The sequence below is a fragment of the Styela clava genome, chromosome 3 (assembly GCF_964204865.1).
Source record: "Styela clava chromosome 3, kaStyClav1.hap1.2, whole genome shotgun sequence".
Classification (NCBI taxonomy): domain Eukaryota; kingdom Metazoa; phylum Chordata; class Ascidiacea; order Stolidobranchia; family Styelidae; genus Styela; species Styela clava.
In genome coordinates, this window is record NC_135252.1 from 24,738,667 (window position 1) to 24,982,291 (window position 243,625).

The 243,625-nt window shown below is 37.9% G+C and overlaps 10 protein-coding genes and 235 non-coding genes across 247 annotated transcripts; 6 read left to right on the forward strand and 239 right to left on the reverse strand.

Annotated features, from left to right (window-relative positions):
- The first annotated feature begins 203 nt into the window (after positions 1-203).
- Positions 204-14,008, forward strand: LOC120342637 (speckle-type POZ protein-like). Of its 3 annotated transcripts, none has more exons than XR_013474723.1 (9): positions 204-591; positions 2,545-2,666; positions 5,134-5,285; positions 6,496-6,623; positions 7,418-7,595; positions 9,064-9,242; positions 10,376-10,518; positions 11,054-11,804; positions 11,899-14,008. XR_013474723.1 is itself a non-coding variant. In XM_039411551.2 (8 exons), exons 1-8 carry the CDS (start codon positions 478-480, stop codon positions 11,199-11,201), a joined length of 1,164 nt encoding a protein of 387 aa, XP_039267485.1. In that variant the 5' UTR covers positions 204-477; the 3' UTR covers positions 11,202-14,008. The 3 variants fall into 3 exon arrangements, 1 of the variants encoding a protein (XP_039267485.1); XR_013474724.1 differs by having other exon boundaries at positions 11,054-11,759; XM_039411551.2 differs by having other exon boundaries at positions 11,054-14,008.
- A 1,239-nt stretch (positions 14,009-15,247) lies between these two features.
- On the reverse strand, positions 15,248-17,052 carry LOC120342134 (putative peptidyl-tRNA hydrolase PTRHD1). The gene is made up of 2 exons (XM_039410829.2): positions 16,855-17,052; positions 15,248-16,279 (listed from the first exon to the last, which is right to left on the reverse strand). The coding sequence occupies exons 1-2, from the start codon at positions 17,038-17,040 to the stop codon at positions 16,109-16,111; spliced, it is 357 nt and encodes a 118-aa protein (XP_039266763.2). The 5' UTR covers positions 17,041-17,052; the 3' UTR covers positions 15,248-16,108.
- Positions 17,053-17,125: 73 nt separating this feature from the next.
- On the reverse strand, positions 17,126-19,800 carry LOC120342133 (E3 ubiquitin-protein ligase TM129-like). The gene is made up of 2 exons (XM_039410828.2): positions 19,581-19,800; positions 17,126-18,817 (listed from the first exon to the last, which is right to left on the reverse strand). Exons 1-2 carry the CDS (start codon positions 19,789-19,791, stop codon positions 17,910-17,912), a joined length of 1,119 nt encoding a protein of 372 aa, XP_039266762.2. The 5' UTR covers positions 19,792-19,800; the 3' UTR covers positions 17,126-17,909.
- A 408-nt stretch (positions 19,801-20,208) lies between these two features.
- Positions 20,209-21,778, reverse strand: LOC120342135 (STING ER exit protein-like). Its single transcript, XM_039410830.2, has one exon. It carries the CDS (start codon positions 21,611-21,613, stop codon positions 20,951-20,953), a length of 663 nt encoding a protein of 220 aa, XP_039266764.2. The 5' UTR covers positions 21,614-21,778; the 3' UTR covers positions 20,209-20,950.
- Positions 21,779-27,837: 6,059 nt separating this feature from the next.
- Positions 27,838-52,802, forward strand: LOC120342648 (electrogenic aspartate/glutamate antiporter SLC25A12, mitochondrial-like). Its single transcript, XM_039411568.2, has 16 exons — positions 27,838-27,936; positions 29,219-29,361; positions 29,940-30,055; positions 31,551-31,690; positions 35,221-35,367; positions 38,077-38,215; positions 39,004-39,182; positions 43,970-44,048; positions 44,395-44,516; positions 45,039-45,128; positions 45,615-45,692; positions 46,264-46,404; positions 47,960-48,098; positions 48,791-48,903; positions 49,644-49,791; positions 51,354-52,802. The coding sequence occupies exons 1-16, from the start codon at positions 27,895-27,897 to the stop codon at positions 51,521-51,523; spliced, it is 1,986 nt and encodes a 661-aa protein (XP_039267502.1). The 5' UTR covers positions 27,838-27,894; the 3' UTR covers positions 51,524-52,802.
- Positions 52,803-53,649: 847 nt separating this feature from the next.
- Positions 53,650-54,749, reverse strand: LOC120342111 (WW domain-binding protein 4-like). The gene has a single exon (XM_039410801.2). The coding sequence runs from the start codon at positions 54,740-54,742 to the stop codon at positions 53,780-53,782; it is 963 nt and encodes a 320-aa protein (XP_039266735.2). The 5' UTR covers positions 54,743-54,749; the 3' UTR covers positions 53,650-53,779.
- Positions 54,750-54,805: 56 nt separating this feature from the next.
- On the reverse strand, positions 54,806-56,680 carry LOC120342112 (ran-specific GTPase-activating protein-like). The gene has a single exon (XM_039410802.2). It carries the CDS (start codon positions 56,558-56,560, stop codon positions 55,826-55,828), a length of 735 nt encoding a protein of 244 aa, XP_039266736.2. The 5' UTR covers positions 56,561-56,680; the 3' UTR covers positions 54,806-55,825.
- Positions 56,681-57,078: 398 nt separating this feature from the next.
- Positions 57,079-74,461, forward strand: LOC120342110 (uncharacterized). The gene is made up of 10 exons (XM_039410800.2): positions 57,079-57,336; positions 59,073-59,201; positions 60,432-60,533; positions 61,466-61,562; positions 62,310-62,414; positions 63,241-63,310; positions 69,742-69,891; positions 70,549-70,719; positions 71,928-72,029; positions 73,825-74,461. The coding sequence occupies exons 1-10, from the start codon at positions 57,252-57,254 to the stop codon at positions 74,026-74,028; spliced, it is 1,215 nt and encodes a 404-aa protein (XP_039266734.2). The 5' UTR covers positions 57,079-57,251; the 3' UTR covers positions 74,029-74,461.
- A 6,928-nt stretch (positions 74,462-81,389) lies between these two features.
- LOC120342311 (pyruvate dehydrogenase (acetyl-transferring) kinase isozyme 2, mitochondrial-like) lies at positions 81,390-104,332 on the reverse strand. Its single transcript, XM_039411087.2, has 12 exons — positions 104,118-104,332; positions 102,893-103,052; positions 91,546-91,625; positions 90,671-90,801; positions 90,167-90,261; positions 89,709-89,813; positions 88,690-88,854; positions 87,962-88,041; positions 87,170-87,385; positions 85,989-86,102; positions 84,794-84,910; positions 81,390-84,220 (listed from the first exon to the last, which is right to left on the reverse strand). Exons 2-12 carry the CDS (start codon positions 103,050-103,052, stop codon positions 84,158-84,160), a joined length of 1,326 nt encoding a protein of 441 aa, XP_039267021.1. The 5' UTR covers positions 104,118-104,332; the 3' UTR covers positions 81,390-84,157.
- A 4,729-nt stretch (positions 104,333-109,061) lies between these two features.
- On the reverse strand, positions 109,062-109,134 carry Trnaa-agc (transfer RNA alanine (anticodon AGC)). The gene has a single exon. It is a non-coding gene; the product is annotated as a tRNA-Ala (tRNA).
- Positions 109,135-117,504: 8,370 nt separating this feature from the next.
- Positions 117,505-117,586, reverse strand: Trnal-uag (transfer RNA leucine (anticodon UAG)). Its single transcript has one exon. It is a non-coding gene; the product is annotated as a tRNA-Leu (tRNA).
- A 255-nt stretch (positions 117,587-117,841) lies between these two features.
- Trnal-aag (transfer RNA leucine (anticodon AAG)) lies at positions 117,842-117,923 on the reverse strand. Its single transcript has one exon. It is a non-coding gene; the product is annotated as a tRNA-Leu (tRNA).
- A 308-nt stretch (positions 117,924-118,231) lies between these two features.
- Positions 118,232-118,304, reverse strand: Trnaa-ugc (transfer RNA alanine (anticodon UGC)). Its single transcript has one exon. It is a non-coding gene; the product is annotated as a tRNA-Ala (tRNA).
- Positions 118,305-118,473: 169 nt separating this feature from the next.
- Positions 118,474-118,556, reverse strand: Trnal-uag (transfer RNA leucine (anticodon UAG)). The gene has a single exon. It is a non-coding gene; the product is annotated as a tRNA-Leu (tRNA).
- A 331-nt stretch (positions 118,557-118,887) lies between these two features.
- Trnaa-agc (transfer RNA alanine (anticodon AGC)) lies at positions 118,888-118,960 on the reverse strand. The gene has a single exon. It is a non-coding gene; the product is annotated as a tRNA-Ala (tRNA).
- A 101-nt stretch (positions 118,961-119,061) lies between these two features.
- On the reverse strand, positions 119,062-119,143 carry Trnal-aag (transfer RNA leucine (anticodon AAG)). Its single transcript has one exon. It is a non-coding gene; the product is annotated as a tRNA-Leu (tRNA).
- Positions 119,144-119,669: 526 nt separating this feature from the next.
- Positions 119,670-119,751, forward strand: Trnal-aag (transfer RNA leucine (anticodon AAG)). The gene has a single exon. It is a non-coding gene; the product is annotated as a tRNA-Leu (tRNA).
- A 44-nt stretch (positions 119,752-119,795) lies between these two features.
- Trnaa-ugc (transfer RNA alanine (anticodon UGC)) lies at positions 119,796-119,868 on the reverse strand. The gene has a single exon. It is a non-coding gene; the product is annotated as a tRNA-Ala (tRNA).
- A 169-nt stretch (positions 119,869-120,037) lies between these two features.
- Positions 120,038-120,119, reverse strand: Trnal-uag (transfer RNA leucine (anticodon UAG)). Its single transcript has one exon. It is a non-coding gene; the product is annotated as a tRNA-Leu (tRNA).
- Positions 120,120-120,427: 308 nt separating this feature from the next.
- Trnaa-agc (transfer RNA alanine (anticodon AGC)) lies at positions 120,428-120,500 on the reverse strand. Its single transcript has one exon. It is a non-coding gene; the product is annotated as a tRNA-Ala (tRNA).
- Positions 120,501-120,512: 12 nt separating this feature from the next.
- On the reverse strand, positions 120,513-120,585 carry Trnaa-agc (transfer RNA alanine (anticodon AGC)). Its single transcript has one exon. It is a non-coding gene; the product is annotated as a tRNA-Ala (tRNA).
- Positions 120,586-120,686: 101 nt separating this feature from the next.
- Trnal-aag (transfer RNA leucine (anticodon AAG)) lies at positions 120,687-120,768 on the reverse strand. Its single transcript has one exon. It is a non-coding gene; the product is annotated as a tRNA-Leu (tRNA).
- Positions 120,769-121,318: 550 nt separating this feature from the next.
- Positions 121,319-121,400, reverse strand: Trnal-uag (transfer RNA leucine (anticodon UAG)). Its single transcript has one exon. It is a non-coding gene; the product is annotated as a tRNA-Leu (tRNA).
- Positions 121,401-122,583: 1,183 nt separating this feature from the next.
- Trnal-aag (transfer RNA leucine (anticodon AAG)) lies at positions 122,584-122,665 on the reverse strand. The gene has a single exon. It is a non-coding gene; the product is annotated as a tRNA-Leu (tRNA).
- Positions 122,666-122,973: 308 nt separating this feature from the next.
- Trnaa-ugc (transfer RNA alanine (anticodon UGC)) lies at positions 122,974-123,046 on the reverse strand. Its single transcript has one exon. It is a non-coding gene; the product is annotated as a tRNA-Ala (tRNA).
- Positions 123,047-123,215: 169 nt separating this feature from the next.
- Trnal-uag (transfer RNA leucine (anticodon UAG)) lies at positions 123,216-123,297 on the reverse strand. Its single transcript has one exon. It is a non-coding gene; the product is annotated as a tRNA-Leu (tRNA).
- Positions 123,298-123,605: 308 nt separating this feature from the next.
- Positions 123,606-123,678, reverse strand: Trnaa-ugc (transfer RNA alanine (anticodon UGC)). Its single transcript has one exon. It is a non-coding gene; the product is annotated as a tRNA-Ala (tRNA).
- Positions 123,679-123,847: 169 nt separating this feature from the next.
- Positions 123,848-123,929, reverse strand: Trnal-uag (transfer RNA leucine (anticodon UAG)). The gene has a single exon. It is a non-coding gene; the product is annotated as a tRNA-Leu (tRNA).
- A 309-nt stretch (positions 123,930-124,238) lies between these two features.
- Trnaa-agc (transfer RNA alanine (anticodon AGC)) lies at positions 124,239-124,311 on the reverse strand. The gene has a single exon. It is a non-coding gene; the product is annotated as a tRNA-Ala (tRNA).
- A 101-nt stretch (positions 124,312-124,412) lies between these two features.
- Trnal-aag (transfer RNA leucine (anticodon AAG)) lies at positions 124,413-124,494 on the reverse strand. Its single transcript has one exon. It is a non-coding gene; the product is annotated as a tRNA-Leu (tRNA).
- A 537-nt stretch (positions 124,495-125,031) lies between these two features.
- Trnal-uag (transfer RNA leucine (anticodon UAG)) lies at positions 125,032-125,113 on the reverse strand. The gene has a single exon. It is a non-coding gene; the product is annotated as a tRNA-Leu (tRNA).
- Positions 125,114-125,663: 550 nt separating this feature from the next.
- On the reverse strand, positions 125,664-125,745 carry Trnal-uag (transfer RNA leucine (anticodon UAG)). The gene has a single exon. It is a non-coding gene; the product is annotated as a tRNA-Leu (tRNA).
- Positions 125,746-126,228: 483 nt separating this feature from the next.
- Positions 126,229-126,310, reverse strand: Trnal-aag (transfer RNA leucine (anticodon AAG)). Its single transcript has one exon. It is a non-coding gene; the product is annotated as a tRNA-Leu (tRNA).
- A 308-nt stretch (positions 126,311-126,618) lies between these two features.
- Trnaa-ugc (transfer RNA alanine (anticodon UGC)) lies at positions 126,619-126,691 on the reverse strand. Its single transcript has one exon. It is a non-coding gene; the product is annotated as a tRNA-Ala (tRNA).
- Positions 126,692-126,860: 169 nt separating this feature from the next.
- Positions 126,861-126,942, reverse strand: Trnal-uag (transfer RNA leucine (anticodon UAG)). The gene has a single exon. It is a non-coding gene; the product is annotated as a tRNA-Leu (tRNA).
- A 308-nt stretch (positions 126,943-127,250) lies between these two features.
- Trnaa-ugc (transfer RNA alanine (anticodon UGC)) lies at positions 127,251-127,323 on the reverse strand. Its single transcript has one exon. It is a non-coding gene; the product is annotated as a tRNA-Ala (tRNA).
- A 406-nt stretch (positions 127,324-127,729) lies between these two features.
- Trnaa-ugc (transfer RNA alanine (anticodon UGC)) lies at positions 127,730-127,802 on the reverse strand. The gene has a single exon. It is a non-coding gene; the product is annotated as a tRNA-Ala (tRNA).
- Positions 127,803-127,971: 169 nt separating this feature from the next.
- Trnal-uag (transfer RNA leucine (anticodon UAG)) lies at positions 127,972-128,053 on the reverse strand. The gene has a single exon. It is a non-coding gene; the product is annotated as a tRNA-Leu (tRNA).
- A 308-nt stretch (positions 128,054-128,361) lies between these two features.
- Trnaa-ugc (transfer RNA alanine (anticodon UGC)) lies at positions 128,362-128,434 on the reverse strand. Its single transcript has one exon. It is a non-coding gene; the product is annotated as a tRNA-Ala (tRNA).
- Positions 128,435-128,603: 169 nt separating this feature from the next.
- Trnal-uag (transfer RNA leucine (anticodon UAG)) lies at positions 128,604-128,685 on the reverse strand. Its single transcript has one exon. It is a non-coding gene; the product is annotated as a tRNA-Leu (tRNA).
- Positions 128,686-128,994: 309 nt separating this feature from the next.
- Positions 128,995-129,067, reverse strand: Trnaa-agc (transfer RNA alanine (anticodon AGC)). Its single transcript has one exon. It is a non-coding gene; the product is annotated as a tRNA-Ala (tRNA).
- A 101-nt stretch (positions 129,068-129,168) lies between these two features.
- Trnal-aag (transfer RNA leucine (anticodon AAG)) lies at positions 129,169-129,250 on the reverse strand. The gene has a single exon. It is a non-coding gene; the product is annotated as a tRNA-Leu (tRNA).
- Positions 129,251-129,787: 537 nt separating this feature from the next.
- Trnal-uag (transfer RNA leucine (anticodon UAG)) lies at positions 129,788-129,869 on the reverse strand. The gene has a single exon. It is a non-coding gene; the product is annotated as a tRNA-Leu (tRNA).
- A 550-nt stretch (positions 129,870-130,419) lies between these two features.
- Trnal-uag (transfer RNA leucine (anticodon UAG)) lies at positions 130,420-130,501 on the reverse strand. Its single transcript has one exon. It is a non-coding gene; the product is annotated as a tRNA-Leu (tRNA).
- Positions 130,502-130,984: 483 nt separating this feature from the next.
- Positions 130,985-131,066, reverse strand: Trnal-aag (transfer RNA leucine (anticodon AAG)). The gene has a single exon. It is a non-coding gene; the product is annotated as a tRNA-Leu (tRNA).
- Positions 131,067-131,374: 308 nt separating this feature from the next.
- Trnaa-ugc (transfer RNA alanine (anticodon UGC)) lies at positions 131,375-131,447 on the reverse strand. The gene has a single exon. It is a non-coding gene; the product is annotated as a tRNA-Ala (tRNA).
- Positions 131,448-131,616: 169 nt separating this feature from the next.
- On the reverse strand, positions 131,617-131,698 carry Trnal-uag (transfer RNA leucine (anticodon UAG)). Its single transcript has one exon. It is a non-coding gene; the product is annotated as a tRNA-Leu (tRNA).
- Positions 131,699-132,006: 308 nt separating this feature from the next.
- Trnaa-ugc (transfer RNA alanine (anticodon UGC)) lies at positions 132,007-132,079 on the reverse strand. Its single transcript has one exon. It is a non-coding gene; the product is annotated as a tRNA-Ala (tRNA).
- A 169-nt stretch (positions 132,080-132,248) lies between these two features.
- Trnal-uag (transfer RNA leucine (anticodon UAG)) lies at positions 132,249-132,330 on the reverse strand. The gene has a single exon. It is a non-coding gene; the product is annotated as a tRNA-Leu (tRNA).
- A 309-nt stretch (positions 132,331-132,639) lies between these two features.
- Positions 132,640-132,712, reverse strand: Trnaa-agc (transfer RNA alanine (anticodon AGC)). Its single transcript has one exon. It is a non-coding gene; the product is annotated as a tRNA-Ala (tRNA).
- Positions 132,713-132,813: 101 nt separating this feature from the next.
- Trnal-aag (transfer RNA leucine (anticodon AAG)) lies at positions 132,814-132,895 on the reverse strand. Its single transcript has one exon. It is a non-coding gene; the product is annotated as a tRNA-Leu (tRNA).
- A 537-nt stretch (positions 132,896-133,432) lies between these two features.
- On the reverse strand, positions 133,433-133,514 carry Trnal-uag (transfer RNA leucine (anticodon UAG)). Its single transcript has one exon. It is a non-coding gene; the product is annotated as a tRNA-Leu (tRNA).
- Positions 133,515-133,822: 308 nt separating this feature from the next.
- Positions 133,823-133,895, reverse strand: Trnaa-ugc (transfer RNA alanine (anticodon UGC)). The gene has a single exon. It is a non-coding gene; the product is annotated as a tRNA-Ala (tRNA).
- Positions 133,896-134,064: 169 nt separating this feature from the next.
- Positions 134,065-134,146, reverse strand: Trnal-uag (transfer RNA leucine (anticodon UAG)). The gene has a single exon. It is a non-coding gene; the product is annotated as a tRNA-Leu (tRNA).
- Positions 134,147-134,629: 483 nt separating this feature from the next.
- Trnal-aag (transfer RNA leucine (anticodon AAG)) lies at positions 134,630-134,711 on the reverse strand. The gene has a single exon. It is a non-coding gene; the product is annotated as a tRNA-Leu (tRNA).
- A 550-nt stretch (positions 134,712-135,261) lies between these two features.
- Trnal-uag (transfer RNA leucine (anticodon UAG)) lies at positions 135,262-135,343 on the reverse strand. The gene has a single exon. It is a non-coding gene; the product is annotated as a tRNA-Leu (tRNA).
- A 308-nt stretch (positions 135,344-135,651) lies between these two features.
- Positions 135,652-135,724, reverse strand: Trnaa-ugc (transfer RNA alanine (anticodon UGC)). Its single transcript has one exon. It is a non-coding gene; the product is annotated as a tRNA-Ala (tRNA).
- Positions 135,725-135,893: 169 nt separating this feature from the next.
- Positions 135,894-135,975, reverse strand: Trnal-uag (transfer RNA leucine (anticodon UAG)). Its single transcript has one exon. It is a non-coding gene; the product is annotated as a tRNA-Leu (tRNA).
- A 483-nt stretch (positions 135,976-136,458) lies between these two features.
- On the reverse strand, positions 136,459-136,540 carry Trnal-aag (transfer RNA leucine (anticodon AAG)). Its single transcript has one exon. It is a non-coding gene; the product is annotated as a tRNA-Leu (tRNA).
- A 550-nt stretch (positions 136,541-137,090) lies between these two features.
- Positions 137,091-137,172, reverse strand: Trnal-uag (transfer RNA leucine (anticodon UAG)). The gene has a single exon. It is a non-coding gene; the product is annotated as a tRNA-Leu (tRNA).
- A 308-nt stretch (positions 137,173-137,480) lies between these two features.
- Positions 137,481-137,553, reverse strand: Trnaa-ugc (transfer RNA alanine (anticodon UGC)). Its single transcript has one exon. It is a non-coding gene; the product is annotated as a tRNA-Ala (tRNA).
- Positions 137,554-137,722: 169 nt separating this feature from the next.
- On the reverse strand, positions 137,723-137,804 carry Trnal-uag (transfer RNA leucine (anticodon UAG)). The gene has a single exon. It is a non-coding gene; the product is annotated as a tRNA-Leu (tRNA).
- A 483-nt stretch (positions 137,805-138,287) lies between these two features.
- Trnal-aag (transfer RNA leucine (anticodon AAG)) lies at positions 138,288-138,369 on the reverse strand. The gene has a single exon. It is a non-coding gene; the product is annotated as a tRNA-Leu (tRNA).
- Positions 138,370-138,677: 308 nt separating this feature from the next.
- Trnaa-ugc (transfer RNA alanine (anticodon UGC)) lies at positions 138,678-138,750 on the reverse strand. The gene has a single exon. It is a non-coding gene; the product is annotated as a tRNA-Ala (tRNA).
- Positions 138,751-138,919: 169 nt separating this feature from the next.
- Positions 138,920-139,001, reverse strand: Trnal-uag (transfer RNA leucine (anticodon UAG)). Its single transcript has one exon. It is a non-coding gene; the product is annotated as a tRNA-Leu (tRNA).
- Positions 139,002-139,484: 483 nt separating this feature from the next.
- On the reverse strand, positions 139,485-139,566 carry Trnal-aag (transfer RNA leucine (anticodon AAG)). Its single transcript has one exon. It is a non-coding gene; the product is annotated as a tRNA-Leu (tRNA).
- Positions 139,567-139,874: 308 nt separating this feature from the next.
- Positions 139,875-139,947, reverse strand: Trnaa-ugc (transfer RNA alanine (anticodon UGC)). Its single transcript has one exon. It is a non-coding gene; the product is annotated as a tRNA-Ala (tRNA).
- Positions 139,948-140,116: 169 nt separating this feature from the next.
- Trnal-uag (transfer RNA leucine (anticodon UAG)) lies at positions 140,117-140,198 on the reverse strand. Its single transcript has one exon. It is a non-coding gene; the product is annotated as a tRNA-Leu (tRNA).
- Positions 140,199-141,024: 826 nt separating this feature from the next.
- On the reverse strand, positions 141,025-141,106 carry Trnal-aag (transfer RNA leucine (anticodon AAG)). The gene has a single exon. It is a non-coding gene; the product is annotated as a tRNA-Leu (tRNA).
- Positions 141,107-141,414: 308 nt separating this feature from the next.
- Positions 141,415-141,487, reverse strand: Trnaa-ugc (transfer RNA alanine (anticodon UGC)). The gene has a single exon. It is a non-coding gene; the product is annotated as a tRNA-Ala (tRNA).
- A 342-nt stretch (positions 141,488-141,829) lies between these two features.
- Positions 141,830-141,911, reverse strand: Trnal-uag (transfer RNA leucine (anticodon UAG)). Its single transcript has one exon. It is a non-coding gene; the product is annotated as a tRNA-Leu (tRNA).
- Positions 141,912-142,737: 826 nt separating this feature from the next.
- Positions 142,738-142,819, reverse strand: Trnal-aag (transfer RNA leucine (anticodon AAG)). The gene has a single exon. It is a non-coding gene; the product is annotated as a tRNA-Leu (tRNA).
- A 312-nt stretch (positions 142,820-143,131) lies between these two features.
- On the reverse strand, positions 143,132-143,204 carry Trnaa-ugc (transfer RNA alanine (anticodon UGC)). Its single transcript has one exon. It is a non-coding gene; the product is annotated as a tRNA-Ala (tRNA).
- Positions 143,205-143,373: 169 nt separating this feature from the next.
- On the reverse strand, positions 143,374-143,456 carry Trnal-uag (transfer RNA leucine (anticodon UAG)). The gene has a single exon. It is a non-coding gene; the product is annotated as a tRNA-Leu (tRNA).
- Positions 143,457-143,764: 308 nt separating this feature from the next.
- On the reverse strand, positions 143,765-143,836 carry Trnaa-ugc (transfer RNA alanine (anticodon UGC)). The gene has a single exon. It is a non-coding gene; the product is annotated as a tRNA-Ala (tRNA).
- Positions 143,837-144,005: 169 nt separating this feature from the next.
- On the reverse strand, positions 144,006-144,087 carry Trnal-uag (transfer RNA leucine (anticodon UAG)). The gene has a single exon. It is a non-coding gene; the product is annotated as a tRNA-Leu (tRNA).
- Positions 144,088-144,396: 309 nt separating this feature from the next.
- On the reverse strand, positions 144,397-144,469 carry Trnaa-agc (transfer RNA alanine (anticodon AGC)). The gene has a single exon. It is a non-coding gene; the product is annotated as a tRNA-Ala (tRNA).
- Positions 144,470-144,570: 101 nt separating this feature from the next.
- Positions 144,571-144,652, reverse strand: Trnal-aag (transfer RNA leucine (anticodon AAG)). The gene has a single exon. It is a non-coding gene; the product is annotated as a tRNA-Leu (tRNA).
- Positions 144,653-144,960: 308 nt separating this feature from the next.
- On the reverse strand, positions 144,961-145,033 carry Trnaa-ugc (transfer RNA alanine (anticodon UGC)). Its single transcript has one exon. It is a non-coding gene; the product is annotated as a tRNA-Ala (tRNA).
- Positions 145,034-145,202: 169 nt separating this feature from the next.
- Trnal-uag (transfer RNA leucine (anticodon UAG)) lies at positions 145,203-145,284 on the reverse strand. The gene has a single exon. It is a non-coding gene; the product is annotated as a tRNA-Leu (tRNA).
- A 962-nt stretch (positions 145,285-146,246) lies between these two features.
- Trnal-aag (transfer RNA leucine (anticodon AAG)) lies at positions 146,247-146,328 on the reverse strand. The gene has a single exon. It is a non-coding gene; the product is annotated as a tRNA-Leu (tRNA).
- A 551-nt stretch (positions 146,329-146,879) lies between these two features.
- On the reverse strand, positions 146,880-146,961 carry Trnal-uag (transfer RNA leucine (anticodon UAG)). Its single transcript has one exon. It is a non-coding gene; the product is annotated as a tRNA-Leu (tRNA).
- A 309-nt stretch (positions 146,962-147,270) lies between these two features.
- Trnaa-agc (transfer RNA alanine (anticodon AGC)) lies at positions 147,271-147,343 on the reverse strand. The gene has a single exon. It is a non-coding gene; the product is annotated as a tRNA-Ala (tRNA).
- Positions 147,344-147,444: 101 nt separating this feature from the next.
- Trnal-aag (transfer RNA leucine (anticodon AAG)) lies at positions 147,445-147,526 on the reverse strand. Its single transcript has one exon. It is a non-coding gene; the product is annotated as a tRNA-Leu (tRNA).
- Positions 147,527-148,077: 551 nt separating this feature from the next.
- Trnal-uag (transfer RNA leucine (anticodon UAG)) lies at positions 148,078-148,160 on the reverse strand. Its single transcript has one exon. It is a non-coding gene; the product is annotated as a tRNA-Leu (tRNA).
- Positions 148,161-148,491: 331 nt separating this feature from the next.
- Positions 148,492-148,564, reverse strand: Trnaa-agc (transfer RNA alanine (anticodon AGC)). The gene has a single exon. It is a non-coding gene; the product is annotated as a tRNA-Ala (tRNA).
- A 101-nt stretch (positions 148,565-148,665) lies between these two features.
- On the reverse strand, positions 148,666-148,747 carry Trnal-aag (transfer RNA leucine (anticodon AAG)). Its single transcript has one exon. It is a non-coding gene; the product is annotated as a tRNA-Leu (tRNA).
- Positions 148,748-149,186: 439 nt separating this feature from the next.
- On the reverse strand, positions 149,187-149,269 carry Trnal-uag (transfer RNA leucine (anticodon UAG)). Its single transcript has one exon. It is a non-coding gene; the product is annotated as a tRNA-Leu (tRNA).
- A 331-nt stretch (positions 149,270-149,600) lies between these two features.
- On the reverse strand, positions 149,601-149,673 carry Trnaa-agc (transfer RNA alanine (anticodon AGC)). Its single transcript has one exon. It is a non-coding gene; the product is annotated as a tRNA-Ala (tRNA).
- A 101-nt stretch (positions 149,674-149,774) lies between these two features.
- On the reverse strand, positions 149,775-149,856 carry Trnal-aag (transfer RNA leucine (anticodon AAG)). The gene has a single exon. It is a non-coding gene; the product is annotated as a tRNA-Leu (tRNA).
- A 551-nt stretch (positions 149,857-150,407) lies between these two features.
- Trnal-uag (transfer RNA leucine (anticodon UAG)) lies at positions 150,408-150,490 on the reverse strand. The gene has a single exon. It is a non-coding gene; the product is annotated as a tRNA-Leu (tRNA).
- Positions 150,491-150,821: 331 nt separating this feature from the next.
- On the reverse strand, positions 150,822-150,894 carry Trnaa-agc (transfer RNA alanine (anticodon AGC)). Its single transcript has one exon. It is a non-coding gene; the product is annotated as a tRNA-Ala (tRNA).
- Positions 150,895-150,995: 101 nt separating this feature from the next.
- Trnal-aag (transfer RNA leucine (anticodon AAG)) lies at positions 150,996-151,077 on the reverse strand. Its single transcript has one exon. It is a non-coding gene; the product is annotated as a tRNA-Leu (tRNA).
- A 527-nt stretch (positions 151,078-151,604) lies between these two features.
- On the forward strand, positions 151,605-151,686 carry Trnal-aag (transfer RNA leucine (anticodon AAG)). The gene has a single exon. It is a non-coding gene; the product is annotated as a tRNA-Leu (tRNA).
- Positions 151,687-151,972: 286 nt separating this feature from the next.
- Trnal-uag (transfer RNA leucine (anticodon UAG)) lies at positions 151,973-152,054 on the reverse strand. Its single transcript has one exon. It is a non-coding gene; the product is annotated as a tRNA-Leu (tRNA).
- A 308-nt stretch (positions 152,055-152,362) lies between these two features.
- Positions 152,363-152,435, reverse strand: Trnaa-agc (transfer RNA alanine (anticodon AGC)). Its single transcript has one exon. It is a non-coding gene; the product is annotated as a tRNA-Ala (tRNA).
- Positions 152,436-152,621: 186 nt separating this feature from the next.
- Positions 152,622-152,703, reverse strand: Trnal-aag (transfer RNA leucine (anticodon AAG)). Its single transcript has one exon. It is a non-coding gene; the product is annotated as a tRNA-Leu (tRNA).
- A 550-nt stretch (positions 152,704-153,253) lies between these two features.
- Positions 153,254-153,335, reverse strand: Trnal-uag (transfer RNA leucine (anticodon UAG)). Its single transcript has one exon. It is a non-coding gene; the product is annotated as a tRNA-Leu (tRNA).
- Positions 153,336-154,518: 1,183 nt separating this feature from the next.
- Positions 154,519-154,600, reverse strand: Trnal-aag (transfer RNA leucine (anticodon AAG)). Its single transcript has one exon. It is a non-coding gene; the product is annotated as a tRNA-Leu (tRNA).
- A 307-nt stretch (positions 154,601-154,907) lies between these two features.
- Positions 154,908-154,980, reverse strand: Trnaa-ugc (transfer RNA alanine (anticodon UGC)). Its single transcript has one exon. It is a non-coding gene; the product is annotated as a tRNA-Ala (tRNA).
- Positions 154,981-155,149: 169 nt separating this feature from the next.
- Positions 155,150-155,231, reverse strand: Trnal-uag (transfer RNA leucine (anticodon UAG)). Its single transcript has one exon. It is a non-coding gene; the product is annotated as a tRNA-Leu (tRNA).
- Positions 155,232-155,540: 309 nt separating this feature from the next.
- On the reverse strand, positions 155,541-155,613 carry Trnaa-ugc (transfer RNA alanine (anticodon UGC)). The gene has a single exon. It is a non-coding gene; the product is annotated as a tRNA-Ala (tRNA).
- Positions 155,614-155,782: 169 nt separating this feature from the next.
- Trnal-uag (transfer RNA leucine (anticodon UAG)) lies at positions 155,783-155,864 on the reverse strand. Its single transcript has one exon. It is a non-coding gene; the product is annotated as a tRNA-Leu (tRNA).
- A 309-nt stretch (positions 155,865-156,173) lies between these two features.
- Trnaa-agc (transfer RNA alanine (anticodon AGC)) lies at positions 156,174-156,246 on the reverse strand. Its single transcript has one exon. It is a non-coding gene; the product is annotated as a tRNA-Ala (tRNA).
- A 101-nt stretch (positions 156,247-156,347) lies between these two features.
- Positions 156,348-156,429, reverse strand: Trnal-aag (transfer RNA leucine (anticodon AAG)). Its single transcript has one exon. It is a non-coding gene; the product is annotated as a tRNA-Leu (tRNA).
- A 537-nt stretch (positions 156,430-156,966) lies between these two features.
- On the reverse strand, positions 156,967-157,049 carry Trnal-uag (transfer RNA leucine (anticodon UAG)). The gene has a single exon. It is a non-coding gene; the product is annotated as a tRNA-Leu (tRNA).
- Positions 157,050-157,356: 307 nt separating this feature from the next.
- On the reverse strand, positions 157,357-157,429 carry Trnaa-ugc (transfer RNA alanine (anticodon UGC)). The gene has a single exon. It is a non-coding gene; the product is annotated as a tRNA-Ala (tRNA).
- Positions 157,430-157,598: 169 nt separating this feature from the next.
- On the reverse strand, positions 157,599-157,680 carry Trnal-uag (transfer RNA leucine (anticodon UAG)). Its single transcript has one exon. It is a non-coding gene; the product is annotated as a tRNA-Leu (tRNA).
- Positions 157,681-158,163: 483 nt separating this feature from the next.
- Trnal-aag (transfer RNA leucine (anticodon AAG)) lies at positions 158,164-158,245 on the reverse strand. Its single transcript has one exon. It is a non-coding gene; the product is annotated as a tRNA-Leu (tRNA).
- Positions 158,246-158,795: 550 nt separating this feature from the next.
- Positions 158,796-158,877, reverse strand: Trnal-uag (transfer RNA leucine (anticodon UAG)). The gene has a single exon. It is a non-coding gene; the product is annotated as a tRNA-Leu (tRNA).
- Positions 158,878-159,185: 308 nt separating this feature from the next.
- On the reverse strand, positions 159,186-159,258 carry Trnaa-ugc (transfer RNA alanine (anticodon UGC)). The gene has a single exon. It is a non-coding gene; the product is annotated as a tRNA-Ala (tRNA).
- A 169-nt stretch (positions 159,259-159,427) lies between these two features.
- Trnal-uag (transfer RNA leucine (anticodon UAG)) lies at positions 159,428-159,509 on the reverse strand. Its single transcript has one exon. It is a non-coding gene; the product is annotated as a tRNA-Leu (tRNA).
- Positions 159,510-159,992: 483 nt separating this feature from the next.
- Trnal-aag (transfer RNA leucine (anticodon AAG)) lies at positions 159,993-160,074 on the reverse strand. Its single transcript has one exon. It is a non-coding gene; the product is annotated as a tRNA-Leu (tRNA).
- A 308-nt stretch (positions 160,075-160,382) lies between these two features.
- Trnaa-ugc (transfer RNA alanine (anticodon UGC)) lies at positions 160,383-160,455 on the reverse strand. The gene has a single exon. It is a non-coding gene; the product is annotated as a tRNA-Ala (tRNA).
- Positions 160,456-160,624: 169 nt separating this feature from the next.
- Positions 160,625-160,706, reverse strand: Trnal-uag (transfer RNA leucine (anticodon UAG)). Its single transcript has one exon. It is a non-coding gene; the product is annotated as a tRNA-Leu (tRNA).
- A 309-nt stretch (positions 160,707-161,015) lies between these two features.
- Trnaa-agc (transfer RNA alanine (anticodon AGC)) lies at positions 161,016-161,088 on the reverse strand. The gene has a single exon. It is a non-coding gene; the product is annotated as a tRNA-Ala (tRNA).
- A 101-nt stretch (positions 161,089-161,189) lies between these two features.
- Trnal-aag (transfer RNA leucine (anticodon AAG)) lies at positions 161,190-161,271 on the reverse strand. Its single transcript has one exon. It is a non-coding gene; the product is annotated as a tRNA-Leu (tRNA).
- A 308-nt stretch (positions 161,272-161,579) lies between these two features.
- Trnaa-ugc (transfer RNA alanine (anticodon UGC)) lies at positions 161,580-161,652 on the reverse strand. Its single transcript has one exon. It is a non-coding gene; the product is annotated as a tRNA-Ala (tRNA).
- A 169-nt stretch (positions 161,653-161,821) lies between these two features.
- Trnal-uag (transfer RNA leucine (anticodon UAG)) lies at positions 161,822-161,903 on the reverse strand. The gene has a single exon. It is a non-coding gene; the product is annotated as a tRNA-Leu (tRNA).
- An 826-nt stretch (positions 161,904-162,729) lies between these two features.
- Positions 162,730-162,811, reverse strand: Trnal-aag (transfer RNA leucine (anticodon AAG)). Its single transcript has one exon. It is a non-coding gene; the product is annotated as a tRNA-Leu (tRNA).
- A 308-nt stretch (positions 162,812-163,119) lies between these two features.
- Positions 163,120-163,192, reverse strand: Trnaa-ugc (transfer RNA alanine (anticodon UGC)). Its single transcript has one exon. It is a non-coding gene; the product is annotated as a tRNA-Ala (tRNA).
- A 169-nt stretch (positions 163,193-163,361) lies between these two features.
- On the reverse strand, positions 163,362-163,444 carry Trnal-uag (transfer RNA leucine (anticodon UAG)). The gene has a single exon. It is a non-coding gene; the product is annotated as a tRNA-Leu (tRNA).
- A 308-nt stretch (positions 163,445-163,752) lies between these two features.
- On the reverse strand, positions 163,753-163,824 carry Trnaa-ugc (transfer RNA alanine (anticodon UGC)). The gene has a single exon. It is a non-coding gene; the product is annotated as a tRNA-Ala (tRNA).
- A 169-nt stretch (positions 163,825-163,993) lies between these two features.
- Positions 163,994-164,075, reverse strand: Trnal-uag (transfer RNA leucine (anticodon UAG)). Its single transcript has one exon. It is a non-coding gene; the product is annotated as a tRNA-Leu (tRNA).
- A 483-nt stretch (positions 164,076-164,558) lies between these two features.
- Trnal-aag (transfer RNA leucine (anticodon AAG)) lies at positions 164,559-164,640 on the reverse strand. The gene has a single exon. It is a non-coding gene; the product is annotated as a tRNA-Leu (tRNA).
- Positions 164,641-164,948: 308 nt separating this feature from the next.
- Trnaa-ugc (transfer RNA alanine (anticodon UGC)) lies at positions 164,949-165,021 on the reverse strand. Its single transcript has one exon. It is a non-coding gene; the product is annotated as a tRNA-Ala (tRNA).
- A 169-nt stretch (positions 165,022-165,190) lies between these two features.
- On the reverse strand, positions 165,191-165,272 carry Trnal-uag (transfer RNA leucine (anticodon UAG)). Its single transcript has one exon. It is a non-coding gene; the product is annotated as a tRNA-Leu (tRNA).
- Positions 165,273-166,234: 962 nt separating this feature from the next.
- Positions 166,235-166,316, reverse strand: Trnal-aag (transfer RNA leucine (anticodon AAG)). The gene has a single exon. It is a non-coding gene; the product is annotated as a tRNA-Leu (tRNA).
- Positions 166,317-166,866: 550 nt separating this feature from the next.
- Trnal-uag (transfer RNA leucine (anticodon UAG)) lies at positions 166,867-166,948 on the reverse strand. Its single transcript has one exon. It is a non-coding gene; the product is annotated as a tRNA-Leu (tRNA).
- A 309-nt stretch (positions 166,949-167,257) lies between these two features.
- Positions 167,258-167,330, reverse strand: Trnaa-agc (transfer RNA alanine (anticodon AGC)). The gene has a single exon. It is a non-coding gene; the product is annotated as a tRNA-Ala (tRNA).
- A 101-nt stretch (positions 167,331-167,431) lies between these two features.
- On the reverse strand, positions 167,432-167,513 carry Trnal-aag (transfer RNA leucine (anticodon AAG)). The gene has a single exon. It is a non-coding gene; the product is annotated as a tRNA-Leu (tRNA).
- Positions 167,514-167,821: 308 nt separating this feature from the next.
- Positions 167,822-167,894, reverse strand: Trnaa-ugc (transfer RNA alanine (anticodon UGC)). The gene has a single exon. It is a non-coding gene; the product is annotated as a tRNA-Ala (tRNA).
- A 1,055-nt stretch (positions 167,895-168,949) lies between these two features.
- On the reverse strand, positions 168,950-169,022 carry Trnaa-ugc (transfer RNA alanine (anticodon UGC)). Its single transcript has one exon. It is a non-coding gene; the product is annotated as a tRNA-Ala (tRNA).
- A 169-nt stretch (positions 169,023-169,191) lies between these two features.
- Positions 169,192-169,273, reverse strand: Trnal-uag (transfer RNA leucine (anticodon UAG)). Its single transcript has one exon. It is a non-coding gene; the product is annotated as a tRNA-Leu (tRNA).
- A 309-nt stretch (positions 169,274-169,582) lies between these two features.
- On the reverse strand, positions 169,583-169,655 carry Trnaa-agc (transfer RNA alanine (anticodon AGC)). Its single transcript has one exon. It is a non-coding gene; the product is annotated as a tRNA-Ala (tRNA).
- Positions 169,656-169,824: 169 nt separating this feature from the next.
- Trnal-uag (transfer RNA leucine (anticodon UAG)) lies at positions 169,825-169,906 on the reverse strand. The gene has a single exon. It is a non-coding gene; the product is annotated as a tRNA-Leu (tRNA).
- Positions 169,907-170,868: 962 nt separating this feature from the next.
- On the reverse strand, positions 170,869-170,950 carry Trnal-aag (transfer RNA leucine (anticodon AAG)). The gene has a single exon. It is a non-coding gene; the product is annotated as a tRNA-Leu (tRNA).
- A 308-nt stretch (positions 170,951-171,258) lies between these two features.
- On the reverse strand, positions 171,259-171,331 carry Trnaa-ugc (transfer RNA alanine (anticodon UGC)). Its single transcript has one exon. It is a non-coding gene; the product is annotated as a tRNA-Ala (tRNA).
- An 830-nt stretch (positions 171,332-172,161) lies between these two features.
- Positions 172,162-172,243, reverse strand: Trnal-aag (transfer RNA leucine (anticodon AAG)). Its single transcript has one exon. It is a non-coding gene; the product is annotated as a tRNA-Leu (tRNA).
- A 1,436-nt stretch (positions 172,244-173,679) lies between these two features.
- Positions 173,680-173,752, reverse strand: Trnaa-ugc (transfer RNA alanine (anticodon UGC)). The gene has a single exon. It is a non-coding gene; the product is annotated as a tRNA-Ala (tRNA).
- Positions 173,753-173,921: 169 nt separating this feature from the next.
- Trnal-uag (transfer RNA leucine (anticodon UAG)) lies at positions 173,922-174,003 on the reverse strand. Its single transcript has one exon. It is a non-coding gene; the product is annotated as a tRNA-Leu (tRNA).
- Positions 174,004-174,808: 805 nt separating this feature from the next.
- Positions 174,809-174,881, reverse strand: Trnaa-ugc (transfer RNA alanine (anticodon UGC)). Its single transcript has one exon. It is a non-coding gene; the product is annotated as a tRNA-Ala (tRNA).
- A 169-nt stretch (positions 174,882-175,050) lies between these two features.
- Positions 175,051-175,132, reverse strand: Trnal-uag (transfer RNA leucine (anticodon UAG)). Its single transcript has one exon. It is a non-coding gene; the product is annotated as a tRNA-Leu (tRNA).
- Positions 175,133-175,683: 551 nt separating this feature from the next.
- On the reverse strand, positions 175,684-175,765 carry Trnal-uag (transfer RNA leucine (anticodon UAG)). The gene has a single exon. It is a non-coding gene; the product is annotated as a tRNA-Leu (tRNA).
- Positions 175,766-176,074: 309 nt separating this feature from the next.
- Trnaa-agc (transfer RNA alanine (anticodon AGC)) lies at positions 176,075-176,147 on the reverse strand. Its single transcript has one exon. It is a non-coding gene; the product is annotated as a tRNA-Ala (tRNA).
- A 101-nt stretch (positions 176,148-176,248) lies between these two features.
- Positions 176,249-176,330, reverse strand: Trnal-aag (transfer RNA leucine (anticodon AAG)). Its single transcript has one exon. It is a non-coding gene; the product is annotated as a tRNA-Leu (tRNA).
- A 308-nt stretch (positions 176,331-176,638) lies between these two features.
- On the reverse strand, positions 176,639-176,711 carry Trnaa-ugc (transfer RNA alanine (anticodon UGC)). Its single transcript has one exon. It is a non-coding gene; the product is annotated as a tRNA-Ala (tRNA).
- A 169-nt stretch (positions 176,712-176,880) lies between these two features.
- Trnal-uag (transfer RNA leucine (anticodon UAG)) lies at positions 176,881-176,962 on the reverse strand. The gene has a single exon. It is a non-coding gene; the product is annotated as a tRNA-Leu (tRNA).
- Positions 176,963-177,271: 309 nt separating this feature from the next.
- On the reverse strand, positions 177,272-177,344 carry Trnaa-agc (transfer RNA alanine (anticodon AGC)). The gene has a single exon. It is a non-coding gene; the product is annotated as a tRNA-Ala (tRNA).
- Positions 177,345-178,641: 1,297 nt separating this feature from the next.
- Trnal-uag (transfer RNA leucine (anticodon UAG)) lies at positions 178,642-178,723 on the reverse strand. Its single transcript has one exon. It is a non-coding gene; the product is annotated as a tRNA-Leu (tRNA).
- A 309-nt stretch (positions 178,724-179,032) lies between these two features.
- Positions 179,033-179,105, reverse strand: Trnaa-agc (transfer RNA alanine (anticodon AGC)). The gene has a single exon. It is a non-coding gene; the product is annotated as a tRNA-Ala (tRNA).
- A 169-nt stretch (positions 179,106-179,274) lies between these two features.
- On the reverse strand, positions 179,275-179,356 carry Trnal-uag (transfer RNA leucine (anticodon UAG)). The gene has a single exon. It is a non-coding gene; the product is annotated as a tRNA-Leu (tRNA).
- A 962-nt stretch (positions 179,357-180,318) lies between these two features.
- Trnal-aag (transfer RNA leucine (anticodon AAG)) lies at positions 180,319-180,400 on the reverse strand. Its single transcript has one exon. It is a non-coding gene; the product is annotated as a tRNA-Leu (tRNA).
- Positions 180,401-180,708: 308 nt separating this feature from the next.
- Positions 180,709-180,781, reverse strand: Trnaa-ugc (transfer RNA alanine (anticodon UGC)). Its single transcript has one exon. It is a non-coding gene; the product is annotated as a tRNA-Ala (tRNA).
- Positions 180,782-181,611: 830 nt separating this feature from the next.
- Positions 181,612-181,693, reverse strand: Trnal-aag (transfer RNA leucine (anticodon AAG)). The gene has a single exon. It is a non-coding gene; the product is annotated as a tRNA-Leu (tRNA).
- Positions 181,694-182,243: 550 nt separating this feature from the next.
- Trnal-uag (transfer RNA leucine (anticodon UAG)) lies at positions 182,244-182,325 on the reverse strand. Its single transcript has one exon. It is a non-coding gene; the product is annotated as a tRNA-Leu (tRNA).
- Positions 182,326-183,044: 719 nt separating this feature from the next.
- Trnal-uag (transfer RNA leucine (anticodon UAG)) lies at positions 183,045-183,126 on the reverse strand. Its single transcript has one exon. It is a non-coding gene; the product is annotated as a tRNA-Leu (tRNA).
- A 309-nt stretch (positions 183,127-183,435) lies between these two features.
- On the reverse strand, positions 183,436-183,508 carry Trnaa-agc (transfer RNA alanine (anticodon AGC)). The gene has a single exon. It is a non-coding gene; the product is annotated as a tRNA-Ala (tRNA).
- Positions 183,509-183,609: 101 nt separating this feature from the next.
- On the reverse strand, positions 183,610-183,691 carry Trnal-aag (transfer RNA leucine (anticodon AAG)). The gene has a single exon. It is a non-coding gene; the product is annotated as a tRNA-Leu (tRNA).
- Positions 183,692-183,999: 308 nt separating this feature from the next.
- Trnaa-ugc (transfer RNA alanine (anticodon UGC)) lies at positions 184,000-184,072 on the reverse strand. Its single transcript has one exon. It is a non-coding gene; the product is annotated as a tRNA-Ala (tRNA).
- Positions 184,073-184,242: 170 nt separating this feature from the next.
- Positions 184,243-184,324, reverse strand: Trnal-uag (transfer RNA leucine (anticodon UAG)). The gene has a single exon. It is a non-coding gene; the product is annotated as a tRNA-Leu (tRNA).
- Positions 184,325-184,807: 483 nt separating this feature from the next.
- On the reverse strand, positions 184,808-184,889 carry Trnal-aag (transfer RNA leucine (anticodon AAG)). The gene has a single exon. It is a non-coding gene; the product is annotated as a tRNA-Leu (tRNA).
- A 308-nt stretch (positions 184,890-185,197) lies between these two features.
- Positions 185,198-185,270, reverse strand: Trnaa-ugc (transfer RNA alanine (anticodon UGC)). Its single transcript has one exon. It is a non-coding gene; the product is annotated as a tRNA-Ala (tRNA).
- A 169-nt stretch (positions 185,271-185,439) lies between these two features.
- Positions 185,440-185,521, reverse strand: Trnal-uag (transfer RNA leucine (anticodon UAG)). The gene has a single exon. It is a non-coding gene; the product is annotated as a tRNA-Leu (tRNA).
- Positions 185,522-185,830: 309 nt separating this feature from the next.
- On the reverse strand, positions 185,831-185,903 carry Trnaa-agc (transfer RNA alanine (anticodon AGC)). Its single transcript has one exon. It is a non-coding gene; the product is annotated as a tRNA-Ala (tRNA).
- A 101-nt stretch (positions 185,904-186,004) lies between these two features.
- On the reverse strand, positions 186,005-186,086 carry Trnal-aag (transfer RNA leucine (anticodon AAG)). Its single transcript has one exon. It is a non-coding gene; the product is annotated as a tRNA-Leu (tRNA).
- A 550-nt stretch (positions 186,087-186,636) lies between these two features.
- On the reverse strand, positions 186,637-186,718 carry Trnal-uag (transfer RNA leucine (anticodon UAG)). The gene has a single exon. It is a non-coding gene; the product is annotated as a tRNA-Leu (tRNA).
- Positions 186,719-187,201: 483 nt separating this feature from the next.
- Positions 187,202-187,283, reverse strand: Trnal-aag (transfer RNA leucine (anticodon AAG)). The gene has a single exon. It is a non-coding gene; the product is annotated as a tRNA-Leu (tRNA).
- A 308-nt stretch (positions 187,284-187,591) lies between these two features.
- Trnaa-ugc (transfer RNA alanine (anticodon UGC)) lies at positions 187,592-187,664 on the reverse strand. The gene has a single exon. It is a non-coding gene; the product is annotated as a tRNA-Ala (tRNA).
- Positions 187,665-187,833: 169 nt separating this feature from the next.
- On the reverse strand, positions 187,834-187,915 carry Trnal-uag (transfer RNA leucine (anticodon UAG)). The gene has a single exon. It is a non-coding gene; the product is annotated as a tRNA-Leu (tRNA).
- A 962-nt stretch (positions 187,916-188,877) lies between these two features.
- Trnal-aag (transfer RNA leucine (anticodon AAG)) lies at positions 188,878-188,959 on the reverse strand. Its single transcript has one exon. It is a non-coding gene; the product is annotated as a tRNA-Leu (tRNA).
- Positions 188,960-189,267: 308 nt separating this feature from the next.
- On the reverse strand, positions 189,268-189,340 carry Trnaa-agc (transfer RNA alanine (anticodon AGC)). Its single transcript has one exon. It is a non-coding gene; the product is annotated as a tRNA-Ala (tRNA).
- Positions 189,341-189,441: 101 nt separating this feature from the next.
- On the reverse strand, positions 189,442-189,523 carry Trnal-aag (transfer RNA leucine (anticodon AAG)). Its single transcript has one exon. It is a non-coding gene; the product is annotated as a tRNA-Leu (tRNA).
- A 308-nt stretch (positions 189,524-189,831) lies between these two features.
- Trnaa-ugc (transfer RNA alanine (anticodon UGC)) lies at positions 189,832-189,904 on the reverse strand. The gene has a single exon. It is a non-coding gene; the product is annotated as a tRNA-Ala (tRNA).
- A 169-nt stretch (positions 189,905-190,073) lies between these two features.
- On the reverse strand, positions 190,074-190,155 carry Trnal-uag (transfer RNA leucine (anticodon UAG)). Its single transcript has one exon. It is a non-coding gene; the product is annotated as a tRNA-Leu (tRNA).
- Positions 190,156-191,118: 963 nt separating this feature from the next.
- On the reverse strand, positions 191,119-191,201 carry Trnal-aag (transfer RNA leucine (anticodon AAG)). Its single transcript has one exon. It is a non-coding gene; the product is annotated as a tRNA-Leu (tRNA).
- A 307-nt stretch (positions 191,202-191,508) lies between these two features.
- Positions 191,509-191,581, reverse strand: Trnaa-ugc (transfer RNA alanine (anticodon UGC)). Its single transcript has one exon. It is a non-coding gene; the product is annotated as a tRNA-Ala (tRNA).
- A 169-nt stretch (positions 191,582-191,750) lies between these two features.
- On the reverse strand, positions 191,751-191,832 carry Trnal-uag (transfer RNA leucine (anticodon UAG)). The gene has a single exon. It is a non-coding gene; the product is annotated as a tRNA-Leu (tRNA).
- A 961-nt stretch (positions 191,833-192,793) lies between these two features.
- Positions 192,794-192,875, reverse strand: Trnal-aag (transfer RNA leucine (anticodon AAG)). Its single transcript has one exon. It is a non-coding gene; the product is annotated as a tRNA-Leu (tRNA).
- Positions 192,876-193,183: 308 nt separating this feature from the next.
- On the reverse strand, positions 193,184-193,256 carry Trnaa-ugc (transfer RNA alanine (anticodon UGC)). Its single transcript has one exon. It is a non-coding gene; the product is annotated as a tRNA-Ala (tRNA).
- Positions 193,257-193,425: 169 nt separating this feature from the next.
- Positions 193,426-193,507, reverse strand: Trnal-uag (transfer RNA leucine (anticodon UAG)). Its single transcript has one exon. It is a non-coding gene; the product is annotated as a tRNA-Leu (tRNA).
- A 309-nt stretch (positions 193,508-193,816) lies between these two features.
- Trnaa-agc (transfer RNA alanine (anticodon AGC)) lies at positions 193,817-193,889 on the reverse strand. Its single transcript has one exon. It is a non-coding gene; the product is annotated as a tRNA-Ala (tRNA).
- A 101-nt stretch (positions 193,890-193,990) lies between these two features.
- On the reverse strand, positions 193,991-194,072 carry Trnal-aag (transfer RNA leucine (anticodon AAG)). The gene has a single exon. It is a non-coding gene; the product is annotated as a tRNA-Leu (tRNA).
- Positions 194,073-194,380: 308 nt separating this feature from the next.
- On the reverse strand, positions 194,381-194,453 carry Trnaa-ugc (transfer RNA alanine (anticodon UGC)). The gene has a single exon. It is a non-coding gene; the product is annotated as a tRNA-Ala (tRNA).
- A 169-nt stretch (positions 194,454-194,622) lies between these two features.
- On the reverse strand, positions 194,623-194,704 carry Trnal-uag (transfer RNA leucine (anticodon UAG)). The gene has a single exon. It is a non-coding gene; the product is annotated as a tRNA-Leu (tRNA).
- Positions 194,705-195,013: 309 nt separating this feature from the next.
- Trnaa-agc (transfer RNA alanine (anticodon AGC)) lies at positions 195,014-195,086 on the reverse strand. The gene has a single exon. It is a non-coding gene; the product is annotated as a tRNA-Ala (tRNA).
- Positions 195,087-195,423: 337 nt separating this feature from the next.
- Trnaa-ugc (transfer RNA alanine (anticodon UGC)) lies at positions 195,424-195,496 on the reverse strand. The gene has a single exon. It is a non-coding gene; the product is annotated as a tRNA-Ala (tRNA).
- A 173-nt stretch (positions 195,497-195,669) lies between these two features.
- Positions 195,670-195,751, reverse strand: Trnal-uag (transfer RNA leucine (anticodon UAG)). Its single transcript has one exon. It is a non-coding gene; the product is annotated as a tRNA-Leu (tRNA).
- Positions 195,752-196,714: 963 nt separating this feature from the next.
- On the reverse strand, positions 196,715-196,796 carry Trnal-aag (transfer RNA leucine (anticodon AAG)). Its single transcript has one exon. It is a non-coding gene; the product is annotated as a tRNA-Leu (tRNA).
- Positions 196,797-197,104: 308 nt separating this feature from the next.
- Trnaa-ugc (transfer RNA alanine (anticodon UGC)) lies at positions 197,105-197,177 on the reverse strand. Its single transcript has one exon. It is a non-coding gene; the product is annotated as a tRNA-Ala (tRNA).
- A 169-nt stretch (positions 197,178-197,346) lies between these two features.
- Trnal-uag (transfer RNA leucine (anticodon UAG)) lies at positions 197,347-197,428 on the reverse strand. The gene has a single exon. It is a non-coding gene; the product is annotated as a tRNA-Leu (tRNA).
- A 483-nt stretch (positions 197,429-197,911) lies between these two features.
- Positions 197,912-197,993, reverse strand: Trnal-aag (transfer RNA leucine (anticodon AAG)). The gene has a single exon. It is a non-coding gene; the product is annotated as a tRNA-Leu (tRNA).
- A 308-nt stretch (positions 197,994-198,301) lies between these two features.
- On the reverse strand, positions 198,302-198,374 carry Trnaa-ugc (transfer RNA alanine (anticodon UGC)). Its single transcript has one exon. It is a non-coding gene; the product is annotated as a tRNA-Ala (tRNA).
- An 802-nt stretch (positions 198,375-199,176) lies between these two features.
- On the reverse strand, positions 199,177-199,258 carry Trnal-uag (transfer RNA leucine (anticodon UAG)). The gene has a single exon. It is a non-coding gene; the product is annotated as a tRNA-Leu (tRNA).
- Positions 199,259-199,567: 309 nt separating this feature from the next.
- On the reverse strand, positions 199,568-199,640 carry Trnaa-agc (transfer RNA alanine (anticodon AGC)). Its single transcript has one exon. It is a non-coding gene; the product is annotated as a tRNA-Ala (tRNA).
- A 101-nt stretch (positions 199,641-199,741) lies between these two features.
- Positions 199,742-199,823, reverse strand: Trnal-aag (transfer RNA leucine (anticodon AAG)). The gene has a single exon. It is a non-coding gene; the product is annotated as a tRNA-Leu (tRNA).
- A 482-nt stretch (positions 199,824-200,305) lies between these two features.
- Positions 200,306-200,387, reverse strand: Trnal-aag (transfer RNA leucine (anticodon AAG)). Its single transcript has one exon. It is a non-coding gene; the product is annotated as a tRNA-Leu (tRNA).
- Positions 200,388-200,695: 308 nt separating this feature from the next.
- On the reverse strand, positions 200,696-200,768 carry Trnaa-ugc (transfer RNA alanine (anticodon UGC)). The gene has a single exon. It is a non-coding gene; the product is annotated as a tRNA-Ala (tRNA).
- Positions 200,769-200,937: 169 nt separating this feature from the next.
- Trnal-uag (transfer RNA leucine (anticodon UAG)) lies at positions 200,938-201,019 on the reverse strand. The gene has a single exon. It is a non-coding gene; the product is annotated as a tRNA-Leu (tRNA).
- A 727-nt stretch (positions 201,020-201,746) lies between these two features.
- Trnal-aag (transfer RNA leucine (anticodon AAG)) lies at positions 201,747-201,828 on the reverse strand. Its single transcript has one exon. It is a non-coding gene; the product is annotated as a tRNA-Leu (tRNA).
- A 308-nt stretch (positions 201,829-202,136) lies between these two features.
- On the reverse strand, positions 202,137-202,209 carry Trnat-ugu (transfer RNA threonine (anticodon UGU)). Its single transcript has one exon. It is a non-coding gene; the product is annotated as a tRNA-Thr (tRNA).
- Positions 202,210-202,378: 169 nt separating this feature from the next.
- Trnal-uag (transfer RNA leucine (anticodon UAG)) lies at positions 202,379-202,460 on the reverse strand. The gene has a single exon. It is a non-coding gene; the product is annotated as a tRNA-Leu (tRNA).
- Positions 202,461-202,942: 482 nt separating this feature from the next.
- Trnal-aag (transfer RNA leucine (anticodon AAG)) lies at positions 202,943-203,024 on the reverse strand. Its single transcript has one exon. It is a non-coding gene; the product is annotated as a tRNA-Leu (tRNA).
- A 308-nt stretch (positions 203,025-203,332) lies between these two features.
- Trnaa-ugc (transfer RNA alanine (anticodon UGC)) lies at positions 203,333-203,405 on the reverse strand. Its single transcript has one exon. It is a non-coding gene; the product is annotated as a tRNA-Ala (tRNA).
- Positions 203,406-203,574: 169 nt separating this feature from the next.
- Trnal-uag (transfer RNA leucine (anticodon UAG)) lies at positions 203,575-203,656 on the reverse strand. Its single transcript has one exon. It is a non-coding gene; the product is annotated as a tRNA-Leu (tRNA).
- Positions 203,657-203,964: 308 nt separating this feature from the next.
- Positions 203,965-204,037, reverse strand: Trnaa-agc (transfer RNA alanine (anticodon AGC)). The gene has a single exon. It is a non-coding gene; the product is annotated as a tRNA-Ala (tRNA).
- A 101-nt stretch (positions 204,038-204,138) lies between these two features.
- Positions 204,139-204,220, reverse strand: Trnal-aag (transfer RNA leucine (anticodon AAG)). Its single transcript has one exon. It is a non-coding gene; the product is annotated as a tRNA-Leu (tRNA).
- A 550-nt stretch (positions 204,221-204,770) lies between these two features.
- Positions 204,771-204,852, reverse strand: Trnal-uag (transfer RNA leucine (anticodon UAG)). The gene has a single exon. It is a non-coding gene; the product is annotated as a tRNA-Leu (tRNA).
- Positions 204,853-205,335: 483 nt separating this feature from the next.
- Trnal-aag (transfer RNA leucine (anticodon AAG)) lies at positions 205,336-205,417 on the reverse strand. The gene has a single exon. It is a non-coding gene; the product is annotated as a tRNA-Leu (tRNA).
- Positions 205,418-205,725: 308 nt separating this feature from the next.
- Trnaa-ugc (transfer RNA alanine (anticodon UGC)) lies at positions 205,726-205,798 on the reverse strand. Its single transcript has one exon. It is a non-coding gene; the product is annotated as a tRNA-Ala (tRNA).
- A 169-nt stretch (positions 205,799-205,967) lies between these two features.
- Positions 205,968-206,049, reverse strand: Trnal-uag (transfer RNA leucine (anticodon UAG)). The gene has a single exon. It is a non-coding gene; the product is annotated as a tRNA-Leu (tRNA).
- A 483-nt stretch (positions 206,050-206,532) lies between these two features.
- On the reverse strand, positions 206,533-206,614 carry Trnal-aag (transfer RNA leucine (anticodon AAG)). The gene has a single exon. It is a non-coding gene; the product is annotated as a tRNA-Leu (tRNA).
- A 307-nt stretch (positions 206,615-206,921) lies between these two features.
- On the reverse strand, positions 206,922-206,994 carry Trnaa-ugc (transfer RNA alanine (anticodon UGC)). The gene has a single exon. It is a non-coding gene; the product is annotated as a tRNA-Ala (tRNA).
- A 169-nt stretch (positions 206,995-207,163) lies between these two features.
- Trnal-uag (transfer RNA leucine (anticodon UAG)) lies at positions 207,164-207,245 on the reverse strand. Its single transcript has one exon. It is a non-coding gene; the product is annotated as a tRNA-Leu (tRNA).
- A 631-nt stretch (positions 207,246-207,876) lies between these two features.
- Trnaa-agc (transfer RNA alanine (anticodon AGC)) lies at positions 207,877-207,949 on the reverse strand. The gene has a single exon. It is a non-coding gene; the product is annotated as a tRNA-Ala (tRNA).
- A 101-nt stretch (positions 207,950-208,050) lies between these two features.
- On the reverse strand, positions 208,051-208,132 carry Trnal-aag (transfer RNA leucine (anticodon AAG)). The gene has a single exon. It is a non-coding gene; the product is annotated as a tRNA-Leu (tRNA).
- A 629-nt stretch (positions 208,133-208,761) lies between these two features.
- Positions 208,762-208,834, reverse strand: Trnaa-agc (transfer RNA alanine (anticodon AGC)). The gene has a single exon. It is a non-coding gene; the product is annotated as a tRNA-Ala (tRNA).
- Positions 208,835-208,935: 101 nt separating this feature from the next.
- On the reverse strand, positions 208,936-209,017 carry Trnal-aag (transfer RNA leucine (anticodon AAG)). Its single transcript has one exon. It is a non-coding gene; the product is annotated as a tRNA-Leu (tRNA).
- A 549-nt stretch (positions 209,018-209,566) lies between these two features.
- Trnal-uag (transfer RNA leucine (anticodon UAG)) lies at positions 209,567-209,648 on the reverse strand. The gene has a single exon. It is a non-coding gene; the product is annotated as a tRNA-Leu (tRNA).
- Positions 209,649-210,612: 964 nt separating this feature from the next.
- Trnal-cag (transfer RNA leucine (anticodon CAG)) lies at positions 210,613-210,694 on the reverse strand. The gene has a single exon. It is a non-coding gene; the product is annotated as a tRNA-Leu (tRNA).
- A 549-nt stretch (positions 210,695-211,243) lies between these two features.
- Positions 211,244-211,325, reverse strand: Trnal-uag (transfer RNA leucine (anticodon UAG)). Its single transcript has one exon. It is a non-coding gene; the product is annotated as a tRNA-Leu (tRNA).
- A 964-nt stretch (positions 211,326-212,289) lies between these two features.
- Positions 212,290-212,371, reverse strand: Trnal-aag (transfer RNA leucine (anticodon AAG)). Its single transcript has one exon. It is a non-coding gene; the product is annotated as a tRNA-Leu (tRNA).
- Positions 212,372-212,679: 308 nt separating this feature from the next.
- Positions 212,680-212,752, reverse strand: Trnaa-ugc (transfer RNA alanine (anticodon UGC)). Its single transcript has one exon. It is a non-coding gene; the product is annotated as a tRNA-Ala (tRNA).
- Positions 212,753-212,823: 71 nt separating this feature from the next.
- On the reverse strand, positions 212,824-212,905 carry Trnal-uag (transfer RNA leucine (anticodon UAG)). Its single transcript has one exon. It is a non-coding gene; the product is annotated as a tRNA-Leu (tRNA).
- Positions 212,906-214,019: 1,114 nt separating this feature from the next.
- Trnal-aag (transfer RNA leucine (anticodon AAG)) lies at positions 214,020-214,101 on the reverse strand. The gene has a single exon. It is a non-coding gene; the product is annotated as a tRNA-Leu (tRNA).
- A 308-nt stretch (positions 214,102-214,409) lies between these two features.
- Trnaa-ugc (transfer RNA alanine (anticodon UGC)) lies at positions 214,410-214,482 on the reverse strand. Its single transcript has one exon. It is a non-coding gene; the product is annotated as a tRNA-Ala (tRNA).
- A 169-nt stretch (positions 214,483-214,651) lies between these two features.
- On the reverse strand, positions 214,652-214,733 carry Trnal-uag (transfer RNA leucine (anticodon UAG)). The gene has a single exon. It is a non-coding gene; the product is annotated as a tRNA-Leu (tRNA).
- Positions 214,734-215,697: 964 nt separating this feature from the next.
- Trnal-aag (transfer RNA leucine (anticodon AAG)) lies at positions 215,698-215,779 on the reverse strand. The gene has a single exon. It is a non-coding gene; the product is annotated as a tRNA-Leu (tRNA).
- Positions 215,780-216,087: 308 nt separating this feature from the next.
- On the reverse strand, positions 216,088-216,160 carry Trnaa-ugc (transfer RNA alanine (anticodon UGC)). The gene has a single exon. It is a non-coding gene; the product is annotated as a tRNA-Ala (tRNA).
- Positions 216,161-216,479: 319 nt separating this feature from the next.
- Positions 216,480-216,552, reverse strand: Trnaa-agc (transfer RNA alanine (anticodon AGC)). Its single transcript has one exon. It is a non-coding gene; the product is annotated as a tRNA-Ala (tRNA).
- A 491-nt stretch (positions 216,553-217,043) lies between these two features.
- Positions 217,044-217,116, reverse strand: Trnaa-ugc (transfer RNA alanine (anticodon UGC)). Its single transcript has one exon. It is a non-coding gene; the product is annotated as a tRNA-Ala (tRNA).
- Positions 217,117-217,285: 169 nt separating this feature from the next.
- Positions 217,286-217,367, reverse strand: Trnal-uag (transfer RNA leucine (anticodon UAG)). Its single transcript has one exon. It is a non-coding gene; the product is annotated as a tRNA-Leu (tRNA).
- A 963-nt stretch (positions 217,368-218,330) lies between these two features.
- Trnal-aag (transfer RNA leucine (anticodon AAG)) lies at positions 218,331-218,412 on the reverse strand. The gene has a single exon. It is a non-coding gene; the product is annotated as a tRNA-Leu (tRNA).
- A 308-nt stretch (positions 218,413-218,720) lies between these two features.
- Positions 218,721-218,793, reverse strand: Trnaa-agc (transfer RNA alanine (anticodon AGC)). Its single transcript has one exon. It is a non-coding gene; the product is annotated as a tRNA-Ala (tRNA).
- Positions 218,794-218,894: 101 nt separating this feature from the next.
- On the reverse strand, positions 218,895-218,976 carry Trnal-aag (transfer RNA leucine (anticodon AAG)). Its single transcript has one exon. It is a non-coding gene; the product is annotated as a tRNA-Leu (tRNA).
- A 310-nt stretch (positions 218,977-219,286) lies between these two features.
- On the reverse strand, positions 219,287-219,359 carry Trnaa-ugc (transfer RNA alanine (anticodon UGC)). Its single transcript has one exon. It is a non-coding gene; the product is annotated as a tRNA-Ala (tRNA).
- Positions 219,360-219,751: 392 nt separating this feature from the next.
- Trnaa-agc (transfer RNA alanine (anticodon AGC)) lies at positions 219,752-219,824 on the reverse strand. Its single transcript has one exon. It is a non-coding gene; the product is annotated as a tRNA-Ala (tRNA).
- A 101-nt stretch (positions 219,825-219,925) lies between these two features.
- Trnal-aag (transfer RNA leucine (anticodon AAG)) lies at positions 219,926-220,007 on the reverse strand. Its single transcript has one exon. It is a non-coding gene; the product is annotated as a tRNA-Leu (tRNA).
- Positions 220,008-220,315: 308 nt separating this feature from the next.
- Trnaa-ugc (transfer RNA alanine (anticodon UGC)) lies at positions 220,316-220,388 on the reverse strand. Its single transcript has one exon. It is a non-coding gene; the product is annotated as a tRNA-Ala (tRNA).
- A 169-nt stretch (positions 220,389-220,557) lies between these two features.
- On the reverse strand, positions 220,558-220,639 carry Trnal-uag (transfer RNA leucine (anticodon UAG)). Its single transcript has one exon. It is a non-coding gene; the product is annotated as a tRNA-Leu (tRNA).
- Positions 220,640-220,948: 309 nt separating this feature from the next.
- Positions 220,949-221,021, reverse strand: Trnaa-agc (transfer RNA alanine (anticodon AGC)). The gene has a single exon. It is a non-coding gene; the product is annotated as a tRNA-Ala (tRNA).
- A 101-nt stretch (positions 221,022-221,122) lies between these two features.
- On the reverse strand, positions 221,123-221,204 carry Trnal-aag (transfer RNA leucine (anticodon AAG)). The gene has a single exon. It is a non-coding gene; the product is annotated as a tRNA-Leu (tRNA).
- Positions 221,205-222,358: 1,154 nt separating this feature from the next.
- Trnal-aag (transfer RNA leucine (anticodon AAG)) lies at positions 222,359-222,440 on the reverse strand. The gene has a single exon. It is a non-coding gene; the product is annotated as a tRNA-Leu (tRNA).
- A 308-nt stretch (positions 222,441-222,748) lies between these two features.
- Trnaa-ugc (transfer RNA alanine (anticodon UGC)) lies at positions 222,749-222,821 on the reverse strand. The gene has a single exon. It is a non-coding gene; the product is annotated as a tRNA-Ala (tRNA).
- A 6,221-nt stretch (positions 222,822-229,042) lies between these two features.
- Positions 229,043-231,947, forward strand: LOC144420829 (uncharacterized). Its single transcript, XM_078110505.1, has 4 exons — positions 229,043-229,232; positions 229,683-229,907; positions 231,027-231,252; positions 231,335-231,947. The coding sequence occupies exons 1-4, from the start codon at positions 229,058-229,060 to the stop codon at positions 231,735-231,737; spliced, it is 1,029 nt and encodes a 342-aa protein (XP_077966631.1). The 5' UTR covers positions 229,043-229,057; the 3' UTR covers positions 231,738-231,947.
- The last annotated feature ends 11,678 nt before the right edge of the window (positions 231,948-243,625 follow it).

The following is a 243,625-nucleotide window of genomic DNA, read 5'->3' on the forward strand; positions in this document are numbered from 1 at the left end:
GCTGTACGCTATGACTGGTACAGAAGTGTTGGGTTGAGTATATTAAATAGGTTATTGAAGTTAATGATGGCAGCTGGGGTGAGCAAACATACCAGTCTCAGTTCAGAGATTAAAATTCAGATTATGGAAAAAATTATGGATATTGTTTTATGTTGTTTTTCATTGTTTGTGGAAATAAAATCTCTCTCTTTTTTTTTTAAATACTTTAAACTTTAATCAGAAGCTTCATAAAACAAGACTTTGTTATATCCTACTGTAATTTAGCTGGGTGTTGCGTGAACGACTGAAGATATCACAACATTCTGGATATTTTTGAGATGGTATCGCGAGTACTGACTCACAACATTAATTTGGATAATCGAGAACTCAATGAAGCGTGATTACGAGGGATAGAAATCAACAAAAACTTTCAGAAAGACATATTTGGAATATCGTTATCTTACCATTCAAAAGATTGGGTTGAAATAAATCTTCACAATGCTGGCAACTGGGAATCGGGCGACGCCCGGTACGAGTCGCTCTGCCACCCCGACCTCGCCTTCGAATCCTGACATGTCAACACCCGTAGCGGAAAACTGGTGCTATACGCAAGTAAGTTTTCTAATACGTCTTATTGGCACATACAGGGTGACCCAAGTGAAAACAGAATCTATTCATTTCCTACGGTAATTACTTTTATGTAAATCAAAAAAAGGTCAGAATTCCTCGGACATACATAGTTCAACTAAAACAAGAAAAGCAGTTGCATGCATTTTTAAACAATTGGTGTAGAACCATGGGAGTTACGCATGGTAAATAATCAATAAAATCGACGATTTACTAATCGAATAACAGCGGAAGACTGCAATATCAAAATAAAATATTGTTTAAAAATGTATTCAAATTGTAAATTATTCTGCATCGGCCATCACTGAATATTTCTTTATGCATATATATTGATTATTCAAATTATTCTGTTGAACATGATCTAATTAGATATTCAAATTTTGAAAATATAATCCCAGACTGTACTCAAGATAGTTGGGCAGTACTTTAATTTAGACCTGTGGTTCCCAAACTTTTTAGAGTTGGGACCCACTATTTATTACCACAGATTATGGCGACCCACTTAACTTTAATAATAAAACATTGATGGAAACAAATTAATAATTAATATAAAAGTAAAGTTACAACTGCTTCTAAGTAAAGTCAAAACTAGAACTGCCAGTTGCAGCGCATCTACACAACAAAATATCATTGTTGGTTCTATTTTCTTTTGTTTTCTTATGACATAACACAGAACACAGCAATGGCTAATCATCGCAAAACTACCGTGTTCGCTCGAAAATAAGACCTGGCCTGAAAATAAGACCTAATTTGAATTTTAAAAATGATTTTAATTAAACCCTACCCCAAAAAGTAAACTTTCGCGGATTAGAATTTCAATTTAATTTCTTTGAAGATTTACGTATTCGAGTCGCCACTGATCCTAATAACCAGTATAATTAATCAAAGCTTTCTACATCTTTTCACGACCCACTAAGATTCCTTTTTTGACCCACCAGTAGGTCGCGACCCATAGTTTGGGAACCACTGATCCAGACAGTTTGCATGTTGGTCTTGACCATTAATCAAGGAACCCAAGAGTTTAATTATATATTTATATATAAAAACAGAGTGGGTGATCTCCCTTTTCCACGAATAATATCAATGCCCGATTTTTTAGCAATAACAATTAAAAGTTTTTTCGTCTTTGTTTATTGATAGTTGTTATTGTGCTTGTTGTTCTCATTTACCATACGATTTTGAGAAACCTTGCATGATTGTGCCCACACAATTTCATTAGTAGATAATGATAATATATATTCACAAATGGTCAATGTAAAGTAATGTAGTCATCACTATCTAGCCTTTTTTTCGTGGGCTATGGCCTTCTGAAGCAGTGATCTTCCAATTTTTTTCATCGTGACTCAATTTTCCATGACCCTCAGGAACTAAAATAAAAAGTAAACTTTAAAAATAAAATGAATAAAAAAACAAAACTTGATAAAGAGAACATATTAAAATAAAATTAACAATTGATGAGACCGATGTGCTTGCAGATTTTCGCATAAAAGAAAGAATCTTCGCTCTATTTTGGTGATGTTGGGTCTCTGTACTGGTTCCAAATCTTCCAAACTTGATCAAAATTTTGTTTTGACCTGAAAAAGTGTCGAAAAAGATTTTACCTCAACCCCCATTGATTCTATTTGCTATCTACTGGGTAGGGTTCATTTTGAGAAACTCCAATAAGGGCTCAGACCTCCTGAAGTATGCGCACCAAGATGACTCACAGGCCGAACTCAGGTTGTGTACCAGGTTAGGGTTCAGGTTATGCGACATCTTGGTGCGCATACTTCAGGAGTACCAAAGGCTCAGTACATTTTTAGTATTTGTTAAAAAAAAGAAACCATTGGACAAGACTCCCATTTAAATAGCCCTGTCCAGTGGACTGTTCCATAGCGCTTTAGAGATGACAAGAGCCCAGTTTGGGAAACCACCATTAATGCTTGTATATTTTCACAGGTGAAAGTTGTGAAATTCTCGTACATGTGGACGATTAACAACTTCAGTTTTTGTCGGGAAGAGATGGGCGAGGTTTTGAAAAGTTCGACTTTTTCGTCTGGGGCAAACGATAAAATGAAATGGTAAGTAACACTTTTTCTTCCGGCTGTTCGGGGACTGTCTGTGTTAGCCAAGTGAATATACCCCCTGCCCATAGATTTCAGTCCCTTCACACAACTTGATGTAGATTAGGCGAACAAAATTAGTTACACCCATATTGGTAGTTCGGTACACATACTTCTGGAGCGCTTTATATTGACACGAACTGCTGCTTCAATGGGTATTTACTTCCGCATCGCGCATTTCTGTTATTGAGAGAAGCATGATCACCTAATATTGATTTGCAAGAAAACTGAGAAGATTATGTGCTCTCAAAGCATATATTCATGAACAGATCCTCCATACAGGCTTGCCACTAGGGATGGGCAAAATAGAATACCGAATCCGGAGGATTCGAATCCCAAAGTATTCGAATCCAACGGGATCCGATAACAGGATTCGGTTTCCGCCTCTCCGGCGCCAATCGTCAATTTTTGTATTTCGGGTTTCTAATTTATCAATTATAGACGAGCGTTTTTCTCGCGTGGAAATCTCTCTCGTTTAATTAAACTTGCGTCTGCTCGCAAAGAACCCGTTAATCGGTAAACATCAAACACTGTAATTTCAATCGGCATATTCAGGACAAGAGGTCGGTAATATAACCTCACGGCGAGGACTCGTTATTGCACCATTTTTGCGTTTTCCTTCTTTGCTATCTAGCTAGCGTTATTTGTGCCGACTTACTGGTGATATTCCGATAATCTGAATGCAACAATCTTTGTTTACAGACGTGCCTTGCCTCATTTTAAATTAAATGAATTTTCGCGACCTACGAGTTTTCCCAAAAAAATGATGCACGTAAACCAAAAGCCAGGCGTTAAATGTTATAACATTATTCGCCATTAATTTAGATCAAATATTATTTACGAATAATTTTATTATACCATTTTCCGAAATACAAAGTTATATCGCAAAACGCAAACAACTGTCACATTTAAATTTCACTCTCGAAAGATTACATATTTTTCGGTCCGTTTCTATCGTTCAAGATAGACGCACGTTTGATCGAGTGTCTGTAGTATTTTAGTCGCCGATAAATTTTGAAAAAAGTTGCCACATCTGGCGAAGATAGTGACGTATTGAATTTGAGTAGGGCTAAGTCTGGGTAGATAATGATTAATGATAACATTTCTATCGTTCAAGATAGACGCACGTTTGATGTTCAGATGTTATTACCTAATAACTAAGTACGAAATCGCGTTTACGGGAACTTGGTTTTACGTGTCTTGCTCTCACAGAATAAAAGGTTGATTTTAATTGATAGTGGTTAAATTTAATATTTTACAACGGCGCATAGGTTGCAGTGGCCACACGCTGGTTCAGCATCTAATTAATTCTCAGCGGGTATGTTTTAGTATACTCGGCAGACTTACATTAATAATGATTTAACGCCGTTTCATGTCTATTTTGTATTTAACCGCTTACTATTAAAGTGTGTAAAGCGTGTCTTAATTTAGCATATCAGTATTTATTAGTATTTAGGGATTACATTCATTTGGAATAATTGAAGGCAAAAAATATTGTAATATTTCTAAATTTTATTGTCCTGGGAACTGCCTGTTTAGTATCAAATGAAATCCAATGTTCAGGACATTTCCAAATAGATAATACATTTATACTAAGTAATACATTTGTAATTTTTCACCATCTAAATCCAGCAATGTAGAAATTCCCACTATTTGAATAAGTATGAAAATAGAATAGGATTCGGTATTCTGGATTCGATTTAACTATTCTAGAATATTCTAGAATAGTAAATTATTCTACATTGCCCATTCCTACTTGCCACAAACAGCAATGTACCATCACCAAATCAGCATCTTCACACAAACATGTAAACAAGATAGCGACCGGAGACCGCCGACTTATCGTTCGTTCGCAGCGACGAAAACGGAAACTGCGGTTTTGATTCCTTCGCTCTGACTCAATAGCGACACTGCGTGTCCCATTACTAATTAATTAATAACTCGCTAATTATACGACATAATTGATCCAGAATGAATAGGCTTCTGGTCCGAGATATGATGAGTGCACATGCAAAATTTCGAGCAAATTCGCTTTCGTGAGATATCGCGTAACATACAACATACTCACCGACCAAGATCGATAAGTAACAAGGTCTGAATTTGTAGACCATAAAAAAAATTGCTATGTCTGCTACAGAAAAATGCCCTTTTTTATATTTCAAAGGTGTGGGGTTCGACTTTCAAAACCTCCTGTCACTCTGGCCCTGTTGCCTACATAGTTTTGTTAGTTTCGGTCAGATTCTCCCATGCAGTCTAGATCATATGAAGACCCGCCTTCAAGTAGTTTTTTTTTGGAGGGAGGGGGATCTTTATAATGATCCCTGATTTTTGGTTTTATTTGTTCATTTTTTTTCTTTAGAGTCCGAGTCTGGTCTCACCTCAAAATGTGATCTGATCTATTCATTATTTGTCTTCCTTTCTGTAGGTGTCTGCGAGTGAACCCTAAAGGCTTAGATGAAGAATCTAAAGACTACTTATCCCTCTATCTCCTTCTAGTGTCTTGCCACAAAAGCGAAGTACGAGCGAAATTTAAATTCTCGATCCTGAACAGTAAACGAGAAGAAACAAAAGCTATGGGTAAGAATTGCTTTAAACAGAAGGGGGGAGTGGGGGTCATCAAGGATTGAAAAAATATTTGTTTTTATTGTTGGTAGCTACGAGTTATCAGTAATTATTACCTCATAAGGATAGGCTAGTGGATTTTGTTATACATAAAAAATTTGACATTTTCACTCCGTGCAAGATTCTAGACAAGTGGTCTCTGACAGCAGGGGCATAGTCAGTAATTTGCAAAAGGGGGGGGGGGGGGGGGTTCTAAAATTTCAAATTGTCGAGTTAGACCGTAATAGCTAGCGACTCTGCCAGTGTCAGAAAAAAAGTGTTTCAAGTGTCTTGAGAGCCTGAAAAGGGACCTCCTGGAGTATGCGCACCAAGATGGCGCAGGTTGTGTACCAGGTTAGGGTTCAGGTTGTGTGACATCTTGGTGTGCATACTTCAGTGGGACCCTAAAAGTGTACTGAGCTACAAAACTTGTTATGTATGTAAAAAAAAGCCTTTTTTACATTTTACAAAGTGTGGAGTTTCAACATTCAAAAACGCCTCTGGCTACACCTCAGACTGACAAGCAAAGACCTATTATTATCTAGTTTAATGGAATCTTTGTGGTTTGATCTCCACGCTTTTTGTTGTCATAGGGTGAAAAAGAGATGTGCGGAATGTCACTCCAATATATTCTAGTAATCCAGTTTATTGCCTGGCCATTTTACGAATGTGAACAAAGACATCTGATATAAAAATTACGATTTTCCTGATGAGAATATTCTGAACTCGAAAAATATACTAACTCAAAACGGTCACGTCATTACAAAGAATAGACGAATAACAGCTGGCAGTTCAAAGTGAATCATCGTGATTGGCAGACACTTTGGCATCCTTGAATACATCATAAAATATATCAAAACAGATTCAAAGTTTACACAAATGATGTTTAAGAATGCTCATGCTAAAAATGATCTACCCTAGAAAAAATAAAATAGGCATGGCCGCCCAATAAGACAGCCCCCCAGAATCAATCCAAAAACTTCGAGGCTCCAGAAAAGCGCCTTAATAATAGCTGAGAAATACGGTATTTTCTTACAATTTCTCGTAAGGCAAACCACGGCCTTTCATCTGGTTACCAGTCCATATCTGGTATGGGAATAGGTAATCAACCAGTTATTTGTTCCAGATGACTTTTGGACTCTAAGTAAAACTGCTTACGTACTAAATATTTCATTATTTCACACAGAAAGCCAACGGGCGTACAGATTTGTTCAAGGAAAGGATTGGGGATTTAAAAAATTCATTCGACGAGATTTCTTGATGGATGAAACAAACGGATTATTGCCGGATGATAAATTGACACTGTTTTGCGAGGTATCTGTTCTACTTACTAAGCTGTTAGGTCATTGTAACATCATAAGCATAAATAATAAATTAGACTCAGGTACAGGCTTTGTAGCGCAAAGGGATTGGTAATACTCGCACGTACCATATTATACTAAATTAAAAACTTGTCTCGTGGGCCGCATAACATTCAAAATTGGCACTTTTCTGCGGCTGCAGTTTGCACATCCCTGATCTAAAGAAAATGAAAGTAACTCACTAGTCATGAGGAGTGCGGTGATAACTGAAGTATGAAATATTTTGGCCTGTTGGGACACCGATTTGACTCGAGTCAGAAAACAGATGATTCGTGAAAGGATTCGGTCAAAATTTGAAGTTTGCTGTGAATCGGACACGTGTCCCGAGGGTTTCATAACCTGACTTGACTCGCTGCTATTGCAGAAATAAAATAAAAATTGTAGTATTGGTTTTCTATTTATTATAAGTTGCTAAAATCTACTTTTTGCCTGACCCAAAATGATAATTTTCAAGAAAAATATTCTAGAAATAAATTATTTCTATTCGAGGATAATAAAAATCCAAAATTTAATGTATTGGATATATAAATTTTGAATTTATTCAATATCTCATTTATTTTGGAGATCTCTGCTGGACATACTCGCGCGAGCTACATTTTACTGAAGATTTCAAAATGTTCAATTTCTATCTTGCTTTTATAATTCACCTATGCGTGGCCATTTAATTTTCATCTATAGTTTAAGTTTAACTCTCACCCTGCGTTTATAAACCCATCCAAGCATGACCATTCCAATTTTCTTTTTTAGGTGAGCGTAGTCCAAGACTCCGTCAACATATCCGGCCAATCGAACATGATGCAACTGAAAGTGCCGGACTGCCGACTCGCTGAGGACCTCGAGGGGTTGCTAGAGGGAGGGGACTTCACCGATTGTACATTCTTCGTTGAGGGGAAGGAGTTTAAAGCACATAAGAGTATAATAGCAGGTAGGTGTGTAGTGGGCGTGTATGCTTCTATGTGGCATTGTAAATTCTTTGATACGTCAGTGTACTTTGTTCGTTTTTGCATGGGGACCAAAATTGGATAATGTGTACATTAGAAAAGAAAGGTTATCGAGTATGAAATATTGAATATATTTTAAACTGTACTCCCGTAGCGCATGTACCAAGTAAGGGTTAGGGCATAATTTTATTCAGATTTAGTTTTATTACGAGTTCATGGACTGTCTGTGGTAGCCAAGTGAATATACCCCTGCCCATAGGTTTCCGTCCCTTCACACAACTTGATGTAAAGTAGGTGAACTAGATTAGTTACTCCATATTGGTACACATACTTCTGGAGCGCCAGGGTCTGGTTTGATAGAGAGAATACAGAAGTCAATGTATATTCAGTTAATTGAAAATAGCATAATATCTTTCCATGAAATAGGAAGTATATTTGTAAGCTTTCATTAGATCATAGTCTAAATTCTTCAGGCAAAACAAGATATAACTCAATCAAACATCGAATAAATATTCACTATTCATTAATTGCTGTTTAATTTTTAGTACGATTAGAGTTATGTGCGCATAAGCCGACCCCTTAGGTTGACAACTTTTTTCATCGATGCGATGATATACGGTATGTCATTCCTGGTCAATATGAAGATAAGAAGGACAATTCTCGGAAGCCAGGCCATTGAAGATTTCACGACAGAATTGCAACATAATTGTCAATTTGCATGAGAATACGAATCAGCATTTCCCGCTTACATGTTTTCATGTGTAAATTGAATTATGTTAGCTTGTTTTAAAAGAGACTCAATTTAGGAAAACAGATTGATTTTCTATCTGTGCTAAAATAATCATTAAAGAGTGAAACCTCTAGAAAATTTTAGAAAAAATTCAATGAACCTTCGAAATAGAATTTCGAAAATAAAGAGTGTTAATTTAGTGTAAACGTATTTAGAAAATGTTCATAACAATATCCAAAGTAATCCAAAAATCTCATCAACACACAACCACAGAGAGCACAAAGGCAGTTCATCTTCACAGCTGGTTGGTCATGATCATTCATCTGTGACTGACGACATCACAGGTCATGCTCAGGCCAAAAATACAATAAAGATGCAATTCCTAAACTAACAGTTTGAACTGTTTATAATGTAAATAACTAATTAATATTATTTAAAGCAGTGTTTTCCAACCTAAGGGTAACGACCCAAAACTGGGTCGCTTGAAAATCTTCTTATTTTTACAACGAGAACCTAAAAGTTTCAACAAGTTCAAAAACTCGCTGATAGCAAATGCATGGGACTTGTTGATGGAGGAAGTTGTAACAGGCGAGCCAGTAATCTTCTTACACATAACTATCTTCCACTGAATTCGAATCTGCACATTCGCCAACGGTTGCGCTGTATTTCTTTTGCGTAAACAACCCAGTTGGAAAACGCTGAAAATTCAATTTTTCTTTTAGCCCGATCCGTTGTTTTTCGAGCCATGTTCCAGCACGAGATGGAGGAGAGAAAACTAAACCGGGTCGAAATTTCCGATATTTCTGCCGACGTTTTCCGAGAGATGTTGAGCTTCCTCTACACTGGAGCGGCTCCAAATTTAGATCAAATGGCGGCAGAGTTACTTGCAGCTGCTGACAAGGTTTGTATTGAAGGATATTTGTACGGGGGGTGAAGAAAGTGGATGTGGCGACTTATTCACATGCTTTTCTTTCTGCTTCGGAATAAATAGGAAATTTCCTAGAATTAGAACCACGACCTATCGTTCGGTTACCATGATGGGTATGGCATTAGTTAGTCAGTTATTTGTATCAGATGCAGGAACTTGATGGTGGAGAAATCCATTACTGACTAGCTGATACATGGACAGACCTGTGGTGGCAACGAGTCCAGCAATTCTTTGCACATAATTCTCAAACTCACAGAAATCGAACCTATGAACCAGAGAAGGGTAATCTGACATGCAATGGCATGTGTTCATCTTACGCCGAGCACGATGTGCCAGTTTTGTTCTGTGCCATAAACACTGCACAAAGAGGATATTATGAACAGAGGCGTAGTCACAAGGAAGGATTTGAGGGCCGGAACCCACTTTCTTGAAATGTACCCGTCGAACCCCCTAGCTGTTACGGTCTAACTTGGGAATTAAAATGTCCCCCCCCCCCCCTGAAAATTCCTGGATACGACCCTAGTTATGTAGATGTACTTCCTCACATTGATATATTCACAACAAACAGTTAGTATATTAAACTGGAGCCTAAAACCCTTCGAGTTTTCAAGTTTGGCCACTACAATAAAACATCAGTCTGAATGCAGTTCTGCAGAAGTGGGACTTTGTTTCACATTTTAAAATTAAACTCCCTAATATATAAATTTAACTTTAAATTAATATTAGAAATCGAAACCTAAAGAGTATTAGAAAATTGAAAAAGAAGGAAAATTAATTAGACGCTTAGCTCGAGCCACCAAAATTTCCGGTAGCTCCGGCTGGAAATGTCACAGCTCCAAGTTTCGACCCTCCAGCACTATGTAGCCAGGGTGGGGATAGATTTGAGGGTCAAGACCCCCCCCCCCCCCTCCTATGAAATGTACCTGCCAGACCCGCATCTGTTACGGTCCAACTTGCTAATTAAACATTTCAAAACCCCAGTTCCAGCAAAATGTCACAACTCTAAGTTCTTACTCTTCGACCCCACAATTCAACCAGTAGGTCCTTCTTTATTAACATTTGTTACAAATCTAGATATAAAGTAACATCGTCTTATTTTGCTCTAGTACGCCCTCCAGCGGTTGAAAGTAATGTGCGAAGAGTCTCTTTGTACGAATCTCTCTGTGGAAAATGTTGCCGACATCCTTATCTTGGCTGATCTACACAACGCAGACCAATTAAAAGAAATGGCGATCGATTTTATTAACAGGTACTGGTTTTTGTCCTGCTCTTGTGGCTTGTTGCCCTCTGTAAGGGGGCCACGAGCCATAAAAGGTTGAAAACCACTGTTCTAAAGTCGAGAATTTGAAAATTAGTTTTAAAGATTTTTAGGGATGTAAGTTTCGGACATTTCATTTCTGATTGGACTATCTTTTTTCAATATTTTGAGCCAACCTGGATACATGTATTATGTAGTGCAGGGGTGGGCATATTATGTTCCCAGGCCGCATTCGGCCCACTCGTGTCTGCTAAAATTAGTTTTAAAGATATGAATTTCCTTTGATATAGACGAAAATAGCATCATAATAACCCCGATTGTTAAATTGTGCTTCTTATTATTATATAAACGCTAGCTTAGCTTTTATAAATAAAGTGTCTTTCATATTGAGTTTTGAGCCTCCAGCCAGTAACCGAGTCTATTTTTTATAGCTGGCCCACTCAGAATATTAATTGCCCACCTCTGATATAGTGCCTGTTTTGTTGCATGCTTTTTTAAGTCAGATGACCGTTATTTTTTCTTTCAGCCACGCAATTGATGTGATGGAAACCGCAGGCTTCAACTCCATGGTTCGTTCCCATCCCCACTTGATGGCAGTAGCATTTCGAGCTCTTGCTGCAATTCAATCTCCTCCCTCCGGCCCAGCAAGAAAAAGACTCAAGTCATCAAATTGAGAAGTTGTTCCAGGTCAAAGATCATAAAAACTCAAGCGTGACTGATATGCTTCACTGCCTGCGATTCTGTCTACGCTGATAAACTTGATTTTACTCAAAGAGTATCTAACAGGGGTGCAAAGGTCGTACAATTTTTTATATGACATCTTTATCTGCGTTCTGCTCAGAACAATATTCTTTGCATGCAGCCACTGTTATGTGAGGAGCTATGATAGTAGGGGTTCGGCATTGCTTGCTCAATTTATAACAACCAGCTATTGTCATGCTTCATTGGTTGAGCCAATCAGAGTCATTCCGGGCAATTGTCATGCTTTACTGGTTCAGCCAATCAGAGTCATTCTGGATACTTGTCATGCATCATTGGTTCGGCCAATCAAGGTCATTCTGGACAATAGTTATGCTCCACTGGTTCAGCCAATCAGAGTCATTCCGGGCCATTGTCATGCTTTACTGGTTCAGCCAATCAGTGTCATTCTGGATACTTGTCATGCATCATTGGTTCGGCCAATCAAGGTCATTCTGGACAATAGTTATGCTTCACTGGTTCAGCCAATCAGAGTCATTCTGGACAATTATCATGCTTCACTGCTTCAGCCAATCAGAGTCATTCTGGACACTTGTCATGCATCACTGGTTCAGCCAATCAGAGTCATTCTGGATACTTGTCATGTCATGCATCATTGGTTAAGCCAATAAGGTCATTCTGGATAATTGCCATACTTCACTGGTTTAGCCAATCAGGTTCACACAAGTATTTGAAACTTAAAAATAAGAGAATTTACTTTGGTTCCTCACTCTCTTTTTTGTTCTGAAGAGAGACTAAAATTCAAAACCGTTCCATTTTAGTCATGTCGTGCGCAGATCTTACTCGTTCGTTTGTCCCATAGTGACAAACCATGGTATTGCGACTCTATTATGGTTTACAAACTCCCACTTGGCTACTGATGAGCATTAATGCACCATTTTTACTTGATTATTTTACTTTTATCTTATTTTATTTCTTGTTCTTAAATCGTGTTTCTGATAATGAGTGTTGAGATATTAGGCTAAAAAATGTTTAATTGAGAGTTTTCGTTTGCAAGCTTTCTCAAAGCTAAGTCCCTAGTTGAAATTATCAACTTGGGAGTTAGAAGAGTACTTATTGAAAAGTTGAAAGCACCCACTGTCATGCAAAAGCGCCCCTCACTCAAAACCAGGGGTGTGCAACAGACGATCTGCGGGCCGCGACCCGGCAAGCCCTTTAGTCTATAAAAAATAAATTTCTAATCCGACCGTTTGTTTGGAAAGACACTTTAGCCGGATGAGAACAGAACAGGCCTGAGTCACAATTTTGAGTTTTGAGACAACCGCAAAAAACAATTTGGAATTTTTTATTTCTAAATATTCACACTTAGTAAAGACCTGAGCTCTGGTTATTTTAATGTGGATGAGAATATCTTTGTAATCAATATTTTTTGGCACTTCAGCTTCGATTCCTTCCTGCTTTTTTACCCCCATAAAGGATTTTGGCCCATTCTGTTCTCAACAACTTCTGAATTTTTTTGTATGGGATGCAAGGTAAAACACGGTGACTTAGGCCTAGGTTGCACTGAACAAATTTTTAGGGATGTAAGTTTCGGACATTTCATTTCTAATGTTCATGCCCATCATATTGGACTATCTTTTTTCAATATTTTAAGCCATGCTCTACAAGGTGGTGGTCTTGAAATCCTGAATTTCTCAATAATAGAAATTTTAGCTGGACTTAGGCCCATTCTGTTCTTAAATATTTAAGTCCAGCTAAAAATTTTATGGTGCTCCCGAAGTATGCGAACCAAGATGGCAGACATCGGAACGTAACATGGGTAACAGGTTGGGGTTAGGCGATAATTTTTTCCCAATTTTAGTTCAAGGACTAGCCAAGAGCCTCCCGTAGTATTTATACCTAAAATTATGGCCTAACCCTAACCTAGTAAACAAATTACATTCCGATGTCTGCCATCTTGGTTCGCATACTTCGGGAGCCCCGAAAAAAGTCAATTTTACAAAAATGTGACTTAGGCCCCTTATGTTCTCATCCGGCGAATTATGGCTCTTGTTGCTGCATTAATTCATTCGCCGTTGCCTTCATTACCGCTAGGCTAGGCAGGAATTTTTTAGTTTGTTGTGTACATGACTAATCTAAACTTTGCGTGGATGTCTGAAGTTGATCATATGGCCCACCGACAATAAATGTTGCACACCCCTGCTCTCAAATAATAATGAGAAAATGTACTGATAAAAGTGAATTTTTTTTGGTTTTGTTGTTATTACTGAATCATGGTTTCATATCTACTCTGGCAAGGTCTTAATTTCTGACCAGAAATACTTCAAAGTCTAAAGTCTGGCCCCCCTCTTGAAGACTTTTAGCCCTCATGTTTACCATTCCAGTGGTATTTATAGTGTTATTTTGATTGGTAGATTCTAAATCCCCATTATGTTCAAACAATTCATGCTCAAAGTGAAAGCACATCGTGTGATTTGTATGGTTCATTCAATCGAGGGAATTTTACATATTTCTAATTTGTATTGCGAAGTGAGCCTTCTGATTCGTAAAATGCTTTTGGTGAAATTTCATTTAATGGGGCTGTTTTCTTTGGGTTGAGACATTCTTCAGAATAATAACATTGCTGGCCTTCCCAAATTATTATTCATTTTTCTTATTTTATCTTTTGTTATTGGTGAGCAGTTTTCTTTTTCTACATTTGTGCTCACTGTACCGTAACTAAAATGCATTATGACATGCAAGTAATGGCTCTATCATGTAATAAACCAAACTTAAAATATTGTTTGCATGGGGACCGGACTGTTATGGATAGTCGCAGATGAACAAAGGTTATCGTTCGACTACTATGTGTTTGAATACTTTTATAATGCTTCTGATTTATTATCGACTCTATGACACTGATTGGACGGGATTTGATTTCCCCCGAGAGAAAGGAAGTCGAACAGACTGCCTCGCGTCTGGCATGTACTTAATGGTGGAGGAAGCCGTAACCGACCATCAATCCTCCTACACATAACTATCCACACATGGGATTTGAACCCATGCAGTGTAATCAGAGCGGTGGCGATCATATTCCAAACGCTTGAATGTTTTATAATAATAGATCCTCCAGACACATGAATTAGTGAAAACACGTCATCTATCGTTCAGCTCGCTAAGTGTTAACACATAGTAAGAAACATGTTTCATCAATAACTCACTCGAAAGAAATTTTTTTAAATGTATGAAAAAAAACTGAGAGATTCACTTCGACCTGTGGGCGGACAGAAAAACAAGATAATGCTCATTTAAAATCCCCACCCTCTTGGCTGGAATCTTAGATAAATGGCGACTCGGTCAAGCTCCCAACTGGTTTTATGCCGGTGTTGTTACAAAAATTAGAGAGAGATGTGCTTAAATGCTGCAGAGATGTTTGTCATTGTATATATCATATACTCCAGTCCAGGGGGGTGGTTTTGGGGGTCGAAATTCCCCATTTTGAAACCGTACTTAGTAATTGTAGCTTAAAACGCTTTTAGACCCTTAAAACTAATGTAAACACACATTTCCGGTATTCGGTCGGACCCGCTAGTTGTTTCGATCTAACTTGGCAGATAGAAATTTCAGATCCCCCCCCCTCCCTTTAAAATTTCTGGCTATGCGGCTGCTCCAGTCAATGATATCAAAGTGGTCTGTATTCAACAGAGCCACCTGCTTGACTCCTTCCTCCCATTATAAACCCTACCCTGTCTAATAGGGACAAATTTCGGTGCTCCCGAAGTATGCGAACCAAGATGGCGGACATCGGAACGTAACAGGTTAGGGTTAGGAGATAATTTCTTTCCAATTTTCCTTATTTTAGTCCTATTATCAGTTCGAAGACTAGCCAAGAGCCTCCCGTAGTATTTATACCTAAAATTATGGCCTAACCCTAACCTAGTACACATATTACATTCCGATGTCCGCCATCTTGGTTCGCATACTTCGGGAGCCCCCAAATTTCTTCCCTCCACACAACCAACCTTACCTTAAGATAAAAATACAGGATTTAAAAAAATTTAATCGCACAAAAATAAACTCTGTAAAAAATAATATGGTGTTGATGTCTTTGCATCTGGGCCACTGTAAGAAAATCACCACAGATACATAGAAGTATTCAATATGCAAAATTTTTTGTTCAAAAATAATTTTAGAACATTTTTATTCCAAAACCATATTTCTATGCAACTGGAAGAACTACAGACCAACAGCAATCTTGCCCTAACTTCCAATTTTGGTGGAACATGTAAAAATGATCCAAACCATATTCAAATGAACATTTTTTTACTATAAAGCAGTGCACCCCCACTGATGTGTGGCGAAGCTATTCAAGTGGGTCACAAAGTATTAAAGAGACACATGTCACATCTTTGAGCATAATTACTGGCACTCACTCAGAAGTAAAGAATACTCTCATCTCTGAGCAAAGTTACAGGCACTCACTCAGAAGCAAAGTTACGGGCACTCACTCAGTAGTAAAGGAGACTCATCTCTGAGCAAAGTTACGGGCACTCACTCAGAAGTAAAGGATACTCATATCTTGAGCAAAGTTGCGGTCACTCACTCAGGAATAAAGAAGAATCATCTCTGAGCAATGTTGCAGTCACTCACTCAGAAGTAAAGGAGACTCATCTCTAAGCAAAGTAACGGGCACTTACTCAGAAGTAAAGGAGACTCATCTCTAAGCAAAGTAACGGGCACTTACTCAGAAGTAAAGGAGACTCATCTCTGAGCAAAGTTACGGGCACTCATTCAGAAGCTCAGGAGATTCATTTGTCATTTCCGAACAAACTTCGCAGTGAGCTCCAGAAACTATGTGGTTTTACATAATCTACTCAGAATTCGGCCAATTTGAGCTCTTCTTTCACTTCAGCAGTTTCAAATTCTTAAAAAATCTTTGAATATCTTGCTTTGGGCAAGGTTTTGTAGCCAGACAGGTTGCAAAGTTTTCAGGCTGTTCTATCCAGAGCTTGAAATCAACTTCATTTTGATGCAATGTTTCCGCTAATGTACAAAGATTTTCTTCATTTTTTGCCTGTTGGAAAAGATATATTCTATTAATGAGCTATTAAAATTGATCATTGGGTTATATTAAAGAGACACCCTGAAAAAGGCTCGGCACAAGGTTAGTCTGTCTCTGGACTTCTAAGAACCACGGCGCCTTCGGAGAGTAATCAAAATATGATATTTTAAATTGCTTCTCATAAAATAAATCAGAAAAATCGTTTGACATAATGTTATATCACTACTGTGACTGAATTGACTAGTATGATGTCTAGCTGAAGCAACTAGCGAAGTTGAAGATGTGATGGGCAGTCTAAATTGTTACCTGGATTTCTATCGTTTTGATCGGGAATATATGCTAACAATATGGGCATGATAGAAAACTAAACATCGGATACGGATTCCATTAGCCTAGGTTGGCAATGCCTGATAGCTATGTGTTCACACAATAGGAGTGCTTGTTTTGTATTGCACTGTTTATCTATTCTTGGTACTATTGTGGCCGCGACCAATGCCAAAATAATTTTGTGGCGTGCGGAGCCCACAACCTTGGACCACCCTGAGTTATATCTTCCCCCACTAAACTTGAAAAATAATAGCACTTACTTCTAAGACAATCTTATGCATGCTATCCAATTTCGAAGTATATTCCAACACATGTGGGTCATCCTTGTGTAGGTGCATTATCACAGTGCTCGCATGACATGCTTGGGCTATAACAGCTCCTAAAGGCCACTTGAGAGCACTTGTGAGATCCCCTCGAACCACTATATATTGCACAATTGTCGCCATAGCAACAGAACTAAAGTTCACTATTTTTAGGTAAAGTTTTCTGAATAATAAAAATTGCAAAGCTTTATGGCAAATAATGTGTAACTTTATTTTAACAATATAATATTTATTGAGAGTACTGCACTGCAATGTGGGGGGAATAAACGAATTAAAATAAAGATTGTGTGTTGTGTTATTTTAATAATCAAATATTCATTTTCATCGAGCAAGAATCACTGTAAAGCAATAAACACAAATGAAAATAACAAAACGAAAACCTTGACTCATAGAAGTTGATGAGAGGGGCACAACGAGTCATCATTCAGTCAGCGACACTTTTTACTGAATTTCAGGAACAAATATAGCAAAGAAGACAAAGAAATGATTTGCCAAGAGTGTAAATATTAGTAAAAGTTCAAAAGAAAACAGTGAAAATTCTGTTTCACACTGTTTTCAGTTTTGAGAGGCCACTAAGATGAATACAATAATAAATAGATATTGCCACAAATAAAATGCTATAAATTTTTTACTTTTCCCAAAAATAAATTTAACTAATGAAACTGCATTTCGTTATCTATTTCTAAGAAGCTAGCCATGCATGAGAAAATATTTTATAAAATGAATAATGCACCTTTGAACGACACATTTCAAGTTCATTGTCATGGGTGTGAGAGTTTGCAAACAGCAGTGCTTATGGTCAAAATTAAATTTTTTTTTAAATAAAATTTAATTACTCAAAATTAATTATTTTTTTTCAGAGTTTAGGATTTGGAGTCAAAAACGAGGCATGGGTATTTTGAAATGTTTGCAGTTGGAGTCGAGCATAAATTTTTCCGAACCCCTGCTAGAAAAAAATTAAATTTACAACAATATGGTACAATTTTCGGTGGTCAAGTATCAAGCAAAGATATATCTAACATGCAAAACTTAGCTCGACACATTGGACATGTAGCGGAGCCAGAAAGCCATGTTTCAATTCGGTGTCTGTCCTGACGACTAGCGTACCATCTACCCATGCATTCAGCACACCACATAGGCTTACAATTACAACTCTTGCATTCATGGGGACCCGTACTGCCGCAATTTTTTGTTAATTTAACTTCAGCGTCTCTTTGCATGCAACCGATACACTGGTCGAGAGGATCAGACGACGTATAACGGTCATTTTGGTTTAATTGTTCACGAAACGCTTTCAAAAACAGTTCGTCTGTTGATTGTAGGATACTAAGATCTGGAAGAGTATAAACTCTCGTACGTAAACTTTCTTTCAAGTCTTTAAACTCTACGGATATGACTCTTGCAAAATATGGTTTCAAAGTGCGCTGGATTGTCGGTTTTATTCGTAAATGAACATACTGAACCATAGCGTTGGATTCTGGTGAAACTGCATGTTCTTCTGTCTGTAGTACTGATATCGTTGCTTTATCTTGTGGTGTCAGTTTAACTCCATATAATGATGTCACAATAATCCAGTTTTCCGTTACGATGACGCGTGTCCAACCAACGAACGACGTAGCGTATTTGTCAATTCGTCTGAATTCATTGTTCACCTCGCTGGCTTGGACTCTCCATGCCGAGTCTGATGTGTTGTCCTCGCTTTTATAAAGAGATAGATTCGTCGCTATAGGGTGATACGACCAACTATTTATCTGCCAATAAAACACAACCGTCAGTGCTCCAAGGAGTATAACCAACGATATACTTGAGTAAACATGCCATCCGAGTTCGAGAGACGTCGAAAACATATCACCGAATGAAACACCGGAGTCTGGAACCAGAGTCATGCCCACATAGTAACCTAAAATTGAAATGTAAACTTTCGACTTGTAAAGAATTACTATATTTAGGGCTTGGCGGTGTGACGCATCGTGCCATGCTAAGCGTTAGGAATTCGCTCACCATCGTACCTCTGATTACCATGCATGAGTTCGCAAGTTTGAATCCCGTGCTAGGTGATGGTTATGTGCGAGAGGATTTCTGAACTCCTCGCCACCGTAATCTGGTTCATGTAATCGCTGTTCATTACGGCTTCCTACACCATGAAGTCCAACATCAAATTTACCATAATTGCAAATATCACATATTGAATATAACTCATTTAGAATGTATTGAATTAATTTTAGGAATAATAGGCGTTACTCTTTGGGCGCTCCGTTCATTTCCCTATTCTTATATATAGGTTGTCAAGAAAGTCTTAAAATTTTTTAAAATTGCAAACGGTATTTATCATTACCATATTGTTTTGGCCTAACAGATGTACTACGGTAAATGAAGTAAAAATACTTGAACAATTACTGATTAGAAAACAACAAACCTGGTTAAGATATATTGAGAAATGACTTCATGCCAAAATTGAAATTGTAAAGGAACTTTATGAACACCCTGTACATGTGTGCATTGTGTTTTCTGGTTTGGCATATCAAATAAACTCAATTACAAATTTCGGTTTCAAATCCAGCTAACTTTCATCCCCCCACATTACCGGCGGAGGCTTGCTTGCACAGGGTCTTTTTCTGAGCAAAATACATAAATAAGGGTTATATCAAAAATATAAAACTTACCAATCGGAAAAAGGCAATGAACAATTAAAGTTGCAGACGTCCTTTTAATATGGAAATTGACAAAGTCTATCTCTTCGCTTCCCAGCCAAGACGAGAGTAAATTCTCCACAGTAAGTCCAGCACCTTTGAAATCTGCTGGTCCGACGATGAAACAAAATGCGAATAACCAATAGAAAATACTGAATATTATAGTCGGACTCGAATGGTCCATGGCTTTATTTTATATCTAAAAAGAATTGTATTTTTGAACATAAACAAATTTTATATGGAAAAAAACAAAAAAGGAAAAAAATCTAACAAAACTGACAAACAGCCCACTCCTTTTAGTCTGGATCATATATGAGAAAGACAACATCACAAAATTTTTTGGACACCCTGTTCGTTCATGAATGAAGAAATCTAAAAATATCTGAAACCAGAATTATAGTGTGAAAACTTTGTCAGATAACGAACAGATATACAAATCAAATTCTACCACTAACTGATAATAGTGCAAAACATGTTGGGCACAACAAAATAGGAGAAAAACAGGACAAACAAAGTTTTCCTCTGTTTAGCGCAGTATTGTACTGTTTTACGATAATTATTCTGTTTTGCACGATTTTCCGTGAGTGATTATAAAAAATACAAAACTGGTAGATTTCATGCAAATATATAGAACTCAATGGTTCGCCGGTGTGGCCCATCGTGTGGAGCGTTGGGAATACGCTCGCCATCACACCTCTGATTATCCTGCGTGGGTTCGCTGGTTTGAATCCCATGCGGGGATGATCATGTGCAAGAGGATTGCTAGACTTTTTGCCGCCGTAGGGTGGTTCATGTAACCCCTGGTCGGCTTCCCCCGCAAAGTTCATGCTTCCACAAACAAATAACTGGCTAACTAATCCGATACTTGACATGGACTGGTAACCGAACCAGAAGCTGTGGTTCACTATATGGGTAAGCTGTATTTTCAGCTTTCCTCTCACCCCCCCGGATAAATAGGTAAATCCTATCCTAATGAGTAGCCAGCCAGTGTGGTGAGTAAAAGTTTCCTCAAGCAAACTAAAGCAAAATTTTGGCTAAGCTAAAAATAGCTCGAGGAATTTGTTGAGATTGCGATTCAATTTAGTTTTGGCACGAGGATCATTGTTTTCCCCTTTTGCTTTTGTAACACTGTGAATATTGTTCATAAAAAGTAACTTTTATGTCACACTTATATGGCCCGCTAGTCTAGGTGGGAAAAATGTTTGGCCCCTGGTCCAGAACTCCTGATATAGAGCCTTGTCCATAGCAAATGATGAAAAATAGAGAATAGTATATAACATGAAAAAATCTTCGCTTTCAAAAGTTTCATAAATTTTCCAAATACATCGGCATAGTTTAAATTCTCAGCCCAAACCATCAATCAAAGTTCCCTTTACTTTCTTAGACAAACCAGCTCCCCCTTCACCAGGATTATTTTTCCTTTTTGTCATTCCTTTTCTTTCCAATTGCCGTTCAATAACTTTAGCATTCGCTGCATAACTATCGGCAATTTCGCGAGCCTCCAACGCATCCTCTTCATCGTCAATTGTCGAGACAGTAACGGAACTGAATTTTCCCATGTCTTTTGTTCTTTTTATTAATGTGACTTTCTTAGGAGCAGATTTCGGTTTGCTGTTTATATTCATTTTAAAAACGCTATCTCCTTCGGTAACCAGACCGCCATAGAATATGAAAATTGCATCTTTTGTTTCTTCTGTGTGGCGATACAACAACGGCAAACTACATCGTTTGCATTTTTGTCTGAATTGTTTTTCGATTCCGTCAGCCCATTTCAAGAATATCGTTTCGTCTTCTTCAACGTTATTAAGACGATAAGCATGTTTTTTCTTGTCGATTACTCTCGCTTTATCGCGCCTCCGCAGCGGTAATTTTTCAATGGCACAGTCCAGGATTAAAACCATCTGTCCGCATAAGCAATAATATGTATGAAGTGGCTTTGCATCGCCATAAGTCTCTTGGTCCTTTGTGTCTGTACAAACCACGCTACGTGAAATAATTTTGGGCATTTTTCTCCCAAAAACCGTGAAACTCCAGAAAAATCTTCAGCAAACGATAAATATCAACCACCAAAAGTCCAAAACGATATCGCTACGTGTTTTTTTATATTGCTGAAAAAAGCGGACTATCTTAATCGCCGGTATTCAGATTATGTGCGATCAGTTTTTTACCATACAACGACAGCTGATGGAGGGTTTTCATCATCGCCGCTGAGCGTCGCCATATTGCTTTTATGTGGGCATGCGCGGGAGAGTGCTGCTATAAGTACGTATTTTTCCTCGATCAGTGAAACCATACTAAAATGACCGCTGCGTTATCAAATTATACGTTAAATTTATAAAGACAACTGAAAATGTCAAATAGAATCCAAATTGCAAGAAATTGCAAGTCCGTGTTATAACCTTTCTATACAGAAAGCTAAATCTCAGTTGTTACATCACCGTTATTTTGCGTCAACTCCCGGGTGTCCTATGTATGTATGTTTATTTTCCTCAAAAATGTAACAGTATCTGCCTAATAATTAAACAGTAAAACAGAGACGGTATACATGTTCAAGACCTTACTGGCCTAAGACACAGATGTGCGACATGTCCTACGACTATATAACCTCACATTATTCTTTCGGATACAAAACGAGTGAAAAAGCTGTTGGGGTGAACAGGATGAGATAGGATTTTTTTTTACATTTATCCCTGACCAGCCACCCACCACCGGGAAAGGGTATCTCACAAGGAAAGCTGACCAGCATTTTTTTTTATTAATAAAAACATCACATTTATATAGACACAATATCACAAATAAAATTGCACTTAAAAAAAACAGTTAAAAATAGTTTTCCACTTCTTCGTATGGTTTGACAGTTTGCCATTCTTAGTTGCAATAGGTTTTTCACAGTTAATAATATATTTTCTCATATATATATGAAAATTGACAAAATTGAGGTCTTTCATTACGCCATTTACAAGCTGACCAGCAGTTAAGCTACTTGAACAAACCTACGACGGCGAGGAGTCAAGCAATCTTCTTGCACAAAGTGATGCTACGTGATTCGGATCCGCGCTGGCAATCAGTGGTGTAGTTTGCCAGCATGTTTCTATCGCACAGCATGACGTACAGCAAAATTAATAAAGCAGACACAACGCATAATTTAAATTGTTACATTGTTCCATATTTGTTACGGAATGATAATGCCACAATTCCCCGATCTAACGCTGCGCGATAGCCAATCAGTTGGAAGCATTAATTGTGTTGCCAACGCAGATTAGCCGGCGCTCTTAGGGTTAGGCCATAATTTCAGGTACAAATATTACGGAAGTCACTTGGCTAGTCCCCGAACTCGTAGTTGAACTAAAATAAGGGAAATTGAAATAAAATTGAGGCCTAACCTTAACCTGGCACACATTCTACGTTCCAGTGTCCGCCATCTTGGTAGATGACTCATTGAGTCTTCCGCGACCCCTCGTCAACTGCAACAACGCGATATTTGTTTCTGTAAATTGTAAGATATAATTTATTTTTTATTATTTCATATCGCGCATTGTTTCATGTATGGCGAAAATACTTTTCAGAAGTTCGCGTTGTGGTGAATTCTTCTGAAAATTTGCGTTGAGGCAAATCCTTTCAAAAATTCGTGTTGTGTTGAATCCTTTGGAAAATTCGGGTTGTGGCACATCACTTCGAAAATTAGTGTTGAGACTAATCCTTTCAAAAATTCGCGTTGTGGCGAATTCTTTTGAAAATTCGCTTTGTGGCAAATCCTTTCAAAAATTCGCGTTGTCGAAAATCACTTCGAAAATTTGTGTTGTGGCTAATCTTTTCGAAAATTAGCGTTGTGGCGAATCCTTTCAAAAATTCATGTTGTGGCGAATCCTTCTGAAAATTCGCGTTGTGGCGAATCCTTTCGAAAATTAGCGTTGTGGCGAATCTTTTCAAAAATTTATGTTGTGGCGAATCCTTTTGAAAATATCTGAATCGAGTTTCGGGTATCCTTTAAATACAAAGTCTTGTTGAGGACGAAAGGCGTGAGAAAGTGTTGTACATAAATCAAGAAAGCGATGCCCGAATACCGTGTTTCCCCGAAAATAAGACAGGGTCTTATTTCAATTTTCCTTCGAAAAATACCACTAGGACTTATTTGAGGGGGACGTCTTATTTTCATTTATCAAAACCAAAATTACAAAGTAGAGAATTACGAGATTTTCAAATATACATAACATGAAAACCGATATCCATTTACCTATAAATAACACGTTTTCCGTTTTCACACATTTAGATTGAACATTTAAAACGTGTAGGAGAGACTTTTTGCTGTCGACTGGACTAGGTGAAAAAAACTTTTGCGCTATCGACTAGGACTTATTTTAGGGGAAGGGTTTATATTAAAATCGTTTTTAAAATTTTGGCTAGGCCTTATTTTCGAGCTAGGTCTTATTTATGGGGAAACACGGTATATGGACACGTAATCCAAAAAAAGTATTTTTTCGCACCGTAGTACCCACGGGTATCAATTAATCTTCGAGTTTCGCGTAGCGTCAAATCGGAAAACGCCGCCAAGCTTGGCGGATGAAAAGCCGTGTTCCCACGAAAAAAATATATATAACAAAATTTTGGATGAAATATCAGATCTCAAAGGAAATTTAGGAAAAAAAAGGCTAGGCTACTCCTGAAGTATGCGCACCAAGATGTCGCATAACCTGAACCCAAACCTGGTACACAACCTGAGTTCAGGTTGTGCGCCATCTTGGTGCGCATACTTCAGGAGATCCAAAAACAGTAATAGGCTTCTAGAGAAAAAAGCAATTTGTACCCACTGAACATTTCAAAGCACTTGGTCCATTTTTCCTAAGGTAACAGGAAAAAGAACAATAACAACAGCAATAAAGGCAAGAACCAAACAGTGGAATGTTTTGTTACACAAGTCATAACAACAGAAATTTATTTCTTTATAATTGTTATTCTATCTCTTTGACTTATTTCTGTTTGTTGAGCAAAATAGCAACTAATCACTTATTCCTTACTGTTGGGGTTTGCATTTCAGCACACGGCGCGTAATTCTCGTACTGATCGTTTTGGTACCTATCGCGACTTGCGCTGAAAGACACTGAAGTTTTTTAAACGTATGCTTTTTTTAATATTGTATTCCCACGTGTCATGCGTGTGTTCATGGTCAATATTGATTATGGTAAGGGTGTTGAAATGTGTTTTTTCACCTGTGTGAGTGAGGAGGAATGAGCAATCATTAACTACATTTTGGGTCTTTCCTACAGCCCCCGCCACTAATGCAAAAATATAAGATTCGAACCCCACGTTTTAAAATAACAAATTAGTAATTATCCATTTGCGGTTAGGGTAAGAAATGATTTGAAAATTTATATTTTCAGTGCAATCTTCACAGCTAACTCTAACTGGATAATTACTATTATTTGAGAGTTCTCGGGGGTGTTTTTAGGATGCGTGGGGGGACGAAAATGATTCGAAATGATGTTACGAAGTGATGGGATGTGAAGAAGGATAATGACAATATCAAGATGTGAGATTCAAATGATTTCATCCGAGAAAAAAGCAAGTTTATGTAATCGGTTCGGACAATATTTGAAACCCAACCACTTCAAGCAATCAGTAATTTATTTCTTCATCATATTGAAAATACGAACTATAAAAACACAAATTTAAAGAAAATTAAAATATCGAACTTCGGGGTAAAAGGAGAAGCCGAAAATCAATTATTGTTATCGAGCGAGGTGGCACCCTTGGGACAATCTAACTAAAGACTAACACAGTGGTTTCCAACCTTTTAACTACAAGGAAAACAAGACTCTTTTTGCAAAAATAAATACTTTCAATTCAATTATTAGAATGAAAAGCAACAGCATCATTCATTGCTACTGCAATAAATATTTTGACCCTAATTACACAAATGCAACTGAAATTTTCAATAACCATAGTAATTTTTAATAGACTTGTGACCAACTTGAAAATGTCTCTATGACTCAGCAGTGGTACATGGCCCACTCGGTGAGAACCAGTGTACTAACAGAACATGATAAATAGAATAAAAGGCTTTTTTATTTGATTCTTTGCATAACGTCATACTATTAGACTATTTGAGAAGTTCAGCATTTTCCGGATACACTGAGAACCCTTACGAACACCCAAACCCGAACCGAAAGCTCCACGTCGCGAGCAAACACTTGACAAAAACGTGGTTTTCGATCACGCGTTTGTTGACACTCTATCACGCCTTTAGTACGCGATTTATCATCACGCTTGAATACATCGACCAATCAATACACCGTGATCACGCACTTGCGGCATTCCTTGTAAGGTTACTCAAGGTTAATGTCCCAGACGCCGGCATGGGCTATTTTGTCTGGCATTATAGGCTTTAATTTTGATGCCAAAATAAATATCTATTTGAATATAATAATAATAATTATATCATATTCATTGTATATATGTGAATTTTTGTGTTTTATTGAAGCTCAGTTTGTGAGGTCGTAACGAAGTTATGTGCCATTCATACCATTCGCTTCCGGCAACTTTCAACATAAAACTTTACTGCTTTATGTGATATAGTCTAATACTGTGATATAGGATTGTGAAATTGAGCATAAACGCTTTGTAGGCAGGTCGTAAATGAGGCAATATTTCGGTTATTGCGCTACGAAATTATCCAGCCAGCCGGAAACTAACTGTCGAAATGATGGCAAAATACCCAAAACGGTAGCAGGGGAATGGTCGTGCAATATTTCTTGAACGTTGCGAGCTGAAGTCAGGATGTGGTCATATGCGTGCATGTTTCAGTGTTTATTCGTCTCAACAAGTTGTTTAAATTAGGGCATTGAGAGGTTACAAGGTCGCGTTTGAGCTTGTGAATCGTGCGGGAAAACATGCCCGGGTATCAATTTGTGAATTACAGAATTGCTTCTACAAAATTGAAGGAAATTTTTTTAACACTTGAACATCTATGATTGCAAAAAAATAACAAACGCTATTTTATGATAATTGATTAATCTCTGTAACCTGTTGGCAGGTTCTAAATATGATTGTATGTGTGAAAATGACAAACTGGAAATTGATTTAGGAAGATTGATTTCTGGACTTGTAAGTCTATAAATGTTCATGAGCACAAGGTTTGATAATAAGATTGATAAGTGTTCAATAAACTTAAGTATGTAAGATGTTCAGCCTTTGTCTTAATACTGAAATTAGTGGTTGAGGCGCGGTCTTGTCAGACAAAAATTAAGTTAATAGGTTTATTTCGATTCTCTATAATAGGATAGGATTTACATATTTATACCAGGGGAGAGGAAAGTCCTCTCGCACATACAGACATAACCATCCCTGCATGGGATTTGAACCTGCGAACCCACGCAGAGTAATTAGAGGTGCGGTGGCGAGCGTATTCCTAACACTTAGCCCGTTGAGCCACACCGCCGCGCCTAATCAATTTGTAGATTGTATGGAAATTGCTGCATATAACAATATAAGTTGCCTGGTTACATTGGTAAGATTTCTGTCTCCAAAACAAGTGACACATAAATAGTAGCAAGTTCGTTTCGATTTTCTGTTACAATACAACAAAGAAGCGATACGGGGCAAAACAAACAAATGCAGCAAAGTCTGAAAGAAGAATTAAGACATGATGATTCACTGCCCACTTACTATCTAAAACAGCAAACAACACATTGAAGTAAATTAAAAAAAAGGATACACTCACTAAAAGAGTTCGAGCGCAAATACTTAGCACTGGCAGTAACCTATTTCTCTTTTTTTTAATAATAAATGAAATAATGATATAAGTAGGGTGGTTCACGTAACCGCTGGTCGATTACGGCTTCATCCTATCCCAAAAATCCGAAAACAACTAACAGTCAATTCCATACATGACATGGAATGGTAACCGGATAATGATCATGGTTCGCCATATTATGGTTAAGCAGTTTTATCGGCTTTCCTCTTCCCGGGATGAATATGTAAATGCTGAATGCAGATGAAACACAACAATTCCATGAAAAAAATTGAACAGTTTTATCTGTATTGTAGCAGAGCCATTGTAAATCCCATTTACGGTATCCTACTTCAGTACTTCGAGAATCGGATTTTTATAACCTATAAGACAGCCATGATGAGCATAAAATGGCAGCATTGACACTTACACTTTATGATCAAATTATTCCGCCTAATCACGCTTCAGTGGTTTCTAGCAGCAGAATATTCATTGTTCCCTTCTATTTACAGATAGAAATATTTATTCTTTAATTTATTTAAATATCTTCCAAATATTGCAATGAAGGCAGGAGATCCGGATTTAAAAGATGTTTTCTTAAAGGTAAGCTTTTTATTTGATAATTATCTCAATACTCCCCAAGCCTTATGAAGAAGTACAGTAGGGCTCTGTTCTCAAATTCCAAGATGCCTCGACATTGGGTTCAATAAAACAAACACGACATTTGTCCTTGAAATGAGGATGTCTGACACGATGGCAGATGCGTCAGATTGTGGCGAGCTTGTCTCGATAATAATCTACATTTATCACTAACGTCATGTGATCGAAATCGCATTTATTTGCAGCTGAAAACTCTTTAACGCCACAGTGAAAAATGTTTTTGGTGAATTGGGTTTGTTTTTCCGGAGGAATTCAATGGTAAATGTTATTAGTTGCGCTTCCTTTTTAATTTATTGCGCAAAGCTGATTTGTCGATATGGAGGCCCAGACTGTCTCATAAAAGAGGGTTTTATACCAACTGTTGTAATTGATGTCTTTCAATGTGGGCCCTATTCTTGGAGTCACAGTTCTGCGATTCCACGCAGCGACGTGTTTTTGCACTTGTATTATTTTTTCATCTCAATGTTTACAAGGTTGAAGTCTGATTAGAGTGCATCCCATTAAGTTTTGTGATGTAGCAATGTGAAATTATTAACCATGTAATACTTTTATGTTTCGTGTTTAAACCTCACTGATTTTCTTTCATGTTTGTTTGTCTTGTGTATCGTAATAATTTTGTACCATTACAGAATCTAATTTAAATTATTTTGCGTATTGTACTTTTTAGGTACCCCTGAAGTATGTGTACCAGGTTAGGGTTTGGCAGTAATTTTATTTCGATTTCCCTTATCTCAGTTCTATTACGAGTTCGGGGACTGTTAGCCAAGTGGATATATCCCCTGCCTATAGGTTTCCATCCCTTTATACAACTAGATGTAAAATAGGCAAACAAAATCAGTTACCCGCATATTGGTACATACACTTCTGGAGCGCCATTTTTTTTACCATGATAGAGTTCAAATTATCTAATCTAAAATAGGTATTACTGGGTGAATGTTTAAAAAAATATTTATTGTATATGGTATTGTGTATAACCTGGACACAGTGGCGTGTCTATTGGGGCCAAAGGGGCAGACGCCTCGGGCAGCATGTTACAAACATTTTACTCTTTCTTGACCTTTAATTTATTTATACTAATGTATAACAACATCTATAATTTGTCTATCTCCCGAATTTCGAAGTTAGGTATAAGCGGCAGCATTATCAGAAACTTGCCCCGGGCAGCAGTAAAGTTTGACACGCCACACTGTAGATAAAACATTATTTTTTTTAATGTCAACTCCAGTATGCAAGTGTTGAGAAAGATGGGGAGCATTACATGACGAGGGAAGATTTTGTTGTTAAATTCTTACTAATGATGCAATATGGGAACAGAAGTCTGGAAACGTTAAATTTAGTTGGAGGAGTGGCGGACACAACAAATGATGGGTAAGTTTAGTATTGAGTAGAACGTAGAAGTGTCAAAACCATTCCAAGCGGTAGGAATACGCCACCGCAACCTCTGCTAACTAATCCTAAATGCAACTTGGCCTGGTAATCAAACGAAAGGCCGTGGTTTGCCATATGATCAAGCCGCCTTGTCGACTTTCGTTGAATCATATCCTAAATTTCGAGTGACCGATCGAGAAGAGTATCCTTGCGGTCATCTATTATTATACTCAACATGGACTGGTAACTGGATGAGAGGCTGCGATACGCCGTGTGATTGAGCTAACCAGTAATTAGTAGTTTATTTTAGACATGCTGAAAATACACATTGTACATACAGAATAAAGAAAGATGAAAAAAAATGAATTTCAGTGTGAAGGGAGACGCGATTAACCAGTAATAGTTATCGGGCAGCGTCACTGAGCTGTCCTGTCACTTGTCAGCCTTTGACAGCATATGATTAGGCCAATTTACTTGCTTTCTTTCCCCGTTGGATGAAGATGAAAACATATCCTAGCAATATTAAGAAAATCAGTAACAAACTTGCAAAAACTGAGCAAATGTTCCCCTTTTTTCAGTCTCATATCTTGGCCGGAATTTCAAGCGTTCGAATCCATCCTTAGCCTTCCTGATTCTCTCTACCAAGTCGCCTTCTCACTGTTCGATGTCAATTGCAATGGAAGCATCAATTTTAGTGAGTTACTCATTATATTGCTATTTTATACATGTTTGCTTTAAGCTGATCCATCAAAGTTGAAAGAGTGCCAAAGGATGTGCTGCTGACAGCCACATGGGCACTTATGTCCGGTGACCGTACATTTGAACCCACGTACATTTTGAACCCATGTATATATCCGCGGGTTCAATCTATATGCGGGTGCTAAAACCTATGGGTTAGGGTTAGTATGGGTTCAAATATCCGTAAAACAAAAAAAATTTCCATAGGTGCAATAGTATGCAGGTGCAATTGTCGTGGGGTCAGATGTACGTGGGTTCAAATGTACGGGAACCCTTATTTCCATGTATGTTTACTTAGAGTGGACCGATAGAAGAATTTTATAAGGCCACTGGCACGCTAAGGGCTATCTATAGCTTTCAGCTTTTTATTTATATTAAATTTGTCTGTAGCGATCATTTTTGCTTATATTCTGCTTCAAGTGAGAGTCTCTGCTGTTAGTGTGCAGCAAGACTCTTTTATCACGTATGATAGTTACTCTTGCTACAGCATCCTTGCAATATACACATACGGATCTACCGACACAAAAGCATAGAAGAAGTATAAGTAGTTAGTCTTGCAGAAACCAAATAATCAGCGCAATTCTGCCTCAATGTAGCAAATATTTATCTCTTAGCTCAGTGTTTCCTTGGGGTCATGGACCCTCGAGGGATCACTGCACAGGGATTCTGCACCGATATGAAAAGGGTCTGATCGATCTTTAGTGATTGATTTTAATCAAACAGCCATTGCGTCATTTTGGTTGAGAATTGCAGATGAATATCCATTGCTGTTAGAAAAAGCAATTAAAATTCCATTGCCTTTTGCAACTTCCTCCTATGTGAGGCAGCATTTTCAGCTCTTACCACAAGTTTGGACCTACGAGTTTTCTTGTTACCTATTGTTTCGAGAAGTGATAAATTGTGCAATGAAAAGCAACCTCATCTATCACATTGATATCCTTTGTGTTGTAAATGAAACATTATCCTTCCTAGTTAGTTAAGCACAGAAATTGATACGACATAGGAAGGGGGTCAAGTCAAAACTAAGATTTTCAAATATGGGTCCGCTGCCCAAAAGTTTGGGGGGGCTCCCGAAGTATGCGAACCAAGATGGTGGACATCGGAATGTAATATGTGTACTAGGTTAGGGTTAGGCCATAATTTTAGGTATAAATACGACGCTAGTCTTCGAACTGATAATAGGACTAAAATAAGGAAAATTGGAAAAAAATTATCGCCTAACCCTAACCTGTTACCCATGTTACGTTCCGATGTCCGCCATCTTGGTTCGCATACTTCGGGAGCCCCAGTTTGGGACCATGTCTTAGCTCATCAGTGGAATTATTCTAATTTCTCAAAATTATCGCCGGTCGTGTTGAAACCATTAGAAAATCAACATTGACTTTATTAGTGTTTCCAACTCATTTATTTTATCACAGTGTTTACATAATCCTCTTATTGTTACATCACAGCGGAAGTTGAAGAAATCTTCAGCAAGACAGAATGTCATCGGCACATACCTTTCACCTGGGATTGTAAATTTGTGAAATTACATTTCGGCCGGAATTTGGACAAAGCGTTGAATTATGCAGAATTCACACAGTTTTTACAGGTTGGTTTAATCAATGGCTAGACAGTCAATGAATATTAATTTTTGCAATATTGAAAAAAAAAATAATTAGATTATATTATCTTGACTTGCTGAATGAATCCAATTTAGAAAGAATAAAAAATTCACCTCATATACGATATACAGGGTTGTCAGACCAAGTGTAGACAAATGTTTATTAAAATATTCACAATATAAATGTAAGAAAGAAAAACAATATTTTTCAGAAAATAGCATTATAAATATAATATTAGAATCCATTGTTCTCCCTTTAACTTCACTACACGTCTTCATCTGTTTTGAACTCGACTGTGCGTATGGTTTCTTTTGAAATTTTGTCCTTTGAACACACTTTGATCAGTGCTAGCCATCACGAATGATTCCTTATTTGCCGATTTATTAATACAGACGCATTGAGATGTAACTCTCAAAACGGTGAAAACATGCCCTTTCTGTTTTTGGTGGACAGAAACGGCAAGGGCGATCTCTAAAGACAAGAAATGGTAGCGCTATAATTGTAAACGCTATTCATCGAATACAAAAGTTAATTGTTGCAATTATTCAAAGCTGCGAACCTCAGGTTGATAACAACTGCTCTAAGGCATAGATTGATGACTTGTTGGGACAAAATTTAAAAAAAAACCATACGGGCCTCGCGCAGTCAAGTTCCAATCAGATCGAAGCGTGTAGTGAAGCCAAAGGGATGATATATAGAAAAATAACAATGAATTCTATTATTTATTTTTATAATGCTATTTTCTGCAAAATAAATTTTTTCTCTTTTACATTTATATTGTAAATATTTTAATAAACATTTGTCTACACTTGGTCTGATTACCCTGAATTTTGTAAATGGGTGTGGATCTGGTTGGGATATAAAATAAAGAAGTATTATGGTAAGTCTAGGCAAGGCCGAGACAGCACAGCATAATTACAAACAAAATTTGGGGCTCCCGAAGTATGCGAATCAAGATGGCGGACATCGGAATGTAATATGTGTACTAGGTTAGGATTAGGCCATAATTTTAGGCATAAATACTACGGAAGGCTCTTGGCTAGTCTTCGAACTGATAATAGGACTAAAATAAGGAAAATTGGAAAAAAATTATCGCCTAACCCTAACCTGTTACCCATGTTACGTTCCGATGTTCGCCATCTTGGTTCGCATACTTCGGGAGCACCCAAAATTTGCTATTTTGTCTTATTATATGGGCGTGGTAGAATTGAAAGATTTTCAGAGTGAGAGATAGTAGTGTAACATCGGAGTTCAATAACCAATGTACAGAAACTAAACAAAATTTGAATAGGAAATCTTAAACGTAATCGACTGTACTAATTTTAGATCGCAGACAAAGCCAGTGTCTGTATCAATCAATCACTTTACAAAATAAAAAACAGTGTAAAATCATTTAATCATTTATACATGAATATGTAAATGTATAAATGAACTCACATCATGATCAAATTGATTATTACATAACATACTAAGTGCGATTTTATTAAAATAGAAAACAATGTCATGAATTTAACAGCACGAATCATGAACTCTATATTAAACAAAGGCAATTTATTACTTATCGATCTTAAGAGTATTCGTTAAGGTATTTGTCTATCTATCTGTCTGTTTGTTTGTTAGATGAACGCGATATCTCACGAAAGCGAGATTGGATCTGCTGCAGATTTTGCATGTGCATTCATCATATCTCGTACCAGAAGCCTATTGATTTTGGGCGAATTATGTCGTATAATTAGCGAGTTATCAATTAATTAGTGATGAGACACAAGGCGTCACTATGGAGCAAGAGCGCTGTTTTGGGGGATCCCCAACTTTCGATAAGTCTCCGGTCTTTGACCGATATTCTCGTTTATATATTTACATATTCACGTAGCCCTGGTCTAAACCTAAATTTTCATGATGGAAGCCTAGGATCGTTGAGAGCTGTTTCTTTTTTGTTAAAATACTGACTTGGCTAATTTTGTAACTGTCCAAAGTAGCAATAAATACATTTGAGTCGTTAAATAAAGTATTTTTAATTTACTGAGGAACATAATCGTTAAGCAACACTATTTTTATTAAATTTATTCTGGGACTCTGTAAATAATAGTCAACCTTTTCACGGGCTCCGTAACACTATAAGTTTGGAAATTCCTGGCCAGACTGGCGTCACTTTTTATATCACTCATGAGCCAGGACTAGGAATGGGCATTTTGAATCGAATATGAAATTATTCGAATCGTTTCAGAGCAAAGTTTCGAATCGGCGCCATCTTGATTTTTTTCTTTCTGCCAATGGTCGAGCTAAATTTCTCATTTTTTTTATTGAAGCCATATTTTTTCAACGCAATTCTGACATATGACGCTTTTCTGTAGTGAGTTATTGATGAAACCATGTTTCTTATTGTGTGTGAACACTCAGCAATCTGCCTGAGTGATGTATTCTATGTTTTTAGTAATTTATGTGTCTGGAGGACCTAATATAACATAAAAGTTACATACAATTTTATATCTCCAAAGTATTCGAGATTCGAAAAAAATTATTCGATTCGATTCTGAAATCATGAGGTATTCGAAAATGCCCAGCCCTAGTCATGACGCAAGAAAAAGATGGTGGCGTGGTGGATTTTATCTCTGGGATTTGCCTTGTTGTAAAGAACAAATTTCAATTCTAAGACCTGCGCTATAAATAACGGTTCAAATATTTTGGATTTTGGAATTTTTTGACTGGGGTATTCAGAGGGTACAATGGCAAGTGTATCCCTATCAGTCACCAAGATATGCTGACTATATTTCTTATACAGGGCTTTATTTTGAAATAAAAAGGGAACAATCATTGTCTGAGAAACCTATTGTTCTCACTATTGTTATGTAACAGTAGCTGTTCTATTTATAGAAGACCATGCCATATATTATGCTGACTATATTTCTTATACAGGGCTTTATTTTGAAATAAAAAGGGAACAATCATTGTCTGAGAAACCTATTGTTCTCACTATTGTTATGTAACAGTAGCTGTTCTATTTATAGAAGACCATGCCATATATATTGGCAAATGTAGCAATGGAATTTCCCTTTTGTTCAGTTCTTATCGCACAATTGTCATCCCATCTTCAGATCAAAATTAGAGTGGTAGTTTGCTAGCATTGTGGCCCCCTCCCTACCCGTTTGGGGGGCTGTTGGGCCCAGTTGGGAACAGCTGATATAGACGTTAAAAAACATTGGATAAACTATATTGCTACCTTACCAGCTGTACGTGCCCCACTACGAAAAATCCTGATTCTCATTTTCAACTCATTATAAATGTATGATACAGTAAATAGCCATAACTTTGCCCAAAGTAACTCCGAGAGAGCACACCAACATGCCACGAATACGTAGTCATATAGTCAATTCACTTTCGCAGCTGGCTGGTCATGATCACTCATCTGTAACTGATGACATCACAGGTCAGGCTCAACCATCTTGGAGAATGCTAGTTGCCAGAAATACAATAAAGATACGGTTAGCTTTAACAATGAACTACTTTGTATTTCAAGGAACTTCAAATCGAACATGCACTTCAAGCGTTTGAGCGCTTTGATGTCCGCAAGGAGGGAGCGATATCTGCTCTTGCGTTCAGAGACATCATGGAGACGATACGACCTCATTTATTGACCGATTTTGTCAAAGAAAACTTAATTGCGGTAAGTCGTCTTTGATTTTTCTTTGTAATTGAACTGTTTGTGGAAAAGTGGTCATAATAAAATATGTATGAAAATAGGGTGCCCATAAAGTCACAAAATTTTTTAAAATCGCAAGGGGGATTTATCGATACCATATATTGTTTTGGCCCTCACAGATGTATTAAATGAAGTAAAAACACTTACTATAATTAATAGTTAAAAAAGCAATAAAGCTGGTTAAGAATTCAGGGTTGTCCAAATCGAATCGAATATTCGAATGTATTCAAAGTATTCGAATACCTTTTCGGCTGATTTTCGAATAATTCCGAATAGTAGCCACTTTTCGCCGTAAAACGTGGTGTTTCGTTTTACGGAAATCTTTAATCGACTTTTTACGCTGTCTCACATTTTGTAATGATGATGAAATACAATGATTGTTTATATTCTGTGTGACTGTACGTCGCATAATGTTGCACACATTTGCACGTTTGCGTCGGTGGACATTGCCGACATTCGTCTACGAGGCTTTTAATTTACAAATTCATTTCCATTACGTCGAAAAATTGACTAGACTAACCAAACTAACCAAACTACCAAACTAACATGATCTGGTTCTAAACATATAAAATTATTAGCGCATACCAGCATAACTGAACAACAGGGACACCATTTTTCTACCCGTCTCATTGGAGACCTATATGGAAAAAAAACTTTTTTGAGTGCTAAAAATAGACATCGTCCTATTTCCCATGTGGACTTATTAGCTGGGAAATACGGTATTTATAGCCGTCATTGTTACGATATCCAATAAATTGTCACAAGTTGGAAAAACAAGTCGATTTATTAAAAAATAATTTTGATAGCGATATTTAAAAGTATCAATCCTTTACCAGGCGGATTTTTTGTTGAGCAAAATAATCCAATCCATGACGGGTACCAGCATTTAAAATGTCATGCCGTATTAATTTAATTTTGTTCAACGTAACTCATGGTTGTATCGACAATCTGTGAACATAAAATGTTTGGTAAACTGACCGATATTATTAAATATTGATTCCTATTTTCATATTGATAAAATAATGAAAGTATTAATACCAAATACCACAGGTATTTGTGGACATGAAATTCGGATTCATATTTACAAAATAATAAAACTATTATAATTCTAAAATGCAATGGCGATCTGTGGACTGAAAGTATGTGGTAAACTGCGCGATTTACCAACATTTGAGTTATGATAATAGAATTAAATTAACACGGTCAGGCATTTTAAATAGTGGTATCGGTCGTGGATTCGAATATTTTGCGCAGCACAAAATCATCCTAGTAAAAAGTCCATACTTTTAAATACAAACCAATGACAACAATTATCCAAATTAGTTCCCAAAAAGCGGGATAAAGTATAAATTCTTTTTCTGACTTGTGACAATTTTTTCGTGAGTATACGAAAATAAGAATCAAAAACTAATTATATTCGTCACAATATCACGGCAATCTGTGGACATAAATTGTGTGGCAAACTCGCGATTAATATTAATTTTTGAATCCTATTTTCGTATTTACAAAATACAACGGCGATCTGTGGACTTAGAATGTGTGGGTAAACTTAGTTAGATTATAAATAGTTTTTGATTTCTATTTTCATATTTATAAAATAATAAAAGTATTATTACTCAAACATACAACGGCGATCTGCGGACTTAAAATGTGTGGTAAAGTTCCCGAATTTAAATAATTTTTGATTCATATTTTTGGACTCATGAAAAAATTGTCACAAGTCGGAAAAAATTACTCATACTTTATCCCGCTTTTTGGCAAATAATTTGGATAATGGTTGGTATTTAAAAGTATGGGCGTTTTACTATGATGATTTTGTGTTGCGCAAATATTCAAATCCATCATCGATAGCACTATTGCCGTATTAATTTAATTCTGTTAACATGACTCATGGTATATAAAATATATACTGCCATAATCTGCAAATATGAAATGCCTGGTAATACAACTAGGTTGTAACTTGTAGATAGCAGTTATTCCATTGCTTATTGTATGGAAATTCCTACATACATTTAGATAAGCTTCAATTAGTGGATTTTATTTTCGAAGTATTCGAAATTTCATATTCGAAAAGAATAATTTCGAATGTATTTGAAATAGTGAACTATTCGGTATTGGCCATCAGAACTGACTTTGTAACAAAATTGAATTTGTGAACACTGTACAACAAAACAAATTAATATTAGTAAAAATATTCTGAATACAAAGTAAATTTTCTATATTTTCTGGAAAATAATATTACCTGTTTTTTTTTATGTCCTAGCGACAACAAATTCAGTAAAATCTTATAGTGTTTTAATAAATATGTTGCTAAAATTTGCTCCACTGACGTTGAATACAATTATTTGAAGAGGTGTTTCAGCACCTGGCATTTTGAGCAGTCACTTGGGACTAATAGTCAATATATTTCATACTGCAATTCGATGGCCCAATTTGGTTGTTTATAATGGCAAATTTTTCTATAATACTTCCGATTATACAAAAGTACCTTATATTTAATGTATTGTTGAAAAATTGCCATTCTTAGCGTCCAAAGTTTCTTTCAAACACTTATTTATAAACGAATTGAATGTATTTGAAAAACTAATATTTGTCTCGCTTTTTTTGAAGGTCATATTTTCGATCAAGGTCATATTTTAGATTTTCTTTTAAGCTAAATTATTTTATCCACAGGTTGTCAAAAGTATGGGAATGCAGACAGTCAGTTTCACATTTTTTCAAGCGTTCAATAATTTATTAAAAAATATGGAACTCGTCAAAAAAATATATCAAACCAGCGCTGGAAGTCATGAAGAACAAGAGGTCACTAAAGGTCAGTTTTATTTTGATTTTCTATCCTTACAAGGTCAGTCAAGGTCAGTTTTATTTTGATCCTTTATCCTTACAAGGTCAGTCAAGGTCATTTTCATTTTTATCTTTAATCCTTCCAAGGTCAGATTTATTTTCAACATTTTATTGTTAAGGTCAATCAAGGTTACATCAAGGCCCTCACTCACATAGGGCACATACTTCCAAGTTGATTTTAGGATAAGTAAAATTTTTATTTTTATCTGGGGGGGAGAGGAAAGTCGACAATACGGCTTAATTATATGACAAACTGCAGCCTCTCTTCTGGTCCATGTTAGATATGGGATTAGCCAGTTATTTGTTTGGGGTACATGGACTGACTGTTCCGATACTTTTTCCCATTATTTTATTTTTATTCATCCTTTATGTGCAATCATATTACCCACAAATAGATAAAAAGGTTATGCTCAATACGCTCGCCACGTCACCTCTGATTACCCTGCATGGGTTTACAGGTTCGAACCCCATGCCGGGTTAATTATGTGCGAGAGGATTGCTGGACTCCTCGCCGTTGTTGTATCGCTGGTCGGATCCTTCACCATCAAGCCCATGCATCTCAATGCAAAATTCACACTCTGTCAATTATCAGTGACTGAGCCCCACGAGGCTCGACTGTGACGAAGCTTCAGTAAATCTTGCATTGTGTGGAATGATATTTTATCCTTTTTATCAATTTGTTATCTTTTTATTTAATTAAGTATTATCTTTTATATTACCTCTTTTATCTCAACTTTGAGTCTTTGATCATTTCAGAGGAGTTCATAATCGCTGCACAAAGAGTCAGTAGAATCACACCACTAGAGGCCGATATACTGTTTCATTTGGCCTCCCTCCTCGGTCATCGACACGGAAAAATAACAATGAAAGAACTGGACCAGATCGGAGCACTAGAAGAAGGGTCAATGCCTTACAATATAGTGGCCCAACAAGAGGTGAGAATTCGGCGCTCTAGACGAAGTGTTTGTACTAATATGTTTTATTATGGCTCGGCGGTGTGGCGCATCGTGTTAAGCGTTAGGGATACGCTCGCCACCGCATCTCTGATTACCTTTTGAGGGTTCGCAGGTTAGAATCCAATGTGAGGATGATCATGTGCGAGAGGATTGCTGGACTCGTCGCCGCCGTAGGGTGGTTCACGTAACCGCTGCTCGGTTACGGCTTCCTCCACCATCAAGTCCATGCTTCCGAAAACAAATAACTGGCTAATTAATCTCATACCTGACTTGGAATGGTAACCGGACGAGAGGCCGTGATTCGCCATATGGATAAGCCGTCTTATCGGCTTTCTTCTCCCTCGGGATAAATATGTAAATCCTATCCTATCCTATGTGAAGCAGGGTGTTCGCAAACCCCTGGGGTTCCGTGATGACTGCACAGGGTGTCCGCAACGATATGAAAAGAGTCTGAAATACAGACAAATAAATCATGATCCTTTTTAAATTGCCGTTGACCTGCTGGCATTCAATGTTAGTATTTATTAGTTAAGACTTTCCTGGCTTCTATTTTGGCAATAAAAACATTATCCTTCCACATAGGTCAGGCACAAAAATTGATTAGGACATAAGATGGGCGGTCCGTCAAAAATTAGATTCATAAATAGACCCAAAAGTTTGGGAAACCATGATATAATCAACCAACACCCGGGGTAATGGCGAAATAACTAAACTAAGGAAAGGGGAATGTTAGAAAAGAGTAATAACAGCTTGCTAATACTAATGTACTACACTTCACCCATAATATGACGTGAAATAATCTTATGAATGGAGTAATCAGTAATTTATTTTTTCACTATACTGAAAACCAGTGTTCCCTCTAAGGCAGTGGTTCTTAAACTGGGTTCGATCGAACCCCTGGGGTTCGGTGGAGCTGTTCAAGGGGTTCGACGAAGGTGCTCTGAAACAGTTGCATATTATGAGACTTTTTTATCACCCTGCATACTAATTATGCAAAAATAACTATAGTTCATGATGACTAATTACTAATGACTTGAACAATTGAATGGAACAATTAATTGGTGTTACCCTTATTCATATTCTCCCGTACTAATGAAACTTAACTCAATTTTACGGATAAATCGAAGATAGGCAGTAATTGTACATGAATGAATGCAAAATCATAGCGTGTTTGAATTTCACTAGGTGATAAATTTGCGACAAGGAATAGTTTATCGCAGAGCTTTACCCGAAATTATTATGATCCATTCAGGACAACCTCGATATGGCGCCGAATTAATCCTATCTCTATTTCTGTAAAATAAAACAATTGGCAAACGATTTTATTCGCATTTCAGCGCAGTTTAAAGTTTGAGAACAAATTGCTTGAACTACCAACGTTTATGGGGTATATTATCATCTTTTGGATTTTCAAAGTTATTTTTTATCAGTTTTCGCCTGTTTACCCGCATAACTTATACAACAAAAACCATCTGCTCATTCTGCCGCCAACGTCATTGTGACAAAACAATGGTTATTCCCACATGGTTATTGATATCTAAGGTTTCATCACAATGTTCATATTCTATAATCTTGCAAGAATTAGCTTCCGCTTTATGACGTTACGGTTTGGCTTCTAATTTCAACCGTTCAGTACAATGGGGTTCGGCGGGAGCTTGCAGAATAGCGCAGGGGTTCGGCAGGCTCACAAAGATTAAGAACCACTGCTCTAAGGTGTGCGCGTGTGCGCGAGCACACAGCTTTCAGAGGCTGCGCACACGCATAGATTTACTGCACACAGACATATTTCGATGTAATGTAACAATGTTCTCGATTGGCAGGTTGAGAAAGTTTGTTGTTGGCCCACTTATTACCAGGTTAGACTACCAAAATTTCTTCATTGGTTTTTGCACAAATATTAGTCATTTCCAAAAAAATGCGCACACACCAAAATTTATGCGCACACATACTACAAAAATTAGAGGGAACATTGGTGAAAACACACTAGATATACAAAAAATTACAATAAATATGAAAGATGCGTTTCGAGGCGAGGGAAACCGCGAAAAACCAATATAGGTTATCGAGCAGCGGCACTCTAATTTCGAATAAAATATATGAGGATATTTTCCCTGGTACACATACTACGGGAGTACCGAGAATATTATGTTTCAATGTTGAGAAGAAAGTTTACAAGGATCATTGTGATGAGCGTTAAAAACCAGAGTGCCATCGCTTTTCTTATTACGCTGCCTTGGCTCGCAGGTTTGAATCCTGTGGCGATTAATTCTTCGATGGTCTCCTTGTCGTTGTATAGCAGTTCTTGTAATTGTTTTCGAGTTACAGGACAAGCTTGCCATTGTGTCTTTGTTTACTAAGTGGTTTCACAGGTTAGAATCCTGTGTGGTTATGTGCGAGAGGATTGCTGGACTTTATATGTCGTGGTGTGGTGCACATTAACCAATGGTTAGTATCGGCTTCCTCCACCATCTTGTCCATGCATCTGGAACAAATAACTTGTTACCTAGGCCGCGTTGTGGCTCATGCTAAGCGTTAGGAATACGCTTGCCACTGCACCTCTGATTACTCTGTGTGGATTCTCAGGTTCGAATCCCATGCGGGGATGGTTATGTGCGAGAGGATTGCTGGACTCGCCGCCGTCGTTGGGTGGTTCACATAACGCTGGTCGGTTACGGCTCCCTCCACCATCAAGTCCATGCTTCCGAAAACAAATAACTAATCCTATACCTGATATGGATTAGTAACCAGACAGAGGACATGGTGCTACACATTGCGTTGGCCTTTCATCCACTTTAGCGAATACTGATTGAAGGGAACTTTAGAAGTCATTTGCGTCGGCGTGATCTCGCTATTTTGTTCACCATACAACTCATTATTTCTTGATTAGAAAGAGTTCAAGCATATTGGCTACCAATCCGGGGCATTGAGAGGTTCAATGCTTTATGACATCATGGGAGGGGTGGATAATGTTACTATTAGCGACGAAGTGGAGGTATGAGATTGGTATTTATTGAAGCATGAAGTCACATGACCACCAATTGCATGAGTTTATTTCATCACATGGAATGTAAACGATACTGCATAAACAAATCTGATAGTTAGTTATGAACATGATTTGTGTAAAAAAAATTTAGGGGGAACATTTCTAAATTGAATAGTTAATAGCAACATAACGTTTCTAATATTTATAAAATATTTATAAAAATAGGCTTAAAATATTTTTCGACATAAATCTTGCATTCAATGAGTTAAAACAGGAACAGGGGGGGGGGGGGAGATAGTCCTATTGTTGATTATTAAATAGCAACATATAGGATATGTGTAAAAATCATCTGGGGACAAAATAAGTGGAGGTGCAGCCTTGGAAATTTTTCAATTGTAAAAACCTTGCATGAGATTCAATAAGTTGAAACAGAAGGTTGTTGAGTTGGCTGTATTTGTTCAGATTTCATTTCATACTGGGGGGATGGGATATTGTGAGGAGGTAATCTGATAATAACTTTGCTTTGAATTATGGGTTTCTTCCATTATATGAAAAGTTGGCTCCGTTCAAAGCAAATTCAATACTTTTTCATGAGAATCAGTAAAATAGAAGTCTAATAGAGAGTTTGTGAATGAACCTTCTTCAAACCAAAATTCATTTGTGTGAAATCCATTGCATTATTACATGAAACATTGCATTTGTGCATCATTGATCAGGAAAACAGACTGAATATTACAATAATTCAAAATTAGCAAAACCGTACAAATATTAGGTGGTCAGTTTCGGCCATCTTTGTATGAACAATTTTGGCGCATTTTGACTTTTGTGTATTCTCTGTTGTTTACATACCCAGTTGGAATATATTCTATACCTGACATGGGAAACTACGGCTCACCGGGCCAAATCTGGCCTGTTGGGTAATTCAATCTGGACCGCCTGATGCTGCCACAACCGAACTAAAATCAAATTTTGATGTTTAAGCTAAACGTAGCTCAATGAACTTGTTGAGATTGCAATTAATTTAGTTTTGGCACGAGGCTTATTGCTTTCTATTTTTGCTTTTGTGACACTGTAAATATTGTTCATAAAATGTAACATTACACTTACATGGCCCGCCAGTCTGGCTGGGAAAAGTTTTTGGCTCCTGGTACAAAGACCTTGCCATCCCTGTTCGATGCTGTACTCCGAATGATTACGATACTTTAGAATGTATTTGGAATGTCAGAATATTTGGCCTTGATCATCCCTGTCATCATGCTGCAGTGTTATGCTTCATTGATCAGAAACTATCATTACTTTGTATTCTTGATAGAATTTTTTTTTCAGCTTGTGGGGGAGGGGGAATCCCATCATCACAATATCAATTTTATCCCTCAATATGTCATTCACTGAGTAAGTACAACCAGGGATATCCACATCTGTTTAGTATCTTAAAATTGGAAATGCAAAGCCAAAGCAAAATTCCACCGCAAGAAAGACAAATGCCCTTCAAGCCAAAAAGTCTGTTTCCAAAGGGTGTGAATAATTTAACAGAAAACAGCCTTTCTATGACCAATTTTGTTTCATAAAATGTGACCAAAATCTGCATTTGTTACAGAATTTGGGAGAACTCAATAATCTATTATTAGCAATACTTACCTTGGGGATATACCAAAGTTTTTTTCCCAGAAATTCTGGCATCACAGGATCTGTTTCAAATTGTTGAAAATTCAAAGTGATTTACTTCTTAATTACTGCATAAATTTGTAACATGCTTTTTTTATTTATTCGTTATTTATTTTAGGTACTGGAACACCACCGACCTTTCTACGTTGCTATAATTGAGAATGCTTACAGATTCACTCTTGGTGTTGTAGCAGGAGGTGAGGTCTTCAAATAAATTTATCTAAGATTGTTTTTGTGTGATAAATTTGGCGCTTTTAATCTGAATAATGGCTCGGAGGTGTGACGTATCGTGCTAAGCGTTAGGAATACGCTCACAACTGCACCTCTGATTATCCTGCTGATAACAGCGCATTATGTTAATTGTTACATGATGATATTGCCACAATTTCCCGATCTGATCGAAATCTATATGTAACATTTGGAGATACTCTTCGACCCACCTTGAATAGTTTTGTAACCCATTGACGACCTACGAGCTCTAACCCCAACCCACTGGTTGGGGCGAGTAACTGCTGTATAAAAAATTTTGATACTCATTTACAGCGTGTGGAGCAACTGCAGTTTATCCGATTGATCTTGTGAAGACACGACTTCAGAATCAGAGGTCATCGGGGTCATACGTTGGGGAATTGATGTACAGAAACAGTTTTGATTGTTTTTCTAAGGTAAGTATGTGTATCTTGGAGCGAGAAGAAAACTTATAAAATGACTCAATAAATTCGCAAAATATGTGTTACTAGTTACCTAAGCTGAGAAGAGAAGAGTTTAATCATTTGGCGAACCATGGCAGAGTTGATGTGACTGAAGCCTTAAATATGCATTGGTTATATTATGATCCACCTTGTGGCAGCAAGTAGTCTAGCGTTAGGTATCTTGCTCTTTCCTAACAAATCCTGAGACAGTTGCCCTACTTGGCACAACTATAAATGAGCATGCGTGTTTGTGTTACAACTTTAACAATAAATTTTCCCTCAACTTATTACTATCAGTCTGTGAGGTGCTCTCAAAGTATGTGAACCAAGATGACGCACAACCTGAACATAGTATGTGTATCAGGTTAGAGTTATCAGGTTGTGCGGCATCTTTGTGCACATACTTCTGGAGCGCTGTCTGTGATGTACAAAACAGCCTACATGTCTAAATGTCTAACTTTTCACTAATTTGTAATTTTTTTTTCTCTGTTCCAGGTTATTCGTCACGAAGGATTCTTCGGATTGTATAGAGGTTTAATTCCACAGCTGATCGGAGTTGGCCCGGAGAAAGCCATCAAACTTACGGTAAGAATGCTGTTGTGAGCAAACTGTTAAAACTACCATTTACAAAAAAAAAAATGAGCACGGCTGCGTACTCTGGATAAAATTACACCTGCCTTCAACCCAGGGCTGTGAAAGTGGGAATAAATTTTACAATCGACTTCTCCGGTAAGAGAACTTTTGACTCTATACTCTGAGAAACCCAATTTCGATGTGTGCATGCCTAAGTGCTCAGTCAACTCAATATTTTGAGTTTTCATGTAAAAATTATGCCTTAAATTGCCACCATTAAAAGTATGAAATCCCAAATTCAAATTTTCCTTCTAATAAAATAAAAATAAAAACATGCCGAATTCTAACGAGAAAGACATAAAATATACCCGGAAGGGGGCAGGCAAGACTGCAAGGTTAACAAGGTCAAATGAACGAGAGTAGGAGGAAATTGCGGGAACCATACTTGTTCTTTTCCGCTAAACGCCTACATTTTACACTTAATTTCTTTCGTTCCAGATGAATGATTTTGTTCGAGATCAACTTCGTAACGATGGAAAAGTCCCACTGTGGGGTGAAATTGCAGCCGGTGGATGCGTAAGTATTTATTAGATAAGTTTTTTATTTTCTTTTGGGGGAAAGGAAAGAAAATGATATGACTTATTTGTGAAGCTTGAATAATGTAGTTTCTAATTGGATAGGATTTACATATTTATCTCGGGTGTCAGGTAAGCCGATAAAATGGCTTAACCATATGGCGAACCACGGCCGCTCGTCTCATTACCAGTCCATGTCAGTTATGTTATTAGTTAGCCAGTCATTTGTTTTCGGAAGAATGGACTTGATGGTAAAGGAAGCCGTTACCGACCAGTGGCAATATGAACCACCCTACGTTGGCGAGGAGTCTAGCAATCTGCCCATACATAATTATTTCCACAAGATTCGAACCCATGCAGGGTCATGAGAGGTGCGGTGACCAGCGGATTCCTAACGATGAGCCACATCGATGAGTCGACTTTTTTGTAAAAAATATAAAACTGTTCATTATATCATTCAGAAAGTCTCATATTTGTAGATTTGCAGCAGTTTATTCAATTTTCATCAATTTTTTTTTTGTAAAATCTTAAACTCAGTCGAACATAAAATTAATAGTATGTTTCTATTCCAGGCCGGAGCTTCTCAAGTCATGTTCACCAATCCGTTAGAAATCGTTAAAATACGCCTCCAAGTGGCGGGAGAAATCGCCAGCGGTCCCAAGGTTTCTGCATTTTCTGTGATGAAAGAATTGGGATTAACTGGACTATATAAGGTAAAGATATTGGGCTCAGAATACGGCCATATAAAAGTGATGTATTGAATGTTGCATATAGTATGTACGGTTAAGGTCAGAATAATGTTCAATGTTCAATTTTTCATAATTATCTTGAAGGAGATGGAGGGCCATTGGGTCAAATGCTATAGTCAGTAGCGCAGCCAGAATTTTCAAACTACAAATTGCCAAGTTATACTGTATCAGCTAGCTGGTCTGTCTGTCCGGAGAACGTTGTTTTTCAAGTCTTTGAGAATATCGTTTGAAAATTTCTCTTTAAAACAAAACACCTCGCTGAAGGCAAAAAGTGGCTATTATTCGGAACTATTCGAAAATCAGCAGAAAACGTATTCGAATACTTTGATATACGAATACATTCGAATATTCGGTTCGTTCTGGACAGCCCTGGTTGGATATAACATGTACGGTTAAGATTAGAATAGTGTTCACTGTTCAGTTCTTCATAATTATCTTGAAGGAGATGGAGGTCAAATGCTAGGTCTATTTTCAAATTGCCAAGTTATATTGTATCAGTTAGCTGGTCTGTTCGTCCGGAAAATGTTGATTTTCAAGTGTTTAGTATATGAAAGGCTTTTTAGCTACAAAAAATTGCTTACAGAAAAGTTTTTTTTTTGACATTCCTAAATGTGGTTTTTGACCCCTGGTTAAATTGGTCAATAGACATGTATTTTAAATTACGTAGAGCTGTAATTATTCATTAAACGCATGCAGTTTTGAAAAACAGACCTTCACTGCATTTTCTTTCGTTGATTAAGTGCTGCACAATGCCTGGTTGAAATGTACTAGGTCAAAGAATGTACCAGTTCAATTCATTATATCGTGAATATAGAGCTGTGGATAAGGAGCGAACCCAGTTTGGGGAGGAAGGGGCTTTGAGGGTCGGAATCCCCCTCCCCCTTTTTGAAATGTAAAAAGAAACTGTTATTTAGACTTTCAAGACTCCTGAAAACCCATCTTTTTGTCCCTGGTCAGACCCACTAGCACAGGGTGGTCCAAGGTTGTCGGCTCCGCAGGCCACAAAATTATTTTTGCACTGTTCGCGAGCCACAATAGTGCCAAGAGTAGGTAAACAGTGCAATAAAAACACTTTTATTGTGCAAACACATTGTTGTCAGCCATAGTCATCCCAGGCTAATAGAATTCGCATTCGATTTTCAGTTTTCTATGATGTTAGCATATATTCCCGACCAAAAAGATAGAAAGCCAGATAATAATTTAGACTGAGAAGCACATCATTCAACTTCGCTAGTTGTCTGAGCTAATCACAACACAAGACAATTCAGTGACATTAGTGATGTAACAATATGTCAAAAGATTTTTCTGATTAATTTTATGACACGAAATAACACTAAATTTTTGATTACTCTCCGAATGTGACGCGGGCCACAGATAATGAAGCGACGGGCATGTGGCCCGCGGGCCTGGGTTTGGACCACTCTGCAATTAGCAATTACACAACCCCCCTTCGAAAATCTCTGGCTACACCCCTGCTGTGGGGGCGAAAAATTGAAAAATCCATCTTTTCTACACACAGGGTTCTAGAGCCTGTCTTCTCCGTGATATACCATTCTCAGCGATCTACTTCACGGCCTATGCTCACATGAAATCCTCATTTGCAAGTGAAGACGGCCATGTCAGCCCTGGAAAACTTCTGCTTGCTGGAACTATTGCAGGTAAGTTATTTTCTTTCTGGTCACTGCTTGCAAAGAGTGTTGTCTGGAAAAAAATTATTCGCTTTCAAGGCAGATACACATGTACAGGTCCATATCCAGGCCTGTTATAAACTATATTGCACCATCAACAAAGTAGCACACTACGCACAAACATGTAAACAAGCAATAATTACTAAGTAACAACAAGTAATGGCACAATGAGTCTGGTAAAGTAATCAGACCAAAACATTCACATTGTCTATCAGTATTTTTCCACTTCGCTTGCACAGAGCCTTGCGCTGAAGGAAAGTGTGGAAATGCTTATAAAAAGTTGTTTTCCTTACAGTGTTGTGTTGAGTAAGTCTTGCGTCAACTTCTGTTTCTGTCTTTAAAATAAACTTTTTTTTAATGAAAGAGAATGCGGCTATACTTGGCCTTACATTATGTATTTTCACTCATGTGAGCACCCTTTTTAACATGAACTGTCGAGTTAGAAATTTTGCTTGATGGAAAAAAATTATGTGTTGACAAAACTACACTAAAAGGCCTGGCGAACCAGGTTGTGCCCTGCGAGCCACCTGTTACGCTCCCATGCACTGATAATTAACAAATTCACTTCACTTGTGGGTGCTTGACGTTACCAGGTCAACACTGATCATATTTTTCCATTTGATATGGGTTCTTTCCTTTACAGTGGATGTTTTTGTTTTCAGGTGCCCCGGCAGCTTCTCTCACCACCCCGGCTGATGTTGTTAAAACAAGGTTGCAAGTCAAAGTAAGAGAAGGGGAAGTCCCTTACAAAAGCATGATAGACTGCTTTAAAAGGGTGAGTATTTTTCTAATGTGTTGTCTGTATTTTCAGCATGATGATGAAATAAATTTGATTACCCAAACCTGACCTTGACTGATAATCTGAGAGTAGGTCGTGGTTCTCCAAACTATTCGCCGCATTTGTTTATTGGTGCAAATTAATGTTTCATTGAACACAAGCAATACTTAACATAAACAGTTCGGTTGTCACCACAAATAACAGAATATAAAGTTAGACATAATGTTGCCTTTGCTATACCAAAGTACTGAATGACCTCTGGAGACCAGCATGGCAGTATTTATACTCAGGAAGCATGTAGTTTTACCCATAATGCCATACCATCATGTTGTGCTGTCATTGGTCAGTTAAGGAATGGGAAATAGTATTGAAACACAGTTATCCCAGGATGACAATCACTTGGACAGAATGTAGATGAGATACAAGTTAAAAGCATTACCATCTTTCTATTTCCTCCTGGAGTCCAATTTATGGCGCTTCTGAAGTATGCGTACCAGGATGGCGGACACTGGAACGTAGATGTGTACCAGGTTAGGGTTAGGGCATAATTTCAGGTACAAATACTACGGGAGTCACTTGGCTAATCCCCGAACTCGTAATAGAACTAAAATAAGGAAAATTGGAATGAAATTATGTCCTAACCCTAGCCTGGTACACATACAACGATCCGGTGTCCACCATCTTGGTTCACATACTTCAGAAGTACCCATTTTATAATATTATTCCTCACCTCCCAGGTCTACAAAGAAGAAGGTTTTATGGCGTTCTGGAAAGGAGCCCCAGCTCGTGTGTTTCGTTCTTCCCCCCAGTTTGGCGTCACATTGTTGACGTATGAATTGCTACAGAGGGTATTTGATGTCGATTTCGGAGGAAGCAAGCCTATTGGTATGTGCTATTTTAACAGTATGGCGAGTTTAATTTGTGACTAACATTTTTAACGTAACTAGCTAGCTTTTAACTTTTGAATTGGGTTACAATTGATTTTTTGTATTATCATGATATTTGTTTAATTGTGTACAATATTTCATGCACGACGTAATAAAACTTCAGAGTACTGAGAACTTCCTATCCTTCCTCTATGCCTTAGGCTAATGGATTCGTATGAGTATACTGCAAGGATGCTGTAGCACGAATAAACATGTTTCCAACAATGGCAAGAAATGAACAATTTTTTTTGAACCTTTTTATATCTCTGTTTACTTCAAAGATTTAATAAAGGTTTAGCTTAAAGAAGTAATTTTAAAGGGGATTTTCTTCTTTTTAAACCCCGTGTGGTGGTTATAAAGAGCTGTTGAACGTGATTATATATAACAGGCTTTGCCAAGATTCATATCATCAAATACATGTGGCAAAGGCATAACAGGGAGGGGTATTGAGGAGTAGCCTACCCTTCACAAATGAAAAAAATTTTTTTTTTTTATAATTGAAAAATAAATCAACGTATAATTTCTGGTCTCTAGGACATGCCCAAATACTAAACAGCATGTATTACTTTTATGGCCGCAAACTTAACGACTAATCTAAAACAATCAATATTACATACAATTTATTTCCCCAAAAATTACCCCAAAGTGCAAAGACAGCTTGTTTGCCATCAGCAAGTTTTTGAAATGATCGCGTGGCTTCACCTAGCAAAATGAATTTTGCCAAGTTTTTACTCTTTGATGCTTCCCATGTATACAATTACTATTGAGCAACAATTCAATACCAAATATATAAAAAAACAATAAATTTACTAGAAAATAAAATTAGTAACTTTAGACCCAAGAAAATTTGCAGTTGGCCCAGTTTTGAGTTGCAACCCATAGGTTGGAAAATACCGATTTAGACAGCTTTTATCTCGCCTTCTTGTGCTGTTACCCGTCCAGGTTTTGGGATAATTAACCATTATCAGTGTTTCCTAACCTGGACTGTTCAAGAATACATAGTTTAGTTTTTTGTTGAAAAAACAAACGACCCAAGAAAATTTGCAGGCGGCCCAGTTTGGCTCGTGACTAGGGCTGGGCATTTCGAATCAAATAGCAAATTATCCGAATCATCTCAGACAGGAAATTCGAATCGCCGCCATCTTGTTTTTTGAACAGGTCGAAATGAATCCCTCATTTTTGTCCATGTCAAATTTTTACAAACCAATTCTAACATATGACTTTTCTTTTCAAGTGATAAAACATATTTCTTGCTGTCTATGAACACTCAGCGAACTTTCTGAGTGATAGAAACGTGTTTTCAGTAATTTATGTGTCTGAAGGACGCATTTCAAAAAACAGTCAATACAACTACATATCTTTCAAGTATTTATTCAAGATTTTTACAACAGCTCAATTCTTCTTATCCACAGGTTTACTGGGGGGATAGGGCACTTATTTAGACCACGACTTTTTGTGCTGTTGCCAGCACATATTTGGGAATAATTACCAGTATAACAGGTTAATTCTTTTTATCCACAGGTTCACAGCACAAACCAAAGTACGTCCACGTTTCCGATTTGCCACCAATCAGTCCAGACCACATCGGAGGTTACAGACTTGCCGCTGCGACATTCGCTGGGGTGGAACGAAAATTCGGACTCGCATTGCCACGATTTCAGCCAACTACGCCGAACAAAACTGCCTCCTAAATCCCCCATTTAAAAAATTTCAATTGTGTATTCCACTGCATTATTATTGAAATTCTAGTGAATTTGTTTTTCTTTGTGTGCATGCAAGTCAGTGTTTTGCCATTGCTGGCTTATATCCTCACTGAGCCTAGAGCTTGTGAGAGAATAGTGGCCACAATAGTGCCAAGAATAGGTGAACAATACAAACACTTTTATTGTGCAAACACCAGTATTTGTCATTTATCAACCCAACCTAGGCTAACAGAATCCGCATTCAATTTTTAATTTCATATGATGCCAAAATTGTTAGCATATATTCCAGACCGAAAAGATAGAAAGCCAATTAACATTTTAGACTAGCCAAGCACATCATTAACAATATGTCAAAACAATTTTCTGGTTAATTTTATGACGAGACAACACCAAATACGATTTCTTGATTACTTTCCGAATGCGATGCGGGCCACATCCGGTTCGACCACTCTGGTCTAAAGCCTTGTTTAGAGTAAATGATTTAAAACATGCCACTCTCCTCACTTCTATTCGAGTGTTTACCACTTTATTCAGATATTGCCCACCACACTTAATCATGTACTAAAAATCTAATTTTTTTTTGTTCGATTTTTGAAAAAAATTATATTTGTTGAAAACTATTTATTACAATTTATGCCTTTTTGGAGATTTTTGATTTCAAGCTGGCTATTGCTTGATTAGTCAAATGCATATAGTACGAGTTGTAAAGTTTCAAGACTTCCTCGCAAGGTATTTTGTATAGCCTGCCATGATGTAACACAATTATTCTGTATTTATAGCAGCTTTTGCTCTGTTCATTGCACATGAATGAGTCTCCTTCACTTCTTAGCAAATGACCATAACGGCGCTCCAGAAATATGTGTACCAATATGGAGGTAATTAATTTTGTTCGCCTATTTTACATCAAGTTGTGTTAAGGGATTAAAACCTATGGGCAGGGGGTATATTCACTTAGCTAACACAGGCAGTCCCCGAACTCGTAATAGAGCCGAAAGGGGGAAAATCGGAATAAAATTATGGCCTAACCGGGTACGCATAGTACGGGAGTACCCTCGTGGCTCCTCAGAAATGAGTCTTTCACTTCTGAGTGAGTGCCCGTGACTTTACTCGGAGATGAGTGAGTCTCTTACGTCTAAGTCTACAATCACACCTTTGAGAGAGTTCTAGCGTCGGTGCATAAAAATCCTATTTAATCAATTACCGTAATTATGGCAAATTCTATTTCTTTTTCTCTTTGTCTTCAGAATATAAATACTTCATAATGTTGGTTGTTAATGTTTGTTGGAGTATGGGCAAGGATAGCTGTTGCTGGTGTCGCTCTAAGGAAATTATTAGTACCTTAAAAGATTTTACAATTTATTAGCTTTTGGTTTTTGAATAAGCACTCTCTCCGTTGAAAAACTAAGGCTGTCAGTTCGAGTTAGGTTGCAAATTGTTCTAATGAATTTACTGCTTATTTGTGATATCATGAGGTAATGTAGAGCACACGCAACGCACACGCAATGGAAAAAGTCTTGTCAACTTAAAATTCTATCTAAAAACGTATAAAAAGGAGATTTCGCCAAGAAGTGAACTTATAGTGAAAACTAGCTGTCTCTCTGGTCAAGCCCTGTCCCACAGAATTTTAATCGAGCGTCGCCCGTTATAGAAGCTTCATACACAACTGTGATATGGATAATTAAGAGTGTTGACAAAACTAAATCTTAAAGCATGAGTGCCAATCAAGTCCATGTTGAGTTACAGAGGCAGAAATGAAAGTCTATTTCATGTTTGACAATCAGTTTTAAAAAGTTACTTTTTCAATCAAATTTCTAAATATGGACATCACTCACCCGGTGGCGTGTCCAGGGCGAGTTTCTGATAATGCTGCCTCTTATACCTAACTTCAAAAAAAATTTTGGGGGATAAACAAATTACCGTATAGATGTTATATACATGAAAATAAATAAATTAAGGTCAAGTGAGAGTAAAATGTCTGTAATGCTAATAATATTATTTGAACTATCGAACTAAGCAACAAACTCACCCCTATAACGTGCTGCCCAGGGCGGCTGCTCCTTTGGCCCGCCACTGCCCTCACCCCCCCCCCCCCCTCCCATGTGAAAAAAAATACATCATGGTCATATTATGGCATTGTGGTCTGAAATAGTGAACAAAGTATATTAGTGCACAAAACAAAAACTAAATAAAAATTCAGGAAGTAATGCAGGAACTAAGTACATGAACTTCAACCCCAAATGTCAATTAATCATCAACATTACGTTTTCTAATTGATCTTTGTTTGACAGATTTTTTCTTAAAATTTTCTGACCCCCCACCTAGCGATTTAACAATTTTTTCATCAAATTCTCGCTTTTTGGGCTCATGCGATTCCTCTAATGAAGTCCTGTCTATAAGACCGTCACTTTCAGCGCTAGAGATTTTTTTGGGGAGTTGCAAGTCGATTTTCTTTTCAGATTTAGTTTCTTTTATGACCGACCAGGAGCCATATGGATCTCCACCATATTTAGGCTTTTTAGTAGGGGCTTCCCCCTCCCTATCGTCTTTGTTTTCAATAGGCTTGAATGTCAAATTTTCGGGATTATACCCCTCTGGTTTTACCCATTGGGACTTCCCAGTTTCAGTATTCCAATAGTAGGTATTTCCCTCTGGGGCAACTTGCTCAGTCCAAGGTGATTCCTCTGTAGAAACTTTCGCTGCTTTCGGGGAATCCCCAGATTTTTCTTCTTTATCAATAAAACCATCAGGTTTCACCCACTGGGATTTTCCCGTTTCAGTGTTCCAATAGTATGTATGGCCTTCGGGTGATACTTCTTTAGTCCAATTATTAGTTTTGGGTTGCGTTTTACGTTTTTTTGAACTTTTACTCCCTGTTTGTGAGTCTTTAAAAGAACTAACGCCAGAATTTGACTGTTTTTCCTCTGTTTCAGTGTCCTCAGGTAAATTCAGTTTAATTCCTTGTTCAGCTAAATCTTTTTTGTATTGCTTCAATGCGGCTTTTTCAATCTGTTTCATGTATTGTCCAGCTTTTTGTTGATTTTTGTATTGAATAGCACTTTTTTTCCGCAACGCTGCGATCTGCTTCTCTTTTTTCTCTTGGTGACTCTTCCCTCGTTCATGAAACTCAATACTCGCTTTGTTATCCGAGAGCCAACATTTACAAGTGTCGCAAAATTTTCGAGGTTGGGATTTCCAATACGTCGCCATTTTTGGTCCAAAATTCACAAAACAGCAAGTAGTTTCATAAACATTGATATTAAATAATTAAAATCTTGAAAAAACACGGATGATATTATTAATTGAAAAAGCAGCATTGAGGCACGGTCTAATAGAAAATCACTGAAGCATGACTGACCAGAACAATCGATGTAAAAGGAATGATGCAATATAGCTGGTCGAAACAATCTCACATAAAAGGAATGGTGCTAATGCCACTTTATCATGCTTTTTTGCCTTCATGTTGTCCAAAATAAATGAAATTACCGATAATAATATGCAATATTTTTATTTTAGGAAAAATTTTGTATGGTTCGAGTGAAAAACTATTATTCACAAGCTAAAAAAGCCTTTATTTGATATTAGAGAACTTATGAAATCTTTTTTTAAACTCCAAGAATTGCCAAAATTGGATTTATTGATTATATTTAAACCTCAAGCATTCTATGTCGAATATAACACAATTGGGATTGTCAGCATCGACTCCTATTTGTTGAAATGATATTATTCCGACGAGTCAACACATGAGTGATAATTATCAAAGTTATTGTATTGCAGTCAATAGGGATACATTCAATGAATATGGAACAGTAAACTATGTAATTAAGGGGTAAACACACCGGAATATAAAAGAACTGACATAAGCTCGATTGACAGAATTGACTTCTATTTGTTGGAATGCTATTATTCCGACTAGCTACACATAAATGATTATCAAAGTTATGTATTGCAGTCAATGGGGTCATATGGTAGTGGAGTAAATTGAATATAAAAGGCAGTGGTAATGAATTGCAACTATTAACTATGGGAAATGTGATGCCTTGATTTAGCAAAGACTCAGGCTATTCAAATGACATGACAAATGTGATATATCGTATATCCACACAAAGACGCGAGCATAAGACTCAAAAATAAAACGACCAAACTAAGAGGTCATTTAATTTAGAATTTTTTTTCCAATAATTTGAAACGTCCCCTGCATGTTTTACCAGAATCCATATTATTATAGAAAAAAATCCTAAATTCAAAGTCTGAAACATACAAAAAAATGAGTTAAATTGGCAGATAATTCTGTTATTTTTCTGGTGAACTCTCAGTTTTGGTAGTTTCAACTTTTCCGTCATCTTTTTCAGGAGTTTTTTCACCATTTTCTGTCTTTTTTTCGTCGTTATTTTCAGTTTTGTCACCCTTTTCTATTTTCAGTGCTTCCAGGTTTTCAGTGGCAGATTCAAGTTCAGTGGTTTCCTTAGATTTTTCAGCTGTTTTCTTCGATTCTTGAGTTGTTTCCGGTTTTTCAGTACTTTCCTGTTCTTCTTGATTCTCAATTTTGGGTAAATTTTTATTAATTTCAATGCACTTATCGAACATTTCTTTAAATTCTGTCGCTCGTTCCGCATTGTAAAATCTGATAACCAATAATTCAGGTTTTGGCTCGTCGTCTGAAAAATCCGCAAACGCTTTGTAAAGCCATGCTCTCTCGCTTCCGCAGTGCGGCTCCAGTTTCATGTACTCATCCACAAAATGGTTGGCACATAGTTTAAGAGTTTTATCTCTTCTCATAAGTAATCGTACACGTTTTGTCTCTTTATGTTGAAGAAATTTAACGTCCCCGCTACCTCGTTCTTTCCATTCCGGGGGATCAGACTCGGACGCCCACCGGAAAATTTTTGCGTGCATTTTAAAGAGTTCATTTTCGTCCTCTTCAAAATTCCTTATTTCTTTGAGAGGTAATGTAACGATTGGCTCATAGTGAGGATCATGATCGCCCTCTGCAGATGTGTTTAAAGTATCTGGCTTCGTTTCTACCATTTTTTGATAACTCCAAGAAATCTAAAACTTACTATGAAACAGTCAAAACGTAACACGCGCGTCTCTTGAAATTTGGTAAATTTCAACACTGTCGTTAAATAACACTTGCCAATTTTTTTCCCGATATTTGTACTTACATTCATTTTTTACCTGAGAAATAATAACATTGATCTTCTAAATATAGTAATAATATACATACATTGATTTTAGGTTTATTATAGTTTGATTTATAGTTTATATAAAATAATCAAATAGATTTATATAAAATGCATTAAATAATATTGAGTTTAAATCGAATAAATATGGCAACTATCATACATGTCTATAATTTTACCGCAAGATTGAAAATATTTAGTGCATGACATGACGTCATACTTATCGTTTTCATGTTGTAAGTGGGTTTCGGTAGGTAGGTCCTGTTTTGGTGAATATTTCTATTTCACTTATATATTTTTTCGTATTGATGATTGTATATATTTCGATTGACAAAATAATAAATCTCTCTCTTTCTCCTGCGTTGGTCATGTTTCACGAAACCACGGCTACTCTCATGTCAGCTCTATAAATATCTTCGACTTTTAGAGGTTTTGTCCATTCAGGTTTAGTTTTGTGCGTGCGTTTCTGCTGTGAGAGGCGCATTTATTGGATATAACTTTGTAATGTGGATTCAGTGAGTTATTCCAGGGACATTATGGCGACCACGAAATGCATTTCAATGTCCAGAGTATTTGGTCGTTGTTGGAGGTCAACAATACTCGCCAGACAAGGACTCCTTGGTAAGTTGGCTTTTATTTGATAAAAATGAAAATTTAGGTTGTATTTTCACGTCACATTTTTATTTAGCGTTATTTAGGCACTTGAAGCAGTCATTTTACATCACATGTTCCAACTTCCCAAAGTTTGTCACTATCAGGGGCAGTCGTGCTATTATATTATAGGCTAATTTCCTTGGTTTGTGGCAGCACAATTTTACCAGCCATAGTTTTCAATTTGCTGCCGTCTGGCTGTGGTACCCCGCCTCACACCATTGGTTTGTGGAAGCTAAAAAGTCAGCCGCCATGGTTTGACCATAGCGGTCATGGTTTGGAAATCCCGCCATTGGTTTTGCGGCAACTTCAGACGTCACAAAATACTCAAAACTGCACTAGGGTGGCTTACCCACTTTGCGGCCATGACCTATCTGCGACCATCAACTTCATCGATTAAATTAATGCCGAAAAAATTAACGAACCGCGCCGATATTTCTCACGCGTTATCGTCCACTTATCCCTCGTAGCTCTACAAAATTACACTAAAATGCGGCCACAAATAAAAAAGTTACGACCGAAAACCTGACCGAAGAAAAAAAACGGACCATTTTACCATGTCGCCAACTACCCATTGTTCCTTTAAAAAAGGTTGAAAATCCATACAAATATAAGAGATAAAGAGATGAAACTTGGCAGGAGGGTAGAGTTGTGTTTCTTTTAACCATCTTTGAAGTTTCGCGTCTCTACCTTCAAAGGAGGGGGAGTAGGGAGGTGCGCATTTCCAATACGTCAATAATATCTTTCTGTGATGCGGTGTTTGTTTATAATTTGAAGAATTTTGTTTGAAATAATCGTGTTCTTAAAATATATGACGGTCAGAAATGCAATTAGAAGCCCATTTTTTCACGCATGGCTGCGTATGCCCTAGTCTCGACGCAGCAGAAACGATGTTCAAGGCTTGAAATCTGTGGTCGCACACGGGTCGTTCGGTCGCAAATACGTCTTCAGAGTGTCGTACTTTGGTGATTTGTATAGCTTTAACCCCTGGTCGTAGAAAGTTAATTCGAGGTTTAGCGTGTGGAGTAAATGACAATGCACCTACCGTGAAAAAATTAACGGGTTAGAAATATTGGTTTTTGTTTTATAGCGGTTTGAATGAAATCGTCCGCAGACTGGCTACACCACCCTAGTGCTTGCTTGTGCCAGACTTCTTGTTGTCATCGTTTGGTTTTCTCAAAGTTCGAGCAGGACTCAAATTATTTTCAGTTTGGGGTTTGGGTCAGAATGGTATCAACTACGAGTCGAGATTCAGATCAGAAGTTGTTTTTTGGGACCCCCTGAAGTGCGCACCAAGATGGCGCACAAGCTGAACTCAGGTTGTATACCAGGTTAGTGTTCAGGTTGTGCGACATCTTGGTGCGCATACTTCAGCAGTTTTTTGAGTGGTTGGAGTTGGTGTCAGGCTTCACAGCTCTTGTTCTTGCAACAGGGTCATAGCCAGGGGTTTTGAGGATAGCAATAACCACCTTCCTCTGTTTTGAAAAGAGGAAAAAAAGTCTTTTTTTTATCATACAAAGCAATTTTTCGTAGCTCGGAATGCTTTTAATTAAGAACCTCAACTCTTGGAGTTCGTCCACAGCCGCTAGTTGTTACAATTCAACTCGGCAATTAGAAATTTTCGGGTCGATTTTTTGAAAATTGCAAGCACGCCCTCGGTCAGACCAAATTTGAATTTTTCCAATATTTGTTTTCTGATAATCCAGGTGAATCAACAACAACAGCTTGCTCACTAATTCCCATTCGTTGCATCAACGCATACGAGAAATTCGGAGAAGTTCTGCAGAACAGTAGGAACAAGAACCCGAGGAATATGGAGGAAGCTGAAAGAATAGGTTAGCTATTGGATGATTTATTTTAAAATTTTTCAACGTCTTTTTTCATTGTGGGAGAGTAAGGCTGATAAGACAGCCCAATCATGTGCTTTTGATTAAGGTCCCCACAGAACCTCTTTGTAGTGCCCGAGTTGAGAACCCCTACATTAGTCTATTGGCCTCCTCTTTTAAACAATAATTAAGATGGATTTTTGAAAACCGCTTGTCTGAGGAATTCTGATTTTGGTTAGACAAATTGTTGTAAAACTGCCTGATCATGTACTTTTGTTATAGTTCCAAGATGACGGCTTTGTGCCGCCCTTGTGGGAACAATGACCCAGTTTGAGAACCACTGCACTAGGTTATTGCCTCCCACTTTTGAACAATAACTAACATTGATTTTTGAAAACCGCTTGTGAGGAATTCTAATTTTGTTCAGACAAATTGTTGTAAAACTGCCTAATCCTATCCCTTTGCTCATGGTCCGAAGATTACGGCTTTGCGCCGTCTTTGTGGGAACGAGGACCCAGTTTGAGAACCCTTACACTACACTTTAGAAACCCCCCCTTTCGAACAATAATTAACATTGATTTTTAAAAACCGTTTGTCTGAGGAATTCTGATTTTTTTTCAGACAAATTGTTGTAAAAATGCATAATCATGTTCTTTTGCTTATCGTCTCCAGAAAATCGCTTTGCGTCGTGTGGGAACGGTGGCCCAGTTTGAGAACCCCTACACTAGTTTATTGACGCCCTTTTTCAAACAATTATTAACATTGATTTTTGAAAACAGCTTGTCTGAGGAATTGTTGTAAAAATGTCTAATCATGTTCTTTTGCTTATCGTCTCCAGAAAATCGCTTTGCGTCGTGTGGGAACGGTGGCCCAGTTTGAGAACCCCTACACTAGTTTATTGACGCCCTTTTTTAAACAATAATTAACATTGATTTTTGAAAACAGCTTGTCTGAGGAATTGTTGTAAAAATGTCTAATCATGTGCTTTTGCTTATGGTCCAAAAATGATGGCTTTTGCCGCCCGTATGGGAATGATGGCCCAGTTTGAGAGCCCCTTACACTAGGCCATTGACCCCCCCCCCCCCCATCCCAACTCATCTTAAACAATAATCAGCATTAAATGTTGTAAACTGCTTATCTGAGGAGATCTGACTTTGGTCAGACGAATTGCTGCAGAAATATGTTTATGTTATCATGCAGCTCTTGTGTTATATAATTAACATGAATTACTTTTCACAGGCCTAACTGGGAGGCTGAAGAAAAGTCGGATGTACGCCCAGTTCAACTATCAGGAATGGAGATATCCACGGAAGGAGAGAGCAATAGATGTATCTTCTACAAGTTAGTACGGTTATATTGCATTCATTAATATCTAAATCGATTCTGATTTGCCTAAATTCGAAGTGATTCAAGGGTCTTGCTGAACACTGACATAAATATATTTCTGTAACGTTTCGTCTGACCAGATTTAGACTTCCTCAGACATACCTTATTCGGTACTACCCGAAGTATGTGAACCAAGATGGCGGACACCGGAACGTAGTATGTGTGCCAGGTTAGGGGCAGGCATAATTTCAGGTACAAATACTACGGGAGTCACTTGTCCCCGAACTCATAATAGAACTAAAATAAGGAAAATTGGAATAAAATTATGGCATAGCCCTAATCTGGTACACATACTATGTTCCGGTGTCCACCATCTTGGTTCACATACTTCGGGTAGTACCAAATAAAATATGTCTGAGGAAGTCTGACTCTGGTCAGAGGCAAGGATCGGGTGATCGTCTGCATGTCTTGGATGACAGTTAGTATATTTTGGAGGGCCTTACATTACGTTACAGTGACTTTGTAGTGACGTAAATTTTGAATGACGTAGTCAGGTGGCAGTCAGGAATAACATATGCATAATTGATTATGCCACGACAACTAGGAGTACTTACTTTGTTTTGTGAACATGGCCCGAATTATGTTGTTTTTTACATGAACCCGCACACGATGTCTTCAGAATAGTGAAATTTTCGGTCCAAGTCATTCCTGACTTAAACTCATAGCTCATGCTTGAAGTCATCACATATGTATGCACTAAGACAGGGGTGCGCAACACAGAGCGTTCAATGTGGCATTCCACATGGTCGAACGTAGCGTACTAATGGTTTGGTAAAAAGTAATTCTCGCATTTATATCAAATTCTAATGACTCTCGCTTATATCCGATTCAACTTAAACATCTTCTCGTCCAGGCTACTCCAATTCTTAAAATATTTTTGTTTTCAGAAATGGTATTCAGAGAATATAAACCTAAAGATGATATGATGACCCGACTAAGAGCGCCGAGAAAAGAGTTTGAAGATTTAAGAACTGATAAAATGAGGTAACACTGGATTTTAGGTTAAATTTTTCTAACTGACGTCGTTAGCAATCACGCCTCTGATAACTCTATGTGGGCTCATAGGTTAAAATCATGAGGATAATTATGTCAAGTCAAGTTCATTTTTTTTCAACCAGAAAATAAAAAAACAAATGAACACAGAAAATACGAAAAAAAATGAAAATCACACAGTTTCACTGGGGACGGGAAGTCGTGGGTACCAAATGTGATTATTGAGCTGCGACACCCAAGGTTCTAATATGTAATTTAAAATTTTAGAGTTAGGAAACTACTGTTTCTATGGTGAGTACCGTACAAGTCATCAATCTAACATCGCTTAATAGAGATAGTTAATTTCTTGGGATTGTGTTGAAGGGTCGAAAACACCAACAGCTGGACGGTTAAGTTCCCGATTCAGTTGAATTAATTGAAGATTGCTGAACTATTTGCCGCCGTAGGGTGGTTGAAGTAACCGCTGGTCTGTTACAACTTCCTCCACCATTGAGTCCATGCATGAAATGAACAACTGGCTAACCAATCCCATACCAGAAATGATTGGTAACCAGATGAGAGGCTGTGGTTCACTATATGATTAGGCCGTCTTATCTCAGTTTTTTCTCCGCTGGGATAAATATGTAAATAGAAAATTCTGAGAGACTCTGATGGCTGCTTGGTCGAAGCTATATTTGAAATCTTGTGAACAGACTACCAACTTCTGCATTTTAACCGTTCATTTTCCATAACTTCCAGCCATCGACAGATAAAGAAAAGAGTGCCGACTTTCCACCGTAGGCGTTTCCCAGCTGAAGCTCAAGAGATTTATATCAAAGCCCATGAACTTCTAAACACAGAAAAGTAGGTTAGGAATTTCATTTATTGATAGATACTGGCACCATGGGCTGGCCTTAGACCACTGAGATCGTTAGATGTCCCGGCCCTTGTATAGGCTTTGGGCGTTCCCGTAGTATATGAACCAAGATGGGGGACACCTGAACATAGTATGTTTACCTGGTTAGAGTTAGGCCATAATTTTCTTCCAATTTTTCTTATTTTAGTTCTATTCGGGCGAGTTCAGGGACTAGCCAAGTGACTCCTGTGGTATTTGTACCTGAAATTATGGTCTAACCCTAACCTGGTACACATACTATGTTCCAATGTCCGCCATCTTGGTTCACATACTGCGGGAGTATCAGGCTTTGTACTAATTCTAGCACTGTATATATTACGGGAGAGCGATGCTCAAATATATGGACACGGAGGCCAAAGCGAAGCAGTAATCTACCTTATCTTTTACTGTATGAGTATGGCAGTATGAACTTATGACTTTTGCTTAGCCCAATTGAGGTTGAAGAACCCTTACAAATAAGAGGTCATTACACAAAATTTTGAACTGAAAACGAATCATCTAGCTCTACAGAAAGTTTTGACATAAATAAAAGTTGTTGGCCTTCTAACGAAAAATAAAATTTCAAATTTCAAAGCAATTGATCCAGAAATCCAACAAGATAATTACAAAACGATGCATAGGTCTATTTTATGTCCAATAACATCCTGTTCCTTGTGTGTATGCACGACTCTTGGAGTTGCTCGGTGCCCAGATGACCAATGTTGAAACATTTATATTTTTGAAATTTACTAAATATCTATTTTAAATGTTCAAAACTCCTATTTGTTTTCCCAGTTGGACTTTGCCAAAGAAGCAAGACACAGAGGAGGCGTTGCATGGTCTTGTGACGGAATTCGCTTATCCAGTAAGTATCAAACAATTCTCTTTAGTGAGTAATCGCAACCAATAGTGATGTGAAGTCAGGGAATTTGTACAACCGACACCTGATTCTATATTGAAAAACTTCCGACTTCAACTTTGAACTCTGAGAAAATAAAATTTGGGCGGCAAAAACACCCATGACTACTATTTATAGTCTTGTGACGGAATTTGCTTATCCGGTAAGAATAAGTCAATGCACCATAGAAGGTGATTTCTACCAACAGGACTGGGAGATGCAATAATTGAATGAAACATACTTTCGCCTTGCCTATGCAGCCAGATAACACCAATACCAGATACACTGCAGAATGCAGATCTAATGGAGTGTGCATTGGTGGCCGAATAAATTCATAAAAATTTGAGCAGACGTTCTCAAACGATGAAATTTTAGAGCAGTGGTTCCCAAACTTGCGTAAACAATTTTTTGAATGGCCGTAAAGATAATTAAAAATAAAAAATGTTAGATTTGATCTTGCTCGCCTTATTTTGGATATTTACGTTCCATCCGTATTTCCAACGCCGCTTTTTGAATGAAACATACTTTCGCTTTACTATCTGTTATTTGCAGCTTAATGTTAGCTAGTTATTTTTGAGGTGCGGCACAAGGCGTGACTAATTCTAAAATAGGTGCACGGCTTAAAAAGGTTGAGAACCAATTTAAAAAAAATTGTCTCGAGCTTTGAAAAATCAAATTTTGATATCAAAAACATTGTATGCGCACCTTCTTCAATTGAGGGTTAAGAACGTTCTACAAACTTAATGTAAATAGCCCCAAACTAAGGCACACAAATAATTGACAACCTCGAGTTGCAACAAGAAATTCTTTTATCCTTACTCTCGCCAAAAACACCTTTTCACATACAGTGCTACATTGCAAGAAAAACGTTTAACTCAAGAGAATAAAAGAAACAAAGAAATTGAGCAAGACTGGTATTGCATCATCATTGGCAAGGCGCCAACCTTTTTCTTAGTGTCTCTCCTTTTACTAAATAGGAGAGAACTTATTTCTTTAACATGTTATAAACAAGCTTGGACTTGCAAAGTGATGTGCAATTAAGTATGGCCCTGGAAAGTTATTTATAAGTGATAACACATTAACATATTCCCCAGTTTTTCTTTTTAAATTAAAATTGACCATTACATAAAATGTCCACAAGTTTTGATGATGATACTCCACTCTTTGTTAGGGTATCTGCCAGCTGTAGTTTTCCTTCAACCCAGTAAACATTTGAAACCTCCTTGTTTTTGATCATTTCTTTCACAATTGCAATATCCACTCGTAGTCTCTTATCTTGAACCTGTTTATTTGATTTAATCGCCTCGTATAAAGAAAGATTGTCAATCACCAATTCGATAGGTAGCTTTTCATCATTGATGTCACCATTCCAAATTTCAGCAAACAATGAAGCCACAAACGCTGCTGTGTCAATGCCATTTGATAATGCCAAAGTTTCAGCTGCTAAAGAGCTCTTGACAACTCGACGGATGCGTTTTGATTCCCAGCTTAGTAAATTGCAGTATCCACTTTCTCCTACCAGAAAAACAAGACTTCCAGATTGGCTGCCTCCATCATTCAGACTTGCAAATGATGCATCAGTGTAACAGACAAGATTTAGATTTTCATTCGGTCCTAGATTTTGAAATTTCAAGCTGAATGGGTTTGACTTCAATTTGCGCAAGACTTTGTTTGCAAGAAACAAATCTCTCACAGTCGCATTTTTGAAATTGGTTGCCAGAATACATACATCATATGCAATGTCCGGTCTTGTTTGGCCACTGACCCATAAAAATTGTCCAATTTTTGATCTCAATTCATCTCGCTCTTTGATTGTAACTGAATCATCACTATTTCGCCCAGAATGTATCTTTATCGGAGTCAAATTTGAAATATATTCGGTTTGATTGAGCAAAACTTCATTTTTGTCATGGTCAATCTCAATTCCAATATACTTGAAGCTTTTAGATTCTTCATTCCCAATTTTGAATGTCTCGCGCAGCTTGGGTAGCACACTCTGTTGAAATTTTACTGTTCCGGCCCATAGAAAGTCGTCAACATGAACTGCAATTATTACCTGCAATGATTTTGCTTCATGCCAGCAGAACACTGCAGGATCATTCTTTGTCATTTTCCCTTTATTTTCCAACATAAAACGCTTTACCCTACCATACATACCACTGCAGGGAAGCATCTGTAAGGCCGTAGACACACTTTTTGAGTCTCCAAATTTTTCCTGGCATACATTTAGCTTCTCTAGGAGGAATGAGGTATACATTCCGCTGCAGTTTCTCTCCTTGCAGAAAGGCAGTTTTTATATCTATGCTCTGCAATCTCCAACCTTTTTGAGCTGTGATGGCAATCACAGTACGCAAAGCATCTTTGCTGCAAGTGGGTGAATCTTTCTCCACATTATCAATGTCAGGATCCTCAAAACCACGAGCTACAAGTCTTGCTTTTGGTAATATTCCTTTGTCTGTATTCTTTAGGGAACACACCCACTTCACAGATATGCATTTTTGGCCTTCATTTGCACACTCATCAAACACATCATTTTCCTGCCAGCTTTGCAGTTCTTTTGCTTTAGCTTCATCAAAATCAATATCTTCCGTGACGAATACATGACTTTCTTTTCTGACATTATTTAGAACCATGGATTCTTGTTGAGGTGGTATCACTTGCAGTTCTTGAACCTGATCAAAATCAACACAGTGCTTCACACCAGAAAGATGTGAAGGTGATTTATATTCAACATTAAAACAATTCCGATATTTGCCAGTTGCCTTTCCTGCCCTGTTTAAGATTTCTGCTTCACACAAAATTCCATCATTTTTAAATGTAACCATTTGATTCTTCTTGAGAACCATGTTGTGGACCTGATCATAGCTTGGTTCTTCATTACAACTCTGGCAAGGAATATGAGCTTGTTCTTCAGATGAATCCGGATGCCTTTCCTGCAGTGTTTCAGGCAAAGCTGTTTCCTCAACTTGTGAAATTTCAGTTTTTTCATAATCAGTATCATTTGAAATCTCGCTCTGTTGTTCGTCAATTTGACGGGAGACATGATTGAGCGAGTTGTTGTTCTGCTTCAATTTCTGGACTCTGCTTGTATGTGCCCTTATGAGTTGTCCACCATGCCGCAAGAATACCAACACACCATCTTTTCCTAAAACTCGTCCTGGTCCCTTCCATTCATTGCTGTCATTCCTTTTATAGTAGACATCTTCCCCAATTTCAAAATTGCCACTATATGGTCGTGTGTTGCTTCGCAATGCCCTTCTTATTCTTTGTGACGATTCTGCCTCGATGAATGCTTTTCTTGAGGCATGCAATGTGTTGATATGTTCACCAACTTTTTCACTGATTGTTTTTCCTTCCAGGGCAGGTAGATCATCTTTCATCACAGATGGCAGGTTTATATTTCTTCCAAACATAATCTGGGTTGGACTGAATCCACTGTTGTTAACCAGTGAATTCTTTGCACAAACTGACCAAGCAAGTGCTGTCTCCCAGTTGCATTGAACATCTTTCTTGATCTTTATAAGAATATTTGTGAGTATTTGATTATGACGCTCACACACACCATTTGACCATGGTGAATAGGCGGGTGTTGTCTTTACAGAGATGTTGAAGTTTTCGCACATATCACGAAATTCCTCATTATTAAATTCTCCACCGTTGTCTGAAATTACCCTGCGTGGTGCACCAAAAATGCTCACCCAGAACTGCAAAAACTTTTGAATGATTATTTTTGGTGATTTTGAGTGAATCAATGCAGCGTTACTATATCTAGAAAACTCATCAATGACATGTAAATACCAAAGGCTTGGTCCAAGCTGATGCAAATCAAGAGCCACAGTTTCGTTTACTTCATTAGATCGAGGCAAACCGACCACTGGTCTAGGAGGTGCTTTTTTATGCAACAAACAAATTTCGCATTCATTTGTCACCTCTCGAATGATTGATGTTATGTCAGAACTCAAGCTCTTGTTTCCAGTCTTAATTAGTCGAATCAGATTATCTTCAGAAGCATGGCCGAATTGTTTGTGTAATTTCAAAATTTCTTTTCTTATTTCTTTATCGGATTTTGTATAAATTGATGAAGTGAACACATCTTTTCTGTCTCTTTGTTGAATCTTTGAAGCCTGACAAGGATGTATATCAATACAATAATGTCCATTTGTGGTAAACTGGAGCTCAACAGGCTTTCCCAGCATAATTGCTTCATCATTTTCAAGATTAATTGTTGTCCCTGCTTTTTTCAGTGTTGACTTACTTAACAGCAGAGGCAATTTATCTTTCACCACGTCAGCCTTAATGTAGCATAACGCACCTGAAATGATAGCTGGAAGCATAACACTCTTGGTGGAAATTACTTCTCTCCCATCTCCGAACTTGAAACCAGTTCCACCCTTCTGGATCTTGACAGACTTCTTGAAGTTGTCATCCAATTTGTCAACATAGTCACTGAACCAGCTCTCACCACAGACAGTCTTTGTGCATGCAGTATCGAGAATAGCACAACCAGATGTTTCTGTAACATAAATTTCATTGTCTTGACATTCGGTAAGAAAAATAGCATTCACAAACTCCATCGGATTTTCAACAACTTCTTCATCACTATCTGGTTGACATTTTGAAGGGCGAGGATCATCGATTCCTTCGGCTACATGTACGCTTTTGTGCCTGGGGTTATGAGGACATTTGTCAGCCCAGTGCATTTTTGAGTCGCACACAGCGCATCTGGATATCTCTCCAAGTTTATTCTTTGGATTGTACTGTTTATTTTTCATGTCAGGTTTGAAAAACTGTCTTTGGCCGAAATACTTTCTGTTTGCATAATATGCCTCTGCCTTTATGTTGATTGCCTTCGCATTTTCATCATCATTTTCATTTCCAAGAGGTTTGCTTGGAAAAATCCTTTTTAGAGCTGACTTCATTGTATCGTATTTCATATCGCTCGCAAGAGTGAATGCAAGCTGTCTTTCTGAAGATTGAATTTTTGCTGCATCGATAAGTTTAAAAGCCAAAATTGAATCTGGGAGTTCCATCTTATGTTCACTCATTTTGTGGTATCGATGTTCAAATTCAACAATGAAATCGTTCATTCCCACATCGCACAATTTTTCAAAACAGTTAAACCTTGCATAAGCTTCATAAGCATCATCAACCTGGTCTTTCTTAAAAACCGTATCCAACTTATTAAGCAAAGTCTTCATGCCATTTTCTGTATGTAGCTGATCAGCATTAAACTCAGAAGCAGCTTTTTCAGCTCTATTATTGCCCTCAAATGCAGTCAGAAGCACAATTATAGCTTGCTCCTTTTTGGCATATCCGGTTACAAGAGTCCACATTTCAAGTTTATTCTTCCAATTTGCATAAGATATTCCATCATGGAATTTTGGAGGATTTTGTCTTGTACTCACATTTTGAATTGAACTAGGTACACTCACACTTGAGCTAGGATTTCCACTTGGACTGTCAGTAGACATCTTATATAATATATATTCTTCAGCAAAATATTAAAAGCAGGGAACCATCCTCTGCTACCATGTAAATAGCCCCAAACTAAGGCACACAAATAATTGACAACCTCGAGTTGCAACAAGAAATTCTTTTATCCTTACTCTCGCCAAAAACACCTTTTCACATACAGTGCTACATTGCAAGAAAAACGTTTTAACTCAAGAGAATAAAAGAAACAAAGAAATTGAGCAAGACTGGTATTGCATCATCATTGGCAAGGCGCCAACCTTTTTCTTAGTGTCTCTCCTTTTACTAAATAGGAGAGAACTTATTTCTTTAACATGTTATAAACAAGCTTGGACTTGCAAAGTGATGTGCAATTAAGTATGGCCCTGGAAAGTTATTTATAAGTGATAACACATTAACACTTAATGCTCTTCGAGTTCTTTCTGTAAAATCTGGAAATCAGAATTTCATCTTGAACTTAAGATTGGAATCCTGCTCTAGGAAAAACATGCTCCGACACCATAGTGCTCATAAGAACTTCAATTTAAATGCATAAAATCCACATCATGATATTATTGCTATATGGGTTCCAGCATTTCCACACTGAGCAAGGTCCAACGATCACTGATAAATGGGAAATAGCTATTTTTGGTATTGCTGCAACCTTTTTCTTTTTCGACACCTGACTCCATATTGAAAACACTTTGACCTTGATTTTAGCCCTGATTTCTGAAAGATTTAATTTTGACAGCAAAATCTTCAGCACGCAACCTTATCCATAGACTGTTAAGAATTTTTGACTCCTATCACCACCATTAGAAATATGAAATGCAAATTTTAATCCTGTTCTCCAGCACACGATTCATTACATTTTGTTTTTTCAGACCCCCCTAAAAATAACTCTATATTGCCTCCTACTGGATAATTTATCTAGAAAAATCTTTTAGACAATGCTGGAAGGATTAGACGTGAAGACGGTCAACTGGAAATTTGTGGAAACCATTGAACCTCCGAGAACAGTTCAAATCATATGTTTGCCGATGATGCATGATGAGAACTTCTATGGCCAAGTCACTGTGAGGTTCCATACACGACAGGTTGGTGGTTTGAATCCCAGTGTATCCATAAATTTTTTATTAGTTTGTGCAAATAAGATTTTTAGATTGATCAGTTTTCTGGGTACTCCCGTAGTATGTGTACCAGGTTAAGGTTAGGCATTAATTTTATTCCAATTTTCCATATTTTAGTTCTATTACGAGTTCGGCGACTGTTTGTGTTAGCCAAGTGAATATACCCCCTGCCCATAGGTTTCAGTCCCTTTACACAACTTGATGTAAAGTGGGCGAACAAAATTAGTTAGCTCCATATTAGTACACATACTTCTGGAGCGCCGTTTTCTGAATATTTAACGTTTTCCCATGTTGTCAAAACAGTCTTCATTTGTTTGCTATTGAATATGCCGCGAGTTACTTAAACCAGTGGTTTTCTGTTCAATGTCCAAAATAAATTAAAATTACCTCATTAAATGATGTATTTGCAGTTGTCTAATTTTATAAATGCAATTATTACTTCTTTATACAGTTAAAAAATTGGCCAAGTTAGTATTTTTATAAGTAAACGAATAGCTTGCGGAGCCCCTAGGTTTCTCTCACAGAGCCCTGGGGCAAAGAGCTGTGTCCAGAGTGATAACCTCATAAAAATGAGTTAACGAGTTCCAAAATTTTGTTACAAATTATAAATTTTATCATTTCCAGCTTCTGACCATACATGATCGTTTTGGTCGACTGATGGTTGGCTCACCGGATGTCCCTAGAAATATCTTAGAATATGTCACCTTTGAACGACATGTTGTGGATCCGTACGGAAAATGGAGAATCCATGCGAAACGAGCGGCTCAGAATAAAAGCATTGATGAGTTCAAAAAGGTGAGAGTTTTGGGGGGAGAGGAAAGCTTATATGGGAAAGAGGAAAGCTTATATAATCATATGAAATTGATTTAACCTGTTTTAGACGCCCAATCGAGCCCAATTTTGAATACCCATTTTTATTAATGTCATACGACCCCCAAAATTTACCCAATATACAATAATTATATACCATTGGAAAGGTATTTTAGAGTACTATACGCTAGATGTCACTGGAGGACCGTAAACTAAAACACCTCTTTCAAGAGGTCTCTCGTAACGTCAAAAAATAACAAAAATATTTACACTCTCTCATTCTATCAGCTGTTGGACGTCTATAGCTATTGTAAAGCTGAAATGTGACTATACAGTTGACTGCACATTGGTTTTCTCTTTCATATGATACTAAACGCTTTTCCATAGCGCGCGTCGTTCAATCGTTTTGGAAATTTTCCGTTTGAGAAGTCACCACATCGAATCAGGCCAGGCTAAGCTTGATAGATCGATCGATTGTTTGTTTGTGCTTTATCGCGTTGAAAGCTTTTGTGAGTCATATTAAAACATTTATTATGAATCATAAAAGCTTATAATCGTCAGACAAGGAGAATTTGCGAGATAAAACGCCTAACTTTTTTTCGGTGAGGCAGCTGCGATCAAACGACTCGATATTTTTTATAACTTCCTGACGTTGTGAGATGTCCACTCTCCTATGTTATGTAGCATATAAAATGACCTTCAAAATAAGACCTTATCATACTAGCTTTTGTTATTGGTTAGCGCGCAACGCCAAGGTTTATGGATTCATTTTCTTGTTGTGCGACGTTTTTATATCGCAGCAGGAAGTACACGCGTGATATGTAAGCGAAATTTTATCACTTCTAAATGTCATATAAGGTTCATTCTCATATCGTTGTGTGGGGAATAAGATTTCCTTTCAAGCAAGACCATAACAAACATTCCAGACCTCATGGTATACACACAGCATTGCAAAACGTCTGAAACGTCGCGCATGCGTCAGACCGGGAGGATTAGGTTAATAATCTTTCTGGAGGGAAAAGTCGGTAATATTTCTTAGTCGTGCGGTGAAATTTATTTTTGTTGTTTGCTCATGGCTCCCAGAAAACTTCCCGTGGTTCCCTCTTGTGGCCGAGGGCCCAGTTTCACAAAACCTGGTCTAGTTCCAAGTTCGGAGTGAAGGTGGGCTTACTAATAATTTCACTCTTTTACAGACGGTCGCGATAGTTCGACGTAAACCGCAACGTTCAGAAGCTGAGGAATGGAAGAAGAAACAAGTGGAAGATCACAGATATATATGGTTTCCTAAGAGGGAGGTAGGTATTGTTTATTGAGACTGTAATGAAGTAGGGATAGGATAGGATTTGCATATTTATCCCGGGGGAGAGGAAAGCCGATAAGACGGCTTATCCATATGGCGAACCACGGCCTCGCGTCCGGTTACCATTCCAAGTCGGGTATGGGATTAGTTTTACTGTATTGTTTGTTTTCGGAAGCATGGACTTGGTGGTGGAGGAAGCCGTAACCGACCAGCGGTTACGTGAACCACCCAACGACGGCGAGGAGTCCAGCAATCCTCTCGCACATAACCATCCCTGCATGGGATTCGAACCTGCGAACCCACGCAGAGTAATTAGAGGTGCGGTGGCGAGCGTATTCCTAACGCTTAGCCCGTTGAGCCACACCGCCGCGCCTAAGTACTGGGTAACTTGATATGGCTCTGTTCAACTTAAATCTAGAGTACGCTTAGAATGAATCTAAAGTAAAATACAATACGAGTAAATGTTACCAATAAATAAAAAGAAATACGCATCAAATAGCTGACACTTACTGTATGTGGGTGGATAGTAAAATGAGTAAAGTTGGATGAAGTAACAACACAACAATTATTGCCGCCTGGTTTTAAATGTGGTACAACAATCTTCACTGGAGTGCAACTTTTTAAACAAATAGTTACATTGATTCACATTCACAAGATATACCGGTAATAAAGAATTAGGCCCGAGGCATCTATTTTGAAATTGACTGAAGTCAGTTTTGTGAATTTGCTTGAGAGATCCTTTATCAACATTGACTGAAGCCGTTTTTGTGGCTAGATATTATTAGTCAGGCTTTGAGCCATTTTTTGGCAGAGGCCGGTTTTGTGAATAGACTTGGCTTGATCCATCTTTGTTCAAAGCAGATTTAAGGGGATTCCCAAAGGATGCATAATCTGTGTTTGGCTTGTTATATTGGCAATCGACTTTATTTCAAGTCTAAATTCTCTGGAATTGGGCTTAAGCAATTTTTTTGAAAATGATGAAAGCTAGTTTTGTGACTTGACTTGAGAAATTTTTGTTTAAAGCTGACTAAATCCAGGACTTCACTTGAGCCTTCTTTGAAATTTGGCTTAGACTAATTTAGTTCCTCGAGACAGCTTGAGCCTTATTTTGAACTGACTGACACTATTTTTTTGTCTAGACTTGTTTTAAGTCATCTTTTTGAAATTTTACTTAAGCCAGATCGTGGCTTGAGACAGCTCTTTTCAACATATCAGAATATTTTGTGATATCATCTGAATCAGGCTTGAACTTGGTTTTGAAGCAAAGATCCGAAGCCTCATCTCAAAGGGGAAGGAGCAATGATAAAAGAGTTGCAAACACCACTGATGCATTTAGAGCAGCGGTATGCAACCTGTGGCCTACGGGCCAAATGCGGCCCGCAAAGGAAATTTGTGTGGCCCGTGTAGTAGTGCCAATTTTGAATGGTGTGCGCCTGTGAAATGAGTTTTTAATTTAGTTTAATTTCGTATGTGCAAGTATTCCCAATCCCTCTGCGTTGCTACCTGAGTCCAATTTATTATCTATGCCTATGCCATCACAATGCCCAAGTTTCGCATTAATACTAAATTGCACAGGGAAACATTGTTTCCTTTCTCATATATCAACATCTCATTGTGGGTTGCGCAGAAAAAATGGCGGTAAAAGTGGGTCGCGAACTGAAGAATTTTGGAAGCACTGGTTTATCCTTTCAGTAGATACCAATAAAGACTAATTCCATTCTTGTGAAAGCTTATTATTATCATGCTTCAATCATTTCTGATACAGACCTAAAAATTTTCTTTATTTTTAGGTTCTACTTCGACGGAAAAACAGAGCCGCCAGGCCATACATCGGAGCACAGGAGCTCCAAAGAAGAAAAAAGTGGAGAGTACTGAATATTTTAAAACCTCGGAAACTAAGAATGAAACGAAAATATTTGAGGGTTGTCAGCAGAAAGTCGGCAAAAGTTTACGAAATGAGACAACGTGGGGAACTCCCCTCACCTCCTGCGTGAGATTGAAAAATTCTGAAAGGGGAATTCCCAGATACCATTTCAGGTGGTTTCCCTATGTTTTTTGGATTTCTCTGCTAATGACTTGCTGGAATTCCCTCTCCCCATAACAAAAAGAAGGATATCAGAGCTTCCAATGTGGGAAACTCCCCTCACCTCCCTCCTGACATTGAAAATCCTAAAAGGTGGATTCATAAGCGGTATCCTTATGATTTGTTGTGGATTTATCTTGTTTCTCTGCTAATGACTTGCTGGAATTCCCCCTCCTCATAATAAAAAGAGGAATATCTGGCTTCCAAATAAGCAACAGTGCCTGTTCAGAGACTTGTATGGAGGTAAACTTCATCTCAGTTACAAAGCCTATCACAACACTGAATTTGGTTACATTATGTCACACACCTTTATACGATCGCGAATAAAACTTTGAAATAAATAATTTGTCTCCTAATGTTTTTTTCCCTTAGTGGGTGAGCGATGACATGGGGAGGCCTTTTTTATATTCGTTGAAGATAATCGGGAAAGTTAAGGGTGTGAATGTGCGGCGGATTAACAACAACAGCCTGCCTGCTCAAATTTCTTTTCTCAAAATTTTTGAGCCGTGCCCCATTTTTAGAATTTGTCAAGTCTCGCGACCCACCATAAAAATACCAAGCTAACAAACAATAAGATACAAATAACAGATAGTAAGACGAAAGTATGTTTTATTCAAAAAATACGTTGAACGTAAATATCCAAAATAAAGAAATGTCAATATTTGAAATAAAGCGAGCAAGATCAAATCTGACAAAATTAGGGTTATCTTCATGCCCCCTCAAAAACTACATTATTTTCTCAGTTTTCCTCTCTTTCCCCCTCATAGCAAAGTTTAGAAGTGAAATCTGCCCTTTTGACGAAGAGCCGCCACCTGTGTCTTAAAAACGTTGTGTTCCACATTTTTCCAATGATTAGGATAGATATAATCTGCCAAGTGACAGATGGTTAGTGTAACAATGTATGAGATTTATGCAAGTGGGAAACAACATTTTCGAGATGCCCGCTAAAAACTATCTTTGACTTCATAGAGAGAGATGGGTACTCCTGAAGTATGCGCACCAAGATGTCGCATAACCTGAACCCTAACCTGGTACACAACCTGAGTTGTGTGCCATCTTGTTGCGCATACTTCAGGACGTCCGAGAGATGTCTGAGATCTCTCTCTCCCGGGATAAATATGTAATTCCTGATTTTGAGGAATGACCACAGTTATAATCATATATGTACCTCTTGCCCAGAGAAACAGTGATTTACAAAATTGATTTCTGGCATGCCATAGGCATCTGTAGGTTTTAGTAAGCAAAGGAACAAATGTTGAGTTCTAGAATTTATCGAAATTATAATAAGGCGACCAGTCCGCCTGTGAGTACTTAAACTAGAAATTCGTTAAATCAACGTTATTTTCAAACCTTTTATTTCCGCCATGTCAATTTAAATGTCCATCATGAAAAACTTTTGCAACGGATGCATTTGGGGAACAAGTTTAATTCTTTCTATAAAAAACCGCAATAAAAAGATGACAATAAGTATACTTTAATTAATGTTATTATGCATCAAATTGCTCATAGAATCAAAAATATCCATAGAATAAAATTTTACAAATTTCTATTTGTGATGCAAGAGACCTGCTGCACACTAACACAAATGTATTTCTGTAACGTTTCGTCTGACCAGAATCAGACTTCCTCAGACAAGCAGTTTGAAGTTCGATTTTAGTCAGATAAAACGTAACAGAAATACATTTGTGTGAGTGTGCAGCAGTACTCTTGAATTGCATAGTCTTGTCATGTTTATTCCTGCTATATCATAATTGCATTATTCGCATATGGATTCATAGCGCAAAAGCATTGAGGAAGGATTGGGAGTTAGTTTTCTCGTAACCTCTGTTTATGGTAAGTGTTAACTCTAAGCGAATTATGAGTGCGAAAGTGCTTCGCAGTCGAAAAATAAAGTGCGAAAGTGCTTTTGCCGATTTTAACAAGCGCTCCTCCGGTTAATATTATGAATTAAAGAGAAGCCTTTCTGTTAACGAAGTTCCCTTTAAGCGAATTCATGTTTAATTAAAACAAGCGAATTCATCCGCAACGAAAAGACATGTGCTAACACTTGCCGCAAACAAAACTTCCATGCAATGTAATGAATGTATCACGGTGTCAGTTGCGTACTCGCGTGAACAGCAAAGGCTTTCACATTTGTTACTCCTTCCATCTAACAGACAACGATTGATACACGTAGGCTGGAAACCATATTAGTTACAGGGTGGATCATTTGTACAAATCCCGTGCAAAATAATTCCCCCCCCTCAAAAATATAAATAGCAATCAACTAATTAGGGTTAGGTGCGCTGGAAATTCAACTTTTCGATTTATCCCTAAACCTAATCTGATAATTATTAATTTGTGATTTTGAACCACTTTGAAAGTCGCCGCCCCCCCCCCCCCGCTGTTTTAAAAGATAGGTTAACCTATGTTCCCTCCGAAATATTACACAGGATACTCCCCTGTTTTAGGAGATAGGTTGACCTACTTTCCTTTTAAACTTTTTTCTCCGAAATATTTCACAAGATCACTTTGAAAATCCTCCCCTTTCGTGAGCTAGCGTGACCTAATTTCTCATTTTTAATTACACTAATAGGAACGATGACACCAAACAGTTTTTTTTGCGAATGTAAAGCAATCGAATTGAAAAACGGTATTTACGACGCCCTTACAACAAATTGAGTGTATTAAACTTCCCTGGTAAGTAATATTATTATTGTACTTATACACCTGTTGGAGTATTTCGGACAATTTTGAATTTAAAATTAATGAAAACCCGACATATAATAAAGACGCAAAAGTAAAATGAACATTTATTGAAAAAGTTATTATTTAAGAAAGACAACATGATCGTACAAATCCGCCCAAACCTCGATGTTCGCAAGTGAGATGATAAATAAATACTTCCCTGTATTCGATCAATTAACTTTAGCGTATCGTTGTTCTGCCAACAAACAGCCGGGTGCAAAATATTTCCGTCCTGTGATATGCTCACAAATATTCTCGATATTAATATCATACCCTCGCGTATGTACTTTCTATTAAATCTTTAGTGATCCCTTCCATCCTTGGCCAAGTCATGTTTCGAATATGTGAACATTTTATTTGACCATACATGGCCGGCGGGATGTTAAAATTGTAAACAAGAGAGAGGTAAAATCAATCGCGAATTTCGTTATAACGGCTCGTTTACGAATTGTTGCGCCTGTTATCGTCGAAAATGATTACATTTGTTGTATTTTGAGGCATTAGAGCAGTAATAATTAGGGCATGACATCATCAAAATCGTCAAATAAGATTTGAAAATATGTATTTTGTTGGGAATGCAAAATAAATGTAACAAAACGCATTTTTTTGTGATATAACTTTGTATTTTCGGAAACGGATTGCTGTGAAAGGTAAAATTTGATCTAAATTAATCGCAAAAATGTTTTATTTTAAATGTAACAAAACACATTTTTCGCAATACAACTGTATTTTCGGATACCGGGTGTCATGAAGAGTAAAATATGATCTGAATTAACCGTAAATAATGTTTCATTCCAAATTTATCAAAACGCATTTTTTGCGATATAATATTGTATTTTCGAAAACGGGGCGTCATGAAATATATTAATCTAATGTTTTATCTATCGTCTAACTAACGTCTGGTACACATCATTTCCGGGGAGAACTCTAGCCCGCGAAACGTCATTTAATTTAAAATAGAGAATGTTCCACGCATTCCAAAACGGAAAATCACCAGTAAGTCGACAGGGATTCAACCCTCCGGATTCAGTATTCTATATCCCCGTGTCAGAAATTTCTGAAGATTGGAACAAAGAACCGTCAAACCGCCGCGGAAGAAGGGGAGTATTTTTTGCACTAATAATTAGGGCGTGACATTATCAATATCGTCAAGAAACTGGTGAATTTTCAAATTCCATAAATAAAATTGTGAATTGCTTGGTAACATTTTAGCTATAACTATCGCCGGGGTATTGTTTTGTTGAAAACATGTTGAAACTTGAGGGAATCAGTTACAATTAGCGCCTGACCTCTATTAGGCACTCGAGCACTCGAAAAAAAAAGCACTCGAGTCCAATCTTTTTAGCATTAAGTCGCATACGTAAAATATCCTGTAAAAGAAGTGCTGTTCATTAACGTTATCTCGTCCTATGACCACACAGAAATGCCTTTATTGCCGAATTATTCAATCACTATTTTAAATCAACATTCAGGATTGGCACAATTTCAGATTTGCGAAATTTATCACCATAGAAAAACATGAGAAAGTTAATTATCGTCTTAATAAATATCAGCATCACGGTATCCACAATAATATTACCATTCGCATAAAATTGGGACCGTAAATTTACAAATCTTGATAGGTAAAATCAAAGCCAACGCAAATGTTAATTTGAGTCCTCAATGTCTTCAACAACAGCTGTTGCCGATGTGAACAAACGGGTAAACCCGAAATATAAAACTTCGATGTCCGCCGACCCGCAAGAATTCATATTTGTAAAAGAGAGAGGGCGGGAATATAGATTAACAAAACCTGGATATCGCCGCCAAAACGATCGGTGACAAGAACAATTAGCGATTACAACGGAATTAACCAGTAAAAAGGCTTTGTTGCCGATTTTTTAATGTTTCCACCGACGTTCCAAAAATATTTGTTATTCGGTACTCGTTAAAAATATTCAATTCAATGAAATATTGAATTTTGCCCACCCGTACTCGCATATCAATGAGAAATAGTTGTGTAAATATCGCAAAATGCCACGTGCTTTCCACATTGTGATTACAATAAAATGGCACTTAATGGTATTAACGATATCATTGATAGTCACATGACCACTTTCGTTCAAAGAAAGGCACTGCGTAGTATTCCAATATCTGGTTTCAAAGACACGGAGCGTTTTTGCGGGAGAAGCGGGATCGGTGTGCTTGTATAATAATCATATTATAAACAAGAATTTTGCAGTTAATGCAAATGCTTTATCTCCTATGTCTACATCTCATAGGTTAGAATTCCGGTAAATATGGTTATGATATGCAGAATTGAGTTACAAAAGTACTAGTATGTTACTTATTTGTCAACTTAATACTCGAAAATATTTGTTAACTTTGAATTTTTATTCCATTCAAAATCGGAAAAAAGTGCTATTTCTCTTCAAAATCGGAAAAAAGTGCTATTTCGCAGTCCCTAAAAAAAGTTGCGCAAGTGCTTCGCAATTTTCGCAAAAAAGTGCGCTAATAGTGAACACTGAATTGGTAATTTATTCGTGAGTTGCTCTGCACGTCTGTAATTTTTTTTTTCATGAAGTTTGCTCAAAGCAAGATCAAAACCCTTTTATATATATCCGGTAGAATAAAGGGTGCCGATGAAGATTTTTAAAATTGCGAAGCGAATTTAACGATACCATACATTATTTTGGCTCTCACAGATACTCAAACAATTACTGGTTTAAAAACAACAAACCTCGTTTAAGATATATTGAGAACAGACTTCATAACAAAAATGAAATTGAAAAGGGACTTTTTGGACACCAACCTCTGAAACAGATATATGTATGACTACGGCAGCCCTGATACAGAAGTCTGAAAAGTTCGAGGACTCTACATCTGAGCCTAAATTCGCAGGATAACCTTTTTATGAATGCATTTTGAAGTAGAGCATACGTCCAATTCGTGTAATAATCAGTCGATGAATGGATTGGATGCCACAATCAATAAGCCCCCAATGCTTAGCGTCGCTATCTTCTAGCAGTATTGTGCACGAGTACCTATTTCCTTCACAGGCAAGGCTGGGAATTTAAGTAAAAACACTTGAACTGTTAACCGGATGAAAAATAACCGGCTAACCACAGCGCGAAGTTTGACTTAATAATTTAAGCTTCTTACGTCCCGATCGTTCGTTCCAAAGCAATTTCACATAATCTTATCGTGGTATTGCTTGAGAACATTCAAGGATCGAGACAGTTTGCAGGTTCGGAAATATGGAATTTCTTTTTTTCAAACCTGTGACACGATTACTTTCATTGATACAAATCACAGCGCATTGAAAAGAAAATTCGACTTTTTAATACATAGTTTGATCAGTTTTTACTATTTTATTGAGAGATAAATTTGCGATGAACTAATAATTTTTGGAGAAATTGTACAATATAAAGGTAATTTCTATCAGAGATATCAGTTAACGGAAAAAATAAATCGTAACCGTTAACCACCTAAAAACGTTTGCCTGATTAACCATTCCCAGGTCACTGTAGTCTCAGCAAAGTAAAAAACCACGTCACGACTCAATCCCTGGCAGATTTCATAAACAACACTGATGAGTCACATTGACACTAAGATTTGGAATAGCATTTACGTATTTATCCCTGGGAAGAGAAAAGCCGTTAATGCGGCTTAATAATATGACGAACCTTGACCTCTCGTCCAGTCAACACTTCATGTCCGGATATTGGATTAGTTAGCCAGTAATCAGTCAGATGCATAAACTTGTTGCGAAGAACGGACATTATTTTTAAATAACCTACCTCCAGACGTTCCAGAAGTGTGTGTACCAATATGGAGGAACCAATTTTGTTCGCTACTTTACATCAAGTTGGGTACAGGAACTGAAACCTATGGGCAGGGGTATATTCACTTGGCTAACACAGACAGTCCCCGAACTCGTAATATAACCAAAATAAAGTAATTGGAATAAAACTATGGCCTAACCCTAACCTGGTACACACATACTACGAAAGTACCTATCTCCAATCTCCCCTTCAGACCACACTCACAAATAAACCTCTGTACTGAATGAATTGGGAAATAAATTTATTCCAGAAATTATCGCGATTACAATCAGCAAACTTAGGATGCACCAATGATTCATTGGAACTAAACGACAAATAGTTTCACAAAAAAAGTAGTTCGCCACAAAATCTTTATCTAATTATAGAAGAATTAAGATAAGTCATTGCTCTAATGTAGTGGTTCCCAAACTGGGGTTTATCACCCTCAAAGGGGGTTATTTGGCATTTTTTTGGGGGTAATCCAAACGTTTACTGTTTTAACAATTCAGCCATATTTAACCAATCTTTGGAAAAGCTGGACATTCAATTCTCACATCTAGTCAACGAGCCTAGTCATCTAAGTAACATGGTTGGCAGGTATATAATAACAAAACTTCACCAAACAGATTAAATGCTAATTGGATGCGGATTAAATGCGGATCGAAATGTGCAATAGGTCTTAGTATTATCGCCAATATTGGTCAAAAAAAGGAAAACTGTAGGGCAACTGTATTTTTATGAAAAGGGGTAATCGAGCTTTTGGTAATTTGTTTTAAGGGTAAAAACTCAAAAGTTTGGGAATCACTGCTTTAATGACAGCGCCCCAAAAAACATTGAAATTACTAAAACAAAAAATTATGGCATTTGAGGCTTGAAATTAAAATATGATAATATAGTACAAGTCATAAAAATATAAAGTTCAGAATTAAAAGGATTATTAAATTGTTCTATCTACTATAATAAGGATTTTCAATTTATCCAGCGAGAGCACAATCGAAGGATAAGATTTTCATACTTATTCTGAAAAGAGGAAACCTAATAGAAGCCATGGGTCGGATTTTTACACTTAACTTGGGGAGGATTAGAATTAGGATTAAAATAGGATTCTTATATTGGTGCTCCTGAAGTATGCGAACCAAGATGGCGGACATCGAAACGTAGCATGGGTAACAGGTTAGGCCATAATTTTATTTCAATTTCCCTTATTTTAGTCCTACTATGAGTTCGAAGACTAGCCAAGTGCATCTCGTAGTATTTATACCTAAAATTATGGCCTAACCCTAACCTAGTACACATATTACATTCTGATGTTCGCCATCTTGGTTCGCATACTTCAGGAGCCCCTTTATATTTATTCCAGCTGATGAAAGTCCATAATATGGCTGGCTTGATCAAAGAAACGGATTTTCATATTTATTCTAGTACAGTGGTTCTCAAACGGTGGGGGGCGGGCCTCACAGGTAGAGGCGTAGACGAGTTTTTGAGGGGGCTTGAAGCTAATTAAAAATAAAAATATTTGATCTTGCCCGCCATATTTTGGATATTTACGTTCCATCCATATTTTCAACAAGTTTTGTGAATAAAACATACTTTGGCCTTACTATCTGTTATTTGTAGCTTATTGTTAGCTAGTTATTTTTGAGATGGGGGATGCCAGACTTGAAAAATTCAAAAAAGGGGGCTCTGCTTAAAAAGTTAAAGGAAAAGCGTGACAAGAACGCCTAATTATAGGGTTTCTCATGTACATTCTCTGGGAGAGAGGAAAGTTAAAAAGACTGCTTATTCACGAGGTAAACTACGACCTCTTGTTTGCGTGCCATGCCAGCAAACATATAATTATACTAGTTCATACGAAGAGTAAAATCACCTTGTTATAAAAATGATAACTATGATGTGAAACTATAAGCCTCTCGAACTAAGGCCGTGGAACTAAGCTTGATAAAATTGGATCCAGAGTTGGTATTTTAAATTCATTGAAACATAAGGTATGACTTGTCGGAGCAAGAGAATTAAAATTGCAAAACTATTTCATCGCCAAAATTTGATTTGACCGGATTTTAAAAAGGGTTTATCGTCCAAATTCAATTTAACCTAATTTAAGCTAAACCTCAAATTTTTTGATTTTCTGGCCAGAGATGGCCTTTTTAAACTGCAAATGAGGGGTTGATATTTTGAAATTAGCAGGTCATAATTTTGAAACTTCAAGGCAACAGAATTTACTAACTGCTAACTTGATGAAAGCATGTACATACAAACTTCCAACAAAAACTTTTTGAAGTCAAACTTTTTGAAGTCAAAAACTGAGAGTCGATTTTTTGAAATTTATAGTCTGTTAGAATAATGGCTCAAAAGCCAAATGAATTTTTTTGCCACCAACAATTTTGAAAGCTTTTTAGAATATAAATTGAAAATTTTGATTAATAAAATTATTATTTTCTAATAGGAAAACTGAGAATAGGATTTGAATTCGTTAACAAAGATTTTTGGTTCCAATTTTTATTTCTCAAAATTTCCCTCTATATAGTAGACACAAATTATGGCATCATAATTGGAACATTAAAACATGTAAAATAGACTTCATCAAAAATGGCCCAGACATAAATTGAGTCACTAAGATTTGGGTTCGCAGACAGTAAAACATAAAGAGTCTAATCCTGGATGAAGTTTGAATTGTCATAATTGTCAACAACTTGATCAGATATAAGCCCAAATAAGTCAGATATCCAAATCAATTCAAAATATACAAATTCTAATTTCAGGTAGAATTTGGGAAATTTTAATTCCAAATTAACAATGTAAACACATTCGACCTGAATTGAATGAATATTTTGGAACAAATTCGAATTTAAAATAAAAATAAATTTACATATTTATCCTGGGGGAGAGGAAAGCCAATAAGACGGCTTAATTATATGGTGAATCCTCTCGTCTGGTTACCCAGTTATTTGTTTCCAGATGCATGGTATTTATGGTGAAGGAAAAGTAAGTGTTTCCCTCAGTGAATTTTTTGCATGAAATTCAATCTATTGTACTTCAAAAACTCGCCATGGTGCTTATTATATGAGCAAGTTCAAACACTACTGAAATCCCAATTACTGATTTTCTGTTTCCTTAAAAATATTTTTGAATTTCCACATCAAAACCAAACAGAACTAACAGTTGAGGTTGCAGGAAACTAACTACCTTTCCTTGCTTTCTATGCCTTTGCGCAGGTGGATCCTTATGCGTATAACCCAAGGTTGCTATAGCAAAAGTGAAAATGACTATTCTATTCAATTGAATAGAAAAACCAAACAGCATGTGTTTTGTAAAACATATGCTGCATAATGGCCCCCGCCACTTTTAAAATAAATTTTCGACCAATCAAAACAAGCTCTACTGTCTGGGGAAAATACCACTTGACTCAAGATTTAAGAACAGAGTAAAAATGAGTAAAACAATAAAATATCTTCACATATACACAGTCTGTAACCATAGTAACGAGTGTCACGCTCAGTTGAGCATGACATGTCACGCTCCATTTACTTTAGTATTGCACCTTGATTGTTCATTGAATGAGTTCTTGTATTGAGCCTGGAATGATAGAAATAATGGATGAACAAAATTTTTAATTTTTTTTACTGGGGGGAGAAAAAAATAAGACGTAGTTCTGGCAAGTCACGGGTCATCCGAGTTAATAACTGAGTTACGGTAAGTCACAATGTCGGTTAGTTAATTTAAAAATTGCTTAAATATGTAATAAACAGACGATTTCTTGTATCGTTACCAGTCCATGTGTGCTATAAAAGTAGCTAATCAGTTATTGGGTCACCAGGTGGGGGTGGTTTTGCGGGTCGAAACCCCCCCTTTTGAAATGTACCAAAAAATGCATTTTTTCAATCATATGTAGCAATTTTTCGTCGGTTGAAACGCTTTTTGGACCCACAAGACTTCTAAGTTACGGCCTAACTCGCCAATCAGAAATTTACGAATTCCGGCTCCCTCTCATTGAGAATTCCTAGCTGCACCCATGGGAACCCCAAATACATGGCATCAAACTAACATGAACTGGGACCCAACTAGACCCATGGTTACGGGACTTTTACCCAATTGGTCTGTGACCTGGAATAGCTAATAGTTAATATTCTGACTATGAAGCCTCCTTACCTGTACAGCGGAGTTGGCAGGTATTACCCAATCCCCGGATAGATGTGACCTCCTGTATTGCTCGGTGGTTGTACTATTGAAGACAGGAACAGTCTCGATCGCTTCACTTGATAACGACTGAAAGAAAATGTTCAAGTTATCAAAACAGTTAAAAAATATACGTTAATACAGAGCATGACTCTTAAATCACTTGGAATAGTTATGTTTACTCTTGCTATAAATTCCTACAGAAGTATCGAACAATGTGGACCCATTTGCGCAAAAGCACATAAGAAGGATTGGTAGCTAGTCCCACAGAAATGTGTATTAGATAGGGTTACCATATTTTTGTGACTTCAAATCCGGACGCCACGAAAGACAACGACCCCTTAGCTGTGATTTTATAACTTCACATTTTCCGATTTTACTACATAGGCCTACATTCAAAGCTGTCTCGACTGTCTTTATTGACCATATTGTTATCGAAATTTCATGCGCATATTCTCTGTCCAAATATCGGGTTCAGTTCGAAAAATAGGAAGGAATTGACGTTAACGATACCGGTACAAATAATTCGAATTTAGACTAATTAGTATTGGTTTTACATGCGATACGTCTGCCATCAACGGGAATCAGCGGGAAACGAACGCATTCACCTTTAGTAAGTAGGCTAGCACTGCGCTACACAGAAACAACAGTAACGAGAACATGTTTGTGTATTATGCTGGAAAAGCAGGACTTTTGGCTGACTTATCGGGACGGCGGGAAAAAAAACGCTGAAAAGAGGGACTGTCCCGCCTAAAGCGGGATGTATGGCAAGCCTAGTATTAGAGGGTTCCCAAATCACATAGTATAGTCATCTTTACTCTTGCTATAGCATCTTTGCAATAATTACAAACATGGACCGAACGAAAGCATACGAGAAGGATAAGTAATTGTTTTTTGTACAAAACCAATACATGAAAAGAAACGAGTTAAAATGAAATGGCAGCGAAGTACTTGTTTGGGAGTGTAAAAGTTGAATTAATAAATATTCAAAGAAATTTTCATTTGTTTTCATGTTATTCTTTTTTCCTTAAATGCCAATATTTTATCTTTTTTATTCTATCTGATATTGTCAATAAATGTTAAACAGCATTGGAACATCAGCGTTACCTTTCAAAATGTGAGTAACTCGTATTCAAAAAAATAATTTACTGCCACCTAGTGGACTCACCCTCAAGTAAATATAAGCGTCAGTGCCGGAACCTTCCATAGACTGAATCTGAAGGTCACCTCCAAGATAGCGAGCATAAAGTCGTGAGATTGGTAAACCGTAACCATATCCAGCCTGTCAAAAATTAAAAGACAGTTGTCTTTGGGGTTCTCCCGTAGTATGTGTACCGGGTGTCCAGGTTAGGCCAGAGTTTTATTCCAATTTTCCTTATTTTAGTTTCATTTCGTGTTCGAGGACTGTCTATGTTATCCAAGTGAAAATACCCCCTGCCCATAGGTTTCAGTCCCTTCACACAACTTGATGTGAAGTAGGCGAACAAAATCAGTTACCTCCATATTGGTACACATACTTCTGGAGCGCTGTATTTTTGTTTTACAAAGTTTCTATTTTTGCCCCGAAAGGGAGAAACTTGAAACAGTAAAAACTGTTTTTTAAACAAAGTGAGGAAAATATAAATTTCTGATTTTCAAACTGTGACTTAGATACTTTCCTAAATATTGTTTAAACTAAATCGATTGTGATTCAAGTTGGCGCGATTCTTCGACTATGACACATTTATTCTTTTGCTTTAATTTGATAGGATTTTCATTATTAAACATGTCACAAAAAATAAAAGGTGTAAATGTGTTAAAACCTAAACTAGGCATTTTCTTGGAAGAGCATGGGCCATAGAGTGTTGTGAGGCCCTTTGAATGCGACAAAGATCATAGAAATTTGTACACCACACAGACAAAAAAGTATGAAAACAATAAAAGCTTTAAATCCAGTCAACGTGCCTTTGTGAGCCCTTGAAATGTGGCTTGAGATACTCAACTGGTGGACCGCGGTCCGAAATTGGACCTTTCGAGTATTTGATTCGGACCGCATCTAATTCTTTATTATCATTAGCCCCACTTTTGAAGTTTCCTGTTATAAAGTGACTTTTATAGTTTTGAATTTATATGAAACGAACTATATCACTATAATAAACAATCTTGATTAGATAATAATCATTAGTCGACCGAGGAAGTGCGTGTGTAAGGATGCCGAAATATAATTTCTGGAAAGACCGGACCCAAATAATTTTGGAGTTTTGTATGCGGATCTTTGGTACAAATAGTTGAGTAGCCCTGCTCTAGACAATAAAGCCTACACAGACAAAAAGTACAAATACAAAATAGCTTTAAATCAAGCCAACATACCAATGGTGCAACCCTTGAGTCCGTGCTTCTAGGTGGCCTTGGTGCCGTACTATACAAATACTCAAACCATCGTTGTCGTGTCTCTCGTGACGCCCCACCTCCGTTGTCCGAGATCCGAATGCAACAATCATGTTGTCCTTTCGTAACACGAACAGAAACGCTCGGAACGTCGCATGCATGTTCAGGATGGTGCTCCATAGTTGCTCGCATTGCATTCTAGAGAAAAGGAGAAACATCTCTTGTGATGTTTCACTGACTCTAAGTCAGGGGTGGGGAATTACTTTCCTGAGTGGGCCAGTTATAGATAATAGACTTGGTTACTGGGCCGGAGACTCAAAACTCAATATGAAAAACTATGGATAGAAAAACAGTTTATTTACAACAAACAGCTTGTGAACCAAGTGGCACAATTATATTCTGATGCAGCTATTAAAAATATAGTCGTAACACTTCGTTAGGCCGGATTTTTAACGCCCATCCCTGCTCTAAGTACTTTTATTACCACTGTACATTTTCCAGTAACCCCTGCCTCCCATGTGCAGGTAATTTCTCGATTCTTAAAATAAAAAAAATTTCAGGAGCAGAGTAATGTCTCATAGGATAATCCCCATAAAGAAGCTCCCCTCAGAAAGTTCGAAGCCGACCTAAAGTTCCAATAACTTAGAGTTAACAAATTTATCGTTTCAGCATTCTTCTATCCCTTAGGAACAGTTCTCACACTCATTAGAGGAGAGCACCCCTGGTTGTGGAACCCCTACATTAAGATAATTTAGCACCAACAAAAAATGTTACCTTGAAGAGTTCGAAACAGACGTGGTAGAGATGTGAAGGCGCATAGATGATGTTCACTGTGGGATCCAGATTGTTAACGGCTGTAAAGACAAAATAATATATATGAATGCATTTGATCTCTCCCTGACGTTCCGAGGTATGAACTACCAGAGAAGAAAGCCAATACAACGACTTAATCATATGATGAACCATAACCTTTTGTCCGGCTACCATCCAATTGTTCCATGTGCATGGGCATGACAGACCATGGATTACATGTACCCAGTAGTGGCAAGGGGTGGAATAAGATATAATGTAATCAGAGGTGTCTCAAAACTTAGCAGTCGAGCACAAAAAGAAAGCAAAAAACATGATAAAAACAATGCAAAGAGGACCATTTCTCAAATTCGTCGTTTCTGTCTGTTAGCCAGAGCTAATGGGTAATTCTAGCGATCAATTTAGAGAGGACTGATGTCCGTGTCTAAGCAAAGCAGTACAGGTCATGTGGTACCAAACATTTGAATAGGAAATGCTATTCGAATATTTTAATATTCAATTCGCTATTCGCTATATTTTGCCCAGCTTTACTTAGCACCTTATGCCAACAGCAGAGTCTACATCCCCACACATAATAAATTATCTTACAATGTGAGAGGCAAGCATATTCTCAACTTGCAGATAGCAGAATGTACCAACGCTCAAGGCTAAAATAATAAACACTGCAAAGAAGTACAGAAGATATTACAAACCATTTTTAACGTCAATTTCCATATCTGGAGCTCCTAAGTAATATTGCTCGCACAAAAATTTAGCGTTATCGTACGCGTCTTGCACCACTGCGCCGACATCACAGTTGGGGTCGATGGATCCATAAAGATCTGGACTTCGATTAGGGGAATCCCCGAAAAGGAGTACTGCAAGAAAAAAAGTTAATTAGTGGAGATAGATCATTTTCGTCTGTTCTCTAAGGCTCTGTTCGGTATGGCTTGAAATAATGAATTTCAAAAATGAAAACTAAAGTCGGAAGGGTTCATCGAAGAGACGTAGTCAAGTTGAGGGCTTGGACCTTGCTTTGACCACTTGGTGGTCAGTTTTATAAAAGCTACAGACATTGGTTTGAGCCAACTTGTACAATAACATATCAGTGCATTCATTTTTTTTAGATTCCTTTTTAAATGTTAATTATCCCGCTTTTGTTACTGTGTCCGCTGATAAGGTCCAAGGGTCATTTACCTATAGTGTACTATCGAGTATGAAAAATATGTTCTACATCCGCTCGGTTGTTGCCTTCGTTGGCAAACATATCATAGCTCTTAGTGGTCACTTTTTAGGGACATTAATTTGTATAAATCTGAGTATAGAATTAATACTCAGCTCTCAGTGCATCAGATGTTATATGTAACTTTTTTTTCCGCACTCTTCCCACATTTAATTGAGACTTATATCTTGGTTTGGACAATTACGCGCAAAAGACCTACACTGACTTTTAGCATATTACCCGTTTTATACAGCTGTTTTATCAGTAACTTTTATCAGTAATCATTTTAGATCAGTCTCGAGATGTTACTTTGGAAGAGACTCGTTCAAAAAAATCAATCATATAAAAAATTGGGCCTCCTGAAGTATGCGCACCAAGATGGCGCACAGCCTGAACTCAGGTTGTGTACCAGGTCAGGGTTCAGGTTGTGTGACATCTTGGTGCGCATACTTCAGGAGTACCAAAAATTTTCCATAAATGCTATTAAATTCTGAGGGAAGTCATACTCACTATGCTGATTAATCAAAAGTCTGATCCCGATACGACTTGTGTAAAATCGATCCAAGAAATATTGAATATTTTCTTTGTCAGTGTCTGAGAAGGTTCCATCGGCACCTGTGAAAAGATAAATAAATGTCATGGTAATAGAGGCACAACAGCTAAAAAGTGGGCGATATAGTTTTGGGTACACCTGTAGTGTGTGTACCAGGTTAGGGTTAGGCCATAATTTCATTCTGATTTCCTTATTTAGTTCTATTACGAGTTCAAGGACTGTTTGTGTTAGCCAAGTGAATATACCCCTGGTCACACACTTCTGGAGCTTCATAAATTGGGCAGGCAATCCTGAACCAAAAAGATTTCAGGCCTTTTTGCTTTACACCTAGCAGTGAAAAAGGTGTAAATACGCCATGTAAAAAACTAAACCTTGACTCCAACAACCAAGCTCTAAAAATACGAGGTATATTTACCCAGAACATGTTCTGACCATTCCATTATTCCGTGAGCCATTGTTTCAACAACATTTCGATGTCGCTCAACGACTCCTTTCAAAGACTGAGTGAAACTGTAGAAAAAAGGAATTCAATGTGAAAATATCCGAAATGAGGGAAATTTTAGTTCAAATAATATCCAAAACTAACATGAAACACACTTTTACAAAAGGTTGACGCACACATTGTGCTATGCGCTAGGTAACACTTTCTATTCAGATGCTGATTATTAGATACTCTGTAGTATGTGAGCCAAGATGGCGGATACCGGGACATAGTATGTGTACCAGGTTAGGGTTAGGCCATAATTTCAGATACAAATACTAGGGCAGTCACTTGGCTAGTCCATGAACTCGTAATAAAAATAAAATAAGGAAAATTGGAATAAAATTATGGCCTGACCTTAACCTGGTACACACACTACGTTCCGGTGTCTCATTTTATTGTTTGCTTGTATTAAGGGCTGATATTCACTGTACTTACTTTTCTATAGTACTATGGTTGACAGGGGAATTCCGAAATTGCATCATTTCCTCAAACGAAGTGTTGTACCACGACGTTACAAGACTGGTAGAGGAGGTAGAAAGCAGTTCGTCAGGGAGTCGGTTCATTTCCTTGAGAGTAAAGGGATAGCGTAGTAGTCTAGGCTTATGAAAATGTTAACAGATCCAAAATATGGTAGATCCTCATCAGGGACGTGTCTAAGAGGGCCATAGAGGCAGCCGCCCCAGGCGACTTTTTTTAAGGGTAAGTTAGTTGCTTAGTTTGATGATTTAAATAAAACTAATAAAAACATTTCACTCTTACTTGACCTTCAATTTATTTATTCTCAAGCAGGCTATAACAACATTTATGATTTGTTTATCCCCCTAATAATTTTTGAAAGTATAAGGGGCATCATTATCAGAATCCCGCCTCGGCCAGCAGAAAAGTTTGACACGCCCTTGCTCCTCATATATCATTGGTAGTTTGTACAGAGCCTTTTTGTGTGAAGAGAAAGGGTGAAACAAACCATAAAAACTATTGCAATGTTCACCAGAGAGCCCGAAGTAGCCAAAATTTTCAAATGGAGGGTTCTGTAATTTCTGATTGCCAAGTAAGACCGCAACAGCTCGCAAGTTCGGCCAAAAAATGTGGATTTTCAATGGCATCAAAAAATTGCTGTAGCATGAAAAAAATTTTTACTTAAAAAAACAAATCCGATGGCTATGCCCCTGCAGAGAGCAGACTAGTTGGAGTCTAGATTGGTGACGCAAAAATAGACTAGTTATATAAAAATGGTAGCGCTTTCAATATTAGCAACTGCTTTTACAGAGACTTCAGCAAATCAGCAAATTAAAAACAACACTTTGACTAACCTTTATCATATTTGCGAGTCTCGTTGGTATTTCTTGTCTCAGCCATCTAAATGAAGAATTCTCATCCCCTGTTTTTTGAGCTGAAATGGAAAAAATTTAGATTTATATATAGGCTATATATGTGTTGATACAAATTTTCACATTGCAAGGTCCCGAGCCTTCGACAAAAGAGGAAAAGGACATAAATTAATGTTTTAAAAGTCATAATAGAGATTTTAGTCATATAGAGTTTTCTCAATGCAAGTTCAAATGCTCTCAAATAAATATTGACGGAAAAAACAGACATAAATGTTGTGAGTTGACTCAAAGCAAGGTCCAAAGCCCATCAACTAGAAGTGGAGAGAGTACTGAAAGAAGAGTTGAAAGCAAAAAATGATTATCTTTTTATCGATTTGCATCTTTTCTCATATCCAAAGCAAGAAAACACTACAATTACATTCTGGTATGAGCCAAACATAAATTATAAAGCACATATTATTAATCTTCTATGTTGCACACTTCACCAGAATATGACAAATTTTCCAGCAAAGATTTTTTAATATGATTCAGCCTTATTCTTATCTAAGAAGCAATGAAGCATAACTAGCCAGAATAATATGCTGCCAAGTCACACTTCACTGCCAAAAAATGAGGCTGAAATAAACTAAACCAGACTATATTGTTCTTTGTCCAAATATATCCATCCATTTAAGATCAACAAACTATTGGTTTCAAGCCCTGTATGAGTACGTGCACCCTGGCTTGTAGCTTCCCCATTCAACAAAGACTGTTTTCCCCTGAGGCCAAAGTCCAACTTTCAAACCGCTACCAAACAGTGTGGTATTATAGAATTCTATTTCTGGTTTGTGGGCAGGGTGACCTAGAGCAGGGGTTATCAAACTTATGGTATTATGAAGCCCATGAAGAGATTGACTATCATTTACGGAACCCCACAATGAATGAAAACAAAAAACATTGTTATTCACCAATAAATCTTCCTGAGTAAAATTACATTATTTAATGACTCTGATGTTTTTGTTGCTTTTAATTTAATAATGTTCAGTATTTTATTGAGTGAATGAATAGCTCGCGCTGTCACTAGGTTTCTCTCGGCTTTGCAATTTGCAATGAAATTTCGCAATACGCCTGACATCATTCACAAAAACAGCTGATCTATTACAACATAAACAGATTATGAGTTCACAAAGAACCCGGCACATAGCCGGTTTCCTATTGGTTGAGAATATAGGCGTGCCCTCGCCTGAAGGAAACATGTTTATGTCTGAAGTTTAGCAAGACATGCCAGTAAACACCAGAGTTTGCTAGATTTTTCTAAAACATAAAAGAATCACATTGACAGCAATCTCAACCGTCAAACCTCACTCATTTACTATCAGTTTATCTATCAGACAAAAAATGTTATTGCCAAAAACACAGCTACCGGTTGAAACCAGAATTTACTGGATTTTCCCAGACAAAACAGATTTAAAATGTTTATGACCAATCGTCTGCAAGTTATTCAAGCCACCTTAAAAAAATTTAAAGAAGTGATTTTATAAATATGAAATGCATAACCTTTTTCTCTTGAGGCAATGGACACATACAGATACAATGTAGGAAGCAGGCGTTGAGAAAGGACTTGCAGTTTAATGAACAATACCCTAGTAACCGAAGTATATTTATAGACTTCTCTGGACTGAATCAAACATAGTTTTCAAAATACCAAATAGTTTTCATAATTCTAAAATACATTCTGGTCCAGGGGTGGGCAACTTCTTTAGTCGGCGGGCCAGATGTGGGAAAATAAAGTTTTCGGCGGGCAGGATTATTACAAAAAATACTTCAGTATCCAATTTTTGTTAAATGCTCGACACTCTCTGTCAACTTTACGTTTCTTGGGACTTATATTTAGAATCTGAACTGATAACAGTAGGGGGGAATGTTTACAACGCTCTCTGCTTTGACCTTATATATTTAATGTATGCTAACGCAATTGTTAATTTCACCAACTCGCACTGACAGTGCGGTTAAAGTAGAGCGTTCGGCAACTTTCAGGAATGATGCGTCGGACCACATTACAGAGTGTGGTTGGATACAGTCAGCAGGCCGGTCAAAATCTCGTATGTTGCCAACCACTGTTCTAGTCAATGGCCCATATAACCAACTCTGGACATCTAGATGGGCCAGACAAAAAATACGAAATGCACTAGCTACAACCACAGCGCTTCGGGAAAGGGAATAGAATGCAGCCATCGCTTAGCTTTACAGTATTAAAGGCACCTGGCAAAACAGCGTAAAATTTAACGCAGCGACAAGAGGAAAAACAATATGTATTTTCTCTTACGTGTGCACCTGTTGGATTGGGATTTTATGCTTGATTGGGAAAAATCTGAGTATTGACAAGGGCCACACTAAAAGGCTTGGAGAGCTGATTTAGTGACCAGCAGCCACTTGTTGCACACCCCTGATATGGACTAATGATGGTGCCTTACGCACACTCACACAGAAGTGGAGAAGACAAATCTCTTAGTAAAATCACGGACGGCCATTGAAATATTAAAAGATACTGAAACAGAATAAATTATGGTGATGCTTGCATGTTTGTGAATTTTGATTGGTGTGAGATTAAAAGCAGTTAGGTCTGCAGTAACAATAAATGTTATTTATGGATTATATATGTTTCAAACATGGGAATTAGATAATTCTAACCAGAAATAGAACAGACTTTGTGTGGTGAAACAATTGTGACCTCATATTTGTACAATGATTATTATGTTTTATGATCAAACAATCGAACACCTGCTTTCCACTTATTGTTACCAAATAAAGAAACTGCTGATATTGCAATTGTGATACAATAACAACTCTTAGAAGACACTGAGCAGAGGGTAGAAAACAAATATTTCCGAAATATCTTTATAGCGTAAAATTCATGCAACCAGCAAATTTATTTAAAATTCTCCTAGAAATGCAAACTTTTAAAATTTAAACTCAGTAGGAGAGAAATGGCTTCACATTGCATAATCCATTTCATTTGTGCTTAAGTAGGCCAATTGTTTCCGCTGAACTATAAAATAAAATTACTTCCAAATCACTTTTAAAATTACGTAATGGGTGAGAAAGTGCATAAAAAGGATTTTACTATAAAATATAAAAATTCCAGATTTTCTCAACCAGAACAAATCACAAAATGGAATTATGGAATTACAACCCAATTCATTTTACAGTGCTATCATATTATTGTCATAGCCTACTGCTGGTTTTTGATCATTTTTATAGGTTTGAGTAACTTAAATACCCATAATACCCTTTTTTTCAAGGGACCTAAATTTAAAAAAATCTGATTTTTACATAATATTTATTTTAACAGAAATTAATTCAAACTTGTACTAATGAGAAAGCTGCCGTCAGCGAGTTTTTAAAATCGTGGTGTGGGTTATATATTTAAGAAATAAAGACGTGCAATATTTACCATGTAAAATTATGATTGGGCAACACTTCATTATAGAATGCAATTTCCCAGGAAATATTTTTGCCGGGAATCAGGAAGATTTTTAGGCGACCCATAGATTGGATCACCACCCTAACCTAACACATGATAAGAAAAACAGTCCCTAAAAAAAATGATCAGATAATTACGGGTGGGACAATAATGAAATAATGGCCATATATGAAAATTCTTATATGCTTTCGATAGCTTCAATTATATCAGCACATAAGGTACTTTCGTTTTACTGCTGGAATATTTGCACATACTTATATAACTTCAATTATCTACTGTAATGACCATTTGCATACTGCAAATTTTCAAATATTAAACATGAGAAACATCACAAATTGCATAATCCAATAAATTTGTGCTAATGTAGGTCAATTGTTTCCCCTGATCTATGATTTAGTCATGTTGAAATATTTTGAAATTGCAGAAGAGTTCAGTTTAGGGTTGCACATAACAAGGTTTCTATGTAGGCCTACATAATGGATTCCATTTGAAATGTGCAATAGGAACACTATGAAGAAATAAATTCCAGCAAAGATGAGTCCCAGTAAACTTTGAAACAGGTAACACTTCAACTTTAAACCTTGCAAATTTAAAATGAAAGGGGCCCAGTGGTCGAAGAGAAAAGTGATTTTCAGAAACAATGATAACTCCAACTAGTTGGCAAAACAATCCACTTGGTGTCCCAAAAAAGCACTGGAATTGGTTACCAAGTTTTAATGGCCCGTGCCCCCATAGAGAATTTTGGCACTTTTTTACCCCCCTTTTATGATTCCGGTGGTAAATATAGTGTTGTTATAATTGGTAGATTCCAAATCCCATTATGTTCAAACGATTCATTCTCAACAAAGTGAAAACACTTTGAGAAATAACCTTATCAAGCAATGAAACTACGAAGAACCGAGAGTTTACTTGTAAAGGGAGAAGTAAAATTAGTTTTGTGCCTAGTATTGTGCCCCCCCCCCAACTGTACTATGAAGGGCCATTGGCCCCCGCTTGGGAACCGCAGCACTAGGATGACAGGTCTATCTATCAATAAGTTCGTCTTTTAAAATATAGAATAGAATCCAACATGACAAGTAAGGCCATTTTAAAGTTGCAAGTGATGAATGCAGTATGCTTTCTTTTTTTAAATGGTGACAACCAGGGACGGCCAAAAACAAATAATCTGTTATTCTGTATATATTTAAATTAATATTTTTGAATATGGGATATTGAATTGGACAAATAACATTTGAAGTTTCAATCACAACAGCAATGATAGACACCTCTCTCTCTCTGATATATATTTATTTGCGTCATAAACCATTGCTACCCGAGAGAATAGAAGATCGAAATTTGCTAACTCTGCATAGATGCACCCAGGGGAATCACTGTTAGCATGTATTGATATATGGTATTAATTCCTTAATAAGACAGAGGTCACGTTGGCTTACATGTTAAATTTGGGCGCTCCAGAAGTATGTGTACCAATATGGAGGTAACTAATTTTGTTTACCTACTTTACATCAAGTTGTGTAAAGGGAATCAAGCCTATGGACAGGGGGTATATATTCACTTGGGTGACGCAGACAGTCCCCGAACTCATTATAGAACTTCAATAAGGAAAATCGGAATAAAATTATGCCCTAACCCTAACCTGGTACACATACTACGAGAGTACCTAAATCTGTTTTCGTCCAGTGGGTCCAAGATCAAGAGTCCAAACCACATAATGCAATAAATTGAGAAATGTTCAAGTTTGAAATATCTTGTACACAGTAACATATTGTCCAGAGCAGTGGGTTTCAACCTAATTTCATCCGCGGAACACTTTTCAAATAACAAATTGTTTGTTTGAAATTTTTCGAAAATATAGACGATCTAATTAATTTTGGCATAGAAAAGAAATATCAAAACGAACAATAGCTTGTAGACCTGAGTTGGAAAAAGACGTGACAAATTTAAATTTAAGAAAAGAAGAGCTTGGGTATGCATGAAAGTTGTCAAAATCAGAACACAAAACGCTGACAAAAATCTAATACGTGATCATTTGCTTTAATTTCTATTTTGTGGAACACTTGAAGATCGTTCACGGAACACCTGTTGAAAATCACTAGTCTAGAGACCAATTCAAGGTGAAAATGGTTAATACCACATAAAAACTTTACAACACAGAACACACCAAAACAAAAGATTATTTCTAGTTCTGTTCAAACCGGATCAAACTGGCGCCAACAAGAATTATCATTTCACGTCACCATGTTGTCTGGTCAATTATTTGCTAAATATAAAAATAGTTTCAACAGCCACACCGGTAGCTCCTGATATATAATAATATTTATGTGGCAAACAGTAACTCATGATAACGAGATACTAGAATAAAAAAGGAATTATCATATATATATAAGAGCGTTTTCTAACTTTTTTGCCACGGAACATCTACGCTTTTTATCTCCTCTCATGGAACACCAAGAAATTAGAAGGTGAAACTGATGGATGGTTTCCAAAATATTTAGCTTACTGTAGCGAAACAGAGTTTAAGAAACGCTGACATAGAAGAGAAAAGCCAGTTAAATGGACCAACCCAATAAATCACTCCTAAGCTTAAACGAAATCAATCTAAAACTAAATCCAAGCGGCTTTTACTTTCTATTTATTGCCCGTATAACACTTGTCTGCACAGCAAGTTATAATGGAGGTCATGAACCTCAGTAAATTATAATAAATATATGGTATCCATAAAGACTCAAATGTTTTTAAAATTGCAAAGGAAATTTATCGAGACCATATATTGTTTTGGGCATCATGGATGTATTGAATGAAGTAAAAATACTTGAACAATTACTGATTAAAAAACAACAAACCTGGTTAAGATATATCGAGAACTGACTTTATAACAAAATCAAAATTGTAACAGGACTTTGAACAACTTGAACAAAAGCGGGTTTGGTGGCCTGGTAATTAACTGTGGCGTTCAAATTTGACTTTGGTTTACGAGCCAGCTGTTTAAACTCTGACGGTTTATTTCGCAATATTGTGTATGCTTTACTTAAACTCATTATTCTATTGCGCCAGAGGTTTTCAATCATTATTCCTTCATTTACCTCTAAGTAAATTTCAAAACTAAGATTGACCTATTTCAAAATCTTTCCGATTTTCATCAATTAGTTTGGGTGAGGTATTGGGCATGGAATATGGCCCCTCAACCAGTGGACCATGGCCCGCTGCTGGGCCACAGTAAGATTTTGAAGAGGGCCACAAGCCCACAATCCTAATAAAAATTGCTAGAATTATTGACAAATCACCTAAACTTTGATATTTGATTGTAGTAGCAATAAATAATGCTGCTGTATTTTGCTACTGAGTGGTAATTTTCGTTCTAATTATTAGAGTTGAAGTGTCAAAGGTATTTTTGCAGAAGAAATTTTTTTTGTAGTTTTTCCCTTACATGAAAAAATTCAGCAGCCAAAGAATCTTTGAGCAACAAAAATGGGCCGCAAAAGAGAAAAAGTTTGGACCAACTGGCTTAGTCAATGTTTTGAAGATCAACCATAAAAAAATGACTGCGTGTGTAAGAACCTCGTTCATAAAGCCGTACCAAACATTATAAAAAAGCTTGCAATGTCTTATTCAACAATCCATTTCGAAATATTGCGTTGTGACGTTTTGACTGATAAAAACAGCATTTGTGAATATTTACAGAAACTCTTGAGTTAGATCATAGTACTTATTTAATATAGCAGTAAAACCGCACTTAACAGCTTCTACGAAGCCTTGTTCATATTGCAATATCTCCTAAAATGTTAAATGTGTGATGTTTTTTTTTGTAAATTCTTAAACACAACTTGATGTAAAGTAGGCGAACAAAATTAGTTACCTCCATATTGGTACACATACTTCTGGATTTGAGCAGTAACCACAGGAAACAGCTTGTGCAAATCCATGTGTATTTTAGTGTTGGCGACATTTTTTCTTATAAACTCATAAACACAGCAACTGGTAATATTTACGGAAACTCTCGAGTAGGGTCGCAATACTTATTTATTAAAAAAAAGTAACCACGACAAACTTCTAATACAGTGCCTAGTTCAGAGTGAAAGAAGCACAAAGCGTATGAATAAAGCTTGTGCCTTTTTAAGAGTACAACACCACTTAATAAGAATCTTGCGTTGTGACGTTTTTTCTCGTAAACTCATAAAACAGCTTCTGGTGATATTTACAGAAACTCTTGAGTTGAGGTCACAGTACATAATTATTAGTGCGGTCCCAACCTTTGGCAAATATCAAAGTAAACAAACTTTGCACAGCGGCAAACAGTCTGTTACATTGTGGGCAATGAATAATGCCGCATTTTGTTACATCAGTGGTTCACAACCTTTTAAGATAAATTCCCTGATTTGCCTCTTTTGTAACTCTTCGATTATCTTTTATATTATGCATAAAATTTTGTTTCCCCTATGTAATTCTCTCTGCAATGTATCATGAGTGAGTGAAACTTGTGCCTCACACTGCCCAGATTGAATAGTTTACAAGAAATCAAAAATATCAGCAAATGTTATTCCCTTCTCTTATGTATCATAAGCGAGCGTTACACGCAACTTTCACTCTGACTTTTTATAGTTTGGATGATATACGACAGGAGTAGGAGTCAAAAATAAAAGAAAATAGGAACTAAAATTTCCTCTCCTTGTGCGAAAAAGTCCTGGTTGGGGGAAGTCCTGCCTTAAACATAAAGATGGCGAAAGTGGAATACTTTATTGAATATGATGTTGACTTTGAGACCAAATAATCTATTATTTCAAATACATTCTAAAATAATATTTCAAATGTCGATACTTAATTTTATACAGAGAACTAGTGGAATTCAAAGTAGGCCATGTAATAGTCAAACTTGAATATTTATGGTTGCGTATGTTGAGAGCCTTTTTCAGGACAAAGGCATATAATTGAGTAGTAAAAAAAAAAAATCTAAGAAACCTTTAAGCCCTGTATCTTACAAAGCCAGGAGTTAAAGACAGCCTAGGGGCGTAAACTAAGATTTAAATATTTTACAATAAGAGACATGAAACTAACAGCCAGTTAAAATCTGTATAGTATCGGTTTCATAACGCCTATCTGAAATGACAACCAATAAGACAAAATGTCGGAATTTTGAATGGAAAAATTACAAAAATAAACTGTTTATTGAGCCGGTTTTCTAATCACAGTCCAGGACAGTTTTTTTTTCCAATTTCTGAATTTTCAGTTTGAGGATTTTAAAACAAGGAAAAACTTTGAAATTTTAAAAACATTTTTTATCAAAAAAATGCCAAAGGAAAGCTGATTTTTATTTGGTTTTCTAATAAAAGTTTGAAACGATATACCAAAGAATTTCAATACATAGTTAGAAATGTTAAAAATTAAAATTATGCATTTTCCTTATTTTTCCATATATTTTTTTTCAAGTCACATTCTTCTGGGTTAATACCTTTCTATATTGAACATACCTTGTGTCAAAAAAAATTCAAAATTTAAAGTATTCCATTTCTATATTGTATGCCTTGTGCCAATAATAAATTAAGTAATTAGCATGAGAATGTTAAAATAATAAATTGATTTGAAGAAAATTTAACATCATAAATCATAAACTTAATGATTTTATGACATTATTATGATACGTGCACATTCACTTGTTCAATAATAATGACATCATAGTCGGGTCCTTTACCCTATTGTGATTCATAAAACAGCTGATCGCACAATAACCTGATAGCTTTCAAAAGGACGTGATGTATTATTTCGTAAGACGCAAAGCGTCATCAACTATTTAGCAATGCCTAGAAAATTTTGCAATACTGGAAATATACCAGTAATCTTCGAAATTTGAAATGCTTTATTGAACGTAAAGTGTACAGTTTGGATGGATCATTTCATTTGTTGTTATTCTCATGTGTAATTTCAAAGTTAGACTATGATCTAACAAAAGCTCATAAATAAACTTAGTATTTCGTGGAAAGAGATTATGTTATTCCTATTTATCTTTATAATACGATCTCGTTCAAGCATCCTTGTGGCAACTGACACATACGCATCACATACAAAGTAAACAAGGAGAAAGGACTTGCAGTTCAATACACAATACTCTAGTACAGGGCTACTCAACTATTTTCCCTGAAGGTCCATCCACAAAACTTCAAAATTACTGGGGTCCGCACATTTCAGTAAATTTATTTTATGAAATAAACAAATGCATTATTAAATTAAATACAAGAGCAATGAATGGCTCACAAATATGGACACAAATGTTGCACATCGGTACCAGTACGGCAAACAATATAGCTGTGTATGTTAATAGTATCAAAATCATCAAAAACTTCGGTTTTTTTTAACGGTTTTTGGTTGTTTTTCACTGTTTTTGCAAGGTTTTTGGTGTTTATTTTGCAAGGTTTTTGGTGTTTATTTTGCAAGGTTTTTGGTGGTGGTTTTTCCCTGTTTTTGTAAATTGACTGTGAAGAAAAACAAACCCTATCATGAACACATCACACCCTCCAATCACTGCAATTTACACAAAGCCAGTCAAGATACATTTCAAGTACCATCATTGTATCACAGCCATAAGAGTTTCAAGAAAACAGATAAAACAAACCAGATGCAGTTTCAACAATAACAAATTAGAAGTGCTTTGATTGGTTGAAAATAAAGGGGGTGTGTCTGGTGACAGCTGACATAGTTGGGAAGTTGGAACAAATTATCTTACATTAAAATAATTGACAGTACATACACTATTAGTTAAATAAATCACAACGTGTGTTATTTGGTATACTCGTCTTTTGGATATAATTTCAAATTCTAAGTTCTCATTTCACATGGACTTAGAATGTTAAATAAAACACAAAAAGCTAGCTCATTTACAATAATCGGATTATTCCATATACTTATATCGACGCATGAAATCCAAATTGGGCTAAGTCCATTTTTCTAGTTTTGAGAAAAACGCAAAAAACGTTTTTTTTTTGTTTCTTTTTTTTATTTCTCTTATACCTAAGTTACAATGAAGGCCATATTTAGATGGTATAAAAGAATTTGTGCTCCGCCCCAATTTTTTTTGGGGGTTTTTTTTTTGGACTTAACCCTTTTTGGCTCTCAATTTTCTGGACCAAAAACAATTTTATTGGACTTAGGGCCCCTTTATTATGTTATTATAGAGGATGGTGTGGACTTAGCGCTTTGTATTATATTTTTTGAGAGGAGCTATGTCCAAAAAACGGACTTAGCGCTTTGTATTATATTTTTTGAGAGGAGCTATGTCCAAAAAAATGGACTTAGCCCCAACTTACAATGCAGTTATCCAGAGCTAAGTCCGTAAGTAGTAGACACAGCTCTGTTTAGTTCTCAAATGCCCTAAAAAAAGCAGGGTTATATCCATAGCTGTCTTGAGATCTAGAGCACCTAGAGATAAGGCAAATATACCAAAATGTAGAGCTAAGTCCAGGAAAATCAGCAATTGAAAAATGTCATTTTTTGGAAAAGTGGAGACTTAGCACTGTTTGGTTTTGAGGTGTCGATATATGTTAACCTTATCTTTATTGTATTTCTGGCAACTAGCATTGTCCCAGATAGCTGAGCATGACCAGTGATGTCATCAGTTACAGATGACTGATTATGGCCAATCAGCTGTGAAGTTGAAGTATGGTAGCCATGTGCTCTCGTACTCATAGGAGCTCATTCCTGCTGGTGTGTCTTGGGAGTTGCTTTGGATATGTTTATGAGAATTTACTTTTATAGTTAACAATATACTGGTCTACTCATATACTCCGCAATTTTTTAGTTAAAATTGAAACGAACGCTTTTTATAACAGAACAGAATGGTTATGACATATCAAATTTTTCATAGTAACCATGACTCACCAAAATCAATAAATTGTTTCATCGAGAGCGGAGTCGGGCAGTAACGGCTATATTTCTCGATGAGAAATGACAATGATTGAGACGATTGCACTGCTGCCGCGCTAGTGGTCAACGTCTTCTTCCAAGCATGTCGTTGTAATAATCGACAGGTTAAATTCATCTGAAAGATTATAAACAAATTTTTAATATTTTCAGGGCCTTTATATGAGATTTGAACCAGGGGTCTTTGAAACTGTGTTGCCAGTATAAATTCACTCAATAAGTAGCGTACTTTAACGCCTGAGCACCTAAAAAATTCAATTTATCAAGCTTAGATAAGTTTATTGATAGTAAGTATTCAATTTTACGTCCATCTCAAAATGCCATTCTGCAATGACGACATAGTTGAGTTCAACGCTTCAACCGTTAGGCCATATACAGCATGGCAGCGGTTCCCAACTTGGGTCTGGGCCCCCAGAGCAGTTTGAGGGGGGGGAACCATCTTGGCCAAAAAAATGATCTTATTTTTCCAGAATAAATTGTTTGAACATAATGGAATTTGGAATCTACCAATCATAATAACACTATAAATACCAATTAAATGATAAACGAGAATATCGGTTGGAAACCGAATACTTATCGATCGATAGTTAGGGGATCCCCCAAAACAGAAACTGCAGTTTCGATTCATCCGCTCGTGTAACTTGCGCACTGCGCATCGCACACACACACTCGGCGGGTCTCAAAATTCTCTCGCTTTACAAAAATCTAGATCACTTAATCAATAATTGATTGATAACTCGCTAATTATACGACATAATTCGCCCAAAATCAATAGGAATCTGGTCCGAGATAAGATGAATGCACATGCAAAATCTGGAGCAGATTCAATCTCGCTTTCGTGAGATATCGCGTGCATCTAACAGACAGACACACAGACATACATACATACAAATACCTATCAATATACTTACCGATCTTAAGATCGATAAGTAATAAGGGGGCCATCAGTGCTAGCTTAAAGCCTCCGGAAAGGGAGGTTGGAAACGACTGCAGTATGGCAATCAATCGATCACACAAGATCAGCGACTGAGTTTACAAAAGATGCAACATAACAAACTGTATAAGGTAGATTCATCAGATATATAAAAAGTTACTATACTCTCCAATTCCACGAAAAGATCCGACATTAAAATTTATATTAACACCGAGACACGAATGGCACTACTGATATTCCATGACCCACCTTTATTTTGCTTTCTTTTCATTCAAAAATATAAAAATTGACTAAAATGAAGCAGATATCCTTGAATAATCGTTCTTGGAGAAATCCGGTAATAAAGTTGCTTTATCATTGATATGTTTGATGCATAATCACAAAGTATCTATTCTGTAAGTAAAACTGGCTTGACTTGGCTTAAACCTATTCATTCAAATCTAAAAAGCTGGAATAAGATAATTTATATTTTACTCTAGATACAAAAATATGACAAAACAATATAACATGTAGGATGGATTCTTCAGTACTGCATTAAGGTTTAAAAAACTTTATAATGAAATGCAGCAACAAGCTGTCTTCCAGTCTTCAGCTCTCCGGACAGCCTGAGGTACGGTAAGCTAATTTAGTTTAATATGTAAATCCTATCCTAATAAAAAGTTTACAGTCTACCGATACTGACAGATTGAAGTCTATATAAATTACAACACGAATAAACGTATTTTATTACCAGTATAGTTTGAAAAAACTTAAATTAGACCGGAAAACTGTGGTAACTTTCCAGCAGCTTTCGATAAATCGCGTCGTATCACGAACTTTCTTTGCAGCCGGTCTTCGTTTTTTGCCAAATACGATTCCCGGAGAAACGGAAAATAACAGAAACAAAACCTGACTTAGAAATGAGCGTTTGCAATCATGCGAAACAAAATAAACGAGAAACGCAAGGTTTAATTGAGCTGGAATTTATCTTCTTGTTTCTTTATTTTAAATGGTTTTCAGTTAAGATGAACTGACGTGACGTCGGGCACGTAGTAAAAGGCACTTGGAAAAAACTCTTGCCAAGCGCGTTAAATACACTTTGTGGATTCACACGCAATGGCGTATATCCGTAAAATCGCGCCCATGCAAAATTGAAAAATGCGCTCCCTTCATCGTTGAGTGACAATATTAACGACAGTTGTTAAATTGGTATATATGTATGTTATTATCTGAGTAAAAATACAAGTTACAATAATTTCCAATTAGAAATCATTTTATCGAAACATTCTACGAATAAACCTTTCGTCCAATCTCACCGGCACCGTTACCATCTTGCCCGCTATACTGTTTACTCCATTGCAGCACATTGAAGCAACCGCTCGTCGGTTAGGCTTTTCGTCCACGAAACTGAAATGCCAAGTTGACAATTCAACTAGACCCAATCAATCAGTAAGTACTTATCGATCTTGATATTAGGTAATTAGCAATGGGACACCGGTGTCGCCATTGAATCAAAGCGAAGGATACACGCCGCTAGATCGATAAGTCGGCGGTCTCCGATCGATATCTCGTGTCGAATTGGTGAAATAACCTGGTTTAGTGTGTGCGATTTTACTAAAATAGTATAGTTTGAAGCATTTCTATCATCACATTGTATTGTATGCATTCGGTTTCGTTTTCTGTTTGGCTGTAAACTTTTTTTCCTGATGTGATGTTTGACTCTTTCCTCCTTTATTTTTTACCGTAATTACTATCATCATGGGTGTCGCTGCTCGTTAACCAGTTTTGGTTTCTCGCGTTATCTTTCACCCCGAAATGCCATATTCTTTTCTTTCTATTGTTCGCATAAAGTGTATTTTTCTTATGGTGATAAAACGAATACTGAAATTATGAAGTGACATATTTTCTGAAGTTCAGTATAAAATGTTATTTTGCAACGACTTTTGTATTTCTTATAATAATAACAAGAGAGCAATGCTCAGATATATGGACACGTGGACCAGAGCGAAGCATTCCTTACCTTTGACGTTACCGGTACCGTGTCCTCAAAAAACTTCCAAGTTTTCAGTCACAAGAATTTCCGCAGTCAGCCGTCACGCTTGCCGGATTAAAAAGTGATACAGCGCAATTTTGTATGAAATATCAGATCTCATATGAATCATGGAAACCTTAAGAATAAATGAACGTAATAGCCTTCTGGCAAAAACATCAATGTTTAACCACTCAAAATTTCAAAGCAATTGGTCCAGTATTCGAAGAGAAAAGCGATATTATAATGATGATAATAATCAACTTTGACATCATTTGATGTTTTGGAAATTTCTGAATTTCCGTACGAACTGTTCGCCTTGTGTGCGTTCATTTTTTTGTACCAAGGCGAAATTCAAAATAAATTATCTATATTTTAGGTTTATGGATAAGATAGCATTTACATATTTATCCCGAAGAGAGGAAAGGGAACGTACTTAACACTGATCCCGCCCAGAGAGGGTGAGAACTCGCCTAAAATCCCCCCCCCCCCTAATTTAAAGGTGCGACAACATACTTTAGTTCTTAACGTAAATAAAAAAATATTTGAATATTCAGAAAGTGGCTCATACACTGGTGAAGATGATCAGACAAATACATAACACATTATTATGAGTTACAAATAGTTTTATCACTAATAACAAAATATCTACCTCCCCCCTTAAAAATGGGGAAACACCCCCCCCCTCCCTGAAATGAAGCTGGGGAACATACACTACTGCTTAATCATATGACGAACCACGGCCCCACGTCTTGTGTATGAGATAAATTAACCAGTTATTTGTTTCAGGTAGCATGGATTGGGCAACTGTATTTTTTGTGGATATTTGTAACTTGATTCTTAAATTCAATGTTTATTCTTTCTTGTCTATCCAACAGTTACAGCGGGATATTAACATGAATTCGTGAATCCAGAAAAAAAAAGAATGAAACTCAAATGTCCGTGTGTATATCTCGGCTGTGTGGCGCATCTTGCTAAGTGTTAGGAATACGGGGAGTGAAGATTAAGTGTGAGTGGATTGATGAATTCCTCGTCACCGTACGGTAAAGGTAAGATCGGGGCAAAAATTCCAGCCTGGCCCGACAGGGCCCGTGGGTATATAATTACCCAAACCGGACTAATTAACTTGATTTGCAGGCCCAAGCCCGAAGCAAACCCGAAATTTCATATTTTATTTGGGAGTTCTTTGAATTCCACACATAGTTCTAGTATATATTTTTTATAAACCTATATTTATTTTAAAAAAAGTCAGCAATACAGGAGCCCGACCCGACCCGAACGTAATGATTGACATTTCAGGCCCGGGCTTCAGAAATTAGATCCGCCGTAGGGTGGTTTACGTAAACGATGGTCGGTTAAGGCTTCCTTCACCATCAAGTCCATGCATCTGAATAGAAATAACTAGATAAATAATACCCTACCCGATTGGTAACCGAACGAGAGGCCGTGTTTCACCATATGATTAAACCTTCTTATCGACTTTCCTCTCCCCGGGGATAAATGTGTAAATCCTATCTAAATAGTTTTGTTATCTTCACCCTACCTTTCTCTGTTCACCTTTCCATCACAACATACAATAAACAACATTGGCGCTCCTTCCGTTCCCTTACGAGTTTGGGGACTAGCCAAGTGACTCCCGTAGTATTTGTACCTGGAATTATGGCTTAACCCTAACCTGGTACACATACTACGTTCCGTTCAGAACAATAGTCGGTGTCAATTCTCTATCGTTCATTTTATGTCGATTTGAATCGCGACACATTGTTTTCCATTCTGGGACAGTACTCTTGCGCCCTCTCGTATTCAAAATTTCTGATATACGGGGTGTCCATAAACCCCCTAACAATTAAAATTTTGTTATTAAGTCAGTTCTCAATATATTTTAACCAGGTTTGTTGTTTTTTCATCAGTATTTTTTTAAAGTATTTTTACTTCATTACATCTGTGAGAGCCAAAACAATATATGGTAAAGATAAATTCCCTCTGTAATTTTAATTTTGTTTTAGATGTTATGGACACCCTATATATTGTTTGTTGTGGTTGAAGTCTCGATACATACTGCAACCCATTGAAAGGCTTTATGCTAGGTATGAAAGCGTCTTGCTTGTGCAAAACGAGCTAACTCAACAGTGAATATCTTGTAAATCCTACATTCTGGCTCGGCGGTGTGGCATATCATGCTAAGCGTCAGAAATACGCTCACCATCGCACCTCTGATTACCCTGCGTGGATTTGCAGGTTCGAATTTGCAGGGATGGTTATGTGCGAGGGGATTGCTGGACTCCTCGCTGCCATAGGGTAATTCACGTACCTTGCTGGTCGGTTACGGCTTCCTCCACCATCAAGTTCATGCATCTGAAACGAATAACTGGCCAACTAATCACATACCCAACATGGATTAGTAACCGGCGAGAGGTCGGTGTTCGCCATATGATTAATCTCTTTTATCGATATTTCTCTTCTCCGTGATAAATAACTGAATCATATCTTATCCGTTTCTCTTGCATTTGAATCCGTTATCCAAACACTCATAGGTTTCAATTCGAAATTGCAAATCTTACCGCTGCCGCAAAGCACAAAAAACGGTAAAGCTGTCTTCGAGCATTTAAAATGTAATGTCTGTCAGAACTATCTCAATTGTTATGGATTTATCTGTAGAAAGTGCGCATTTCCCTTACAAATAAAAACAATTTGTCCGTAGCACCCAAGCGAGCCACAAAACAGTTGAAGGGGGCGACAATAATGGGCGCAACACTGTTTTTTTTCTGTTGATCAAGAATTGTTTGAAGATAATGGGATTTGGAATCTACCAATAAAAAAAACACGAGGAATTCTTCATCAAACATTATTGGTTTTCAGAATATTTTTATTTGAATTAATATATTACAAGTCTTCTCGTGGTAACAAAATTTGAACAGCGGTGGGATTCGAACCCACGCCATCGAAATGACTGGTGCCTTAAACCGCTCGGCCACACTACCCCTCATGTATCAGCGTTAATGTATATTCTATTTTCAACCAACTTATGCAAATAGAATAATATGTATGCATAGTGCGTTGTATAGATGAACCTTATTGCAACCTCTCGAGTATTGCGAGTGGCGGGATTTATGTCTGACAATTAAGAACGGATTTATATCTTTATTTTTTTAGTCAACATTTAGTATTGTTTGAGAAAAGTACTCTGGAGATGCCGGGCATCGATCCCGGTACCTCGCGCATGCTAAGCGCGCGCTCTACCATATGAGCTACATCCCCGATGCGGCTATGCGTGTTCAAATTTCATATACTCTTATATAAAAACACAATAATTCCTTTTCTGAAAAATAGGTTTGATAAAGTAAGGTATCGTATAGGTAGCGTAGCCGGGCGTTCTGAAACGTCTGAAATTTCGTTGACATGTGCAGAGTTTGTTGATATTGTTCCCTAGACTCCGCGCGTGCCGAGACTGCTATTACATACAACTGTCCGCTTTCAAGTCTCTAGTGCAGGGGTTCTCAACCTGGGGTTCGCAAACCCCCAGGGGTTCACGAGAAGATTTCCAGGGGTACTTGAATGACAGTTAAGTTTTCATGTGTTGCTATTTTTTAATGTCCTTTACTATCAGAGGAAAATGCGTGCCGATTGAAAATCAGCGTGAATTTTCCCTGATCCTAATATAAGATAAGATTTTATTTCGATTCATTCGCAAAAACAAAATAAACATATATACTCAAAAGATTAAGGCGAAGAATCTGGAAAGTGAACAAAACCTAATAAAATAGGTTTAAAACGTATTAAACGCGTTCACTTACCAAAGAAGAAAGAAACGAGTCACAAACACAAACAAATAAACATGAATATTGACGGCAGTCATTACTCAGGCGTTTCACTTGGTAATCAGGTTGCGTGCAATCTTTTCAAAAACAAAAAAGTGAATTAAATATCCGCTGTGCGTGTGATGCGGCATGTAAACAAACAGTCCGAAAAATCCTAGTAGGAGGTGCGAATGCATGTTTCCGTTCCATACTCAAACATATATCTAGTAAAATCTACTAAAACGTTAACACACCAATGAAAAAATCGATCGTAAAAAATTGTAAAAATCAAATTTTCAAATATCAGTTCGTGCAGTTTAACCGTAGTAGTATATTTTTACGGTTTAACATTTGTATATCCGGTCTTCTCCATATTTGAGCAGAGCATAATTTCGTCCATCACAAAATCTTCCATTTTGCACCCATGTTGCACATTTCCAGTCTTCCAATCTTGCGTTGTTGTGACTCAACAATGTGAAATTCACAGCTTTGCAGCCAAACTGAGCAATCTTAAAAGACAATGTGCTGTTCGCTCTTCAAATTGAGAAACTTATTTGCAATGAACAGGGACTACCTTCACACTAATGTTCTGTATTAGAGAAATGAATACTTTTGTTTAATATCATTGAAAACAGTGATTCCCAACCTTTCTGGCGGACCGGTAAAATTAAATAAAATGTACTCGCGGACAGGAAAAAATTTAAATGAGTAAAATAGAAAATAATAACATATATTTGCGAAATGTAATGCAATGGTGGGCAATTGAAAGCATTTCATATGAATAAAAACAAATAATGCGTCGGCCAAAAATTGATATAAGTAGATCAAACTTTCTCCAGAAGAAACTTATTCTCCTCGTTCTTATTGAAAAATATCGAAAAACTTTGTTGGTCAACTGATCTCATATTAATCCTTCTGCAGTTAGAAAGTGTTTATTTCGATTTTCCAATACAACAAAACAATACATGGCAAAACAAACAAATGTACGGAAAATCAGGAAAGTGGGCAAAATCAAAAAAAGATTTAATACGTGCTGGTGCACATGCCCACTTACCCCAAACAGCAAACAACACATTGAAGTAAATTGAAAAAAAGGAACACGGAAGATAATTCGGGCGGAAATACTTGGGTGTGGATGTGGAGTTTTAACATGGAGTGTAATTTCTACTGTATCTGTACATATAAATAACGACAATTGTAGAACATAAACAAACAAGCAGTGCGCAATATATGGTAAATAATTTGATTACAAACGCACTCAACTAATAGTCTACCGGACGATAAACAACAAGGATAAAAGTACCATAAAAGAAAACAACAACAAACGAAGTAAAATATGACAAGAGAATTGCCCTGGCGTTACAACTTCAGTTTTAATCAAAATTCATGTGCTTAGTGTAAGTAGTCTTTTTTATGCAATCTATCTTCAAATATTCGTTACATTTGACTGTTCATGTTTTTCCTAGCTTCGACCAGTTTTCCATGATAAACTCCACGCAGGCCAGCAATGCTTGCCTAGCATGATCTGATGCGAACTGTAACATATCGTATCAGTACTGTATCCGACAACATCGTTTTGATTTAAGTTTGTATGTATCTTCTCAGTAGGGTTTATACTCGTCTAATTTCCAAGTTTTCGTCCAAATATTTCCTACTCCAGTATTCCACCGTTGATATTTTACGTCCGCATCCGACGGCGGTCTCAACAGGAGCCAACATTAGCCAACACATCAAACAAACCTGCAGGGTCGCAACAAGCTCCTATTTTACTGGATGCCATTGCGAAGACCTGGAATACTGTCCATGACTCTTTTCTGCTTTGAACAAGAAATATTCCTAACCTTTTAATTGGAAGTCCATATTGAGCAGGAAAAGCATGCAGAACAAAAAAAAAAATACATGTGCCGATCTTTGGCTTTCTAAATTTTGCCAGATTTGCGATTAATCGGAACCGAAAAAGTGAAAAATGTGGTTACTCAGCGCTAAGACGTCGTCGGGCTATTGATACCACAAATAGAAATATGTCGACGAAAAAGAGATTGCGTAATAAACAAACACAACGCCGTTATTCCGGGTTCGGTAAAGCGAGTGAGACAACTGAAAAACAACAAAATTTTTCACATACTGACAAAAATGCTCCCACTGCTGGTCCGCGGACTAGGTGTTGGGAACCATTGCCAACCAAACCAAATTATTAGTTAATATATTGAAACTTATTTGGTTACTGGGGGTTCGTGTTGATTATTTCATGACTCGGGGGGTACTTAACAGGAATAAGGTTGAGAACCCCTACTTTAGTAGTTAAAAACGTGTGAAATCTTGGTTGTGTATTTTAATCTTCAGTTAAAACAGTAGAACATCAGAAGACTTAACTTAGTTTGTGGAACAGGCTTATCGTTGCAGTATAGATGCGTGTTGCGATAGATTCTCCAGTCGAGGGACAATCAAGTAAACGCCCCAAAAATCGAAACGCGTCATCACCTCACTCGACCAATCAACGGTCGACGCGACCCGGACCATGGTGTCGCTGTAAATGAGAGAACTTATACAAAAGAAATGTTTTTTGTATTGAAAATATATAAGTTTAAATCCGGAAAAATCTTGCGAACAAATAAAATTCATAATATGATATTGCGATCAAAGTACTCTGGAGACGCCGAGCATCGATCCCGGTACCTCGAGAATGCTACGCGCGCGTTCTGAGCTACGGTGCTCGGAGTCGATATCCGCATCTCCTTGGATCGGGCGTCTTTTGGGTATCCAGGTCGCCCCGACTTCTTGACGTAAAACTGTTTTAAGATTTATATTTATTTGATTTATATATTATTGTTATTTTTCTATTGCTGTTAGACTTATGACATGAGTGTCGCTGCTCGATAACCAGGCTTGGTGTCTCGCGCCTCCCGTCACCCTAAAGTACCATATTACTTAATTTTTGTATTGTGTATTCACAATGTGTGCTTTAGAATGGTCGAAAAATAAATTAATGGTATATGTAAATACTGAGATAATAGACACATTCTTTTTTTTCAGGATTTATGCTGCTCACCAGTACTGCTGTTACGGGTGTGCAATGAAACTAAAAAAGCGGCAAAAAACATGTCCTGTCTGTAGACGAAATATTGATTTGGTTGTCAAAAATTATATTTACCAAATATAATGTAATGTATTTTAAATGTATTATCAACATTTCTTTTTGCAATACTTAACATATTACATCACATCTGCAGTTTTTACATTATTATCTCACTATTTCGTTTGAATGCCTAATAAGTTTCTTTTATGAATGTTCAGTTTGATAATTGAATACAATCTCGCATGCGAAGGTTTCAAATGGAAATGGCCACAGCGCAAAAAAAAGTATTGAATCAATAAATAAAAAGTGAAACTCTAAAAGGCTCACCATTTCCTATGACTGACATAAAAATAAACAAATGATGAAGACTTCAACAAGGATATTTACAAATATTTATTTAATATTATTGTTAACAAGTTGAAAGAAATATATATACAACAATTCGTGTGAAATAAGACAAAGGCAATTAAGCCACTGTGCCTCGCAAGAAATCGAGAATTTCCTTCAAGGCGAAATACCTCTTTCTAGATCTCAGCAAATTACAAGAGAAAAACAGTTTCATTTTTATTTTTAACGTTTTTAGCATTTCCATCAGAAAATCTATATTATATGTGGCCAAATTTGGTCTGTTTTTCACAATCTCCCGTAATTGGTATCTAGAAAGATTTTCTTTACCTTTAAGAAAACCCTCTACATTTACGTGGTAATACAACCACAGCATATCAGTTTGAGATATTATTCTCTTGCGAGAAACTGTAGTTTTAATTGCTTTTGTCCTCGCAGAATCTCTATCTGAACAGGATATTCTTTTTTTCGGCGTTTGGTATGCTTTTGAGGAGGTTGAGGGTAGGTCCAATGTGGTGTCAATAACTTCTTCAGTTATTTCGGGTGTTTCGGAGGGTACGGAAATTCCGGAGGTTGAAGGTATATCAGAGGGGTCCACAAGTATGTCAGATTGTTTTTCCGAGAATCGGGTTTCAGCTGCCAATAAGTTTTGAGATATTATTTCTGAACCACGCAGAGCTGTGTGCTCCTTGTATAGTAAATGATATATTTTTCGTGATATTTTCAATGAATGGCCCATTGCCCTGGCCACATCTCTTTATTGGTATTCGGGCATATTTGAGGCCCGGGTTTCGGTCATTTTTCGCATTATTGTGATGCTGATGTTTTCGCCGAAAACTTTTGCCGGTGACGATCTGACGCACTTGTCGACCCGTTTTTGTTTCTTCAAAGGGGTGACTATCGATAGTTAAATATATTTTGTAGTATCGACAGTATTTTACATATATTTGAATATTAGGGTATACTTTGCAGAGTTGTGAGTCCATGATTGAATATATCCTGTTATTTTACGTTGTATGTACATATAAAATTGTCCAATGGAAGCGAATGCGTTTACGAAGTTTTATTACCTTTGAAAATATTTCATAGTCTTCTAGTGACATCGTAAGAAAACTTACCAGTCTTTAATTTTTTGTTCCTTCACTGTAATTTGGAACAACCTTTGATCTTCATATTCTCTGGCCTGTTTGAGCTCGCCAACCTTCATACAGGAAAAGTACCCAACACTCCCGCCGCGTTCGAGGATATGGCGAGCTACAAACAGGCCAAGGCACGTGTTGAGTGTTTTCTCGGAGACAGGTTAAACGTCGAGGTCTTCGCCTCTTGATATTCTGGACCACTGAAATACCTGAAAACAAGCGAAATTGAAAAACTTGAATATGTTTAATTGTAACATAATTTTTTTTATTTGCATCTATAACAATTTGGCCTATTTAAAATGTTGAACATTGACACATCATACATTAGAATGTAAGTGAACGGAATTAACAGTTTCGCCAACAGAATTTTTAACTTTTGTGAATATTCGTCGAGTAATACGTTTCTAAAGTTATTTGGAAAATACATTTTTTTTGGAAGATATAAAGCTAGGTTAAGCATTTAATATAAATAGAATTAAAAAAAAAATGTTGTATTGGTAATCCTACCAAATAAATTTGTCACAATAAGGGGAATTTTGCAAAATCGATCGTTTCACAAACCTCAACAGATTAGGCTATGATAGAATTTGAATTTCATGTTTACTAATTTAGGAAATAATATAGTACTTACTCAATGACGGGTCCCAATAGTTTGTCCATCCGTGCCCGGTCTGTCACGTTCTTCAGGGAAGTTTTCTGCCTTTTTTTTCTGCTAGCAGATGCGGAAGCCAAAGCTATACCATCAATGATCCTTTTGAAATCGACACCAGCTACTGTATAGTCATTAAACAGCGTCCAATTACAGAAGTGCTTAATGGCTATTAGGTGGCGGTATTTGAGGGCAGGAGATATCTTGTTGTTCGTCTCAAGTAGCTGGTGGATATTTACTGGAGTCACACCTTCGAAATAAATTTTGAGTTCGTTTATCGCATATTTCGCCATTTGGGGGTCCTTTGCTTTCTGGTTAATTACACCTTTTTGCAGATCCGCTTCATACTTTTGGAGGATCTGAAAAGAAAGTACCATCAAAATATTTAGTTTGTTGTACGATAGGGATGTGTGTGTACTAATCCTATGAATGTGCTTATGAAATAATGAACACGTAATCTCACATCATAGTATATGGACTCTTGCGTAATATTTCCTAGTGTTTCATCCAACCCCTCTCCTTGTTTTTATGAACTGTCCTCAGATGTCGTCTCAAAGTCGCTGTCAAATTAACTTTATGGCAGATGGTGCATCTGGTATATTTGTTAAAATCTATTGCGGCACCGGTTTGACGGTAAAGATATCTGTAGAATTGAGTAAAATAAATATGATGTAAATATTTGCATACGAAACAGAATGACAGGAAGCAGTAATAATAGTCAGAATACGAAATTTGAATAGCCAAGAAGCGATGAAATGGATTTTAGCAATAACAACCGTCCAGAACGTTCAAAATGACATCGAAGACAAAAAATTCTCACTACAATATTTACCCCGAGTAAAATTCTCCCTATAACTCCACTGTAAAATTTTTGCACTTATTTTAGGGGAGGCTTCGCGATTTGTAGTCTATATTTCTCTCCTCCGTGATAAATAAGTGAATCATATCTTATCTGTTTCACTTGCATTTGAATCCGTTATCCAAACACATAGGTTTCAATTCGAAATTGCAAATTCTTACCGCTGCCGCAAATCACATAAAACGGTAAAGCTGTCTTTGAGCATTTGAAATGTACTGTCTGTCAGAACTATCTCAATTGTTATGAATTTATCTATAGAAAGTGCGCATTTCTCTTACAAATAAAAACAATTTGTCCGTATATTAGTCCGGCAACTCTACAAGCATATAACAGCCAAACAAAACATCACTGAAGAGCGGAGAACACGGCCGACCAGCGCAACGATCGGAGAAAGAGAGCGAAAGACATGATTTTTCTCTCACGTGTAGTGAGTGGTCAGAGTCCAGATCCGACAAAACAGCATTGAATAAGGGTCAACACAACAGTCCACAAACATCAAAATATATATCCACACGATATAAACAGAAGCACTATGGTCCGTGACAATAGCGAGGTAGAGTGGTCTAACTTGCTACTTGATTGCTACTTCCGTTTCTATCAATCGTTTTGTTTCGGCTCTCAAACATAAACAAGACAAAAAGTAGGGCGTTCTGTAACGTCTGAAATTTCGTTAACATGTGCAGAGTTTGTTGATATTGTTCCCTAGACTCCACGCGTGCCGAGACTGCGCTTCCTGTCCGCTTCCAAGTGTCTAGTAGTTTAAAACGTGTGAAATCTTGGTTGTGTATTCTAATCTTCAGTCAAAGCGATAACGGTAGATTTGATCCAAAGTTTCAGTAAAAGTAAAAATGTCATGAAAAGACTTAACTTAGTTTGTGGAACAGGCTTATCGTTGCAGTTGAGATGCATGTTGCGATAGATTCTCCAGTCGAAGGGCAATCAATTAAACGCCCCAGAAATCGAGACGCGCTGAGTGTATATCCAAGAGGTTGGAACAAATTGAAAATATATTCATTCAAACACAAAAGCACCCTTGAAATTTAATATTGTTTAACAATCTGGAGATGCCGTGCATCGATCCCGGCACCTCGCGCATGCTAAGCGCGCGCTCTACCATATGAGCTACATCCCCGATGCGACTATGTTGTGTTCAAGTTTCATATATTTTTATATAAAAACACAATAATTCATTTTCCTAAAAATAGGTTTGATAAAGTAGGGTATCGTATAGGTAGCGTAGCCGGGCGTTCTGAAACGTCTGGAATTTTGTTGACATGTGCAGAGTTTGTTGATATTGTACTCTAGTAGTTGGAAACGTGTAGAATCTTGGTTGTGTATTTTAATCTTCAGTAAACGATAAAGGTAAAATTGATTCAAAGTTCCAGTGAAAGTAAGTATGACATCAAAAGACTTAACTTATTTTGTGGAACAGGCTTATCGTTGCAGTTGAGATGCGTGTTGCGATAGATTCTCCAGTCGAAGGGCAATCAATTGAACGCCTCAAAAATCGAAATGCGTCATCACCTCACTCGACCAATCAACGGTCGAGGTGACCCGGACCATGGTGTCGCTATAAATGAAAAGACTTATACAGTCCCGGTACCTCGCACATGCTAAGCGCGCTCTCTACCATATGAGCTACATTTCGATGCGACGGTAAACGGAATCAGGAATTTTTATCAAACATTATTAGTTTTCGGAATTTTTCTATTTGAAACATTATATTACAAGTCTTCTCGTGGTAACAAATTTTGAACAAAAACTGGCAGCGGTGGGATTCGAACCCACGCCATTGAAATGACTGGTGCCTAAAACCAGCGCCTTAGACCGCTCGGCCACGCTACCCTCCATGTGTCAGCGTTAATGTATATTCTATTTTCATCAACTTATGCAATAGAATAATATATATGCATACTACGTTGCATAGATGAACCTTAAGCATCGATCCCGGTACCTCGCGCATGCTAAGCGCGCGCTCTACCATATGAGCTACATCCCCGATGCGACTATGTTTTTCATCAAACCTTATTAGTTTTTAGGATTTTTTTATTTGAATTAATATATTACAAGTTATCGTGGTATCAAAGTTCGAGCAAAAATTGGCAGCGGTGGGATTCGAACCCACGCCATCGAAATGACTGGTGCCTTAAACCAGCGCCTTAGACCGCTCGGCCACGCTACCCTGAATATATCAGCGTTGATGTATATTCTATTTTCATCAACATATGCAAATAGAATAATATGTATGCATAGTACGTTGTATAGATGAACCTTAAGCTTAGCATTGCGAGTGGTGAGATTTATGTCTGACAATTAGGAGCGGATTTCTATCTTTATTTTTTTGTGGTTAGTTTGACTTATTGGGTAAAATTATGAAATAATGAAAGACCTTTTTTGAGTGTTTATGCCAGAGGTTGGAACGAATTGAAAATATATCCATTAAAACACAAAAGCACCCTGAAAATTTAGTATTGTTTAACAAAAGAAGTCTGGAGATGCCGGGCATCGATCCCGGTACCTCGCGCATGCAAAGCGCGCGCTCTACCATATGAGCTACATCCCCCATGCGACTGGCGGATTCGAACCAACGCTATCGAAATGACTGGTGCATTAGACCAGCGCCTAAAACGGAATTTGGAATTCTTCATCAAACATTATTAGTTTTCGGGATTTTTCTATTTGAAATATTATATTACAAGTCTTCTCGTGGTAACAAATTTTGAAAAAAAAACTGGCAGCGGTGGGATTCGAACCCACGCCATTGAAATGACTGGTGCCTAAAACCAGCGCCTTAGACCGCTCGGCCACGTTAACCTACATATGTCAGCATTAATGTATATTATATTTTCATCAACCTATGCAAATAGAATATTATATATGCATACTACGTTGTATAGATGAACCTTAAGCTTAGCAGTACGAGTGGACTTATTGGTTAAAATTATATATCAATGAAAGACTTTTTCTTAGTGTATATGCAAGAGGTTGGAACGAATCGAACATTTTTTAATTCAAACACCAAAGCACGCTGGAAATTTGTTATTGTTTAACTAAAGTAATCTGGAGATGCCGGGCATCGATCCCGGTACCTCACGCATGCTAAGCGCGCGCTCTACCATATGAGCTACATCCCCGATGCGACTATGTGGAGATGCCGGGCATCGATCCCGGTACCTCGCGCATGCTAAGCGCGCGCTCTACCATATGAGCTACATCCCCGATGCGACTATGTTTTTCATCAAACCTTATTAGTTTTTAGGATTTTTTTATTTGAATTAATAAATTACAAGTTATCGTGGTACCAAAGTTCGAGCAAAAATTGGCAGCGGTGGGATTCGAACCCACGCCATCGAAATGACTGGTGCCTTAAACCAGCGCCTTAGACCGCTCGGCCACGCTACCCTGCATATATCAGCGTTGATGTATATTCTATTTTCATCAACATATGCAAATAGAATAATATGTATGCAAAGTACGTTGTATAGATGAACCTTAAGCTTAGCATTGCGAGTGGTGAGATTTATGTCTGACAATTAGGAGCGGATTTCTATCTTTATTTTTTTGTGGTTAGTTTGACTTATTGGGTAAAATTATGAAATAATGAAAGACCTTTTTTGAGTGTATATGCCAGAGGTTGGAACGAATTGAAAATATATCCATTAAAACACAAAAGCACCCTGAAAATTTAGTATTGTTTAACAAAAGAAGTCTGGAGATTTCCCGGTACCTCGCGCATGCAAAGCGCGCGCTCTACCATATGAGCTACATCCCCCATGCGACTGTCGGTTTTGAACCAACGCTATCGAAATACTGGTGCCTTAGACCAGCGCCTAAAAACGGAATTTGGAATTTTTCATCAAACATTATTAGTTTTCGGGATTTTTCTATTTGAAATATTATATTACAAGTCTTCTCGTGCAAAATGCAGGGTAGCGTGGCCGAGCGGTCTAAGGCGCTGGTTTAAGGCACCAGTCATTTCGATGGCGTGGGCTCGAATCCCACCGCTGCCAATTTTTGCACCCTGAAAATTTAGTATTGTTTAACAAAAGAAGTCTGGAGATGCCGGGCATCGATCCCGGTACCTCGCGCATGCAAAGCGCGCGCTCTACCATATGAGCTACATCCCCCATGCGACTGGCGCATTCGAACCAACGCTATCGAAATGACTGGTGCATCAGACCAGCGCCTAAAACGGAATTTGGAATTCTTCATTAAACATTATTAGTTTTCGGGATTTTTCTATTTGAAATATTATATTACAAGTCTTCTCGTGGTAACAAATTTTGAAAAAAAAACTGGCAGCGGTGGGATTCGAACCCACGCCATTGAAATGACTGGTGCCTAAAACCAGCGCCTTAGACCGCTCGGCCACGTTACCCTACATATGTCAGCATTAATGTATATTATATTTTCATCAACCTATGCAAATAGAATAATATATATGCATACTACGTTGTATAGATGAACCTTAAGCTTAGCAGTGCGAGTGGAGGGATTAATGTCTTACAATTAAGAGCGGATTCATATCTTTAGTTTTTTATGGTTATTTTGACTTATTGGTTAAAATTATATATCAATGAAAGACTTTTTCTTAGTGTATATGCGAGAGGTTGGAACGAATTGAACATTTTTTAATTCAAACACAAAAGCACGCTGGAAATTTGTTATTGCTTAACTAAAGCAATCTGGAGATGCCGGGCATCGATCCCGGTACCTCGCGCATGCTAAGCGCGCGCTCTACCATATGAGCTACATCCCCGATGCGACTATGTGGAGATGCCGGGCATCGATCCCGGTACCTCGCGCATGCTAAGCGCGCGCTCTACCATATGAGCTACATCCCCGATGCGACTATGTTTTTCTTCAAACCTTATTAGTTTTTAGGATTTTTTTATTTGAATTAATATATTACAAGTTATCGTGGTATCAAAGTTCGAGCAAAAACTGGCAGCGGTGGGATTCGAACCCACGCCATCGAAATGACTGGTGCCTTAAACCAGCGCCTTAGACCGCTCGGCCACGCTACCCTGCATATATCAGCGTTGATGTATATTCTATTTTCATCAACATATGCAAATAGAATAATATGTATGCAAAGTACGTTGTATAGATGAACCTTAAGCTTAGCATTGCGAGTGGTGAGATTTATGTCTGACAATTAGGAGCGGATTTCTATCTTTATTTTTTTGTGGTTAGTTTGACTTATTGGGTAAAATTATGAAATAATGAAAGACCTTTTTTGAGTGTATATGCCAGAGGTTGGAACGAATTGAAAATATATCCATTAAAACACAAAAGCACCCTGAAAATTTAGTATTGTTTAACAAAAAAAGTCTGGAGATGCCGGGCATCGATCCCGGTACCTCGCGCATGCAAAGCGCGCGATCTACCATATGAGCTACATCCCCCATGCGACTGTCGGTTTCGAACCAACGCTATCGAAATGACTGGTGCCTTAGACCAGCGCCTAAAAACGGAATTTGGAATTTTTCATCAAACATTATTAGTTTTCGGGATTTTTCTATTTGAAATATTATATTACAAGTCTTCTCGTGGTAACAAATTTCGAACAAAAACTGGCAGCGGTGGGATTCGAACCAACGCCATTGAAATGACTGGTGCCTAAAACCAGCGCCTTAGACCGCTCGGCCACGCTACCCTCCATATGTCAGCGTTAATGTATATTCTATTTTCATCAACTTATGCAAATAGAATAATATATATGCATACTACGTTGTATAGATGAACCTTAAGCTTAGCAGTGCGAGTGGAGGAATTAATGTCTTACAATTAAGAGCGGATTCATATCTTTAGTTTTTTATGGTTATTTTGACTTATTGGTTAATATTATAGATCAATGAAAGACTTTTTCTTAGTGTATATGCGAGAGGTTGGAACGAATTGAACATATTTTAATTCAAACACAAAAGCACCCTGGAAATTTATTATTGTTTAACAAAAGTAATCTGGAGATGCCGGGCATCGATGCCGGTACCTCGAGCATGCTAAGCGCGCGCTCTACCATATGAGCTACATCCCATCGTGTAGGTAGCGTAGCCGGGCGTTCTGAAACATCTGAAATTTCGTTGACATGTGCAGAGTTTGATGATATTGTTCCCTAGACTCCACGCGTGCCGAGACTGCGCTTCCTTTTAACTGTCCGCTTCCAAGTGTCTAGTAGTTTAAAACGTGTGAAATCTTGGTTGTGTATTCTAATCTTCAGTAAACGATAACGGTAAAATCGATTCAAAGTTTCAGTGAAAGTAAGTATGACATCAAAAGACTTAACTTTGTTTGTGGAACAGGCTTATCGTTGCAGTTGAGATGCGTGTTGCGATAGATTCTCCAGTCGAGGGGCAATCAAGTAAACGCTCCAAAAATCGAAACGCGTTATCACCTCACTCGAACAATCAACGGTCGACGCGACCCGGACCATGATGTCGCTATAAATTAGAAGACTTATGCAATCCAGGTACCTCGCGCACGCTAATCGCGCGCTCTACCATATGAGATACATCCCCGATGCGACTATGTTTTTCATCAAACCTTATTAGTTTTTTAGGATTTTTTTATTTGAATTAATAAATTACAAGTTATCGTGGTATCAAAGTTCGAGCCAAAATTGGCAGCGGTGGGATTCGAACCCACGCCATCGAAATGACTGGTGCCTTAAACCAGCGCCTTAGACCGCTCGGCCTCGCGCATGCTAAGCGCGCGCTCTACCATATGAGCTACATCCCCGATGCGACTATGTTTTTCATCAAACCTTATTAGTTTTTAGGATTTTTTTATTTGAATTAATATATTACAAGTTATCGTGGTATCAAAGTTCGAGCAAAAATTGGCAGCGGTGGGATTCGAACCCACGCCATCGAAATGACTGGTGCCTTAAACCAGCGCCTTAGACCGCTCGGCCACGCTACCCTGCATATATCAGCGTTGATGTATATTCTATTTTCATCAACATATGCAAATAGAATAATATGTATGCATAGTACGCTGTATAGATGAACCTTAAGCTTAGCATTGCGAGTGGTGAGATTTATGTCTGACAATTAGGAGCGGATTTCTATCTTTATTTTTTTGTGGATATTTTGACTTATTGGGTAAAATTATAAAATAATGAAAGACCTTTTTTGAGTGTATATGCCAGAGGTTGGAACGAATTGAAAATATATCCATTAAAACACAAAAGCACCCTGAAAATTTAGTATTGTTTAACAAAAGAAGTCTGGAGATGCCGGGCATCGATCCCGGTACCTCGCGCATGCAAAGCGCGCGCTCTACCATATGAGCTACATCCCCCATGCGACTGTCGGTTTCGAACCAACGCTATCGAAATGACTGGTGCCTTAGACCAGCGCTTAAAAACGGAATTTAGAATTTTTCATCAAACATTATTAGTTTTCGGGATTTTTCTATTTGAAATATTATATTACAAGTCTTCTCGTGGTAACACATTTTTAAAAAAAACTGGCAGCGGTGGGATTCGAACCCACGCCATTGAAATGACTGGTGCCTAAAACCAGCGCCTTAGACCGCTCGGCCACGCTACCCTCCATATGTCAGCGTTAATGTATATTCTATTTTCATCAACTTATGCAAATAGAATAATATATATGCATACTACGTTGTATAGATGAACCTTAAGCTTAGCAGTGCGAGTGGAGGGATTATTGTCTTACAATTAAGAGCGGATTCATATCTTTAGTTTTTTATGGTTATTTTGACTTATTGGTTAAAATTATAAAATAATGAAAGACCTTTTTTGAGTGTATATGCCAGAGGTTGGAACGAATTGAAAATATATCCATTAAAACACAAAAGCACCCTGAAAATTTAGTATTGTTTAACAAAAGAAGTCTGGAGATGCCGGGCATCGATCCCGGTACCTCGCGCATGCAAAGCGCGCGCTCTACCATATGAGCTACATCCCCCATGCGACTGTCGGTTTCGAACCAACGCTATCGAAATGACTGGTGCCTTAGACCAGCGCCTAAAAACGGAATTTGGAATTTTTCATCAAACATTATTAGTTTTCGGGATTTTTCTATTTGAAATATTATATTACAAGTCTTCTCGTGGTAACACATTTAAAAAAAAAACTGGCAGCGGTGGGATTCGAACCCACGCCTTTGAAATGACTGGTGCCTAAAACCAGCGCCTTAGACCGCTCGGCCACGCTACCCTCCATATGTCAGCGTTAATGTATATTCTATTTTCATCATTTTATGCAAATAGAATAATATATATGCATACTACGTTGTATAGATGAACCTTAAGCTTAGCAGTGCGAGTGGAGGGATTATTGTCTTACAATTAAGAGCGGATTCATATCTTTAGTTTTTTTATGGTTATTTTGACTTATTGGTTAAAATTATAGATCAATGAAAGACTTTTTCTTAGTGTATATGCGAGAGGTTGGAACGAATTGAACATATTTTAATTCAAACACAAAAGCACGCTGGAAATTTATAATTGTTTAACAAAAGTAATCTGGAGATGCCGGGCATCGATCCCGGTACCTCGCGCATGCTAAGCGCGCGCTCTACCATATGAGCTACATCCCCGATGCGACTATGTTTTTCATCAAACCTTATTAGTTTGTAGGATTTTTTTATTTGAATTAATATATTACAAGTTATCGTGGTATCAAAGTTCGAGCAAAAATTGGCAGCGGTGGGATTCGAACCCACGCCATCGAAATGACTGGTGCCTTAAACCAGCGCCTTAGACCGCTCGGCCACGCTACCCTGCATATATCAGCGTTGATGTATATTCTATTTTCATCAACATATGCAAATAGAATAATATGTATGCATAGTACGTTGTATAGATGAACCTTAAGCTTAGCATTGCGAGTGGTGAGATTTATGTCTGACAATTAGGAGCGGATTTCTATCTTTATTTTTTTGTGGTTAGTTTGACTTATTGGGTAAAATTATGAAATAATGAAAGACCTTTTTTGAGTGTATATGCCAGAGGTTGGAACGAATTGAAAATATATCCATTAAAACACAAAAGCACCCTGAAAATTTAGTATTGTTTAACAAAAGAAGTCTGGAGATGCCGGTACCTCGCGCATGCAAAGCGCGCGCTCTACCATATGAGCTACATCCTCCACGCGACTGTCGGTTTCGAACCAACGCTATCGAAATGACTGGTGCCTTAGACCAGCGCTTAAAAACGGAATTTGGAATTTTTCATCAAACATTATTAGTTTTCGGGATTTTTCTATTTGAAATATTATATTACAAGTCTTCTCGTGGTAACACATTTTTAAAAAAAACTGGCAGCGGTGGGATTCGAACCCACGCCATTGAAATGACTGGTGCCTAAAACCAGCGCCTTAGACCGCTCGGCCACGCTACCCTCCATATGTCAGCGTTAATGTATATTCTATTTTCATCAACTTATGCAAATAGAATAATATATATGCATACTACGTTGTATAGATGAACCTTAAGCTTAGCAGTGCGAGTGGAGGGATTATTGTCTTACAATTAAGAGCGGATTCATATCTTTAGTTTTTTATGGTTATTTTGACTTATTGGTTAAAATTATAAAATAATGAAAGACCTTTTTTGAGTGTATATGCCAGAGGTTGGAACGAATTGAAAATATATCCATTAAAACACAAAAGCACCCTGAAAATTTAGTATTGTTTAACAAAAGAAGTCTGGAGATGCCGGGCATCGATCCCGGTACCTCGTGCATGCAAAGCGCGCGCTCTACCATATGAGCTACATCCCCCACGCGACTGTCGGTTTCGAACCAACGCTATCGAAATGACTGGTGCCTTAGACCAGCGCCTAAAAACGGAATTTGGAATTTTTCATCAAACATTATTAGTTTTCGGGATTTTTCTATTTGAAATATTATATTACAAGTCTTCTCGTGGTAACACATTTTTTAAAAAAACTGGCAGCGGTGGGATTCGAACCCACGCCATTGAAATGACTGGTGCCTAAAACCAGCGCCTTAGACCGCTCGGCCACGCTACCCTCCATATGTCAGCGTTAATGTATATTCTATTTTCATCATTTTATGCAAATAGAATAATATATATGCATACTACATTGTATAGATGAACCTTAAGCTTAGCAGTGCGAGTGGAGGGATTATTGTCTTACAATTAAGAGCGGATTCATATCTTTAGTTTTTTTATGGTTATTTTGACTTATTGGTTAAAATTATAGATCAATGAAAGACTTTTTCTTAGTGTATATGCGAGAGGTTGGAACGAATTGAACATATTTTAATTCAAACACAAAAGCACGCTGGAAATTTATAATTGTTTAACAAAAGTAATCTGGAGATGCCGGGCATCGATCCCGGTACCTCACGCATGCTAAGCGCGCGCTCTACTATATGAGCTACATCCCCGATGCGACTATGTTTTTCATCAAACCTTCTTAGTTTTTAGGATTTTTTTATTTGAATTAATATATTACAAGTTATCGTGGTATCAAAGTTCGAGCAAAAATTGGCAGCGGTGGGATTCGAACCCACGCCATCGAAATGACTGGTGCCTTAAACCAGCGCCTTAGACCGCTCGGCCACGCTACCCTGCATATATCAGCGTTGATGTATATTCTATTTTCATCAACATATGCAAATAGAATAATATGTATGCATAGTACGCTGTATAGATGAACCTTAAGCTTAGCATTGCGAGTGGTGAGATTTATGTCTGACAATTAGGAGCGGATTTCTATCTTTATTTTTTTGTGGATATTTTGACTTATTGGGTAAAATTATAAAATAATGAAAGACCTTTTTTGAGTGTATATGCCAGAGGTTGGAACGAATTGAAAATATATCCATTAAAACACAAAAGCACCCTGAAAATTTAGTATTGTTTAACAAAAGAAGTCTGGAGATGCCGGGCATCGATCCCGGTACCTCGCGCATGCAAAGCGCGCGCTCTACCATATGAGCTACATCCCCCATGCGACTGTCGGTTTCGAACCAACGCTATCGAAATGACTGGTGCCTTAGACCAGCGCTTAAAAACGGAATTTAGAATTTTTCATCAAACATTATTAGTTTTCGGGATTTTTCTATTTGAAATATTATATTACAAGTCTTCTCGTGGTAACACATTTTTAAAAAAAACTGGCAGCGGTGGGATTCGAACCCACGCCATTGAAATGACTGGTGCCTAAAACCAGCGCCTTAGACCGCTCGGCCACGCTACCCTCCATATGTCAGCGTTAATGTATATTCTATTTTCATCAACTTATGCAAATAGAATAATATATATGCATACTACGTTGTATAGATGAACCTTAAGCTTAGCAGTGCGAGTGGAGGGATTATTGTCTTACAATTAAGAGCGGATTCATATCTTTAGTTTTTTATGGTTATTTTGACTTATTGGTTAAAATTATAAAATAATGAAAGACCTTTTTTGAGTATATATGCCAGAGGTTGGAACGAATTGAAAATATATCCATTAAAACACAAAAGCACCCTGAAAATTTAGTATTGTTTAACAAAAGAAGTCTGGAGATGCCGGGCATCGATCCCGGTACCTCGCGCATGCAAAGCGCGCGCTCTACCATATGAGCTACATCCCCCATGCGACTGTCGGTTTCGAACCAACGCTATCGAAATGACTGGTGCCTTAGACCAGCGCCTAAAAACGGAATTTGGAATTTTTCATCAAACATTATTAGTTTTCGGGATTTTTCTATTTGAAATATTATATTACAAGACATATGCAAATAGAATAATATGTATGCATAGTACGCTGTATAGATGAACCTTAAGCTTAGCATTGCGAGTGGTGAGATTTATGTCTGACAATTAGGAGCGGATTTCTATCTTTATTTTTTTGTGGATATTTTGACTTATTGGGTAAAATTATAAAATAATGAAAGACCTTTTTTGAGTGTATATGCCAGAGGTTGGAACGAATTGAAAATATATCCATTAAAACACAAAAGCACCCTGAAAATTTAGTATTGTTTAACAAAAGAAGTCTGGAGATGCCGGGCATCGATCCCGGTACCTCGCGCATGCAAAGCGCGCGCTCTACCATATGAGCTACATCCCCCATGCGACTGTCGGTTTCGAACCAACGCTATCGAAATGACTGGTGCCTTAGACCAGCGCTTAAAAACGGAATTTAGAATTTTTCATCAAACATTATTAGTTTTCGGGATTTTTCTATTTGAAATATTATATTACAAGTCTTCTCGTGGTAACACATTTTTAAAAAAAACTGGCAGCGGTGGGATTCGAACCCACGCCATTGAAATGACTGGTGCCTAAAACCAGCGCCTTAGACCGCTCGGCCACGCTACCCTCCATATGTCAGCGTTAATGTATATTCTATTTTCATCAACTTATGCAAATAGAATAATATATATGCATACTACGTTGTATAGATGAACCTTAAGCTTAGCAGTGCGAGTGGAGGGATTATTGTCTTACAATTAAGAGCGGATTCATATCTTTAGTTTTTTATGGTTATTTTGACTTATTGGTTAAAATTATAAAATAATGAAAGACCTTTTTTGAGTATATATGCCAGAGGTTGGAACGAATTGAAAATATATCCATTAAAACACAAAAGCACCCTGAAAATTTAGTATTGTTTAACAAAAGAAGTCTGGAGATGCCGGGCATCGATCCCGGTACCTCGCGCATGCAAAGCGCGCGCTCTACCATATGAGCTACATCCCCCATGCGACTGTCGGTTTCGAACCAACGCTATCGAAATGACTGGTGCCTTAGACCAGCGCCTAAAAACGGAATTTGGAATTTTTCATCAAACATTATTAGTTTTCGGGATTTTTCTATTTGAAATATTATATTACAAGTCTTCTCGTGGTAACACATTTAAAAAAAAAACTGGCAGCGGTGGGATTCGAACCCACGCCATTGAAATGACTGGTGCCTAAAACCAGCGCCTTAGACCGCTCGGCCACGCTACCCTCCATATGTCAGCGTTAATGTATATTCTATTTTCATCATTTTATGCAAATAGAATAATATATATGCATACTACGTTGTATAGATGAACCTTAAGCTTAGCAGTGCGAGTGGAGGGATTATTGTCTTACAATTAAGAGCGGATTCATATCTTTAGTTTTTTTATGGTTATTTTGACTTATTGGTTAAAATTATAGATCAATGAAAGACTTTTTCTTAGTGTATATGCGAGAGGTTGGAACGAATTGAACATATTTTAATTCAAACACAAAAGCACGCTGGAAATTTATAATTGTTTAACAAAAGTAATCTGGAGATGCCGGGCATCGATCCCGGTACCTCGCGCATGCTAAGCGCGCGCTCTACCATATGAGCTACATCCCCGATGCGACTATGTTTTTCATCAAACCTTATTAGTTTGTAGGATTTTTTTATTTGAATTAATATATTACAAGTTATCGTGGTATCAAAGTTCGAGCAAAAATTGGCAGCGGTGGGATTCGAACCCACGCCATCGAAATGACTGGTGCCTTAAACCAGCGCCTTAGACCGCTCGGCCACGCTACCCTGCATATATCAGCGTTGATGTATATTCTATTTTCATCAACATATGCAAATAGAATAATATGTATGCATAGTACGTTGTATAGATGAACCTTAAGCTTAGCATTGCGAGTGGTGAGATTTATGTCTGACAATTAGGAGCGGATTTCTATCTTTATTTTTTTGTGGTTAGTTTGACTTATTGGGTAAAATTATGAAATAATGAAAGACCTTTTTTGAGTGTATATGCCAGAGGTTGGAACGAATTGAAAATATATCCATTAAAACACAAAAGCACCCTGAAAATTTAGTATTGTTTAACAAAAGAAGTCTGGAGATGCCGGTACCTCGCGCATGCAAAGCGCGCGCTCTACCATATGAGCTACATCCTCCACGCGACTGTCGGTTTCGAACCAACGCTATCGAAATGACTGGTGCCTTAGACCAGCGCTTAAAAACGGAATTTGGAATTTTTCATCAAACATTATTAGTTTTCGGGATTTTTCTATTTGAAATATTATATTACAAGTCTTCTCGTGGTAACACATTTTTAAAAAAAACTGGCAGCGGTGGGATTCGAACCCACGCCATTGAAATGACTGGTGCCTAAAACCAGCGCCTTAGACCGCTCGGCCACGCTACCCTCCATATGTCAGCGTTAATGTATATTCTATTTTCATCAACTTATGCAAATAGAATAATATATATGCATACTACGTTGTATAGATGAACCTTAAGCTTAGCAGTGCGAGTGGAGGGATTATTGTCTTACAATTAAGAGCGGATTCATATCTTTAGTTTTTTATGGTTATTTTGACTTATTGGTTAAAATTATAAAATAATGAAAGACCTTTTTTGAGTGTATATGCCAGAGGTTGGAACGAATTGAAAATATATCCATTAAAACACAAAAGCACCCTGAAAATTTAGTATTGTTTAACAAAAGAAGTCTGGAGATGCCGGGCATCGATCCCGGTACCTCGTGCATGCAAAGCGCGCGCTCTACCATATGAGCTACATCCCCCACGCGACTGTCGGTTTCGAACCAACGCTATCGAAATGACTGGTGCCTTAGACCAGCGCCTAAAAACGGAATTTGGAATTTTTCATCAAACATTATTAGTTTTCGGGATTTTTCTATTTGAAATATTATATTACAAGTCTTCTCGTGGTAACACATTTTTTAAAAAAACTGGCAGCGGTGGGATTCGAACCCACGCCATTGAAATGACTGGTGCCTAAAACCAGCGCCTTAGACCGCTCGGCCACGCTACCCTCCATATGTCAGCGTTAATGTATATTCTATTTTCATCATTTTATGCAAATAGAATAATATATATGCATACTACATTGTATAGATGAACCTTAAGCTTAGCAGTGCGAGTGGAGGGATTATTGTCTTACAATTAAGAGCGGATTCATATCTTTAGTTTTTTTATGGTTATTTTGACTTATTGGTTAAAATTATAGATCAATGAAAGACTTTTTCTTAGTGTATATGCGAGAGGTTGGAACGAATTGAACATATTTTAATTCAAACACAAAAGCACGCTGGAAATTTATAATTGTTTAACAAAAGTAATCTGGAGATGCCGGGCATCGATCCCGGTACCTCACGCATGCTAAGCGCGCGCTCTACTATATGAGCTACATCCCCGATGCGACTATGTTTTTCATCAAACCTTCTTAGTTTTTAGGATTTTTTTATTTGAATTAATATATTACAAGTTATCGTGGTATCAAAGTTCGAGCAAAAATTGGCAGCGGTGGGATTCGAACCCACGCCATCGAAATGACTGGTGCCTTAAACCAGCGCCTTAGACCGCTCGGCCACGCTACCCTGCATATATCAGCGTTGATGTATATTCTATTTTCATCAACATATGCAAATAGAATAATATGTATGCATAGTACGCTGTATAGATGAACCTTAAGCTTAGCATTGCGAGTGGTGAGATTTATGTCTGACAATTAGGAGCGGATTTCTATCTTTATTTTTTTGTGGATATTTTGACTTATTGGGTAAAATTATAAAATAATGAAAGACCTTTTTTGAGTGTATATGCCAGAGGTTGGAACGAATTGAAAATATATCCATTAAAACACAAAAGCACCCTGAAAATTTAGTATTGTTTAACAAAAGAAGTCTGGAGATGCCGGGCATCGATCCCGGTACCTCGCGCATGCAAAGCGCGCGCTCTACCATATGAGCTACATCCCCCATGCGACTGTCGGTTTCGAACCAACGCTATCGAAATGACTGGTGCCTTAGACCAGCGCTTAAAAACGGAATTTAGAATTTTTCATCAAACATTATTAGTTTTCGGGATTTTTCTATTTGAAATATTATATTACAAGTCTTCTCGTGGTAACACATTTTTAAAAAAAACTGGCAGCGGTGGGATTCGAACCCACGCCATTGAAATGACTGGTGCCTAAAACCAGCGCCTTAGACCGCTCGGCCACGCTACCCTCCATATGTCAGCGTTAATGTATATTCTATTTTCATCAACTTATGCAAATAGAATAATATATATGCATACTACGTTGTATAGATGAACCTTAAGCTTAGCAGTGCGAGTGGAGGGATTATTGTCTTACAATTAAGAGCGGATTCATATCTTTAGTTTTTTATGGTTATTTTGACTTATTGGTTAAAATTATAAAATAATGAAAGACCTTTTTTGAGTATATATGCCAGAGGTTGGAACGAATTGAAAATATATCCATTAAAACACAAAAGCACCCTGAAAATTTAGTATTGTTTAACAAAAGAAGTCTGGAGATGCCGGGCATCGATCCCGGTACCTCGCGCATGCAAAGCGCGCGCTCTACCATATGAGCTACATCCCCCATGCGACTGTCGGTTTCGAACCAACGCTATCGAAATGACTGGTGCCTTAGACCAGCGCCTAAAAACGGAATTTGGAATTTTTCATCAAACATTATTAGTTTTCGGGATTTTTCTATTTGAAATATTATATTACAAGTCTTCTCGTGGTAACACATTTAAAAAAAAAACTGGCAGCGGTGGGATTCGAACCCACGCCATTGAAATGACTGGTGCCTAAAACCAGCGCCTTAGACCGCTCGGCCACGCTACCCTCCATATGTCAGCGTTAATGTATATTCTATTTTCATCATTTTATGCAAATAGAATAATATATATGCATACTACGTTGTATAGATGAACCTTAAGCTTAGCAGTGCGAGTGGAGGGATTATTGTCTTACAATTAAGAGCGGATTCATATCTTTAGTTTTTTTATGGTTATTTTGACTTATTGGTTAAAATTATAGATCAATGAAAGACTTTTTCTTAGTGTATATGCGAGAGGTTGGAACGAATTGAACATATTTTAATTCAAACACAAAAGCACGCTGGAAATTTATAATTGTTTAACAAAAGTAATCTGGAGATGCCGGGCATCGATCCCGGTACCTCGCGCATGCTAAGCGCGCGCTCTACCATATGAGCTACATCCCCGATGCGACTATGTTTTTCATCAAACCTTATTAGTTTGTAGGATTTTTTTATTTGAATTAATATATTACAAGTTATCGTGGTATCAAAGTTCGAGCAAAAATTGGCAGCGGTGGGATTCGAACCCACGCCATCGAAATGACTGGTGCCTTAAACCAGCGCCTTAGACCGCTCGGCCACGCTACCCTGCATATATCAGCGTTGATGTATATTCTATTTTCATCAACATATGCAAATAGAATAATATGTATGCATAGTACGTTGTATAGATGAACCTTAAGCTTAGCATTGCGAGTGGTGAGATTTATGTCTGACAATTAGGAGCGGATTTCTATCTTTATTTTTTTGTGGTTAGTTTGACTTATTGGGTAAAATTATGAAATAATGAAAGACCTTTTTTGAGTGTATATGCCAGAGGTTGGAACGAATTGAAAATATATCCATTAAAACACAAAAGCACCCTGAAAATTTAGTATTGTTTAACAAAAGAAGTCTGGAGATGCCGGTACCTCGCGCATGCAAAGCGCGCGCTCTACCATATGAGCTACATCCTCCACGCGACTGTCGGTTTCGAACCAACGCTATCGAAATGACTGGTGCCTTAGACCAGCGCTTAAAAACGGAATTTGGAATTTTTCATCAAACATTATTAGTTTTCGGGATTTTTCTATTTGAAATATTATATTACAAGTCTTCTCGTGGTAACACATTTTTAAAAAAAACTGGCAGCGGTGGGATTCGAACCCACGCCATTGAAATGACTGGTGCCTAAAACCAGCGCCTTAGACCGCTCGGCCACGCTACCCTCCATATGTCAGCGTTAATGTATATTCTATTTTCATCAACTTATGCAAATAGAATAATATATATGCATACTACGTTGTATAGATGAACCTTAAGCTTAGCAGTGCGAGTGGAGGGATTATTGTCTTACAATTAAGAGCGGATTCATATCTTTAGTTTTTTATGGTTATTTTGACTTATTGGTTAAAATTATAAAATAATGAAAGACCTTTTTTGAGTGTATATGCCAGAGGTTGGAACGAATTGAAAATATATCCATTAAAACACAAAAGCACCCTGAAAATTTAGTATTGTTTAACAAAAGAAGTCTGGAGATGCCGGGCATCGATCCCGGTACCTCGCGCATGCAAAGCGCGCGCTCTACCATATGAGCTACATCCCCCACGCGACTGTCGGTTTCGAACCAACGCTATCGAAATGACTGGTGCCTTAGACCAGCGCCTAAAAACGGAATTTGGAATTTTTCATCAAACATTATTAGTTTTCGGGATTTTTCTATTTGAAATATTATATTACAAGTCTTCTCGTGGTAACACATTTTTTAAAAAAACTGGCAGCGGTGGGATTCGAACCCACGCCATTGAAATGACTGGTGCCTAAAACCAGCGCCTTAGACCGCTCGGCCACGCTACCCTCCATATGTCAGCGTTAATGTATATTCTATTTTCATCATTTTATGCAAATAGAATAATATATATGCATACTACATTGTATAGATGAACCTTAAGCTTAGCAGTGCGAGTGGAGGGATTATTGTCTTACAATTAAGAGCGGATTCATATCTTTAGTTTTTTTATGGTTATTTTGACTTATTGGTTAAAATTATAGATCAATGAAAGACTTTTTCTTAGTGTATATGCGAGAGGTTGGAACGAATTGAACATATTTTAATTCAAACACAAAAGCACGCTGGAAATTTATAATTGTTTAACAAAAGTAATCTGGAGATGCCGGGCATCGATCCCGGTACCTCGCGCATGCTAAGCGCGCGCTCTACTATATGAGCTACATCCCCGATGCGACTATGTTTTTCATCAAACCTTCTTAGTTTTTAGGATTTTTTTATTTGAATTAATATATTACAAGTTATCGTGGTATCAAAGTTCGAGCAAAAATTGGCAGCGGTGGGATTCGAACCCACGCCATCGAAATGACTGGTGCCTTAAACCAGCGCCTTAGACCGCTCGGCCACGCTACCCTGCATATATCAGCGTTGATGTATATTCTATTTTCATCAACATATGCAAATAGAATAATATGTATGCATAGTACGTTGTATAGATGAACCTTAAGCTTAGCATTGCGAGTGGTGAGATTTATGTCTGACAATTAGGAGCGGATTTCTATCTTTATTTTTTTGTGGTTAGTTTGACTTATTGGGTAAAATTATGAAATAATGAAAGACCTTTTTTGAGTGTATATGCCAGAGGTTGGAACGAATTGAAAATATATCCATTAAAACACAAAAGCACCCTGAAAATTTAGTATTGTTTAACAAAAGAAGTCTGGAGATGCCGGGCATCGATCCCGGTACCTCGCGCATGCAAAGCGCGCGCTCTACCATATGAGCTACATCCTCTACGCGACTGTCGGTTTCGAACCAACGCTATCGAAATGACTGGTACCTTAGACCAGCGCTTAAAAACGGAATTTGGAATTTTTCATCAAACATTATTAGTTTTCGGGATTTTTCTATTTGAAATATTATATTACAAGTCTTCTCGTGGTAACACATTTTTAAAAAAAACTGGCAGCGGTGGGATTCGAACCCACGCCATTGAAATGACTGGTGCCTAAAACCAGCGCCTTAGACCGCTCGGCCACGCTACCCTCCATATGTCAGCGTTAATGTATATTCTATTTTCATCAACTTATGCAAATAGAATAATATATATGCATACTACGTTGTATAGATGAACCTTAAGCTTAGCAGTGCGAGTGGAGGGATTATTGTCTTACAATTAAGAGCGGATTCATATCTTTAGTTTTTTATGGTTATTTTGACTTATTGGTTAAAATTATAAAATAATGAAAGACCTTTTTTGAGTGTATATGCCAGAGGTTGGAACGAATTGAAAATATATCCATTAAAACACAAAAGCACCCTGAAAATTTAGTATTGTTTAACAAAAGAAGTCTGGAGATGCCGGGCATCGATCCCGGTACCTCGCGCATGCAAAGCGCGCGCTCTACCATATGAGCTACATCCCCCACGCGACTGTCGGTTTCGAACCAACGCTATCGAAATGACTGGTGCCTTAGATCAGCGCCTAAAAACGGAATTTGGAATTTTTCATCAAACATTATTAGTTTTCGGGATTTTTCTATTTGAAATATTATATTACAAGTCTTCTCGTGGTAACACATTTTTTAAAAAAACTGGCAGCGGTGGGATTCGAACCCACGCCATTGAAATGACTGGTGCCTAAAACCAGCGCCTTAGACCGCTCGGCCACGCTACCCTCCATATGTCAGCGTTAATGTATATTCTATTTTCATCATTTTATGCAAATAGAATAATATATATGCATACTACGTTGTATAGATGAACCTTAAGCTTAGCAGTGCGAGTGGAGGGATTATTGTCTTACAATTAAGAGCGGATTCATATCTTTAGTTTTTTTATGGTTATTTTGACTTATTGGTTAAAATTATAGATCAATGAAAGACTTTTTCTTAGTGTATATGCGAGAGGTTGGAACGAATTGAACATATTTTAATTCAAACACAAAAGCACGCTGGAAATTTATAATTGTTTAACAAAAGTAATCTGGAGATGCCGGGCATCGATCCCGGTACCTCGCGCATGCTAAGCGCGCGCTCTACTATATGAGCTACATCCCCGATGCGACTATGTTTTTCATCAAAGCTTCTTAGTTTTTAGGATTTTTTTATTTGAATTAATATATTACAAGTTATCGTGGTATCAAAGTTCGAGCAAAAATTGGCAGCGGTGGGATTCGAACCCACGCCATCGAAATGACTGGTGCCTTAAACCAGCGCCTTAGACCGCTCGGCCACGCTACCCTGCATATATCAGCGTTGATGTATATTCTATTTTCATCAACATATGCAAATAGAATAATATGTATGCATAGTACGTTGTATAGATGAACCTTAAGCTTAGCATTGCGAGTGGTGAGATTTATGTCTGACAATTAGGAGCGGATTTCTATCTTTATTTTTTTGTGGTTAGTTTGACTTATTGGGTAAAATTATGAAATAATGAAAGACCTTTTTTGAGTGTATATGCCAGAGGTTGGAACGAATTGAAAATATATCCATTAAAACACAAAAGCACCCTGAAAATTTAGTATTGTTTAACAAAAGAAGTCTGGAGATGCCGGGCATCGATCCCGGTACCTCGCGCATGCAAAGCGCGCGCTCTACCATATGAGCTACATCCTCCACGCGACTGTCGGTTTCGAACCAACGCTATCGAAATGACTGGTACCTTAGACCAGCGCTTAAAAACGGAATTTGGAATTTTTCATCAAACATTATTAGTTTTCGGGATTTTTCTATTTGAAATATTATATTACAAGTCTTCTCGTGGTAACACATTTTTAAAAAAAACTGGCAGCGGTGGGATTCGAACGCACGCCATTGAAATGACTGGTGCCTAAAACCAGCGCCTTAGACCGCTCGGCCACGCTACCCTCCATATGTCAGCGTTAATGTATATTCTATTTTCATCAACTTATGCAAATAGAATAATATATATGCATACTACGTTGTATAGATGAACCTTAAGCTTAGCAGTGCGAGTGGAGGGATTATTGTCTTACAATTAAGAGCGGATTCATATCTTTAGTTTTTTATGGTTATTTTGACTTATTGGTTAAAATTATAAAATAATGAAAGACCTTTTTTGAGTGTATATGCCAGAGGTTGGAACGAATTGAAAATATATCCATTAAAACACAAAAGCACCCTGAAAATTTAGTATTGTTTAACAAAAGAAGTCTGGAGATGCCGGGCATCGATCCCGGTACCTCGCGCATGCAAAGCGCGCGCTCTACCATATGAGCTACATCCCCCACGCGACTGTCGGTTTCGAACCAACGCTATCGAAATGACTGGTGCCTTAGACCAGCGCCTAAAAACGGAATTTGGAATTTTTCATCAAACATTATTAGTTTTCGGGATTTTTCTATTTGAAATATTATATTACAAGTCTTCTCGTGGTAACACATTTTTTAAAAGAACTGGCAGCGGTGGGATTCGAACCCACGCCATTGAAATGACTGGTGCCTAAAACCAGCGCCTTAGACCGCTCGGCCACGCTACCCTCCATATGTCAGCGTTAATGTATATTCTATTTTCATCATTTTATGCAAATAGAATAATATATATGCATACTACGTTGTATAGATGAACCTTAAGCTTAGCAGTGCGAGTGGAGGGATTATTGTGTTACAATTAAGAGCGGATTCATATCTTTAGTTTTTTTATGGTTATTTTGACTTATTGGTTAAAATTATAGATCAATGAAAGACTTTTTCTTAGTGTATATGCGAGAGGTTGGAACGAATTGAACATATTTTAATTCAAACACAAAAGCACGCTGGAAATTTATAATTGTTTAACAAAAGTAATCTGGAGATGCCGGGCATCGATCCCGGTACCTCGCGCATGCTAAGCGTGCGCTCTACTATATGAGCTACATTCCCGATGCGACTATGTTTTTCATCAAACCTTCTTAGTTTTTAGGATTTTTTTATTTGAATTAATATATTACAAGTTATCGTGGTATCAAAGTTCGAGCAAAAATTGGCAGCGGTGGGATTCGAACCCACGCCATCGAAATGACTGGTGCCTTAAACCAGCGCCTTAGACCGCTCGGCCACGCTACCCTGCATATATCAGCGTTGATGTATATTCTATTTTCATCAACATATGCAAATAGAATAATATGTATGCATAGTACGTTGTATAGATGAACCTTAAGCTTAGCATTGCGAGTGGTGAGATTTATGTCTGACAATTAGGAGCGGATTTCTATCTTTATTTTTTTGTGGTTAGTTTGACTTATTGGGTAAAATTATGAAATAATGAAAGACCTTTTTTGAGTGTATATGCCAGAGGTTGGAACGAATTGAAAATATATCCATTAAAACACAAGAGCACCCTGTAAATTTAGTATTGTTTAACAAAAGAAGTCTGGAGATGCCGGGCTTCGATCCCGGTACCTCGCGCATGCAAAGCGCGCGCTCTACCATATGAGCTACATCCCCCATGCGACTGTCGGTTTCGAACCAACGCTATCGAAATGACTGGTGCCTTAGACCAGCGCCTAAAAACGGAATTTGGAATTTTTCATCAAACATTATTAGTTTTCGGGATTTTTCTATTTGAAATATTATATTACAAGTCTTCTCGTGGTAACAAATTTTGAACAAAAACTGGCAGCGGTGGGATTCGAAACCACGCCATTGAAATGACTGGTGCCTAAAACCAGCGCCTTAGACCGCTCGGCCACGCTACCCTCCACATGTCAGCGTTAATGTATATTCTATTTTCATCAACTTATGCAAATAGAATAATATATATGCATACTACGTTGTATAGATGAACCTTAAGCTTAGCAGTGCGAGTGGAGGGATTATTGTCTTACAATTAAGAGCGGATTCATATCTTTAGTTTTTTTATGGTTATTTTGACTTATTGGTTAAAATTATAGATCAATGAAAGACTTTTTCTTAGTGTATATGCGAGAGGTTGGAACGAATTGAACATATTTTAATTCAAACACAAAAGCACGCTGGAAATTTATAATTGTTTAACAAAAGTAATCTGGAGATGCCGGGCATCGATCCAGGTACCTCGCGCGTGCTAAGCGCGCGCTCTACCATATGAGCTACATCCCCGATGCGACTATGTTTTTCATCAAACCTTATTAGTTTTTAGGATTTTTTTATTTGAATTAATATATTACAAGTTATCGTGGTATCAAAGTTCGAGCAAAAATTGGCAGCGGTGGGATTCGAACCCACGCCATCGAAATGATTGGTGCCTTAAACCAGCGCCTTAGACCGCTCGGCCACGCTACCCTGCATATATCAGCGTTGATGTATATTCTATTTTCATCAACATATGCAAATAGAATAATATGTATGCATAGTACGTTGTATAGATGAACCTTAAGCTTAGCATTGCGAGTGGTGAGATTTATGTCTGACAATTAGGAGCGGATTTCTATCTTTATTTTTTTGTGGTTAGTTTGACTTATTGGGTAAAATTATGAAATAATGAAAGACCTTTTTTGAGTGTATATGCCAGAGGTTGGAACGAATTGAAAATATATCCATTAAAACACAAGAGCACCCTGTAAATTTAGTATTGTTTAACAAAAGAAGTCTGGAGATGCCGGGCTTCGATCCCGGTACCTCGCGCATGCAAAGCGCGCGCTCTACCATATGAGCTACATCCCCCATGCGACTGTCGGTTTCGAACCAACGCTATCGAAATGACTGGTGCCTTAGACCAGCGCCTAAAAACGGAATTTGGAATTTTTCATCAAACATTATTAGTTTTCGGGACTTTTCTATTTGAAGTATTATATTACAAGTCTTCTCGTGGTAACAAATTTCGAACTAAAACTGGCAGCGGTGGGATTCGAACCAACGCCATTAAAATGACTGGTGCCTAAAACCAGCGCCTTAGACCGCTCGGCCACGCTACCCTCCATATGTCAGCGTTAATGTATATTCTATTTTCATCAACTTATGCAAATAGAATAATATATATGCATACTATGTTGTATTGATGAACCTTAAGCTTAGCAGTGCGAGTGGAGGAATTAATGTCTTACAATTATGAGCGGATTCATATCTTTAGTTTTTTATGGTTATTTTGACTTATTGGTTAAAATTATAGATCAATGAAAGACTTTTTTTTGGTGTATATGCGAGAGGTTGGAACGAATTGAACATATTTTAATTCAAACACAAAAGCACCCTGGAAATTTATTATTGTTTAACAAAAGTAATCTGGAGATGCCGGGCATCGATCCCGGTACCTCGCGCATGCTAAGCGCGCGACTCCACGCGTGCCGAGACTGCGCTTCCTTTTAACTGTCCGTTTCCAAGTGTCTAGTAGTTTAAAACGTGTGAAATCTTGGTTGTGTATTCTAATCTTCAGTAAACGATAACGGTAAAATCGATTCAAAGTTTCAGTGAAAGTAAGTATGACATCAAAAGACTTAACTTATTTTGTGGAACAGGCTTATCGTTGCAGTTGAGATGCGTGTTGCGATAGATTCTCCAGTCGAGGGGCAATCAAGTAAACGCCCCAAAAATCGAAACGCGTTATCACCTCACTCGAACAATCAACGGTCGACGCGACCCGGACCATGATGTCGCTATAAATTAGAAGACTTATGCAATCTACCATATGAGCTACATCCCCGATGCGACTATGTTTTTCATCAAACCTTATTAGTTTTTAGGATTTTTTTATTTGAATTAATATATTACAAGTTATCGTGGTATCAAAGTTCGAGCATAAATTGGCAGCGGTGGGATTCGAACCCACGCCGTCGAAATGACTGGTGCCTTAAACCAGCGCCTTAGACCGCTCGGCCACGCTACCCTGCATATATCAGCGTTGATGTATATTCTATTTTCATCAACATATGCAAATTGAATAATATGTATGCATAGTACGTTGTATAGATGAACCTTAAGCTTAGCATTGCGAGTGGTGAGATTTATGTCTGACAATTAGGAGCGGATTTCTATCTTTATTTTTTTGTGGTTATTTTGACTTATTGGGTAAAATTATAAAATAATGAAAGACCTTTTTTGAGTGTATATGCCAGAGGTTGGAACGAATTGAAAATATATCCATTAAAACACAAAAGCACCCTGAAAATTTAGTATTGTTTAACAAAAGAAGTCTGGAGATGCCGGGCATCGATCCCGGTACCTCGCGCATGCAAAGCGCGCGCTCTACCATATGAGCTACATCCCCCATGCGACTGTCGGTTTCGAACCAACGCTATCGAAATGACTGGTGCCTTAGACCAGCGCCTAAAAACGGAATTTGGAATTTTTCATCAAACATTATTAGTTTTCGGGATTTTTCTATTTGAAATATTATATTACAAGTCTTCTCGTGGTAACACATTTTAAAAAAATATCCCCCATGCGACTGTCGGTTTTGAACCAACGCTATCGAAATGACTGGTGCCTTAGACCAGCGCCTAAAAACGGAATTTGGAATTTTTCATCAAACATTATTAGTTTTCGGGACTTTTCTATTTGAAGTATTATATTACAAGTCTTCTCGTGGTAACAAATTTCGAACTAAAACTGGCAGCGGTGGGATTCGAACCAACGCCATTAAAATGACTGGTGCCTAAAACCAGCGCCTTAGACCGCTCGGCCACGCTACCCTCCATATGTCAGCGTTAATGTATATTCTATTTTCATCAACTTATGCAAATAGAATAATATATATGCATACTATGTTGTATTGATGAACCTTAAGCTTAGCAGTGCGAGTGGAGGAATTAATGTCTTACAATTATGAGCGGATTCATATCTTTAGTTTTTTATGGTTATTTTGACTTATTGGTTAAAATTATAGATCAATGAAAGACTTTTTTTTGGTGTATATGCGAGAGGTTGGAACGAATTGAACATATTTTAATTCAAACACAAAAGCACCCTGGAAATTTATTATTGTTTAACAAAAGTAATCTGGAGATGCCGGGCATCGATCCCGGTACCTCGCGCATGCTAAGCGCGCGACTCCACGCGTGCCGAGACTGCGCTTCCTTTTAACTGTCCGTTTCCAAGTGTCTAGTAGTTTAAAACGTGTGAAATCTTGGTTGTGTATTCTAATCTTCAGTAAACGATAACGGTAAAATCGATTCAAAGTTTCAGTGAAAGTAAGTATGACATCAAAAGACTTAACTTATTTTGTGGAACAGGCTTATCGTTGCAGTTGAGATGCGTGTTGCGATAGATTCTCCAGTCGAGGGGCAATCAAGTAAACGCCCCAAAAATCGAAACGCGTTATCACCTCACTCGAACAATCAACGGTCGACGCGACCCGGACCATGATGTCGCTATAAATTAGAAGACTTATGCAATCTACCATATGAGCTACATCCCCGATGCGACTATGTTTTTCATCAAACCTTATTAGTTTTTAGGATTTTTTTATTTGAATTAATATATTACAAGTTATCGTGGTATCAAAGTTCGAGCATAAATTGGCAGCGGTGGGATTCGAACCCACGCCGTCGAAATGACTGGTGCCTTAAACCAGCGCCTTAGACCGCTCGGCCACGCTACCCTGCATATATCAGCGTTGATGTATATTCTATTTTCATCAACATATGCAAATTGAATAATATGTATGCATAGTACGTTGTATAGATGAACCTTAATTAAGCTTAGCATTGCGAGTGGTGAGATTTATGTCTGACAATTAGGAGCGGATTTTTATCTTTATTTTTTTGTGGTTATTTTGACTTATTGGGTAAAATTATAAAATAATGAAAGACCTTTTTTGAGTGTATATGCCAGAGGTTGGAACGAATTGAAAATATATCCATTAAAACACAAAAGCACCCTGAAAATTTAGTATTGTTTAACAAAAGAAGTCTGGAGATGCCGGGCATCGATCCCGGTACCTCGCGCATGCAAAGCGCGCGCTCTACCATATGAGCTACATCCCCCATGCGACTGTCGGTTTCGAACCAACGCTATCGAAATGACTGGTGCCTTAGACCAGCGCCTAAAAACGGAATTTGGAATTTTTCATCAAACATTATTAGTTTTCGGGATTTTTCTATTTGAAATATTATATTACAAGTCTTCTCGTGGTAACACATTTTAAAAAAATACTGGCAGCGGTGGGATTCGAACCCACGCCATTGAAATGACTGGCGCCTAAAACCAGCGCCTTAGACCGCTCGGCCACGCTAGCCACCATATGTCAGCGTTAATGTATATTCTATTTTCATCAACTTATGCAAATAGAATAATATATATGCATACTACGTTGTATAGATGAACCTTAAGCTTAGCAGTGCGAGTGGAGGGATTATTGTCTTACAATTAAGAGCGGATTCATATCTTTAGTTTTTTTATGGTTATTTTGACTTATTGGTTAAAATTATAAAATAATGAAAGACCTTTTTTGAGTGTATATGCCAGAGGTTGGAACGAATTGAAAATATATCCATTAAAACACAAAAGCACCCTGAAAATTTAGTATTGTTTAACAAAAGAAGTCTGGAGATGCCGGGCATCGATCCCGGTACCTCGCGCATGCAAAGCGCGCGCTCTACCATTGAGCTACATCCCCCATGCGACTGTCGGTTTCGAACCAACGCTATCGAAATGACTGGTGCCTTAGACCAGCGCCTAAAAACGGAATTTGGAATTTTTCATCAAACATTATTAGTTTTCGGGATTTTTCTATTTGAAATATTATATTACAAGTCTTCTCGTGGTAACACTTTTTTAGAAAAAGTTGGCAGCGGTGGGATTCGAACCCATGCCATTGAAATGACTGGTGCCTAAAACCAGCGCCTTAGACCGCTCGGCCACGCTACCCTCCATATGTCAGCGTTAATGTATATTCTATTTTCATCAACTTATGCAAATAGAATAATATATATGCATACTACGTTGTATAGATGAACCTTAAGCTTAGCAGTGCGAGTGGAGGGATTATTGTCTTACAATTAAGAGTGGATTCATATCTTTAGTTTTTTTATGGTTATTTTGACTTATTGGTTAAAATTATAGATCAATGAAAGACTTTTTCTTAGTGTATATGCGAGAGGTTGGAACGAATTGAACATATTTTAATTCAAACACAAAAGCACGCTGGAAATTTATAATTGTTTAACAAAAGTAATCTGGAGATGCCGGGCATCGATCCCGGTACCTCGCGCATGCTAAGCGCGCGCTCTACCATATGAGCTACATCCCCGATGCGACTATGTTTTTCATCAAACCTTATTAGTTTTTAGGATTTTTTTATTTGAATTAGTATATTACAAGTTATCGTGGTATCAAAGTTCGAGCAAAAATTGGCAGCGGTGGGATTCGAACCCACGCCATCGAAATGACTGGTGCCTTAAACCAGCGCCTTAGACCGCGCGGCCACGCTACCCTGCATATATCAGCGTTGATGTATATTCTATTTTCATCAACATATGCAAATAGAATAATATGTATGCATAGTACGTTGTATAGTTGAACCTTAAGCTTAGCATTGCGAGTGGTGAGATTTATGTCTGACAATTAGGAGCGGATTTCTATCTTTATTTTTTTGTGGTTAGTTTGACTTATTGGGTAAAATTATGAAATAATGAAAGACCTTTTTTGAGTGTATATGCCAGAGGTTGGAACGAATTGAAAATATATCCATTAAAACACAAAGGCACCCTGAAAATTTAGTATTGTTTAACAAAAGAAATCTGGAGATGCCGGGCATCGATCCCGGTACCTCGCGCATGCAAAGCGCGCGCTCTACCATATGAGCTACATCCCCTATGCGACTGTCGGTTTCGAACCAACGCTATCAAAATGACTGGTGCCTTAGACCAGCGCCTAAAAACGGAATTTGGAATTTTACATCAAACATTATTAGTTTTCGGGATTTTTCTATTTGAAATATTATATTACAAGTCTTCTCGTGGTAACAAATTTCGAACAAAAACTGGCAGCGGTGGGATTCGAACCAACGCCATTGAAATGACTGGTGCCTAAAACCAGCGCCTTAGACCGCTCGGCCACGCTACCCTCCATATGTCAGCGTTAATGTATATTCTATTTTCATCAACTTATGCAAATAGAATAATATATATGCATACTACGTTGTATTGATGAACCTTAAGCTTAGCAGTGCGAGTGGAGGAATTAATGTCTTACAATTAAGAGCGGATTCATATCTTTAGTTTTTATGGTTATTTTGACTTATTGGTTAAAATTATAGATCAATGAAAGACTTTTTCTTGGTGTATATGCGAGAGGTTGGAACGAATTGAACATATTTTAATTCAAACACAAAAGCACCCTGGAAATTTATTATTGTTTAACAAAAGTAATCTGGAGATGCCGGGCATCGATCCCGGTACCTCGCGCATGCTAAGCGCGCGCTCTACCATATGAGCTACATCCCATCGTGTAGGTAGCGTAGCCGGACGTTCTGAAACATATGAAATTTCGTTGACATGTGCAGAGTTTGTTGATATTGTTCCCTAGACTCCACGCGTGCCGAGACTGCGCTTCCTTTTGACTGTCCGCTTCCAAGTGTCTAGTAGTTTAAAACGTGTAAAATCTTGGTTGTGTATTCTAATCTTCAGTAAACGATAACGGTAAAATCGATTCAAAGTTTCAGTGAAAGTAAGTATGACATCAAAAGACTTAACTTATTTTGTGGAACAGGCTTATCGTTGCAGTTGAGATGCGTGTTGCGAGAGATTCTCCAGTCGAGGGGCAATCAAGTAAACGCCCCAAAAATCGAAACGCGTTATCACCTCACTCGAACAATCAACGGTCGACTCGACCCGGACCATGATGTCGCTATAAATTAGAAGACTTATGCAATCCAGGTACCACGCGCACGCTAATCGCGCGCTCTACCATATGAGCTACATCCCCGATGTGACTATGTTTTTCATCAAACCTTATTAGTTTTTAGGATTTCTTTATTTGAATTAATATATTACAAGTTATAGTGGTATCAAAGTTCGAGCCAAAATTGGCAGCGGTGGGATTCGAACCCACGCCATCGAAATGACTGGTGCCTTAAACCAGCGCCTTAGACCGCTCGGCCACGCTACCCTGCATATATCAGCGTTGATGTATATTCTATTTTCATCAACATATGCAAATAGAATAATATGTATGCATAGAACGTTGTATAGATGAATCTTAAGCTTAGCATTGCGAGTGGTGAGATTTATGTCTGACAATTAGGAGTGGATTTCTATCTTTATTTTTTTGTGGTTATTTTGACTTATTGGGTAAAATTATAAAATAATGAAAGACCTTTTTTGAGTGTATATGCCAGAGGTTGGAACGAATTGAAAATATATCCATTAAAACACAAAAGCACCCTGAAAATTTAGTATTGTTTAACAAAAGAAGTCTGGAGATGCCGGGCATCGATCCCGGTACCTTGCGCATGCAAAGCGCGCGCTCCACCATATGAGCTACATCCCCCATGCGACTGTCGGTTTCGAACCAACGCTATCGAAATGACTGGTGCCTTAGACCAGCGCCTAAAAACGGAATTTGGAATTTTTCATCAAACATTATTAGTTTTCGGGATTTTTCTATTTGAAATATTATATTACAAGTCTTCTCGTGGTAACACATTTTAAAAAAAAAACTGGCAGCGGTGGGATTCGAACCCACGCCATTGAAATGACTGGTGCCTAAAACCAGCGCCTTAGACCGCTCGGCCACGCTACCCTCCATATGTCAGCGTTAATGTATATTCTATTTTCATCAACTTATGCAAATAGAATAATATATATGCATACTACGTTGTATAGATGAATCTTAAGCTTAGCAGTGCGAGTGGAGGGATTATTGTCTTACAATTAAGAGCGGATTCATATCTTTAGTTTTTTTATGGTTATTTTGACTTATTGGTTAAAATTATAGATCAATGAAAGACTTTTTCTTAGTGTATATGCGAGAGGTTGGAACGAATTGAACATATTTTAATTCAAACACAAAAGCACGCTGGAAATTTATAATTGTTTAACAAAAGTAATCTGGAGATGCCGGGCATCGATCCCGGTACCTCGCGCATGCTAAGCGCGCGCTCTACCATATGAGCTACATCCCCGATGCGACTATGTTTTTCATCAAACCTTATTAGTTTTTAGGATTTTTTTATTTGAATTAATATATTACAAGTTATCGTGGTATCAAAGTTCGAGCAAAAATTGGCAGCGGTGGGATTCGAACCCACGCCATCGAAATGACTGGTGCCTTAAACCAGCGCCTTAGACCGCTCGGCCACGCTACCCTGCATATATCAGCGTTGATGTATATTCTATTTTCATCAACATATGCAAATAGAATAATATGTATGCATAGTACGTTGTATAGATGAACCTTAAGCTTAGCATTGCGAGTGGTGAGATTTATGTCTGACAATTAGGAGCGGATTTCTATCTTTATTTTTTTGTGGTTAGTTTGACTTATTGGGTAAAATTATGAAATAATGAAAGACCTTTTTTGAGTGTATATGTCAGAGGTTGGAACGAATTGAAAATATATCCATTAAAACACAAAAGCACCCTGAAAATTTAGTATTGTTTAACAAATGAAATCTGGAGATGCCGGGCATCGATCCCGGTACCTCGCGCATGCGAAGTGCGCGCTCTACCATATGAGCTACATCCCCCATGCGACTGTCGGTTTCGAACCAACGCTATCGAAATGACTGGTGCCTTAGACCAGCGCCTAAAAACGGAATTTGGAATTTTTCATCAAACATTATTAGTTTTCGGGATTTTTCTATTTGAAATATTATATTACAAGTCTTCTCGTGGTAACAAATTTTGAAAAAAAAACTGGCAGCGGTGGGATTCGAACCCACGCCATTGAAATGACTGGTGCCTAAAACCAGCGCCTTAGACCGCTCGGCCACGTTAACCTACATATGTCAGCATTAATGTATATTATATTTTCATCAACCTATGCAAATAGAATATTATATATGCATACTACGTTGTATAGATGAACCTTAAGCTTAGCAGTACGAGTGGACTTATTGGTTAAAATTATATATCAATGAAAGACTTTTTCTTAGTGTATATGCAAGAGGTTGGAACGAATCGAACATTTTTTAATTCAAACACCAAAGCACGCTGGAAATTTGTTATTGTTTAACTAAAGTAATCTGGAGATGCCGGGCATCGATCCCGGTACCTCACGCATGCTAAGCGCGCGCTCTACCATATGAGCTACATCCCCGATGCGACTATGTGGAGATGCCGGGCATCGATCCCGGTACCTCGCGCATGCTAAGCGCGCGCTCTACCATATGAGCTACATCCCCGATGCGACTATGTTTTTCATCAAACCTTATTAGTTTTTAGGATTTTTTTATTTGAATTAATAAATTACAAGTTATCGTGGTACCAAAGTTCGAGCAAAAATTGGCAGCGGTGGGATTCGAACCCACGCCATCGAAATGACTGGTGCCTTAAACCAGCGCCTTAGACCGCTCGGCCACGCTACCCTGCATATATCAGCGTTGATGTATATTCTATTTTCATCAACATATGCAAATAGAATAATATGTATGCAAAGTACGTTGTATAGATGAACCTTAAGCTTAGCATTGCGAGTGGTGAGATTTATGTCTGACAATTAGGAGCGGATTTCTATCTTTATTTCTATCTCCAGAAATTTAGTATTGTTTAACAAATGAAATCTGGAGATGCCGGGCATCGATCCCGGTACCTCGCGCATGCGAAGTGCGCGCTCTACCATATGAGCTACATCCCCCATGCGACTGTCGGTTTCGAACCAACGCTATCGAAATGACTGGTGCCTTAGACCAGCGCCTAAAAACGGAATTTGGAATTTTTCATCAAACATTATTAGTTTTCGGGATTTTTCTATTTGAAATATTATATTACAAGTCTTCTCGTGGTAACAAATTTTGAAAAAAAAACTGGCAGCGGTGGGATTCGAACCCACGCCATTGAAATGACTGGTGCCTAAAACCAGCGCCTTAGACCGCTCGGCCACGTTAACCTACATATGTCAGCATTAATGTATATTATATTTTCATCAACCTATGCAAATAGAATATTATATATGCATACTACGTTGTATAGATGAACCTTAAGCTTAGCAGTACGAGTGGACTTATTGGTTAAAATTATATATCAATGAAAGACTTTTTCTTAGTGTATATGCAAGAGGTTGGAACGAATCGAACATTTTTTAATTCAAACACCAAAGCACGCTGGAAATTTGTTATTGTTTAACTAAAGTAATCTGGAGATGCCGGGCATCGATCCCGGTACCTCACGCATGCTAAGCGCGCGCTCTACCATATGAGCTACATCCCCGATGCGACTATGTGGAGATGCCGGGCATCGATCCCGGTACCTCGCGCATGCTAAGCGCGCGCTCTACCATATGAGCTACATCCCCGATGCGACTATGTTTTTCATCAAACCTTATTAGTTTTTAGGATTTTTTTATTTGAATTAATAAATTACAAGTTATCGTGGTACCAAAGTTCGAGCAAAAATTGGCAGCGGTGGGATTCGAACCCACGCCATCGAAATGACTGGTGCCTTAAACCAGCGCCTTAGACCGCTCGGCCACGCTACCCTGCATATATCAGCGTTGATGTATATTCTATTTTCATCAACATATGCAAATAGAATAATATGTATGCAAAGTACGTTGTATAGATGAACCTTAAGCTTAGCATTGCGAGTGGTGAGATTTATGTCTGACAATTAGGAGCGGATTTCTATCTTAATTTTTTTGTGGTTAGTTTGACTTATTGGGTAAAATTATGAAATAATGAAAGACCTTTTTTGAGTGTATATGTCAGAGGTTGGAACGAATTGAAAATATATCCATTAAAACACAAAAGCACCCTGAAAATTTAGTATTGTTTAACAAATGAAATCTGGAGATGCCGGGCATCGATCCCGGTACCTCGCGCATGCGAAGTGCGCGCTCTACCATATGAGCTACATCCCCCATGCGACTGTCGGTTTCGAACCAACGCTATCGAAATGACTGGTGCCTTAGACCAGCGCCTAAAAACGGAATTTGGAATTTTTCATCAAACATTATTAGTTTTCGGGATTTTTCTATTTGAAATATTATATTACAAGTCTTCTCGTGGTAACAAATTTTGAAAAAAAAACTGGCAGCGGTGGGATTCGAACCCACGCCATTGAAATGACTGGTGCCTAAAACCAGCGCCTTAGACCGCTCGGCCACGTTAACCTACATATGTCAGCATTAATGTTTATTATATTTTCATCAACCTATGCAAATAGAATATTATATATGCATACTACGTTGTATAGATGAACCTTAAGCTTAGCAGTACGAGTGGACTTATTGGTTAAAATTATATATCAATGAAAGACTTTTTCTTAGTGTATATGCAAGAGGTTGGAACGAATCGAACATTTTTTAATTCAAACACCAAAGCACGCTGGAAATTTGTTATTGTTTAACTAAAGTAATCTGGAGATGCCGGGCATCGATCCCGGTACCTCACGCATGCTAAGCGCGCGCTCTACCATATGAGCTACATCCCCGATGCGACTATGTGGAGATGCCGGGCATCGATCCCGGTACCTCGCGCATGCTAAGCGCGCGCTCTACCATATGAGCTACATCCCCGATGCGACTATGTTTTTCATCAAACCTTATTAGTTTTTAGGATTTTTTTATTTGAATTAATAAATTACAAGTTATCGTGGTACCAAAGTTCGAGCAAAAATTGGCAGCGGTGGGATTCGAACCCACGCCATCGAAATGACTGGTGCCTTAAACCAGCGCCTTAGACCGCTCGGCCACGCTACCCTGCATATATCAGCGTTGATGTATATTCTATTTTCATCAACATATGCAAATAGAATAATATGTATGCAAAGTACGTTGTATAGATGAACCTTAAGCTTAGCATTGCGAGTGGTGAGATTTATGTCTGACAATTAGGAGCGGATTTCTATCTTTATTTTTTTGTGGTTAGTTTGACTTATTGGGTAAAATTATGAAATAATGAAAGACCTTTTTTGAGTGTATATGCCAGAGGTTGGAACGAATTGAAAATATATCCATTAAAACACAAAAGCACCCTGAAAATTTAGTATTGTTTAACAAAAGAAGTCTGGAGATTTCCCGGTACCTCGCGCATGCAAAGCGCGCGCTCTACCATATGAGCTACATCCCCCATGCGACTGTCGGTTTTGAACCAACGCTATCGAAATGACTGGTGCCTTAGACCAGCGCCTAAAAACGGAATTTGGAATTTTTCATCAAACATTATTAGTTTTCGGGATTTTTCTATTTGAAATATTATATTACAAGTCTTCTCGTGCAAAATGCAGGGTAGCGTGGCCGAGCGGTCTAAGGCGCTGGTTTAAGGCACCAGTCATTTCGATGGCGTGGGCTCGAATCCCACCGCTGCCAATTTTTGCACCCTGAAAATTTAGTATTGTTTAACAAAAGAAGTCTGGAGATGCCGGGCATCGATCACGGTACCTCGCGCATGCAAAGCGCGCGCTCTACCATATGAGCTACATCCCCCATGCGACTGGCGCATTCGAACCAACGCTATCGAAATGACTGGTGCATCAGACCAGCGCCTAAAACGGAATTTGGAATTCTTCATTAAACATTATTAGTTTTCGGGATTTTTCTATTTGAAATATTATATTACAAGTCTTCTCGTGGTAACAAATTTTGAAAAAAAAACTGGCAGCGGTGGGATTCGAACCCACGCCATTGAAATGACTGGTGCCTAAAACCAGCGCCTTAGACCGCTCGGCCACGTTACCCTACATATGTCAGCATTAATGTATATTATATTTTCATCAACCTATGCAAATAGAATAATATATATGCATACTACGTTGTATAGATGAACCTTAAGCTTAGCAGTGCGAGTGGAGGGATTAATGTCTTACAATTAAGAGCGGATTCATATCTTTAGTTTTTTATGGTTATTTTGACTTATTGGTTAAAATTATATATCAATGAAAGACTTTTTCTTAATGTATATGCGAGAGGTTGGAACGAATTGAACATTTTTTAATTCAAACACAAAAGCACGCTGGAAATTTGTTATTGCTTAACTAAAGCAATCTGGAGATGCCGGGCATCGATCCCGGTACCTCGCGCATGCTAAGCGCGCGCTCTACCATATGAGCTACATCCCCGATGCGACTATGTGGATATGCCGGGCATCGATCCCGGTACCTCGCGCATGCTAAGCGCGCGCTCTACCATATGAGCTACATCCCCGATGCGACTATGTTTTTCTTCAAACCTTATTAGTTTTTAGGATTTTTTTATTTGAATTAATATATTACAAGTTATCGTGGTATCAAAGTTCGAGCAAAAACTGGCAGCGGTGGGATTCGAACCCACGCCATCGAAATGACTGGTGCCTTAAACCAGCGCCTTAGACCGCTCGGCCACGCTACCCTGCATATATCAGCGTTGATGTATATTCTATTTTCATCAACATATGCAAATAGAATAATATGTATGCAAAGTACGTTGTATAGATGAACCTTAAGCTTAGCATTGCGAGTGGTGAGATTTATGTCTGACAATTAGGAGCGGATTTCTATCTTTATTTTTTTGTGGTTAGTTTGACTTATTGGGTAAAATTATGAAATAATGAAAGACCTTTTTTGAGTGTATATGCCAGAGGTTGGAACGAATTGAAAATATATCCATTAAAACACAAAAGCACCCTGAAAATTTAGTATTGTTTAACAAAAAAAGTCTGGAGATGCCGGGCATCGATCCCGGTACCTCGCGCATGCAAAGCGCGCGATCTACCATATGAGCTACATCCCCCATGCGACTGTCGGTTTCGAACCAACGCTATCGAAATGACTGGTGCCTTAGACCAGCGCCTAAAAACGGAATTTGGAATTTTTCATCAAACATTATTAGTTTTCGGGATTTTTCTATTTGAAATATTATATTACAAGTCTTCTCGTGGTAACAAATTTCGAACAAAAACTGGCAGCGGTGGGATTCGAACCAACGCCATTGAAATGACTGGTGCCTAAAACCAGCGCCTTAGACCGCTCGGCCACGCTACCCTCCATATGTCAGCGTTAATGTATATTCTATTTTCATCAACTTATGCAAATAGAATAATATATATGCATACTACGTTGTATAGATGAACCTTAAGCTTAGCAGTGCGAGTGGAGGAATTAATGTCTTTTAATTAAGAGCGGATTCATATCTTTAGTTTTTTATGGTTATTTTGACTTATTGGTTAATATTATAGATCAATGAAAGACTTTTTCTTAGTGTATATGCGAGAGGTTGGAACGAATTGAACATATTTTAATTCAAACACAAAAGCACCCTGGAAATTTATTATTGTTTAACAAAAGTAATCTGGAGATGCCGGGCATCGATGCCGGTACCTCGCGCATGCTAAGCGCGCGCTCTACCATATGAGCTACATCCCATCGTGTAGGTAGCGTAGCCGGGCGTTCTGAAACATCTGAAATTTCGTTGACATGTGCAGAGTTTGATGATATTGTTCCCTAGACTCCACGCGTGCCGAGACTGCGCTTTCTTTTAACTGTCCGCTTCCAAGTGTCTAGTAGTTTAAAACGTGTGAAATCTTGGTTGTGTATTCTAATCTTCAGTAAACGATAACGGTAAAATCGATTCAAAGTTTCAGTGAAAGTAAGTATGACATCAAAAGACTTAACTTTGTTTGTGGAACAGGCTTATCGTTGCAGTTGAGATGCGTGTTGCGATAGATTCTCCAGTCGAGGGGCAATCAAGTAAACGCTCCAAAAATCGAAACGCGTTATCACCTCACTCGAACAATCAACGGTCGACGCGACTCGGACCATGATGTCGCTATAAATTAGAAGACTTATGCAATCCAGGTACCTCGCGCACGCTAATCGCGCGCTCTACCATATGAGATACATCCCCGATGCGACTATGTTTTTCATCAAACCTTATTAGTTTTTTAGGATTTTTTTATTTGAATTAATAAATTACAAGTTATCGTGGTATCAAAGTTCGAGCCAAAATTGGCAGCGGTGGGATTCGAACCCACGCCATCGAAATGACTGGTGCCTTAAACCAGCGCCTTAGACCGCTCGGCCTCGCGCATGCTAAGCGCGCGCTCTACCATATGAGCTACATCCCCGATGCGACTATGTTTTTCATCAAACCTTATTAGTTTTTAGGATTTTTTTATTTGAATTAATATATTACAAGTTATCGTGGTATCAAAGTTCGAGCAAAAATTGGCAGCGGTGGGATTCGAACCCACGCCATCGAAATGACTGGTGCCTTAAACCAGCGCCTTAGACCGCTCGGCCACGCTACCCTGCATATATCAGCGTTGATGTATATTCTATTTTCATCAACATATGCAAATAGAATAATATGTATGCATAGTACGCTGTATAGATGAACCTTAAGCTTAGCATTGCGAGTGGTGAGATTTATGTCGGACAATTAGGAGCGGATTTCTATCTTTATTTTTTGTGGATATTTTGACTTATTGGGTAAAATTATAAAATAATGAAAGACCTTTTTTGAGTGTATATGCCAGAGGTTGGAACGAATTGAAAATATATCCATTAAAACACAAAAGCACCCTGAAAATTTAGTATTGTTTAACAAAAGAAGTCTGGAGATGCCGGGCATCGATCCCGGTACCTCGCGCATGCAAAGCGCGCGCTCTACCATATGAGCTACATCCCCCATGCGACTGTCGGTTTCGAACCAACGCTATCGAAATGACTGGTGCCTTAGACCAGCGCTTAAAAACGGAATTTAGAATTTTTCATCAAACATTATTAGTTTTCCGGATTTTTCTATTTGAAATATTATATTACAAGTCTTCTCGTGGTAACACATTTTTAAAAAAAACTGGCAGCGGTGGGATTCGAACCCACGCCATTGAAATGACTGGTGCCTAAAACCAGCGCCTTAGACCGCTCGGCCACGCTACCCTCCATATGTCAGCGTTAATGTATATTCTATTTTCATCAACTTATGCAAATAGAATAATATATATGCATACTACGTTGTATAGATGAACCTTAAGCTTAGCAGTGCGAGTGGAGGGATTATTGTCTTACAATTAAGAGCGGATTCATATCTTTAGTTTTTTATTGGTTGTTTTGACTTATTGGTTAAAATTATAAAATAATGAAAGACCTTTTTTGAGTGTATATGCCAGAGGTTGGAACGAATTGAAAATATATCCATTAAAACACAAAAGCACCCTGAAAATTTAGTATTGTTTAACAAAAGAAGTCTGGAGATGCCGGGCATCGATCCCGGTACCTCGCGCATGCAAAGCGCGCGCTCTACCATATGAGCTACATCCCCCATGCGACTGTCGGTTTCGAACCAACGCTATCGAAATGACTGGTGCCTTAGACCAGCGCCTAAAAACGGAATTTGGAATTTTTCATCAAACATTATTAGTTTTCGGGATTTTTCTATTTGAAATATTATATTACAAGTCTTCTCGTGGTAACACATTTAAAAAAAAAACTGGCAGCGGTGGGATTCGAACCCACGCCATTGAAATGACTGGTGCCTAAAACCAGCGCCTTAGACCGCTCGGCCACGCTACCCTCCATATGTCAGCGTTAATGTATATTCTATTTTCATCATTTTATGCAAATAGAATAATATATATGCATACTACGTTGTATAGATGAACCTTAAGCTTAGCAGTGCGAGTGGAGGGATTATTGTCTTACAATTAAGAGCGGATTCATATCTTTAGTTTTTTTATGGTTATTTTGACTTATTGGTTAAAATTATAGATCAATGAAAGACTTTTTCTTAGTGTATATGCGAGAGGTTGGAACGAATTGAACATATTTTAATTCAAACACAAAAGCACGCTGGAAATTTATAATTGTTTAACAAAAGTAATCTGGAGATGCCGGGCATCGATCCCGGTACCTCGCGCATGCTAAGCGCGCGCTCTACCATATGAGCTACATCCCCGAAGCGACTATGTTTTTCATCAAACCTTATTAGTTTGTAGGATTTTTTTATTTGAATTAATATATTACAAGTTATCGTGGTATCAAAGTTCGAGCAAAAATTGGCAGCGGTGGGATTCGAACCCACGCCATCGAAATGACTGGTGCCTTAAACCAGCGCCTTAGACCGCTCGGCCACGCTACCCTGCATATATCAGCGTTGATGTATATTCTATTTTCATCAACATATGCAAATAGAATAATATGTATGCATAGTACGTTGTATAGATGAACCTTAAGCTTAGCATTGCGAGTGGTGAGATTTATGTCTGACAATTAGGAGCGGATTTCTATCTTTATTTTTTTGTGGTTAGTTTGACTTATTGGGTAAAATTATGAAATAATGAAAGACCTTTTTTGAGTGTATATGCCAGAGGTTGGAACGAATTGAAAATATATCCATTAAAACACAAAAGCACCCTGAAAATTTAGTATTGTTTAACAAAAGAAGTCTGGAGATGCCGGTACCTCGCGCATGCAAAGCGCGCGCTCTACCATATGAGCTACATCCTCTACGCGACTGTCGGTTTCGAACCAACGCTATCGAAATGACTGGTACCTTAGACCAGCGCTTAAAAACGGAATTTGGAATTTTTCATCAAACATTATTAGTTTTCGGGATTTTTCTATTTGAAATATTATATTACAAGTCTTCTCGTGGTAACACATTTTTAAAAAAAACTGGCAGCGGTGGGATTCGAACCCACGCCATTGAAATGACTGGTGCCTAAAACCAGCGCCTTAGACCGCTCGGCCACGCTATCCTCCATATGTCAGCGTTAATGTATATTCTATTTTCATCAACTTATGCAAATAGAATAATATATATGCATACTACGTTGTATAGATGAACCTTAAGCTTAGCAGTGCGAGTGGAGGGATTATTGTCTTACAATTAAGAGCGGATTCATATCTTTAGTTTTTTATGGTTATTTTGACTTATTGGTTAAAATTATAAAATAATGAAAGACCTTTTTTGAGTGTATATGCCAGAGGTTGGAACGAATTGAAAATATATCCATTAAAACACAAAAGCACCCTGAAAATTTAGTATTGTTTAACAAAAGAAGTCTGGAGATGCCGGGCATCGATCCCGGTACCTCGCGCATGCAAAGCGCGCGCTCTACCATATGAGCTACATCCCCCACGCGACTGTCGGTTTCGAACCAACGCTATCGAAATGACTGGTGCCTTAGATCAGCGCCTAAAAACGGAATTTGGAATTTTTCATCAAACATTATTAGTTTTCGGGATTTTTCTATTTGAAATATTATATTACAAGTCTTCTCGTGGTAACACATTTTTTAAAAAAACTGGCAGCGGTGGGATTCGAACCCACGCCATTGAAATGACTGGTGCCTAAAACCAGCGCCTTAGACCGCTCGGCCACGCTACCCTCCATATGTCAGCGTTAATGTATATTCTATTTTCATCATTTTATGCAAATAGAATAATATATATGCATACTACGTTGTATAGATGAACCTTAAGCTTAGCAGTGCGAGTGGAGGGATTATTGTCTTACAATTAAGAGCGGATTCATATCTTTAGTTTTTTTATGGTTATTTTGACTTATTGGTTAAAATTATAGATCAATGAAAGACTTTTTCTTAGTGTATATGCGAGAGGTTGGAACGAATTGAACATATTTTAATTCAAACACAAAAGCACGCTGGAAATTTATAATTGTTTAACAAAAGTAATCTGGAGATGCCGGGCATCGATCCCGGTACCTCGCGCATGCTAAGCGCGCGCTCTACTATATGAGCTACATCCCCGATGCGACTATGTTTTTCATCAAACCTTCTTAGTTTTTAGGATTTTTTTATTTGAATTAATATATTACAAGTTATCGTGGTATCAAAGTTCGAGCAAAAATTGGCAGCGGTGGGATTCGAACCCACGCCATCGAAATGACTGGTGCCTTAAACCAGCGCCTTAGACCGCTCGGCCACGCTACCCTGCATATATCAGCGTTGATGTATATTCTATTTTCATCAACATATGCAAATAGAATAATATGTATGCATAGTACGTTGTATAGATGAACCTTAAGCTTAGCATTGCGAGTGGTGAGATTTATGTCTGACAATTAGGAGCGGATTTCTATCTTTATTTTTTTGTGGTTAGTTTGACTTATTGGGTAAAATTATGAAATAATGAAAGACCTTTTTTGAGTGTATATGCCAGAGGTTGGAACGAATTGAAAATATATCCATTAAAACACAAAAGCACCCTGAAAATTTAGTATTGTTTAACAAAAGAAGTCTGGAGATGCCGGGCATCGATCCCGGTACCTCGCGCATGCAAAGCGCGCGCTCTACCATATGAGCTACATCCTCCACGCGACTGTCGGTTTCGAACCAACGCTATCGAAATGACTGGTACCTTAGACCAGCGCTTAAAAACGGAATTTGGAATTTTTCATCAAACATTATTAGTTTTCGGGATTTTTCTATTTGAAATATTATATTACAAGTCTTCTCGTGGTAACACATTTTTAAAAAAAACTGGCAGCGGTGGGATTCGAACGCACGCCCTTGAAATGACTGGTGCCTAAAACCAGCGCCTTAGACCGCTCGGCCACGCTACCCTCCATATGTCAGCGTTAATGTATATTCTATTTTCATCAACTTATGCAAATAGAATAATATATATGCATACTACGTTGTATAGATGAACCTTAAGCTTAGCAGTGCGAGTGGAGGGATTATTGTCTTACAATTAAGAGCGGATTCATATCTTTAGTTTTTTATGGTTATTTTGACTTATTGGTTAAAATTATAAAATAATGAAAGACCTTTTTTGAGTGTATATGCCAGAGGTTGGAACGAATTGAAAATATATCCATTAAAACACAAAAGCACCCTGAAAATTTAGTATTGTTTAACAAAAGAAGTCTGGAGATGCCGGGCATCGATCCCGGTACCTCGCGCATGCAAAGCGCGCGCTCTACCATATGAGCTACATCCCCCACGCGACTGTCGGTTTCGAACCAACGCTATCGAAATGACTGGTGCCTTAGACCAGCGCCTAAAAACGGAATTTGGAATTTTTCATCAAACATTATTAGTTTTCGGGATTTTTCTATTTGAAATATTATATTACAAGTCTTCTCGTGGTAACACATTTTTTAAAAGAACTGGCAGCGGTGGGATTCGAACCCACGCCATTGAAATGACTGGTGCCTAAAACCAGCGCCTTAGACCGCTCGGCCACGCTACCCTCCATATGTCAGCGTTAATGTATATTCTATTTTCATCATTTTATGCAAATAGAATAATATATATGCATACTACGTTGTATAGATGAACCTTAAGCTTAGCAGTGCGAGTGGAGGGATTATTGTGTTACAATTAAGAGCGGATTCATATCTTTAGTTTTTTTATGGTTATTTTGACTTATTGGTTAAAATTATAGATCAATGAAAGACTTTTTCTTAGTGTATATGCGAGAGGTTGGAACGAATTGAACATATTTTAATTCAAACACAAAAGCACGCTGGAAATTTATAATTGTTTAACAAAAGTAATCTGGAGATGCCGGGCATCGATCCCGGTACCTCGCGCATGCTAAGCGCGCGCTCTACTATATGAGCTACATCCCCGATGCGACTATGTTTTTCATCAAACCTTCTTAGTTTTTAGGATTTTTTTATTTGAATTAATATATTACAAGTTATCGTGGTATCAAAGTTCGAGCAAAAATTGGCAGCGGTGGGATTCGAACCCACGCCATCGAAATGACTGGTGCCTTAAACCAGCGCCTTAGACCGCTCGGCCACGCTACCCTGCATATATCAGCGTTGATGTATATTCTATTTTCATCAACATATGCAAATAGAATAATATGTATGCATAGTACGTTGTATAGATGAACCTTAAGCTTAGCATTGCGAGTGGTGAGATTTATGTCTGACAATTAGGAGCGGATTTCTATCTTTATTTTTTTGTGGTTAGTTTGACTTATTGGGTAAAATTATGAAATAATGAAAGACCTTTTTTGAGTGTATATGCCAGAGGTTGGAACGAATTGAAAATATATCCATTAAAACACAAGAGCACCCTGTAAATTTAGTATTGTTTAACAAAAGAAGTCTGGAGATGCCGGGCTTCGATCCCGGTACCTCGCGCATGCAAAGCGCGCGCTCTACCATATGAGCTACATCCCCCATGCGACTGTCGGTTTCGAACCAACGCTATCGAAATGACTGGTGCCTTAGACCAGCGCCTAAAAACGGAATTTGGAATTTTTCATCAAACATTATTAGTTTTCGGGATTTTTCTATTTGAAATATTATATTACAAGTCTTCTCGTGGTAACAAATTTTGAACAAAAACTGGCAGCGGTGGGATTCGAAACCACGCCATTGAAATGACTGGTGCCTAAAACCAGCGCCTTAGACCGCTCGGCCACGCTACCCTCCACATGTCAGCGTTAATGTATATTCTATTTTCATCAACTTATGCAAATAGAATAATATATATGCATACTACGTTGTATAGATGAACCTTAAGCTTAGCAGTGCGAGTGGAGGGATTATTGTCTTACAATTAAGAGCGGATTCATATCTTTAGTTTTTTTATGGTTATTTTGACTTATTGGTTAAAATTATAGATCAATGAAAGACTTTTTCTTAGTGTATATGCGAGAGGTTGGAACGAATTGAACATATTTTAATTCAAACACAAAAGCACGCTGGAAATTTATAATTGTTTAACAAAAGTAATCTGGAGATGCCGGGCATCGATCCCGGTACCTCGCGCGTGCTAAGCGCGCGCTCTACCATATGAGCTACATCCCCGATGCGACTATGTTTTTCATCAAACCTTATTAGTTTTTAGGATTTTTTTATTTGAATTAATATATTACAAGTTATCGTGGTATCAAAGTTCGAGCAAAAATTGGCAGCGGTGGGATTCGAACCCACGCCATCGAAATGATTGGTGCCTTAAACCAGCGCCTTAGACCGCTCGGCCACGCTACCCTGCATATATCAGCGTTGATGTATATTCTATTTTCATCAACATATGCAAATAGAATAATATGTATGCATAGTACGTTGTATAGATGAACCTTAAGCTTAGCATTGCGAGTGGTGAGATTTATGTCTGACAATTAGGAGCGGATTTCTATCTTTATTTTTTTGTGGTTAGTTTGACTTATTGGGTAAAATTATGAAATAATGAAAGACCTTTTTTGAGTGTATATGCCAGAGGTTGGAACGAATTGAAAATATATCCATTAAAACACAAGAGCACCCTGTAAATTTAGTATTGTTTAACAAAAGAAGTCTGGAGATGCCGGGCTTCGATCCCGGTACCTCGCGCATGCAAAGCGCGCGCTCTACCATATGAGCTACATCCCCCATGCGACTGTCGGTTTCGAACCAACGCTATCGAAATGACTGGTGCCTTAGACCAGCGCCTAAAAACGGAATTTGGAATTTTTCATCAAACATTATTAGTTTTCGGGACTTTTCTATTTGAAGTATTATATTACAAGTCTTCTCGTGGTAACAAATTTCGAACTAAAACTGGCAGCGGTGGGATTCGAACCAACGCAATTAAAATGACTGGTGCCTAAAACCAGCGCCTTAGACCGCTCGGCCACGCTACCCTCCATATGTCAGCGTTAATGTATATTCTATTTTCATCAACTTATGCAAATAGAATAATATATATGCATACTATGTTGTATTGATGAACCTTAAGCTTAGCAGTGCGAGTGGAGGAATTAATGTCTTACAATTATGAGCGGATTCATATCTTTAGTTTTTTATGGTTATTTTGACTTATTGGTTAAAATTATAGATCAATGAAAGACTTTTTTTTGGTGTATATGCGAGAGGTTGGAACGAATTGAACATATTTTAATTCAAACACAAAAGCACCCTGGAAATTTATTATTGTTTAACAAAAGTAATCTGGAGATGCCGGGCATCGATCCCGGTACCTCGCGCATGCTAAGCGCGCGACTCCACGCGTGCCGAGACTGCGCTTCCTTTTAACTGTCCGTTTCCAAGTGTCTAGTAGTTTAAAACGTGTGAAATCTTGGTTGTGTATTCTAATCTTCAGTAAACGATAACGGTAAAATCGATTCAAAGTTTCAGTGAAAGTAAGTATGACATCAAAAGACTTAACTTATTTTGTGGAACAGGCTTATCGTTGCAGTTGAGATGCGTGTTGCGATAGATTCTCCAGTCGAGGGGCAATCAAGTAAACGCCCCAAAAATCGAAACGCGTTATCACCTCACTCGAACAATCAACGGTCGACGCGACCCGGACCATGATGTCGCTATAAATTAGAAGACTTATGCAATCTACCATATGAGCTACATCCCCGATGCGACTATGTTTTTCATCAAACCTTATTAGTTTTTAGGATTTTTTTATTTGAATTAATATATTACAAGTTATCGTGGTATCAAAGTTCGAGCATAAATTGGCAGCGGTGGGATTCGAACCCACGCCGTAGAAATGACTGGTGCCTTAAACCAGCGCCTTAGACCGCTCGGCCACGCTACCCTGCATATATCAGCGTTGATGTATATTCTATTTTCATCAACATATGCAAATTGAATAATATGTATGCATAGTACGTTGTATAGATGAACCTTAAGCTTAGCATTGCGAGTGGTGAGATTTATGTCTGAAGATTAGGAGCGGATTTCTATCTTTATTTTTTTGTGGTTATTTTGACTTATTGGGTAAAATTATAAAATAATGAAAGACCTTTTTTGAGTGTATATGCCAGAGGTTGGAACGAATTGAAAATATATCCATTAAAACACAAAAGCACCCTGAAAATTTAGTATTGTTTAACAAAAGAAGTCTGGAGATGCCGGGCATCGATCCCGGTACCTCGCGCATGCAAAGCGCGCGCTCTACCATATGAGCTACATCCCCCATGCGACTGTCGGTTTCGAACCAACGCTATCGAAATGACTGGTGCCTTAGACCAGCGCCTAAAAACGGAATTTGGAATTTTTCATCAAACATTATTAGTTTTCGGGATTTTTCTATTTGAAATATTATATTACAAGTCTTCTCGTGGTAACACATTTTAAAAAAATACTGGCAGCGGTGGGATTCGAACCCACGCCATTGAAATGACTGGCGCCTAAAACCAGCGCCTTAGACCGCTCGGCCACGCTAGCCACCATATGTCAGCGTTAATGTATATTCTATTTTCATCAACTTATGCAAATAGAATAATATATATGCATACTACGTTGTATAGATGAACCTTAAGCTTAGCAGTGCGAGTGGAGGGATTATTGTCTTACAATTAAGAGCGGATTCATATCTTTAGTTTTTTTATGGTTATTTTGACTTATTGGTTAAAATTATAAAATAATGAAAGACCTTTTTTGAGTGTATATGCCAGAGGTTGGAACGAATTGAAAATATATCCATTAAAACACAAAAGCACCCTGAAAATTTAGTATTGTTTAACAAAAGAAGTCTGGAGATGCCGGGCATCGATCCCGGTACCTCGCGCATGCAAAGCGCGCGCTCTACCATTGAGCTACATCCCCCATGCGACTGTCGGTTTCGAACCAACGCTATCGAAATGACTGGTGCCTTAGACCAGCGCCTAAAAACGGAATTTGGAATTTTTCATCAAACATTATTAGTTTTCGGGATTTTTCTATTTGAAATATTATATTACAAGTCTTCTCGTTGTAACACTTTTTTAGAAAAAGTTGGCAGCGGTGGGATTCGAACCCACGCCATTGAAATGACTGGTGCCTAAAACCAGCGCCTTAGACCGCTCGGCCACGCTACCCTCCATATGTCAGCGTTAATGTATATTCTATTTTCATCAACTTATGCAAATAGAATAATATATATGCATACTACGTTGTATAGATGAACCTTAAGCTTAGCAGTGCGAGTGGAGGGATTATTGTCTTACAATTAAGAGTGGATTCATATCTTTAGTTTTTTTATGGTTATTTTGACTTATTGGTTAAAATTATAGATCAATGAAAGACTTTTTCTTAGTGTATATGCGAGAGGTTGGAACGAATTGAACATATTTTAATTCAAACACAAAAGCACGCTGGAAATTTATAATTGTTTAACAAAAGTAATCTGGAGATGCCGGACATCGATCCCGGTACCTCGCGCATGCTAAGCGCGCGCTCTACCATATGAGCTACATACCCGATGCGACTATGTTTTTCATCAAACCTTATTAGTTTTTAGGATTTTTTTATTTGAATTAGTATATTACAAGTTATCGTGGTATCAAAGTTCGAGCAAAAATTGGCAGCGGTGGGATTCGAACCCACGCCATCGAAATGACTGGTGCCTTAAACCAGCGCCTTAGACCGCGCGGCCACGCTACCCTGCATTTATCAGCGTTGATGTATATTCTATTTTCATCAACATATGCAAATAGAATAATATGTATGCATAGTACGTTGTATAGTTGAACCTTAAGCTTAGCATTGCGAGTGGTGAGATTTATGTCTGACAATTAGGAGCGGATTTCTATCTTTATTTTTTTGTGGTTAGTTTGACTTATTGGGTAAAATTATGAAATAATGAAAGACCTTTTTTGAGTGTATATGCCAGAGGTTGGAACGAATTGAAAATATATCCATTAAAACACAAAGGCACCCTGAAAATTTAGTATTGTTTAACAAAAGAAATCTGGAGATGCCGGGCATCGATCCCGGTACCTCGCGCATGCAAAGCGCGCGCTCTACCATATGAGCTACATCCCCTATGCGACTGTCGGTTTCGAACCAACGCTATCAAAATGACTGGTGCCTTAGACCAGCGCCTAAAAACGGAATTTGGAATTTTACATCAAACATTATTAGTTTTCGGGATTTTTCTATTTGAAATATTATATTACAAGTCTTCTCGTGGTAACAAATTTCGAACAAAAACTGGCAGCGGTGGGATTCGAACCAACGCCATTGAAATGACTGGTGCCTAAAACCAGCGCCTTAGACCGCTCGGCCACGCTACCCTCCATATGTCAGCGTTAATGTATATTCTATTTTCATCAACTTATGCAAATAGAATAATATATATGCATACTACGTTGTATTGATGAACCTTAAGCTTAGCAGTGCGAGTGGAGGAATTAATGTCTTACAATTAAGAGCGGATTCATATCTTTAGTTTTTATGGTTATTTTGACTTATTGGTTAAAATTATAGATCAATGAAAGACTTTTTCTTGGTGTATATGCGAGAGGTTGGAACGAATTGAACATATTTTAATTCAAACACAAAAGCACCCTGGAAATTTATTATTGTTTAACAAAAGTAATCTGGAGATGCCGGGCATCGATCCCGGTACCTCGCGCATGCTAAGCGCGCGCTCTACCATATGAGCTACATCCCATCGTGTAGGTAGCGTAGCCGGGCGTTCTGAAACATATGAAATTTCGTTGACATGTGCAGAGTTTGTTGATATTGTTCCCTAGACTCCACGCGTGCCGAGACTGCGCTTCCTTTTGACTGTCCGCTTCCAAGTGTCTAGTAGTTTAAAACGTGTAAAATCTTGGTTGTGTATTCTAATCTTCAGTAAACGATAACGGTAAAATCGATTCAAAGTTTCAGTGAAAGTAAGTATGACATCAAAAGACTTAACTTATTTTGTGGAACAGGCTTATCGTTGCAGTTGAGATGCGTGTTGCGAGAGATTCTCCAGTCGAGGGGCAATCAAGTAAACGCCCCAAAAATCGAAACGCGTTATCACCTCACTCGAACAATCAACGGTCGACTCGACCCGGACCATGATGTCGCTATAAATTAGAAGACTTATGCAATCCAGGTACCACGCGCACGCTAATCGCGCGCTCTACCATATGAGCTACATCCCCGATGTGACTATGTTTTTCATCAAACCTTATTAGTTTTTAGGATTTCTTTATTTGAATTAATATATTACAAGTTATAGTGGTATCAAAGTTCGAGCCAAAATTGGCAGCGGTGGGATTCGAACCCACGCCATCGAAATGACTGGTGCCTTAAACCAGCGCCTTAGACCGCTCGGCCACGCTACCCTGCATATATCAGCGTTGATGTATATTCTATTTTCATCAACATATGCAAATAGAATAATATGTATGCATAGAACGTTGTATAGATGAATCTTAAGCTTAGCATTGCGAGTGGTGAGATTTATGTCTGACAATTAGGAGTGGATTTCTATCTTTATTTTTTTGTGGTTATTTTGACTTATTGGGTAAAATTATAAAATAATGAAAGACCTTTTTTGAGTGTATATGCCAGAGGTTGGAACGAATTGAAAATATATCCATTAAAACACAAAAGCACCCTGAAAATTTAGTATTGTTTAACAAAAGAAGTCTGGAGATGCCGGGCATCGATCCCGGTACCTTGCGCATGCAAAGCGCGCGCTCCACCATATGAGCTACATCCCCCATGCGACTGTCGGTTTCGAACCAACGCTATCGAAATGACTGGTGCCTTAGACCAGCGCCTAAAAACGGAATTTGGAATTTTTCATCAAACATTATTAGTTTTCGGGATTTTCCTATTTGAAATATTATATTACAAGTCTTCTCGTGGTAACACTTTTTTAGAAAAAGTTGGCAGCGGAGGGATTCGAACCCACGCCATTGAAATGACTGGTGCCTAAAACCAGCGCCTTAGACCGCTCGGCCACGCTACCCTCCATATGTCAGCGTTAATGTATATTCTATTTTCATCAACTTATGCAAATAGAATAATATATATGCATACTACGTTGTATAGATGAATCTTAAGCTTAGCAGTGCGAGTGGAGGGATTATTGTCTTACAATTAAGAGCGGATTCATATCTTTAGTTTTTTTATGGTTATTTTGACTTATTGGTTAAAATTATAGATCAATGAAAGACTTTTTCTTAGTGTATATGCGAGAGGTTGGAACGAATTGAACATATTTTAATTCAAACACAAAAGCACGCTGGAAATTTATAATTGTTTAACAAAAGTAATCTGGAGATGCCGGGCATCGATCCCGGTACCTCGCGCATGCTAAGCGCGCGCTCTACCATATGAGCTACATCCCCGATGCGACTATGTTTTTCATCAAACCTTATTAGTTTTTAGGATTTTTTTATTTGAATTAATATATTACAAGTTATCGTGGTATCAAAGTTCGAGCAAAAATTGGCAGCGGTGGGATTCGAACCCACGCCATCGAAATGACTGGTGCCTTAAACCAGCGCCTTAGACCGCTCGGCCACGCTACCCTGCATATATCAGCGTTGATGTATATTCTATTTTCATCAACATATGCAAATAGAATAATATGTATGCATAGTACGTTGTATAGATGAACCTTAAGCTTAGCATTGCGAGTGGTGAGATTTATGTCTGACAATTAGGAGCGGATTTCTATCTTTATTTTTTTGTGGTTAGTTTGACTTATTGGGTAAAATTATGAAATAATGAAAGACCTTTTTTGAGTGTATATGTCAGAGGTTGGAACGAATTGAAAATATATCCATTAAAACACAAAAGCACCCTGAAAATTTAGTATTGTTTAACAAATGAAATCTGGAGATGCCGGGCATCGATCCCGGTACCTCGCGCATGCAAAGCGCGCGCTCTACCATATGAGCTACATCCCCCATGCGACTGTCGGTTTCGAACCAACGCTATCGAAATGACTGGTGCCTTAGACCAGCGCCTAAAAACGGAATTTGGAATTTTTCATCAAACATTATTAGTTTTCGGGATTTTTCTATTTGAAATATTATATTACAAGTCTTCTCGTGGTAACAAATTTCGAACAAAAACTGGCAGCGGTGGGATTCGAACCAACGCCATTGAAATGACTGGTGCCTAAAACCAGCGCCTTAGACCGCTCGGCCACGATACCCTCCATATGTCAGCGTTAATGTATATTCTATTTTCATCAACTTATGCAAATAGAATAATATATATGCATACTACGTTGTATTGATGAACCTTAAGCTTAGCAGTGCGAGTGGAGGAATTAATTTCTTACAATTAAGAGCGGATTCATGTCTTTAGTTTTTTATGGTTATTTTGAATTATTGGTTAAAATTATAGATCAATGAAAGACTTTTTCTTGGTGTATATGCGAGAGGTTGGAACGAATTGAACATATTTTAATTCAAACACAAAAGCACCCTGGAAATTTATTATTGTTTAACAAAAGTAATCTGGAGATGCCGGGCATCGATCGCGGTACCTCGCGCATGCTAAGCGCGCGCTCTACCATATGAGCTACATCCCATCGTGTAGGTAGCGTAGCCGGGCGTTCTGAAACATATAAAATTTCGTTGACATGTGCAGAGTTTGTTGATATTGTTCCCTAGACCAGCGCCTTAGACCGCTCGGCCACGCTAGCCACCATATGTCAGCGTTAATGTATATTCTATTTTCATCAACTTATGCAAATAGAATAATATATATGCATACTACGTTGTATAGATGAACCTTAAGCTTAGCAGTGCGAGTGGAGGGATTATTGACTTACAATTAAGAGCGGATTCATATCTTTAGTTTTTTTATGGTTATTTTGACTTATTGGTTAAAATTATAAAATAATGAAAGACCTTTTTTGAGTGTATATGCCAGAGGTTGGAACGAATTGAAAATATATCCATTAAAACACAAAAGCACCCTGAAAATTTAGTATTGTTTAACAAAAGAAGTCTGGAGATGCCGGGCATCGATCCCGGTACCTCGCGCATGCAAAGCGCGCGCTCTACCATATGAGCTACATCCCCCATGCGACTGTCGGTTTCGAACCAACGCTATCGAAATGACTGGTGCCTTAGACCAGCGCCTAAAAACGGAATTTGGAATTTTTCATCAAACATTATTAGTTTTCGGGATTTTTCTATTTGAAATATTATATTACAAGTCTTCTCGTGGTAACACTTTTTTAGAAAAAGTTGGCAGCGGTGGGATTCGAACCCACGCCATTGAAATGACTGGTGCCTAAAACCAGCGCCCTAGACCGCTCGGCCACGCTACCCTCCATATGTCAGCGTTAATGTATATTCTATTTTCTTCAACTTATGCAAATAGAATAATATATATGCATACTACGTTGTATAGATGAACCTTAAGCTTAGCAGTGCGAGTGGAGGGATTATTGTCTTACAATTAAGAGCGGATTCATATCTTTAGTTTTTTTATGGTTATTTTGACTTATTGGTTAAAATTATAGATCAATGAAAGACTTTTTTTTAGTGTATATGCGAGAGGTTGGAACGAATTGAACATATTTTAATTCAAACACAAAAGCACGCTGGAAATTTATAATTGTTTAACAAAAGTAATCTGGAGATGCCGGGCATCGATCCCGGTACCTCGCGCATGCTAAGCGCGCGCTCTACCATATGAGCTACATCCCCCATGCGACTGTCGGTTTCGAACCAACGCTATCGAAATGACTGGTGCCTTAGACCAGCGCCTAAAAACGGAATTTGGAATTTTTCATCAAACATTATTAGTTTTCGAGATTTTTCTATTTGAAATATTATATTACAAGTCTTCTCGTGGTAACAAATTTCGAACAAAAACTGGCAGCGGTGGGATTCGAACCAACGCCATTGAAATGACTGGTGCCTAAAACCAGCGCCTTAGACCGCTCGGCCACGCTACCCTCCATATGTCAGCGTTAATGTATATTCTATTTTCATCAACTTATGCAAATAGAATAATATATATGCATACTACGTTGTATTGATGAACTTTAAGCTTAGCAGTGCGAGTGGAGGAATTAATGTCTTACAATTAAGAGCGGATTCATATCTTTAGTTTTTTATGGTTATTTTGACTTATTGGTTAAAATTATAGATCAATGAAAGACTTTTTCTTGGTGTATATGCGAGAGGTTGGAACGAATTGAACATATTTTAATTCAAACACAAAAGCACCCTGGAAATTTATTATTGTTTAACAAAAGTAATCTGGAGATGCCGGGCATCGATCCCGGTACCTCGCGCATGCTAAGCGCGCGCTCTACCATATGAGCTACATCCCATCGTGTAGGTAGCGTAGCCGGGCGTTCTGAAACATATGAAATTTCGTTGACATGTGCAGAGTTTGTTGATATTGTTCCCTAGACTCAACGCGTGCCGAGACTGCGCTTCCTTTTAACTGTCCGCTTCCAAGTGTCTAGTAGTTTAAAACGTGTGAAATCTTGGTTGTGTATTCTAATCTTCAGTAAACGATAACGGTAAAATCGATTCAAAGTTTCAGTGAAAGTAAGTATGACATCAAAAGACTTAACTTATTTTGTGGAACAGGCATATCGTTGCAGTTGAGATGCGTGTTGCGATAGATTCTCCAGTCGAGGGGCAATCAAGTAAACGCCCCAAAAATCGAAACGCGTTATCACCTCACTCGAACAATCAACGGTCGACGCGACCCGGACCATGATGTCGCTATAAATTAGAAGACTTATGCAATCCAGGTACCTCGCGCACGCTAATCGCGCGCTCTACCATATGAGCTACATCCCCGATGTGACTATGTTTTTCATCAAACCTTATTAGTTTTTAGGATTTTTTTTTTGAATTAATATATTACAAGTTATCGTGGTATTAAAGTTCGAGCAAAAATTGGCAGCGGTGGGATTCGAACCCACGCCATCGAAATGACTGGTGCCTTAAACCAGCGCCTTAGACCGCTCGGCCACGCTACCCTGCATATATCAGCGTTGATGTATATTCTATTTTCATCAACATATGCAAATAGAATAATATGTATGCATAGTACGTTGTATAGATGAACCTTAAGCTTAGCATTGCGAGTGGTGAGATTTATGTCTGACAATTAGGAGCGGATTTCTATCTTTATTTTTTTGTGGTTAGTTTGACTTATTGGGTAAAATTATGAAATAATGAAAGACCTTTTTTGAGTGTATATGCCAGAGGTTGGAACGAATTGAAAATATATCCATCAAAACACAAAAGCACCCTGAAAATTTAGTATTGTTTAACAAAAGAAGTCTGGAGATGCCGGGCATCGATCCCGGTACCTCGCGCATGCAAAGCGCGCGCTCTACCATATGAGCTACATCCCCCATGCGACTGTCGGTTTCGAACCAACGCTATCGAAATGTAGTTAATTGGTTAAAATTATAGATCAATGAAAGACTTTTTCCTGGTGTATATGCGAGAGGTTGGAACGAATTGAACATATTTTAATTCAAACACAAAAGCACCCTGGAAATTTATTATTGTTTAACAAAAGTAATCTGGAGATGCCGGGCATCGATCCCGGTACCTCGCGCATGCTAAGCGCGCGCTCTACCATATGAGCTACATCCCATCGTGTAGGTAGCGTAGCCGGGCGTTCTGAAACATCTGAAATTTTGTTGACATGTGCAGAGTTTGTTGATATTGTTCCCTAGACTCCACGCGTGCCGAGACTGCGCTTCCTTTTGACTGTCCGCTTCCAAGTGTCTAGTAGTTTAAAACGTGTAAAATCTTGGTTGTGTATTCTAATCTTCAGTAAACGATAACGGTAAAATCGATTCAAAGTTTCAGTGAAAGTAAGTATGACATCAAAAGACTTAACTTATTTTGTGGAACAGGCTTATCGTTGCAGTTGAGATGCGTGCTGCGAGAGATTCTCCAGTCGAGGGGCAATCAAGTAAACGCCCCAAAAATCGAAACGCGTTATCACCTCACTCGAACAATCAACGGTCGACGCGACCCGGACCATGATGTCGCTATAAATTAGAAGACTTATGCAATCCAGGTACCACGCGCACGCTAATCGCGCGCTCTACCATATGAGCTACATCCCCGATGTGACTATGTTTTTCATCAAACCTTATTAGTTTTTAGGATTTCTTTATTTGAATTAATATATTACAAGTTATAGTGGTATCAAAGTTCGAGCCAAAATTGGCAGCGGTGGGATTCGAACCCACGCCATCGAAATGACTGGTGCCTTAAACCAGCGCCTTAGACCGCTCGGCCACGCTACCCTGCATATATCAGCGTTGATGTATATTCTATTTTCATCAACATATGCAAATAGAATAATATGTATGCACAGTACGTTGTATAGATGAACCTTAAGCTTAGCATTGCGAGTGGTGAGATTTATGTCTGACAATTAGGAGCGGATTTCTATCTTTATTTTTTTGTGGTTAGTTTGACTTATTGGGTAAAATTATGAAATAATGAAAGACCTTTTTTGAGTGTATATGCCAGAGGTTGGAACGAATTGAAAATATATCCATTAAAACACAAAAGCACCCTGAAAATTTAGTATTGTTTAACAAAAGAAGTCTGGAGATGCCGGGCGTCGATCCCGGTACCTCGCGCATGCAAAGCGCGCGCTCTACCATATGAGCTACATCCCCCATGCGACTGTCGGTTTCGAACCAACGCTATCGAAATGACTGGTGCCTTAGACCAGCGCCTAAAAACGGAATTTGGAATTTTTCATCAAACATTATTAGTTTTCGGGATTTTTCTATTTGAAATATTATATTACAAGTCTTCTCGTGGTAACAAATTTCGAACAAAAACTGGCAGCGGTGGGATTCGAACCAACGCCATTGAAATGACTGGTGCCTAAAACCAGCGCCTTAGACCGCTCGGCCACGATACCCTCCATATGTCAGCGTTAATGTATATTCTATTTTCATCAACTTATGCAAATAGAATAATATATATGCATACTACGTTGTATTGATGAACCTTAAGCTTAGCAGTGCAAGTGGAGGAATTAATTTCTTACAATTAAGAGCGGATTCATATCTTTAGTTTTTTATGGTTATTTTGACTTATTGGTTAAAATTATAGATCAATGAAAGACTTTTTCTTGGTGTATATGCGAGAGGTTGGAACGAATTGAACATATTTTAATTCAAACACAAAAGCACCCTGGAAATTTATTATTGTTTAACAAAAGTAATCTGGAGATGCCGGGCATCGATCGCGGTACCTCGCGCATGCTAAGCGCGCGCTCTACCATATGAGCTACATCCCATCGTGTAGGTAGCGTAGCCGGGCGTTCTGAAACATATGAAATTTCGTTGACATGTGCAGAGTTTGTTGATATTGTTCCCTAGACCAGCGCCTTAGACCGCTCGGCCACGCTAGCCACCATATGTCAGCGTTAATGTATATTCTATTTTCATCAACTTATGCAAATAGAATAATATATATGCATACTACGTTGTATAGATGAACCTTAAGCTTAGCAGTGCGAGTGGAGGGATTTTTGTCTTACAATTAAGAGCGGATTCATATCTTTAGTTTTTTTATGGTTATTTTGACTTATTGGTTAAAATTATAAAATAATGAAAGACCTTTTTTGAGTGTATATGCCAGAGGTTGGAACGAATTGAAAATATATCCATTAAAACACAAAAGCACCCTGAAAATTTAGTATTGTTTAACAAAAGAAGTCTGGAGATGCCGGGCATCGATCCCGGTACCTCGCGCATGCAAAGCGCGCGCTCTACCATATGAGCTACATCCCCTATGCGACTGTCGGTTTCGAACCAACGCTATCGAAATGACTGGTGCCTTAGACCAGCGCCTAAAAACGGAATTTGGAATTTTTCATCAAACATTATTAGTTTTCGGGATTTTTCTATTTGAAATGTTATATTACAAGTCTTCTCGTGGTAACACATTTTTTAAAAAAACTGGCAGCGGTGGGATTCGAACCCACGCCATTGAAATGACTGGTGCCTAAAACCAGCGCCTTAGACCGCTCGGCCACGATACCCTCCATATGTCAGCGTTAATGTATATTCTATTTTCATCAACTTATGCAAATAGAATAATATATATGCATACTACGTTGTATAGATGAACCTTAAGCTTAGCAGTGCGAGTGGAGGGATTATTGTCTTACAATTAAAAGCGGATTCATATCTTTAGTTTTTTTATGGTTATTTTGACTTATTGGTTAAAATTATAGATCAATGAAAGACTTTTTCTTGGTGTATATGCGAGAGGTTGGAACGAATTGAACATATTTTAATTCAAACACAAAAGCACCCTGGAAATTTATTATTGTTTAACAAAAGTAATCTGGAGATGCCGGGCATCGATCGCGGTACCTCGCGCATGCTAAGCGCGCGCTCTACCATATGAGCTACATCCCATCGTGTAGGTAGCGTAGCCGGGCGTTCTGAAACATATGAAATTTCGTTGACATGTGCAGAGTTTGTTGATATTGTTCCCTAGACCAGCGCCTTAGACCGCTCGGCCACGCTAGCCACCATATGTCAGCGTTAATGTATATTCTATTTTCATCAACTTATGCAAATAGAATAATATATATGCATACTACGTTGTATAGATGAACCTTAAGCTTAGCAGTGCGAGTGGAGGGATTTTTGTCTTACAATTAAGAGCGGATTCATATCTTTAGTTTTTTTATGGTTATTTTGACTTATTGGTTAAAATTATAAAATAATGAAAGACCTTTTTTGAGTGTATATGCCAGAGGTTGGAACGAATTGAAAATATATCCATTAAAACACAAAAGCACCCTGAAAATTTAGTATTGTTTAACAAAAGAAGTCTGGAGATGCCGGGCATCGATCCCGGTACCTCGCGCATGCAAAGCGCGCGCTCTACCATATGAGCTACATCCCCCATGCGACTGTCGGTTTCGAACCAACGCTATCGAAATGACTGGTGCCTTAGACCAGCGCCTAAAAACGGAATTTGGAATTTTTCATCAAACATTATTAGTTTTCGGGATTTTTCTATTTGAAATGTTATATTACAAGTCTTCTCGTGGTAACACATTTTTTAAAAAAACTGGCAGCGGTGGGATTCGAACCCACGCCATTGAAATGACTGGTGCCTAAAACCAGCGCCTTAGACCGCTCGGCCACGATACCCTCCATATGTCAGCGTTAATGTATATTCTATTTTCATCAACTTATGCAAATAGAATAATATATATGCATACTACGTTGTATAGATGAACCTTAAGCTTAGCAGTGCGAGTGGAGGGATTATTGTCTTACAATTAAAAGCGGATTCATATCTTTAGTTTTTTTATGGTTATTTTGACTTATTGGTTAAAATTATAGATCAATGAAAGACTTTTTCTTGGTGTATATGCGAGAGGTTGGAACGAATTGAACATATTTTAATTCAAACACAAAAGCACCCTGGAAATTTATTATTGTTTAACAAAAGTAATCTGGAGATGCCGGGCATCGATCCCGGTACCTCGCGCATGCTAAGCGCGCGCTCTACCATATGAGCTACATCCTCCATGCGACTGTCGGTTTCGAACCAACGCTATCGAAATGACTGGTGCCTTAGACCAGCGCCTAAAAACGGAATTTGGAATTTTTTATCAAACATTATTAGTTTTCGGGATTTTTCTATTTGAAATATTATATTACAAGTCTTCTCGTGGTAACAAATTTCGAACAAAAACTGGCAGCGGTGGGATTCGAACCCACGCCATTGAAATGACTGGTGCCTAAAACCAGCGCCTTAGACCGCTCGGCCACGCTACCCTCCATATGTCAGCGTTAATGTATATTCTATTTTCATCAACTTATGCAAATAGAATAATATATATGCATACTACGTTGTATAGATGAACCTTAAGCTTAGCAGTGCGAGTGGAGGGATTATTGTCTTACAATTAAGAGCGGATTCATATCTTTAGTTTTTTTATGGTTATTTTGACTTATTGGTTAAAATTATAGATCAATGAAAGACTTTTTCTTAGTGTATATGCGAGAGGTTGGAACGAATTGAACATATTTCAATTCAAACACAAAAGCACGCTGGAAATTTATAATTGTTTAACAAAAGTAGTCTGGAGATGCCGGGCATCGATCCCGGTACCTCGCGCATGCTAAGCGCGCGCTCTACCATATGAGCTACATCCCCGATGCGACTATGTTTTTCATCAAACCTTATTAGTTTTTAGGATTTTTTTATTTGAATTAATATATTACAAGTTATCGTGGTATCAAAGTTCGAGAAAAAATTGGCAGCGGTGGGATTCGAACCCACGCCATCGAAATGACTGGTGCCTTAAACCAGCGCCTTAGACCGCTCGGCCACGCTACCCTGCATATATCAGCGTTGATGTATATTCTATTTTCATCAACATATGCAAATAGAATAATATGTATGCATAGTACGTTGTATAGATGAACCTTAAGCTTAGCATTGCGAGTGGTGAGATTTATGTCTGACAATTAGGAGCGGATTTCTATCTTTATTTTTTTGTGGTTAGTTTGACTTATTGGGTAAAATTATGAAATAATGAAAGACCTTTTTTGAGTGTATATGCCAGAGGTTGGAACGAATTGAAAATATATCCATTAAAACACAAAAGCACCCTGAAAATTTAGTATTGTTTAACAAAAGAAGTCTGGAGATGCCGGGCATCGATCCCGGTACCTCGCGCATGCAAAGCGCGCGCTCTACCATATGAGCTACATCCCCCATGCGACTGTCGGTTTCGAACCAACGCTATCGAAATGACTGGTGCCTTAGACCAGCGCCTAAAAACGGAATTTGGAATTTTTCATCAAACATTATTAGTTTTCGGGATTTTTCTATTTGAAATGTTATATTACAAGTCTTCTCGTGGTAACACATTTTTAAAAAAAACTGGCAGCGGTGGGATTCGAACCCACGCCATTGAAATGACTGGTGCCTAAAACCAGCGCCTTAGACCGCTCGGCCACGCTACCCTCCATATGTCAGCGTTGATGTATATTCTATTTTCATCAACTTATGCAAATAGAATAATATATATGCATACTACGTTGTATAGATGAACCTTAAGCTTAGCAGTGCGAGTGGAGGGATTATTGTCTTACAATTAAAAGCGGATTCATATCTTTAGTTTTTTTATGGTTATTTTGACTTATTGGTTAAAATTATAGATCAATGAAAGACTTTTTCTTAGTGTATATGCGAGAGGTTGGAACGAATTGAACATATTTCAATTCAAACACAAAAGCACGCTGGAAATTTGTAATTGTTTAACAAAAGTAATCTGGAGATGCCGGGCATCGATCCCGGTACCTCGCGCATGCTAAGCGCGCGCTCTACCATATGAGCTACATCCCCCATGCGACTGTCGGTTTCGAACCAACGCTATCGAAATGACTGGTGCCTTAGACCAGCGCCTAAAAACGGAATTTGGAATTTTTCATCAAACATTATTAGTTTTCGGGATTTTTCTATTTGAAATATTATATTACAAGTCTTCTCGTGGTAACAAATTTCGAACAAAAACTGGCAGCGGTGGGATTCGAACCAACGCCATTGAAATGACTGGTGCCTAAAACCAGCGCCTTAGACCGCTCGGCCACGATACCCTCCATATGTCAGCGGTAATGTATATTCTATTTTCATCAACTTATGCAAATAGAATAATATATATGCATACTACGTTGTATTGATGAACCTTAAGCTTAGCAGTGCGAGTGGAGGAATTAATTTCTTACAATTAAGAGCGGATTCATATCTTTAGTTTTTTATGGTTATTTTGACTTATTGGTTAAAATTATAGATCAATGAAAGACTTTTTCTTGGTGTATATGCGAGAGGTTGGAACGAATTGAACATATTTTAATTCAAACACAAAAGCACCCTGGAAATTTATTATTGTTTAAGAAAAGTAATCTGGAGATGCCGGGCATCGATCGCGGTACCTCGCGCATGCTAAGCGCGCGCTCTACCATATGAGCTACATCCCATCGTGTAGGTAGCGTAGCCGGGCGTTCTGAAACATATGAAATTTCGTTGACATGTGCAGAGTTTGTTGATATTGTTCCCTAGACCAGCGCCTTAGACCGCTCGGCCACGCTAGTCACCATATGTCAGCGTTAATGTATATTCTATTTTCATCAACTTATGCAAATAGAATAATATATATGCATACTACGTTGTATAGATGAACCTTAAGCTTAGCAGTGCGAGTGGAGGGATTATTGTCTTACAATTAAGAGCGGATTCATATCTTTAGTTTTTTTATGGTTATTTTGACTTATTGGTTAAAATTATAAAATAATGAAAGACCTTTTTTGAGTGTATATGCCAGAGGTTGGAACGAATTGAAAATATATCCATTAAAACACAAAAGCACCCTGAAAATTTAGTATTGTTTAACAAAAGAAGTCTGGAGATGCCGGGCATCGATCCCGGTACCTCGCGCATGCAAAGCGCGCGGACTACCATATGAGCTACATCCCCCATGCGACTGTCGGTTTCGAACCAACGCTATCGAAATGACTGGTGCCTTAGACCAGCGCCTAAAAACGGAATTTGGAATTTTTCATCAAACATTATTAGTTTTCGGGATTTTTCTATTTGAAATATTATATTACAAGTCTTCTCGTGGTAACACTTTTTTAGAAAAAGTTGGCAGCGGTGGGATTCGAACCTACGCCATTGAAATGACTGGTGCCTAAAACCAGCGCCTTAGACCGCTCGGCCACGCTACCCTCCATATGTCAGCGTTAATGTATATTCTATTTTCTTCAACTTGTGCAAATAGAATAATATATATGCATACTACGTTGTATAGATGAACCTTAAGCTTAGCAGTGCGAGTGGAGGGATTATTGTCTTACAATTAAGAGCGGATTCATATCTTTAGTTTTTTTATGGTTATTTTGACTTATTGGTTAAAATTATAGATCAATGAAAGACTTTTTCTTAGTGTATATGCGAGAGGTTGGAACGAATTGAACATATTTTAATTCAAACACAAAAGCACGCTGGAAATTTATAATTGTTTAACAAAAGTAATCTGGAGATGCCGGGCATCGATCCCGGTACCTCGCGCATGCTAAGCGCGCGCTCTACCATATGAGCTACATCCCCCATGCGACTGTCGGTTTCGAACCAACGCTATCGAAATGACTGGTGCCTTAGACCAGCGCCTAAAAACGGAATTTGGAATTTTTCATCAAACATTATTAGTTTTCGGGATTTTTCTATTTGAAATATTATATTACAAGTCTTCTCGTGGTAACAAATTTCGAACAAAAACTGGCAGCGGTGGGATTCGAACCAACGCCATTGAAATGACTGGTGCCTAAAACCAGCGCCTTAGACCGCTCGGCCACGCTACCCTCCATATGTCAGCGTTAATGTATATTCTATTTTCATCAACTTATGCAAATAGAATAATATATATGCATACTACGTTGTATTGATGAACTTTAAGCTTAGCAGTGCGAGTGGAGGAATTAATGTCTTACAATTAAGAGCGGATTCATATCTTTAGTTTTTTATGGTTATTTTGACTTATTGGTTAAAATTATAGATCAATGAAAGACTTTTTCTTGGTGTATATGCGAGAGGTTGGAACGAATTGAACATATTTTAATTCAAACACAAAAGCACCCTGGAAATTTATTATTGTTTAACAAAAGTAATCTGGAGATGCCGGGCATCGATCCCGGTACCTCGCGCATGCTAAGCGCGCGCTCTACCATATGAGCTACATCCCATCATGTAGGTAGCGTAGCCGGGCGTTCTGAAACATATGAAATTTCGTTGACATGTGCAGAGTTTGTTGATATTGTTCCCTAGACTCCACGCGTGCCGAGACTGCGCTTCCTTTTAACTGTCCGCTTCCAAGTGTCTAGTAGTTTAAAACGTGTGAAATCTTGGTTGTGTATTCTAATCTTCAGTAAACGATAACGGTAAAATCGATTCAAAGTTTCAGTGAAAGTAAGTATGACATCAAAAGACTTAACTTATTTTGTGGAACAGGCATATCGTTGCAGTTGAGATGCGTGTTGCGATAGATTCTCCAGTCGAGGGGCAATCAAGTAAACGCCCCAAAAATCGAAACGCGTTATCACCTCACTCGAACAATCAACGGTCGACGCGACCCGGACCATGATGTCGCTATAAATTAGAAGACTTATGCAATCCAGGTACCTCGCGCACGCTAATCGCGCGCTCTACCATATGAGCTACATCCCCGATGTGACTATGTTTTTCATCAAACCTTATTAGTTTTTAGGATTTTTTTTTTGAATTAATATATTACAAGTTATCGTGGTATCAAAGTTCGAGCAAAAATTGGCAGCGGTGGGATTCGAACCCACGCCATCGAAATGACTGGTGCCTTAAACCAGCGCCTTAGACCGCTCGGCCACGCTACCCTGCATATATCAGCGTTGATGTATATTCTATTTTCATCAACATATGCAAATAGAATAATATGTATGCATAGTACGTTGTATAGATTAACCTTAAGCTTAGCATTGCGAGTGGTGAGATTTATGTCTGACAATTAGGAGCGGATTTCTATCTTTATTTTTTTGTGGTTAGTTTGACTTATTGGGTAAAATTATGAAATAATGAAAGACCTTTTTTGAGTGTATATGCCAGAGGTTGGAACGAATTGAAAATATATCCATCAAAACACAAAAGCACCCTGAAAATTTAGTATTGTTTAACAAAAGAAGTCTGGAGATGCCGGGCATCGATCCCGGTACCTCGCGCATGCAAAGCGCGCGCTCTACCATATGAGCTACATCCCCCATGCGACTGTCGGTTTCGAACCAACGCTATCGAAATGTAGTTAATTGGTTAAAATTATAGATCAATGAAAGACTTTTTCCTGGTGTATATGCGAGAGGTTGGAACGAATTGAACATATTTTAATTCAAACACAAAAGCACCCTGGAAATTTATTATTGTTTAACAAAAGTAATCTGGAGATGCCGGGCATCGATCCCGGTACCTCGCGCATGCTAAGCGCGCGCTCTACCATATGAGCTACATCCCATCGTGTAGGTAGCGTAGCCGGGCGTTCTGAAACATCTGAAATTTTGTTGACATGTGCAGAGTTTGTTGATATTGTTCCCTAGACTCCACGCGTGCCGAGACTGCGCTTCCTTTTGACTGTCCGCTTCCAAGTGTCTAGTAGTTTAAAACGTGTAAAATCTTGGTTGTGTATTCTAATCTTCAGTAAACGATAACGGTAAAATCGATTCAAAGTTTCAGTGAAAGTAAGTATGACATCAAAAGACTTAACTTATTTTGTGGAACAGGCTTATCGTTGCAGTTGAGATGCGTGTTGCGAGAGATTCTCCAGTCGAGGGGCAATCAAGTAAACGTCCCAAAAATCGAAACGCGTTATCACCTCACTCGAACAATCAACGGTCGACGCGACCCGGACCATGATGTCGCTATAAATTAGAAGACTTATGCAATCCAGGTACCACGCGCACGCTAATCGCGCGCTCTACCATATGAGCTACATCCCCGATGTGACTATGTTTTTCATCAAACCTTATTAGTTTTTAGGATTTCTTTATTTGAATTAATATATTACAAGTTATAGTGGTATCAAAGTTCGAGCCAAAATTGGCAGCGGTGGGATTCGAACCCACGCCATCGAAATGACTGGTGCCTTAAACCAGCGCCTTAGACCGCTCGGCCACGCTACCCTGCATATATCAGCGTTGATGTATATTCTATTTTCATCAACATATGCAAATAGAATAATATGTATGCACAGTACGTTGTATAGATGAACCTTAAGCTTAGCATTGCGAGTGGTGAGATTTATGTCTGACAATTAGGAGCGGATTTCTATCTTTATTTTTTTGTGGTTAGTTTGACTTATTGGGTAAAATTATGAAATAATGAAAGACCTTTTTTGAGTGTATATGCCAGAGGTTGGAACGAATTGAAAATATATCCATTAAAACACAAAAGCACCCTGAAAATTTAGTATTGTTTAACAAAAGAAGTCTGGAGATGCCGGGCGTCGATCCCGGTACCTCGCGCATGCAAAGCGCGCGCTCTACCATATGAGCTACATCCCCCACGCGACTGTCGGTTTCGAACCAACGCTATCGAAATGACTGGTGCCTTAGACCAGCGCCTAAAAACGGAATTTGGAATTTTTTATCAAACAATATTAGTTTTCGGGATTTTTCTATTTGAAATATTATATTACAAGTCTTCTCGTGGTAACACATTTTTAAAAAAAACTGGCAGCGGTGGGATTCGAACCCACGCCATTGAAATGACTGGTGCCTAAAACAAGCGCCTTAGACCGCTCGGCCACGCTACCCTCCATATGTCAGCGTTAATGTATATTCTATTTTCATCAACTTATGCAAATAGAATAATATATATGCATACTACGTTGTATAGATGAACCTTAAGCTTAGCAGTGCGAGTGGAGGGATTATTGTCTTACAATTAAGAGCGGATTCATATCTTTAGTTTTTTTATGGTTATTTTGACTTATTGGTTAAAATTATAGATCAATGAAAGACTTTTTCTTAGTGTATATGCGAGAGGTTGGAACGAATTGAACATATTTCAATTCAAACACAAAAGCACGCTGGAAATTTATAATTGTTTAACAAAAGTAATCTGGAGATGCCGGGCATCGATCCCGGTACCTTGCGCATGCTAAGCGCGCGCTCTACCATATGAAAGACCTTTTTTGAGTGTATATGCCAGAGGTTGGAACGAATTGAAAATATATCCATTAAAACACAAAAGCACCCTGAAAATTTAGTATTGTTTAACAAAAGAAGTCTGGAGATGCCGGGCGTCGATCCCGGTACCTCGCGCATGCAAAGCGCGCGCTCTACCATATGAGCTACATCCCCCACGCGACTGTCGGTTTCGAACCAACGCTATCGAAATGACTGGTGCCTTAGACCAGCGCCTAAAAACGGAATTTGGAATTTTTTATCAAACAATATTAGTTTTCGGGATTTTTCTATTTGAAATATTATATTACAAGTCTTCTCGTGGTAACACATTTTTAAAAAAAACTGGCAGCGGTGGGATTCGAACCCACGCCATTGAAATGACTGGTGCCTAAAACAAGCGCCTTAGACCGCTCGGCCACGCTACCCTCCATATGTCAGCGTTAATGTATATTCTATTTTCATCAACTTATGCAAATAGAATAATATATATGCATACTACGTTGTATAGATGAACCTTAAGCTTAGCAGTGCGAGTGGAGGGATTATTGTCTTACAATTAAGAGCGGATTCATATCTTTAGTTTTTTTATGGTTATTTTGACTTATTGGTTAAAATTATAGATCAATGAAAGACTTTTTCTTAGTGTATATGCGAGAGGTTGGAACGAATTGAACATATTTCAATTCAAACACAAAAGCACGCTGGAAATTTATAATTGTTTAACAAAAGTAATCTGGAGATGCCGGGCATCGATCCCGGTACCTCGCGCATGCTAAGCGCGCGCTCTACCATATGAGCTACATCCCCGATGCGACTATGTTTTTCATCAAACCTTTTTAGTTTTTAGGATTTTTTTATTTGAATTAATATATTACAAGTTATCGTGGTATCAAAGTTCGAGAAAAAATTGGCAGCGGTGGGATTCGAACCCACGCCATCGAAATGACTGGTGCCTTAAACCAGCGCCTTAGACCGCTCGGCCACGCTACCCTGCATATATCAGCGTTGATGTATATTCTATTTTCATCAACATATGCAAATAGAATAATATGTATGCATAGTACGTTGTATAGATGAACCTTAAGCTTAGCATTGCGAGTGGTGAGATTTATGTCTGACAATTAGGAGCGGATTTCTATCTTTATTTTTTTGTGGTTAGTTTGACTTATTGGGTAAAATTATGAAATAATGAAAGACCTTTTTTGAGTGTATATGCCAGAGGTTGGAACGAATTGAAAATATATCCATTAAAACACAAAAGCACCCTGAAAATTTAGTATTGTTTAACAAAAGAAGTCTGGAGATGCCGGGCATCGATCCCGGTACCTCGCGCATGCAAAGCGCGCGCTCTACCATATGAGCTACATCCCCCATGCGACTGTCGGTTTCGAACCAACGCTATCGAAATGACTGGTGCCTTAGACCAGCGCCTAAAAACGGAATTTGGAATTTTTCATCAAACATTATTAGTTTTCGGGATTTTTCTATTTGAAATATTATATTACAAGTCTTCTCGTGGTAACACATTTTTAAAAAAAAACTGGCAGCGGTGGGATTCGAACCCACGCCATTGAAATGACTGGTGCCTAAAACCAGCGCCTTAGACCGCTCGGCCACGCTACCCTCCATATGTCAGCGTTAATGTATATTCTATTTTCATCAACTTATGCAAATAGAATAATATATATGCATACTACGTTGTATAGATGAACCTTAAGCTTAGCAGTGCGAGTGGAGGGATTATTGTCTTACAATTAAGAGCGGATTCATATCTTTAGTTTTTTTATGGTTATTTTGACTTATTGGTTAAAATTATAGATCAATGAAAGACTTTTTCATAGTGTATATGCGAGAGGTTGGAACGAATTGAACATATTTCAATTCAAACACAAAAGCACGCTGGAAATTTATAATTGTTTAACAAAAGTAATCTGGAGATGCCGGGCATCGATCCCGGTACCTCGAGCATGCTAAGCGCGCGCTCTACCATATGAGCTACATCCCCGATGCGACTATGTTTTTCATCAAACCTTATTAGTTTTTAGGATTTTTTTATTTGAATTAATATATTACAAGTTATCGTGGTATCAAAGTTCGAGAAAAAATTGGCAGCGGTGGGATTCGAACCCACGCCATCGAAATGACTGGTGCCTTAAACCAGCGCCTTAGACCGCTCGGCCACGCTACCCTGCATATATCAGCGTTGATGTATATTCTATTTTCATCAACATATGCAAATAGAATAATATGTATGCATAGTACGTTGTATAGATGAACCTTAAGCTTAGCATTGCGAGTGGTGAGATTTATGTCTGACAATTAGGAGCGGATTTCTATCTTTATTTTTTTGTGGTTAGTTTGACTTATTGGGTAAAATTATGGAATAATGAAAGACCTTTTTTGAGTGTATATGCCAGAGGTTGGAACGAATTGAAAATATATCTATTAAAACACAAAAGCACCCTGAAAATTTAGTATTGTTTAACAAAAGAAGTCTGGAGATGCCGGGCATCGATCCCGGTACCTCGCGCATGCAAAGCGCGCGCTCTACCATATGAGCTACATCCCCCATGCGACTGTCGGTTTCGAACCAACGCTATCGAAATGACTGGTGCCTTAGACCAGCGCCTAAAAACGGAATTTGGAATTTTTCATCAAACATTATTAGTTTTCGGGATTTTTCTATTTGAAATATTATATTACAAGTCTTCTCGTGGTAACACATTTTTAAAAAAAACTGGCAGCGGTGGGATTCGAACCCACGCCATTGAAATGACTGGTGCCTAAAACCAGCGCCTTAGACCGCTCGGCCACGCTACCCTCCACATGTCAGCGTTAATGTATATTCTATTTTCATCAACTTATGCAAATAGAATAATATATATGCATACTACGTTGTATAGATGAACCTTAAGCTTAGCAGTGCGAGTGGAGGGATTATTGTCTTACAATTAAGAGCGGATTCATATCTTTAGTTTTTTTATGGTTATTTTGATTTATTGGTTAAAATTATAGATCAATGAAAGACTTTTTCTTAGTGTATATGCGAGAGGTTGGAACGAATTGAACATATTTCAATTCAAACACAAAAGCACGCTGGAAATTTATAATTGTTTAACAAAAGTAATCTGGAGATGCCGGGCATCGATCCCGGTACCTCGCGCATGCTAAGCGCGCGCTCTACCATATGAGCTACATCCCCGATGCGACTATGTTTTTCATCAAACCTTATTAGTTTTTAGGATTTTTTTATTTGAATTAATATATTACAAGTTATCGTGGTATCAAAGTTCGAGCAAAAATTGGCAGCGGTGGGATTCGAACCCACGCCATCAAAATGACTGGTGCCTTAAACCAGCGCCTTAGACCGCTCGGCCACGCTACCCTGCATACATCAGCGTTGATGTATATTCTATTTTCATCAACATATGCAAATAGAATACCATGTATGCATAGTACGTTGTATAGATGAACCTTAAGCTTAGCATTGCGAGTGGTGAGATTTATTTCTGACAATTAGGAGCGGATTTCTATCTTTATTTTTTTGTGGTTAGTTTGACTTATTGGGTAAAATTATGGAATAATGAAAGACCTTTTTTGAGTGTATATGCCAGAGGTTGGAACGAATTGAAAATATATCCATTAAAACACAAAAGCACCCTGAAAATTTAGTATTGTTTAACAAAAGAAGTCTGGAGATGCCGGGCATCGATCCCGGTACCTCGCGCATGCAAAGCGCGCGCTCTACCATACGAGCTACATCCCCCATGCGACTGTCGGTTTCGAACCAACGCTATCGAAATGACTGGTGCCTTAGACCAGCGCCTAAAAACGGAATTTGGAATTTTTCATCAAACATTATTAGTTTTCGGGATTTTTCTATTTGAAATATTATATTACAAGTCTTCTCGTGGTAACACATTTTTAAAAAAAACTGGCAGCGGTGGGATTCGAACCCACGCCATTGAAATGACTGGTGCCTAAAACCAGCGCCTTAGACCGCTCGGGCACGCTACCCTACATATGTCAGCGTTAATGTATATTCTATTTTCATCAACTTATGCAAATAGAATAATATATATGCATACTACGTTGTATAGATGAACCTTAAGCTTAGCAGTGCGAGTGGAGGGATTATTGTCTTACAATTAAGAGCGGATTCACATCTTTAGTTTTTTTATGGTTATTTTGATTTATTGGTTAAAATTATAGATCAATGAAAGACTTTTTCTTAGTGTATATGCGAGAGGTTGGAACGAATTGAACATATTTCAATTCAAACACAAAAGCACGCTGGAAATTTATAATTGTTTAACAAAAGTAATCTGGAGATGCCGGGCATCGATCCCGGTACCTCGTGCATGCTAAGCGCGCGCTCTACCATATGAGCTACATCCCCGATGCGACTATGTTTTTCATCAAACCTTATTAGTTTTTAGGATTTTTTTATTTGAATTAATATATTACAAGTTATCGTGGTATCAAAGTTCGAGCAAAAATTGGCAGCGGTGGGATTCGAACCCACGCCATCGAAATGACTGGTGCCTTAAACCAGCGCCTTAGACCGCTCGGCCACGCTACCCTGCATATATCAGCGTTGATGTATATTCTATTTTCATCAACATATGCAAATAGGATAATATGTATGCATAGTACGTTGTATAGATGAACCTTAAGCTTAGCATTGCGAGTGGTGAGATTTATGTCTGACAATTAGGAGCGGATTTCTATCTTTATTTTTTTGTGGTTAGTTTGACTTATTGGGTAAAATTATTAAATAATAAAAGACCTTTTTTGAGTGTATATGCCAGAGGTTGGAACGAATTGAAAATATATCCATTAAAACACAAAAGCACCCTGAAAATTTAGTATTGTTTAACAAAAGAAGTCTGGAGATGCCGGGCATCGATCCCGGTACCTCGCGCATGCAAAGCGCGCGCTCTACCATATGAGCTACATCCCCCATGCGACTGTTGGTTTCGAACCAACGCTATCGAAATGACTAGTGCCTTAGACCAGCGCCTAAAAACGGAATTTGGAATTTTTCATCAAACATTATTAGTTTTCGGGATTTTTCTATTTGAAATATTATATTACAAGTCTTCTCGTGGTAACACATTTTTAAAAAAAACTGGCAGCGGTGAGATTCGAACCCACACCATTGAAATGACTGGTGCCTAAAACCAGCGCCTTAGACCGCTCGGCCACGCTACCCTCCATATGTCAGCGTTAATGAATATTCTATTTTCATCAACTTATGCAAATAGAATAATATATATGCATACTACGTTGTATAGATGAACCTTAAGCTTAGCAGTGCGAGTGGAGGGATTATTGTCTTACAATTAAGAGCGGATTCATATCTTTAGTTTTTTTATGGTTATTTTGACTTATTGGTTAAAATTATAGATCAATGAAAGACTTTTTCTTGGTGTATATGCGAGAGGTTGGAACAAATTGAACATATTTTAATTCAAACACAAAAGCACCCTGGAAATTTATTATTGTTTAACAAAAGTAATCTGGAGATGCCGGGCATCGATCCCGGTACCTCGCGCATGCTAAGCGCGCGCTCTACCATATGAGCTACATCCCATCGTGCAGGTAGCGTAGCCCGGCGTTCTGAAACATCTGAAATTTCGTTGACATGTGCAGGGTTTGTTGATATTGTTCCCTAGACTCCACGCGTGCCGAGACTGCGCTTCCTTTTAACTGTCCGCTTCCAAGTGTCTAGTAGTTTAAAACGTGTGAAATCTTGGTTGTGTATTCTAATCTTCAGTAAACGATAACGGTAAAATCGATTCAAAGTTTCAGTGAAAGTAAGTATGACATCAAAAGACTTAACTTATTTTGTGGAACAGGCTTATCGTTGCAGTTGAGATGCGTGTTGCGATAGATTCTCCAGTCGAGGGGCAATCAAGTAAACGCCCCAAAAATCGAAACGCGTTATCACCTCACTCGAACAATCAACGGTCGACGCGACCCGGACCATGATGTCGCTATAAATTAGAAGACTTATGCAATCCAGGTACCTCGCGCACGCTAATCGCGCTCTACCATATGAGCTACATCCCCGATGTGACTATGTTTTTCATCAAACCTTATTAGTTTTTAGGATTTCTTTATTTGAATTAATATATTACAAGTTATAGTGGTATCAAAGTTCGAGCCAAAATTGGCAGCGGTGGGATTCGAACCCACGCCATCGAAATGACTGGTGCCTTAAACCAGCGCCTTAGACCGCTCGGCCACGCTACCCTGCATATATCAGCGTTGATGTATATTCTATTTTCATCAACATATGCAAATAGAATAATATGTATGCATAGTACGTTGTATAGATGAATCTTAAGCTTAGCATTGCGAGTGGTGAGATTTATGTCTGACAATTAGGAGCGGATTTCTATCTTTATTTTTTTGTGGTTATTTTGACTTATTGGGTAAAATTATAAAATAATGAAAGACCTTTTTTGAGTGTATATGCCAGAGGTTGGAACGAATTGAAAATATATCCATTAAAACACAAAAGCACCCTGAAAATATAGTATTGTTTAACAAAAGAAGTCTGGAGATGCCGGGCATCGATCCCGGTACCTCGCGCATGCTAAGCGCGCGCTCTACCATATGAGCTACATCCCCGATGCGACTATGTTTTTCATCAAACCTTATTAGTTTTTAGGATTTTTTTATTTGAATTAATATATTACAAGTTATCGTGGTATCAAAGTTCGAGAAAAAATTGGCAGCGGTGGGATTCGAACCCACGCCATCGAAATGACTGGTGCCTTAAACCAGCGCCTTAGACCGCTCGGCCACGCTACCCTGCATATATCAGCGTTGATGTATATTCTATTTTCATCAACATATGCAAATAGAATAATATGTATGCATAGTACGTTGTATAGATGAACCTTAAGCTTAGCATTGCGAGTGGTGAGATTTATGTCTGACAATTAGGAGCGGATTTCTATCTTTATTTTTTTGTGGTTAGTTTGACTTATTGGGTAAAATTATGGAATAATGAAAGACCTTTTTTGAGTGTATATGCCAGAGGTTGGAACGAATTGAAAATATATCCAATAAAACACAAAAGCACCCTGAAAATTTAGTATTGTTTAACAAAAGTAATCTGGAGATGCCGGGCATCGATCCCGGTACCTCGCGCATGCAAAGCGCGCGCTCTACCATATGAGCTACATCCCCCATGCGACTGTCGGTTTCGAACCAACGCTATCGAAATGACTGGTGCCTTAGACCAGCGCCTAAAAACGGAATTTGGAATTTTTCATCAAACATTATTAGTTTTCGGGATTTTTCTATTTGAAATATTATATTACAAGTCTTCTCGTGGTAACAAATTTCGAACAAAAACTGGCAGCGGTGGGATTCGAACCAACGCCATTGAAATGACTGGTGCCTAAAACCAGCGCCTTAGACCGCTCGGCCACGCTACCCTCCACATGTCAGCGTTAATGTATATTCTATTTTCATCAACTTATGCAAATAGAATAATATATATGCATACTACGTTGTATTGATGAACCTTAAGCTTAGCAGTGCGAGTGGAGGAATTAATGTCTTACAATTAAGAGCGGATTCATATCTTTAGTTTTTTATGGTTATTTTGACTTATTGGTTAAAATTATAGATCAATGAAAGACTTTTTCTTGGTGTATATGCGAGAGGTTGGAACGAATTGAACATATTTTAATTCAAACACAAAAGCACCCTGGAAATTTATTATTGTTTAACAAAAGTAATCTGGAGCTGCCGGGCATCGATCCCGGTACCTCGCGCATGCTAAGCGCGCGCTCTACCATATGAGCTACATCCCATCGTGTAGGTAGCGTAGCCCGGCGTTCTGAAACATCTGAAATTTCGTTGACATGTGCAGAGTTTGTTGATATTGTTCCCTAGACTCCACGCGTGCCGAGACTGCGCTTCCTTTTAACTGTCCGCTTCCAAGTGTCTAGTAGTTTAAAACGTGTGAAATCTGGGTTGTGTATTCTAATCTTCAGTAAACGATAACGGTAAAATCGATTCAAAGTTTCAGTGAAAGTAAGTATGACATCAAAAGACTTAACTTATTTTGTGGAACAGGCTTATCGTTGCAGTTGAGATGCGTGTTGCGATAGATTCTCCAGTCGAGGGGCAATCAAGTAAACGCCCCAAAAATCGAAACGCGTTATCACCTCACTCGAACAATCAACGGTCGACGCGACCCGGACCATGATGTCGCTATAAATTAGAAGACTTATTCAATCCAGGTACCTCGCGCACGCTAATCGCGCGCTCTACCATATGAGCTACATCCCCGATGCGACTATGTTTTTCATCAAACCTTATTAGTTTTTAGGATTTTTTTATTTGAATTAATATATTACAAGTTATCGTGGTATCAAAGTTCGAGCAAAAATTGGCAGCGGTGGGATTCGAACCCACGCCATCAAAATGACTGGTGCCTTAAACCAGCGCCTTAGACCGCTCGGCCACGCTAACCTGCATACATCAGCGTTGATGTATATTCTATTTTCATCAACATATGCAAATAGAATACCATGTATGCATAGTACGTTGTATAGATGAACCTTAAGCTTAGCATTGCGAGTGGTGAGATTTATGTCTGACAATTAGGAGCGGATTTCTATCTTTATTTTTTTGTGGTTAGTTTGACTTATTGGGTAAAATTATGGAATAATGAAAGACCTTTTTTGAGTGTATATGCCAGAGGTTGGAACGAATTGAAAATATATCCATTAAAACACAAAAGCACCCTGAAAATTTAGTATTGTTTAACAAAAGAAGTCTGGAGATGCCGGGCATCGATCCCGGTACCTCGCGCATGCAAAGCGCGCGCTCTACCATATGAGCTACATCCCCCATGCGACTGTCGGTTTCGAACCAACGCTATCGAAATGACTGGTGCCTTAGACCAGCGCCTAAAAACGGAATTTGGAATTTTTCATCAAACATTATTAGTTTTCGGGATTTTTCTATTTGAAATATTATATTACAAGTCTTCTCGTGGTAACAAATTTCGAACAAAAACTGGCAGCGGTGGGATTCGAACCAACGCCATTGAAATGACTGGTGCCTAAAACCAGCGCCTTAGACCGCTCGGCCACGCTACCCTCCACATGTCAGCGTTAATGTATATTCTATTTTCATCAACTTATGCAAATAGAATAATATATATGCATACTACGTTGTATTGATGAACCTTAAGATTAGCAGTGCGAGTGGAGGAATTAATGTCTTACAATTAAGAGCGGATTCATATCTTTAGTTTTTTATGGTTATTTTGACTTATTGGTTAAAATTATAGATCAATGAAAGACTTTTTCTTGGTGTATATGCGAGAGGTTGGAACGAATTGAACATATTTTAATTCAAACACAAAAGCACCCTGGAAATTTATTATTGTTTAACAAAAGTAATCTGGAGATGCCGGGCATCGATCACGGTACCTCGCGCATGCTAAGCGCGCGCTCTACCATATGAGCTACATCCCATCGTGTAGGTAGCGTAGCCGGGCGTTCTGAAACATCTGAAATTTCGTTGACATGTGCAGAGTTTGTTGATATTGTTCCCTAGACTCCACGCGTGCCGAGACTGCGCTTCCTTTTAACTGTCCGCTTCCAAGTGTCTAGTAGTTTAAAACGTGTGAAATCTTGGTTGTGTATTCTAATCTTCAGTAAACGATAACGGTAAAATCGATTCAAAGTTTCAGTGAAAGTAAGTATGACATCAAAAGACTTAACTTATTTTGTGGAACAGGCTTATCGTTGCAGTTGAGATGCGTGTTGCGATAGATTCTCCAGTCGAGGGGCAATCAAGTAAACGCCCCAAAAATCGAAACGCGTTATCACCTCACTCGAACAATCAACGGTCGACGCGACCCGGACCATGATGTCGCTATAAATTAGAAGACTTATGCAATCCAGGTACCTCGCGCACGCTAATCGCGCTCTACCATATGAGCTACATCCCCGATGTGACTATGTTTTTCATCAAACCTTATTAGTTTTTAGGATTTCTTTATTTGAATTAATATATTACAAGTTATAGTGGTATCAAAGTTCGAGCCAAAATTGGCAGCGGTGGGATTCGAACCCACGCCATCGAAATGACTGGTGCCTTAAACCAGCGCCTTAGACCGCTCGGCCACGCTACCCTGCATATATCAGCGTTGATGTATATTCTATTTTCATCAACATATGCAAATAGAATAATATGTATGCATAGTACGTTGTATAGATGAATCTTAAGCTTAGCATTGCGAGTGGTGAGATTTATGTCTGACAATTAGGAGCGGATTTCTATCTTTATTTTTTTGTGGTTATTTTGACTTATTGGGTAAAATTATAAAATAATGAAAGACCTTTTTTGAGTGTATATGCCAGAGGTTGGAACGAATTGAAAATATATCCATTAAAACACAAAAGCACCCTGAAAATATAGTATTGTTTAACAAAAGAAGTCTGGAGATGCCGGGCATCGATCCCGGTACCTCGCGCATGCAAAGCGCGCGCTCTACCATATGAGCTACATCCCCCATGCGAGAGTCGGTTTCGAACCAACGCTATCGAAATGACTGGTGCCTTAGACCAGCGCCTAAAAACGGAATTTGGAATTTTTCATCAAACAATATTAGTTTTCGGGATTTTTCTATTTGAAATATTATATTACAAGTCTACTCGTGGTAACAAATTTTGAACAAAAACTGGCAGCGGTGGGATTCGAACCCACGCCATTGAAATGACTGGTGCCTAAAACCAGCGCCTTAGACCGCTCGGCCACGCTACCCTCCATATGTCAGCGTTAATGTATATTCTATTTTCATCAACTTATGCAAATAGAATAATATATATGCATACTACGTTGTATAGATGAACCTTAAGCTTAGCAGTGCGAGTGGAGGGATTATTGTCTTACAATTAAGAGCGGATTCATATCTTTAGTTTTTTTATGGTTATTTTGACTTATTGGTTAAAATTATAGATCAATGAAAGACTTTTTCTTAGTGTATATGCGAGAGGTTGGAACGAATTGAACATATTTTAATTCAAACACAAAAGCACGCTGGAAATTTATAATTGTTTAACAAGAGTAATCTGGAGATGCCGGGCATCGATCCCGGTACCTCGCGCATGCTAAGCGCGCGCTCTACCATATGAGCTACATCCCCGATGCGACTATGTTTTTCATCAAACCTTATTAGTTTTTAGGATTTTTTTATTTGAATTAATATATTACAAGTTATCGTGGTATCAAAGTTCGAGCAAAAATTGGCAGCGGTGGGATTCGAACCCACGCCATCGAAATGACTGGTGCCTTAAACCAGCGCCTTAGACCGCTCGGCCACGCTACCCTGCATATATCAGCGTTGATGTATATTCTATTTTCATCAACATATGCAAATAGAATAATATGTATGCATAGTACGTTGTATAGATGAACCTTAAGCTTAGCATTGCGAGTGGTGAGATTTATGTCTGACAATTAGGAGCGGATTTCTATCTTTATTTTTTTGTGGTTAGTTTGACTTATTGGGTAAAATTATGAAATAATGAAAGACCTTTTTTGAGTGTATATGCCAGAGGTTGGAACGAATTGAAAATATATTCATTAAAACACAAAAGCACCCTGAAAATTCAGTATTGTTTAACAAAAGAAGTCTGGAGATGCCGGGCATCGATCCCGGTACCTCGCGCATGCAAAGCGCGCGCTCTACCATATGAGCTACATCCCCCATGCGACTGTCGGTTTCGAACCAACGCTATCGAAATGACTGGTGCCTTAGACCAGCGCCTAAAAACGGAATTTGGAATTTTTCATCAAACATTATTAGTTTTCGGGATTTTTCTATTTGAAATATTATATTACAAGTCTTCTCGTGGTAACACATTTTTAAAAAAAACTGGCAGCGGTGGGATTCGAACCCACGCCATTGAAATGACTGGTGCCTAAAACCAGCGCCTTAGACCGCTCGGCCACGCTACCCTCCATATGTCAGCGTTAATGTATATTCTATTTTCATCAACTTATGCAAATAGAATAATATATATGCATACTACGTTGTATAGATGAACCTTAAGCTTAGCAGTGCGAGTGGAGGGATTATTGTCTTACAATTAAGAGCGGATTCATATCTTTAGTTTTTTTATGGTTATTTTGACTTATTGGTTAAAATTATAGATCAATGAAAGACTTTTTCTTAGTGTATATGCGAGAGGTTGGAACGAATTGAACATATTTCAATTCAAACACAAAAGCACGCTGGAAATTTATAATTGTTTAACAAAAGTAATCTGGAGATGCCGGGCATCGATCCCGGTACCTCGCGCATGCTAAGCGCGCGCTCTACCATATGAGCTACATCCCCGATGCGACTATGTTTTTCATCAAACCTTATTAGTTTTTAGGATTTTTTTATTTGAATTAATATATTACAAGTTATCGTGGTATCAAAGTTCGAGAAAAAATTGGCAGTATAGATGAACCTTAAGCTTAGCATTGCGAGTGGTGAGATTTATGTCTGACAATTAGGAGCGGATTTCTATCTTTATTTTTTTGTGGTTAGTTTGACTTATTGGGTAAAATTATGGAATAATGAAAGACCTTTTTTGAGTGTATATGCCAGAGGTTGGAACGAATTGAAAATATATCCATTAAAACACAAAAGCACCCTGAAAATTTAGTATTGTTTAACAAAATAAGTCTGGAGATGCCGGGCATCGATCCCGGTACCTCGCGCATGCAAAGCGCGCGCTCTACCATATGAGCTACATCCCCCATGCGACTGTCGGTTTCGAACCAACGCTATCGAAATGACTGGTGCCTTAGACCAGCGCCTAAAAACGGAATTTGGAATTTTTCATCAAACATTATTTATTAGTTTTCGGGATTTTTCTATTTGAAATATTATATTACAAGTCTTCTCGTGGTAACAAATTTCGAACAAAAACTGGCAGCGGTGGGATTCGAACCAACGCCATTGAAATGACTGGTGCCTAAAACCAGCGCCTTAGACCGCTCGGCCACGCTACCCTCCACATGTCAGCGTTAATGTATATTCTATTTTCATCAACTTATGCAAATAGAATAATATATATGCATACTACGTTGTATTGATGAACCTTAAGCTTAGCAGTGCGAGTGGAGGAATTAATGTCTTACAATTAAGAGCGGATTCATATCTTTAGTTTTTTATGGTTATTTTGACTTATTGGTTAAAATTATAGATCAATGAAAGACTTTTTCTTGGTGTATATGCGAGAGGTTGGAACGAATTGAACATATTTTAATTCAAACACAAAAGCACCCTGGAAATTTATTATTGTTTAACAAAAGTAATCTGGAGATGCCGGGCATCGATCCCGGTACCTCGCGCATGCTAAGCGCGCGCTCTACCATATGAGCTACATCCCATCGTGTAGGTAGCGTAGCCGGGCGTTCTGAAACATCTGAAATTTCGTTGACATGTGCAGAGTTTGTTGATATTGTTCCCTAGACTCCACGCGTGCCGAGACTGCGCTTCCTTTTAACTGTCCGCTTCCAAATGTCTAGTAGTTTAAAACGTGTGAAATCTTGGTTGTGTATTCTAATCTTCAGTAAACGATAACGGTAAAATCGATTCAAAGTTTCAGTGAAAGTAAGTATGACATCAAAAGACTTAACTTATTTTGTGGAGCAGGCTTATCGTTGCAGTTGAGATACGTGTTGCGATAGATTCTCCAGTCGAGGGGCAATCAAGTAAACGCCCCAAAAATCGAAACGCGTTATCACCTCACTCGAACAATCAACGGTCGACGCGACCCGGACCATGATGTCGCTATAAATTAGAAGACTTATGCAATCCAGGGACCTCGCGCACGCTAATCGCGCGCTCTACCATATGAGCTACATCCCCGATGTGACTATGTTTTTCATCAAACCTTATTAGTTTTTAGGATTTCTTTATTTGAATTAATATATTACAAGTTATAGTGGTATCAAAGTTCGAGCCAAAATTGGCAGCGGTGGGATTCGAACCCACGCCATCGAAATGACTGGTGCCTTAAACCAGCGCCTTAGACCGCTCGGCCACGCTACCCTGCATATATCAGCGTTGATGTATATTCTATTTTCATCAACATATGCAAATAGAATAATATGTATGCATAGTACGTTGTATAGATGAACCTTAAGCTAAGCATTGCGAGTGGTGAGATTTATGTCTGACAATTAGGAGCGGATTTCTATCTTTATTTTTTTGTGGTTATTTTGACTTATTGGGTAAAATTATAAAATAATGAAAGACCTTTTTTGAGTGTATATGCCAGAGGTTGGAACGAATTGAAAATATATCCATTAAAACACAAAAGCACCCTGAAAATTTAGTATTGTTTAACAAAAGAAGTCTGGAGATGCCGGGCATCGATCCCGGTACCTCGCGCATGCAAAGCGCGCGCTCTACCATATGAGCTACATCCCCCATGCGACTGTCGGTTTCGAACCATCGCTGTCGAAATGACTGGTGCCTTAGACCAGCGCCTAAAAACGGAATTTGGAATATTTCATCAAAAATTATTAGTTTTCGGTATTTTTCTATTTGAAATATTATATTACAAGTCTTCTCGTGGTAACAAATTTTGAACAAAAACTGGCAGCGGTGGGATTCGAACCCACGCCATTGAAATGACTGGTGCCTAAAACCAGCGCCTTAGACCGCTCGGCCACGCTACCCTCCATATGTCAGCGTTAATGTATATTCTATTTTCATCAACTTATGCAAATAGAATAATATATATGCATACTACGTTGTATAGATGAACCTTAAGCTTAGCAGTGCGAGTGGAGGGATTATTGTCTTACAATTAAGAGCGGATTCATATCTTTAGTTTTTTTATGGTTATTTTGACTTATTGGTTAAAATTATAGATCAATGAAAGACTTTTTCTTAGTGTATATGCGAGAGGTTGGAACGAATTGAACATATTTTAATTCAAACACAAAAGCACGCTGGAAATTTATAATTGTTTAACAAGAGTAATCTGGAGATGCCGGGCATCGATCCCGGTACCTCGCGCATGCTAAGCGCGCGCTCCACCATATGAGCTACATCCCCGATGCGACTATGTTTTTCATCAAACCTTATTAGTTTTTAGGATTTTTTTATTTGAATTAATATATTACAAGTTATCGTGGTATCAAAGTTCGAGCAAAAATTGGCAGCGGTGGGATTCGAACCCACGCCATCGAAATGACTGGTGCCTTAAACCAGCGCCTTAGACCGCTCGGCCACGCTACCCTGCATATATCAGCGTTGATGTATATTCTATTTTCATCAACATATGCAAATAGAATAATATGTATGCATAGTACGTTGTATAGATGAACCTTAAGCTTAGCATTGCGAGTGGTGAGATTTATGTCTGACAATTAGGAGCGGATTTCTATCTTTATTTTTTTGTGGTTAGTTTGACTTATTGGGTAAAATTATGAAATAATGAGAGACCTTTTTTGAGTGTATATGCCAGAGGTTGGAACGAATTGAAAATATATCCATTAAAACACAAGAGCACCCTGAAAATTTAGTATTGTTTAACAAAAGAAGTCTGGAGATGCCGGGCATCGATCCCGGTACCTCGCGCATGCAAAGCGCGCGCTCTACCATATGAGCTACATCCCCCATGCGACTGTCGGTTTCGAACCAACGCTATCGAAATGACTGGTGCCTTAGACCAGCGCCTAAAAACGGAATTTGGAATTTTTCATCAAACATTATTAGTTTTCGGGATTTTTCTATTTGAAATATTATATTACAAGTCTTCTCGTGGTAACAAATTTCGAACAAAAACTGGCAGCGGTGGGATTCGAACCAACGCCATTGAAATGACTGGTGCCTAAAACCAGCGCCTTAGACCGCTCGGACACGCTACCCTCCATATGTCAGCGTTAATGTATATTCTATTTTCATCAACTTATGCAAATAGAATAATATATATGCATACTACGTTGTATAGATGAACCTTAAGCTTAGCAGTGCGAGTGGAGGGATTATTGTCTTACAATTAAGAGCGGATTCATATCTTTAGTTATTTTATGGTTATTTTGACTTATTGGTTAAAATTATAAAATAATGAAAGACCTTTTTTGAGTGTATATGCCAGAGGTTGGAACGAATTGAAAATATATCCATTAAAACACAAAAGCACCCTGAAAATTTAGTATTGTTTAACAAAAGAAGTCTGGAGATACCGGGCATCGATCCCGGTACCTCGCGCATGCAAAGCGCGCGCTCTACCATATGAGCTACATCCCCCATGCGACTGTCGGTTTCGAACCAACGCTATCAAAATGACTGGTGCCTTAGACCAGCGCCTAAAAACGGAATTTGGAATTTTTCATCAAACATTATTAGTTTTCGGGATTTTTCTATTTGAAATATTATATTACAAGTCTTCTCGTGGTAACACATTTTTAAAAAAAACTGGCAGCGGTGGGATTCGAACCCACGCCATTGAAATGACTGGTGCCTAAAACCAGCGCCTTAGACCGCTCGGCCACGCTACCCTCCATATGTCAGCGTTAATGTATATTCTATTTTCATCAACTTATGCAAATAGAATAATATATATGCATACTACGTTGTATAGATGAACCTTAAGCTTAGCAGTGCGAGTGGAGGGATTATTGTCTTACAATTAAGAGCGGATTCATATCTTTAGTTTTTTTATGGTTATTTTGACTTATTGGTTAAAATTATAGATCAATGAAAGACTTTTTCTTAGTGTATATGCGAGAGGTTGGAACGAATTGAACATATTTTAATTCAAACACAAAAGCACGCTGGAAATTTATAATTGTTTAACAAAAGTAATCTGGAGATGCCGGGCATCGATCCCGGTACCTCGCGCATGCTAAGCGCGCGCTCTACCATATGAGCTACATCCCCGATGCGACTATGTTTTTCATCAAACCTTATTAGTTTTTAGGATTTTTTTATTTGAATTAATATATTACAAGTTATAGTGGTATCAAAGTTCGAGCCAAAATTGGCGGCGGTGGGATTCGAACCCACGCCATCGAAATGACTGGTGCCTTAAACCAGCGCCTTAGACCGCTCGGCCACGCTACCCTGCATATATCAGCGTTGATGTATATTCTATTTTCATCAACATATGCAAATAGAATAATATATATGCATAGTACGTTGTATAGATGAACCTTAAGCTTAGCATTGCGAGTGGTGAGATTTATGTCTGACAATTAGGAGCGGATTTCTATTTTTATTTTTTTGTGGTTATTTTGACTTATTGGGTAAAATTATAAAATAATGAAAGACCTTTTTTGAGTGTATATGCGAGAGGTTGGAACGAATTGAACATATTTTAATTCAAACACAAAAGCACCCTGGAAATTTATTATTGTTTAACAAAAGTAATCTGGAGATGCCGGGCATCGATCCCGGTACCTCGCGCATGCTAAGCGCGCGCTCTAACATATATGCTACATCCCCGATGCGACTATGTTTTTCATCAAACCTTATTAGTTTTTAGGATTTTTTTATTTGAATTAATATATTACAAGTTATCGTGGTATCAAAGTTCGAGCAAAAATTGGCAGCGGTGGGATTCAAACCCACGCCATCGAAATGACTGGTGCCTTAAACCAGCGCCTTAGACCGCTCGGCCACGCTACCCTGCATATATCAGCGTTGATGTATATTCTATTTTCATCAACATATGCAAATAGAATAATATGTATGCATAGTACGTTGTATAGATGAACCTTAAGCTTAGCATTGCGAGTGGTGAGATTTATGTCTGACAATTAGGAGCGGATTTCTATCTTTATTTTTTTGTGGTTAGTTTGACTTGTTGGGTAAAATTATGAAATAATAAAAGACCTTTTTTGAGTGTATATGCCAGAGGTTGGAACGAATTGAAAATATATCCATTAAAACACAAAAGCACCCTGAAAATTTAGTATTGTTTAACAAAAGAAGTCTGGAGATGCCGGGCATCGATCCCGGTACCTCGCGCATGCAAAGCGCGCGCTCTACCATATGAGCTACATCCCCCGTGCGACTGTAGGTTTCGAACCAACGCTATCGAAATGACTGGTGCCTTAGACCAGCGCCCAAAAACGGAATTTGGAATATTTCATCAAACATTATTAGTTTTCGGGATTTTTCTATTTGAAATATTATACTACAAGTCTTCTCGTGGTAACAAATTTCGAACAAAAACTGGCAGCGGTGGGATTCGAACCAACGCCATTTAAATGACTGGTGCCTAAAACCAGCGCCTTAGACCGCTCGGCCACGCTACCCTCCATATGTCAGCGTTAATGTATATTCTATTTTCATCAATTTATGCAAATAGAATAATATATATGCATACTACGTTGTATTGATGAACCTCAAGCTTAGCAGTGCGAGTGGAGGAATTAATGTCTTACAATTAAGAGCGGATTCATATCTTTAGTTTTTTATGGTTATTTTGACTTATTGGTTAAAATTATAGATCAATGAAAGACTTTTTCTTGGTGTATATGCGAGAGGTTGGAACGAATTGAACATATGTCAGCGTTAATGTATATTCTATTTTCATCAACTTATGCAAATAGTATAATATATATGCATACTACGTTGTATAGATGAACCTTAAGCTTAGCAGTGCGAGTGGAGGGATTATTGTCTTACAATTAAGAGCGGATTCATATCTTTAGTTTTTTTATGGTTATTTTGACTTATTGGTTAAAATTATAGATCAATGAAAGACTTTTTCTTAGTGTATATGCGAGAGGTTGGAACGAATTGAACATATTTTAATTCAAACACAAAAGCACGCTGGAAATTTATAATTGTTTAACAAAAGTAATCTGGAGATGCCGGGCATCGATCCCGGTACCTCGCGCATGCTAAGCGCGCGCTCTACCATATTAGCTACATCCCCGATGCGACTATGTTTTTCATCAAACCTTATTAGTTTTTAGGATTTTTTTATTTGAATTAATATATTACAAGTTATCGTGGTATCAAAGTTCGAGCAAAAATTGGCAGCGGTGGGATTCGAACCCACGCCATCGAAATGACTGGTGCCTTAAACCAGCGCCTTAGACCGCTCGGCCACGCTACCCTGCATATATCAGCGTTGATGTATATTCTATTTTCATCAACATATGCAAATAGAATAATATGTATACATAGTACGTTGTATAGATGAACCTTAAGCTTAGCATTGCGAGTGGTGAGATTTATGTCTGACAATTAGGAGCGGATTTCTATCTTTATTTTTTTGTGGTTATTTTGACTTATTGGGTAAAATTATAAAATAATGAAAGACCTTTTTTGAGTGTATATGCCAGAGGTTGGAACGAATTGAAAATATATCCATTAAAACACAAAAGCACCCTGAAAATTTAGTATTGTTTGACAAAAGAAGTCTGGAGATGCCGGGCATCGATCCCGGTACCTCGCGCATACAAAGCGCGCGCTCTACCATATGAGCTACATCCCCCATGCGACTGTCGGTTTCAAACCAACGCTATCGAAATGACTGGTGCCTTAGACCAGCGCCTAAAAACGGAATTTGGAATTTTTCATCAAACATTATTAGTTTTCGGGATTTTTCTATTTGAAATATTATATTACAAGTCTTCTCGTGGTAACAAATTTTGAACAAAAACTGGCAGCGGTGGGATTCGAACCCACGCCATTGAAATGACTGGTGCCTAAAACCAGCGCCTTAGACCGCTCGGCCACGCTACCCTCCATATGTCAGCGTTAATGTATATTCTATTTTCATCAACTTATGCAAATAGAATAATATATATGCATACTACGTTGTATAGATGAACCTTAAGCTTAGCAGTGCGAGGGGAGGGATTATTGTCTTACAATTAAGAGCGTATTCATATCTTTAGTTTTTTTATGGTTATTTTGACTTATTGGTTAAAATTATAGATCAATGAAAGACTTTTTCTTAGTGTATATGCGAGAGGTTGGAACGAATTGAACATATTCTAATTCAAACACAAAAGCACGCTGGAAATTTATAATTGTTTAACAAAAGTAATCTGGAGATGCCGGGCATCGATCCCGGTACCTCGTGCATGCTAAGCGCGCGCTCTACCATATGAGCTACATCCCCGATGCGACTATGTTTTTCATCAAACCTTATTAGTTTTTAGGATTTTTTATTTGAATTAATATATCACAAGTTATCGTGGTATCAAAGTTCGAGCAAAAATTGGCAGCGGTGGGATTCGAACCCACGCCATCGAAATGACTGGTGCCTTAAACCAGCGCCTTAGACCGCTCGGCCACGCTACCCTGCATATATCAGCGTTGATGTATATTCTATTTTCATCAACATATGCAAATAGAATAATATGTATGCATAGTACGTTGTATAGATGAACCTTAAGCTTAGCATTGCGAGTGGTGAGATTTATGTCTGACAATTAGGAGCGGATTTCTATCTTTATTTTTTTGTGGTTAGTTTGACTTATTGGGTAAAATTATGAAATAATGAAAGACCTTTTTTGAGTGTATATGCCAGAGGTTGGAACGAATTGAAAATATATTCATTAAAACACAAAAGCACCCTGAAAATTTAGTATTGTTTAACAAAAGAAGTCTGGAGATGCCGGGCATCGATCCCGGTACCTCGCGCATGCAAAGCGCGCGCTCTACCATATGAGCTACATCCCCCATGCGACTGTCGGTTTCGAACCAACGCTATCGAAATGACTGGTGCCTTAGACCAGCGCCTAAAAACGGAATTTGGAATTTTTCATCAAACATTATTAGTTTTCGGGATTTTTCTATTTGAAATATTATATTACAAGTCTTCTCGTGGTAACACGTTTTTAAAAAAAACTGGCAGCGGTGGGATTCGAACCCACGCCATTGAAATGACTGGTGCCTAAAACCAGCGCCTTAGACCGCTCGGCCACGCTACCCTCCATATGTCAGCGTTAATGTATATTCTATTTTCATCAACTTATGCAAATAGAATAATATATATGCATACTACGTTGTATAGATGAACCTTAAGCTGAGCAGTGCGAGTGGAGAGATTATTGTTTTACAATTAAGAGCGGATTCATATCTTTAGTTTTTTTATGGTTATTTTGACTTATTGGTTAAAATTATAGATCAATGAAAGACTTTTTCTTAGTGTATATGCGAGAGGTTGGAACTAATTGAACATATTTTAATTCAAACACAAAGCACGCTGGAAATTTATAATTGTTTAACAAAAGTAATCTGGAGATGCCGGGCATCGATCCCGGTACCTCGCGCATGCTAAGCGCGCGCTCTACCATATGAGCTACATCCCCGATGCGACTATGTTTTTCATCAAACCTTATTAGTTTTTAGGATTTTTTTATTTGAATTAATATATTACAAGTTATCGTGGTATCAAAGTTCGAGCAAAAATTGGCAGCGGTGGGATTCGAACCCACGCCATCGAAATGACTGGTGCCTTAAACCAGCGCCTTAGACCGCTCGGCCACGCTACCCTGCATATATCAGCGTTGATGTATATTCTATTTTCATCAACATATGCAAATAGAATAATATGTATACATAGTACGTTGTATAGATGAACCTTAAGCTTAGCATTGCGAGTGGTGAGATTTATGTCTGACAATTAGGAGCGGATTTCTATCTTTATTTTTTTGTGGTTATTTTGACTTATTGGGTAAAATTATAAAATAATGAAAGACCTTTTTTGAGTGTATATGCCAGAGGTTAGAACGAATTGAAAATATATCCATTAAAACACAAAAGCACCCTGAAAATTTAGTATTGTTTAACAAAAGAAGTCTGGAGATGCCGGGCATCGATCCCGGTACCTCGCGCATACAAAGCGCGCGCTCTACCATATGAGCTACATTCCCCATGCGACTGTCGGTTTCAAACCAACGCTATCGAAATGACTGGTGCCTTAGACCAGCGCCTAAAAACGGAATTTGGAATTTTTCATCAAACATTATTAGTTTTCGGGATTTTTCTATTTGACATATTATATTACAAGTCTTCTCGTGGTAAAAAATTTTGAACAAAAACTGGCAGCGGTGGGATTCGAACCCACGCTATTGAAATGACTGGTGCCTAAAACCAGCGCCTTAGACCGCTCGGCCACGCTACCCTCCATATGTCAGCGTTAATGTATATTCTATTTTCATCAACTTATGCAAATAGAATAATATATATGCATACTACGTTGTATAGATGAACCTTAAGCTTAGCAGTGCGAGTGGAGGGATTATTGTCTTACAATTAAGAGCGGATTCATATCTTTAGTTTTTTTATGGTTATTTTGACTTATTGGTTAAAATTATAGATCAATGAAAGACTTTTTCTTAGTGTATATGCGAGAAGTTGGAACGAATTGAACATATTTTAATTCAAACACAAAAGCACGCTGGAAATTTATAATTGTTTAACAAAAGTAATCTGGAGATGCCGGGCATCGATCCCGGTACCTCGCGCATGCTAAGCGCGCGCTTTACCATATGAGCTACATCCCCGATGCGACTATGTTTTTCATCAAACCTTATTAGTTTTTAGGATTTTTTTATTTGAATTAATATATTACAAGTTATCGTGGTATCAAAGTTCGAGCAAAAATTGGCAGCGGTGGGATTCGAACCCACGCCATCGAAATGACTGGTGCCTTAAACCAGCGCCTTAGACCGCTCGGCCACGCTACCCTGCATATATCAGCGTTGATGTATATTCTATTTTCATCAACATATGCAAATAGAATAATATGTATGCATAGTACGTTGTATAGATGAACCTTAAGCTTAGCATTGCGAGTGGTGAGATTTATGTCTGACAATTAGGAGCGGATTTCTATCTTTATTTTTTTGTGGTTAGTTTGACTTATTGGGTAAAATTATGAAATAATGAAAGATCTTTTTTGAGTGTATATGCCAGAGGTTGGAACGAATTGAAAATATATTCATTAAAACACAAAAGCACCCTGAAAATTTAGTATTGTTTAACAAAAGAAGTCTGGAGATGCCGGGCATCGATCCCGGTACCTCGCGCATGCAAAGCGCGCGCTCTACCATATGAGCTACATCCCCCATGCGACTGTCGCTTTCGAACCAACGCTATAGAAATGACTGGTGCCTTAGACCAGCGCCTAAAAACGGAATTTGGAATTTTTCATCAAACATTATTAGTTTTCGGGATTTTTCTATTTGAAATATTATATTACAAGTCTTCTCGTGGTAACACATTTTGAACAAAAACTGGCAGCGGTGGGATTCGAACCCACGCCATTGAAATGACTGGTGCCTAAAACCAGCGCCTCGGACCGCTCGGCCACGCTACCCTCCATATGTCAGCGTTAATGTATATTCTATTTTCATCAACTTATGCCAATAGAATAATATATATGCATACTACGTTGTATAGATGAACCTTAAGCTTAGCAGTGCGAGTGGAGGGATTATTGTCTTACAATTAAGAGCGGATTCATATCTTTAGTTTTTTTATGGTTATTTTGACTTATTGGTTAAAATTATAGATCAATGAAAGACTTTTTCTTAGTGTATATGCGAGAGGTTGGAACGAATTGAACATATTTTAATTCAAACACAAAAGCACGCTGGAAATTTATAATTGTTTAACAAAAGTAATCTGGAGATGCCGGGCATCGATCCCGGTACCTCGCGCATGCTAAGCGCGCGCTCCACCATATGAGCTACATCCCCGATGCGACTATGTTTTTCATCAAACCTTATTAGTTTTTAGGATTTTTTTATTTGAATTAATATATTACAAGTTATCGTGGTATCAAAGTTCGAGCAAAAATTGGCAGCGGTGGGATTCGAACCCACGCCATCGAAATGACTGGTGCCTTAAACCAGCGCCTTAGACCGCTCGGCCACGCTACCCTGCATATATCAGCGTTGATGTATATTCTATTTTCATCAACATATGCAAATAGAATAATATGTATGCATAGTACGTTGTATAGATGAACCTTAAGCTTAGCATTGCGAGTGGTGAGATTTATGTCTGACAATTAGGAGCGGATTTCTATCTTTATTTTTTGTGGTTAGTTTGACTTATTGGGTAAAATTATGAAATAATGAAAGACCTTTTTTGAGTGTATATGCCAGAGGTTGGAACGAATTGAAAATATATTCATTAAAACACAAAAGCACCCTGAAAATTTAGTATTGTTTAACAAAAGAAGTCTGGAGATGCCGGGCATCGATCCCGGTACCTCGCGCATGCAAAGCGCGCGCTCTACCATATGAGCTACATCCCCCATGCGACTGTCGGTTTCGAACCAACGCTATCGAAATGACTGGTGCCTTAGACCAGCGCCTAAAAACGGAATTTGGAATTTTTCATCAAACATTATTAGTTTTCGGGATTTTTCTATTTGAAATATTATATTACAAGTCTTCTCGTGGTAACACATTTTTAAAAAAAACTGGCAGCGGTGGGATTCGAACCCACGCCATTGAAATGACTGGTGCCTAAAACCAGCGCCTTAGACCGCTCGGCCACGCTACCCTCCATATGTCAGCGTTAATTTATATTCTATTTTCATCAACTTATGCAAATAGAATAATATATATGCATACTACGTTGTATAGATGAACCTTAAGCTTAGCAGTGCGAGTGGAGGGATTATTGTTTTACAATTGAGAGCGGATTCATATCTTTAGTTTTTTTATGGTTATTTTGACTTATTGGTTAAAATTATAGGTCAATGAAAGACTTTTTCTTAGTGTATATGCGAGAGGTTGGAACGAATTGAACATATTTTAATTCAAACACAAAAGCACGCTGGAAATTTATAATTGTTTAACAAAAGTAATCTGGAGATGCCGGGCATCGATCCCGGTACCTTGCGCATGCTAAGCGCGTGCTCTACCATATGAGCTACATCCCCGATGCGACTATGTTTTTCATCAAACCTTATTAGTTTTTAGGATTTTTTTATTTGAATTAATATATTACAAGTTATCGTGGTATCAAAGTTCGAGCAAAAATTGGCAGCGGTGGGATTCGAACCCACGCCATCGAAATTCATGAAAGACTTTTTCTTAGTGTATATGCGAGAGGTTGGAACGAATTGAACATATTTTAATTCAAACACAAAAGCACGCTGGAAATTTATAATTGTTTAACAAAAGTAATCTGGAGATGCCGGGCATCGATCCCGGTACCTCGCGCATGCTAAGCGCGCGCTCTACCATATGAGCTACATCCCCGATGCGACTATGTTTTTCATCAAACCTTATTAGCTTTTAGGATTTTTTTATTTGAATTAATATATTACAAGTTATCGTGGTATCAAAGTTCGAGCAAAAATTGGCAGCGGTGGGATTCGAACCCACGCCATCGAAATGACTGGTGCCTTAAACCAGCGCCTTAGACCGCTCGGCCACGCTACCCTGCATATATCAGCGTTGATGTATATTCTATTTTCATCAACATATGCAAATAGAATAATATGTATGCATAGTACGTTGTATAGATGAACCTTAAGCTTAGCATTGCGAGTGGTGAGATTTATGTCTGACAATTAGGAGCGGATTTCTATCTTTATTTTTTGTGGTTAGTTTGACTTATTGGGTAAAATTATGAAATAATGAAAGACCTTTTTTGAGTGTATATGCCAGAGGTTGGAACGAATTGAAAATATATCCATTAAAACACAAAAGCACCCTGAAAATTTAGTATTGTTTAACAAAAGAAGTCTGGAGATGCCGGGCATCGATCCCGGTACCTCGCGCATGCAAAGCGCGAGCTCTATCATATGAGCTACATCCCCGATGCGACTATGTTTTTCATCAAACCTTATTAGTTTTTAGGATTTTTTTATTTGAATTAATATATTACAAGTTATCGTGGTATCAAAGTTGGAGCAAAAATTGGCAGCGGTGGGATTCGAACCCACGCCATCGAAATTCATGAAAGACTTTTTCTTAGTGTATATGCGAGAGGTTGGAACGAATTGAACATATTTTAATTCAAACACAAAAGCACGCTGGAAATTTATAATTGTTTAACAAAAGTAATCTGGAGATGCCGGGCATCGATCCCGGTACCTCGCGCATGCTAAGCGCGCGCTCTACCATATGAGCTACATCCCCGATGCGACTATGTTTTTCATCAAACCTTATTAGCTTTTAGGATTTTTTTATTTGAATTAATATATTACAAGTTATCGTGGTATCAAAGTTCGAGCAAAAATTGGCAGCGGTGGGATTCGAACCCACGCCATCGAAATGACTGGTGCCTTAAACCAGCGCCTTAGACCGCTCGGCCACGCTACCCTGCATATATCAGCGTTGATGTATATTCTATTTTCATCAACATATGCAAATAGAATAATATGTATGCATAGTACGTTGTATAGATGAACCTTAAGCTTAGCATTGCGAGTGGTGAGATTTATGTCTGACAATTAGGAGCGGATTTCTATCTTTATTTTTTGTGGTTAGTTTGACTTATTGGGTAAAATTATGAAATAATGAAAGACCTTTTTTGAGTGTATATGCCAGAGGTTGGAACGAATTGAAAATATATCCATTAAAACACAAAAGCACCCTGAAAATTTAGTATTGTTTAACAAAAGAAGTCTGGAGATGCCGGGCATCGATCCCGGTACCTCGCGCATGCAAAGCGCGAGCTCTATCATATGAGCTACATCCCCCATGCGACTGTCGGTTTCGAACCAACGCTATCGAAATGACTGGTGCCTTAGACCAGCGCCTAAAAACGGAATTTGGAATTTTTCATCAAACATTATTAGTTTTCGGGATTTTTCTATTTGAAATATTATATTACAAGTCTTTTCGTGGTAACAAATTTCGAACAAAAACTGGCAGCGGTGGGATTCGAACCAACGCCATTGAAATGACTGGTGCCTAAAACCAGCGCCTTAGACCGCTCGGCCACGCTACCCTCCACATGTCAGCGTTGATGTATATTCTATTTTCATCAACTTATGCAAATAGAATAATATATATGCATACTACGTTGTATTGATGAACCTTAAGCTTAGCAGTGCGAGTGGAGGAATTAATGTCTTACAATTAAGAGCGGATTCATATCTTTAGTTTTTTATGGTTATTTTGACTTATTGGTTAAAATTATAGATCAATGAAAGACTTTTTCTTGGTGTATATGCGAGAGGTTGGAACGAATTGAACATATTTTAATTCAAACACAAAAGCACCCTGGAAATTTTCTTATTGTTTAACAAAAGTAATCTGGAGATGCCGGGCATCGATCCCGGTACCTCGCGCATGCTAAGCGCGCGCCCTACCATATGAGCTACATCCCATCGTGTAGGTAGCGTAGCCCGGCGTTCTGAAACATCTGAAATTTCGTTGACATGTGCAGAGTTTGTTGATATTGTTCCCTAGACTCCACGCGTGCCGAGACTGCGCTTCCTTTTAACTGTCCGCTTCCAAGTGTCTAGTAGTTTAAAACGTGTGAAATCCTGGTTGTGTATTCTAATCTTCAGTAAACGATAACGGTAAAATCGATTCAAAGTTTCAGTGAAAGTAAGTATGACATCAAAAGACTTAACTTATTTTGTGGAACAGGCTTATCGTTGCAGTTGAGATGCGTGTTGCGATAGATTCTCCAGTCGAGGGGCAATCAAGTAAACGCCCCAAAAATCGAAACGCGTTATCACCTCACTCGAAAAATCAACGGTCGACGCGACCCGGACCATGATGTCGCTATAAATTAGAAGACTTATGCAATCCAGGTACCTCGCGCACGCTAATCGCGCGCTCTACCATATGAGCTACATCCCCGATGCGACTATGTTTTTCATCAAACCTTATTAGTTTTTAGGATTTTTTTATTTGAATTAATATATTACAAATTATAGTGGTATCAAAGTTCGAGCAAAAACTGGCAGCGGTGGGATTCGAACCCACGCCATCGAAATGACTGGTGCCTTAAACCAGCGCCTTAGACCGCTCGGCCACGCTACCCTGCATATATCAGCGTTGATGTATATTCTATTTTCATCAACATATGCAAATAGAATAATATGTATGCATAGTACGTTGTATAGATGAACCTTAAGCTTAGCATTGCGAGTGGTGAGATTTATGTCTGACAATTAGGAGCGGATTTCTATCTTTATTTTTTGTGGTTAGTTTGACTTATTGGGTAAAATTATGAAATAATGAAAGACCTTTTTTGAGTGTATATGCCAGAGGTTGGAACGAATTGAAAATATATCCATTAAAACACAAAAGCATCCTGAAAATTTAGTATTGTTTAACAAAAGAAGTCTGGAGATGCCGGGCATCGATCCCGGTACCTCGCGCATGCAAAGCGCGAGCTCTATCATATGAGCTACATCCCCCATGCGACTGTCGGTTTCGAACCAACGCTATCGAAATGACTGGTGCCTTAGACCAGCGCCTAAAAACGAAATTTGGAATTTTTCATCAAACATTATTAGTTTTCGGGATTTTTCTATTTGAAATATTATATTACAAGTCTTTTCGTGGTAACAAATTTCGAACAAAAACTGGCAGCGGTGGGATTCGAACCAACGCCATTGAAATGACTGGTGCCTAAAACCAGCGCCTTAGACCGCTCGGCCACGCTACCCTCCACATGTCAGCGTTGATGTATATTCTATTTTCATCAACTTATGCAAATAGAATAATATATATGCATACTACGTTGTATTGATGAACCTTAAGCTTAGCAGTGCGAGTGGAGGAATTAATGTCTTACAATTAAGAGCGGATTCATATCTTTAGTTTTTTATGGTTATTTTGACTTATTGGTTAAAATTATAGATCAATGAAAGACTTTTTCTTGGTGTATATGCGAGAGGTTGGAACGAATTGAACATATTTTAATTCAAACACAAAAGCACCCTGGAAATTTTCTTATTGTTTAACAAAAGTAATCTGGAGATGCCGGGCATCGATCCCGGTACCTCGCGCATGCTAAGCGCGCGCCCTACCATATGAGCTACATCCCATCGTGTAGGTAGCGTAGCCCGGCGTTCTGAAACATCTGAAATTTCGTTGACATGTGCAGAGTTTGTTGATATTGTTCCCTAGACTCCACGCGTGCCGAGACTGCGCTTCCTTTTAACTGTCCGCTTCCAAGTGTCTAGTAGTTTAAAACGTGTGAAATCCTGGTTGTGTATTCTAATCTTCAGTAAACGATAACGGTAAAATCGATTCAAAGTTTCAGTGAAAGTAAGTATGACATCAAAAGACTTAACTTATTTTGTGGAACAGGCTTATCGTTGCAGTTGAGATGCGTGTTGCGATAGATTCTCCAGTCGAGGGGCAATCAAGTAAACGCCCCAAAAATCGAAACGCGTTATCACCTCACTCGAACAATCAACGGTCGACGCGACCCGGACCATGATGTCGCTATAAATTAGAAGACTTATGCAATCCAGGTACCTCGCGCACGCTAATCGCGCGCTCTACCATATGAGCTACATCCCCGATGCGACTATGTTTTTCATCAAACCTTATTAGTTTTTAGGATTTTTTTATTTGAATTAATATATTACAAGTTATAGTGGTATCAAAGTTCGAGCCAAAATTGGCAGCGATGGGATTCGAACCCACGCCATCGAAATGACTGGTGCCTTAAACCAGCGCCTTAGACCGCTCGGCCACGCTACCCTGCATATATCAGCGTTGATGTATATTCTATTTTCATCAACATATGCAAATAGAATAATATGTATGCATAGTACGTTGTATAGATGAACCTTAAGCTTAGCATTGCGAGTGGTGAGATTTATGTCTGGCAATTAGGAGCGGATTTCTATCTTTATTTTTTTGTGGTTATTTTGACTTATTGGGTAAAATTATAAAATAATGAAAGACCTTTTTTGAGTGTATATGCCAGAGGTTGGAACGAATTGAAAATATATCCATTAAAACACAAAAGCACCCTGAAAATTTAGTATTGTTTAACAAAAGAAGTCTGGAGATGCCGGGCATCGATCCCGGTACCTCGCGCATGCAAAGCGCGCGCTCTACCATATGAGCTACATCCCCCATGCGACTGTCGGTTTCGAACCAACGCTATCGAAATGACTGGTGCGTGGTATCAAAGTTCGAGCAAAAATTGGCAGCGGTGGGATTCGAACCCACGCCATCGAAATGACTGGTGCCTTGAACCAGCGCCTTAGACCGCTCGGCCACGCTACCCTGCATATATCAGCGTTGATGTATATTCTATTTTCATCAACATATGCAAATAGAATAATATGTATGCATAGTACGTTGTATAGATGAACCTTAAGCTTAGCATTGCGAGTGGTGAGATTTATGTCTGACAATTAGGAGCGGATTTCTATCTTTTTTTTTTTGTGGTTAGTTTGACTTATTGGGTAAAATTATGAAATAATGAAAGACCTTTTTTGAGTGTATATGCCAGAGGTTGGAACGAATTGAAAATATATCCATTAAAACACAAGAGCACCCTGAAAATTTAGTATTGTTTAACAAAAGAAGTCTGGAGATGCCGGGCATCGATCACGGTACCTCGCGCATGCAAAGCGCGCGCTCTACCATATGAGCTACATCCCCCATGCGACTGTCGGTTTCGAACCAACGCTATCGAAATGACTGGTGCCTTAGACCAGCACCTAAAAACGGAATTTGGAATTTTTCATCAAACATTATTAGTTTTCGGGATTTTTCTATTTGAAATATTATATTACAAGTGTTCTCGTGGTAACAAATTTCGAACAAAAACTGGCAGCGGTGGGATTCGAACCAACGCCATTGAAATGACTGGTGCCTAAAACCAGCGCCTTAGACCGCTCGGACACGCTACCCTCCATATGTCAGCGTTAATGTATATTCTATTTTCATCAACTTATGCAAATAGAATAATATATATGCATACTACGTTGTATTGATGAACCTTAAGCTTAGCAGTGCGGGTGGAGGAAATTATGTCTTACAATTAAGAGCGGATTCATATCTTTAGTTTTTTATGGTTATTTTGACTTATTGGTTAAAATTATAGATCAATGAAAGACTTTTTCTTGGTGTATATGCGAGAGGTTGGAACGAATTGAACATATTTTAATTCAAACACAAAAGCACCCTGGAAATTTATTATTGTTTAACAAAAGTAATCTGGAGATGCCGGGCATCGATCCCGGTACCTCGTGCATGCTAAGCGCGCGCTCTACCATATGAGCTACATCCCCGATGCGACTATGTTTTTCATCAAACCTTATTAGTTTTTAGGATTTTTTTATTTGAATTAATATATTACAAGTTATCGTGGTATCAAAGTTCGAGCAAAAATTGGCAGCGGTGGGATTCGAACCCACGCCATCGAAATGACTGGTGCCTTAAACCAGCGCCTTAGACCGCTCGGCCACGCTACCCTGCATATATCAGCGTTGATGTATATTCTATTTTCATCAACATATGCAAATAGGATAATATGTATGCATAGTACGTTGTATAGATGAACCTTAAGCTTAGCATTGCGAGTGGTGAGATTTATGTCTGACAATTAGGAGCGGATTTCTATCTTTATTTTTTTGTGGTTAGTTTGACTTATTGGGTAAAATTATTAAATAATAAAAGACCTTTTTTGAGTGTATATGCCAGAGGTTGGAACGAATTGAAAATATATCCATTAAAACACAAAAGCACCCTGAAAATTTAGTATTGTTTAACAAAAGAAGTCTGGAGATGCCGGGCATCGATCCCGGTACCTCGCGCATGCAAAGCGCGCGCTCTACCATATGAGCTACATCCCCCATGCGACTGTTGGTTTCGAACCAACGCTATCGAAATGACTAGTGCCTTAGACCAGCGCCTAAAAACGGAATTTGGAATTTTTCATCAAACATTATTAGTTTTCGGGATTTTTCTATTTGAAATATTATATTACAAGTCTTCTCGTGGTAACACATTTTTAAAAAAAACTGGCAGCGGTGAGATTCGAACCCACACCATTGAAATGACTGGTGCCTAAAACCAGCGCCTTAGACCGCTCGGCCACGCTACCCTCCATATGTCAGCGTTAATGAATATTCTATTTTCATCAACTTATGCAAATAGAATAATATATATGCATACTACGTTGTATAGATGAACCTTAAGCTTAGCAGTGCGAGTGGAGGGATTATTGTCTTACAATTAAGAGCGGATTCATATCTTTAGTTTTTTTATGGTTATTTTGACTTATTGGTTAAAATTATAGATCAATGAAAGACTTTTTCTTGGTGTATATGCGAGAGGTTGGAACAAATTGAACATATTTTAATTCAAACACAAAAGCACCCTGGAAATTTATTATTGTTTAACAAAAGTAATCTGGAGATGCCGGGCATCGATCCCGGTACCTCGCGCATGCTAAGCGCGCGCTCTACCATATGAGCTACATCCCATCGTGCAGGTAGCGTAGCCCGGCGTTCTGAAACATCTGAAATTTCGTTGACATGTGCAGGGTTTGTTGATATTGTTCCCTAGACTCCACGCGTGCCGAGACTGCGCTTCCTTTTAACTGTCCGCTTCCAAGTGTCTAGTAGTTTAAAACGTGTGAAATCTTGGTTGTGTATTCTAATCTTCAGTAAACGATAACGGTAAAATCGATTCAAAGTTTCAGTGAAAGTAAGTATGACATCAAAAGACTTAACTTATTTTGTGGAACAGGCTTATCGTTGCAGTTGAGATGCGTGTTGCGATAGATTCTCCAGTCGAGGGGCAATCAAGTAAACGCCCCAAAAATCGAAACGCGTTATCACCTCACTCGAACAATCAACGGTCGACGCGACCCGGACCATGATGTCGCTATAAATTAGAAGACTTATGCAATCCAGGTACCTCGCGCACGCTAATCGCGCGCTCTACCATATGAGCTACATCCCCGATGCGACTATGTTTTTCATCAAACCTTATTAGTTTTTAGGATTTTTTTATTTGAATTAATATATTACAAGTTATAGTGGTATCAAAGTTCGAGCCAAAATTGGCAGCGGTGGGATTCGAACCCACGCCATCGAAATGACTGGTGCCTTAAACCAGCGCCTTAGACCGCTCGGCCACGCTACCCTGCATATATCAGCGTTGATGTATATTCTTTTTTCATCAACATATGCAAATAGAATAATATGTATGCATAGTACGTTGTATAGATGAACCTTAAGCTTAGCATTGCGAATGGTGAGATTTATGTCTGACAATTAGGAGCGGATTTCTATCTTTATTTTTTTGTGGTTATTTTGACTTATTGGGTAAAATTATAAAATAATGAAAGACCTTTTTTGAGTGTATATGCCAGAGGTTGGAACGAATTGAAAATATATCCATTAAAACACAAAAGCACCTTGAAAATTTAGTATTGTTTAACAAAAGAAGTCTGGAGATGCCGGGCATCGATCCCGGTACCTCGCGCATGCAAAGCGCGCGCTCTACCATATGAGCCACATCCCCCATGCGACTGTCGGTTTCGAACCCACTCCATTGAAATGACTGGTGCCTAAAACCAGCGCCTAGAATAATATATATGCATACTACGTTGTATAGATGAACCTTAAGCTTAGCAGTGCGAGTGGAGGGATTATTGTCTTACAATTAAGAGCGGATTCATATCTTTAGTTTTTTTATGGTTATTTTGACTTATTGGTTAAAATTATAGATCAATGAAAGACTTTTTCTTAGTGTATATGCGAGAGGTTGGAACGAATTGAACATATTTTAATTCAAACACAAAAGCACGCTGGAAATTTATAATTGTTTAACAAAAGTAATCTGGAGATGCCGGGCATCGATCCCGGTACCTCGCGCATGCTAAGCGCGCGCTCTACCATATGAGCTACATCCCCGATGCGACTATGTTTTTCATCAAACCTTATTAGTTTTTAGGATTTTTTTATTTGAATTAATATTTTACAAGTTATCGTGGTATCAAAGTTCGAGCAAAAATTGGCAGCGGTGGGATTCGAACACACGCCATCGAAATGACTGGTGCCTTAAACCAGCGCCTTAGACCGCTCGGTCACGCTACCCTGCATATATCAGCGTTGATGTATATTCTATTTTCATCAACATATGCAAATAGAATAATATGTATGCATAGTACGTTGTATAGATGAACCTTAAGCTTAGCATTGCGAGTGGTGAGATTTATGTCTGACAATTAGGAGCGGATTTCTATCTTTATTTTTTTGTGGTTAGTTTGACTTATTGGGTAAAATTATGAAATAATGAAAGACCTTTTTTGAGTGTATATGCCAGAGGTTGGAACGAATTGAAAATATGTCCATTAAAACACAAAAGCACCCTGAAAATTTAGTATTGTTTAACAAAAGAAGTCTGGAGATGCCGGGCATCGATCCCGGTACCTCGCGCTTGCAAAGCGCGCGCTCTACCATATGAGCTACATCCCCCATGCGACTGTCGGTTTCGAACCAACGCTATCGAAATGACTGGTGCCTTAGACCAGCGCCTAAAAACGGAATTTGGAATTTTTCATCAAACATTATTAGTTTTCGGGATTTTTCTATTTGAAATATTATATTACAAGTCTTCTCGTGGTAACAAATTTCGAACAAAAACTGGCAGCGGTGGGATTCGAACCAACGCCATTGAAATGACTGGTGCCTAAAACCAGCGCCTTAGACCGCTCGGCCACGCTACCCTCCACATATCAGCGTTAATGTATATTCTATTTTCATCAACTTATGCAAATAGAATAATATATATGCATACTACGTTGTATTGATGAACCTTAAGCTTAGCAGTGCGAGTGGAGGAATTAATGTCTTACAATTAAGAGCGGATTCATATCTTTAGTTTTTTATGGTTATTTTGACTTATTGGTTAAAATTATAGATCAATGAAAGACTTTTTCTTGGTGTATATGCGAGAGGTTGGAACAAATTGAACATATTTTAATTCAAACACAAAAGCACCCTGGAAATTTATTATTGTTTAACAAAAGTAATCTGGAGATGCCGGGCATCGATCCCGGTACCTCGCGCATGCTAAGCGCGCGCTCTACCATATGAGCTACATCCCATCGTGCAGGTAGCGTAGCCCGGCGTTCTGAAACATCTGAAATTTCGTTGACATGTGCAGAGTTTGTTGATATTGTTCCCTAGACTCCACGCGTGCCGAGACTGCGCTTCCTTTTAACTGTCCGTTTCCAAGTGTCTAGTAGTTTAAAACGTGTGAAATCTTGGTTGTGTATTCTAATCTTCAGTAAACGATAACGGTAAAATCGATTCAAAGTTTCAGTGAAAGTAAGTATGACATCAAAAGACTTAACTTATTTTGTGGAACAGGCTTATCGTTGCAGTTGAGATGCGTGTTGCGATAGATTCTCCAGTCGAGGGGCAATCAAGTAAACGCCCCAAAAATCGAAACGCGTTATCACCTCACTCGAACAATCAACGGTCGACGCGACCCGGACCATGATGTCGCTATAAATTAGAAGACTTATGCAATCCAGGTACCTCGCGCACGCTAATCGCGCGCTCTACCATATGAGCTACATCCCCGATGCGACTATGTTTTTCATCAAACCTTATTAGTTTTTAGGATTTTTTTATTTGAATTAATATATTACAAGTTATAGTGGTATCAAAGTTCGAGCCAAAATTGGCAGCGGTGGGATTCGAACCCACGCCATCGAAATGACTGGTGCCTTAAACCAGCGCCTTAGACCGCTCGGCCACGCTACCCTGCATATATCAGCGTTGATGTATATTCTTTTTTCATCAACATATGCAAATAGAATAATATGTATGCATAGTACGTTGTATAGATGAACCTTAAGCTTAGCATTGCGAGTGGTGAGATTTATGTCTGACAATTAGGAGCGGATTTCTATCTTTATTTTTTTGTGGTTATTTTGACTTATTGGGTAAAATTATAAAATAATGAAAGACCTTTTTTGAGTGTATATGCCAGAGGTTGGAACGAATTGAAAATATATCCATTAAAACACAAAAGCACCTTGAAAATTTAGTATTGTTTAACAAAAGAAGTCTGGAGATGCCGGGCATCGATCCCGGTACCTCGCGCATGCTAAGCGCGCGCTCTACCATATGAGCTACATCCCCGATGCGACTATGTTTTTCATCAAACCTTATTAGTTTTTAGGATTTTTTTATTTGAATTAATATATTACAAGTTATCGTGGTATCAAAGTTCGAGCAAAAATTGGCAGCGGTGGGATTCGAACCCACGCCATCAAAATGACTGGTGCCTTAAACCAGCGCCTTAGACCGCTCGGCCACGCTACCCTGCATATATATCAGCGTTGATGTATATTCTATTTTCATCAACATATGCAAATAGAATAATATGTATGCATAGTACGTTGTATAGATGAACCTTAAGCTTAGCATTGCGAGTGGTGAGATTTATGTCTGACAATTAGGAGCGGATTTCTATCTTTATTTTTTTGTGGTTAGTTTGACTTATTGGGTAAAATTATGAAATAATGAAAGACCTTTTTTGAGTGTATATGCCAGAGGTTGGAACGAATTGAAAATATATCCATTAAAACACAAAAGCACCCTGAAAATTTAGTATTGTTTAACAAAAGAAGTCTGGAGATGCCGGGCATCGATCCCGGTACCTCGCGCATGCAAAGCGCGTGCTCTACCATATGAGCTACATCCCCCATGCGACTGTCGGTTTCGAACCCACGCCATTGAAATGACTGGTGCCTAAAACCAGCGCCTTAGACCGCTCGGCCACGCTACCCTCCATGTGTCAGTGTTAATGTATATTCTATTTTCATCAACTTATGCAAATAGAATAATATATATGCATACTACGTTGTATAGATGAACCTTAAGCTTAGCAGTGCGAGTGGAGGGATTATTGTCTTTCAATTAAGAGCGGATTCATATCTTTAGTTTTTTTATGGTTATTTTGACTTATTGGTTAAAATTATAGATCAATGAAAGACTTTTTCTTAGTGTATATGCGAGAGGTTGGAACGAATTGAACATATTTTAATTCAAACACAAAAGCACGCTGGAAATTTATAATTGTTTAACAGAAGTAATCTGGAGATGCCGGGCATCGATCCCGGTACCTCGCGCATGCTAAGCGCGCGCTCTACCATATGAGCTACATCCCCGATGCGACTATGTTTTTCATCAAACCTTATTAGTTTTTAGGATTTTTTTATTTGAATTAATATATTACAAGTTATCGTTGTATCAAAGTTCGAGCAAAAATTGGCAGCGGTGGGATTCGAACCCACGCCATCGAAATGACTGGTGCCTTAAACCAGCGCCTTAGACCGCTCGGCCACGCTACCCTGCATATATCAGCGTTGATGTATATCCTATTTTCATCAACATATGCAAATAGAATAATATGTCTGCATAGTACGTTGTATAGATGAACCTTAAGCTTAGCATTGCGAGTGGTGAGCTTTATGTCTGACAATTAGGAGCGGATTTCTATCTTTATTTTTTTGTGGTTATTTTGACTTATTGGGTAAAATTATAAAATAATGAAAGACCTTTTTTGAGTGTATATGCCAGAGGTTGGAACGAATTGAAAATATATCCATTAAAACACAAAAGCACCCTGAAAATTTAGTATTGTTTAACAAAAGAAGTCTGGAGATGCCGGGCATCGATCCCGGTACCTCGCGCATGCAAAGCGCGCGCTCTACCATATGAGCTACATCCCCCATGCGACTGTCGGTTTCGAACCAACGCTATCGAAATGACTGGTGCCTTAGACCAGCGCCTAAAAACGGAATTTGGAATTTTTCATCAAACATTATTAGTTTTCGGGATTTTTCAATTTGAAATATTATATTACAAGTCTTCTCGTGGTAACAAATTTTGAACAAAAACTGGCAGCGGTGGGAATCGAACCCACGCCATTGAAATGACTGGTGCCTAAAACCAGCGCCTTAGACCGCTCGGCCACGCTACCCTCCATATGTCAGCGTTAATGTATATTCTATTTTCATCAGCTTATGCAAATAGAATAATATATATGCATACTACGTTGTATAGATGAACCTTAAGCTTAGCAGTGCGAGTGGAGGTATTATTGTCTTACAATTAAGAGCGGATTCATATCTTTAGTTTTTTTATGGTTATTTTGACTTATTGGTTAAAATTATAGATCAATGAAAGACTTTTTCTTAGTGTATATGCGAGAGGTTGGAACGAATTGAACATATTTTAATTCAAACACAAAAGCACGCTGGAAATTTATAATTGTTTAACAAAAGTAATCTGGAGATGCCGGGCATCGATCCCGGTACCTCGCGCATGCTAAGCGCGTGCTCTACCATATGAGCTACATCCCCGATGCGACTATGTTTTTCATCAAACCTTATTAGTTTTTAGGATTTTTTTATTTGAATTAATATATTACAAGTTATCGTGGTATCAAAGTTCGAGCAAAAATTGGCAGCGGTGGGATTCGAACCCACGCCATCGAAATGACTGGTGCCTTAAACCAGCGCCTTAGACCGCTCGGCCACGCTACCCTGCATATATCAGCGTTGATGTATATTCTATTTTCATCAACATATGCAAATAGAATAATATGTATGCATAGTACGTTGTATAGATGAACCTTAAGCTTAGCATTGCGAGTGGTGAGATTTATGTCTGACAATTATGAGCGGATTTCTATCTTTATTTTTTTGTGGTTAGTTTGATTTATTGGGTAAAATTATGAAATAATGAAAGACCTTTTTTTGAGTGTATATGCCAGAGGTTGGAACGAATTGAAAATATATCCATTAAAACACAAAAGCACCCTGAAAATTTAGTATTGTTTAACAAAAGAAGTCTGGAGATGCCGGGCATCGATCCCGGTACCTCGTGCATGCAAAGCGCGCGCTCTACCATATGAGCTACATCCCCCATGCGACTGTCGGTTTCGAACCAACGCTATCGAAATGATTGGTGCCTTAGACCAGCGCCTAAAAACGGAATTTGGAATTTTTCATCAAACCGATTTCGGGAAGAAAATTTAGTATTGTTCAACAAAAGAAGTCTGGAGATGCCGGGCATCGATCCCGGTACCTCGCGCATGCAAATCGCGCGCTCTGCCATATGAGCTACATCCCCCATGCGACCGTCGGTTTCGAACCCACGCCATTGAAATGACTGGTGCCTAAAACCAGCGCCTTAGACCGCTCGGCCACGCTACCCTCCATATGTCAGCGTTAATGTATATTCTATTTTCATCAACTTATGCAAATAGAATAATATATATGCATACTACGTTGTATTGATGAACCTTAAGCTTAGCAGTGCGAGTGGAGGAATTAATGTCTTACAATTAAGAGCGGATTCATATCTTCAGTTTTTTATGGTTATTTTGACTTATTGGTTAAAATTATAGATCAATGAAAGACTTTTTCTTGGTGTATATGCGAGAGGTTGGAACGAATTGAACATATTTTAATTCAAACACAAAAGCACGCTGGAAATTTGTAATTGTTTAACAAAAGTAATCTGGAGATGCCGGGCATCGATCCCGGTACCTCGTGCATGCTAAGCGCGCGCTCTACCATATGAGCTACATCCCCGATGCGACTATGTTTTTCATCAAACCTTATTAGTTTTTAGGATTTTTTTATTTGAATTAATATATTACAAGTTATCGTGGTATCAAAGTTCGAGCAAAGATTGGCAGCGGTGGGATTCGAACCCACGCCATCGAAATGACTGGTGCCTTAAACCAGCGCCTTAGACCGCTCGGCCACGCTACCCTGCATATATCAGCGTTGATGTATATTCTATTTTCATCAACATATGCAAATAGAATAATATGTATGCATAGTACGTTGTATAGATGAACCTTAAGCTTAGCATTGCGAGTGGTGAGATTTATGTCTGACAATTAGGAGCGGATTTCTATCTTTATTTTTTTGTGGTTAGTTTGACTTATTGGGTAAAATTATGAAATAATAAAAGACCTTTTTTGAGTGTATATGCCAGAGGTTGGAACGAATTGAAAATATATCCATTAAAACACAAAAGCACCCTGAAAATTTAGTATTGTTTAACAAAAGAAGTCTGGAGATGCCGGGCATCGATCCCGGTACCTCGCGCATGCAAAGCGCGCGCTCTACCATATGAGCTACATCCCCCATGCGACTGTCGGTTTCGAACCAACGCTATCGAAATGACTGGTGCCTTAGACCAGCGCCTAAAAACGGAATTTGGAATTTTTCATCAAACATTATTAGTTTTCGGGATTTTTCTATTTGAAATATTATATTACAAGTCTTCTCGTGGTAACAAATTTCGAACAAAAACTGGCAGCGGTGGGATTCGAACCAACGCCATTGAAATGACTGGTGCCTAAAACCAGAGCCTTAGACCGCTCGGCCACGCTATCCTCCATATGTCAGCGTTAATGTATATTATATTTTCATCAACTTATGCAAATAGAATAATATATATGCATACTACGTTGTATTGATGAACCTCAAGCGTAGTAGTGCGAGTGGAGGAATTAATGTCTTACAATTAAGAGCGGATTCATATCTTTAGTTTTTTATGGTTATTTTGACTTATTGGTTAAAATTATAGATCAATGAAAGACTTTTTCTTGGTGTATATGCGAGAGGTTGGAACGAATTGAACATATTTTAATTCAAACACAAAAGCACCCTGGAAATTTATTATTGTTTAACAAAAGTAATCTGGAGATGCCGGGCATCGATCCCGGTACCTCGCGCATGCTAAGCGCGCGCTCTACCATATGAGCTACATCCCATCGTGTAGGTAGAGTAGCCGGGCGTTCTGAAACATCTGAAATTTCGTTGACATGTGCAGAGTTTGTTGATATTGTTCCCTAGACTCCACGCGTGCCGAGACTGCGCTTCCTTTTAACTGTCCGCTTCCAAGTCTCTAGTAGTTTAAAACGTGTAGAATCTTGGTTGTGTTTTTTAATCTTCAGTAAACGATAACGGTAAAATTGATGCAAAGCTCCAGTAAAAGTAAATATGACATCAAAAGACTTAGTTTGAGGCAGAGGCTTATCGTCGCAGCTCAGATAAATTTAAATTTAAATTTTAAAATCCCACCCAATCTGTCAAATAGCATGCTGAACAACAAAAATGGGTACTCCCGTAGTTAGGGTTAGGCCATAGAAAATTTTGTTTAAATTCAGTTCTATTACGAGTTTGGGGCAGTGGCGTAGCAAGACTCGTGCCCCCGCGCAAAATATTTTGTGGAAATGACCCTAAAAACTCTCGGACATAAGCTAAAACATAGCTTGTTTATATTTTGTCAAAAAACATAACATGTCGCTATAAAAAGGCCATGGTAACCTGAAATTTGCCGTTTATCTTGGTTACTTTAATTTTTTTTCATACGTTTTCCTTTTTTGTCATTTTTCTGCGTTTCTGTGCGCCCTTGAGAGGCTTTGCTTTCGACATTATTCTGACAGCTTTCGTAATTTTGCCGCTGCGATCAAACCACAAGACGCCGAAAATCGATGACTCCCTGGCATTGTTACATACCAAAACGATTTGAGCAGAACTATCATCAATTTTATAAGATGTGCATTACTGGTTTTGCAATGCAGCTTTTGGTTTTGCGGCCTAAATTTCTAAATTCTAACCGCTTGGGCCCCTTTGCGATGTGGCCCTCCCGCGGAGTGGATGCTACGCCACTGGTTCGGGGACTGTTTGTGTTAACCAAGTAAATACACTCTTTGTCAATAGGTTTCAGTCCATTTGCACAACTCGATGTAAAAAGGCTAACAAAATTAGTTACCCCCATATTGGTACACTATCGTGTCTGAATGTCTGCTTTGTATAGGTTTATAATTTGGCCAGGTGTATCACTAAATCAGTGGTTTTCAAATGGTTGGGCGCGTCCCATAAGGCGAGCATACACAGTATTTTGATGGTTTGTGAAGCAAATTAAAAATAAAAATATTGGTTAGATCTGATATTTCCCGCCTTATTTTGTATATTTACATTCCATTCACGTGTTTTCAACTTGTTTTTTAATGAAAAATACTTTCGCCTTACTATCTATTATTTGTAGCTTCTTGTTAGCTAGTCAGAGGATTGACGAGACTTGACAAATTTTAAAAAGGGAGCGCCCCAAAAAAGTTTGAGAAACACTGCACTTGATAATTGTTGGCGCTAAATTTAAATTCAAGTCAACACTGCCAGGGAATCTTCTAATATCATTTCATAAGTTTTTACTTTTATGATCACGGAACACGGAATATAAATATATAATAAGTTTGAAGTGGGATTTTGTCTATATTCAATTAAGTATGGTTCGTACATAAAGCCCGTTTTTAATGTGTGATGACATATAAGTAAAACAAAGAACACTTCGATTTCGGTTTTTAGTTGAAGGGAAATTTTGCAAAAAAAGTTACGGAAACGGAAATGATGTTGCTTATGATTAGGGTATTTTGTGCTATACCGCACTACACAATACTCTGACCCGACAAAACAGCTCATCTCTAAGTAAGCTATTTGACCACAGAAATACCAAAATCTTTTGGCACTATTTAGAATTATGGTATTTCATAGCCAGAACTCACTCAGAAGTAAAGGAGACCCATATCCGAGCAAAAATTATTGACAACAACTCAATTGTCAAGAGCTACTGAAACTATATATATATATAATTACGGTGATACATTGCGCGCACTAACTCCTAAGTCAAGGAGACTCATCTCTGAATAAAGTTACGCAGTCATTACGCAGGTCCGGCCGTCTTTCGCGGCCGTCAGATGGCCTGTTAACCAACTAAACAAATCGTAGCAAAAAGTTATTCATAGTGTTATTTTGATTGGTAAATCCCATGTCCGATTATGATCAAACAATTCATGAACAAGCAAGTGAAATAAGCTGATCAGGTAATGAAAGTACAAAGAACGGGGAATTTCCTTATGAAGGTTAACATGTGCAAATCAATTCTGCGTCTGGTATTGTGGCCCCCGTGCGTGACCACGGGCACCCGGTTGGCAACCGCTGCTATATAGAGTTAGGGTAGTGTATTACGTACACACACTCAGAAATAGGATGAGGGAACTCATCTCTGAGAAAGTGACCACCGAAACCTTATTATGGTGGCGCACGCGACTTAAAAAAAAAGTGTGAGAACCACACTGCAATAGATGGTTGTTGGTGCCATATTTAAATTTACCTCAATACTGCAAGGGAATTTTCAAATATCATTTGATAAATTGTTACTTATATGCATGAGGGACACAGAAAACGCGTAATATAAGCATAAGCTTATATTGAATTCTATCTATATTCAAGTAGGTATGGTTTGTACATAAAGTCTATTTTTATTGTTGGGTCCATACATGATATAAGTTAAACGAAGAACACTTGGGTTTCGGTTTTTATTCGAGGGGGAATTTTGTCTGATTTTGCAAAAATTGAAACAATGGTTTGTTCGCGTCGAGGAAATGATGTCATTTATCCTTTATATATTTTTGTGATATACTGTGTGGAATAAAAAGAAATGTAAGTTTCAATAGAATTTATCAGTGATTAATATGCAACTATGCTACAATACTATGCCACACATGACCCTGGGAAGAAGATAAGATATATATATAATTCAATCATGATCTTCACTCAATCCAAATATTGTTCAGTTTCAAATGCTATGCTTTAATCATAACACACAGAAATGCAACTAATTTATAATTTTTTAACAGGGTTGGCTTCAATGCATTCTGCATCCACTATGTCATATACAGTGAGTACCTTGGGTGGAGTGGACGTGTATTTTTTTTGTCAGAAATTCTACATTTTGAAAACAAAATTATTCAATGAAGACCATTCAGTGGATCGGAGTTCTACTCCTTATTGAAGGTGGGTTAAGCATTTTATATATTTTATAAAGATTGGCTTTTTAAATATTCTTAGGAAATGATTTTATTACTCTATTTAAATTGAGTATTTCATTTTATGGTGAAGTAGTTTACCTGTATATACTGATCATTATTCGTATTTTGCCAATGGTTAGCACTTTGCAGTAAGAGTATGAATAAAACGAATATTTGAATACTTTCAAAATTAGTTATATTTAATATTTTAAATTTTCAATTTCAGAAAGAATTTAATATGTTTCTATGTTTAATTTTTGTATTTCAATAATCTGAATAGTTTAGCAAAATGTTCTCGGCGATGAGGCGCATCGTGCTAAGCGTTAGGACTATGTGAAGTGTCATGGGGTTGGGGACCAATTGTTCAAAGTTAGACCAGGTGTAGCCCTGATTAAGATACCTCGCGTGAGGGCGGTAAAGTAGCCACCTTGTAATACTTCGTATTATTCATAGATTGTAGTTTTTTTTGTCTCGTGGCTGTAAATTCAAACAAACTTATTTATGCAACGTTTCCGCAACTTCAGGGGTTGGCTCACCCCTGGTTAAGAAATCCTACCCAGGGCATGTAAATAACCAGGGAATGCCTTCATTTTAACAAGGCTCTAGGCCAGCTATCACTTATAACAGGGGGGCCAACATGTCGATCGCGATCGAACGGTGCATCACCATGTCTAGATTAATCGATCGCGTCTTATGTTAGGTGGATTTGATAACATTTGGTAACTCAAAAATTTGCCTTGATCCAGTTTCATTCAGCACTATTGTGAACGATTCCATGGAAATGGTTTCGATTTTTTTTGAAAACTGAAAAGTTGCCAATAACGCGCGCAATTGCCTTCTGCTAATATCTCCGATTGTTTCCACCGGCGTGGCGTCTTATTTAGGCCGTCAACGCCTTTATATTGGTGTTTATTCTCTTTAAATCACAAATTTGTGCCACGGTAGCAATGATAATTATCTTATTTTTGTACTGGCACGGAATTGTGAAAACTGTAAAAGTCGCCAAAAACGCGTGCAATTGCCTTCTGCTTAAATCGCCGATTGTTTTCTATTAGCGTGTTATTTAGGCTGTAAACGCTTTTACATTTACAATAACAACGATAATTAATTTATTTTTGTACTTGCACGAAATTGTGAATTCGGTGAAAGTTATTATACGTTCATCGGCAGCGAGATTCTAAACACAAATGTAAGAGTAAATCCGCAATCTAAATTTTTTGAGAAAAAAGCGGCAATATAAAAACTGAAAATAAAACCGTGAACAATATAAGTTCTAGGCATTGAAAATCGCAACATTTTGCAAAATTTGGCAAAGAAGAAATCTTTCTAGTTTGGCTTAGTGTTTAGTAAACATTAGGTGAGGTGGTAAACAATGGGATACTTTTACTATTTTACCGTGTGGAGAATGCGTTCGAAATTACAAAACAATTAAACTAAAATACAAAAAAATTTGACAATTTATACTGATTCGACACTAAAATCTATATAGGAAAATTCCGTTTGGCTTTCGGAGCATTTATAATATTATAGTATTTATAATAAGCATATTTTGATATATATATATATTTTTAGGCCATATTTTTGAAATAAATTATCAAAGTAGGTATAGGGGCCATTTCAAGCAACTGTAGAATTTTACCAACTGCTAAAAGTGTAGTGAAAATAGATGTTTTGTGTTTTTATGGCAAAGGATTCTTGAATTTTATTGGACTGCATTTATCTCACTGAAAAAAGTTGAAAATTCACCCATTTTTTATGACTCACACAAAGTGGTGTAAAATGTAGAAATTTTGGTACTCCCGCTGTGTGTGTTTGTGCCAGGTTAGGGTTAGGGAACAATTTATTTCGATTTTCCTTATTTTAGTTCTATTACGGGACTGTCTGTGAGCCAAGTGAATACCCCCTGTCCATTGCTTCCAGTTCCTTTATACAATTTGATGTAATGTAGGCGAACAAAATTAGTAATCTTCATATGGGTACACATGGGCCAAAATTTCGATATAATTAAAATGTTTTATATCAACTCGTTAGGCAAAGTGTTTGATTGTCTTGCACAGTTAATTTATTTCAAATAGATGCTTTGGAATTAAGTTAAGAAAGCTTAAGTGTTTGAGATGCAGTCGGACATATCCTCACTTATTTAATGATGTATTGCCAGACTTTCAAGAGATGATAGAGACTGCTGATCTAAAGTGGAAAAATATTCCATAGTGTCACGTATCATAGAGTCACAAACAATGTGCACATTTAGGGCTATTATGAATGAATTGAGTAGCACATAGTGGGGCCCTTCAGTCCTTTCTTTTTGCTTCCTGCCTGAAAATAGTTTAGGCTCCTGCTGTACCAGTGCGACAATTTACAATTTTAAAAATTTATTTTAAAGCCTTGTAAAAATGATCTTTGACTTTTGTAACCTGATAATCCAAGAACAACTTGATTCTCATTCTGCTAATTTCAGGAATCTCGAATGTGAACGGGCAGAGTTGTGGATCGTTCATAGATAACATGGGGGGAGAAATCAAGTCTTCAGCAAATAAAAGTGGATGTAGTAATTGGGGCGGCTGTGAATTGATGTTTTTATTCAATCGCAGTATGGATCAGACGATGTTCAGATTGAATTTCACAGAGACGTTTGTTTCAAAAGGAAGGTTTTATGTTCATATTGGAGCCATCATGAGTGGTAAGTATTTCATAACACGAGTTAACGCATTATGTTCCTCAAGGTGGGTTTGTGTTATTTGAAACAATTTGGTTTAAACTCAGTCATGGCACAAAAGATAGCAATAGACGTGATGGCACGAGTTTGATATGCTATATAAAGAGGAAATTTTCGAAAATTGCCAAAGTTCATTAAATAAATGAAAACGCGTGACATTTGGTTGTCGATTTATGGTTAGAAATTGGTATATGCATTGTTAATCAATGCCTGTTCAAGTAACTGTAACTTTCTGTATTAATTATTGCTGAACTTGGTATGGTATTTCGTATCATCAATCTAACTTATACCTATTTTAATCAAATAAATTTGTCCAATTATTCTATAAATCCCAAACTGAATGTAAAAGAGAATAGTTCTAACTTATAACGCCATCTATGGTCAGTTCATTTATCTCAACATACTTTATTACAGATGGGAACTACATTTCCACACTCACATTTACTCCCCAAACTGACCAGGAATGTTTGATATACAGCGAACTTGGTATTTGCTCAAATAAAGTGGATACAACATGTAAGAATAAAGACTGGGTAGACGTGACGGGCATTATGGTAATGGGGATATGGGTTCGGTACTATTGCGAGCCTTCCGAGTTTCGATTCAAATTGACCTACGAATACATCGATTGCAAAACAGGTGAAACTATTCTTTATTTCGAGTTTTGTAAAATCTCTCTGAATAATTGCTCCAATCTTTGATAAGCTAGTTGTATCTGTGAAAGGATCAAGATCTATTCAGTTTAACATTCACTACTCGCTTCGTTAAATGCTTTTTTATTTTTATAAGAATTATGTTTAGTTATTGCTGTTGCAGTGTGCTATACTTTGGACTCCTCTGTTTATATTCCGTCCTTGTTACATTATTGTTCTTTGTGTTTAAACACTGATTATCGTCAGGCGACAATGGAATGCATCCGTCTCATTATATTAGTTACTAGCTGTTACGAGTATTAGACGGTGGTTTGATTAAGTTTGGCTGTACTACATGAATCAATGTAATTATTCTTTTGTGTTTAAGTCAAGATGTGTTTTAAGTGTCCTGAAGCCATAACATTGGTTATAATAAATAAACTGTCACAGCACCCATTTCAATATAAGCCTCATCAAAAAGTAAATTTTGTAGAGCACTTCCAGACTTTCTTTAAAATATGATTCATATTTGAAAATATTATTTTCTGAAAAGTGAATTGTTCGTTTTTGTCCACCCTAACACTAATGAATATGTCGTTATCACATGCATACCTGGACTATCTGGATTTTGAACTCGTGATCTCTATTCGGTGAAGTTTGAAAAATTAACGATCGATTCACGGTTCTTCGGTTGTAAAATTTATTTACTCCCACTGCAAACTCCCTCCCCATTTTTGACTTTAGTTTTTTTAACGCTTTCGCCTTTCCCTTTAGGGGAAATTTTGGACGCATTCTTGTTGGAGTTCCTGTAAAGAATTTTCGGGTTATATATCCATTGAGAGTCTGACATCCCCACCCCGGACTCTGTGAGACTCAAAATTTCATATCCAAATTCGAAAAGTTCGAAATTCGAAAAAAATATTCTGTAAAATAATAGCAAACTTTACTATATTGCTCTGGTTACAAGAAATTAACTGCTTTTAATATCTTATATAGGAACTGAAAGACATGGAATTTGAACCTGCGACCCCCAGTAAAGCTATCATGTGCATTGATTAGTGTGTTTATGTCCACTGACCAATATCGGAGGCATTGTCCACTAATCGATTTCCATCTTATATTTCAGGAAAAAGACTTGAACCACCAACTACCACGGCCCTACAAACTACCACGGCACCAACCACCCAAGCAAACAAATCCTACCATACGACCTTTAACCTTGTATCCACTGAATCAGATTCCGGCAACAACCCTCTCACAACGATTTTGATAATAGTAGGATCTGTGATAGCAGTATTGGTTGCCATATTGATAGCCGTTGCGGTCGCAGCCGTGATTTATTGGAAAAACAGGTAAAATGAATTATTTTATCACACCCCCTCCCCCGCCTTATTCCTTTCACATATTTCAACTAACTCTGTGTTATTGTTACAGACAACAAGGCCAGGAAGAAAGTATTGCAATGTCGAGCCCAACTCATGAGTACGAAGAGATTCGCGAACCGGTAGATCAGGGAGGTTATCTCTCACCAATGCCAAACCCCAACGTATCTGTTCAAATACCGAGTGCTTATGCCGATCCCCAAGATCCTGATTATATTGTCTCAGAGGATATTTACCCTCCTGCCATACCCCACCCAATGTACGACAGAGTAGAACTGCTGCCTCCCAGCAATCTGCCTACTGTCGCCTCAATCCCGGGCACTTCTCATCAAAAATCAAGTGTCGACGGCATTTATACCGAGCCCGATTATGCCCCGCCAGGAAAAATTACTGTCCCGCACAGATATGATGAGAATTTGGCCTTTAGCCCTTCCGTCTACGATGATATAGCCTAAAGCAGTAGCTTCCAACTTTTTTTGTGGCACGACCCATTTTGAATATTTTCTAACATTCCATGAACACTTTATACGATATTTGCTGAATGTAAAAAAGAAACGAGAGAAACAATATTAAAATTAAATTCGATTTCTAGGAATACGAACCTCTTGTGGGTCGTGACCCCCAGGTTGGGAATCACTGGCATAGAATGAACTCAAATCTAATGAGGCAGAAAACTTTTTCTCCTGTTGAATTCAGTAACTTTGAAACCTTTATTTTTAAAAAAAATATTTAAAAAAAAATAAAAAAAAAATTTTAATTTTTTTTATTGACATTGATTTATAGGAGGGAAATATTTTTTTCATTTGATCTCTGTGATTTACAGAATAATTCAACCATGAACGAATATTAATTAACTTTGAGCTTTAAGCAGGATGAAGGCCGTGACTAAAAATATTAACCTCAGAAATGCCTCGACTAAAAATTTTTGACTCTGACAATGCCTTGGCCAGGCCAAACAATTTGACTCCGACAAGGCCTTGGCTAAACAGTTGCACCCCAACAATGCCTTGGTCAAACAATTCGACTCTGACAATGCCTTGGATAAACAATTTAACTCCGCCAATGCCTTGGCCCAACAATTTGACTCCAACAATGCCCTGGCTAAACAACTTGACTCCGACAATAACTTGGCTCAACAATTTGACTCCAACAATGCTTTGGCTAAACAACATCACTCCGACAATTTTTTGGCTAAACAATTTTGACTCTGACAATGCCTTGGCTAAACAACTTGATTCCAAAAATCCTTTGGCTAAACAACTTGACTCCGACAATGCTTTGACTAAACAACTTGACTCCGACAATTTCTTGGCTAAACAGTTTTGACTCTGACGATGCTTTGGCTAAACAACTTGACTCCAACAATGCTTTTGCTAAAAAACTGGACTCCGACCATTTCTTGACTAAACAATTTTGACTCTGACAATGACTTGGCTAAATAATTTCTATTCCGGCAAGGTCTTGGCAAAACAAATTCACTTCAGCTAAGCCTTGGCTCAACAATTAAACTCCGGCAGGGACTTGGCTAAACAAATTCATTCCAGCAAAGTCATGGCTTAACAATTTGAATCAGATGATGCCTTGGCTAAACAATTTGAATCAGATGATGCCTTGGCTAAACAATTTGACTCTTAGCTTTAGACTCTGAAATCCCACTCCGGAGATTTTTAACGCACAGTCGCGTCTCTAATACCTGTGAAAAAAACATCAAACTCTTGACTTCCCAGCCCTGCTTCGAATCAACGTCTATTGAGTGTATCTGTTTTATTTCACATCATCATATTCTGAATTTTTTATTGATATTGATTGAAATATTCATTTTCGGCTCTGTGATTTCTTCAATATAATATTTTTTTAATATTCCAGCAGCCAACTAGGTGAATTTGTCGTCGCATGGACGAAATAAATGTCTCGTTAATGGCATAGTTATCTTTGAAACTAGGATATGTTCATCCATAATCAAGCTCTCTACCGTATTCATTTTTTGCATCATTTCATGCAGTTGAGAATTGGTCTTTTATTTTAATTGTATTCCTTTCTGTGTAAAAAACTTTGGTTTTGTCATTCTGTATTATTCGTTTAAGTTCAAATTTTTTAATTTATTTCGGGGGAGAGGAAAGTAGATGTGATGGCTCAATCACATGGCAAACCGAAGCTTTTTTCCAGTTATCAGTCCAGGTCAGGTATAAAAACAGTCAAATAATTATTAGTTTCAAATGAATGCACTTTGTGCTGGCTGATCATGCATTGTATACTATTTTAATTGATTTTATTTGGCGCGCGGGTGAGCAAATCAAAAAATTATATGCTGACCAATTTCTTAAAGTTTTATATTTTGCTCAGGAATCTCTTGTTTTTCTGATGTTTTTATTCGACGTAAAATTCAACCCTACAAGAGGCCACAAAATTTACATCGCTGTCCGTCAAAGGGCCTGGTGTCCATATCCCTCAATATAGGTCTTGTATATATTTCCTGTTGTCGAATAAAACTCCAACTTGAAATTTTAAATACAGTACTCTTCAATTTATTGACCCTTAACAAATCTCTGGACAAGCATACGCATTAGGTCTGGCGGTTTTCCACGCACGAGTTAACAAATCAATGAATTTTATGCTGACCTCTTGAAGTCTTTTAAGTTTGCTAAATATTTTGTGTTTTTTAAATTTTCCAGATAAATTTTCTTTTTTTTTCTATATTTTCTCATAATCAGATTTTTATTGGTATTTTTGATGTATTTGTTGACATTTTCATTGTTTTCCACCACAGACAACTATACTAGTGCCTTAAACCAGCGCCTTAGGCCACTCGGCCACGCTACCCTTGCAAATATATCAGCTTTCATGAAATATCGTAGTTTTCTTGAATCATTGCAAGGACGAATAAGACTGTTTCGAAAGTTGCATGTTTGAACCTTCATTTAACCATGCTCGAGTTACCGGGATTGGTGCTCGGCAATTCAAAGCACTGGTCGTTTTTTATTTTGATAAATACGAAACAAAGGAATTGTAACGTCAGGTTTAATGCTCTTTCATCAAAATTTGTTCTAAAATTTTAACTTATAAAATATCGATTCTGGAAGCCGTGGCGACCGAAACTAGTTTAAAATAACTGTTGTATGAAAATAACGACTTGAATCGCTTGACTCAACCTGATTGGAAATATCCTGTTTTCAGCGATTTGATTTTGTTGATGAGTGAAATAGAAATCTATTTTATGTGGATATAAGGCCTGGGGGATGTAGCTCATATGGTAAAGCGCGCACATAGCATGCGCGTGGTACCGGGTTCTATGCCCGGCAGCTACACAACTCTTTTGGAATATTTTTCATTTGCAGGATTATTTAGTGTTTAAATCAATACATACTTTTCCAAATTTTTTAAAGGCCTATGTACTATTTCGCAGAAGATTACAGAAATCAAATACAACCTAAAAGGTATCCACGTGAAATCAGCGAGGTTATAAAGTTCATTTCGCGCAGCACTATATTCTCAGAATTAACTTAACCGCAGGCATGACTGATTGAGTCTGATTATCAGGATGTTAGTTGGGGTCTCGATCGGGCCGTGGGTCGAGGATAGGAAGGCCGAGGTGTGTAGGGCAGAGGGTCCAACATGGCAGAGTGAGAGGCATAGGGCCTTGGGTCAAAGATAGAGAGGCTGAGGTAGATACGGCTGTGGATGGAAGATAGAAGTATAGAAGTTTTTTCAAAAGCAGTCATTAAATATTTCGGGACTCATTTTCACTTCTGGTTAAACTTTTTTAAAACTCCTGGCCTCCTGAAAGCATGCGGTGCTCCCGTAGTTTGTGCATCAAGATGGGGCACAACCTGGGCAAAGTATGTGTACCAGGTTGGGGTTATCAGATTGTGCGCCATCTTGGTGCACATACTACGAGAGCGCCAAGAATGCATCTGAAGTCAAAAAAAAATATTTTCTATCAAAGTTTAAAATAATTTTTGTTTATTTTTATTTAACATTTGCCAGACAACTTCCTTCAGAAAGGTCAAAAGTGAAAAAAAATTCTTTGAATCAACTTGGCGAAAAAATATTTTTTATTCAGGGTATCGTGTTAACCAGTTAACTAGATGAATATTTTTAATTCAATACTGCATGAATTGCATTAATATGGATATTTAAATATTGTTTACATGAAGTGGACAGATGAATCGTTTTGTGATTATGTTGTTGTTGTTGGTATTCTTCTTCTTTTAAAAAATCGCTGATCTTTTTAACTACACGATCAATTGCTTTAAAATTTCCCGGTCAAAGATTGTTGTTGTTACTAGAAGGCTATTATTTTAACTTTAAAAAACTCTTGTAGATTTTGGGGTATTTCTTTGTTTGTGTGTCCTGACGTCATCAAATCAAAATGCGCACTTTATGACGGTTACCTTGTGGCCGTGAAGGCTGCGGTACTGGTAGTTTACTGTTGCAGATTGCATACCCGTTTGACTTTCGTGTCAATACATTTTAGCTTCGCTCTATTATTTATTAAGTAACACAAAGTATGACGTGGAAGAAATTTAACTAAAGTTGGATGTTGTTTGCGCTCTACTTTTGATGATACGTCATGTGGGCGAAATGTGTTGTGAACACATTATAAGATATTTATTACGACACAACTTCAAATGTCTCCTATCTTTTGGAATGGCCGAATAGTGCTATATAGACTCTCTTGATGGGTTTGATGCCGGAAATCCCTAAACCCTGTTTGACATTTGATTAAATTCAAAAAAATGTTGAGAAATTTTAACTTTCTATTCTTGACCTCTGTCTTATCTTCCTCCGCCTAGCTATCAAATTAAATAAAGACTCTGTCATATTAATGACCAACCACGAATATTCTGATGTTATTTATTTCAGTTTGGGTTGTAAGGTGGAGCAATAACTTATCGTAAGATAAACAAAATCAAAGAAAGAGATGAAAAAATTTGGTGTTTCAGGTGAGGTAATAATCTCTTCTGGCAGGGGTCTCACAAATTTTAAAATCAAAGTATCTTTAATAAAAATGCTCAAGTTCGTGCCAGTTTTTGATAATGATGTTGAATTAAAAAATGATTCGGGGGATAAACAAATTATAAATGTTGTTATACATGAGAATAAATAAATTAAAGGTCAAGTAATAGTGAAATATTTGTTTCATTAATAATTAAATCATCAAATCGAGCAACACCCTTACTCTTATAACCTGCTGCCCCTATTGCCCTCGCCTAGCCAAGCCTTCAAAAAATTCTGAACAATTTACCATCGTGGCAGAAATCACTTAGGATGAGACATCTATGAATTCTATTTTCCCAGCAAATGGTTTTAATAGACCAGGTTACCAATTGTATGGCATGAGTTAAATAATGGTGAAGAAATACTATAAGGAAAAATATGTAGAAGCAATTTACTTATAAGACAAACCTACTTGTGTGGCCTTTCATTTTGAAAGGGATCGATTTCATTTTGTCATAAAATATAAGTAATTTACTCAATTCAAGATTCACATTTTAAAATTAAAATTATTTCAGTGTGACTAAAAATGAAAAATGTAAACTTCATAAACAGGTAATTTAGTCTTCTCTCATGAATAATACGCAATTTAGTAGAATTAAAAAGTGATTAAAAGTGAGCATATGATTTCAATAGACCAATTCAAAGCGTGGGTTACTTTTTGCACAATTGAACACATTCTCTGCCATCTCGATTCACTTTGGTAAAGCTAATGCAACTGTAATAGAATAAAATAAGTAAGTGAAAAGTAGAAGCAAGTTTCATTTATCAAGACAAACATACTTGTGTAAACTGTTGAATAAAAATGCACAAATAAAATGTCGGTATTTTAACTTCCATAAGCACGCAAATTAGTCTTTTATGATAAAATCATTAAAAAAAAGTCATGTTTTGATGCCTGGGAGACAGACATTGCAATAAAGAGTAATTCAAGTTTGAATCATCTGTGGGTTGTTTATATTTTATGCGTAATCAGAAACGGGCCAAATATAACTCTATTATTTAGGAATCGATAAAATCAACGGCCATAAAAAACGAACAAGAATTTTGTTAAAACTGAAAAAGTTTATCTACGCACATTACAGTAAAGTCATTAGAGTGTTTTGTCTTTTTACATCAATCATTCCGTCAAAAAAGTTCACTCCGGTTTTAAGCTGGTTTTATATTTCACAAATCACACCGTTGAATACCCAGGATGGTATTCCATTGAACATTCCCTGATCTCCCCCTGAATGTTTATTGACAGCAACACCGACATTTGTCCACGATTCATCGGGATACGGATGATTAGGATACCACACATCATTTGCAAGTGTGATATTTTCTCCACTTGACAGCAAAAGCTGATTGTTCTGTAACAATTAAATAAACAGTAATATCTGTTTCGGTTGTTGAAATTGTATGTAAACCAGAAGAACTAGAAGGAATATTTGTAAATCTTTGACTCGGTGACTCAAACGGATAAAACGCTGCAGATATTTCAGTTCGTGACTTATCAAACTGACCTTATACAGCATTCCAGTCCAAATGCCAATCCATGACCAACCGGCAGGTACCACAGGACCTAGATGAGTGAGAAACATTTGGTAGTGAGTGATGTCGTAAATATTCGCCGGTTTCCCGATGTCCATTGATTTGCAAATTGGTTCGGCATCGTTGAAGGTGGTGTTGTCCACAGCATACGTAACAACTCGAAAGCATTTCGAATTGTATTTGAAGTCACATTTAACTAAAAACATTATTGTGGGCATTGAATATTTCATGTTAAGAAAGACGAAACACCTTCAATAATGACTTCGAAAATCATGGAATAAATTTTTAGATTTGGATAATTCCTTAGTTCAATGAGACTCCTCTTAGAAATACTGCATTCTATTAATTCTAGGGAGAGAAAAGCCGATACGACAAACTAATAACGGTGAAACACATCGAGTTCAGATGGCGAGTTTAGATGCATGGTTGGTGGACGGCGTCGTAATTTAAACGAGAATGGCTTAAACACCCATCGACCACTAAGAGTCCAAGACATGAAATTAGCAATAAATCTAGTTCCGAACAAATAAGTCTTGAAAATCTGATTCTGACGCTATCACGGGTGTGGCAGACTATAATAAACACAAATATAAATTACCTTCAACCATTTCCTTCTCATCAAGACTCTTTTTGATCAGTCTCGCAATTTCTGTAAAAAAAATTGATATATTTTGTTGGGTGTAGGGTAAAGACGTTGTAAATCAGTTTCCGTCATATTTTAACGTACCGTATTTACTGACCATAAGGCGCATCGGGTTATAATGCGCAGTGTCACTTGTTTAGATTGGGTTTTATATAAGACGCAAGGAACACCGATAGATTTTGAATGTATGCAATAAAGCATTAAGTGCTACCTGAGCGATACATTAGATTAGGCATTAGGTGCCCGCATTTAAGGCGCATGATCGATTTAAAAGAATGTTATGTAAACCGTGTGGTTCGTAAAATACGTTACATACTATATCTTTGTTGTAACTAAGTGACTTTTCCAATCATAATACAAAAACGTCGTCAAAAAATCTCTTATAAAATATGAAGCCAACTTGTTTATTGCAGTGACGGGGTGGTATATCTAGATATAAGGGCATTGAATCCAGCTAAGTTGGAATCGCATGTTGAACATTTCAGGTTCAAACTCCATGCTCAACATTTAACTTAGGTTTTAATAAATTGATATAGCAATGACTGTAACGCCAATATCTTGTAGTATAATTAGTTTCTTCCGCTAGTTGGCGGTATGAAAGGTAAATCGAATGCCATGTTTAGTTCTAATTGCAACACACCACCTCAAGAAATAAAAATCTTGAGTTGATAGTGCGCGTCTTTCTGGGAGTCCAACCTTGGTTGTCAGGAGTATCCCCATACTTTATCTGGACAGAGTCCGCTCTTCAAACTTTACTAATAATCAAAGTTCTGCGCCAACAATGACCAAACGATAAATTCTTTCAAAATACTAGTTTCTACCAGTGAAGACCAATAACTCTTTCTCTGTGAATACGTTGATTACCATACACGACAAATAAAATTGCTGAGCATCGCTTAGTTAATTATCAAAAGTACCTTCAGTACGAATATTGTTCAAAAATCATTTGTTTACTTCCTAAAGTAAATATTTATGAATTCGAATTGAAGAAGGAAGAACTCACCGGATCCATCGTTCTTCTGTGAAATAAATATAAAATGCAGATGATTAGTAAAGTGATTATAGCACGTAAGTTGTTGATATTAGTTGTGTGGCATGCAGAAGTCGGATCTGTCAAACCCTAAAAATCCGAGGCAAAATATTGAGACCAAACCATGAATTGTTGTTATGTCTATCTCGAACCTAAAAGCCTCTAGTCTCTCCAAATTGTAGCTCTATATATAAAAGTGTCTCATTGTTTAAAGCCTTGTTTGAAGTTTAAATGCTGAACACCAGCTAAAATTACAACTTAATTTTACCTTGCAATCTCCAAATTGGACAAGTTTCCCATCCACGATCTTGGAAACGCAGGATCCAGCTGTCAAATAAAAAACGCGATATTTTAAATAGTAGAAGAGCAAAATCTCACCTTTACCACCAGAAGTCTGTAAACCAATATTTATAAAATAATTGTATCCGGAACAAATCTTACCTGGAAGCTTTACTTTTGCAAACAAACCACAGATGTGAGAAATGAACAAAATAATTTTGACAAAGTCCATATTTACTTTCAGAAAAGATTGATGACGCAACTAAAGGTTTAGCTAAAAGTAAATATCTGTAAATGTCCAAGGTTATTTAAAGATTTAGCAACGCCTTGGGAAAATGTCTTGTAAGTTCTTAATGAGCTGTTGAATTAACTTCATTTGTTAATATTTATAAGAATTTGCTCATAGCAAATCAATATTTATGAGTGAGTGGCAAGAGATCAATTACGTGTAAGGAAATGAATTATCGATTAAATTGAGACTAAAGGAATTCAAGTCGATGTATAAAAGTCCGTTTTCGCCTTGGCGCTGCTGTGAACACGTGATACATAAACGAGATAACGAGTGCTGCTCTTCTGAACGAGCGTTACCTAACCTTTGCAGAAAAACCAGACTGAGCTTCGCAAGCCTAACGAAACACAAAATAATCAATGTTATATGAGAGCTTGTTTACTATAGCCGTCTGGAACCTTTGTTTGTTTATTATGTGCGGAAAACTGTTTCTCGCTCGTTCAAATTATTTCTCATTGAAGTAATGACAAGTTCTTTGTATATTTCTAAGCTTTTAAATATCTAAAGCAGGGGTGGGCAACATACGGCCCGCGGGTCGGATCCGGCCCGCGACAAAATTTTGACCGGCCCGCCGACTGTATCCAACCTCACTCTGTAGTGTGGTCCGACGCATCATTCCTGAAAGTTGCCGATCACTCCACTCTCACCGTACTGTCAGTGCGAACTGGGGAAATAAACAATCGTCTTAGTGAACAAACAATTGACCTCTCTCTCCCGACCTTTGACCCCCGAAAACGTCTTCTTATACTTTATCATTGCAAAATTGTCGGGGCTTATACTAAAAGTGGTTTCGCGAGTTGGCGCTTGTAAAATGGGGTATGTGTTTGAAACCATCATTATGATTCATCGCATACAACAAATATGTTTTTTAAAAATACCGGTAAAGAATTTTGGCCTAGTCTATCAAAGTTATTTCTACACTAATTTTGTTACTGCAATTAAATCAAAAACCCTTAAGAAGACAGAGTGATCATTGACTTATCTAATTTCTATTCAAATTTCCGAAAAACAACTGAAAACTAACGAATAGAGTTCAAAAACGAGGTAATGTTTACGACCACGCCTGAAAATCTGTCTGAGTGAGAAAATGTCTGAGCAGATGCGAAAAGGGAGAATTGTTACGTCACTTTTTGCATCTTGCTGATTGGTGAATGTCACGAAGTAAACAAGGAAGTCGATGTTCGGAGAAAGGTCCATTGCCTTAGCGCACTTGGTAAACAAACAATATAAGGTCAAAGCAGAGAGCGTTGTAAACGTTCCCCGGGGCTCCCGAAGTATGCGAATCAAGATGGCGGACATCGGAATGTAATATGTGTACTAGGTTAGGGTTAGGCCATAATTTTAGGTATAAATACTACGGGAGGATCTTGGCTAGTCTTCGAACTGATAATAGGACTAAAATAGGAACAATTGGATAAAAAATTATTGCCTAACCCTAACCTGTTACCCATGTTACGTTCCGATGTCCGCCATCTTGGTTCGCATACTTCGGGAGCACCCATTCCCCACTACTGTTATCAGTTATATTTATATTTAGAATCCAAATATAAATATAACTGCTTTTCTGATTTTAGGAATAAGACTGATTTTAGGAATTAGATTTTATTTTAATATTAGGTTTTATTAACCATTAAATATCCTAAGAGACGTAAAATTGACAGAGAGTGTCGAGCATTTAACAAAGATTGGATACCGAAGTATTTTTGTAATAATCCGGCCCGCCGAGGACTTTATTTTCCCACATCTGGCCCACCGACTAGAGAAGTTACCAGCCCCTGGTCTAAACAAATAAAATTCACCTTGTCGTAAAATAAAAATATACAAAAAATACATGATCCGGTCATCCGTGATTACGAACACTCGCATCAGACATGGATCATAGTTGAATGCTTAAAATGATTTTAGTTAATGCGGAAATACAACACGAACATAAACTAACATATTATTGCCTCGCTATGGCCAAGTATGACAGATGTTTGATTATATTGGCCTTGAGGAACAGAAAGGTTAACACACAAGGCTATTCTCGCAAAATCACATTCTCGCAAGTTAGCTACACTCTATCCCAAGGTTTCATTAGATCCAGATGTTTGATTACTGGAACAAATCGCAGAATTATTTACTTGGCTCAACTCTTCTAGCTGTGTTGCTAATCTAACCATATTAATGCTCGCCCAAACCCCAGCGAATTGAAATTTGAATAATCGTGCATTTCGGAATATTCAGTTAGACGAGTGGTTCTAAATCATTTTCGTTATATTCCTCCCTTCGCATATTTAGAAACTCTTCATTGCTCCCACAATATGTTTATTCAATCGTCAATGGATCTTTAGCTATAGTTATCAAAAGCATCACTCCAGCTAGTGTACAGTTTGAGTAATTAATGGGAATTAATTAATTAATCATAGGATATACAGTAATATAAAAAAACTAAAGAATATCAGTAATACTCAATAAAAAAGCAAAATCTCAAATACAAACGGCAAAATTCCTCATTAGGAAAGAACTCTTCATCGAGTGGGAAATGTTGAGTGAGACGATCACTACCTAAAAGCCCACAATTAGAAACTCTGTCAAATGTCAACTAACTAGCAAATTTAGCAGAAAGTCATATAGTGCGAGCCATCCATTCTAAAACATAGAAGACATTTGAAGTTGTGCCGTATGCAGTATCTTATAGTGTGTTCACAATATAATATCTCTGTGATCTCTGTGTTCATAAACCAGAACGCCCACATGACATATAATCAAAAGTAAAGTGCAAACAACATCGACCTTCAGTTAAGTTTTCCCCACGCAATACATTGTGTTGCTTGCTGAAATATATCGACACGAAAGCCAAACGGGTATGAACTCTGCAACAGTACCATACGGTACCACATCGTTCACGATCACAATGTGCGCAATTTGATTATAGGACGCTATGACACACAAAAAAACATAAAGCCTACAGGATTTTTTTAAAAGTGAAAATGTTAATGGGATTTTAAAGTGTTTCCCTATTTGAATTGCGTTGAATCTTTTGCGCCTCGTACTTGTACATTTTTAACTAAATTCAGAGATATGCTAGTCTGGCTTTCTCTGAATTTTGTTGTTTATATACTTTTGGCGTTGTTTCCATTTATTTAAAAATACCAAAATTATATGAAGATGATGGAACGCCCTGCGACAATTAGAAATCAACACGCAAATATTACATACATTGCAAAACATCTAGAGTTCAAACACGGCCGTGTCAAACTTTTTTGCTGTCCGATGCCCCTCACTCATAACTTCAAAATACATTGGGGAATAAACAAATTATAGGTGTTGTTATATTGATGCGGGACTAAACAAATTGAAGGCAGAGTAATGTTTATGTATAATATATAAATTTCCATAAATTTTATTCAAAATGCATGCAAGTCGGTTCTGTAGTTAGCTAAGATAGTAGCAGACAAAGTGCTACTTATTTGGTACTTATATTGTCAAAAAATATAAATGGATGAGGAAACCACTAGAGTAGTACAGATTATACTCAGGTTATATGTAACGTGGAGTTAGTCGATCACATTTATACGATGATAACCCTAAG

Bases quoted from the DNA above. Each gene is read 5' to 3' on its own strand.
- LOC120342637 (XM_039411551.2), top strand. From the start codon at position 478: ATGCTGGCAACTGGGAATCGGGCGACGCCCGGTACGAGTCGCTCTGCC. The intron at 2,667-5,133 runs GTAAGTAACACT...TCCTTTCTGTAG, and splicing joins GCAAACGATAAAATGAAATG to GTGTCTGCGAGTGAACCCTA. The intron at 6,624-7,417 runs GTATCTGTTCTA...TTTCTTTTTTAG, and splicing joins AATTGACACTGTTTTGCGAG to GTGAGCGTAGTCCAAGACTC.
- LOC120342134 (XM_039410829.2), bottom strand. From the start codon at position 17,040: ATGGCGACAATTGTGCAATATATAGTGGTTCGAGGGGATCTCACAAGT. The intron at 16,280-16,854 runs GTAAGTGCTATT...CTTTTCCAACAG, and splicing joins TGCATAAGATTGTCTTAGAA to GCAAAAAATGAAGAAAATCT.
- LOC120342133 (XM_039410828.2), bottom strand. From the start codon at position 19,791: ATGGACCATTCGAGTCCGACTATAATATTCAGTATTTTCTATTGGTTA. The intron at 18,818-19,580 runs GTAAGTTTTATA...TTTCAATTTTAG, and splicing joins TCATTGCCTTTTTCCGATTG to GTTACTATGTGGGCATGACT.
- LOC120342135 (XM_039410830.2), bottom strand. From the start codon at position 21,613: ATGCCCAAAATTATTTCACGTAGCGTGGTTTGTACAGACACAAAGGAC.
- LOC120342648 (XM_039411568.2), top strand. From the start codon at position 27,895: ATGAAGGCAGGAGATCCGGATTTAAAAGATGTTTTCTTAAAG. The intron at 44,049-44,394 runs GTGAGGTCTTCA...ACTCATTTACAG, and splicing joins TCTTGGTGTTGTAGCAGGAG to CGTGTGGAGCAACTGCAGTT. The intron at 48,099-48,790 runs GTAAGTTATTTT...TTTTGTTTTCAG, and splicing joins GCTTGCTGGAACTATTGCAG to GTGCCCCGGCAGCTTCTCTC.
- LOC120342111 (XM_039410801.2), bottom strand. From the start codon at position 54,742: ATGGCGACGTATTGGAAATCCCAACCTCGAAAATTTTGCGACACTTGT.
- LOC120342112 (XM_039410802.2), bottom strand. From the start codon at position 56,560: ATGGTAGAAACGAAGCCAGATACTTTAAACACATCTGCAGAGGGCGAT.
- LOC120342110 (XM_039410800.2), top strand. From the start codon at position 57,252: ATGGCGACCACGAAATGCATTTCAATGTCCAGAGTATTTGGTCGTTGT. The intron at 57,337-59,072 runs GTAAGTTGGCTT...CTGATAATCCAG, and splicing joins CGCCAGACAAGGACTCCTTG to GTGAATCAACAACAACAGCT. The intron at 69,892-70,548 runs GTTGGTGGTTTG...TATCATTTCCAG, and splicing joins TGAGGTTCCATACACGACAG to CTTCTGACCATACATGATCG.
- LOC120342311 (XM_039411087.2), bottom strand. From the start codon at position 103,052: ATGAATTTAACCTGTCGATTATTACAACGACATGCTTGGAAGAAGACG. The intron at 87,386-87,961 runs GTAACATTTTTT...CCTTTTCTCTAG, and splicing joins TCTGTTTCGAACTCTTCAAG to AATGCAATGCGAGCAACTAT. The intron at 86,103-87,169 runs GTATGTTGGCTT...AATTTTTGACAG, and splicing joins ACTCAAGGGTTGCACCATTG to GCTGGATATGGTTACGGTTT.
- LOC144420829 (XM_078110505.1), top strand. From the start codon at position 229,058: ATGGGGGGAGAAATCAAGTCTTCAGCAAATAAAAGTGGATGTAGTAAT. The intron at 229,233-229,682 runs GTAAGTATTTCA...ACTTTATTACAG, and splicing joins TATTGGAGCCATCATGAGTG to ATGGGAACTACATTTCCACA. The intron at 229,908-231,026 runs GTGAAACTATTC...CTTATATTTCAG, and splicing joins ATACATCGATTGCAAAACAG to GAAAAAGACTTGAACCACCA.